This window comes from Loxodonta africana, chromosome 3 (assembly GCF_030014295.1).
Source record: "Loxodonta africana isolate mLoxAfr1 chromosome 3, mLoxAfr1.hap2, whole genome shotgun sequence".
NCBI classification, from domain to species: Eukaryota; Metazoa; Chordata; class Mammalia; order Proboscidea; family Elephantidae; genus Loxodonta; species Loxodonta africana.
In genome coordinates, this window is record NC_087344.1 from 148348741 (window position 1) to 148637098 (window position 288358).

The 288358-nt window shown below is 39.9% G+C and overlaps 2 protein-coding genes and 1 long non-coding RNA gene across 14 annotated transcripts; 1 reads left to right on the plus strand and 2 right to left on the minus strand.

Moving 5' to 3' along the window:
- Positions 1–9781: 9781 nt before the first annotated feature.
- Positions 9782–125091, minus strand: LRRC8C (leucine rich repeat containing 8 VRAC subunit C). 5 transcript variants are annotated; one of them, XM_023558435.2, is made up of 4 exons: positions 124870–125089; positions 105339–105566; positions 63796–63937; positions 9782–19269 (listed from the first exon to the last, which is right to left on the minus strand). In XM_023558435.2, the coding sequence occupies exons 3-4, from the start codon at positions 63931–63933 to the stop codon at positions 16996–16998; spliced, it is 2412 nt and encodes an 803-aa protein (XP_023414203.1). In that variant the 5' UTR covers positions 63934–63937; positions 105339–105566; positions 124870–125089; the 3' UTR covers positions 9782–16995. The 5 variants fall into 5 exon arrangements, 3 of the variants coding, with proteins under 3 accessions (XP_023414203.1, XP_003418486.1, XP_064138404.1); XM_003418438.4 differs by lacking the exon at positions 105339–105566; XR_010321468.1 differs by lacking the exons at positions 9782–19269; positions 63796–63937 and adding an exon at positions 92009–97177 and having other exon boundaries at positions 124870–125091.
- Positions 123676–146733, plus strand: LOC111752895 (uncharacterized). The gene is made up of 5 exons (XR_010321471.1): positions 123676–124086; positions 124370–124512; positions 126791–126898; positions 135745–135839; positions 144165–146733. It is a non-coding gene; the product is annotated as an uncharacterized LOC111752895 (long non-coding RNA).
- Positions 146734–173824: 27091 nt separating this feature from the next.
- LRRC8B (leucine rich repeat containing 8 VRAC subunit B) lies at positions 173825–263304 on the minus strand. Of its 8 annotated transcripts, none has more exons than XM_023558436.2 (7): positions 263162–263262; positions 211827–211881; positions 199802–199897; positions 198976–199053; positions 194538–194640; positions 189398–191562; positions 173825–180951 (listed from the first exon to the last, which is right to left on the minus strand). In XM_023558436.2, exons 6-7 carry the CDS (start codon positions 191534–191536, stop codon positions 180679–180681), a joined length of 2412 nt encoding a protein of 803 aa, XP_023414204.2. In that variant the 5' UTR covers positions 191537–191562; positions 194538–194640; positions 198976–199053; positions 199802–199897; positions 211827–211881; positions 263162–263262; the 3' UTR covers positions 173825–180678. The 8 variants fall into 8 exon arrangements, with proteins under 8 accessions (XP_023414204.2, XP_064138406.1, XP_064138405.1 ...); XM_064282336.1 differs by lacking the exon at positions 198976–199053 and adding an exon at positions 205467–205510; XM_064282335.1 differs by lacking the exon at positions 198976–199053 and having other exon boundaries at positions 263237–263297.
- Between the last annotated feature and the right edge of the window lie 25054 nt (positions 263305–288358).

Below are 288358 nucleotides of genomic sequence, written 5' to 3' on the forward strand. Positions count from 1 at the left end.
TGGAACACTCAATTTGAAGCCCTACACTCTCATGTAAGAAGTCTTACTATCCTGAAGCCACCAAGCTGTTAGGAAGCCCAGGCTGTATGGAGAAGCCTTGTATAATTGTTCTGGCTGATAGCCCCAGCTGAGATTTCAGCCAACAGCCAAAATCAAATGCCAGACCTGTGAGTGGTGATGCCTCCAGGTGATTCTAGCTCCCAGTCATTGAGTCCTCCCAACTGAGACCCCAAACATTATGGAGAAAAGATAAATTGTCTTTGCTGTGTCCTGTCCAAATTCTTTACCCATAGAACCTATGAGTGTAATAAAATAGGTTTGAGGGAGTATGTTACATGGTAGTAATACTTGGCACAAATATGAAACCAAGAGCTGTATCCACTCCCTGAGTCCTCTGAAATATTTTGTTGGAGAGTTAGAGCTCCTTGTAACACACTATTTGAAAACTTCCAGACTAACCAATCTTCAAAGATTCCAAATTTGTCACCATGAGTCAGAATTGACTTGACAGCAACTAACAACAACAATAAACCTGGACTGTAATAACTTCATCAAGGAAGAGAAGTATCTTGCCCAGGACCCATTTATCAAAAAAAGGATGATGGCCACTCACAGTTCCAAGGACCTCAGTTAACAGAATTTAGGACTCTTCACTGGTTCAACAGTATTTTTTTCAGAGCCCACTGGGTGTAAGTCACAGTGGTAAACACTGTAAGAAAATACAAAAATAAATGAGTCTTGTTTCCTGAAGCCATTGGGTCTCCGACTCTGGAAGGAGAGATAACATAGGTCCTAAAGTAACCATAGGTCTCTGGGTAGCACAAACATTTGCGTTCGACTACTCATCTAAACGTTGGCAATTCCCCAGTGGTGCCAAGGAAGAAAGGCCTCGCGATCTGCTTCTGTAAAGATGACAGCCAAGAAAACCCTATGGAGTAGTTCTACTCTGTAACACATATGGTTGCCATGAGTCAGAGTTGATTCCACAGCAATGGGTTTGGTTTTTTTTGGTAAAATAACCATAATACAAGTGATAGTGCCCTAATGAAGCAGGTACAAAGTGTTGGAGTAATTCCAAAGAAGTGCTGAAACTCTTTTTAAAGTCTTAGGTGATATTAATCCAGAGCCAAAACTCAACTGGAATAGACAGAACTGAAAATAGAAGGAGCATTCCTATAAATATCTAATAGACTTTGAACCCCTGTCTAATCAATTAAAATGTATGAATAAAGTATACTTTTTTTTAATTGCCGGGACTATTTAAAGCATTTATAGGGCCTTGGACAACATTTTATATACTGTTTTGTTTTATTTCCTGTATCCAAATCCATCCAACGTTATACATATAAGAAAAAATGTGTAGGATTCTAAACATTTTAAAACAATCCTGAATGCATCTTTCATTTTACAACAGTTAATCATGATGTAGTCAATGCTATTAAGAATACCAGTGTTGGTATTTATAGTAAGGTTTTTGAGTCTTAGGGCATTTTGACCTAAGTTTTTGATCTGGTTTGTATTTAGAACACTCAATAGTCACTAGCAGCTTCTGAGTTAGGGAAAGCTATCTGAGAAAACTGGTCCAGCTGGTTTGCTATACTTGGGATTTGATTGTCGTAATAATATGGTTGTTGGTAGAATTTGAAGGACAACAAATTAGCCTGATTTTCAGAAAGTGCATTAAGGGTCTTTTATTGGGAGTCCCACTATTAAACAAGTCCCACCTCCATTTTTTAATTTTTTTGCCTACAGCAAACAGCAGCCTTAATTAACATGTATCAGGTAGTTAAGGGCCATTCTTCGTATTGACATTAATTCAGTTTGTTTGAGAGGTTATCTGGACTTAACAAAATATGTATAAAGGCAAATTTTTAGATTACCGTTAACTGAAGCTGAACCTCTAGTTCTTAATTTAACCGTGAAGTATGAGCTCATTTAAATACTTCCTCACTAAAAATAGAGGCTGGCAACGCCATGTCTTTGTTTCTGGATGCATAAAACCAACTAAATCTGTCAGCATATTGAAATCGTTACACTTGAGGCCCAGAATGTGAGCACTGGGAAAGTCTGTGAGTCACACCACCAGAGGTTAAAACCTGTGGAGAGTTAAGAAACAAATGCTGAGTTTTCTAATGTTGAGCACATTGACTTTCTATTAGAAAGACACACAGAAAAGCACTGCCCCTGTGAAATGACACTTGCTTTCTACTTAGCATTGTTGCACGTGACCTTTCAGTTTTTTGTTGAGATTGGTTAGTCCACAAAGTACTTTTCATAAATTAATTAAAATCACTAAGAGATATAGTTTACACATACAACTCAATAGGCACAAATGGAACTCATCAATTGTTTCATATATCTGTGGGCATTTATTCCTCAAATTTGCAGTGAATAACACTTCCTGTTTCTGCATTGGCTTTGGGTATGCTTAGTCTAAACAAGCTTATGTAAGATGTTTATAGCTGTCCAAATGTTAATCAGAAAACCAGTTGCTTTTGAGTCAATTATGACTCACGATGACCCATGTGTGTCAGAGTAGAACTGTGCTCAGTAGGATTTTCAATGTTTTTTTTTTTTTTTGAATAAAGTATACTTATGCCGGAGCTTTCTTTCAAGGCATCTCTGGGTATGCTCAAGCCTCCAAGCTTTCAGTCATCAATGAGTGTATTAACCATTTATGCCACCCAAGGACTCTAAAATGTTACTTAGAATATGATTTTAACAAAATTTTCCCACATAATCCATGTGAGATTATAATAGAATCCTAAGAATCTTTGCTATTCACATTGAAGAATGTTATAATTTTTTCCCCGTATTAAAATCACTGCTGGAAAAGAGTCCACAAAAGCTGCTAGAACTAATAGAAGAGCTCAGCAAAGTTGCAGGGTAAAAGATCAACACACAAAAATCATTGGGTTTCTATACACCAACATGGAGAAATCTGAAAAGAGAATCAAGGAAACAATACCATTTACAATAGTACCACAAAAAAATAAAACACCCAGGAATAACCCTAACCAGGGATGTAAAGGGATTATACAATGAAAACTATAAAACTCTCCTGCAAGAGAGGCATAAATAAATGGAAAAACATTCCATGCTTATGGATTGAAAGACTTAATATTGTGAAAATGCCAATACTACCCAAAGCAATCTATAGATTCAGTGCAGTCCCGATCAAAATCTCAACACCATTCTTTACAGAAATGGAAAAACTAATCCTCAATTTTATATGGAAAGGAAAGAAACCCTAATTAGCCAAAGCAATTTTGAAGAAGAACAAAGTAGGAGTCCTCATACTTCTCAATTTCAAAACATACTATACAGCTACCATAATCAAAACAGCCTGGTATTGGTTTAACGATAGACACACAGACCAACGGAATAGAATTGAGAGCCTAGAAAGAAATCCATATGTCTATGGACAACTGATTTTTGACAAGGGTGCTAAGTATATTCAATGGGGGAAGGAGGAGTCTCTTCAACAAATGGTGCTGGCAAAACTGGTTTTCCACATGCAGAAAAATGAGACAGGACCGATACCTCACACCATATGTAAAAACTAATTCAAATGGATCAGGGACCTAAATGTTAAAACTAAAACCGTAAAGTTCCTGGAAGAAAACATACGGGTGAAACTATGAAGCCTAGTCTTTTTAAATGACAGATTATTAAATACAACAACAAATGCATGAATAGCAGGAGACAAAATAGATAAATGGGACCTCATGAAAATAAAATACTCATGTTCATCAAAAGACTTTATCCAAAGAGTAAAAAGGCAACTCACAGACTGAGAAAATATCTTTGAGGACCATATATCTTACAAAGGTCTGATATCCAAAATATATGTAAATATTCTACAACTTAACAAAAAGACAACACAATCAAAAAGTGGGCAAACGACAGGAACAGACACTTCACCAAAGAGGATATTCAAGTGGCCAACAAGCACATGAAAAGACGCTCATTGTTATCAGCCGTTAATCAAAAACAAAAAACCAACCCACTGCTGTCGAGTCAATTCCAACTCAGAGTGACCCTAAAGGACAGAGCAGAGCTGCCCCATAGGGTTTCCAAGGAGCACCTGGTGGATTTGAACTGCTGACCTTTTGGTTAGCATCCATAGCTCTTAACCAGTACAATGCTAGGGTTTCCTCATTAGCCGCTAGAGAGATGCAAATCAAAACTACAATGAGATACAACTTCACCCCTACTAGAATGGCAATGATTAAAAAAAAAAGCAAACAAACAGAAAATAACAAATGTTGGCAAGTATGTGGGGATATAGGAATGCTTATCCGCTGCTGGTGGGAATGTAAAATGGTACAACTGTTGTGGAAATCAGTATGGAAATTACTAAAAAAATTGGAAATAGAAACTACAACATGACTGAGAAATTCCTCCCTAGGGACTTAAACATAGTGACTCAGACATATGTACACCCATGTTTATTGCAGCACTATTCACAGTAGCAAAAAAGGTGCCAATCAAGAGATGAATTGATAAAGAAAATGTGGCATATACGTACAATGGAATACTACTCAGCCTTAAAGAAAAATGATGTCCTAATACATGCTTTACCGTGGATGAAACTTGAAGACTTTATGCTGAATGAAATGTCAAAGACAAAAGGACAAACATTTATGGTCTCATTTGTCATTTATGAAATGACGAGAATAGGTAAACACAGAAAACAATGGTTAGTAGTGGTTACCAGTAGTGGAAGGCAGGGGAAGGAAAGAGGGAATCATTGTCTTGGAAGTAGTGAATTTTTGCCTATGGTGATGGGAAAATTGGCATTGACTAAACTGTGTAATGGTTACACAATTTGACAATAACTGATATCATTACTGTAGTCAAATTGTGTAACCACTGGGAAGAGCTGCCTCCTCAAAATAGAGTCACCCTTAGTGACATGGATGGAGTAAAGCATTCAGGACTTTCGTTTGCTGATATGGCATGATTCAAAATGAAAAGAAACAGCTGCAAACATCCATTAATAATCAGAATGTGAACTGTATGAAGTATGAATCTAGGGAAACTGGAAGTTGTCAAAAATGGAATGGAATGCTTGAAGATCAATATCCTGGGCATTAGTGAGATGAAATGGACTGGTATTGGCCATTTTGAATCAGACAATCTTATGGTCTACTATGCCAGGAATGACGGATTGAAGAGGAATGGTGTTGTGTTCATCTCCAAAAACAACATTTCAAGATCCATCCTGAAGTACAAAGCTGTCAATGATAGGATAATATCCATACGCCTACAAGGACGCCCAGTTAATATGACTATTATTCAAACTTATGTGCCAACCACTAATGCCAAAGATAAAGAAATTGAAGATTTTTACCAACTTCTTCGGTCTGAAATTGATCAAATGTGCAATGAGTATTCATTGATAATTACTGTTGATTGGAATAGGAAAATTGGAAGAAAAAAAAGAAAGATCAGGAGTTGGAAAATAAGGCCTTGATGATAGCAACGATTCTGGAGATCACATGACAGAAATTTTCAAGACCAATGACCTATTCATTGGAAATACTTTTTTTTCAACAACAGTGACTATACATGTGGACCTCGCCAGACAGAATGCATAGGAATCAAGTCAATTACATCTATGAAAAGAGATGCTGAAGAAGCTCAATATTATCAGTCAGAACAAGGACAGGGGCTGACTGCAGAATAGATCGTCAATTGCTCATATGCAAGTTCAAACTGAAGCTGAGGGAAATTGAAACAAGTCCACGAGAGCCAAAGTACAACCTCGAGTATATCCCATTTGAATTTGGAGACCATTTCAAGAACAGATTTGACGCTTTGAACACTAATGACTGAAGACCAGACAAGTTGTAGGATGACATCAACGACATCATACATGAAGAAAGAAAAGGTCATTAAAAAGACGGGAAAGACAAAAATGTATGTCAGAAGAGAGTCTGAACTTACTCTTGAACGTAGAGTAGCTAAAGCTAAAGGAAGAAATGATGAAGTAAAGGAGCTGAACTGAAGATTTCAGAGCGGCTCAAGAAGACAAAGTAAAATATTAAGTGAAATGTGCAAAGACCTGGAGTTAGAAAACTAAAAGAAAGAACATGCTTGGCATTTCTCAAGCTGAAAGACCTGAAGAAAAAATTTAACCCTTGAGTTGCAATACTGAAGGATGCTGTGGGCAAAATATTGAATGACACAGGAAGCATCAAAAGAAGATGGAAGAAAGAGGAATCATTGTGCTAAAAAGACTTGCTTGACGTTCAGCCATTTCAGGAGGTAGCATATGATGAAGAACTGATTATGGTACTGAAGGAGGAAGACCAAGCTCCACTGAAAGCACTGGAAAAATTGAGGCTGTAGGAATTGATATCCCGCCCTTCTTCATATATTCCAACTTCTCGGATTACTTGCTCAGCATACAGATTGAATGGGTATGGTGAAAGGATACAACCCTGGTGCACACTTTTCCTGACTTTAAACCGCACAGTATCCCCTTGTTCTGTTCGAATGACTGCCTCTGGGTCTATGTACAGGTTTCTCATGAGCATAGCTAAGTGTTCTGGAATTCCCATTCTTCACAGTGTTATCCATAATTTGTTATGATCCACACAGTCAAATGCCTTTGCATAGTCAATAAAACCCAGGTAAACATCTTTCTGGCATTCTCTGCTTTCAACCAGGATCTATCTGACATCAGCAATGATATCCCTGATTCTGCACCCTCTTCTGAATCTGGCTTGAATTTCTGGCAGTTCCCTGCTGATATACTGCTGCAGCCACTTTTGAATGATCTGCAAAATTTTACTTGTGTGTGATATTAATGATATTGTTTGATAATTTCTGTATTCAATGGGATCATCTTCCAGTTGGTTGGCCAGGTACCTGTCTTCCAAATTTCTTGGCATAGACGAGTGAGTACTTTCAGTGCTGCATCCTTTTGTGGCAACATCTCAATAGGTATTCTGTCAATTCCTGGAGCCTTGTTTTTCACCAATGCCTTTAGTCCAGCTTGGACTTCTTCCTTCAGTAACATTGGTTCCTGCTCATATGCTACCTCCTGAAATGGTTGAACGTTGACCGATTCTTTTTGATATGGTGACTGTGTAGTCCTTCCATCTTCTTTTGATGCTCCCTGAGTTGTTTAATATTTTCCCCATACCCCACTGCCGTTGAGTTGATTCCAACTCATAGCAAACCTATAGGATGGAGTAGAACTGCCCTATAGAGTTTCCAAGAAGCACCTGGTGGATTCGAACTGCTGACCTCTTGGTTAGAAGCCATAGCACTTAACCACTATGCCACCGGAGTTTCCATTTTTCCAGATAGAATCCCTCAATATTGCAACTCAAGGCTTGAAATTTTTCTTCAGTTCTTTCAACTTGAGCAATGCAGAGCATTTTGAAGAACAGAGCATCAGGATTGGAGGAAGGCTCATTAACAATCTGTGTTATGCAGATGACACAACATTGCTTGCTGAAATTGAAGAGGACTTGAAGCACTTGCAGATGAAGACCAAAGACCACATCCTTCAGTATGGATTACACCTCAACATAAAGAAAGCAAAAATCCTCACAACTGGACCAATAAGCAACATCATGATAAATGGGGAAAAATCGATGTTGTCAAGGATTTCATTTTACTTGGATCTGCAATCAACACCTACGAAAGCGGCAGTCAAGATATCAAAAGATGCGTTGCATTGGGCAAATCCGCTGCAAAAGACCTCTTTAAAGTGTGGAAAATCAAAGATGTCGCCTTGAAGACTAAGGTGCACCTGACCCAAGCGATGGTATTTTCAGTTGCCTCCTATGCATGTGAAAGCTGGACAATGAATGAAGAAGCCAAAAAAGAATTGACACTTTTGAATTGTGGTGCTGGAGAAGAATACTGAATATACCGTGGACCGCCAAAAGAACTAAAAAATCTGTCTTGGAAGGAGTACAACCAGAATGCTCCTTAGAAGCAAGGATGGTAAGACTATGTCTCACATACTTTGGACATGTTGTCAGGAGAGATCGGTCCCTGGAGAAGGACATCATGCTTGGTAAAGGAGAGGGTAGTGAAAAAGAGGAAGTTAACACAGTGGCTGCGGCAATGGGTTTAAGCATAACAGTTGTCATGAGGATGGTACAGGACTGGGCAGTGTTTTTGTACATAGGATTGTTATGAGTCAGAACCGACTCGATGACACCTAACAACAACAACAGGAATTGATGAAATACCAATCAAGATGTTTCAACAATCTGATGCAAGGCTTGAAGCACTCGTCTATGCCAAGAAATTTGGAAGACAGTTACCTGGCCAACTGACTGGAAGAGATCCATATTTGTGCCCATTACAAAGAGAGGTGATCCAACAAAATGTGGAAATTACTGAACAATATCATTAATACCACACACAAGTAAAATTTTGCTGAAGATAATTCAAAAACTGTTGCAGCAGTTCAACAGAGAACTGCCAGAAATTCAACCTGGAGTCAGAAGAAGACGTGAAATGAGGGATATCATTGCTGATGTCAGATGGATCCTAGCTGAAAGCAGAGAATACCAGAAAGATGTTTACCTATGTTTTATTAACTGTGCAAAGGCATTTGATTGTGTGGGTCATAACAAATTATGGATAATATTGCAAAGAATGGGAATCTCAGAGCACTTAATCGTGGTCATGAGGAACCTGTATATAGACCAAGAGGCAGTTATTTGAACAGAACAAGGGCATACTTCATATTTCAAAATCAGGAAAGGTATGTGTCAGAGTTATATCCTTTCACCATATTTATTCAACCTGTATGCTGAGCAAATAATACAAGAAGGTGGATTATGTGAGGAAGAATGTGGCATTAGGATTGGAGGAAGACTCATTAACAACCTGTAATATGCAGATGACACAGCCTTGCTTGCTGAAAGCAAAGAGGACTGGAAGCACTTATTGATGAAGATCAAAGACTACAGATGTATCGATTACATCTTAATATAAAGAAAACAAATCCTCACCATTGGACCAGTAAGCAACATCATGATAAATGGAAACAATACTGAAGTTTTCAAGGGTTTCATTTTACTTGGATCCACAATCAACACCCATGGAAGCAGCAGTCAAGAAATCAAATGGTGTATTGCATTGGGCAAATCTACTGCAAAAGAACTTTTTCAAGTGTTAAAAAGCAAAGATGTTACCTTGAGAACTAAGGTGTGCCTGATCCAAGCCATGGTATTTTTAATTGCCTCACATGGATGCGAAAGCTGGACACTGAATAAAGAAGACCGAAAAAGAATTGGTGCAGTAGAATTATGCAGTAGGTTGGTGAAAAATACTGAATATATCAGGGACTGCCAGAAGAATGAACAAATCAGTCTTGGAAAAAAGATGGCCAGGTTGCTCCTTAGAAGCAAGTATGGGAAGACTTTGTCTCATGTACTTTGGACATGCTATCAGGAAGGACCAGTCCCTCGAGAAGGACATCGTGCTTGATAAAGCAAAGGGTCAGCAAAAAAGAGCAAGACCCTCGATGAGTTGGACTGACACAGTGGCTGTAACAATGGGCTCAAGCATAGCAACAATTGTGAGAATCATCCAGGACCAGGCAGTGTTTTGTCACTATGAGTTGGAAACAATTTGACAGCACCTAAAGAACTGATATTAAGCTATACACCAGAAAAAAGGGTGCAATGGCAAACACAGCGTTCTATATAAATTTAAAAGAACAACAGAAGTCCAAAAAAAAAAAAAAGGCTGCAGCTGTTGATACTACTTAAAAAAAAAAAAAAAGGTACAGCTAAATACCTCATGGAATTAGTTTTCTTGGTTCAAAGGATTAGGGTCATGGCTTCATTGGTCTATCCAGCCAACTGGCCTAATGTTATCTTTAGAGTGTCTGTTCTATTTCCCAGTTCAGTGAGTACTGCTTGGGATCTCAAAAGCTTGCAAGTGGCCACCCAAGTTACAATTGGTCTCTATTTGCCTCAGATCAGCAGAGGGAGGAGGAGACCCAGGAGTCAGAGAGGGAAACGGACTGCAGTCCTAATTGCCTCCATGAACTACTATTTGCCATGAGACCCGAAGAAATGGATGGTGGCCAGCTACTGCTAGTGACTGTTTTGATCAGGAACTCAGTAGATGGATCCTGATCAAAAGGAGCAAAAATGTGGAACAAAACTTCAAATTCTTATGGAAACCAGTCTTACTAAATCCATTGAGACTGGGTGAATGATCTTCAATCCTTGAACCAAAACTACCCCCATGAAGTGGTCTTTAAACAACACTTTAGCTCAATTAATAAAGAATGTTTGCCTTGAGCATTGTGTTGTTTTGAAGAATTATCTACAGGAGATCAAATTGACAACAGTAACTCTAAAGCACAGTTGAGAACTTTAATAGGCATAAAGTCTAAATTAATAGTATTAAAGCAATATGGGCAGACAGTGAGAATGGTGGCACAAAGTGAAAAAATGTAACCATTGTGACTGAACTGTACGTGTAAAAATTGTTGAATGAGTGTGTATTTTGTTGTGTATTTTCACACACAAAAAAAATCACTGCTGAGAAGTTGATTTTTTTCTCTTGTGAGAGCCATGGAGAAGATATAAAATGCAAAATTTACACATTGCCTCTTTTATGTCAGTTTTCTTAAGGTGTATGTTTTCTGAGAATAGTAATAAGAATTGAGCCAACCTTTTTTTTTTTTTTTTTTTAGGGTGGATGTTTAGATGCAGTTTGAGTTGAAATAAAATTAATTCCCCAAAGAACTAAAAAATATACTAAAGAGAAAGTCCATCTTCAGCTTGTTCCCAAATTTTATAACAGAAGAACTCCTGAATCAAAATAATCGAAATGGGCCAGCTCATCTTAGGCATTTGGTAATAATACCTTTGCCTAATCCCATATCTTTCATGCAAAATATTCAAATAGTTTGAAAGTACTAAATAACATTTGTGGAATGCCTCATCATATAAATGTTTATTCACACGTTGCTTTTTTCAATTATGTTTAAATATGAAATCTGAAGTACAACCTGTATTCAAAGACGTACACAAGAAATAATGCAGCTTATGAATAGTTTTTCACTTTTTTCCTACCTGGGTATTTTAGATGAGATACAAACTTACATTCAGAATTATGCAGGCCTTGTGCCAGTACCGCTGTGAGTCACAAATTGACTTAAATGACTTCCTTCATATTCTTCATGTCTCTTCCACCAAACCCAAAATGCTCATATCTTGCTAGCCAACTGTCTTAGTCATCTAGTGCTACTGTAACAGAAATACCACAAGTGGATAGCTTTAACAAAGAGAAATTTATTTCTTCACAGTGAAGTAGGCTAAAAGCCCAAATTCAGGGTGTCAGCTCCAGGGGAAGGCTTTATCTCTCTGTCAGCCTTCTCATCAATCTTCCCCTGGACTAGGAGCTTCTCTGCGCAAGGACCCTGGGTCCAAAGGACACGCTCTGCTCCCAGCACTGCCTTCTTGGTAGTATGAGGTCCCCCTTCTCTGCTTGCTTCCCTTTCCTTTTTATCTCTTGAGAGATAAAAGGTGGTGCAGGCCACACCTCAGGGAAAACTCCTTTTGCATTGGACCAGGGATGTGACCAGGGTAAGGGTGTTACAATCCCACACTAATCCTCTTTAACATAAATTTACAATCACAAAATGGAGGACAACCACACAATACTGGGAATCATAGCCTAACCAAGTTGACACATATTTTTAGGGGACAAAATTCAATCCATGACACAAACGATAACAAATAACTGGATACATTTATTTAATTTCAGCGTTTGTGTCAATATTCTGAGTTAATAACAGGACCGGAAGATGGGATAGGAGAGGGTGGCAGTGGACACAGCCTTTTTCTTATCAGCAAATTGTGCTGAAATTGCCAGATGTCTCTAATCTGTTGCATTTCCTAGCTCTTGTCTCCAAAATTTCTTCAGAGATCTCCTCTAAGTTCCTGATACTCACATTCACACGGTTTCTATCACCACACTCTCCAACCCTCCTCACCTCAATAGCCATTTTTCTCCAAAGAGTTGACCATCAGTAAAATAAACGGGTCATAAATAAATACAGACAAATACGTAAGGTAACCATTTAACTTAGAAAGTTGCTGATCACGATTTTCTTATGCATCAGTGGTACATAAAGTTTTCTTGCAGTGGGCTTCCCTAAACTCGCAGTGAATGAAGCTGGTTAATTATGGGAGGCCGCCTAGCTGTGCAGAACCACACTGATTCCTTTAAGTAACCACAGTTATTACCATAAAAGTATTTACTGAAAGCTGGGCTGGACAGCCAGTGTGCAATCTGATCTGGCAAATGCACAGAAATTGCACTCCAGATTACATATTAAGGCACTAATTACCCAAATGAAACTCCCGGGGCATCTTAGGTAGATGCGGTACAGTGAATTAAGGAAGGAAATAATTAGTCACAATTGCAGAAACCAGCTCAACACAAAGTGAAAGAATGCATGGTAGACACCCAGCAGCCTATTTCCTGCAGAGCACAGGGAGCCTTTGTGACGGTTTAAGAAATGCAACGACAAACATGGCTTCTAAAAACAAATAAGAAAGGGACAGATCTCAACGTTAAATTACAAAAATGACTTTATTTAAGTTATTTTCTCTTCCTATGTACTACATAGCCCAATAACAACACTTTTTATCGTGAATTTACATGAAGACAATCAACTTTCAACCATTTTCTTGACAGTCGTAGAGGTTTTGCCAGCATTTGACACAATCTGAACATGTACAGATGGTGAGAGAAAGCAAGCAGCAAAGAGGCAGAATCAGGTAGGGAAGAGGGAGGTGTTCAGAAGGAGCAAATTTATACCACATTAAAAACCAAGCATAGAAGCTGTTATTTAACTTGACCAAGAAATTAAGTTGTCCGAAGTTATATACCCCTTTTCAAGGTCTTCTGATAAAAAAAATTCCCTGGGTGGGGAGGGAGGAGGTGGGAGATGGGAGAGACCCTTCCCTCTCCAAATGAACTTAAGGATGTCACCTTTATTAATGAAAAGCTCTGCAAGGTGGAGGGAGAGTGGATGTCTGCTTTGGAAGGCTGGCATGAAATTGGATCAGAAGCACATCATTGAGGCCTAAGTTTGAAAAATCAATGGCAGGTCTGGTTGAGCCTGTCCAAATTTTCTTACAATGTTTCTGAATAGACAAGATGAGAAAGTCCTATAGACCCTGAAGCAATCCCCTTGCCAACAATTGTGCTATTTTGCAAATTTCTTTTGGAAGGTTAATATGGAACTCTACCCTGAGTTACTGAGATCCTACCAAAAATATGAGCTGTATTAATGGCATTATCACCTTCAGGATAAAGAGAGAATGTTAGTTGACTCTCGGTCTCTAAAAACAAAATTTATCTTATTTGTTCACTACTAAGGACTGCTGACAGTTTCCATGACAATGGATCATGAATGTTCGCCTTTTAAATAAATACATTATTACCATTTAGCAGGTTTTTGGTATGAAATTAGGTTAGAGAGTAAAATAGACTACGTAAAGAATGGACTTTTCTTATAGTAGAATTAGGAAAATAAGCAATGAAAAAACTGCTTTTAGGGGAAATGGTAACAAGAGATACAAATTTTATTTTCTGTGTCTTGATATCAGCAATAAGATAGCATATTGCAAGAACTTAGACTTCCCTCGTTCCAGGTAACGCAGAGGAGATTTTGGGTTATTGAAACTCCTCTCTGCAAAGACAGATGGAGAGCCAGGTAAAGAGGCACCTCTAAAGGAATAAAATCCTCTCAGTAGTTATATTTTCCAAGCCTTTCTGCAAAAGCTATGCCTGCTGCACAGGATGCCACGTCAAATGGCTACACGGGAAACTTAATGACGGGAAAGGGCAGATGAGCAATAAAAATATTTTATACTTGTAAATACCAGGTTTGACTGTATCAAGAACCTCTATATTGGTGGTGCTGGGTTAAAAACAAAACAAAACCTGCATCACGTAACAAGAAACTGCACTAATTTTCTGAGATATGAACTGCTTAGGTCAGTTCTATTGGGATATACTTATATACTCCATTTCAACCAGACCATCACCAGACAATTGCTTCTTCTACATATAACCATTAAAACTGACCAAAAAAGCTTACTCAGCATGAGCTGCCAATAGCCATAAAACCCAAAACCCAGTGCCTTCGAGTCGATTCCGACTCATAGCAACCCTGTAGGACAGAGTAGAACTACCCCATAGAGTTTCCAAGGAGTGCCTGGCGGATTTGAACTGCTGACCCTTTGGTTAGCAGCCGTAGCACTTAACTACTACGCCACCAGGGTTTCCAGCAATAGCCATAGGAGCTATGAATAAAGATGGTGCTTTTGTATTTACAGAAGCAGTTTCTCATGAATCTTATAAAGGCTGGAGAAACAGAGGGAGTTGTTTCTTTTAAGCAAGAGCACTTGTAAAATACAGAACGTGATTAAGTAAATACCCCCTATACACTTAGCAGGTCGGTTAAAGGATGTTAGAAAAGTCAGCAGTTCATTTACCTGAGTGTTCCATTTAAAGGCTAAGCAGTAATCAAACGCTTTTTACTTAAGAGTGTGCACAAATAAGTACAACATTAAAAAGGGCCAGAGTCAGGAAATTTAGACTCAATTAAGTTTGACACTTTTGAATTTTTATAAAATCGAATAGAAACATCTATGAATTTTCTTTTTTAGTTAACATATAAAGTCCTAGAACTGTATTGATTTACTGGATGGTATTTAAAACCTAGGTTGGAGGTCAGCCTGTGAAATCATTAAGAAAACAAGTCAAATTCTTTTGGAGTTTTGAGCAAATTGCTACAAGTGATAAAAGCTAGTTATTAGTAATCCATCTCAGTTATGAGCCCATATGAGATTATCTATTAATGTGAGATAAAGGCTTCAGCATAAATATGATTTTAACCTGAATAGATCCCTTTTGAAGGGTGATATAGAAAATAACTATAAATTTTATCCAGAAAAAGAGTGCACCCAGTGTATTTACCAGCAGCTGCCTCAGCTTACATTTCAACAGGTCATGCTTGCCATGTTCAACCATGGACAATATGCTAAGTTTTTGTTTGTGTTTATTTAAAACAGACAGGGTTATGTTTCTAAATACAACACATTGTTCATAATCAGGACCCCAACAATATTCTGGAATTGAATATTTTATCATACAAGAAATGGGGCCACGTTACTATTGCAAAACTTATCGTTACTATTTCATTTCAGGCCTAAATACATGAGCTATGGAAAACCATCATTTTAAAAGTTTAACACTGAACAAAACTGTGAAGCACTTTGGTCAACATAATTAGGTTATTAAGCAAATGAAAAGCACGTCTTTCCCTAATCCTTCACCCAACAATGTGCCACAAAAACTTAAAACATGATTGAGGTGCATGGATCTGTTGAGCTGTTCCTACATTCCCATTCTGTGTGTTATTCAAAGTGGCACTGAGCAAATTCACCAGGATCAAGGGGCAATTTTTAAAAGCAGCCTTTTGAAACCCCCAAATTTTCTTCCTACTTTCATAAGTCACGAAAGTTTCTTAGATCAGACAAGGGCACTGAAAAAGGTCAATGTGGATTCGATGCATAAACCAAAGTCCCTGTGATCAGTAGTACTGGTCTGGGATTGAAGTCAAATAGTGTGTCTCATTTTATTGTTCAACACAGCTTAATAGTAAGTAAAAAATTTGCCCAAGACCCACACTATGTTGGATTTTATGTGCTAAGATGAATAAAAGTTCTGCTGGTCATCAGGCAGAAATTATTGCTAAGTAAAAACCACTTAGCAATTTATTCACCTAAAAAAAAAAAAAAAGGAGCCATTTTAGATGAAATACTTATTTTAAGCCAAAGAGAGCAGATAGCGCTCCAGAGCTTGCATCACTAGTGCTCCCAGTATGGCCAGTCTTCAGGGAAACTGATGAATACAGAAGTAGGTTATTTTGAGCAACAGGCAGAACTTGATCACTGCCACACTGCCCAGAGGAAGGGAGAGAGCCCGAGTGGAGTGCACCAGCTAGCTATTTAACAAAGCTTTAGTAGTGAAATTTTTTCCAACCAGCGCACCCGCCTATTAAGATATCAAAGATGATTCAATTACTCAAAAAAACAGGCTTCTAATTCTATGATTTTTAAATTTAATTATCAACTGGGGTATTACAATAAATCTAGTTTCTCTAAGGTTGTTTACCAGTACTACATAGCAGTATTGAGGTTAAAGGGGGGAGGGAAGCCTTTGTGTATAGCTTTTAAATATTTTTAAAATGTTGGTAAAAATGCAAATCAGTTAAATTACAGATGATCAATTCAAGCATGCCCACCGTTGAAGACTACTGTCGTCACCCACTCACAAATTCCTTGCTGAAGGATAAGTGTAACAGTCAGGTGTATGAAATAATATAATTTAGGGTTCTGTTGGGGAGGGAGATTTAAAAACAATACTCTGTGACAATGCACTTATGTGAATTTACACTCTGCAGAAGTTGTCAGTGTAGAATGAAGGACTTGGCCAATGGAGAGGGCAGCTGGTATTAAAATAATTAGCACAGATTCCTGGGTATACAACACACAATGAAAACAGAAATAAGACCCTGTACAGGTGTAAACAAGTGAACAATGACCTTGGCAAAATATTTTCATGTATTAAAAAAAATACCAAAAAAGCAAGCAACTCAAAATTTCCTCCCTTTCACAACAATGGACTGAAACAACAACAACAAAAACAAAATACCAGATGGACCCATCTGCTTCTGCCAGTAGAAAACAATAGATATATTAGGTTCCAGGACAAATAAAACCTTAAAATATTAATGCTGAAAAAAATACAAGTAAATTTTTATTAAAAATAGACATAGTCCTTACTCAATCTTGTGTACATTTTGTTTTGTATTAAGAAGAAAAAAAACAAAATAGGAAAGGCATTAAGACTACCTAATTATTTATACTGTATTTGGTAGTAGCATGTTTCAGTCAAACTTTAAAGAAAAATAAGTTATTCTGTTTTCATTTGCTCTCGGACATCAGAAGGCAGAGTTTCAAACAGAGCGTCTTCGACAACTAAACCAGCTCGCTTCAGAGCCCGACAGTCACCCAGTTCAGGAGGGAGGATTTCAAAGTGATTGCCTTTAACATCCAAGTAGGAAAGAAACAGTAAATTTCCTATTTTCGGTGAAAGTACTGATAGGCTGTTTTTCCCAATCTTTAGAGTTTTCAGTTTCTTACAGAAGTAGAGTTCATCTGGGAGGCTCTCTACTTTGTTACAGGTGATGGAAAAATACTGTAAACTTTGTAGAACTCCTATTTCAGGTGGGATAAATCGAATGTCATTGTACGATAAGTCCAAGTATCGGATTTTGTTGCATAGGAAGAGGTGGGAAGGCAGCACCTCTATTTTATTGTGACTAAAAGACAGACGCTCCAGGCTGGTGAGTTTCTTTATATGCTCTGGGATATAGGTGATGCTGTTATGCCACAGTTTTAGCACTGTCAATTTTCTTAAGTGCTGAAAGCTAACAATTTCTTCTATTGACTTCAGATTATTTTCCTTCAGGTCCAGTTCCTGGAGGCTCAGCAGGCTGAACACAGCGTGGGGAATTCGCTCCAGGTCACAGTGGACCAGTTCTAGCTCCGTCAGATTGGCCATCTTCTTCAAGTTGTTGAGCATCACCAGCTTGGTGCCATCGTTATGTATGCACATCTTCTGGAGATGGCTGGAAACATCAACCACCGCCTGAGGGATTTTGGATACATTGCTTTTGATGGAGAGAATTTTAAGGCTTTTGAGATCCCGCAGAGACTCAAGGGTGACATTTTTGGAAATATCATGACTCAGAGAACCGACTAGGTAGAGCTCTTCCAGATTCCGGAGTCCATACATCCAGAGGGGCAGTTCCCTCATGTCATCAAACTTGACGCTCAAGACTTTCAGGTTCTCCTTCAGGAAAGATAAAGCCGCACTGTGGATTTTGACAGAGCACTGGTGTAGAGAGAGCTCTTGGAGATTGTCTAGCTGCGCAATTGTGGCTGGTATCATTACATTCTTAATGATTTCAAGTTTTAGAGACTGTAACTCTGTAATTTCAAAAACAGTGTCTGGGAGGCCAGAGAGCATGATAAGAGGCAGTTCCAGTCGGTTATGGGCGTTTGTCTGTAGCTTCTGCCTCAGTTTATCAGGAGTCCACTCGTTATTTAAGTTCAGCTGCTTTAATTTGTTCTCACTGACTTCAGATAGAAACACTGCAAATCTCTTAGAATACAGAGGGTCATACTGATCTATCATATGAAGCATAAAAGCAAAGTCATTTTTCACATCTGGAATATCATCAATTCCAGTCTCCTGCCGGACATACTCAAAAGAATATTCCCTTAGAGAACGGTAGAAGAGCCAGTATAAAGTATAAAGGCACGTCAATCCATAAATACTGACAAAGCACAGGTAGCAAAAGGAAAGTTTTGAGAACAAGTGTGCCATGGTATGATTGCAAGAAAAGTTTTTATATCCAGTCATGTCCTGGATGTCAACATTACAGTCCACAGTGAATTGGACTTTGGAAACCAGAGCACTGTTATAGGCAATGATGATCAGGAATTTTATAACCTTAAGCACAGTCTGGCGAACATACATGGCGTACAGGATATCACCTTCTTCCACATGCAGCCTGAACTTCTTCACCTTCTCAAATAAGGCCTTGGCTTGCTCACCTTCCTTTTTATCCAGGGCCCCTGCAGTGGATTTGTCAACCACAAACTTCTCGGGGATTGATTTTAAAGACTGAGAGTTGACCAGGCTGCCTTCTGGACCAGACTGGGTAGTGTTGGATCTGCTCATGTTGTTCTTCCTGTTGTCTTTTTCTTCTGAGTCCTCTCCAGATACTTCAGACAAAGCCCGTGTGGTCCAGGGGGAGTCAAAACACTTCCCCAGGATTGAGATGAAATGTTCTATTTTGGAGCTGGATCCAGGAAATTTGAACCAAAAGTTACTGCAGAGCATGAAGACCAGGGTATGGATGAGGACAAGGTAAGGGAAATACTTGGCATACCAATGGAGGGCTCGCTCATAACATATCTGGTTTATAAAACTGTACTGCTGAAGGTCCAAATCTGTCTTCAGTCCTTTCATTTCCACAGTGGCGGGGTTAGTAGCAGATGGTTTAGGTGGAGGCAGTGGGGTGGTACTGGCAACTCCTTGAGAGACATTCGAAACAGAAGAATGGTTCTGAGAAGGCTGCACTCTTTTCGGAAGGCAGATGATCTTGTCCTGCATGACCTAAAATACAGAAATATTTCCAATTATATTACTCAAAGAGCTTTCATAATGTCATTAGTGCTAAGAAAGCAGCAATAACATCCAATAAATGTCCATTTCCTTTGCCTGGATTATACAACGTTCAATTCCAGCACCAAGATTTTATTCTTAGCCTATTATGTTGGAAAAATGAAATATCCAATCTTGCTCATGACACAAAACACAGGAGGCCTGTATCAGGACACAGAACAAGTCACAGCAAAATAAATATTTAGGGAAAATTCTTGTGTTTTTGTGTATGAGGAGCAAAAGGAGTGGAAAGAGGACATATAGAAGAAACTCCCATCTTTATCATCTCCCCTTTTCTTTCTACCCATATTCTGGACCATAAGTATAGAAAAATACAAATGGCTTTCATATAATAGGAATTTTACTAAGTTCTTATAAAAACCATTTCTCCAGCGAGAGAGAGAGAAAAGAATACAGAAGTGTTCAATAATAAAATGATTAAATCTAAAATCGTTATCTTTTCATGCAACATGTTACACAGAACCTCTATCCCTCTACCAGTGTTTCAATTTGTTGAGAAGAATACTAAGTTCTAAGAATGTCCAGTAGTCTCATAAGATTGTGATTTGGGAAAGAGGAAAAACATTCTCTTTGCGGATGAGGTTGGATAGGAAGACTATACTTTGAGTCAATCTGGAGGAATCATCCCCAGAAAGAAATCTATGAAAAGCAGAACTGTTTACAATAACCAAAACAGTTCAGAGCAGGAGTAACAACCAAGGAGTTGACAGCAATGACATATTGAATTAATAATACAGGGGAAAGTCTATTTGTATCTTAAAATGTCAAATGTCTAGAAATCCACAGTGTTTAGTGATTCTGCACAGCAAAGATTCAAGCCCCTTTCCAAATAGAAATAGAAACTGAGCTCATTAGAAAGTGGACTGCTGTGGCACAGGAATGTGACCACAAACTGGTGACAAGGGAGACAGACCATCAAACAGAGCACAAGTTTGACAGTAGAGTGGAGCATCTGACATTCGGCCAAGTGTCTGGTACATAAGAGACCACTAGTATATATTTGTCGAGTAAGTAAATTAATCCAGAGCTGAGACTAGTCCTCCTATTTCCAATATACCTCTAGGTGTTTAGAAGACACCTTTCCTAGGGATGTAGATGAGCAGCAAACTCTTATTGTGCTTAATATATGGCTGACCCTATAAGAACTTCCTGGGTGTTAACTCTTAATTGTCACATCAATACTATGAAGCAGATACTCTGATTATTCCCATTTTACAGACGAGGAAACCAAGGGACAGAAAGGTTAAGTAACTTGCTTAATGTCATCCAGCCCAGGCTACCTAAAATAAAACACATTCTCATTTTATTTTATTTCTAGGATTAAACCAAAAGGACACCAATTTGAAACGAGAAAATTTCACTAGACGATTTATAAAGCGCTGTCCTGAAAGATAAAGCAGAAGGACACCACCTACTATAAAAATTAAAAGCAGGTAGAGAAGAATACCAAATGTGTTTGTATTCAGAGGGTTCTGTGGCTACAGAGGTGTGAGAACTGAGTCTTCAAACAGTTTTGCCACTTAGCTATAACACAGAAATAGAGCTTAGCATGCTCACCTATTTCCATATAAATGAGTCTATTTATAATTGTGAAGCCCGTGGGTGGTGCAAACAGTTAATGTGCTTGGCTGCTAATTGAGAGGTTGGAGGTTTGAGTCCACCCAGAAGTACCTCAGAAGAAAGGCCTAGTGGTCTACTTCCAAAAAATCAGCCACTGAAAACCCTATGGAGCACAGTTCTACCCTGAAACACATGGGGTCATCATGAGTCAGAACTGACTCAATGGCAACTGGTTTATTAATAACTGTATTCATAAAGTATGTACCTCAATTCATACATCAAATATTAGTAAAGCTAAATTTCTTTAAGTTTAAAATAAATATAAATAAAAGATCTTTTTTTTTTTCCCTGCACACCTCAATGGAGCATCTTTCGTATTTCTTGGAGGGGGGGGTCAAGCACCCTACTTTGGAAACCACTGGAAGAGAAAATTGTAGGAGAAAGCCTAGACAAATGCCAGAATATCCTAAAGGAACATAAAAGAAAAACTAAGAAATTCAGTGGCTGGGATCACGTTTCAGATGATTTCCCGCTTGTGGCCTCATTTAATACTCTTAACCGTTTGTGAAGTAGAGGGTGGAGGGTGGGAACCCACAGGGAAAAGGAATGCATCCTGAGCACATTCTCCAAGAGTGACACCTTTGAGCTAATATGTTAATATCACATTGTTAATGGTGTGATGAAAATACAGGGAAATCAGTGTGAAAACAAGATCCCTTAGAAGGTAAAAAGGCAGACACCTTCTTAAGGTGCTAAAGTCCTGCCAAGCAACCAGGTGGGCTCCATTATTGTCCCCCTGCCCAGCCTCTCCCCAAGGCTTGCTCTGGAAGTAGAAGATGGTCTACCCCTGGAGCTTGGCTGCTGTACAGGGTTTAGGTTATGCAAAGCACCAGGATGCCCAGCTGAGGGGCAAGTGGAGGCTAAAATCTAGCTTGTGTTCCCTTTGCTCACCTGTGTGCCTTTGGGGCTATGTCTACACAGTGGGAGACTTTTTTATATTTCGCACAAAGGCACCTTCTTGGCTAGCATCTGCCATGCTATGGAGGCAGGTAGTATTCTTCCCATTCTACAAAAAAGGAAACTGGCCAAGGTTCAGAGCACTTAAGCAATTTGTCCATGTTCACATAGCTAGGAAATGGCCGGGCAGGTATTTACAAAAGGCTCTGTGGAGTAATAAAAAAAAAAAATTTTTTTTTTTTTTTTTTATTACTCCACAGAGCCTTTTCATTTTACCAAGCCTACGCTAGGGTGTGTTTATGTACAACAGCTCAACCTAGGTGGGTAATACAGAGATGATCTCCTCAAGCTCCTTTCAGCCTTCTGATTTTATGTTTGTTTTTAGATTTAGCGAAGATAGAATATTTGAAATGTGCCTACTCGAATCCCAGAAGAGTAAAGACAATGATTTTTTCCAAAAGCTGTTGACTAATCAGAACTGACATCTGAGTAGAAACAATATTGGAATTTAGTCACTAAGAACCATAGTTGTTCACGCTGCTGAGGAAATATAAGAAGACTCCAGCAGAGAGGCGGCTCAGAGTAGAATTCCAAAAGAATATGAAAGCAGGTATTCACTCCAGGATTATGAAAAAGAACAGGGCAAATTAGGGAGTGGGTGGAAAGGAGCCCAACAGTAAACAGTATGAAGATTTAAACAGCAAAACAGCTACAGAACAGAAGCCGTAAGAACAGAAAGGCGTGAGTTGCCCTACGTGTTTAATATAACAGCATTTCTGAACTCTGCAGCATCAGGATAAACTGGGAGAAGGATCATTGTTTTCAAAGGTACAATCAAAAAGAGAAAGAAGACGGAAAAAATAAGGTAGATGGGCCTCCTCGAAAAAGGGTAAAAGGTGTTTTTGTCACATCAATGTGAATAGCAGCAGCTTGTAAGAACTTGGGAGTTTTTGTTTTACCTTTTCTGCTTTTTTGAGAAATTCGCCTGATTAAACCTATATCTCATTCTTTTTACTTTTACGCATCTTTAAAGAGTTTGCAAAGCCTGAAAAACAAATTCCAAAAGGATAACTGTAGGACTCCAAGCTGCTGGTGCTGGGCTAAGGGAAAGAGCTTGGGGTAGAAGTAAGGAAAAATCTCCCTCCCCCTTATCCAGTTCTAAAGAACACTAAGTCTCAGATCATCACCACCAGCTCATAAACAAACATGTCACAATGCAGAAGAATGCCACTGTTTTCTTCTAGGGACAACCCTCAGATGGCCTTTGGAGGACAAAGGCTTGAGACAGAGCTATGTGGGTTTTTTTGGGGGGCGGGGTGGTGAAGGAGGAGAAAGAAATGGGGGAGGCGAGAGAAAATAATTTTTTAGAGAAGGAAGATGAACAAGAAAACATGATCCAGACTACAGCAAAATAAGAAAACTTATTCTCATAAAAGCTGATACCAGAATTCTTCTTAGCATGAAGTCACCTATGTTAAGGAAAATGTCTAAGTGTGGGAACGAAGAAGAGAGGGACAGAGAAGGTGAGTTACTAAGTGCAAGGGTCAGGTGCAGCCAAGGCAACGAAGAGCCAGCTACACTGCCTACCCTAGGTTGCAGTGGACAGGTGTGGAGGTACGAGGTAAGTCAGCAGAAGAGAAAGGAGTCTAGAAGTAAAGAAGTAGGTCAGGTAATATTGCAGGAGGTTAGAGCTGGAGCATATAATCATTATCTCTATTTTGACATATACATCCCTTTCAACCTCCCTGAACCTTTTGTAAAATCTGCCACACATTCATGAACAACTTTTGTAGAAATCACAGAAAGGGACAAAATTTCATGCTTGGATCAAAGTTGTGCAGATGCAGAGAGTTTTCCTGGGGTGGGTAAATGTGAAGGCACAGTAAACAAAGCTGAGATTAAGATCACCAAATCGTGCGGTGAATAACAAAACCCACTCCACACACCAACTGCATCCTGTGGAAATCTCAGCTTCCCTCCCTTGTTCAATTCAGACCCCAGCTGACCATGCAGCCATTCTGTCTCTCATCCCTGGCCACCCAGGGCTAGGTCAGTGGGTACCAACCACAAGCTTGGAAGTCCATATGATGCCCTCCATTTCAGGCCTGACAACCCCTGCTACTATTTTGGGCTCTACAATTTACTGCAATGACTCACAGATCTCACATGAAGCACCATACCTGCAATAACAGCTTTAATATGACAAAAAAGGATACAAACGAAGAGATGCCTAGGGTAAGGACTGAGAGGGGGCCCAGCATGGAGCTTCCACGTCACAAGTAGATGTGCTACCCTCCTAGAAGCATATGTTTGTCTTACCAACCAGAAAGCTTCATCTGAGCCTCAGGGCTCAGGGCTTTTATGGACCTCACAGCATGGCCATGATAGATTATACCATGTCTTGTGAGCCTTAGTCAGCACTGGGCCCCCAGGTGGTCCTCCTTGGTCAGCTTTCACTCATTAGCCTAATTATAGTCCAGCTCTCAGGAGCCCAGAACAAAAGGCCAAACTGCTTTCTGCACCTCACAATAAAAATCTATAACCTAAACTAGTTCCATGGAAACAGAAACTGGGAGCTACAGGGACCATGAGAAACTTCCAAGGGTTTGTCTATATCTTAGAGAGGGCAAGGGACTGGGGTTTGACTCAGTCTTCTCTAGGTCTTAAGGAGCTGCTGACATCTGGATTACAAAAGTATACAAAATCCTCCTCAAGTATTCACAAAAAGGAAAAAAACACTGTGCATGTAAAATTGTTCCATGTCTGTGATGATATCTAGGTAGGACTTCTGGAAAAGAAACCCAAGAGTTTTGCAGGGATTGGAGAAGCAGCTCATTAAAATTTGGATTCATGAACTCTCATCTGAAATCATGGTGATATAATACAACAGCTATTTTTTTGGAGAAAAAAAAAAAGTATCCCAGCCCTCCATTTTATGGTCAATGAAATAAACTGGATTTCTTGCTTTTGCTTTCTACGGGAGGTATCTTCTACTTTTTAAAAAGATAGAAATTCAAGTTTCCCTAAACATGGAAATAACTTATCCAAATCATGCCCTGAAATGCTGCTAAATTCTAGGAAAAGAAATAAAATCTTTAAAATGCTGACTGGGTGTCTAAGCCAATTTTAAACCATCAGGGAGATGTATTTTTATATGGACTGCGGGCATACTTTACCAAATACTCAAGCGCCTTGTGTGATCATTGTGCAAATATGGACTTTTAATAATAATATTCATCATTTCAAATCATTAATGTTTATGGTAAGGAGCCCTGCTGGTGAAATGGTTAAGCGCTCAGCTGCTAACTGAAAGGTTAGTGATTCGAACCCACCAGCTGTTCCGCGGGAGAAAAGCTTGGTGATCTGCTCCAGTAAAGGTTACGACCTGGGGAAACCCACCGAGGCGGTTCTACTCTGTTGCTATGAGTGGGAATCAACTCAATGAGACAAGATAACAACAACGTTTATGGCTGGTCTTTGATTAGACGATAAATCTTTGATAATGGTTATGATTCTCAAATCTTTGTTAAAATCATAACATTTATTATTGTTATGTAAAAATAGTATCTTCTTATTTAGGCAGCTTCCAGAGAAGCACTGCAGTAAAAAGCAGAATGTGACTGTGGAAAAAGTACTGTACAATCAGTTGAAAAAGTACTATATTTGCATGAATAAGGCATCAAGAGGCTAAGCATAAAAGAAAACAAAACAAACTCCTTAACTTCAGAGAAACCACTCGAAATAACAAAGATTGAGCAATATAAATAAGAGGTAGTTTATCTATTACATGCCAGAGATATAAATGACACTAAGGTGGGGTGGTGTAGGACTCATGGAATAGAAGTGGTGAACAATTTTGGTTGTGTCCTCAGAAAAATTCAGTCATTTTTGAGTTTCTACTCTATGTCAAGGGGGGCAACGGTGGTTCAGTGGTGGAATCCTCACCTTCCATGCGGAAGACCTGGGATTGATTCCTGGCCAATGCACCTCAAGTGCAGCTACCACCCAACTGCCAGTGGCGGCTTGTGTGTTGCTATAATGTTGAACAGGTTGCAGCAGACCTTCTAGACTAAGACAGACAAGGAAGAAAGGCCTGGTAATCTACTTCCAAAAATCTGCCAGTGAAAACTCTATGATCATAATGGTCCATTCTGTAATCGATAGGCCCGGGTAGCATTTCGTCCCGTTGAGCATGGGGATGCCATGAGTTGGGGGCCAACTTGACAGCAGCTAAGCAAAACAACACTAAATGCCAGGTATTATGTTAGGGACATATTATCAAGAGGGATCGGTTCCTGGAGAAGGACATCATGCTTGCTAAAGTAGAGAGTCAGCAGAAAAGAGTAAGACCATCAACGAGATGGACTGACACAGTGGCTACAACAACAGGTCAAGCATAACAACGACTGTCGAGGATGGTGCAGGAATGGGCAGTATATCGTTCTATTGTACATAGGATCACTATGAGTTGGAACCAACTCGATGTGTAAGTGTTTAAATTCTTGTCTTCACGACTTTATTATCAGCTTGTCTAGATCCAGGAACACACCCCACAAACACCTGATGGTGTTTTTTTTTTTTTTTTTAACTGGGATTACATTAAATTTATACATTAATTGAGGAAGAACTGAAATCTTTATGATATTGAGTCTTCCTCTCCATGGTATGTGTTTCTGCCTGTTTGTGTCTAATTTTGTGTTTTTCAGGAGTGTTTTACAGCTTTTCACACATAAATTTTGGACATTTATTGTTCAGCTATGTTAATATGTATTTTAGTTCCTTTTTTGCTATTATAAATGGGTTGTCTCTTTTAAAACACTTGTTTTTAACACAGAAGGCAAAGTCTTTTTTCTACTTCTCCCCACCCTATGCCATTCCTCTCCGTAAGCACTGATACACATTTGGTGTACACTATCCCAGGTTTTTTTTTATTTACATAAATATAATGTATAAACAAGAGTCCCCGGGTAGTACAAATGGTTAAGTGCTTGACTACTAACCAAAAGGTTTGAATTCACCCAGAGGCACATCGGAAGAAAGGATGATGACCTGCTTCCAAAAGGTCAAAGCCTTGAAAACCCTATGGAGCACAGTTCTCCTCTGCAACACATGGAGTTGCCATGAGTCGGAATCAACAATAGTAACTGGTTTGGCTTTTAGTTTGGAATATATAAAGTGGGATCTTATTAATATATATTATTCCTACACCTTGAGTTTTTCATAGTATATCTTGGAGGCCAGGAGTGCTTGGAGACATATTCCATTCTAAGTGCTGCAGAATTACATAGTATGGAGACACTGTAATTTATTAAAACAATCCCATGATGATGGGCATTTAGGCAATATTGATACTAAAATCAATGTCTGTCTCAAAAGATTCATGCTGGCTGATTTCACCCAGTATTCTGAAAAACAGAACAGAGAAGAGATAGGGACAGAGAACAGATCAGTCGTTGCCAGAGGTTAGAGGTAAGGGAAGAGGTTCACTGCAAAGTGTCAGCACCGGTGAATTCTTTGAGATGTTAAAATTCTTCTGTATCCTGTTTGTGGTGGCGGTTATAAGAATCTGCATGTTTTAAAATTCAAATATGTACCTAAATGCTGTCTAATATTAAAAATGCTCCACCAGCTTTTTTGGTGGTAGTTTCAATGCTGTATCTTTTTTTTTTTTAATCACTATTTTTCATCCTTGTGATTCTGTTGTATTTTTTTTATTTTTGTATGTTTGGAGTTTTAGTGAAAATTACTTCCGTTTTTTAAAACTATCTACAATTATTCTTTAGTGTTTATTTTATTCTAGTTACCTGTTTTATAATTTTTTTTTTGTACTTTAGATGGTTTACAGAGCAAACTAGCTTCTCATTGAACAATTAATACACATATTGTTTTGTGACATTGGTTGCCAACCCCACAACATGTCAACACTCTCCCCTTCTCAACCTTAGTTTCCCCAATACCAGCTTTCCTGCCTTCTCATCCTTGCCTCTGGGCTGGTGTGCCCATTTAGTCTTATTTTGTTTTATGGGCCTATCTAATCTTTAGCTGAAGGGTGAACCTCAGAAGTGACTTCATTACTGAGCTAAAAGGGTGTCCAGGGGCCATACACTTGGGGTTTCTCCAGTCTGCCAGACCAGTTAAGTCTGGTCTTTTTTTTTTTTTTTTAGTTAGAATTTTGTTCTACATTTTTTTCCAGTTCTGTCTGGGACCCTCTATTGTGTTCCTTGTCAGAGCAGTCAGTGGTGGTAGCTGGGCACCATCCAGTTGTGATAGACTCAGTCTGGTGGCGGCTGTGGTACTTGTGGTCCATCAGTCCTTTGGACTAATTTTTCCCTTGTGTCTTTCGTTTTCTTCTTTCTCCCTTGCTCCAGATGGGGTGACACCAGTGGAGTATCTTAGATGACCGCTCACAGGCTTTTAAGACCCCAGATGCTACTCACCAAAGTAGAATGTAAAAGATTTTCTACATAAACCATGTCACGTCAATTGAGCTGGATACTCCCCGAGACGATGGTTCCCACAGCCCTCAGCCCAGGAATTCCAACCCTCAGGGAGTCTGGATGTGTCTGTGGAGCTTCCAAGACTTTGCCTTCGTCAAATTGTGCTGACTTGCCCCGTATTGTGTACTGTCTTACCCTTCACCAAAGTTACCGCTTATTTTTTGTCTATTTAGTGTTTTTCCCTTCCTATCCCACCCCTCGCTGTATTTGTCCTTTTGTGATTGACTTATTTCACCCAGCATAATGCTTGTTTTATTTTTTAAGTGTGTGTCTTGTGGATATTTTAAAAATCCAAGCTAATCACTTTTTCATTTTACAAGTGAATTTAATCCATTCCATTATCCTGCTCACTCATATTTGGATATTCACTGATACATGGATTTATTTCTATATTAAAAAAATTTTTTTCTTTATGTTTTTACTTTGTTTCTCTCCTCTCGCCCCCCAACCTTCTACCTGTCTTCTTTTACATTGATAACATTTTCTATATCTTCTCCTCCCCTCCCCCAACTTGTTAGGAAGGTGTAGATTATATTTCTGTTCTTTTAGAAGTCATCTATAATTTCTTAAAACTTACACACTTAAATTTTTCAGTATTCCTACTCCCCTTCCAAGCATGTTTTAACTACTCAATGGACAGCCCTTCATTTTGTTATTAGAATATTTTAGCTTTTGAAACACTTAAATTTTTTACATAGATCAAGAGGTGGCTGTTTGGACAGAACAAGGGGATACTGATTGGTTTAAAGTCAGTAAAGGTGTGTGTCAGGGTTGTATTCTTTCACCATACCTATTCAGTCTATGCTGAGCAAATAATCCGAGAAGCTGGACTATATGAAGAAGAACGGGGCATCAGGATTGGAGGAAGACTCATTAACAACCTGCGTTATGCAGATGACACAACCTTGCTTGCTGAAAGTGAAGAGGACTTGAAGCACTTAAACTAATGAAGATCAAAGACCACAGCCTTCAGTTTGGATTGTACCTCAACATAAAGAAAACAAAAATCCTCACAACTGGACCAATGAACAACATCATGATAAATGCGGAAAAGATTGAAGTTGTCAAAGATTTCATTTTACTTGGATCCACAATCAACAGGCATGGAAGCAGCAGTCGAGAAATCAAAAGACGCATTGCATTGGGTAAATCTGTTGCAAAGGACCTCTTTAAAGTTGTTGAAGAGCAAAGATGTCACCTTGAAGACTGAGGTGTGCCTGACCCAAGCCATGGTATTTTCAATCGCATCATATGCATGTGAAAGCTGGGCAATGAATAAGGAAGACTGAAGAAGAATTGATGCCTTTGAATTGTGGTGTTGGCGAAGAATACTGAATATACCATGGACTGCCAAAAGAATGAACAAATCTGTCTTAGAAGAAGTACAACCAGAATGCTCCTTAGAAGCAAGGATGGCGAGACTGCGTCTTACATACTTTGGACATGTTATCAGGAGGGTTCAGTCCCTAGAGAGGACATCATGCTTGGCAAAGTACAGGGTCAGTGGAAAAGAGGAAGACCCTCAACGAGGTGGATTGACACAGTGGCTGCAACAATGAGCTCAAGCATAACAACAATTGTAAGGATGGCTCAGTGTTTCATTCTGTTGTGCATAGGGTCACTATGAGTCGGAACTGACTCGATGGCACCTAACAACAACAACAACATAGTTCACTTTGACAATTTATATACATATATATATATATATATATAAAATTATGTGCTTACCATTTTTCTTATTTGTTATACTTTTCTTCTGGGTTCATTTTTCTTTTGTTTGAAGTGTATCCTTTAATAATTTGTTTAGTAAGGGATTGTGGATAGAATACTCAGATACCCTGTATGTCTGAAAATATCTGTTGTCTTCATTCTTGATAATAGTTTTAATGAGTTATAAGTTCTGTAATTTTACCTCAGCAGTTTAAACATGATTACATTTTTCTCTGGCTTGTATTTTTCCTGATGGGGAGCCTACTGTTAGTCTGATTTTGTTCTTTAGAGGGCAATCTATCTTTCTCTATTTTAGCTTTTAAGATTTTTACCTTTAATCTCTGATACTTTACATTTTCACTTTAATTTAACTTCCTTTGATGTATATGTGTTAATCTTGCTCAGTACCTAGAGCTAAGGACTGGATTTTCTTCAATTTTGGAAAATTATAGCATTTATGTCTTGCTTCTCCATTATTTCCTCCATTTTCTTTTACAATTCCTATTACACGTGTTAGAGCCTCTCATCTTCCATGTGTCTTTTTTTTTTTTTTTAATTTCTGTGTCTTTCAGTGCTGAGCTCTGGGTAAACTTAGAACACTTGTCTAATTCACTAATTCTGCAACTGAGCCCAGTCTAGTTATTCTGTTGATTTTTTTTTTAATTCAATGATTTTTTTTCATTTTCAAGATTTCTAAATGCTTTTAAAAAAAGTTCATTTGTTCTTATGTTCAATTTCCTAATTTTATCATGTCGTAGCATGCATTGGTACTTCATTTCTTTTTTAAGGCTGAATACCATTGTATGAATATACCACATTTTGTTTATCCATTCAACATTTGATGGGCATTCGCATTGCTTCCATGGCCATCAATGTTTGTGTAGAAGTTTTTGTGTGAACGTATGTTTTTAGTTCTTTTGCATATTGTCATGGATTGAATTGTGTCTCCCAAGAATACCTGTCACCTTGGCTGGCTTATGATTCCCTTGTATGATTGTTTACCATTTTATCTTCTAATGTGATTTCCCTAAGTGTTGTAAATCCTATCGCTATGATGTAATAAGATGGATTAGCAGCAGTTATACTGATGAGGTCTACAAGATTAGGTAGTGTCTTAAGCCAATCTCTTTTGAGATAGAAAAGAGAGAAGTGAGCAGAGAGACATGGGAATCTCATACCAACAAGAAAGCAGTGCTGGGAGCAGAGTGTGTCCTTTGGACCTGAGGTTCCTGCACTGAGGTGTTCCCAGACCAAAGGAAGACTTACAACAAGGGCTTTCCTCCAGAGCTGACAGAGAGAGAAAGCCTTCCCCTGGAGCCGGGGCCCTGAATTTGGACTCTTAGCCTACTGAACTGTGAGAGAATAAACTTCCCTTTGTTAAAGCCATCCACTTGTGGTATTTCTGTTACAGCAGCACTAGATCACTAAGACACATATATACCTAGAAATGAAGTACCTGGGCCATATGATAACTGTATGTTTTACGTGAGCAACTGCCTAACTATTTTCAAAAGCAGCTGCATTATTTTACATTCCCACCAGCAATGTATGAGGTTTTCAGTTTTTCCAAATCCTCACCAACACTTGTTATTGTTCATCTTTTTGATGATAGCCATCTAGTGCGTGTTAAGTGGTCTCTCATTGTGGTTTTGATTTGCATTCCCTTATGACTAATGATGCTAAACAGCTTTTCAAATACTTCCCGTCCATTTGTATATCTTCTTTGGAGAAATGTCTTTGGTGGCCTCTCTTTGGACATTCCCTCATGTCTTCTGGTTAGTAGGTTCATTTGGAGTGGGAGGTTGTTTTCTCCTGCCTCTCATGCTCTTTGTGGTTTCCTGCACCCAGCCCCCAGCCTGAGGCCCACCACCAGGTCCTATCATGATGTTTGATGCTCCACTGTGATGTCTGGATCTCACAGACCAAGTCAGGGAGACAGTGGGGAGGTTGACTCAGTTCCTGGTTAGGAGGCTTTGTCATCCCCAGCCCTCACCCCCAGGCGAATGATTTCCTCTGAAGCACAGGCTCCAGCACACAGTTAATCACCATTCTTTTCAGCTTCCTTTTGGGAGTGAGGCGACATAACCCAGCCTTTGGCTTCAGGCAGTGACCAGGTTCCAGCTCTTATCTTGCACTGTACATTTTCAGTTCCCTTTACTGGCAGGAGCTGAGCTTCTGGCTGCTACTGCCTGCTTTTGGGTCAGAGCCCAGCAGTTTCTTCAGCCCCACACAATATTCTATTCATGCTCCTAAATGTTTATCTTTTTTTTTTTTTTTTAGCTCATCTATGCGTTTTTATCTTGCGTTGCTATATACGTCGAGGAAGTGTAGCACCTGCTTTACCATCTTTTCCAGAAGACTGTGTGTGTGTATTTTAATACAAAAATTAGTCTTGAGACAAATTAACATTATGATGAATCAGTGTTGCTTGAGTAGTGCTAAACAAGGTAAACCTGTAATGCCAAATCGCCTCCAGAAAAGGTTGAACCTCTTTATACTCTTCTCACCAATAGCATACATTGATTGTCAACAATAAAAGCCACTGCTCTGTTTTCTATGAACTGGAACTCAAAAAGTATTTCTCCAGTTTGGATTTTAAATTATAACAGAAAGAAGTGAGTGAGAAATTTGCTTGTATGATAACACAGGTGACATCATTCCCATAAGTTAACTTATAATATCAGGTATATTCTTCAGGCTGTGGCTTATCCTTTAAAATGACAGTGCTTGAACTCACTTATGGCAGGTTTGATGTAAACAGGTAGACTAGAGCCATGAGAAAGCAAGTGGGCCAATATAAAGGTAATTACTTTTACCCTTCACTCTCCCAACTTCATAGATTCAAATACAGCTTCTTGCTGGTTCGAAAGGGTTCTAACCTGAAGCTGATCACCCAGATTTGTTCCCAACCTGGTAGAATGAAACAAGTTATCTCTGCTGACTTAAGAACGACCTAGGAAGAAACAGATCCCAAAGACCTACTCCTCAGGTCTCGCTCAGAGATACCAGGTTATCATGTATCGACTAAAACTTATTGAAAACGGGAAAACCAAAGAGCATAACCAATGTCCACTGTTCTAAAAGCGCTTACAATTGAGTTGGATAGATTATGAAAAGGCAGGTATGATGCAAACAAGGTAATATGTGTGCTGAGTGAATGATCCTGGTAAGTACAACAGGAGCTCAGGCTTGGCTAAGCGGCTGCATAGAGTAGGGGGAACTTCATTTGTACGTCAAAGCTACTGAAGTTGGAGAGGTTATTGGGGGAGGATAAAATCAGTGCTCCATGGGTTCCAGAGCCAGGAGCAAAGGGTTGCATTGGAAGAGATGGAAAAAAGAAAAGATGAAAAAGATGAATTGTCACTCTTCCTTTCTGAGGTAGGTACTTTTCTTCCAGGTAAAGTGATGTAGGTAGAAAGGAAGGGAAATAACTTTCATGTCACTAAGTTATCAGTGAATACACAAACTTAAGTACTTTGTTCCAAAAACAAAATGCTGGAGGACAAAGAAAATACCTATATTCAAAAGATGCAAGACTCACCCTTGTCGGTAACAGGATTAACCTTGAAAATGAAGATTTTTGTCTCAAGGCTAACTAATGAAAATATTCTAAGTGCAAAAAACTATAGTGAGGGAGAAAAGGAACTGAAAATGCAGGGAAGATGGCTCTAGAAGGGGTGAACAGCTAACTTCTCTTATTCTCAGCAAACATTCATAAGTCTTATTATTCTTCAAGTCCCAGTACAAGCGTATGTGGGTGCAGTCACCATTGAAGCACAAAAATAGATACCCAGAGGAAGCACATACACTGCAAATCTATCACCAGGACAAACAAGGTCCTTGTCTCCAGGGGAAATGGAAAAGCATAGCTGTGAGAGTGCGGCAGCATTTCCTGCCTGCCGTGGACACGGGAGCTTCCTTTCTTTTTAATGATGACTTCAAAATTTATATGACGGCCAGGAAATAATACATTGTGTATGGAAGAAATCGAGACCCAGGTGCAAGACAGATACAGAAAGAGAGAAAGAGTAAAACAAATTGTCCAATTTTAAGGTGTTTACTAAGTCACAGGACTGAGTAAAAAATCTGTTTTTATTGGTTGCTCATTTCCCCCAAAAGTAACAGGAAAAGGAAAAGAAACAATTCATACTCTGGCACCTTTGAGGCACGTAGTCGATGTCTGTGGAAGAGAATCAAGGGGATTGGAGCAAAGAGCCATTAAAACTTGGATTTTTGAATTTTCTCAGGGGTAAAAGTATCATAACAATACATTTGCTGTAGGTTTCTCGTGCTATAGGTTTCATTGGCACAAGATTAAAAACAGACATCGAACAAATCTTGAATTGCGTATCAGAAACTTATTTCTATGCTCCGGGAACTTTAAATGCCATTAGCCTGGTAGAAGGATTAAACACTCTGGGATTTTTTTCCTTTAGAAATTGTTGTAAAATAAGACATAATTTCTTGAGCTTTATTACACAACTACTGGTTAATCAGCTGTCACTGAGTCAATTCTGGTTCATGGCGACACCATATATATCAGAGTAGAACTGTGCCCCACAGGGTTTTCAATTGCTAACTTTTTGGAAGTAGACCACCAGGTCTTTATTCCAAGACACTTCTGGGTGGACTCAAACCTCCAATGTTCTGGTGAGCAGCCAGTCGAGCACCTTAACTGTTTGCACCTCTCAGAGACTCCAAGTAATAGTTAAATAGAAAGGAATTTCATATAATCTATCAGAATTGGAGTAGCTTTTAAGTTCCGATTTCCCCTCTATCAGAGCACCTATGAGTTGGAATCGACTCAACAGCAAAAGGGTTTTTTTTTTTTGGTATACCAAACGCAAACTAAACCTGTTGCTGTTGAGTCAATTCTGACTCATAGGGACCCCTATAGGACAGAGTAGAACTGCCCCATAGAGTTTCCAAGGAGCACCTGGTGGATTCGAACAGCAGACCTTTTGGTTAGCTGCCGTAGCACTTAACCACTATGCTGCTAGGGTTTCCTTTTTTGGTATAGCACCTGAGAAAACATAGTGTAATTATCGATTTTTTTTTTTATTCGTTTCCTTCCTAGACTAGTGAGCTCCTTAAAGGCAGATGCCACACTTCATAGTCACTGCCTGGCACAACATAGGTACACAGTAAATATGAGGTGTATGAATAAAATAAACACTACTTGCTCTCCCTATCCATTGCCCCAAGGAAAATAAATCATAACAATGACAAGTATACACGTATTTATATGCCAGCGAACATCTGGATATATGTGGCTTCTAGCGACCTTCCTCTGAGATGAAACAATTCGTTTCGCACATCCTCCAAACTGCCAAGTGATGTCAGCCTAGCGATTCCCAGAGCCACTGCTAAGTGCTGACTCATTTAAGATACACGAATGGAGTGCCAGCTTTGGGAGGCACTGTCCCCTTATTCCTAAGCTGAAAAGATACCACCCTGTCTCCGTTAGGATCATGTTTACATTTTGACATTTCTCTTAATAGAGGCACTTCTCCTATCACTGTAAATACTGACACACTTTCCTGAGGGCGAGACAACAATACATACTACCACTGTTATTATTATTTTTTAACCTACTTGGTTAGCCTGAGACTTTCCAGCCATCAGGGGTGTTTTCATCACATGTATCTCGATTTTATCTACATTGTGTTTTTTCCTCTTCTTCTTTTGAGGAAAGCTGCTTCAGGATAAACAAAGAAGCAGGAAACAAGTTCTAAAAATGAGGGAGTGGTTGAAATTCAAAGCACTCTCTTCTCATGGCATTTTCCATAAGCCAAGTGGACCAGTGAATTATATGATTGAAGACAATTTAAGATTTAACTGGAAGGCATCCATTTCAAAGTCAAAATCGTGATAAAATTCAGTGGATACATAAAAACTATGCATTAAAAATTAGAAACATACATTTTATGATACATAACAGAGGTCATTTGTTTTGACTGTTGGAAGAATTTGAAATTTTTATAATTCTGCCCTTGAAACAATGGAGCTAAATCTCTTTTTGAATGCCCAGTGGTGGAAATCCTAGTTCTGTACTTAGCTGACTTCTTTCTAGGCACCTTACAATTTACTGATAAATCTGTGAGCAGGAGTAGGATAAAAGAAATTGGGAGAGTCCAAAGAAAAACATAAATCTTCTGGACAAGCTACATGCAATGTACAAACACCACAAAGATACAGAACTCTAAACACTGAAAGGACTCAAACCAAAAATACAAACAAAAAAAGTGTTTTAAAAGAATTTTTTAAAAACTGCATATTTAAAATATTTACTATAATACTTGAAGAATAATTTACTACAGTACTCAGCCGCCAGATTTGGTAGAATCTATGTGAAGAAAGAACCAAAAACCAAACCCATTGCCATTGAGTCGATTCCAACTCATAGTGACCTTATATGACAGAACAGAACTACCCCATAGGGTCTCCACGGAGCAGATTCGAACTGCCAACCTTTTGGTTAGAAGCCGTAGCTCTTAATCACTGCACCACCAATGCTCCATGTAAAAGAAGGGATGGTATAATTAATGAGAGAATAGCTATAGCTTGTTGTGACATCACAAAAGGCTTGTCTTTTGTGTATGTTGGAGGGTAAGAAAAATACTTTTTCAGTCATGCTTTTTGGGAGTTAAGATATCTGGACTCCAGAAATACCATTAATTTGGACAAGAAAGGTCTTACTCATTCCAGACAAATAGCTCTTTTACCATATAGGGTGAATTTCAGTTATGCACTTTTCCTCTTCTCTGAATCACCAAGATAATGGTTGATTTCTGGGGAGATCTAGACTCTTCTTTACACATTTCTAGAAGGAAAAGGGCTAGTAGAGATGGTAATGTTCAAGGATAAGTATTGAATCAGGTGCTCACAGAGTTAAGGCTCTTAGTTCAAGTGGCAGGGGCTCTCCTTTGGGATTAGGCTGTTTGGACTCCGTCTTTAGAGCTTCTATAGGGAGTTACCCTTTTAAAGTCTCTCTTCTCTCCTGAAGATGATGAGACAAAATGGGTCTAGAACTGCTTCTCTCTTGGAAGTTGTTCTTACCCTAAGAGAACTTGAGAAGGGTAGCTTAGGTCAGTTCTAGAACCAATAATGTCTTTCCCTCCCTCCCTTTCCTTCCCTCTCTTTGCCCTCCCTTTCTTGGGTTCTGCTTTTCTTGTCCTAGGCATGGTAGAGATTAAGGTATAGGAGAAGAGATGGAAAAAGTTTCTTTCACCCCTTTTGGTTCAGGTCATGTAGGTCTGTAGAACTTAGACAAAAGGAGTCCTTGTGCCTAATTTGATGTTCGGCCTAGCTCACCACTCCTGGTGAGATACTGAGGTTTGGGGCCAGAGCCTTAGCTTTAATTAAATATTCCTTTGTGGGGACTTGTCCTCTGTCTATATAGCTTCTGCAGGGCCTCTGGGAGAGGGAAGCAGGTAGCTATGGGAGGAAAGACTCTAGGTATTTGGTTCTGGACCCTAGAACAGTCTCAATCTCTGTTTGCCAGAGACTCAACTCATGGATATAGATGACTGCTGCTGAGTTGACTCAGACTCATGATGATTCAGAATGAAATGTTGCCCAGTCCTCCATCATCCTCATAATCACTGGCACGTTCAAGTCCATCATTATGGCTATCATGCAATTCATCTCACTGAGTGTCTCCCTTGCTGCCCTCTACTTCACCAAACATGATGCCCTCCTCTAATGACTTATCCCTCCTGATGATGTATCCAAAGCATGCAAGTTAGACAATGTTCTCTTGTGATTTCTAAGGTTTTAACTGGCTAATTTTTGGAAGTGGACTGCCAGGTCATTTTTCCTAACCTGTCTCAGTCTGGAAGCTCCACTGAAACCTGTCCACCCTGCTTAACCCTGTTGGTACTTGAAATACTGGTAGCATAGTTTCCAGCATTACAGCAACATGCAAGCTACCACAGTATGACAAACTGACAGATGGGTGGTGGCAACTAATCATACTTATGACTATGCAGAAATGGCCTCAAATGAACAGAAGGCATTTTGAAGTCTATAATTAAAGACACTAAAAATAATATATTCTTATTTTTACCATCATTTTCTTTTTACCATAAATCTTTGAAATGGAAAGGATACCTATATTGCTTATAAAACTGAGGCTCAGAAAAGCCAATGTTTTATCTAAAACGATACTAAAAGAATATGAGAGAGTCCATGTTTCGTGTTTCAAGTTTTGGGGAAGGATTTTTCTCTTTAAATTCTTGGTGTACCTGAAATTATCAGAAACAACTCAGGTTTTGTATTTCTAGGGAGCATATGAGGTTTCTTAAAAGGTAAAATGATAAGGTAGTTGATGGCTTGTTTATTGGATAAGAGATCTGTGGTTGATAGAGCAGAATTTTTACAAATATGAAGTTACATGACTAACACAATCATAGAAGAAGTGTTCCAGGAGGAATAGCCCTTATAAACTTTCTCATCAGGAATTAATCATTTTCTGAGCCCAACGTCTAGTACCTATACTTTAAAAGCTAACCTCAACAATCCAAAAGATAAGCTAACATATTTGAACTTAAAGGTCACATGTTGTTACTAGTTGCCATCAAGTCTTAGATAAAAATTGAGTCGGCCCTGACTCATGGTGACTCCATGTACAGCAGAACAAAATGCTGCCTTGGCCCCAGGCCATTTTCATGGCTGGTTGTTGCAAAATGTGGAATCACCTTGAAAAAAGCAATTTGGCCTTTTGTTCTCAGTTCTTTCGAGTTGTACCAACACCTGAGGTTAATAAATTAAGAGTGACCAGACCCAGGGGGACCATCTGAGGGCCCAGTGCTCACAAGGCATGATATAATCTATCGTGGCCACATGGTAAGTCTGATAAGAGCTCTGAACTCTGAGGCTCAGATGGAGCTTACTGGTTGGTGACCATGCGTTAAAGATGGTAGCATGTCCTTCTTTGGGACATGGGAATTCTGTGCTGTGACTCCTCCCAGACTTCACACTATGCGTCTCTTCATTTGTATCCTTTTTGGTTGTAATACAGCTGTAGCCATAAGTACGGTATGCTCCCTATGAGATTCTTTGAGTCATTCCATCGAATTAACGAACTCACTGGGGCAGCGAGAGCCAGCAGGGGCTGATTTGGCAGTCTGAAAGGAGGTAGGTGTCCATCTAGTCTGTGAGCTCTGACCTAGCTCTGGGTGGCTAGGATCTGAGAAACGCTGCATGGGCAGGTGGTCTGAAAGACGATGTCCATCTCACTTGTGAACGCTGACCCATCTCTGGGTAGCTAGGATTGGAGAGAGAGTGCTACTTGGATAGCTGGCAAAATGGAAGGAGAAATGGGAAGGTGACAACTGGAACCATTTCCACACCTTGGGAATTTGATTCATGCTGATCTTTGCCACAAAGCTAGCAATGAAGGTGGGATTTTGCCCACTGTGTCCCTTGCTTAGTGAAGTTGTGGATTACACAGCCCCAGCTTTAGGTATCATATGAAGAATCTTACCAGCTCATAAGAGCTAATATGCCTTGAGTGGGGGAGATGTCAATTCTATTTTAAAAGAGCTTATCCTAATATTGCTAGTTAGCACAAGTTAACTTCATAGGAAGGCTAATGTTTTGAACTTGCTGTTACATGATGAAAACCGTCACTACAGAAACTTAAAAGCCTTTATTCTTAGAAACAGGAAGTGCTATTATATAAAAAGCTGGAAGTCTTTCTGTGCTAAAAACCTCTGAATGGATATTTATAAAACTTTATCTTGCCCTAGACCTTCTGTTGGCCCAGGACAGGAACCATTCCTGAAGCCAACTCTTCAGACATGGATTGGACTGGACAACGGGTTGGAGAGGGATGCTGGTGAGGAGTGAGCTTCTTGGATCAGGTGGACACTTGAGACTATGTTGGCATCTCTTGCCTGGAGGGGAGATGAGAGGGTGGAGGGGGTTAGAAGCTGGCGAAATGGACACAAAAAGAGAGAGTGGAGGGAGAGAGTGGGCTGTCTCATTAGGGGGAGAGAAATTGGGAGTGTGTAGCAAGGTGTATACGGGTTTCTGTGTGAGAGACTGACTTGATTTGTAAACCTTCACTTAAAGCAAAATAAAAATTATTAAAAAAGAAAAAAAAAAACACTTTTTCTTGCCTCGCAAGCCTTGTTCTTTTTAATGTAACACTTTTTTCCCCCTCAGGAATATAAATTAAACCCTCCCATATAGAATATTCGGAATTGATTCCACCGCAACAGGTTATGTAGAATATTGGAAACCTTGATTTCCTCAGGTAGACTTAATTATCGTTTTTCCTTTTTGTCAATTACACTTTTTATATATACCCATTATAGCAATTATGATTTAAAAGGATGGTGAATGTTTATCTTTGCAACAGTTTAAACTCATTCAAGACCAAGACTAGGTCTTTGTGTCCTCAGAACTTAGCATTGTGTTTATAATATAGCAGAGTGAGAATAAATTGGTACAATGAATGAATGTGTTATTTTGCTTCTCCAACTATCATATTTTCACGGATAACACACCCACGTAAAGAACACACACACACAAGGTGCAGAAATGATGACATGAAGTAAAATGGCTCTGGCATAGTGTGCCCATGCATGTGTCTTGTGACATTTCCAGAAGTGAATTTCGGCTTCATTCACCTACCCTCCCATATTACAGGTAAGTCATATTGTTCTCTTCCTCTTTTTTCATTCTGTTCTTTTTCATTGATCACCTGCTTACGTGTATAAAAATAGTCCAAAAATGTTACTTTTAATCATAATTATATAATAAAGGCATAAGCCATGGTCAAGAAGTCATGGATTGAGTTAGGCTTAAATTTCAAGTAATACAAAATCAATACCTAACTTAAGTTTCCATGTCATCAGAATAGAAATTGAAATCACTAACATATAAAAAAAATTGGCATAGCACGCTTATGAAAGTAATGCACAGAGGGTGATGGGGTTGCGGGTTGACAAAAAAAAAAATTAAAACAAGGACGTTGTTTGTGTAAAGACACTGTATTCCTTAAACTCCTTTGGGGCAGAGATAGAGCCTTAAATTATTCTGTACTCCTCATAATCGCTAGCACAGTGCAGGGAACCCAGTCAACACTGAATAAATATACATCGATTTATTTGCAGTTTCATAGCAAAAATTTCATTAAACAAAATGAAATTCTTCTCATCACCAGAGGTACTCATACAGAAACTGGATATTACTCTGTCAAGAATGTTATACGAGATTTCTATAATGAATGGGAAATTATACTAAATTCCCTCTAAAGCCTCTTCCAATTCTGAAGTTCTGTTCTTTTTTATTTTGTTAAAGAAATTTAGTTAACTACAGCAGGACTACAGCCTTCATGGATAAAAAAAAAATGGATAAGAATAAACAAATCCTATGAAAATGTCACCATTACTTGACAACCATTAAACTTTTAAAAAGTGCTTAAAAAGCCCTGAATGGCTGAAATCTACTAGTTATTGACCAAAAGCAACCCCCAAAAGTTTATCTGAAAATTGGTTGTTTGGAATGCAGAAACCATTTTCCCACAAAACAACATGGACATAGTAAGGCTCTCGGGGCAGCTCATAAACTCCAACCCACGGGTACTAAGGACAACTCTAATACTGTTATAGAACTTGATCACCATTAATAATAAGGTTGTACTTTGGGATGCTGGCAACATGTAATACTTTTCCACACAACATCGGTATGTACGGGCAATCATCTGAATAAGAAAAACCTAGTCTTTGCCACGGCCATTAATGCTACAATCTTCTCAGAACTACCATATATGACCAAAAGATAATAATTTCTCAGTACAGTAAAATACTCCACTGATGCCACTGAAATGATTCTGTAACTTGCTCTATTAAGGTGCCTCAATTTCTACAGCTTTTTTTTTTTTTTTTAATGTGCTTTTTTGTGTGTGTGTGCTTTAGGTGAAAGTTTATAGCTCAAGTTAATTTCTCATACAAAAATTTATAAACATATTGCTTTGTGACATTAGTTGCAATCCCCACAATGTGACAGCACACTCCCCTTTTCTACCCTGAGTTCCCTGTGTCCACTCAACCAGTTCCTGTCCCTTCTTGCCTTCTCAGCCTGTCTCCAGACAGAAGCCACCCATTTGGTCTCGCGTATCTGAATGAACTAATAAGCGCACTCCTCACATGGATTATTTTTTGTTTTATGGTCCTATCTAATCTTTGTCTGAAGAGTGGGCTTTGGGGACGGTTTTAGTTCTGGGTTAACAAAGTGTCCAGGGGCTATAGTTTTGGGAGTTCCTCCAGTCTCTGTCAGACCACTGAGTTTGGTCTTTTTACGTGAATTTGAGCTCTGCTCTGCACTTTTCTCCTGCTCCATCCAGGACTCCGTGTTGTGTTTCCTGTCAGGGGTGTCACTGTGGCAGCTGGGCACCATCCAGTTCTTTTCGTCTCAGACTGGTGGAGTCTCTGGTTTATGTGGACCTTTTGTCTCTTGGGCTAATATTTTCCTTGTGGCTTTGGTGTTCTTCATTCTCCTTTGCTCCAAGTGGGTCCGGACCAACTGATGCATCTTAGACGGCTGCTAGCAAGCTTTTAAGACCCCAGACACCACTCACCAAAGCGGGATGCAGGACATTTTCTTAATAATCTTTGTTAATATCTACAATTTATTAAGTTTCATTGCCATAACAACATAATTTTTTTTTCTACACAGATTTTAGTTGTAGTTTGCCTACACATGTACAACAATATATGTTAGGATTTGTTGCTCTTTTATTAGCATGTTTAGAAACGCTGGTGGCAGAGTGGCTAAGTGCTATCTATGGCTGCTAACCAAAAGGTCAGCAGTTCAAAACTGCCAGGCGCTCCGTGCGAACTCTGTGGGGCAGTTCCACTCCGTCCTATTGCATCTCTATGAGTTGGAATTTACTCGACAGCAGTGGGGTTTTATTAGCATGTTACTGCGGTACGTCCTCAAAGGACTTTTTCTTTTAAAAAAAACTTATTGTTTTTATTTTCAGGTTTCTTGCTCAAACATTGGGCCCTTCTCCTTTCTTTGACACTGAATTTATGCCAGTTATGCTAAGGATGAAGCGCCCCTGCATTTCCATCTAGCTCTGCAGAGCGGGGAGTAAATCTGACACTACAAAACAAAGATCATTTGCTACTGGCTGCTTTTTATACTATTTTTTGGGAGAGGGAGATCTGATTTTTATCACCTCCTCATTAATTACCCCATATAAAGCTTTCCTTCATTGGTTTATGATGATACGGTTTTAAACTGCGTGTTAGCATCACTGTTTTTATTAAGATACTCTAAAAAAAAAAAAAAAATTTTTTTTTTTTTTTTTTTAGGAACCCTTAGAGCTGCTGACGCACATTAATGCATTTATTCAACAAATACTTCTTGAGTGGTTAGATCCAAGACATCGAGGTGGGTACAAAGATGAATCAGACATTAATTCTACCTTTAAGCAACTTGAGGTCTTGTAGGGGCAATGAGATAGGTTCTTAACATTTTCTGCCACGCACTGCAGCTAGTTAAGTGCCAGTGAAAAGGACGTATTTGCTTCAGGAGTTCACAATGGTCCCAGGTTCCAAGGCACTGTAGGATTAAATTCTTTGTCCTAACTTCAACAATTCAGATTTAAAGCTGAAAGTTAAAAATCTAAGACACAGGACGTGTGGGACACAAGTGCTTCAGGCACTAGATGGCGGGTACTAAATTTAGGTCAATGCTAATCTCAGGCCTTGCAAAGTGAATCCAAGCAAGAAAAATGAAAAGGGGCTGTTCTCTCCCATGTTCTCTTTGTACCTCCCACGCTGGCCTCTTCTGTTCCCTCTGCCTGGAATGTTCTTTCTCCAGATATTCAAATGGCTCCCCTTCCTAGTTCCTATAGTTCTGCTTGCTCAAATGTCACTTTTTTTCCTTCTTTTTTAAATAATTTATTTTTGTGGTTGAGAATATACACAGCAAAAACACACCAATTCAAGTTTCTACATGTACAATTTAGTTACACTGATTACATTCTTTGAATTGTACAACCATTCTCACCTTTTTCTGAGATATTCCTCCCCCATTAACATAAACTTACTGCCCCCTAAGGTTCCTATCTATTCTTTCTAGTTACAAATGTTAATTTGAACCCATATAGACAGATCTTAAAAGAGCATAATGCTCAAGGCAGGCATTCTTTACTAGTTACCCATGAGGCAGGCATTCTTTACTAGTTACCCGTTGCTATCTAGTTGACTCTGACTCATAGCGACCTTACAGGACAGAGGAGAACTGCCCCACAGAGTTTCCAAGGAGCACCTACCGACCTCTTGGTTAGCAGCCTCAGCACTTAACCACTATGCCCACCAGGGTTTCCAACTATGGTTTGGTTTTGAGAAGATTTCAAGGGTTTCATACTTTTAGGTTTCAGGTTTATAGATTATTTTAGGGCAATAGTTTTGGGGGTACATCCAACCCTGATGACTCCAGAAAGTCTGGATTCCATGAAAATTTAAAATTCTGTTCTGCATTTTCCCCCTTTGATTAGAATTCTTCTGTAGAGTCTTTGACACCCTATTTAAAGTAGGATCCCTGCCACTCTCCTCACACTGCTTTATTTTTTTCATTGCACTTATCATATCTGACACTGTACTTTTTTTTTAATTAACTTTTATTGAGCTTCAAGTGAACATTTACAAATCAAGTCAGTCTGTCACATATAAGTTTATATACATCTTACTCCGTACTCCCACTCGCTCTCCCCCTAATGAGTCAGCCCTTCCAGTCTCTCCTTTCGTGACAATTTTGCCAGCTCCCAACTCTCTCTATCCTTCCATCCCCCCTCCAGACAGGAGATGCCAACACAGTCTCAAGTGTCCACCTGATATAATTAGCTCACTCTTCATCAGCACCTCTCTCCTACCCACTGTCCAGTCCCTTTCATGTCTGATGAGTTGTCTTCGGCGATGGTTCCTGTCCTGTGCCAACAAAAGGTTTGGGGACTATGACCGCCGGGATTCCCCTAGTCTCAGTCAGACCATTAAGTCTGGTCTTTTTATGAGAATTTGGGGTCTGCATCCCACTGATCTCCTGCTCCCTCAGGGGTTCTCTGTTGTGCTCCCTGTCAGGGCAGTCGTCGGTTGTGGCCGGGCACCAACTAGTTCTTCTGGTCTCAGGATGATGTAGGTCTCTGGTTCATGTGGCCCTTTCTGTCTCTTGGGCTCTTAGTTGTCGTGTGGCCTTGGTGTTCTTCATTTTCCTTTGCTCCAGGTGGGTTGAGACCAAATGATGCATCTTAGATGGCCGCTTGTTAGCATTTAAGACCCCAGACGCCACATTTCAAAGTGGGATGCAGAATGTTTTCATACTAGAATTATTTTGCCAATTGACTTAGAAGTCCCCTTAAACCATGGTCCCCAAACCCCCACCCTTGCTCCACTGACCTTTGAAGCATTCATTTAATCCCAGAAACTTCTTTGCTTTTGGTCCAGTCCAGTTGAGCTGACCTTCCATGTATTGAGTGCTGTCCTTCCCTTCACCTAAAGCAGTTCTTATCTACTAATTAATCAGTAAAAAACCCTCTCCCTCCCTCCCTCCCCCCCTCGTAACCACAAAAGTATGTGTTCTTCTCAGTTTATACTATTTCTCAAGATCTTATAATAGTGGTCTTATACAATATTTGTCCTTTTGCCTCTGACTAATTTCGCTCAGCATAATGCCTTCCAGGTTCCTCCATGTTATGAAATGTTTCACAGATTCGTCACTGTTCTTTATCGATGTGTAGTATTCCATTGTGTGAATATACCACAATTTATTTACCCATTCATCTGTTGATGGACACCTTGGGGCTGCTTCCAGCTTTTTGCTATTGTAAACAGAGCTGCAATAAACATGGGTGTGCATATATCTGTTTGTGACACTGTACTTTTAAAAACAGACTTAATTTTTTAGAATGGTTATAGATTTACAGTAAAATTGAGATGATCATGCAGAGTCCCCATATACCTGTACCCAGTTTCCTTTATTATTAACATCTGACGTTAGTATGGCACCTTTGTCACAATTAATGGACCAGTACTGATACATTATTACTAACTAAAGTCCACAGTTTGTTCAGACTTCCTTAGTTTTAACAAATGTCTTTCCGGACCAGGATCCCTTCCAAGATACCACATTACATATGGTGTTTATGTCTCCTTAGGCTCTCCTTGGCTGTGACAGTTTCTCAGACTTGGTTTTGATGACCTTGGCATTTCTCAGGAGTACTGGTTAAGTATTTTGTAGGCTACCCCTCAATTGGAATTTTCTGATGTTTTTCTCATAACTAGACTGGTGTGATAGGTTTTGGGGAGGCAAATCACAGATGTAAAATGCCATTTTATCACAGATCATATCAAGGGTACATATTGGCAACCTGATCTATCACTGTTGATATCACCCTTGATCACCTGGGTGAGACAATGTTTGGCAGGTTCCTCCACTGCAAACTTGCAATTTTTTATCCACACTGTATGCAGCCCATACTTACCAAACCAAAAAACCAAACCCAGTGCTGTTGAGTTGATTCCGACTCATAGTGACCCTATAGGACAGAGTAGAACTGCCCCATAGAGTTTCCAAGGAGTGCCTGGCAGATTTGAACTGCTGACCCTTTGGTTCGCAGCTGTAGCACTTAACCACTATGCCACCAGGGATTCTAGCCCATACTTAAGGAGTAGTAATTTATGGTCCCTCTCTTGAGGACAGTGTATCCACATAAAAAATCTCCCACAGTGGTGTATGCATTGAATTGCATATCCCCAAAATACGTGTTGTAAATCCTAACCCCTATATCTGTGGATGTAATCCCACTGGGGGATAGGGCTTTCTTTGTTATTTGATGAGGCCATATAGTATACAGTGTGTTTTAAACCAATCACTTTTGAGATATAAAAGAGCAGATTAGGCACAGAAGAAAGCAGACACAAGGAGAAGACCTATACTCTCTGAAGGTGATGGAGACAGACTAGGAATTCCAAGGACGGCTGGCTGGTGAAGCTGAGACAAGGATTTTCCCCCAGAACCAACAGAAAGAAAGCCTTTCCTGAGAGCCAAGTGCTCTTAATTCACACTTCTAGCCTCCTAAACTGTGAGAAAATAAATTTCTGCCTCCCAAACCGTGAGAAAATTAATTTGTTTGTTAAAGCCACCCATTTGTGGTACTTCCGTAATAGCCGCACTAAGAAACTAAGACACACTGCAAGGGAGATTTGTCTGACATTGTATTTAAATCTACCTGTTTCTTTTTTTTGGCAGGGACTTTATTATTCTTACTCCCTGATTGACTCCACTGCCTAAAACAATAATGTTAAAAGGGCAAATGAACATGGTTCTTATGATACGTGAATTCTCTTTATAGCCTCCCCTCCACATAGTCCTTTCAGTTTTTAAAAGGCACTCCCTTCCAGGAAACTCACTGTCATACAAGACATTTTCCAGAAATTCTTGACTTTTGAAATGCTTGGGTTCATACTAAGCCAAAATCTCCCTTCCTTGCTCTTATTCAGTCTTCAAGGCCACATGAAATAAGTATAAACCATTTAAACTTTCCAAGTGGCAGCCCTTCAAATATCTGCTGTCCATTTTCATGTTCCCTTCAGTCTTCTCAGCTGTAGGCTAAACATACCTTCAATCAGGTCTCGTACAAGACTTTTTGGTTCATCTCCTCTACTGGTCACAATCTCTTAAATTATGGGGTACAGTACTCAGAAATGAATGCAATATCTCTGTAATTCAATGGTGTCGGCTCCTTCCAAGGACACCAGATGCTCACTGTTGATTAGCTCATGTAAAATGTGTCATCTATACTTCCTAATTCACTTGCCCCTTCACTCCACAAAACACATTCTGATGAGCATTTACCCATGTCTGCTACTGCTTTTGGTGCTGGGCATACACACATGAACCCAACAGACAAAGTCTGCCTTTATGGAACTTATATTCCTATAAATTAGAGGTAATTCTTCTAACTAGATTTTTATTTTTTAAGCAAAGAGCTAAGGGTTTTCCCACTTGTGAAATTCAGAGTTAAAAAATCTCCTACTTGTAAAATACAAAAGAAAAATTTGTCAAGAGAGATTTAGAATTTTACAATTGAAAAAAAGAATGAGGCTTGGATGGTGCATCTGACTCACAGTCTATAAAGGAAATTTGAAGAAATTCATACAGTGAGGGTTATTCTCTTCTTTGGGGGGGTGGGAGAGGGGAATCTAAAGGACAGAGTGTTGAGTTATCCATGTTCCTTAATGCAGGGTATATTACCATCAGTTTATGCAAAGCCCAGCCTAGTTTTGTTTATTTGGGTGGTAAAAGTAATTTTAAATGGCAGCCTTTCCCATCTCTGCAGGGATGGTGGCGCATGCTGTGAGAGAAACACTATTTCAAACTATAAAAAAAAAAAAAAAAAAACTATAAATAAGCCTTAATTAGGACTCCCTGACTATTGCCTTCCCCCACTATAAGAAACGTTCTTCATATAAATTTTGGTATAAGTTTATCAAGTTTCTGGAAAAGAAATCTAACTGAAATTTTAATAATATTGCTTTGAATTTGTAAAATAGTTTGTGGGGACTGGACATTTTTGTAATATCAAGTCTGTGCCACCCAAGGACATGAAATGCTTTTTCAATTTACTCAAATCACTTTATTTGTCATTCACTGGGTGTTTAAAAGTTTTCTATGAAGGTCTTTTGTGTATTCTTGGTAAGCTTAGTTCCTAGATACTTGATAGCTTTTGTCGCTATTTTGAACGCTATCTTAATTTTTGTTAAATCTTCTAGTTGGTGTACATCTTTCTATTGGACTGGTTTATTTCATATTTTAAAAAGTTGATATGAAACAATACTACTGGGTTTATTTTTAATATATGAAGCTCGTTGTTGTTGTTGTTAGGTGCCATTGAGTCAGTTCGGACTCAGCGACCCTATATACAACAGAAGAAAACACTGCTTGGTCCTGCAGCGTCCTCACAATTGTTGTTACGCTTAAGACCACTGTTGCAGCCACTGCGTCAATCCGTCTTGTTGAAGGTCTTCCTCTTTTTCACTGACCCTCTACTTCTCTGAGCGTGATGCCCTTCTCCAGGGACTGGTCCCTCTTGATAACATGTCCAAAGTATGTGAGATGAAACTTAAATACTAAAATGATATGAATTAAAATTAAATTAAAAATGAAGGGCATTACAAAGGGCAACAGTAGAGAAGGGAAGAAGAAGCACTTGTTATTTAAACAGAAGAATCCAGATATAACCTGGAAACTTACTAGTTTTGCAATTAAAAAGTAGTCCCAGTGTTAGCCTAATTCTCACCACAGGGGACCTATGTGGCTGAGCAGCTATGTAGCTGAGCATCTCAGTGGGATGGGAGAGAGAGGACTTGGAGAGGAATAAACTGAGAGTGGAAAGAAGTAGAATGATCTGTTTGCTTGATGTGAGCACAGGATTGGGGTGGATCTCCAGGTCAAGGGCCCTGATTAAAATACAAGATCATCCCCTCCCACTGATAGAAACCTTTTTAAATAAACCTTTAAACACAGACTTTGAAAGATTCACAATACAAGATCAACAACACAGGCTAAATATACCATAAATTTCAATTGTTCCACACAGAATAAGTCCAACACTCTGTTAGTGCTTTGGTATTTGAGGGAAATGATATATTATTAAACATTCAATAGGCAACAAGCTTATAACAATCCATATTAGTGAAATAAAAGGCATGTTGTCGCCCAGTCACTGAGGTATTGGATGGGGTCAGGTGATCTAAGAAAAGCATCTAGATTCATGCCCTATGTTAAACCCAAGAGGGGCAAGGTAAAGAATATATTATTATATATTTATTCATATATTATTCTTGTGGCCAAGAATTCACTGTACATTAAATTGTCAAGGTGATAAATAACAAGAAATAAAGTTCTATGGAAGATTAAAAGTACCAGCTTGAATAGACCATTATAACAAGGAAGTCCTAACTAAGGCTTATTTACGTTACCATATGTAACAGGAGTTTTGAAATAGTGTTTCTCTCACAGCATTCACCATCATCCCTACATCAATGAGAAAGGTTGCCCTTTAAAATTGTTTTCACCATCCAAATAATTTTTTTTCATATTCCTCAAAGACCCAAGTAGACTGGTGACATGTACCGGGTAAACAAACTTTACTCAATGTGCCTTAAGAAAAAAACAAAAATCCAGTTATTGTTGACTTCTGGCAACTCCATGTGTGTCAAAGTACAACCGTGCTCCATACGGTTTTCAACTGTTGATTTTTTTTGGAAGTAGATCGCTAGGCCTTCCTTCTGAGGTTCCTCTGGGTGGACTCAAACTTCCAACCTTTTTGTTAGTAGCCTAGCATGTTAACTGTCTGCACCACCAGAGACTGAAACCTTATTTAAAACCCATCTATAAGTGCTGTCTGCTACTTAGTTAGCATTGTGAATTTCACTTTAAGCAATGGGTTAATCTAAATAAGGCTTTCTGGGTCTCCATCTATAAATTCAGATTTGGCAAAAGAAAAACGATCTACTAGAAATCCCAGATAGAATGGGGCAAGAATTCAGGGCACATTATTACAATATACTGCTCTGAAATTCCTCTGGATTCTATAGTTTCCACTGCCTGTATTCCCTGTAAACTGCTTCGGAGCATTTCACCTGAAGTCCACATTGCCAAGGTGCTGATGTTGATGGCTCTCAATCAGAGAGGTAGAAGCTAACTTTAGCATGTACCAAAAAACAAATTGGGGATCAACTCCAACCTATAAGCTCAGATCTCCTTCACTCTTCTCCAGTGCAACCCTGCTGGCCAGTTTGCAAAGATTTTTTAAAATTTTTTATTGTACTTTAGATGAAAGTTTACAGAGCAAACAAATCTCTCATTAAAAACTTAATACATATATTGTTTTGTGACATTGGTCGCCAACCCCTTGACATGTTAACACTCTCCCCTTCTTGATCTTGGGTTCCCCATTACCAGCTTTCCTGTCTCCTCCTGCCTTCTCATCCTTGCCCCTGGGCTTGTGTGCCCCTTTAGTCTCGTTTTGTTTTATGGGCCTGTCTAATCTTTCGCTGAAGGGTGAATCTCAGGAATGACTTCAGTACTGTGTTAAAAGGGTGTCCAGAGGTCATATTCTAGGGGTTTCTCCAGTCTTTTTCAGACCAGTAAGTCTGGTCTTCTTTTGTGCGTATGAGTTAGAATTTTGTTCTACATTTTTCTTCAGTTCTATTTGGGACCCTCTACTGTGATCCCTGTCAGAGCAGTCAGTGGTGGTAGCTGGGCACCATCTAGTTGTGCTGGACTCAGTATGGTGGAGGCTGTGATACTTGTGGTCTATTAGTCCTTTGGACTAATCTTTCCCTGTGTCTTTGGTTTTCTTCATTCTCCCTTGCTCCAGTTGGGGTGAGACCAGTGGAGTATCTTAGACGGCCACTCACAAGCTTTTAAGACCCCAGACACTACTCACCAAAGTAGAATGTGGAACATTTTTTATAAACTATGTTATGCCACTTGAGCTAGATATTCCCTGAGACCATGGTCTCCACAGTCCTTAGCCCAATAATTTGGTCCCTCAGGGAGTTTGGATGTATCTATGGAGCTTCCATGACCTTCAGTTTGGAAGGATTTTTTGAAGTTGGTCTCAAATCATTGAAATCATTCTTTTGGCTTTTTCTTTTTAATTCAGAAAGCAGGAAATGTCTTTCCTGTGTAACAATCACAAGGCAGGCCCCTGGGGCGTCCGGGGGTTTGTATCTCCCAGTTCCTGTTTCTGGTTTCTGACGGCCAACTCTATATTTGGTATTAGCCTGCCTGTGGGCTGTTTTGAATTTGGTCATAATAAGATAACCTGGAGTCACTGAGCAGAGATCTAAAGCAATCTGATTTTTCCAGGAAGCAACGTGTTGACCTTTCAGGCTTTGGTCTACTTCATCAAGTCAGTTGAGTTTTTGAATAGCGTTGCTTATAGTAAAAAGTTGGGTGTTTACACTATTGGTCCTTGAGGGTGTATGACTGTACAGGAATAGGATACACACACTCTCCTGGTTTACAGTGAGTTTATGTTTGTTTCTTATGCTCATTGATATGGTACCCATGAAAATTGCTACTTGCTCAGAAGTAAATAAATATTTGTTAGACATGTAAGTCAGTGTTGATTCTAATCGTTTTATATCAGGGCAAGAAAGATAATAAATCCTGCCACAGCCCTCTCAGCATTTTCAAAGCTGCCTAGTGTTAAAACTTACATGAATACAACCCTTTAGGAGTAAACAATCAACTATTATTTGCCACAGAAGAAGCAACTTAAAAAATGGTTGCTCTAAAAGCTATAGGATTAATATTTTATCACCAATGCCTAGTCTTCTAACTCTACCTTAGATTTTGTTTCATCATGCTTTCAAACTTAGAAGTCAACTTGCTTTGTAAATAAGATCAGAAAGAATGATTGTGCTTTCATTTTGCAAAGGGAAAAAAAAATCAAGGCATAGAACCATATTTTAACTTTTTTAATATCCTTGGAAAGAAAAGGGATCTGAGCTTCACACAGAAAACTTTGTTTATAAAGGTATTAGTCATTTGGCTAATTTTAGAGGATTATCATAGCAGAGCTTAAATTCTCCCCCTGTTGTTGTTAGGTGCCATCCAGTGGAATCCAGCTCATACCAACCCTACAGACAACTGAATGAAACACTGTCAGGTGCTGCACCATCCTCACAATCACTGTTATGCTTGAGCCCATTGTTGCAGCCACTGTGTCAATCCATCTCATTGAGGATCTTCCTCTTTTTCGCTGACCTTCTGCTTTACCAAGCATGATGTCCTTCTCCAGGGACTGATCCCTCCTGAGAACATGTTCAAAGTATGTGAGATGTAGTCTTGCCATCCTTGCTTCTAAGGAGCATTCTGTTTGTACTTCTTCCAAGACAAATTTGTTCGTTCTTTAGGCAGTCCATGGCATATCAGCATTCTTTGCCAACACTGTAACTCAAGATGCCAATTCTTCTTCAGTCTTCCTTATTCATTGTTCAGCTTAAGCATGCATATGAGGCAACTGAAAACACCACGTCTTGGGTCGGGTACAGCTTAGTCCTTAAAGTGACATCTATGTTTTTGAACACTTTAAAGAGGTCTTTTGCAGCACGTTTGCCCAATGCAATGTGTCGTTTGATTTCCTGACTGCTGCTTCCATGTGCTATTCATAGTTGTCAAGGATTTCATTTTACTTGGATCCACAACCAACACCCACGGAAACAGCAGTCAAGAAATCAAAAGACGCATTGCACTGGGCAAATCTGCTGCAAAGAACCTCTTCAAAGTGTTGAAAAGCAAAGATGTCACCTTGAAGACTGAGATGCACCTGACCCAAGCCGTGGTATTTTCAATAGCATCATATGCATGTGAAAGCCGGACAATGAATGAGGAAGAAAGAAGAAAAATTGACCCTTTGAATTGTGGTGTTGTTGAAGAATATTGAATACACCATGGACTGCTAAAAGAACAAACAAATCTGTCCTGAAGAAGTACAACCAGAATGCTCCTGAGAAGCAAGGATGGCGAGACTGCATCTTATACACTTTGGACATGTTGTCAGGAGGGATCAGTCCCTGGAGAAGGACATCATGCTTGGCAAAGAACAGGGTCGGCAGAAAGGAGGAAGACCCTCAGTGAGGCGGACTGGCACAGTGGCTACAATAATGAGCTCAAGCATAACAACGATTGTAAGGATGGTACAGGACCGGGCAGCGTTTTGTTCTGTTGTGCATAGGGTCGCTATGAGTCGGAACCAACTTGACAGCACCTAACAACAACAACAAGCTTCCATGGATGTTGATTGTGGATTCAAGTAAAATGAAATCCTTTACAACTTCAATCTTTCCTCCGTTTATCATGATGTGGCTTATTGGTCCAGTTGTGGGGACCTTTGTTTCCTTTATGTTGAGGTTTAATCCATACTGAAGGCTGTAATCTTTGATCTTCATCAGTAAGTGCTTTAAGTTCACAAGTAAGGTTGTGTCATCTGCATAATGCAGGTTGTTAATGAGTCTTCCTCCAATCCTGATGCCATATTCTTCTTCATATTATACTCTAGCTTCTTGGATTATTTGCTCAGCATACAGATTGAATAAGTATGGTAAAAGGATACAATACTGACATACAACTTTCCTGACTTTAAACCACAAAATATCCCCTTGTTCTATTTGAATGACTATCTCTTGATATATACACAGGATCCTCGTGAGCACAATTAAGTGTTCTGGAATTCCTATTCTTTGCAATGTTATCCATAATTTCTTAGGATCACACAGTCGAATGCCTTTGCATAGTCAATAAAACACAGGTGAACATCTTTCTGGTGTTCCCTGCTTTCAGCCAGGATCCATTTGACATCAGCAGTGATACCCCTTGTTCCATGTCCCCTTCTGAACCCAGCTTAAATTTCTAGCAGTTACCTGTCAATGTATTGCTGCAATCGCTTTTGAATTATCTTTAGCAAAATTTTAATTTTGTGTGGTATTAATGATATTATTCAATAATTTCTGCATTTGGTTGCATTATCTTTCTTTGGAATACACATAAATATGGATCTCTTCCAGATGATTGGCCAGGAAGCTGTCTTCCAAATTTCTTGGCACAGATGAGTGAGCACTTCCAGTGCTGCACCCATTTGTTGAAACATCTCAATCTGTATTCCATCAATTCCTGAAGCCTTGTTTTTCAACAATATCTTCAGTGTAGCTTGGACTTCTTCCTTCAGTACCATTGGTACTTGATCACATGCTACCTCCTGAAATGACTGAACATCAACCAATTCTTTTTGGTACAGTCGCTCTGTGTATTCCTTCTGTCTTCTTTTGATGCCTCCTGTGTGGTTCAGTATTTTGCCCACAGAATCCTTCACTACTGCAACTCAAGCCTTGAATTTCTTCTTCAATTCTTTCAGCTTGAGAAATGCCAAGCATGTTCTTCCCTCTTGGTTTTCTAACTCCAGGTCTTTGCACATGTCATTATAATACTTGATCTTCTCCAGCCACCCTTTGAAATCTTCTATTCAGTTCTTTTACTTCATCATTTCTTTGGTTCACTTTAGCTGCTCTATGTTCAAGAGCAAGTTTTAGAGTCTTTTCTGACATCTATTTTGGTCTTTTCTTTCTTTCCTGTCTTTCTAATGGCCTCTTGCTTTCTTCATGTATGATGTTCTTGATGTCATTCTACAACTCATCTGGTCTTTGTTCATTAGAGTTCAATGTACAAATCTATTCTTGAGATGGTCTCTAAATTCAGGTGGGATATACTTAAGGTTGTACTTTGGCTCCCATAGACTTGTTCTCATTTTCTTCAGCTTCAACCTGAACTTGCACATGAGCAATTGATGGTCTGTTCTGCAATTGACCCCTGGCCTTGTTCTAACTAATGATATTGAGCTTTTCCTTTGTCTCTTTCCACAGATGTAGTCAATTTGAATCCTGGGTATTCCATCTGGCAAGGTCCACGTGTATAGTTACCATTTATGTTGTTGAAAAAATGTATTTGTAATGGAGTCGTTGATCTTGCAAAATTCTATCATGTGATCTTCAGCGTCATTTCTATCACCAAGATCATGTTTTCCAACTACTGATCCTTCTTCTTTTTTCCAACTTTCACGCCCCCATCCTCATCTCAGTTTGTTGTACTCTGGGGGCTTGAGTGTTGCTGTGATGCTGGAACCTTTGCCACCGGGATTCAAATACCAGCAGGGTCACCTATGGTGGACAGGTTTCAGCTGAGCTTCCACACTAAGACAGGATAGGAAGAAGGACCTGGCAGTGTACTTCTGAAAAAAATTAGCCAGTGAAAACCTTATGAATTGTAGCGGAACAATGATCGGATATAGTGCCAGAAAGTGAGCTCCTCAGGTTGGAAGGCACTCCAAAAACAACTGATGAAGAGCTGCCTCCTCAATGTAGAGTTGACCTTAATAACATGGATGGAGTCAAACTTTTGGGACCTTTATTTACTGATATGGCACAACTGAAAATGAGTTTAGTAATAGGAACATGGAATGTACAAAGTATGAATCTAGGAAAACTGAAAATCATCGAAATGAAATGGAACGCATAAACATCGATATCCTAGTCATTAGTGAGCTGAGATGGACTGATACTGGCCATTTTGAATCAGACCGTTATACGGTCTACTATGCCAGGAATGGACGAATTGAAGAGGAATGGTGTTTCATTCATTTGTCAAAAAGAATATTTCAAGATCTTCCCTGAAGTACAATGCTGTTAGTGATAGATAATATCCATATGCCCACAAGAAAGACCAGTTAATAAGACTATTAATTCAAATTTACATATCAAACATTAAGCCAAAGATGAAGGAATTCTCCCCCAAGGTACATTAATTTGTAATATGGATCCTAGGCGATTTTACTTTTCTTAGATATCTATAACATATATCTTGTTCCTTTAATGATTTTTGTTGAGTTCTTTTCCTAAAATTTTTTTTATTGTGCATTAGGTGAAGGTTTACAGAGCAAATAAGTTTCCTATTCGACAGTTTGTACATAAGGTGTTCCATGACATTGGTTTCATTCCCCACAATGTGGCGGCACTCTCATCATTTCCATCCCAGGTTCCCTGTTTCCTTTAGTCCTGATTTTATACCCCTTCCTGCCTTCTTATCTTTACTTCTGGGCAAATGTTGTCCTTTTGATCTTGTATAATTGATTGTTCTAAGGAGTATATTCCTCTCAGGTGTTATTGTTTATTTTGTGGGCCTGTCTATGGCTTGGCTGAAATGTGGTCTACGGGAATGGCTTCAGGTCCAGTTCAGAAGGGAGTCTTAGGGTCATTCTCATGGGTTCCTCAAGTCTCTGTCAAACCAGTAAGTCTGGCCTTTTTTGTGAATTTGATTTTTTTTTCCACAATTTTTCTCCTGTTCTGTCTGGGACCCTCTGTTGTGATCTACCTCCACAGGGCCATTATGGGAACTAAATAAAATTCATACAGATTCTAGCACTGGTTCTCTTACCAGTATTACTCAATGGAAGAGCCATTAGCATTCTGGATAGGATAATTGTTCTTTTGTGTGGGGCTGTCCCGCCACTTTTAGGATGTTTAACATCCCTAGCTCCATCCCTTAAAAATGCTATCTGTGTACTTCCATCACTGTGCAAATCAATGCCAGCTTTGCAAAACGATCATACTAAATCTTCTGCTGTTTATACTGATTTTTTCTTTAATTTTTCTTTTTTTTAAATATATATGTATTGTTTTTTTTATACTCATTCTTTGAGACTTAGTACAATGATCACCTGCTGAAGTCCCTAATATTCAGTGGCTGAGATGACATCATTGTATTTAATACCTTTGAAGTCTTCTATTACTATTAAGGCGTTTACACGCTGAAAGGTATGGCTTACGTGTTTCTATGGCCTTTAAAAATGGCCTTTAGACTGTTAGAAACCTGATGGCAGGGCTGTATTGTATTGTATTTCTCCTTCAGTATCTAACATCCAGCACAGTGCCTGATATATTGCTGGTGCTCAGGGATGTTTGCTGGGTTGAACAGCCCACCCCATATGAATTCTGAGCCCTTTAGTCTTCATATTCTGACACAATATTCCTTCCAGGCATCTCACTTCTTTTTAGAACATTGACCATATCAGACGACACTTCCTGTACCTAGTCAATTGGTATCAGTTCTCTTTTTAAAAGCTGTAGGGATAATATGGTCCTTGGTGGCGCAAGTGTTTTGTACTTGACTGCTAACCTATAGTTTGGTGGTTCGAACCCACCTAGCAGTACTGTGGAAGAAAAGGCCTGGCGATCTGCTTCCATTAAGATTACAGCCAGGGAAAACTGACAGAGCAGTTCTACTCTGTAACACGTGGGGTTGCCACGAGTCAGAATCAACTTCACGGCAACTAACAACAGCAACAAAGGATAATACAGGCCTATGTGTGAAGGGCCCAGTTTACCAAAGGAGTAGGCCCTGAAGGGAGGCAGTAAAGTTGGAGGTACTGGGTGGGAAGTGGGGAACACCAAAAGCTTCTGTAGGGCAGGCATGGCTGGGCTGTGCTCCGTAAGGATGTCTGATTCTGGTACAGGGAAAGATGTTTAAGGTGGGCTTGAATCCACTCCTGAACTCACTACCTGCACATCCCCTGATGATGTTCATCGTGGACACTTGTATCAGTATTTTCTCTTTTTGTCCCTAGTAAACTACTACTTTTTATAGATTTTCTGTGTGGCTTCTCTCTTCTGCGTTTTATCCTGCCACGGAATATGTAAATACGAGAAACAATTCCCTGTGCTTGTTAAGTAGATCTGAGGCAGTGTTGTGGCACACACAGCAATAAAAGTAAGACTTATAGTCTTCCTGCTGATCTACATCTGCTCCCTCTACTCGTTCCCAAACTGGCCTTTCCAAATTTTGCCCTTCTCAAGGATGGTACTCTGCTACCATCCATGATGCCATATCCTGCCACCCCCCCCACCATCAAATCTCTCAGCAGACATGCCAGTCTCTACTTCACAGAGAAACCAGAAGCAGTAAGGCATATACTCTCACCTTTCTCCTCCCTCGCCCCAAATAAAATGCATCTGTAGCCATCATCCACCACCTGTCTGTCAGTTTGCCATACTGCGGAGGTTTATGTGTTGCTATGATGCTGATAGCTATGTCACCAGTACTTCAAACACTAGTAAGGTCACCCACAGAGGGCAAGTTTCATTAGAGCTTCTAGACTAAGACAGACTAGGAAAAAGGCCTGGTGATCTACTTGTAAAAATTAATCAACAAAACCTGTGGATCACAACAGACCATTGTTTGGCTCACTTGCTTTGGACACATCATCAGGGAAGATCAATTGCTGGAGGAGGACATCACGTTTGGTGAAGTAGAAGGCCAGCAAGGGCAAAGGAGATCCTTGATGAGATAGATTGGCAAAATAGCTACAACAATGGACTCTAACATGCCAGAAATCATGAGGATGACCCAGACCTGGGAAATGTTTTGTTCTGTTGTACATAAAGTTGTCATGAGCTCAAGTCAACTCAATGGAATCTGTCCATCCATCCGTCCATCCATTCAATCATCCATCCATCATTGCCATCATTCCCTTTCTGGTAGAAGAACCATCCTTCCTTCCAATCAAGGATAATCCTCCCACCTGGATCCTGGGTCCCATCACCACCTTCCTCCTGAAGAAGACATTCAACACTTACCCTAAACTCCTGAGTCTTACACACAACTACTTACTTAGTATCTATACTTTGATATCTGGCATATATCTCAAATTTAACACATTCCCAGACAAACTCTTTCTCCAGTCTGCTCAGGCCTAAAACCTTAAGAGTCTTTCCTGATTTTCTTGTGCTCTCATACCCCATAATCAATTTGTCAGCAAAACTTGGTGGTTTTTCCTTCAAAATATATCCAGAACCACTACTTCAACTCTGGTCCAAGTCACCTTCATCTCTTGCCTGAATTATGTCACTGGCTTTCTAAGTAATTCCCCTGCTTCCATCCTTGCCCTTTGCACTGTACTCTCGATATGACAGCTAGAGTGATCTTGGTAAAACGTAAGTCAGATAATGACAACCCTCTGTTCAAAACTCTATGTGTCCCCTCTCAGAACAAAGCCAAAACCTTTACAGTAGCCTAAAAGGCCTTCTATGATCTGGTGCCATTACCACTCAGGCCTCATTCTTCTACTGCCCTTCTCCTCACACACAGGCCTCCTGGCCTTTCATTCAACATGCCAGGGATACTCCTGTTTCAGGTCTGTAACACCACCAGGGGTCTTTCTAGGTTCACCTCAGCATTCAGATTTAGAAGATGATGACAGACCTTCACTGGCACCAGACTCAATTAAAAGATATAGGATTGGAGTCACAGCTTGACTGCAAGTCAGCATCAGGCTTTTCCCTTTTGGGAGAACCTTCACAACTGTCCATGTAGTGGTCCACACTTTGGCCCAGGAGGTAGCCTTTCCTTACACCCATCCTCCCCATAACATTTTGGTACAAGAAAAAGAGACTCACTTTGAGTAGTATTATATATTGAATTATGTCCCCCCCCCCAACAAAGATATGTTGAAGTCCTAACCCCTATATCTGTGAATGTGATGCTCTTTGGAAAGAGGGTCTTTAAAGATATTATCGGTTATGTTAATGCAAGGTCATACTGGAGTAGGTTGGGTCCTAATCCTATATGACTGGTGTCCTTATAAAAGAGGAGAAGAGACAGGGAGGTAGAGAAGGACACCACGTGATGCAGCAGCTGCAAGCCAAGGAACACTTGGAGCTACCAGAAGCTAGAAGAGAGGCACGGAACGGATTCTCTTCGAAAGCCTCAGAAGGAATCAACACGGCTGATATCCTGATCTCCGACTCCCAGCCTTCAGAACTGTGAGACAATAAATTTGTTCTCAGAAGCCAACCAGTTTGTGGCATTTTATTACGGCAGCCCTTGGACATCAATACAAGTGGGTTCAGGACTTACCCTGGCTTAAAAGCCTTATGCCACAGAGGAGCCAATGTGTCTTGTAACTCAGTAGCTACATCTTCCATGTCAAGGACATGCTCAGTTACAAGTGTCACCACATCACAGAATCTCAGTGGTATGACTTCCTACCAGTCATTAATTAGTCTACCAGCCCAGATGCAGGTGACCAATTGGTCATTTTTATTATAAGTAACATTGCCTAGTAACACATTTGACATTATACCTTTAATAAGGTCTCCAGGGAAACAGAACTAGAATGTTAAGAGAAAGTCAAATTTTCATGCAGAAGGGGAAGGGCTCTGTTAACCCTTTATCCATAAAGCCCTTGCTCTCATTGTTCCCTCAACCTGGAAGGCCCCTGTCTGGTCATCTGCATGGCCTGACCCCATACCTCCTTGAGATCCTTGGTCAACAGTCACCTTCTCATCCTAACTGAGAATTACAACTCCCATCTCACCTGCTGGGATCTCCTACCATCTTTTTTCGTTTATTGTTTTCCAATAAAACTTAAGTTCCATAAAGCTTGGATTTTTTACTTAATTTTTCCTCCTTCATTGATAATTCCTGGTACCTAGAACAGTGTCTGACATACAATAGCTCTTCTCTCTCTCCCTCTCTCTCTCTCTCTATGTATATATACTTTTTATTTATGAATTATTTCATGTGCTTTCTCTCTTTCAAACACTAATTTTTTCATTGGCAATTTTTTTGGGGGGGGCAACCTTTCTTTATTGTACAAATAAAAGGCAGCACAATGTTAGAGATTAAGAACAGAATTTTGGAGCCAAACTGCCTGTGTTTGAATAATGGCTTTGCCACTCACCTTGGGAAGTTTCTTCAATCTACCTGTGCCTCAGTTGTCAGATCTGTAAATTTAGTAATAATAGTACCTACACCGTGGGTTGTCACAAGGATGAAATGAGGTAATATGTATAAGGTCTTCAGAATAGTGCCTGACACATAGGAAGCACTATGTGTTAACTATTATTAAGATTAACTTTAAAAAGGCTTTTATTTTCGCTCTGTACTGCTTCTAGCTCTTGATCTTTTTCCCTAGCTCCTCTCCCTCCCAGTTCATCTATCTGAAAATCATGTCTACTCCATGGCCTCTACATTCACTTTTCCAACTACTGAAACCGTCAAGATTTCTAATGACCTAGCTGTCACTTTTCTGTCCTTAGGGCATGAGTTAGGTGTATTGCCTGCCATCATTCACCACATCTTCCTTGGACTTCTGAGACACTCCTCTCCTAAGTTTCCACCTGCCCTTATGGCTGCCCCTTCTCGGTCTTCTGTGGCAGCTCCTCTTCTTCCTCCATTTACTCTTTAATGTTACTCCTGACCCTGTCTTACTCTCTGCACTTTCCCTGGGGGATTCCACACACAGGCATGGCTTCAACTCTCATACTACTAAAACCCAATCTGTGCCCGTCCTCCCGACAGTTTCCCAAAGATGTCATATGTTCTTTCTCAAACCATGACTGGCTTTTTTCACTCTTCTTGGCACCTTCTCCCACCCTCATATCCCTCTATCTACTAACTCTGGCTGGTTCTCCAAATTTTAATTCAACCATCATATTTTCTCTTGCTCCCAAGCCAAGCTGAGTGCTCCTCCTCTGTACCCCCTCAGTGCCTCGTGGACGCCTCCATCATAGTATAACATAATCTTTAATTTTTTGTTTATCTGACTCTCCACTAGAACATGAACTACTTATAGGTATCTATATCCTCAAAGCATGGTATCTGGCATATAGCATGTATGCAAAAAATATAGAGATTCAATATATGAATACACAGCATCAATATAGAATAAATAGCAATTCTGATTCGGTTATATTTTAATCTAGAAGTGAACATCGGGATGGTTATCTCAACAAAAATGTTAACTCTTCCTGGAAATCTTATTGGGGCAAGTGTACAAGGTGAAGAAAAGAAATAAGTCTCATTTTGGTAATATAATAGGTACTATGAGTATTACAGGAAACCCTGGTGGTGTAGTGGTTAAGTGCTACCACTGCTAACCAAAAGGTCGGCAGTTCAAATCCACCAGGTGCTCCTTAGAAACTCTGTCAGACAGTTCTACTCTGTCCTATAGGGTCGCTATGAGTCAGAATTGACTTGACGACAGCGGGTTTGGTTTTCTGGTTTATAAGTATATATGCACTCAGCTGCTAACCAAAAGGTTGGCAGTTTGAACCCACCTATAGCTCCATGGAGGAAACGTGTGGCAGTCTGCTTCCATAAAGGTTTACAGCCTTGGAAACCCTATGGGTCACTGTGAGTTGGAACTGACTTAATGGCAGTGGGTTTTGTTTTTTTTTTTTTAATGGATATATGTAAGGAATCTGGAGTCCTGGTGGTGCAGTGGCGCTTAAGTACTACCATGAGCTATGGCTGCTAACCAAAAGGTTGGCAGTTTGAATCCACCATCTGCTCCTTGGAAACCCCATGGGGCAGTTCTACCCTATTCTATAGGGTTGCTATGAGTTGGAATTGACTCTATGGCAATAGGTTTGGTTTTTTGGGTTATAAAGAGCCCTGGTATTATAGTGGTTAAGCACTTAGATGCTAACCGAAAGGTCAGCAATTCAAACCCACGACATGCTCCCCTGGAGAAAGATGTGGCAGTCTGCTTCCATAAAGGTTTATAACCTTGGAAACCCCCTGGGGGAGTTCTACTCTCTTGTATAGGGTCGCTATGAGTTGGAATCGATTCATATCAACAGGTACGAACACACATGCTATATTTCACTGTAAAACCAACTTTGAAAGATAAGGTACCCCTTATTACTAATTACCCCAACTACTTTTTGGGCTCATTGAAATCTTATAAGTACCATATTTACCTTATGAAGACAATTTGGTAAAGTGTTTTGGTTCCCTGCCATGATTATAAATACCCTACACTAGTAGAGAACAGCAACTAATATTTACAAAGTTAAAAATTGCACAGCCATCCCTTTTAAGAGGTTTCACTGATCAGATTTCTTGTTTGGCTCCTATTATGCCAACCGCTTTTTGGGCTCACTGAAATCTTATAAGTACCATATTTACCTTAGGAAGACAATTTAGTAAATAAGTGTTCCGGTTCCCTGCCATGATTATAAATATCCTACACTAGTAGAGAACAGCAACTAATATTTTCAAAGTTAAAAATTGCATAGCCATCCCTTTTAAGAGGTTTCACTGATTAGATTTCTTGCTTGGCTCCTATTACGCCATGGGTGTCAGCACCTACCTGTAAAGTACACCCAAACACGCCGATCATCAGCATGGCCACCGAGAGGTAATCAGTAAACACATCCCACCATGGCTTCAGCACCCGGAAGGCAGGCTGCTGCTCAGAGAACTGCCGGAATTCTGTCACCGGAATCATGTTTCTGGCAAAGGAGAGATTACCAGTGAATTAATTTATAATTAATTATGGCTTCATATACCACATACTGCCTTGTTACCAGCATTTGAAATGCTGCTTCAACCCATCAGAAGCAGAGGTCTGCAGGGATAAAATTATGTTACAGGGCACATGAAATACGAAGATGTAGTTTCAACAACAACGAAATGAAGGAGAGGGGATAGGAGGAATGGTATAATTTGTTGTGTGGTGCCTGCGGTCTTAAGGGCATGTGGATGGCCATCCAAGGCATGATGGTTGGTCTCTGTTTGCCTAGTGACAGAAGGGTCAGCAATAGGAGGAGGGTATGGAATGTGTGGCTGGCTGCCTCCATGATCAACTGCCTACTTTGCTATGGGACTGGAGAGGCTGGATGGTGCCCAGCTGCGATTGCTAAATATTTTGATCAAAGATTCTGTAGAAGAATCCTGATCAAGAGGGGGGAAATGCAGAACAGAATTTCAAATTCTCATGGAATCCAGACCTTCTGAAGCCATGGGGGCTGAATGACCCTCTGAAACTACTGCCCTGAGATAATCTTTAAAACTTCAACCAAAAATATCCTCTGAGGTCTTCTTAAAAAAAAACAATAGTTTAACTTAACTAGTAAAAGATGTCTGTCTTAAGCATTATGCTCTTTTAAGAACTATATGGGATCAAAGTGACAATAGCAACTCCAAAGATTAGATAGGAACCGTATGGGGCAGTGAGCTTATGCTAATGGGGAGGAACAACTCTGAAAAGGAAGGTGAGAATGGTTACACAATTTGAAGAATGTAATCAATGTCACTGAATTGTACATGTAGAAATGGTTGAATTGGTGCATGTTTTGCTATGTATATTCTTTACAACAACAAAATTGAAAAAAAAAAAAAAGGAAGAAGCAGAGGTCTGAATTAGTCAAGGCACTGTCATGGTGTACCATGGTGAGCCCCTGGAAAAAATCACCAGTTCAGGAAATAAATAGACTCAACTGGAAAGGGCAAGCACCTTTACTGAATTATTGTTCACGTGGGCCAGAGAGACCATGGCCAGAGTGGTAACCAAGTCCTGCTTGTTTCTTGGACTCTCCCTTCACCTAAACAGCACAAAGATGCCACAAAGATTCTATAAAATTTCTCTCCCTTCTGTCTTCTTTGGATCAATAACCCAAAGATGCCACAAAGAGCCCATTCTTTGAAATGTTTTTGGTATTTATGTTACCATTCTGAGTTGTAGTTTTAAACTACTTTTTAATGTAATTTCAGCATTCATTCGTGTTAATTATTTACTGATCCCTATTTGCAAAGCATCTTGCTTGCTGCATGGGGAAAGCAAATGATTTTACCACATGGTCACGGCCTTTAAGAGGGAAAATCTCACTGGTGGTGGTGGCGGCAAGTCGGGGAGGACTCAATTTCCTCTTGCCTTTTTTTTTTTTTTAATTTTTATTGTGCTTTTTTTTTCTTTGTTTTAAGTGAAAGTTTACAAATCAAGTCAGTCTCTCATACAAAAACTTATATACACCTTGCTATATACTCCTAATTGCTCTCCCCTGAGACAAAAAAAAAAAAAAAATTTTTTTTTTTTTAATGAGACAGGACACTCCTTCCCTCCACTCTCTATTTTCATGTCCATTTGGACAGCTTCTGACCCCTTCTACTATCTCATCTCCCCTCCAGACAGGAGATGCCAACATAGTCTCATGTGTCCACTTGATCCAAGAAGCTCATTCTTCACCAGTAACATTTTCTATCCCATAGTTCAGTCCAATCCCTGTCTGAAGAGCTAGCTTTGGGAATGGTTCCTGTCTTGAGCTAACAGAAGGTCTGGGGACGATGACCTCTGGGGTCCTTCTAGTCTCAGTCAGACCATAAAGTCTGGTCTTTTTATGAGAATTTGGGGTCTGCATCCCACTGCTCTCCTGCTCCTTGCTGTGTTCCCTGTCAGGGCAGTCACCGGTTATAGGCGGGCAACATCTAGTTCTGGTCTCAGGCTGATGTAATCTCTGGTTTATGTGGCCCTTTCTGTCTCTTGGGCTCATAATTACCTTGTGTCTTTGGTGTTCTTCACTCTCCTTTGCTCCAGGTGGGTAGAGAACAATTGAAGCATCTTAGATGGCCGCTTGCTAGCCTTTATGACCCCAGAAGCTACTCCCCAAAGTGGGATGCAGAATATTTTTTAATAGACTTTATTATGCCAATTGACTTAGATGTTCCCTGAAACCATGGTCCCCAAACCCCTGCCCCTGCTACAGTGGCCTTCGAAGCGTTCAGTTTCTTCAGGAAACTTCTTTGCTTTTGGTTTAGTCCAGTTGTGCTGACTCGCCTATATTGTGTGTTGCCTTTCCCTTCACCTAAAATAATTATCTACTATCTAATTTTTTTTTAAATCTAATTAGTGAAAATCCATCTCCCTCCCTCCCTTCCTATTCTCGTAACCATCAAAGAATATTTTCTTCTCTGTTTAAACTATTTCGGCAGTTATTATAATGGTGGTCTTATACAGTATTTCTCCTTTTGCAACTGACTAATTTCACTCAGCATAATGCCTTTCAGATTCCTCCATGTCATGAAATGTTTCACAGATTCATCATGGTTCTTACAAGTGCGTAGTATTCCGTTGTGTGAATATACCATAATTTATTTATCCATTCATCCGTTGATGGGCACCTTGGTTGCTTCCACCTTTTTGCTATTGTAAACAGTGCTGCAATGAACATGGGTGTGCATATATCTATTCGTATAAAGGCTCTTAATTCTCTAGGATATATTCCAAAGAGTGGGGTTGCTGGATCATATGGTAATTCTATTTCTAGTTTTTTAAGGAAGTACCAAATTGATTTTCAAAGTGGTTATACCATTTTACATTCCCACCAGTAGTGTATAAGTGTTGCAGTCTCTCCACAACCTCTCCAATATATATTATTTTGTGTTTTTTGGATTCCTTTTTTTTTGGGTCCCGGTATTTTTATCTTGACTTCTCTTCTCCATTTCCTTTGTTGTTAGGTGCCGTCGAATAGGTTTCAATTCATAACAACCCTATGTACAACAGAATCAAACACTGCCCAGTCCTGCACCATCCTCACAATCATTGTTATGCTTGAGCCCACTGTTGCAGCCATTGTGTCAATCCATCTGGTTGAGGGTCTTTCTCTTTTTCACTGACCCTCGGCTTTACCAAGCATGATGTCCTTCTCCAGGTACTGATCCCTCCTGATAATACGTCCAAAACATGTGAAACGTCTCACCATCCTCACTTCTAATGAGCATTCTGGTTGCACTTCTTCCAAGGCAGATTTGTTTTTTCTTTTGGCAGTCCATGGTATGTTCACTATTCTTCACCACCAGCACAATTCAAAGGCATCAATTCTTATTTGGTCTTCCTTATTCATCAACCAGCTTTCGCATGCCTATGAGGTGATTGAAAACACCATAGTTTGGGTCAGGCGCACCTTAGTCTTCAAGGTGGCACCTTTGCTTTTGAACACTTTAAAGAGGTATCTTGCAGGAGATTTGCCCAGTGCAATGCATCTTTTGATTTCCTGACCGCTGCTTCCATGGGTGTTGATTTCCTTTACTGTTCATATTTCACTGTGAATCTGAAATTTATCTTGTTTTTCTCCTCTGAGAAATCAGTTTGCTCTGGAGCCTCCTGCTCCAACCTTTTTCAGTTGCTGAATCAATTCCAATTCAGAGCAACCCTGTGTATGTCAGAGTAGAACTGTGTTTCATAGGATTTTTCAATGGCTGATTTTTCATAAGTAGATCGTCAGGCCTTTCTTCTGAAGTGTCTCTGAGCGGACTTGAACCTCCAATCTTTTGGTTAGTAGCAACTTGTATTAACCATTTGTGCCACCCAGGGACTGCTTACCCAGAACCCAGTGCCATCGAGTCGATTCCGACTCATAGCGACCCCATAGGACAGAGGAGAACTGCCCCATAGAGTTTCCAAGGAGCGCCTGGCGGATTTGAACTGCCGACCCTTTGGTTAGCAGCTGTAGCACTTAACCACTACGTCACCAGGGTTTCCAGGGACTCCTTGGAAGCTCCTATCTCTATCTAAACAACAGAAGATAAATTAGTAGGGTGTACCTGGGAAAGAGACACATCCTTTTCTTTGTCTGCATCTCTTATCTCACTCATCATTTCCCTGCCTTTACTGTGACCCACTTTTGAAGTTAATCACCCTGCTACTGCAAGGAATATCCTTCGCTTGTCTTATGGTGAGGAATAAGAGAGCCAAAAAGAAAATTTCTCTCCCTCTGCCTTCTTCGAATTCAATAACCCAGCTCTCTACATCTTTCCTTTTATTTAGTTTTAATTAAAGAGACGGGGAATGGCTAAATTTGCTCTTATCCTCCCAAGTCTTGTTTGTTTATGGTCCACCCTTTCTGTAATACTGAGTATAATACTTAGACTGGTCTCAGGACTCAGGTCTAAGAACTATACAATAATCACCCCAGGCAAAAGCAAAGCCTCTTCTTTGAATGCATTAGTGGTCATAGCTTTGGAAACTATTATAACATCATCCATTCTGTCTTGCTGCTTTATCTGTCTTATTCTTAGACAGTAATTTGTCTTCCTTTTGGGTTTATTCTTTAACAAAATCCTGGAAATTTCAACTGTCTAATGATCTCATCTATGACCTAATGCTCCTTCATTTACTGGACATCTGTGTAGCATTTGATATGATTTTCTCATTTTACTGAAATATCTTTCCTAACTCCATTCTGTTACCCCATTAGGCCGCAAGGTTCTTGAGGGTAGAACCTATTATGTTATGCATATGTATATACTCAACACTTAGGACTATGCCTGACACACTGCAAGCAAGCCACAAAAGCTATATAAATTACTCTGAATATTCCCAGTGTCATTAAAATTTGAGACTAGTTCTCATTATTCACAATAAGCAAAAGATGGAAACAACCTAAATATCCATCAACAGATAAACGGGTAAACAAAATGTGGTATATACATACAATGGAATATTACTTGGCCATAAAGAGAAATAAAAGTTGTGATACATGCTACAACATGGACAACCCTCAGAAACATTATGCTGAATGAAGTCAGTTAATGACAGAAAGACACATATTGTATGAACCCACTTACGTGAAATATTCAGAATAGACAAATGTATAGAGGCCAAAGTTTATTAGTAGTTACCAGGTGTAGGAGGGAGGGAGCAGGGAAGTCATTGTTTAGGCGGCACTGAGTTATCTGTTTGCGGTGACAGAAAACTTGGCAGTGGATACTGGAAATATTTGCACAACACGATTAATGTAATTGGTATCACTGAATTATACATGAAAAAAAGCTAAATTGGCAAATGTATTATCTATTTTACAACAATAAAAAATTTGAGACTAGTTTAAAGTTTTTTTTTTTTTTCTGACAACTTTACAGCCTGTTTTCTTCTCTATGAATTGTTACAATCTCAGCGCCCAAATGTTTTCTGGTCACAACTGTTTCATTGACAGTCACAGATAGGCACTAACTCAACTTACAAGTTCCAATTCAGAAGCTATGTCTTATTCTGTTTTGCATCTGTGTCATTTACTATGGTGCCTGGCCAGCAACAGGGGCTGAACCATTGTCTGTTGAATAAAGGAATGTGTGAATTCAGACATTCATTTATGGAGCAATACTCATCCAAGTCAGCTTTGGGGTGACCCCAGTCAGCTGCAGTGACAGTGGATAATTAGCCTACTGCCTGTGCTGTTGTTTATACATTGTTCTTTGATGGATGTGGTTGCTGTCTCCTTTGTAATAAATTCCTGTACATATCGAAGGGAATCGGGCTTGTTCCTTTAAGCAAATGACAATCTCAGGAATAAAATGTACCAATGTAGAGAAATGATTCTCAAACTTGTTGGGCTCAGGACCCTTTCACACTCTAAAATTTAATGAGGACAACCCCAAAGAACTGTTGGTTATGTGGATTGTATCTATCAATACTACATTAGAAATTAAAACCAAGAAATTTAAAATATATGTTAGTTCATCTAAGAAACAATAAACTCATTACATGTTAACATAGATTATATTATTATGAAAATATATTTTCTCAAACAAAAAAAATTAGTGAGAATTGTGGCACCGATTTACAGTTTTGCAAATCTCGTTAACAGCTGGCTTAATAGAAGACAGCTGGGTTCTCAGGCTTCTGCATTGATCTGTTGTCTGACGTGAATACACATCATCTGGTCTGTAGAGAGATTTGTTGTTGTTTTTGTTGTTAGGTGTCAGTCAGTCTTTTTTCAAGTCACAGTGATCCCATCTGACAGAGTAGAGCTGCCCATGCGGTTTTCTAGGCTGCAGTGGGTTAGTGGGTGGGAATCTTTACAGATGCAGACTGCCAGGCCTTTCTCTCACAGAGCCTCTGGGCGGGCTTGAATTCTCAACCTTGCGATTAACAGCCAAGTACTTAACTGTTGTGCCACCAGGGATCCTTGTACATTGATCAGTTGTGATGTGTTGTTTTGGTCGAAGTTTATAAAGAAAACATGGCCTCACACAGGTATGCAGTTGGAAAAGGGAATATTTTATAGCCTTTTCATATAATTATGAATATTTGTTTTTGATACTCTACCAAACCTTGAAAAGGTTAGGTGCAATATGAAACCTGAAGACCATCTCAGTGAACTTTTCAGACTCTATTACGGTAAAACCCATTATTCTAACTTGCACTCTGAAAGGATCTTTTACCCATGTGAGATTTGATGCACTGGTCATATGGAAGATATAGGTTCACTGAGTTATGCTGATCTTCCCAGCGTGGACACATTTCATTATATATGATTAAAAAAGAATCACGTTCATTAATATCACCACTGCTTTCATCAGCAAAGTCTTTTTTTTTTTTAAGTATTGGGAAGGTGTCAGGCTCATGGTGGTAGATACAAAATTTTCCAAATTATAACTATCATTTGAAAGTCTGAATTTTATCACTGGCAACAAGTATTATCAGTTGTTTTTCTTGAAATGTCAGGCTCACTGCATTCATTTGGAAAACGTCTGAAAAATCACCTGTTTTATTCAAGTGAAAACAGTGTAATATAATGTAGACCCTCATTCAACTTGCAACCCAAACAACCTCAGAGGAACTTTTCCTTAGACAACCACTGTGCCTGTGTATGCAGCAGATGGGTTCTTTCCATTTCATCATATGGGATATTAACACAACACATATTTAAGGATTTTTTTTTTTTTTTTTAATTCCAAGTGTGTGCCAGAGAAGAATACAGGGCTTATAGCAAGTCTGGTGGCACTATCGTGATTCACACCGAGGCACCAGAGGTTTTACCCATGGTTGCTTATGCACCATCAGTGAAAAAGACAATAATGTCTTCGTATTATAAAATGTACCACCTGTCTGTCAATCTGTCCTACTGTAGTGGCTTGTGCGTTGCTGTATGCTGGCAGCTATGCCATTGGTATTTTAAATACCAGGAGGGTCACCCAGGGTGGACAGGTTTCAGCAGAGCGTCCAGACTATGATGGACTAAGAAGAAAAGCCTGGTGATCTCCTTCCAAAAATTAGCTAACGAAAACTCTACGGATCACACAGAACATTTACTCGCTTGCTTTGGATATGTCATCAGGAGGAATCAATCACTGGAAGATGACATCATACTTGATGAAGTAGAGGGTAAGTGTGGATGAGAGGGATCTCAGGGGGGTGGATTGGCACAATAGCCACAACGGTGGACTTGGACATGCTGGTGATTGTGAGGATGATGCACGACTGGGCAACTTTTCGTTCTATTGTACATAAGGTTGCTATGAGTTGGGGTCAACTTGATGGCAGCTATCTATATACTATAAAATAGTTTTGGTCCCATGGTCAAAAGAGTTCTATGGACTACACTTTGAGAAATGTAACGATTCAAGCCTACTCTCTTTATCTCTAGCCCTCTTTGAATAAGTGCAGGCCTGGTCATTCACAAGAGGTAAGTTCAGTGCTGATTTGCCTCATAGATGTCATTCCCTTAATATGGGAAATAAAGACAAAATTAGGAATCTTTCTAAGAAACTTAAGCATTTTCTGCTGCTTAATATTGGCACAGCCTAGTTAAGATGGCTTACAAGATTCATTACAGAAACATACAGTCAAGATAACTCAGTCTTTTAGTGCTATAACTCCTATTGTACATAAACTCCTTTGGGATAAGTATGGGTGTATGAGTGGGCCCTGATGCATGAGTGGTTAAAGTGCTCAGCTGCTAACTGAAAGATCAGCAGTTGAAACCCACCAGCCACTCTGCACAAGAAAGATGTGGCAGTCTGCCTCTGTAAAGATTTACAGCCTTAGAAACCCTATGGGACAGTTCTACCCAGTCCTATAGGGTTGCTAAGAGTTGGGATAACTTGACAGCAGTGGGCTTGGTGGGTGTATGTGTACGTCTATATCCATATAAGTGCATACATACATACTAAATATAAGTGTATGTATACAGATGTTTAAGATACGCACACATACTTTACTGCTTTAACGTATCACTAGGCTCCAAGTTCATATCCAGCACAGCACTATTCCCTAATATTTTTTGATGCCCTCCCCACAAAACAAACAAAAAAACAGGGAGGGAGGGAGGAGTTGAATTAAAAAATTCCAAAACTAAAGGGAGGTGAATGAACCTTTTGCCTTCTTCATTTAAAAAAACGGTATTCTTTCACAAATGTCAGCACCTCTGAAGGGTCATGCATTAACATGACAAGTACATTGATTTTTCTTCCATTATCACTGTAGTTTCCAAATGATTTGTGACAATTTCAAGAGTTATTTCAAGCTGAGGGAGGCTCTTCTGAATAAACTACTGGATCTATAGTTTCTTCTCTAAAAATTAATCAGCATAATTTTATTTCTATTTAAAAACTTTCCTATTTCAGAAAAATAGGTGATTATCACTATACTTCCTCCATCTCCAATTTCCATCTTATTACATAAGATTTTAGCTTATCCAATTAGCAATGTCTTTGGAAATGGGGCATTTCAAATTGAATCAAGAGATTCTGATATCCTAATTCAAATAATATAAGCTTTTATATTCTCTCTCCACCTCTTTTTGCAGAAACCCATATGCATTGCCTTTATAAAAAATACTTGTTACAAAAATATCATTTGATAGCTCCATTTTCCACAAAATTTTACCTGTCAAAGATATCATGTACTATATTCTTTTGGTAAAGAATATTGCTAAACTTAGATATAAGCCCAGTTTCTTATTTCTTTCATTTATATGGCTCTCCCTAAAACAATTTGCCCCTACCCCTCTGCAGAAAAAATTCTAGTGCCTTCTTGTCTAATTAAAAAAAAAAAATTCTACTCTATTTATTAACCCATAACTTTGGCGATCTGCTTCCATCAAGATCACAGTGAAGAAAACCCTATGGGGCAGTCCTACTCTGTCACAAGGGTCACTATAAGTTGGAATCGACTCAACAGCACCCAACAACAACTTTAAGAATATCAGACTCATTCTACTTTGACTTGAACCCAATTGCTAACATTGTTCTCCTGCATGGCTAATATCTGTTTTGTTCCACATTTTTCTGGCATCGCCTTTAGAAAGTACAGTCATACACGGTCCAAGGAAACAAGGGCTAATTCCAAATGATGACATGTATATCAGTAACCTGGTAAATGGCCCCTTACGAAAGTGAATAAAAAATAATTTAATAATTCCTGAGCCCATGAAATATGAATTCTACAGAAAACAAAAACAAACCCACATGTTGTTCATCTATGCTGAACTAGTGCTCTGCCATTATCTTATTTGACCTAGAGGCAGCATTTGACAAAACTGATTATTCTTCACTTGGCTTCCAGGATGCCAGTCTTCTGTGATTTTTCTCCTACTTCATTGGCTGCTCTTTCTTCAACTCTTTTGCTGTCTCCTCCTCTTCTTCCTGACCTCTTAACTTTGGGGTACCCCTGTGCTCTTTCTTTAGTCCTGTACTCCTCCCTAACTCATTCACTCCCCTGGTGGTCTCACCTAATTTCGAGATGAGTACTCATGATAAATACCATTCATCAATGCCTCACAGTACAGATGGTATTTAAAGCCTTGAGACTAAAAAAAAAAAGTGGTAGAATTCTCACCTTCCATATGGGAGAGCAGGGCTTGATTCCCAGCCACTGCACTTCACGCATAGCCACCACCTATCTGTCAGTAGAGGTTTGCGTATTGCTAGGATGCTGAATAAGATTCAACAGAGCTTCCAGCCTAAGACTGACTAGGAAGAAAGGGCTGGAGATCTACTTCCAAAAATCAGCCAATGAAAATCCTATGCCAGTGCTCCAGTCTGCAACCTATTATGGGGACAGCACAGAAATGGGCAGCCTTTTGTTCCGTTGTGCCTTGAGGTCACTATGAGTCAGGGGCTGACTGGATGGCAGATAACAACAATGATGACAAAGTACTGAACACTTCCCAAATTCCTGTCTCCACACAGACTCACAGAACCAATGCCTACTTGACATCTGTACTGGGATATCTCAAACTTATTATGTCCAAAACCAACTCCTGTCCTGCTCTCCTACCCTCCCTTTTCAGCCCCCACATCAAAGCCCTGCTCCATTTGGAGCTCTCTCATCCCAGTAGATGGCAACTGTCTTAATCATCTGGTGCTGCTTTAACAGAAATACCACAAGTGGATGGCTTTAACAAAGAGAAATTTATTCTCTCACAGTGTAGGGGGCTAAAAGTCTAATTTCAGGGTGCCGGGTCCAGAGGAAAGCTTTCTCTGTCAGTTCTGGGTAAAGGTCCTTCTCACCAATCTTCCCCTGTTCTAGGAGTTTCTCAGAGCAGGGACCTTGGGTCCAAAGGACATATTCCCTTCCTGCTTCTTCATTTTTGGTGACAGAAGGTCCCCCTGTCTCTTTGCTCACTTCTCTCTTTTATATCTCAAAACAGACTGACTCAGATACAACCTGATCTTATACATTGAGTTCTGCCTCATTAGTAACTGCCTCTAATCCTGCCTCATAAACATCATAGAAGAAGGATTTATGACACAGGAAAATCACATCAGGTGACAGAATGGTAGCCGATCACACAATACTGAGAATCATGGCCTAGCCAAGTTGACACATATTTTGGGGGGACACAATTCAATTCATAACAGCGACTCAGGCCATCTTGGGGTCATCTGTGTCTCTTATATTTATATTTACAAAAAATATTTATTATCTTTTTTTAATGAACTGTTTCCTTCCTATAAGGATGTAAGTTTCGTGAAGGTGGGGACTTTTTCAGTTCCATTTTGTTCACGGATGTACCGTAAGAACTTAGAAAATAATGCTTGGCATATATGAGGCACTCAATTTTTCCTAAATAAATTAGTGAATATGTAGTAAGTTCAGTGAGGAAAGGGGGTTCAATTGACTTCAGTTTTATAAATAACAATTGCAAAAGCAAAGGGTGTGTCTGAGAAACATCGGAAGCAGAAGCACAGTTCAGGGTCAGGATATTATTAGCATAGCTAAGGCCAGTAGAGAGGAGTGAAAAAATGGAAGAGTACAGAAATACTATGATCTTAAAATTATGAATTCTTCTCAGTTGTACCCAAAGGCTCCATAAATCAAAACCAAGTCGTCAGGATATGCTCAAAACATGAATTATAAAAGAAATTAAGTTTCCTCTAGCAGTGCAAAGATGGAAATAAAAAATAGGAAAAAAAGCAAAATTTTCTCCATTAAATAAAAATTATATTTCTCCCTTGGGAGAGGATTTTACTCTGTAGTTATAGTACACAAGCCAAATATTTCTAGAAAAATCTGCTCCAGAAGGACATAGGTATTATATGGTTCTACAAAAATACATTTAACTAAAGAGTAAATCATAAACGGGTTATAAAATTTTGGAGCTGAAAGGGAGCTCAGAGCTCATTTAGTCCGTACCCCTCATTTCATAGGTAGAAAGCTTCAGCCACAGAGACGGGTGATTTGCCCAAGGAACACAGCCAGCAGCGAGCCATGACTTCTAACCAAATCTTTTTCCTGTCAAGAGCTCCTGCTAATTGGAACTTAACAAATCTAAGATGTGCTATGAACCAAATAATTTAAGCAGAATTTCTCCGACACTCAATCACTGTTTTTATGTCCCTTATTTGAGGATGGTGAGACTTTGTCTCACGTACTTTTGGACATGTTATCAGGAAGGACTAGTCCCTGGGGAAGGACATCATGCTTGGTAAAGTAGCGGGTCAGTGAAAAAGAGGAAGACCCTCAACGAGACGGAGTGACACAGTGGCTCAAGCATAGCAACAATTGTGAGGATGGTGCAGGACCCGACGGCTTTCTGTTCTGTTGTACATGGGGTTGCTATGAGTTGGAATCGATTCAATGGTACCTAACAATCACAATAATTTGACAATATAAAATAAAAAAGTAATAAATTATTACTAGTACATTTAAGTGATTCTTTTTTTCTTTTAAACCATAATGCTCTTGGCAGCACCATAAAACGAGAGAACTTTAGACTCAGAAGGAGCCTTGAGAGATAGGTTGAACTTGCAACCCAAAGGACACTGTATTATTCTCACCTTGGATATTTCAAGATGTCCTATATTCAATCACTGGCCCAATCACACAATTTGGAATTTCTGCAAACTGACCTTAAACCTGTTTTTCTAAGGGTAGCCATGGTAGGGAACAAAAATGATTCCTACCTAGCAATTCTAGTTCTCCCTTAACCAATGCAAAAATAGTCTACTTCCTCTTTCTTATTTTACCCTTTTTTTATGAAAAAAAAATCTCTTTAATCACTTTTATTTTAGACTGTACATGTCTGGGCCTTTGCTTTACCTGAGAATTTCCACAGTTATCTTTAGTGTAGTCATAAGGCTTTGAATCTATGAAAAATTTGTGAGACGTTCTGCCAGTTGCTTTGCTTTTATCTCTCATAAGCATGGATCACTGACATGGTGTCAGGCACTGTCAGGTGCTGGGGGAGTGGAAGTGCACAAAACGGAGAAGGGACCTGCGCTTGCCCACACACATACTCATGGAATTATGAGCATTAAACTTGTATAAAAAGCATGAATTGCAAATGCTCTTCTTTGTAAACATGGTTGATTATTGTTTCCTATGACAGTGGTGTGTTTAATGGGGTTGTTATTTTTATTTCACTGAGGATGGAGCTTGTCATGTTTATCTCTGTGCAGAAAATAGCACGGTGTTTTAGAATAGGCCCTCAATACACACATGTTAATTTGAAATAATTAAATGTACACTTAGACACCCACACACATAGATACATATACACAAAACCCAGCACTGTGTAGCAAAGACCAAATTCTTCTAGTATTATCCTCTGTTGTTAGAAAACTTGATGCTGCAATAAATAAGACTATTACCACACAGCTCCACATTATAAATAATAATTATACCAAGAATGTCCACTACTGAAGAGGGTGTGTTGATCTATACTGCCTTCTTAGTCTCGGCTTGTAGCCAAATAACTGGCCAAATTTTGTGTCTCCCTCATGAGAACATTATTCTGTTAAGGAACAAGTGATACAGAACAAATCCAAACATCAAAGTCATGTTAATAATACAATGTTTGGAATATTATATTTTTAAATCTTATTGAGATATTAGAAGGCTTTTATTTCTTCGTGATTTTTATCACAAAGCTTCAGCTATAGTCATACAAGTCCTTAATACTTACTTAAGGTTTAACGTTAATAATTATTTAATGTGCACATTCCAAGTGAATTTAAATTCAGAAATCCTTTCTGAAATGAGATTAAGCTATGGTTTAATAATCTTTAAGAAAACTGAACATAAAGAATTATGATCAAATGTTTTTCATTCCTTCCCTCATCTTTAATATTCTGAACACACTAAAGTCTTTCTGAGAAATGGTTTCAGCTCTCTGCATCCCACTGGTCTTCTGGGCCACCTCTTTGTTCCATTTTGTTTTTATTTCCTTTAAACCAGGAAGGGTTCCAGGAGGCCGAGTGCGTACAAATTCCAACCTCCCACCCACTCGCCCCCAGTAGGATTGGGAACCCTTGAAAAGACTGTGTGTATTTCCCCTCAAATCTTTGGTGTCATTCCAAATGTGATTAAACAAAGTTTCAGTTCATCTCATCAGTCTCAACAACCAAAAACTATGTCTAGGATTCAACTGAGTAAATTTGTAATGATCGTTTTAAAGATTATGTGTATCTCTTCCCTGAGAAAGAGATTGAGGTTTACCTCCAATCCAGTGTTAGCCCTTAGGGCAAAGAGGGCACAACAGTTCTAAGCAGCAGACACATGGTGAACACGACACAGTGCGTGGCAGAAAATCCAAACATAACAAGTGCTGGCTAAGCTATCTACCTGGGGAGCGACTACCTTTCTGACAAAGGGATAGCAAGGAGAGGAAGGTGGACAAGGAGTGAAGGTCCCTGTCTTCAAGAACATTAAAACCAAAGTTTCATTTCCATTTTTTAGTGTCTGGAGTTCAGAGTAATCTGAGAGGCACGAGTCATCTCTTATTTCATATTTCTGGCTCTGGGATCTGAAATGCTAATATTAATTCCTCATTGTTCTGGTGGTGTGGGGGAGCCAGGACACCTTGTCTGTTCCTACAGGAAGTTTTGCTTGTTTTTTAAATACTTTCTCACAAACATAGATAGTAGACTGGTACTTATAAAAACAGAGAATCAATCACAAGTGTGACACGGAAGCTAAAGCAACTTTTCATCAAAAACTTTCCCTCTTAGTTTTCTATTTTTTAATAGGGGTAAAGCTTAAATTCTCAAGCTATATTAAGTATAACAACAACAACTAAAAAACAAAGTAACACTGCTCAGAAAACAAAAAAGATTGTTATTTAAAACGAGTGGTAGGAAGACTAATGGATTTATAGTATCGCCATTTTTATCTTCTTTTGTATTAAACTAATCTTTACAGGAATCCACCATGTAAAATTCCCCTTTTAGGATAAGAGACTATACGCAGTTTGATGACAGCAGAAAAACACTAACTGCTGAATATTCTCTTTGAGGCTTTTGGAGTATCCGAGTGGCACAAACGCTTAAGCACTGGACTACTAGCTGAAAGGTTGGTGGTTCGAACCCACCCACAGGCACCTTGGGAAATAGGCCTGGTGATCTGCTTCCAAAAGAATAAAGCTTGAAAACCTATGGAGCAGTTCTATTTCTCACACAATGGGTCTCCATGAGTCAGAACTGACTTCACGGCAACTAACGAACAACAAACTGAATATTTTCTTTGAGGTCTTTGAGAAGGTTCTTTTCCTATCAGCTCTGGATTAGTTGTTCCTGTCGGATGTACTCAGAAACATGCACTGGACAAAGAAGATGTTTAGGCCCTCAGCCTCCAGGAAAAAATAATTCTTCAGGAGGAAAACTGACAAATACCAAACTTTCATTGCCAGAATATTAAAACTGATGTGAATTCACATAAAAATTAAAATGTAGGTTTTTGTCCATTCAGCCATCTAGCCAACTAATATTTAATACAAGGCTCTGCGCATACAGGAAAAATATTTGTTGGGTTTGGCTCTAAATTTAACGTATTGATTTAATGGCCACCTTTTTTCCAAGTTACACATTATATAAAGTCCCTTCTTAAAGTCTTATTTTCTCACGGCAAAGCAAAATAAAATCTAATGCAATGACATTTGATATGCCTAGAGTTACACTACTGGATCAATAAATAATATCATGATAAATAGAGAAAATATTGATCTTGTCAAGGATTTCATTTTACTTGGAAGCACGATCAACACTTGCGGAAGCAGCAGTCAAGAAATCAAACAACGTTATTACACTGGGCAAATCTGCTACAAAAGACCACTTTAATAAGAAGCAAAGACATCACCTTGAAGACTGAGGTGCGCCTGACCCAAGCCATGGTATTTTCAATCACCTCATATGCATGCAAAAGCTGGACGATGAATAAGGAAGACCAAAGAAGAATTGATGGTTTTGAATTATGGCGTTGGAGAAGAATACTGAATATGCCATGGACTGTCAGAAGAACGAACAAGTCTGTCTTGGAAGAAGCACAGCCAGAGTGCTCCTTGGAAGTGAGGATGGTGAGACTTTGTCTCTTGTACATGTTATCGGGAGGGACCAGTCCCTGGAGAAGGACATCATGCTTGGTAAAGCACAGGATCAGCGCAAGCAAGCAAGACGCTCTACGAGATGGACTGACACAATGGCTGCAACAATGGCCGCAAATATATCAATGATTGTGAGGATGGTGCAGGACTGGGCAGTGTTCCATTCTGTTGTACACAGGATTGCTATGAGTTGGAACCAGTCAACAGCACCTAACAACAGAGCCATGCTCCAGCAGTTGAATAGAAGCACAAAAACGTTTCCTTATATGATGCCTCAAGAAAGTTATGGTCACAGACAACTGGCCTCTCAAACCTAGACTAGTCACATAACAGGTGCTCAAAAATCTAATAGAAAAAGTACCTGAAAAACACAAATCAATTCACTAAAATACATCTGTTTCTAAATATGAATGTACTCTTTAATTAAAAAATAAAAATTATTCCCCCTCATAAAGAAATAGTGTTACTTGGTGATATACATTATGAGATTTTTATTGGGTGCCATCAAGTTGATTCCGAAGCATAGCGGCCCCATGTGACACAGCATAACTGACCCATAGGGTTTTCTAGGCTGTAACCTCGACAGGATCTGATTGTCAGGATTTCCTCCCATGGAGCAGCTGGGTGGGTTTGAACTACCAACCTTTTGGTTAGCAGCTGAGCACTTAACCATTGTGCCACCAGGGCTCCTATATTACATAATACCAAAATGATCTATGTAAATCCTTTAAAGTCACTACAAAGAAGACATAAACAAGAATGGCAAGGTCTTGTGATGCTAATGGCAGTAGGACCACTGTCTCAGGGAAGCCTTCTCTGATCTCCTGACTTACTCTGGACCTCCCTTAATGGCTCCTGTCACTGACATGAATGTCCATTCTTTTGTGTGGTTCTTGGATTAATGTTAGTCTCACACTAGACCACAAGCTCCACGAAGGCAAGGATAATCTCTGTCTTGCTCACATGGTTTTTCCACACCTAACAGTGGTAGCCATGTAACAGGTGCTCAATATATAGTCATCAATAAATGGATAATTAAAAACACAGTAACAATAACAAGAACAATTTAAGTGCCAGATCTCAGATTTACCATTTTGAATTCTTTGTCAACCAGGGTTTTGACAAAGTTTAGTCTGGTTTCTAGTAAGTTCCTAGGTGATGCTAATGCTGCTGGGTAGGGACCAATCTGAGAACCACTAGTAGAGCAGGTTCTTAAAATTTATTATAAGTAAGACTCGCCTGGGGATCTTATTAAAATGTAGATTCTGATTCAGTACATCTGGAGTGGAAATACAAATTCTCAGCAGGGGTTCAAACCAGAACGAACTGGCTCAAAGCCTTTTCATCAATAAAAAGAAGATAAAGGGAAAAAATAGAAAGCATCAGCTAACTTGAAATAAGACTCAAAGCAGTGCCATTACTATAGACAAACTGTATAGTATGTTGAAATGGATTACTTGCAGTTGCTATTATTAGTTATAAAGCTGGCTTGGGGCCTAGCAAGGTCTTAAGAAAACTATCTCAAAGATATCTAGAGCCCTGCCAAGTATATTTTTAAAGTGGTTGAAAACCTAAAAGACAAGATACTGAAGCTGAGCAATACATCAACCTGCGCAGTGACATCTAGTTATCTGAAGCTGGTTTCCAAACTCCTTTTGTTCTGCAACTTCATCAGTAGGACAAAAAGGTGGATTAGGCGTATGTAGGGGGAGCAAAACTAGTTCAAAAGTTGCTAAACTGAGGGTTTATTACAAATGAAAAATCATTTACTAAGGTCCCAAATAAAAAAAACCCATCGCCGTTGAGTCGATTCTGACTCATAGCGACCCTGTAGGACAGAGTAGAACTGCCCCATAGGGTTTTCCAAGGCTGCAAATATTTTCGGAAGCAGGCTGCCACATCTTTCTCCTGAACAGCAACTGATGGGTTCGAACCACTCACCTTTTAGTTAGCAGCTGAGCGCTTAACCACTGTACCACCAGTCATTAATTAAATGATTAATTAAAATCCTAGGTTTATTAGAAAAAAAGAAAGGAAGAAACAGAACACTTACTTTTAAAAGTCAGTTCTGAAGTAAAGAGGGACTTGGGAATGAGGTGGATAATCTCTTGGGTGGTGGAAAATAGGCTTAGGGCCAAAAGAAAAAAAAGACATGGTTTATGGAACAACTGTGGGGATTTGTTTTTATTTGTTCTGTAACATTTGATCCTATTTTCAGATGACCCATATGAAAAATTTAACACAGACCAATGTTTAAGGAATCTAAAAAATCACTACACAGACCTAAATGATAATTGTTTCTGCAAAAACAAATGTCCATTTAATGAAGAAATGGAAATTGGTGGAAAGATATGTTGGTCTATTTCTGTCCAATGTCCTTGGATACAAGTACAGTCAGTCTTGGGATTCTTGTGGGAAAGAGTGGGATTTGGAGAACTGGGGAGGAGAATGTCCTAGGATCTTGATTTGGCCTTGGTCTTTCCCTTTCTAGAGGCTGAGAGAGTGGTGGATTATCATGGGAGGGACCTACTCCAGGAGTACAAAATTTCTGAAGGACAAATTCAGCGTCACTGAAAACTTTATATCCCTAGCACTTACCACCCATAAAAACAAAACCAAACCCATTGCCAGCTAGTGAATTCTGACTCATAGCTACCCTACAGGTCAGAGTAGAACTGCTCCGCAGGGTTTCCAAGGAGTGGTTGGTGGATATGAACTGCCGACCTTTTGGTTTGCAGCCTAGCGCTTAAGCATTGCGCCACCAGGACTCCAGCACCTACCACAGTGCTTGGTAGCTTTATTTATTCTTTCTACAAACACCAGAGTAGCTTTTATCTGCACAGTATTGAGCTCACTAATATGGATATGCCAGTGAGTATGACAGACGTAATCCTTGTTCTTACGAACTTACATTATGGTGGGAAGACAGATAGTAAACAATTACACATAAATTGTTTAATCACAATTGTGATAAATATGAGGAAGTAGAAATTTAGCATACTCTGCTAACATTCAGAGGTACCTAAGCAATGGGCAGTTCAGGAAGTGATCTTACACTGAAATACAAAGTATAAGTAGTAACATTTAGCTGGGTAAAGTTGGAAGCCCGGGCCAGGAGAACATTCCAATGGAGTAAAAGATCTGCAAGGCGATGGGTTTTTTTACCTTTAAGATGTATCATTCTGCCCTCCATTATTCATTATAAACATTTTGTTTCTGTTTATTTTGAATAGGGTTGGATTCTGAAATTTTCTATTTCTGAAGGTACAGGGGTAGGGGTAGCCCCAGCTAGTACAGATGCCCTGACAAAAGGAGGGCAACAAGTTACATATTCTCAGACAGAATTGCCCCAAAGTCACCAATACTCAATAAAAGTCTTCTTCTAACGTATCTGTGAAAATCTACCCAAAGCAACCTTTCTGTAGAAGCGTTTAGAGCTTAACAGCTCCACCTAGTCTCCTGACACTAAATGAGGTAAACTGACTTCTAAAACACATGAACCAACCCTGACTTCTACTGGATTATCCTCCATATGATGTCCCAATTCTATGGTTAATTCACTGCAAAAATACCCATAGCTCTGGCTGAAAAGGTTGTATTTGGTACTGAATCCACAAAATGCTCATCACAAGTAGTGAGCATTGTTCTAGAATCTCAGTGTGCCCATCATCACCAATGAAAGGAAAAAAAAAGTTCAGTAATTTCCTAGGATGGAACACAAGTCACAACTGTTAGAGCCAAAGGCTTTGCCTACTTGGATCTATCTAAATGTGTGCCAGCATGCTCAAAACCTTTCTAGAATTCCTACTGAGAACTGGATTCTAAACTACACACAACAATTTCAGTCTTTAGTCAGAGGACCATCTCCTTTGGTCTGTTCTTTTCTCCTTTTCTTTTTCTCACTTCGATACTCCCCCTTTTCCTTCCTTTTCTCCCTCCTTTCTTTTCCTCCCCTTTTAACATTTGTTATCCACCTACAATGTGGCAAGCACTGGGGATAAAAAATAAGACAAGTCAGTCTTAGAAGAAAATACAACCAGAGTGTACCTTAGAAGCCAGAATGGCAAGACTTCAGCTTGCTTACTTTAGACATGTCATCAAGAAAGACCAATCACTAAAAAAAGGAAATCATAGCTGGTAAAGTAGAGGATCAGTAAAAACAAAGGAAACCCTCAGTGAGACAGACTGATACAATTGCAATAACAATGGACTCAAACACACCAACAATCATGAAGATGGCACAGGACCAGGCAATTTTTCATTCTGTTATACATAAGGTCTCCACGAGTCAGCTCCAACTTGATGGCAACTGATAACAACAACACAAAGATGTGGGCAGCAGGTTGGTGAACAAGGGGAATCAACAAAATATTATCTCTTTGTTTTGCTCTTCATCTCCTTGAACTGATTCAAACCCAAATGGTTTGTGTAAGACCAGCCCTTGGAAGGATTTATGCCAACTAGCCATTTAACCCCTGCATGTAGTTTGCCAAGGGGGCATGAAACTAAGCATGAGATTGCCAGGGAATGAAAACGAAAATGGTAATATACAGGTACCTTAACTCTCATAATCTGAATTTAGTAACGGAATAGATATGGATAGATTTTTTGATAAATTACTTGGTATACTAATTCTCACAACATGCAATTCAAAACACAAGAACCAAGCAGATTTGGGTATTAAGAGGTACTTGAATAAGCTTCCACATATTCATGATTTTCACCCATTATTTCATAAACTGCCCAGGCAGGGAACCCTCTGAAATTGTATGTGTCAGTGCATTTTTCTGGTGAGAAAGTCCATAGCTTTTTCCTAATCCTCAACAGGATTTGTGATCCCCCCAAATACTTAACCACCACACCAACAGTACACCAGCTGTTATGACTTCAGAGAGAAAAGCAGAAAACATCTGTTAAGGAAAGTAGCTGCAGAGAGAAAAAAAAATTAAGAACATGAATGAGTCAGCTTGTGGAGAAAACCTATCTTGAGTAACAGCCTTAAGGTTATAAACTTCAAAGAGAAAATAAAATTATGTGAGTCACCTTAGCAACACCAAGATAAAAGGTGGAAGTGAAAATTCGAGACTTCGTATCAAGAAAACCTTTCTTAAGCATTAAGGACTTTCACATCATGGAATGTGCTTTACCATGGCAACATGCAAAAAACATGTGAACAGATTAAATGAAGAAAACATCCAACAGAGTGGAAGTATGGTAATAAGGACTAAGCTTATCTAATAAATATTCTGTACCTTTCTCTTTTTTTTTTTTATAACTTTTATTAAGCTTCAAGTGAACGTTTACAAATCCAATCAGTCTGTCACATATAAGTTTACATACATCTCACTCCCTACTCCCACTTGCTCTCCCCCTCTTGAGTAGCCCTTTCAGTCTCTCCTTTCTTGACAATTTTGCCAGCTTCCCTCTCTCTCTATCCTCCCATCCCCCCTCCAGACAAGAGTTGCCAACACAATCTCAAGTGTCCACCTGATATAATTAGCTCACTCTTCATCAGCGTCTCTCTCCCACCCGCTGACCAGTCTCTTTCATGTCTGATGAGTTGTCTTCGGGGATGGTTCCTGTCCTGTGCCAACAGAAGGTCTGGGGAGCATGGCCGCCGGGATTCCTCTAGTCTCAGTCAGACCATTAAGTTTGGTCTTTTTATGAGAATTTGGGGTCTGTATCCCACTGATCTCCTGCTCCCTCAGGGGTCCTCTGCTGTGCTCCCTGTCAGGGCAGTCATCGATTGTGGCCGGGCACCAACTAGTTCTTCTGGTCTCAGGATGATGTAGGTCTCTGGTTCATGTGGCCCTTTCTGTCTCTTGGGCTCTTAGTTGTCATGTGGCCTTGGTGTTCTTCCTTTTCCTTTGCTCCAGGTGGGTTGAGACCAATTGATGCATCTTAGATGGCCGCTTGTTAGCATTTAAGACCCCAGACGCCACATTTCAAAGTGGGATGCAGAATGTTGAATTATTTTGCCAATTGACTTAGAAGTCCCCGCAAACCATGTTCCCCAGACCCCCGCCCTTGCTCCGCTGACCTTTGAAGCATTCTTTTTATCCCAGAAACTTCTTTGCTTTTGGTCCAGTCCAATTGAGCTGACCTTCCATGTATTGAGTGTTGTCTTTCCCTTCACCTAAAGCAGTTCTTATCTACTGATTAATCAATAAAAAACCCTCTCCCACCCTCCCTCCTTCCCCCTCTCGTAACCACACAAGTATGTGTTCTTCTCAGGTTTACTATTTCTCAAGATTTTATAATAGTGGTCTTATACAATATTTGTCCTTTTGCCTCTGACTCATTTCACTCAGCATAATGCCTTCCAGGTTCCTCCATGTTATGAGATGTTTCAGAGATTCGTCACTGTTCTTTATCGATGCGTAGTATTCCATTGTGTGAATATACCACAATTTATTTACCCATTCATCCATTGATGGACACCTTGGTTGCTTCCAACTTTTTGCTATTGTAAACAGAGCTGCAATAAACATGGGTGTGCATATATCTGTTTGTGTGAAGGTTCTTGTATCTCTAGGGTATATTCCGAGGAGTGGGATTTCTGGGTTGTATGGTAGTTCTATTTCTAACTGTTTAAGATAACGCCAGATAGATTTCCAAAGTGGTTGTACCATTTTACATTCCCACCAGCAGTGTGTAAGAGTTCCAATCTCTCCGCAGCCTCTCCAACATTTATTATTTTGTGTTTTTTGGATTAATGCCAGCCTTGCTGGTGTGAGATGGAATCTCATCGTAGTTTTAATTTGCATTTCTCTAATGGCTAATGATCGAGAGCATTTTCTCATGTATCTGTTGGCTGCCTGAATATCTTCTTTAGTGAAGTGTGTGTTCATATCCTTTGCCCACTTCTTGATTGGGTTGTTTGTCTTTTTGTGGTTGAGTTTTGACAGAATCATGTAGATTTTAGAGATCAGGCGCTGGTCGGAGATGTCATAGCTGAAAATTCTTTCCCAATCTGTAGGTGGTCTTTTTACTCTTTTGGAGAAGTCTTTAGATGAGCATAGGTGTTTGATTTTTAGGAGCTCCCAGTTATCGGGTTTCTCTTCATCATTTTTGGTAATGTTTTGTATTCTGTTTATACCTTGTATTAGGGCTCCTAGGGTTGTCCCAATTTTTTCTTCCATGATCTTTATCATTTTAGTCTTTATGTCTAGGTCTTTGATCCACTTGGAGTTAGTTTTTGTACCTTTCTCTTTTTTTTGAGTCACATAGTATTCAGGAATCAAATGAGACTTTCTTCAATAATATGTAATATTAAGTAATTTTAAAAGTTAAGCTTTATTTATTTATTTCACCCACCCATTTTTCCTCAAATGGCAGAGAATCTTCTCTACTCATTCTAGAGCTCTGGTTACAGGAAAGGTCAAAAGGAAAAAAAACAAACAAATCTACGTTACATTTTTTTCATGCTTAATCCCCACATTTTAAAAGAAATATGTCCCTGGTTACTAAGGCAAAAAGTGGCTCTTCTCAAGAATAGACCATTGTATTAGGTTGAAGCACTAGGCTGCTAACCAAAAGGTCGGCAGTTCTAACCCACCAGCTGCTCCACAGAAGAAAGATGTGGCAGTCTGCTTCCATAAAGGTTACACCCTTGGAAATCCTATGGGGGAGTTCCACTCTGTCCTATAGGGTTGCTGTGAGTGGGAACCAACTTGAAGGCAGCAGGTTTTATTACGGTGTTGGGAGCATGGCACTGAAGCCAAGGTACCTGGGTCTGAATCCTGGCTCTGCCAATTATAAGTTGGGTGACCATGAGCAGGTAATTAATCCTTCTGTTTTCTCATCTTTAAAATGAGAAAAAGGATAGCATCTCCCTCCACAGGGCTGTTGGAAAGTCTGTAATAGGTAATCTGTGGTGAACACTGATTGCAGTACTAGGTAGGAAATTAGTTTTTTTTATTAACAACAGTGATGGGAATCACATTTGGTAGTGTGACATGGAGTTTACTATTAAGAATAGGAATTCCTTAGTGTTTGGAGCCTTCAGTCCTAATTTGAGGTACCACACTAAAAAAAAAAAAAATCCTTAATAAAAACAGAAGAAGCAAATTTTGAAAGAATCGTTTTTGTATACGGGAAAGAAAAGGTATAACAACTGACATTTAATGTCATTGTGCCTACTAAGGGTCAGGCATGAAACAAGTTATCCTTCAACTGCCACATTAAACCTACAAGGTAGGTATTATCTTGGCTCTCCAGAAGAGGAAATGTGCAAAGAGAGATTAAATAATTATCCAAGGTTAGGAGGCCAGTAAATCGCACAGCAAAAATTCCAACTCTGGTCTGTCAGATTCTAACACCCAAGCTCATTCCCCTTCATGAAGGAAATCATGTTAGTCTCTAACAACTTCTTTTACATGAAATTCAGACTTGGCATCCATTGGCAAAAACATCTCCTTGGGGAGTTAGTTATCTGAGGACTGTATTCAGGGCAATCATATTTGTGATTTGCATATTCTAGCAAATCTGTTATTGAAAGAGAAACCCAGCATAAGGAAAGGTCATTCTAAAGGTTATAAAAAAAAGGACTCAGCTTCTGCCCATGAAAGAATATCTGGTATGGAACTTACTCTTCTATCATAAATAGCTAAAAATGGAATTTTACTAGAGCCACAGAAACGCTTTTATGTTACACTCTTGATTATATCTATTTTTCATTTGATGCTAAATTCTTGCGTGGAGAATATAATCCCTAATTTTTACACCCTTCCTGTCTCCTTTAGGGGAATCTGGATGTAATTTCCAGGAACTCAGTGCAGTAAAACAGCAAGAACCTTCTGTACTGAGAACTTCAATCTTGGGAAACTTATACTGAATTAAAATAGAAAGACAGCGACTGCTGACTTCCTTTTCATTGTTCTTGTTCAAATTAATTTGGTCAAGATATTTAACTATTAATCATTTCTTGCCCCTAGAACATGCTCAGGATCTCCCTTCTCTGAGGTTTCAGCAAAATGTTTTGCTTTATTGCAGATATGCCCACAAAGAGGATTAATTTCCCTATGACTGGTTCAAATGTTCACTGTCTTTTTTATTTATATTTCAGGCCTCCTCATCCAGCTCCCATAGTGTTTTCAGAGGAACAGAAAATACTTTAGATGAACTTTAGGAAAAACATCTCCACAGGAACCTAAAGCCTCTTCCCAATCGATGGGACTAAAGCCTTAGTTTGGCCAACTCACTCACTCTTGATGCTAAGACATATGCAGACATAGTGGGCTGGTCTCAAGTTTTAGCTCCTTTATGAGATTCTGAATTATGACATGGTTTCACATCAGCCTGAGTTCTGTGGCTCAAGTTCCCTGAGCTTCTTCATCTCATCAACTACTGCCCAACTACTTCTCTGTTTTCTCCTTTACCTCCATTTCCTCATCACAAATCTCCCAGTTTCCTGTCTCTAGTTATTACACTCCAGCCGCTCCTTGGGAGAGAGATGTGGCAGCCTGCATCACGATATGTCTGATGAGTCTGATGTGGGTATAAGAGAGAAAAGTCAAGATGACTTCAAAATTTCTAACTTGACAAACTGAAAGGATGGAGTTGCCATTTGCTAATGCAAGAGGGGAGGGGTGCTATAGAAAGAGGAGGTTTGAGGAGGTGAGGGCATGAGGAGTTTGGTTACAGACATGTTAAATCTGAGACGTCTATTAAATGTCTAAGTGGAGGGGCTCAGTAAACTGCTGGATATGCTAGGCTGTATACCTGCATTGGTATACTAGCATTATACACCCCACGATGTTGGATACACTAGCCTGGAAGTTTGGGGCTCTATTTTTTTAAAAGAAACGTGCAAAAATATTATATAGACACTTATTTAAGGGCAACACATTCTGCCTTCAAAAATATATCCAGATTCCAACGATTTCTCACCATCTCCATTACTACTATCCTGTTCTAAGCCATTCTTGTCTCTCAAATACATTATTATAATAATATCTTCCTATCTGCTCTCCCTGCTTCTAGCACACTGACCTCTACAGATCAGTCTCAACCCAGCAGCCAGAATGATTCTATAAAAATAGTGGGTTTTCACTCTTATTTAACATTGTGCTAGAAGTCCTAGCCAGAGCAATTAGGCTAGACAAAGAAATAAAGGGCATCCGGATTGGCAAAGAGGAAGTAAAATTATCTCTAATTGCAGATGACATGATCTTATACACAGAAAACCCCAACGAATCCTCCAGAAAACTACTGAAACTAATAGAAGAGTTTGGCAGAGTCTCAGGTTATAAGATAAACATACAAAAATCACTTGGATTCCTCTACATCAACAAAAAGAACATCGAAGAGGAAATCACCAAATCAATACCATTCACAGTAGCCCCCAAGAAGATAAAATACTTAGGAATAAATCTTACCAAGGATGTAAAAGACCTATACAAAGAAAACTACAAAGCTCTACTACAAGAAATTAAAAAGGACATACTTAAGTGGAAAAACATACCTTGCTCATGGATAGGAAGACTTAACATAGCAAAAATGTCTATTCTACCAAAAGCCATCTATACATACAATGCACTTCCGATCCAAATTCCAATGTCATTTTTTAAGGTGATAGAGAAACAAATCACCAACTTCATATGGAAGGGAAAGAAGCCTCGGATAAGTAAAAAAAGCATTACTGAAAAAGAAGAAGAAAGTGGGAGGCCTCACTCTACCTGATTTCAGAACCTATTATACAGCCACAGTAGTCAAAACAGCCTGGTACTGGTACAGCAACAGACACATAGACCAGTGGAACAGAATTGAGAACCCAGATATAAATCCATCCACATATGAGCAGCTGATATTTGACAAAGGCCCAGTGTCAGTTAATTGGGGACAAGATGGTCTTTTGAACAAATGGTGCTGGCATAACTGGATATCCATTGGCAAAAAAATGAAACAGGACCCATACCTCACACCATGCACAAAAACTAACTCCAAGTGGATCAAAGACCTAGACATAAAGACTAAAATGATAAAGATCGTGGAAGAAAAAATAGGGACAACCTTAGGAGCCCTAATACAAGGTATAAACAGAATACAAAACATTATCAAAAATGATGAAGAGAAACCAGATAACTGGGAGCTCCTAAAAATCAAACACCTATGCTCATCTAAAGACTTCACCAAAAGAGTAAAAAGACCACCTACAGACTGGGAAAGAATTTTCAGCTATGACACCTCCGACCAGCCCCTGATCTCTAAAATCTATACGATTCTGTCAAAACTCAACCACAAAAAGACAAACAACCCAATCAAGAAGTGGGCAAAGGATATGAACACACACTTCACTAAAGAAGATATTCAGGCAGCTAACAGATACATGAGAAAATGCTCTCGATCATTAGCCATTAGAGAAATGCAAATTAAAACCACGATGAGATTCCATCTTACTCCAATAAGGCTGGCATTAATCCAAAAAACACAAAATAATAAATGTTGGAGAGGCTGCGGAGAGATTGGAACTCTTATACACTGCTGGTGGGAATGTAAAATGGTACAACCACTTTGGAAATCTATCTGGCGTTATCTTAAACAGTTAGAAATAGAACTACCATACAACCCAGAAATCCCACTCCTCGGAATATACCCTAGAGAAATAAGAGCCTTCACACAAACAGATATATGTACACCCATGTTTATTGCAGCACTGTTTACAATAGCAAAAAGCTGGAAGCAACCAAGGTGTCCATCAATGGATGAATGGGTAAATAAATTGTGGTATAGTCACACAATGGAATACTACGCACCGATAAAGAACAGTGACGAATCTGTGAAACATTTCATAACATGGAGGAACCTGGAAGGCATTATGCTGAGCGAAATTAGAGGCAAAAGGACAAATATTGTATAAGACCACTATTATAAGATCTTGAGAAATAGTATAAACTGAGAAGAACACATACTTTTGTGGTTACGAAGGGGGGAGGGAGGGAGGGAGGGAGGGAGAGGGTTTTTTACTGATTAGTTAGTAGATAAGAACTACTTTAGGTGAAGGGAAGGACAATACTCAATACACAGAAGGTCAGCTCAAATGGACTGGACCAAAAGCAAAGAAGTTTCCGGGATAAACTGAATGCTTCAAAGGTCAGCAAAGCAAGGGCGGGGGTTTGGGGACTATGGCTTAAGGGGACTTCTAAGTCAATTGGCAAAATAATACTATTATGAAAACATTCTGCATCCTACTTTGAAATGTGGCATCTGGGGTCTTAAATGCTAACAAGCGGCCATCTAAGATGCATCAATTGGTCCCAACCCACCTGGAGCAAAGGAGAATGAAGAACACCAAGGTCACACGACAACTATGAGCCCAAGAGACAGAAAGGGCCACATGAACCACAGACTTACATCATCCTGAGACCAGAAGAACTAGATGGTGTCCGGCCACGACTGATGACTGCCCTGACAGGGAGCACAATAGAGAACCCCTGAGGGAGCAGGAGATCAGTGGGATGCAGACCCCAAATTCTCATAAAAATACCAGACTTAATGGTCCGACTGAGACTAGAGGAATCCTGGCGGTCATGGTCCCCAAACCTTGTGTTGCCCCAGGACAGGAACCATTCCCGAAGACAACTCATCAGACATGGAAGGGAGTGGACAAAGGGTTGGAGAGAGATGTTGATGAAGAGTGAGCTAATTCTATCAGGTGGACATTTCAGACTGTGTTGGCATCTCCTGTCTGGAGGGGAGATGGGAGGGTAGAGAGGGTTAGAAACTGGCAAAATTGTTACGAAAGGAGAGACCGGAAGGGCTGACTCATTAGGGGGAGAGTAAGTGGGAGTATGGAGTAAGGTGTATATAAGCTTATATGTGACAGACTGACTTGATTTGTAAACGTTCACTTAAAGCTCAATAAAAATTATTAAAAAAAAAAAAAATAGTGGGTTTTTCCTCTGGTCAAAATGCCCCAAAAATTCTCCACCTCATGTGGGGAAAAACTCAACATTTTTACAAAATGTCCTACAAGGCCTTATGCAATCTGCCCCCCTGCCACCCTAAAACACACCTCCCTATCTCATAGCCTCTCCTGCACTCTCACTTTGCTGTAACCACACTGGCTCTTCTTGCCATTTCTTAAACGTTCCAGGTTCACTCCTGCCTCAGGACCTCTGCGTTTACTGTACTCTTTGCTGGGAATTCTTCTCTCCCTGGTATCTGCCCGGCTCAATCTCTCATCTTCTTCAGGTCTTGCTGAAACTTATCCAGATTTCAACCACTTTCATGAGCTGTCACTACCACTCTGGCCCAAGCCTTCACCATCCTCTAGCTTGGATAATACTGAATTTAATATCACAACCCCTCCCTCACCACCACCCCGACATTCCCTTTCCTCCTGCCCTCTCTTATTTTTTTCCAAAGCACTTACCACCTTTGAACATACTATACATTTTAGTTACTTCTGTGTTTCTTTTCTGTCTCTTCCCACTTAAATGAGATTTTTGCGCAGGCAGGGATTTTTGCCTGTTTTCAACACTGCTTTTTTTTTGTCCCTAAAGTCTAGGAGGGTGCCTATATTTGCCATTCAATAGATACTTGTTAGATGAATGAGTAAAGTAGGAGGAAACAGAACCTATGTGGAAAAGTTATATAAATTGAGATAAGCAAAGGAATAAATGGGGCTAACTGGTGAGTCGAGAGCCTGGAAGCACACGGACAGACTAAGGTACCAGATACAAAATGCTTCAACTTAGTATGCAACAACAGGCTTCAAACTGCAACCTGTGGATTGGTCATGCCATGGGGATGAGAAAAATAGGATAGTAAGTCAGGTTTTGATTAGACATATGCTGTCCGAAGGCAGGTACGAGATGAGAAAGTCTGCTGCTGCCCTGCTGGGAGCCTAAGGTGGCTACTCCTTCAGCAGCCAATGTCTCTCACTGAGCCAGCAGAGAGTGCCATGTGCTTCTGGATGGGAAATACACGGATTGGTATTACATTAGAAACTGCCAATTGCAGAACCTATAAATTGGCCTTAGCCAGTCTCCTAAAATTTTGTAGGACCCCTGGAGGGACATAAAACTCAGTGTAGGCTAGAGCAGTGGCTCTCAACCTTGGCTGCCACAAAATCACCTAGAGGGCTTTAAACATACTGATGCCTGGGTCCAATTACATCAGAATCCCTGGGTGGGATCCAGGCACAAGGGTTTTTTAAAAAGGTTCCAAGGAGATTCCAACATGCAACTGAAGTTAAGACCTACTCCCATAGAAACATCTTGCTTCCTCTTCTTGTGATAAAAAGTACACCTACAATACCAAATGAAATCTAAAGAAAAAACCAGAGCTTTTTCTGGGCCTACAAAAGGCAGGGTTCACTTACTTTAAAATGAGACACAACTCTATGAATTTATACTAAACATCATATCATATGCCCTGGTAGCATTAGCAGTTAAGAGCTATGTCTGCTAACCAAAAGGCCGACAGTTTGAATTCACCAGGCGCTCCTTGGAAACCCTATGAGGCAGTTCTACTCCGTCTTACACGGTTGCTATGAGTCGAAATCGACTCGACAGCAATGGATTTGCTTTTTGGTTTATCATACCCGTGGTTAATATCTACCCTGGGTCCCAGCCCACCCTAATCACTAGATCAGGTGTGACAAGCTACACAGCCCTTGGCCCACCCTCTCATGGGAAGAGCATGCTGCTAGGATGACATTAACTGCAGTGTCCTATTCTGGAAGCCTGTGGTTATTTTCATATGCAGTCCAAGATCAGCACTTTCCCTACCTGCTCTGTTCGCTCCTTCACTCCCCTGGGTTATTTATACTCTCATCTATCTCCCTGCCCACACTGCACATTCTGTAAGGGGAGACTCTTTGTTGCTCCTTTTGGCTCTCGGAGCCCTGTGCCCCTCCCCTGACCTAGCTGTCTGGGCAGTAATGGTTTTACTTGACAGGGAGCTCCACGTGTATCGCAGTGATTTACCTCCATTCTTCTGCATGCAGATGTTGCTTTGAACATCAGAACTGTGGTTCTGATGGGGTCCATTTTTATTTGATAGGTGTTTTACTTTAAAGAAGCCCTGGTGGTGGTTAAAGGACTGGGCTGCTAACCGAAAGGTCAGCAGTTCAAACACTCCAGACTCTCCTCGGGAGAAAGACGTGGTACCCTGCATCTGAAAGGATCTACAGCCTTGGAAATCCTATGGGGGCAGTTCTGTTCTATGCTACAGGGCTACTATGAGTCAGTTGACTCAACGGCAATGGGTTTGGTTTTATTTTTTGGTATAGGGTCACTATGAGTCGGAATTAACAGCAGTGGGTTTTGGGGGAGTTTTATTTCAGAATGACAGTGATGATTGATCTTAGCAAAGATCTCCTTATGTATAGAGGAAAACCCCACCTCCATCACCATAGTAGCTAATGCTTACGTGCTTAGGAGGTGTCAGGCACTTCTCTAAGCATGTACAGTGAAACCTCTGAAAGCTGGAACTCGCTGGGACTGCCTTGTTTCTGCAAGTCTCCCAAGTTTTCTGCTTTTGACAGGGTGCCGTCTTACCATTTTTCTACCACTCATTTTAGTGGACAATATTTGAGTTTTCCTTCTCTAACAGGTTTCTGCCTTAGCACAGGTTCCTTCTTTCACAGGTTTTACTGTATTATCTTAATCTCCAAACATCCCTAAGCTCTTGAGCAATTGAGACTTTGTTGTTGGGGGCCATCTAGTTGATTCCTACTCAAAGCAACCCCATGTGACAGAGCAGAACTGTCCCATAGGGTTTTCTTGGCTGTAATCTTTTTTAAAAAATAATATTTTATTGTGTTTAGTTTCCCATTCAACAATTTCTACACAAATTGTTCAGTAACATTGGCTACATTCTTCACAACGTGTGAGCATTCTCATTATTTCCTTTCTGGCTGTTTCGTTTTCATTCATCTAGTTTACCTGCCCTACTGTTGACTTTTGAGAATTCCTTTTTTTTTAATTTTATTGTTGAGAATATACACAGCAAAACATATACCAATTCAACCATTTCTACATGTACAATTCTGTTGGAAAAAATTGCCCATTTCAGCATACTATATGCTCCTTGGAAACTCTATGGGGCAGTTCTACTCTGTCCTTTGGGTCACTATGAGTTGGAATCAACTCGACAGCAACAGGTTTGGTTTTGTTTTTGATATACGTACATATTTTTAATAAACATTTTAAAGTTTATCGCTTAGTATGAAAGATAATGATATACTTGCTCACTTTTTATATCAACAGCTTAGTTGTGGAAAGAGAATGAGGATTTCTTTAATCTTGTTGATAGGTGATTCTAATGTAAAAATAGTGATGGTGCTTAGGTATAATCTTTTTAAAAATGAGGACATGGCTGCCTGTTTTTAAAATGTAGTGATTCTACCAATTGCCTCATCCCCACTAAATAACATGCCTTAGTTTGAGGATGAGACAGTGACAGATGGGAATAACTATTTTAAAACTGTATGGAGGTTAAGAATTTTCTAACTCTTTTTCAGATTCCATTCCAGCAACAACTATATTTTAAAACAGGCTTCATTCCAAGGTATCCAAGCAAACACAGCCAAATACATTAATTTATATATCAAGGCCTTAGACTGTTTTCAAATGCTATACTTACACTGCTTATGATGTCACATGAGTAACTCTGATTCAGCTTAATATGTCAACAGGAAGAGGCCTGGCAGAAACATAAAATTTCTAAGCAAACTAATTCTGAGACGCAAGCAATTCCATTACCAGAAATGCTAGTAAACCAAACAGTAGTGTGGCCAAAGGGTATCAAGGAAAACCACTGTTTTCAAGATTTCTGGTTTTCTCATATAAGGAACCTATTCTGCTCTTATTTGGATGTGGTTCAAGGCGGGCTTTTGGAAAGCATGGTCTATTTCAGTTAAAAAAAAAAATCTCAGTACAGATGAGGAAATATAAAGATGCTTCCAGTCTTATGCTTACATTCCTGAGATTCTCTGTAAATCCATGTCTGCTGTTTAACATGAATAACATACCTCATTGCTTCACCTAAAACATTTCAGATTTTGCTATAAAATGTTCTAATGTGCTGTGGTTCTTCGTGTATGGCCCCAGTTTGGGTCTTAAAAAAAAAATGTTCTTTCTATTAAGAAGAGGTCCTCCTTTCTTCGATCAAGTAGACACTTGAGATTATGTTGGCATCTCCTACCTGGAGGGGAGATGAGAGGGCAGAGGGGGTTAGAAGCTGGCGGAATGTACACGAAAAGAGAGAGTGGAGGGAAGGAGCAGACTGTCTTATTAGGGTGAGAGCAATTAGGAGTATATAGCAAGGTGTATATAAATTTTTATATGAGAGACTGACTTGACTTGTAAACGTTCACTTAAAGCACAATAAAAATTTTTTTAAAAAAAGAAGAGGCCCTCCTGCAAATTTTCCAGAAACAGACTGTCATCGTACTAAGCATCTTCTGAACCACAACGGCCACTACTTATACTGGGTTCACAACCAAAGTCAGGCAGACCATTCATAAAGGATGGGGTTGCTCCAACTTAAGACACTAACATCATTATGAATATAATTTTTATACATAACTTAAGGTAATTTGTCCAGACTAATTTTCTTTTCTGTGAAATGATTACAATTGTTTTGCACTTACAGTGTGAGACGAAGTCCTTAGTCCAAAACAATATATGCCAACAGTAAAACTAATTTAAAAGATACTTCCGCTATTACCTTGTACGTATATATTACTATATCTAACATCTGCATTCGAGAACTTTAAGTTTAGTCAAAAGCAGCCATATTAATATAAAAAACAAAAATAAGTCATCTCTACTTACCCTTCGTGCAGTATAATGCAGTGGTTACAATGTTTTTTTTCACAATGTAGGCTTTACAGCCAGAATGACCTAGGTTTCAATTCTAGCTCTGTGACTACTAGGTGGTGACATTGGGTAGGTTATTTAATGCCTCAAAATTATGCAAAAATACTTAGAACAGTGGCTGCAATAAATGTGACAATTACCAACCTCATTATTTTACTAATATTAACAGGCTTCCCTCCTGAAGCTGCTGGGAAGCTTCAGGATTCTGAAAAGCTCCATTTATTGTATGTTACCCTATGTCTGTGCTGATACGAAGATGAACAGCAGCCAAATAGGCATTTAATGTTCATGGAAAGAGCTTAAAATTAATTCTCGTTTTTCCTCTTTGAAACATTTTGTAATTTTTTCCCCTTGCTTAAAGTTAGGTGGCTTCTCCAGAACAACCATCTCTGACTCCCTGTGTTACCTGTCCTTGTTGCGTGGATACATGGAAATATACCAACCTGCCCCACTTATTGAACTGGATATCTAGAAATCCACAGCACCCAGGTGTGCAAATTTGCTCAATTCTCCCTCCGACTAGGTAAATCCGGGGGCTTACTCAGCAGCTAGCATCTCTGGAGCCTCAAAAAGGTAAAGCCCGAAATGATAAGGTCAACTGGGCAGTTTCTTAAGAACAAGGGCCCACACCCACCGCACACCTTAGCAGGTGGTTAGACCCGCTGATGTGGAGATGGCACCGCTTACAAGGCTGATATGTATGCTTTTGGGTTGCATGGGGGATAAAGATGAATTAGGTATGGTCTTGGAAAGCAATGAGATGATAGATACTATAATCTTTAACAATGACATTCAAGTGGAAGTCATCCAACAAAAAGGCAGCCCACCACCTGATCACCTATCGTGTCAAGTTTCATAATTCACACAGAGCTCCCACATAGCTTTCTAACGGGTTAAAGATCATCAGATATTTGGGGAATGCCTCCACCCTAAAAGAGAGATAACAAACAAGACAAACACACAACTGAAGGAACAAATGAACATACAGAAAAACCAAAAACGGAAACAGACAAAGCAGAGAGCAGTGGAAGACATACTAAAAAAAAAACTATAATTAATAATCTTAGAAACAACAAGATACCATGTACAGAAAATAAATACATCAGAAAAAGCTTGGTAATTAAAAATAACAAATCAAAGTAAGAGTTAGATTATAATGTTGAGGAAATTTATCTGAAAGTAGAACAAAAAGGCAAATGGGGAAGAAAAAGAATATGCATATACAGATTTAAGATCCAATACCTGAAAAACATAAATTTTCTAAACAGAGAAAAGAAAATATGAGTGGAGAAATTATCAAGGAAATAATGTAAGAAAACTTCCCAGACTGTAGGGTATGATAAACCCATTGCCATCGGGGTAATTCTGACTCATAGCGACCCTACAGGACAGAGCAGAACTGTCTCATAGTTTTCAAGGCTGTAATCTTTATGGAAGCAGACTGCTGTATCTTTCTCTGGAGGAGTAACTGGTGGGTTCGAACTGCCAACCATTTGGTCAGCATCCGAGCACTTAACCACTGCACCACCAGGGTTCATATGGTGTGATACGCAATATTAAAAAGGCTGACCAAAGTGTCCAGCAAAGGGGGTGAGAGGTCACATACCAAAAACACAAAAATCAGAACAGCATCATCCTTTTCAGAAAAAATGGTGGGAAAAAAAACCTTTAAAATTCTTAGTGAAAAGTAGTTGTCAATTTATAATTCAGTAGCAAGCCAAGCTAACATTCAAATTTGAGAATGAAATAAAGAACATATTTCAGGCATTGAAGGACTCAGAAAATTTGCTTTTCTTAAGAAACTGTTGAAGGACATGAAAGCAGTAAAAAAAAAAAAAACAAAAACTCGTTCCCTCAGCAAGGGAGAATGAAGCAAACCAAAGACACAAGGGGAAGGTTAGTCCAAAGGACTCATGGACCACAACTACCACAGCCTCCACCAGACTAAGTCCAGTACAACTAGATGGTGCCTGGCTACCACTACTGACTGCCCTGACAGGCATCACAATAGAGGGGTCCCAGATAGAGCTGGAAAAAAAATGTAGAACAAAATTCTAATTCACAAAAAAAGACTAGACTTACTGGTCTGACAGGGACTGGAGAAACCCCAAGAATATGGGCCCTGGGCACCCTTTCAGCTCAGTAATGAAGTCACTCCTGAGGTTCACCCTTCAGCCAAAGATTGGACAAGCCCATAAAACAAAACAAGTCCGAAGGGGCACAACAGCCCAGGGGTAAGGACTGGAAGGCAGGAGGGGACAGAAAAGCTGGTAACAGGTCCCCAAGGTCAAGAAGGGAGAGTGTCGACATGTCGTGGGGCTGTTAACCAACATCATAAAACAATATGTATACTGTTTGAGAAGCTAGTTTGTTCTACAAACCTTCAACTAAAGTATAATAAAAATAAAAATAAATGGTTAAAAAAAGAAGAAAAAAAAAGTCTCTCCCCTGAATTCTAGACTTAAATATTCAGCTGCCTAATTGACGTCTGCAATTAGATATTTAGTAGAAATTTCAAAATTAGTAAATCCAAAACCGAATTCATTTCACTCCCAAACCTGCTATTCCCACAATCATCCACATTTCCAAAAACAGGTAGTCCATTCTTACAGTTCCGCTGGTTCAAAATTTTGGAGTCAATTTTTACTTATTCCTCTCACACCCAGGTCTGTTGCATCAGGGCTACTTGGTCAGATGCTAGATACATTTTAACGATTGGCTCAATCGTTAAAATGTATCTAGCATCTGACCAAGTAGCCCTGATGGCGCAGCGGCTAAGTGCTTGGCTGGTAACCAAAAGGTCAGTGGTTTGAACCCACCAGCCTCCCCTGGGAGAAAGATGTGGCAGTCTACTTTTGTAGATTGTTTTTAGATGCCATCCAGTAGCAAAGTTTCGAACTCATAGCGACTTTATGTACAGCAGAACGAAACATTGCCCAGTCCTGTGCCATCCTCACAATCGTTGCTATGTTTGAGCCCATTTTTGCAACCACTATGTCAATCCATCTTGCCGAGGGTCTTCCTTTTTGCCGGCCCACTATTTTACCAAGCATGATGTCCTTCTCCAGGGATTGGAACCTCCTGGTAGGAAATCCAAAGTAAGCAAGATGATGTCTCATCATCCCCACATCTAAGGAGCATTCTGGCTGGGCTTCTTGCAGCTTTGAAAACCCTGGAGGGCAATTCTACTCTGTCCTACAGGGTCAATATGAGTCAGAATTGCATCTGACCAGCTCATTACCTCTATTACTATAGCCCAAGCCGCCAGGCGTATTTGTTTACCCTAGTCCCTCTGTTACAGAGTAAGGCCCCAGGGATTGTGGCTGTATTTTAATAATCTCAAAGGCTAGCAGATCTGGTGCCTGGTACTCAGCATGGCTTAAATTAAAAACACATTGCTCATATCAACAGGTTATTTGGACAAACCTTCAGGCAAGACTAGCCAAAACCCATGGCAGAGAGCTCCAACTCTATTCTATGAAAATTTGTGGAAAACTGATGACTTGATGTCTGAGGTCTTCTTTTTAACCATTGAAATCATTAAGCCACAGGTTAAACTTTTACTTTTTCAGAAGAGATTTAAAACCACTCTTCATATTCAGTTAGAGATCACGTCACACCTGTAAAAATGGTGGTGTGGTGGGGGCATCAGAGGTCCTCCTTATCTAACTTCAAAAGGGGAAAGAGAATGACCATTAGCATCAACCCAAAGCTGATTCCTATGAAGTGGAGATCAGACATACCTCCTCCCTCCAACCTTTTTTCCAATTTTGACAACACTAGCAGTCCCCCCCACCCCCCCGCCCCCGGCCCCACAGATACTCTCTATTCCTCTGCTGCATTTGATAATTCGTTGCAACAGCCATACAGAACTCGGACCATACTCACAGTTACGGGGCTTATTAGGGAAGTAACAAGTTACAATTCAGAATCAGAAACAACTTAGGATAGAGTTCTTCGATCAGGACAGCCTCTTCTCAGCCATGCCTGCAGGCAGGCCTCTCTCTGGCCCTCTGCCCTCCTCTAGGAAGTGTTACAAGTTTTTTAGCTCCGTCAGTAAGTGCCGGGGACACCTTACTCCACCAGGATCTTCCTGCCCAAAGGTGCTCAGCTGTCTAGCTTTGTGGGTTGGTAAGCCTGGCTCTGCCAACAGCGCCTGGAGGTACCCCACTCCATTAGGAAGCTTCCTTCCAGAACGTGCTCTTGCTCCATGGGTCAGCATACCCAATGTAACTGCCTTGCTCTGTGGGCCAGGAAGCCCCCCTTACTATCTTGTGCCAGTCTCTTGGTTCTGCTGCCTCCATTTCTCTGCAGCCATTTCTCACCGTCTTGCATCATCTCCGGTGTTACTGCTCTCTGTCTCCTGGGTCTAGGAGGTTCTCAACACAGGGACCCTGAGTTGAAAGGATGTGCTCTGCTCCCATCTCTTCTTCTTGGTGGTAGTGAAGTTCCCCCCTCTTCTCTGGGATTGGCTCACTTTTGAGCTTAGTGGCAAAACTAGCCAATCCCCTTGTTTAGAGTTCCATAACCTTATTTGCATGGGCCCACCCCCACAGGGTTCCATACACTTTATTTGCATTATTAGCAGGCTGACCAATGCCCTGGGTGGGCTATAAACACCTTATTTATATAGTTCCACTGAATCATTTTGTGGGCGTCACAAAACCATGCATGGCTAGAAGGGCCATGCAAAGTAATTCACTGTACTGCAATACTTTAGAGGTCATTGTTAAATTTCCTCTAAACTTCCTTTTAGCTGAAATGCCCTAATTTCTTTCATTTTTTCCACATAGATGCTGTGGTCTTAGTGATGGTCTTCTGACTCATTTCCAAGCTTTTAATCTTCCTATTTAGTTATGTTGGTGGTGCAGCAGTTAAGAGCTTGGCTGCTAACCAAAAGGTCAGCAGTTTGACTCCACCAGCTGCTCCTTGGAAACCCTATGGAGCAATTCTACTCTGTCCTGTAGGGTCATTATGAGTCAGAATCAACTCGATGGCAATGGGTTTTTTTTTTTTTTTTTTTTTTTCGTTATTTAGTTATGCAGCCCTAAATTAAACAAGCTATTTAATAAGAGTTAGTGTGGTGTCATAAGATTCCTAGAGTCTACTTTTCTTTTAATGCACTCCAGTGCATACTTTTTAAAATATACCTGTACTGCCTTGTAAAAGAAAAATTGTCCCAACTTCTATGATATAACTCTAGAGAAATTAAAATTGTAACCCTTCTTATATTCCTCTTGTTATAGTTGTTACTAGTTATCAACTCATTGCATATGTATATTTGCATTTGTCTAACAGTTAAAACTGTATGTAGGAATCGGTTCAAAGGTTTTCTGTACGTTTGTCTGTGTCTACAAGCAGTTCTTTATAGTCTTCTGTAGGGAAAGAACGGGGTTGAAAGATAGGGTGGGCAATAGGGAATGACAGCTAATGGGTACAAGGTTTTTTTTTTTTTAAGGGTGATGAAAATGTTCTAAAATTAAATTAGGGTGATGGCTGTACAACTGTAAGTATATTAAAAACCACTGAATTATTCACTTTAAACAAACGAACTTAAAACCCATTGCCGTCGAGTCGATTCTGACTCACAGTGACCCTATAACCCTATAGGACAGAGTAGAACTGCTCCATAGGGTTTCCAGAGAGCACCTGGTGGATCTGACCTGCTGACCTTTTGGTTAGCAGCTGTAGCTCTTAAGCACTATGCCACCAGAACTTTATGGTATGTACATTATATCTCAATAAAGCTATTAAAAGGAAGAAAAAAAAGTTTCAGTTCACACAAGACTTGAATCTGTTCTCTTGATAGAATGCCTAATCAATTAGAAATTATTAACTTCCTTATAACTGATAGGTTAGACAGCTGATCATTATACAGGAAGTTCCCAAATAACAATGTATTGGAGTTACAACCAACCGTACTTAAGACCATCCTTCTTTTTTTGGTACACCTTACCATTAGCAATACATACTACATACAGTTCTGCAACGCATATGTGCTGATGTTATCATTCTCAGATGGTCACTCACAGATGTTCAATGTTATGATTTATAAAGGTACTGATGATGAAAACTAAAATTTAAAAAAAAATGAGATACTTGACTTACGTCAGAAACTTAGGACAGAGTCGTCAGAATGGAACCCCATCGTAAGTCGGGGACTACTTGTATATAGTAAAAACTTTAAATTTTGCAGGTGTGCTCAACAGTACTGAATTGTAATCAGTGTCTTTGTTTCTTCAATGACTGTTGTAAACTTTAGGTAAGGTTGCAATAATGCGAAACTATGGAATGTCACACTCCTCTGGTAAGTTTATTAAATCTTTTCTTAGCATAGTTATGGCAATATTTGACCACACTTAATCTGTACAGAATTATCTTTGTCCTTGATTTACACAATCTGCTTTTTCCTTCCCATTCTAAATGGTTGTCAAAGATCTGATAAATTTTTAATATGAACAGATTACATTATTTTTAAGGGACAATGCAATTATAGTTGCAAGATAATTAATCTGAAGGCCTGGGACAACTAATATATATATACATATTTTTAAAATTATTCTTTTTTCAAATTTTAACGTGCTTTAGGTGAAAGTTCACAGTTCAAGTTTATTTCTCGTTCAAAAATTTCAACATATAATATTTTGTGACATTGGTTGCAGTCCCCACAATGTGACAGCATGCTCCCCCTTTCCGCCCCAGGTTCCCTGTATCCATTTGTCCAGTTCCTGTGGGACTAATGTTAAAATTAGGTAATTAATGACTAATCATTAGCAAAATACTTATTATCATACAATAGATTTAACCTACATGTTCATGTCTATACCTGTTTTGTTCTTCATGACATCCAAATAATGAGAGTATAATCATAATCATATTGGTTTATAACATGCTTTATAAAATTTTATCTTAAAAACTAAAAGTCAACACTACATATTGTCATCACCATCGTTTAATAAATTGTTTACCCAATGTGATTTATATTAAAAAGTACACATATTGAGATAAATTAAAACTATTTTTAAAGTAGTTTATGTAAAATAGATAACTGACAACTCAGAAAAAAAATTTTTGAGGCAATCTTTTCTCAGCATAAGGCTGTAAAGTTATGTACTTATTGTATAGTCTATTCAGATTATCATTTTTTTTCCCACCCCACCCAAACTCATTCTTTCAGAAGGGCCAATTAACTTTCATGCTTTCGTGCAGCTTTTTGGTATTCTCAAATTTATAAATAATTGAAAGCTAACAAGCAGAATAAAAGGGTTCCTGCCTTCTATAGAAGTTAAAATTGTAACCTTTCTTATACACCTTTTGTTATAGTTGTTACCAGTTAATAACTCAGCCAACAGCTATGGTTTTCTCTTATTCTCTATTCTTATCTGACAACTTTAGTATTGCTTTTTTTAAAAAATCATGTCTCAAATTTGGAGCAATAAAAGAGGAGGAGGTGTTTTTAAACACAAAACATATTTGATACTCACTAGAGAGCTCCCAGGTAGCACCAAAGGTTTGCTTCCTCTCCTTATGACCCAGGATGTGGCACTCACAGGTAGCACCAAAGGTTTGCTTCCTCTCCTTATGACCCAGGATGTGGCACTCACAAGCAAAAGGATGCTAGAAATAAGTGGTTTTAATTGGCTTGTTCCTTGTTTCCTTAATTAGGTCAACAGTAGGTTGCTCTGTTTATTGCACTCATATTATGGGGAAAGCTGTCAAGTTAAAAAAAAAAAAGTTAATAGGTAAAATGTTAATAGGATCATGTTGTTAGACACCCTCTCAGGAGTAGTAAAAGTATATTCATGTTTGGGTATGAGGGCTGACTGACACAGTGATTGTCAACAAATTTACTTCTAAGATTTTATTTGTAAATTTAAAATACCTGTGTGTCACTTAGAGATTAATACACTACTTGCTATTTTTAGTTGTTGCTGCATAGATTTCTTAGGATATGGAATCCTGATTTCAAATCACAAAGTCTGTAAGAAGAGGTAGTTTTACTTTTTCCTTTCCAATTTGTATGTCTTTTCATCTGTACTGCACCAGCTAGCCTCCAGTACCACGTTAAATACAAGTGATGAGAGCCTATGTCTTTACATACTTCCTGATCTTCAGGCAAAAAGACTTTTTAATAAATAAATAAAGGTTCTTTAAAAATAAAAGGTCTTTATGAGATTTACAGATGATATTTATGACAATCCTTATCATGAATGGATGTTGGCTTTTGTCAAGTGGTTTTTCTGCATCTACTGAGATAACAAAGGAGGAAAACTGTTTAATCATCTATACAGTGAATTATAGCAACTGATTATTGAAAGTTAAACTAACATAGCCTTCCTGGAATAAACCCCTTCAATTTCCTTGGAGGAAAGTTTTTGACTCTAAATTAAATTTCTTTGAGAGGTTATTTAGATTTCTATTTCATCTTTGTCAGGTTTTACAAGTTGTTGTTTCCAAAGATTTTTTTTTCCCATTTCATTTAAGCTGTTGAATATATTGGCGTATAGTTTATCATAATATTTCCCACTATCCTTTTAATGTCCATAGGATCTGTAGTGACACCCTTTTTTCATTCTCGATATTGATAATTTGGGTTCTCTTTGTCTCTCTCTGTCTTTCTCATTTTTATGGATTTTGCCAGATTAACTTCATTAATCTTTTCAAAGAACCAACTTTTGGCTTACTTAATTTTCTCTATCATTCGTTTTCCACTTCATTGATCCCACTATTGAATTTATTATTTCTTTTTTCTACCTTTTCTGGAGTTCAATCTAGCTTCCTCTGCTGAAAAGTAAACCAAACACCCACTGCCCTCGAGTCGATTCCAACTCATAGCGACCCTATAGGACAGAGTAGAACTACCCGATAGAGTTCCCAAGGAGTGCCTGGCGGATTCAAACTACCGACCTCTTGGTTAGCAGCCGTAGCACTTAACCACTACGCCACCAGGGCTGAAAACTAAGATAATTTATTTTAAATCTTTCTATTTTTTAATAAATTCACATAATGCTTGCTCACTCTATCTAGCTACATACACCTGGCTTTAGGTATGTCCCTTTAACTTTTCCCCACTAGTTTTGATGTTGTATTTTATTATAATTCATTTTGAAGTATTCTTAATTTTTTTCTTTGACTTGGAAGGTATTTAGAAGTGCGTTGTTTTAGTTACAGATATTTAAGGCTCTTCTATTATCTTATTGTTACTAATTTCTAATTTAATCGTACGGTGGTCAGAGAATATACAGTAACATTTCAATAATACTATTGTTCTGACCTTTGTTTTTGTTTTTTTTTTTTACTTTTTATTGTACTTTAGATGACAGTTTACAGAACAAACTAGCTTCTCAAACAGATAGTACGCATATTGTTTTATGACATTGCTTACCAACCCCACAACATGTTAACACTCTCCCTTCTCAAACTTGGGTTCCCTATTACCAGCTTTCCTGTCCCCTCCTGCGTTCTAGTCCTTGTCCCTAGGCTGCTGTGCCCCTTTAGCCTCGTTTTGTTTTATGAACCTGTCTAATCTTTGGCTGAAGGAGAACCTCAGGAGTGACTTCATTACTGAGCTGAAAGGGTGCCCAGGAGCCATGCTCTCAGGGTTTCTCCAGTCTCTGTCAGACCGGTAAGTCTGGTCTTTTTTTGTGGGTCAGAATTTTGTTCTACATTTTTCTCCACCTCTATCTGGGACCCTCTACTGTGATGCCTGTCAGGGCAGTCAGTAGTGGTAGCCAGGCACCATCTAGTCGTACTGGACTCCGTCTGGTGGAGGCTGTGGTAGTTGTGGTCCATTAGTCCTGACCTCTATTCTTTTTGATAAAAAGTCAGTCATCATCCATATTGCTGTTATTCTTTGTGTAATGTACCTTTATTTTCTCTGGCTGCTTTCATAGTTATCTCTTTATCTTTGGTTATTAGCAGTTAGACTATGATGATATCTCCAGGAGTAGTTTTCTTTTCTTCTTCTTCTTCTTTTTTTTTTTAATTGTGCTTTAAGTGTAAGTTTACAAATCAAGTCAATCTCTCAAAAATTTATATACACCTTGCTATATACTCCTAGTTGCTCTCCCCCTAATGAGGCAGCACACTCCTTCTCTCTATCCTGTATTACCATGTCCATTCAGCCAGCTTCTGTCCCTCTCTGCCTTCTCATCTCCCCTCCAGACAGGAGCTGCCCATACAATCTCATGTGTCTACTTGAGCCAAGAAGCTCACTCCTCACCAGTATCATTTCCTATCTCATAGTCCAGGCCAATCCCTGTCTGAAGAGTTGGCTTTGGGAATGGTTCCAGTCTTGGGCTAACAGAAGGTCTGGGGACCATGACCTCCCGGGTCCTTCTAGTCTCAGTCAGACCATTAAGTCTGGCCTTTTTACGAGGATTTTAGGTCTGCATTTTATCCCACTGCTCTCCTGCTCCCTCAGGGGTTCTCTGTTGTGTTCCCTGTCAGGGCAGTCATTGGTTGTAGCCAGGCACCATCTAGTTCTTCTGGTCTTGGGCTGATGTAGTCTGTGATTTATGTGGCCCTTTCTGAGGAATAGTTTTCTTGTGTTTATCTGCTTGTGGTTTCATGTGCTTCTTGGATCACTACATTTACGTTACACCAAATTTGGGGAATTTTCTGTCATTAATTCTTAAAATTGTTTTCTGGTATTTTTCTCTCTTTCAAGGATTTCTGGGAAATTATGTTATGCTCTTGATATTGTCCCCCAGGTCAACATTTTTTCAACCGTTTTTCTCTCTAATCTTCAGATGGGATACTTTCTATCGATCTATACTTACATTCTCTGCCCCTTTCTTTTGCTATCTCCAATTTACTGTTAAGCTCACTGCAAGGTGTGGAATCACCTTGCAGTAGGCAATTTGGCCTTTGTTCTTGGTTCCTTCTAGCCAGACCAACACCTGAGGCCAATGAGGGGGTGCTGGCCAGACACATGGCTACATGGAGAGGGGGAAAGCAATAGGAGCCCTGAACCCTGAGGCGAGATGAACTTCCTGATTGGTGGCCATGCACTGAAGAGGGTAGCGTGTCCCTCTTTGGGACATGGAAGCTCTGTGGCGTGACCCTTCCGAGGCCTCACCCTACGCATCTCTTTATTTGTATCCCTTCTGGTTATAATAAATCTGTTGTAGGCATGCTATATTCTCTGTGAATTCTGTGAATCATTCCAGCAAATCAATTAACCCACAGGGGCTATTTGACAGTTTGAAAGAAGGTGTCCCTTTATCATCTAAGCTCTGATCTGGGTCTGGGTGACTCTTTTTGTTAGGTGCCGTTGAGTCAGTTCTGACTCAAAGTGACCCTGCGTACAATGGAATGAAACACTGCCCAGTCCGGTGCCATCCTCAGAGTTGTTGCTATGCATGAGCTCATCATTGCAGCTACTATGTCAATCCATCTCCTTGAGGGTTTTCCTCTCTTTTGCTGACCCTGTACTTTACCAAGCATGATGTCCTTCTCCAGGGACTGATCCCTCCTGATAGCATGTCCAAAGTATATGAGACAAAGTCTTGCCATCCTCCCTTCTAGGAGCATTCTGGCTGTGCTTCTTCTAGGATAGATTTGTTCATTCTACTGGAAGTTCATAGACTATTCAATGTGCTTTGCCAACACCATAATTCAAAGGCACAAATTCTTCTTCAGTCTTCCTTATTCATTGTCTATGTTTTGTATGCATATGAGGAGATTGAAAACACCATGGCTTGGTGCACTTGCAACACTAAGGCACACCTTAGTCTAAAAATGACATCACTTTTTTTTTTTTTTTTTTTAACACTTTAAAGAGGTTATTTGCAGCAGATTTGCCCAATGCAATATGGTGTTTGATTTCTTGACTTCTCCCTGGGTGTTGATTGTGGACTCAAGTAAAATGAAACCTTTGGCAACTTCGATTTTTTTCTCCATTTATCATAATGTCGCTCATTGGTCTAGTTGTGAGGATTTTTGTTTTCTTTAGGTTGAGGTATAACCCACACACAAGGCTATAGTCTTTGATCTTCATCAAGAAGTGCTTCAAGCCCTCTTCACTTTCTGCTAGCAAGGTTGTGTCATTTGCATATCACAGGTTGTTAATGAGTCTTCCTCCAGTCCTAATGCTGGGCTCTTCTTATAACCCAGCTTCTCAGATTATTTGCTCAGCATATAGAATGAATAAGAGTGGTGAAAGGATACAACCCTGACACACACATTTCCTAATTTTAAACCACACAAGTATCCCCTCATTCTGTTTCAACGACTATCTCTTGGTCTATGCACAGGTAGCTAGGGCTCAAGAAATGTTGCACAGATAGCCAGTATGAAAGATGGCATCTGTCTGACTTAGCTCTAACCTGACTCTGGTTGGTGATGGTTAGAGAGAGAGTGTGCCACATGAGTAGTTGTTGCTGAGGATGGACAAATGAGAAGGTGAGGACTGGATTCATCTCTATACTTTGGGAATTGGATTCATGCTGATCCTTACCACACAGCTAGCAACGAAAGTGGGATTTGCCCACTGCGCCTCTTGTTTAGCGCACTTGTACTATGGATTTTTCAGTTCTGGAATTTCCATTTTGTTCTTTTTAACAGTTTCTATTTCTTTGCTGAGATGCTACATCTATTAACTTATGATTATAGTTCTTCTCACATTTTTTAAAAAGCAGTTTTAAAAATCACTAGAGCCCTGTTGGTGAAGTATTTAAGAGCTTAGGCTGCTAACAAAAAGTTTAGCAGTTCGAATCTACCAGCTACTCCTTGGAAACCCTATGCGGCAGTTCTACTTTGTCCTATAGGATCACTATGAATAAGAATCAACTCAACAGCAACGGGTTTGGCTCTACTTGAACATTTGGGTCATATTGAAGTTGATTTCTACGGTCTTGGTTATAGATTATATTTTCCTGTTTATTTGCGTGTTTTATAATTCGATTTATACTAAACATTCTGGATGGTATATTAGGGAGGCTCTGAATTTTGTTATATTCTTCTAAAGGATACTGATTTTAGTTTTAGCTGGCTATTGGCTGTACTTAAACTCCAAACTTTGTCTCCCATAAGGTGGGCAGCAGCTAAAATATCTGCTCGGGTCTTTTAGCCTTCCAGCTGTTATTTTCAGCTAGGCTTCATGGAGTTTCCCTGCCCATGATCATTTCAGGGGTCAGACAAGGATCAATTCCTGTTCAGTTTCTACTTGTTTTTGGTTGTTTTCTACTGCCTTCAAATGCTTGGTTTTTATATTTTGCTCAGCTTGTACAATCATTATCTGCTGGAGGGTTAACTGATACAAGCTATTCCACTATCAATGCTTTATTTTTTCAAAGATATTTGATAAAACCCCTTTTGTCCTTCTTAGGCTATCTCTAACCTACGATTTAACAGATTATATCAGTGTTTTTGGAAAGTGTATTCTTAAAAATATGTAATTAAAAGGCTTCTAACTTAGGATGGAAAATGATACAGGTGAAGAACGAGCTTCTTGGATCAAGTGGTCACATGAGACTACGTTGGCATCTCCTGTCTGGAGGGGAGATGAGAGGGCAGAGGGGGCCAGAAGCTACCCGAATGGACACGAGGAGAGAGAGTGGATGGAAGTACTGCTATCTCATCAAAGGAAGAGCTATTAGAGAGTATAGCAAGGTGTATGTAAATTTTTGTATGACAGATTGGTCTGATTTGTAAGCTTTCACTTAAAGCACAATAAAGATTAATTAAAAAAAAAAAAAGGCTTCTAACTTAAACATCTCTGCTTATTGAGTATTCCAGCAGCTACACCAAAATATGAACCACTCTTTGGCATGTTATACAAACTGTACATGCATATACATACCACATACATCAGAAACCCAGTTTTAGGGGTTAAGGAACTATACCCCTCAGAATACTACCCAACATGAGCACACCTTTTAGAATTCTGGAACTCATTAGGTTTCCTGTATGCTATCACCATGAAGGGGAACGTGGAAACTCTGAGGAATAGCCTGTAGGGGATGTTCAGAGGAGAAGCTGTGACCACAAACTAATGTGGCCTCAGGAGAATGTAAAGACAAACCTTTTAATAATCAAAACTTAGAGGGGCAAACTTAGAAAAACACAACTATCTTCTGTTAAAACAAAACAAACAAAAAAACCTATTGCTGTTGAATCGATGCTGACTCATAGCGACCCTACAGGACAGAAGCAGAACTGCCCCACAGAATTTCCAAGATTGTAATCTTTACAGAAGCAGACAGCCACATCTTTCTCCCCTGGGGCGGTTGGTGGGTTTGAACTGCCAACCTTTAAGTTAGCATCCAAGTGCTTAACCATTGTGCCACCAGGGCTCCTTTAGTTTCTGTTAAGGGTCATTTAATCAAACTTTACTTATTCTACCTACATTTAAAAATAATAAAACTTATTTATAGATTGCTTTTTTACTGTTACAGAGTCTATGATGATCCTCTAGAAAATAGGACATATATATTTTCATAGTCTATGCAAAACTACTCAGAACGGCAGTCATTACCTTACATGTTGAGACTCCTTATTTCTCCTGATAATGTAGTTATTTGCACAGGCTCATTAAGAATCTGTCCTATACAAGACCAAATAGGCAATGCCTGCCCAAAAGCAAAGATGAAAAGGCAGGACCAGACAAGAAACCTGGACAAATAGACATGGAGAACCCGGGATGGAAAGGGGCAGAGTGCTGACATAACACAGGGATTGCAACCAATGTCAGAAAACAATTCGTATATAAATTTTTGAATTTGCGTTGTAAACTTTCAATAAAATTTAAAATAATAAAAAAAGAATCTCTCCTCCTTCCTACCAGTACATAATCGAGTAAAACTAATCTACAACATTTGCATGCCAAAATTGTCACATTTAGAGATGAATTTCATTTAATTTGGTGTGACAATCCCACTATAAAAGTCCTAGAACTGCTTTCATAAATGGCAACAATGCCTACAAAGTCTTCCCAGGATACCAGTCTGGTATCTGCTCTATTGCCTACAGATTCTCAGCTTTGCAAGAAGTGAAAAATATAACTTCCTGGCAGTACAAGAATCTTGGGAAAAATAGACAGTCCTCAAGAAAAAGGGATACCACAGTTATAAATACTATAGGCAGAGCCTAACAGAGATAAATTGTATGCTTCTTGGGTCCTAGTCTTGGAATAGAGAAGCTAAGAAGGGCAATAAAAATATTTCTGGCCTAAAAAAAGAAAAAAATATAAACCTCTGCAAAAAAGTTAATTCCCTGGCCTAGTTGTGGTTCAGCATCATACAGCACTGAATTTGTTGATGATACAAGACAGTTTATAAAGGTTAATAAATACATTTTGCCGTAGCTTTTAAAATAAAACATGCCAAGTAGAACAGAAGATACAAAATATAGAAGAGCTCAGGTCCATAAATTACATGAAATAGATAACACTGAAACACTGCCAGTTTGGATTGTGCCCAGAAAATTTTCACAGATGTAGAAAACCAGTTGAAAACAATATCAGTATTTATACTAATATCGTTGGTAATCATGATGGTGTATAAAAACTAAAAACCTGTTGCCTGTCGAGTCGATTCCGACTCATAGCAAACCTATAGGACAGAGAAGAACTGCTCCATAGAGTTTCCAAGGAGCGTCTGGCCTGGTGGATTTGAACTGCCAACCTTTTGGTTAGCAGCTGTAGCTCTTAACCACTATGCCATCAGGGTTTCTTGATGGTATATATACAGTATAAATTAAGAAATCTAAAAAGTGATTGAGTAGGTAACAAATTGAATGGCCTTAACACAAAAAGGGAATGAGACACACTGAATCTTTCCTTGAACAAGGCAGATCTGTAAAGACTGTTTAAATTTTAAAAAGTGACTATCTAAAAAAAACAAAACAAAACATTGTTTTAAACTTGGTCTGGGATAGAACCTTACTGTAAGTTATCATTCACAACTTCCTTCTGTGAAGATATTTATATTCCTGATTGTGCTAAGTTAGGGGAAAATCCTATTTTAGTCACCTATTTTGTGGTAAGGGTCAGCATGAATCCAATCCCTAAAATGTAGGGAGTGATCCAGTCCTTGCCTTTCCCACTTCTCCATTCTCGTCACCAGCTGCCCAGCGGTACACTCTGTTTGACCTTAGCCACCCAGAGCTAGATCAGAGCTCACAAGTTAGATGGACACTGTCAAACAGGCAGATGCCAGCTGCAAGCTGGGGAGTCCACATGACACTCTGCCCTTCTGCCCTACTAGATGCATACCTGGGGCTGGTTTACCATTTACTCCTTCAGGATACCAGCCACAAGCTTGGGAGTCCACATGACACTCTTACTTCTTAATCTGCTGGATTCCACTGCCCCTTTGGTTTCATTAATTCACTGGAACAACTCACAAAATCTCATGCGGAGTAAACCATACTTACAGCTGCAGAGTTATTATAGCCCAAAAGGATACAGATAAATAGACATATAAAGTGAGTTCGGGAACGGTTTCCAATACAGGGCTTCCACGTCCCCAGGGGATGAACTCCCCTCCAGAGCAGACGTTCTTGACAACCGGAAAGTTCTTTGAACCTCAGTGTTCAAGGTCTTTATTGGCCTCATTATGTGGTCATGATAGATTACATCGTGCCTTTTAAGGTTAGTCAACATCGGGCCACCAGGTAGTCACTCTTGTTCTCGTCAGTCCCCCACTCATTAGCCTCAGGTATGGTCTGGTAAGTACAAAGGCCAAATTGCTTTCTGCAAGGTGATTCTACAACTCCCACTGACAAAATGCTTAAGCAATTTTCTGATGAACTTTAATGGGAATAAGACTTGTCCTGGGAAACCAGTTACTCAGCTACCCAGTTGACTGTCAGCTGTTAGTAAAGAGTCTACTGAATCCACATTTTTTATCTAGTCTAACAATGATTAGCCTAATATGATCAGGAACCGGTGGAAGAAATCCAAGCTGCACTGATGGCACTGGTGAAAAACAAGGCTCTGGGAATCGACGGAATAGCAAATGAGATGTTTCAACACATGGATGCAGCGCTAGAAGTGCTCATTCGTCTACACCAAGAAATTTGGAAGAGAGCTACCTGGCCAGCTGATTGGAAGAGATCCATATTTATGCCTATTCCCAAGAAAGGTGATCCAACCAAATGCAGAAATTATCGAACAATATCACTGATATCACATGAGAGCAAAATTTTGCTGAAGATCATTCAAAAGTTGACTGCAGCAGTATATCAACAGGAAACTGCCAGAAATTCAAGCTGGATTTAGAAGAGGATGTAGAACCAGGGATATCATTGCTGATGTCAGATGGATCCTGGCAGAAAGCAGAGAATACCAGAAGGATGTTTACCTGTGTTTTATTGACTATGCTAAGACATTCAACTACATGGATCATAACAAATTATGGGTAATATTGTGGAGAATGGGAATTCCAGAACACTTACTTAATTGTGCCCATGAGGAATCTGTACATGGATCAAGAGGCAGTCGTTTGAGCAGAACAAGGGGATACTGCATAGTTTAAAGTCAGGAAAGGTGTATGTCAGGGTTGTATCCTTTCACCATACCTATTCAATCTGTATACCAAGCAAATAATTCGAGAAGCTGGACTATATGAAAAAAAATGGGGCATCGGGATTGGAGGAAGATTCATTAACTGCGTTATACAGGTGACACAACCTTGCTTGCTGAAAGTGAAGAGGACTTGAAATACTTACTGATGAAGATCAAAGACCACAGCCTTCAGTATGGATTACACCTCAACATAAAGAAAACAAAAATCCTTACAACTAGACCAAGAAGCAACATCATGATACACAGAGACAAGATCGAGGTTGTTGAGGATTTCATTCTACTTGATTCCACAATCAACACCCATGGAAGCAGCAGTCAAGAAATCAAAAGAAGCATTGCATTAGACAAATCTGCTGCAAAAGACCTCTTTAAAGCGTTAAGAGGCAAAGATGTCACCTTGAGGACTGAGGTGCACCTGACCTAAGCCATGGAGTTTTCAATCACCTCATATGCATGTGAAGCTGGACAATGAATAAGGAAGCCCGAAGAAGAATTAACGCCTTTGAATTGTGGTGTTGACAAAGAATATTGAATATACCACCGACTGCTAAGAGAACAAACAAATCTGTCTTGGAAGAAGTACAACAAGAATGCTCCTTAGAAGCAATGATAGTGAGACTACATCTCACATATTTTGGACTTGTTATCAGGTGGGATCAGTCCCTGGAGAAGGACATCATGCTTGGTAAAGTAGAGAGTCAGTGAAAAAGAGGAAGATTCTCAACGAGATGGACTGACACAGTGGCTGCAACAATGGACTCAAGCATAGCAACAATTGTGAGGATGGTGCAAGACCCAGCAGTGTTTCATTCTGCTGTGCATAGTGTAGCTATGAGTTGGAACCGACTTGACAGCACCTAACAACAACAAATGCCTAAACATCCACTCTTCCTATAAAATATCCCTATTAAGAATGAATTTTTCAACTGAGCTACCAGAAGCCATTTCTCTTACTTACAAGACTGACATAAAACTTTGAAATATCCTCACAAATTATTTGTCCAAAGAGTTTTCTTTAAAAGTCTACTAGTTACACATCACTTCTCCTTAAAGCTAATTCTCCTCTTGCCTGATTTAACTTTTACTGTAGTTAATCTTTCTCCACCTTGCATTTCATTCGTTTATTCATTTGGCAAATGTTAATCGATCCTTTGCTACATGTTGGACACTTCTAAACAATGGCAATACAGCAATGGACATAAAGCAAACAAAAATCTAGGATATTTGTATGATTTGTCTATTTGTTTACTTTCCTTCAAGGTACTGCTCTGTACTTTCTTTAAATGAATTTCTTTGCTTGATTTTGACTATTTCCTCCCCTCCACCAAGCTCATTTTAAATCCTTGCTTCAACATCAAGTCGCTCTATCTACTGTGGAGCCACTTATATAAATATCAGATGCATGTTTTCTATTTCATTATCTAGCTCTGCAGATAAAATGCTTCAATACTCAACTCATATCCAAGCTCCAGATACACAAGCAGCTGCTAGTTCCTCGACTGATAACCACTTTCTGGTTATGGTGATCTGCATAGCTGTGCATTGACTGGAAAGTTGTGTATACTGGACAGTATTTCCTAGCTCTGCTGATAAGCATCTTTCACTGGACCTTGCCAATGTCAAGAGAGATAATACAAATTAGCATGACAGAATGTTTCCCTAATGAAGCCATTCTGATACTTATCTAAAAAATCAAGGTGTTATTTTTTTTTTATTAGCTAAATAATCCTCTACGGTATTTTTCCAGAAGTTGGAATTACAGGTTTTACCTTTAGTATTTAGCATATTGAGAGATAATTGAACTTGTTCCTAATTTTCCTAAACCTCTAAAATATTTGAGATTAGTTAACTATTTTTACTGATTTTGAGACGTTCTTCAAATATAGAAGGACAACTCCCAGGACCCCTGAGTTTTCATATATTTAGCTTATTTTTAATGTCTTTTTTACCTAGTACTTATTTTGATGTTCAGACTTTATATTTTATATAATACTTGCTCCTAATTTGAAATTACATACAGATATATTCATACTACATATTTTATTTCCCTATTAATAAGGATGACTTTTAATTATACTATAAAATGTCATTACCAGAATTTAAAATAATAGAAAAGGAAATTTCTGCATTCCAGGATAGTAGGTAAGTAGGTAAGGAATGTTACTGTAAAATATATCATTAAATAATTATTCTACTGCTATTTCTTGAGAAGCTATGTTCTAGGCACTGTGTAGGTCCTGTGGACGAAGCAGAAAACAAGACAGATAGGGCCCTGCATGGAAGTTTCAGTACAGCTCCAAAAAGCAAACAATGAAGAAATGTTGAAAAACAAATACACTTCTGAGGTTTGAGGGTAAAGGAGAGAGAACAGAACAATATGGCTAAAATAAAGCTGAAGGAGATGAGGGATGGGACAGAATTTGCTTTTGGGGGGAAGGGGTGTGCCTGGGCAAGACAGGCTCCAGATTGTAAAAGAGGCCAATAATAGAAGGAAGGCAAGCTCCTCTAGGCTCTTCCTCTTCTGAGATTAGACATCAGAAGCCCAGGCTTTTACTCACTAGGGAATCTGAGGAAGGAACCAAACATGGGAAAGCCAAGAATGACTTCAGAGACCCCACCCTCTCCAAATAATTACTTGTTATGAACTGAAATCTCTTTGATATGGTACACAGCTTTTCATAATTATAAATAAATGGCTTAAAATGCAAATGCTCAAATACAGACAAACTAAACCAGTTACCGTTGAGCAGATTTCAACTCATGGCAACCCCACGTGTGTCAGAGTAGAAATGTGCTCCATAGGGTTTTCAACAACGAATTTTTTGGAAGTATATCACCAGGGCTTTCTTCTAAGACACCTCTGTGTGGACATGAACCTCTTCAAACTTTGGGTTAGCTGCCAAGTGCTTTAACTGTTTGCAACACCCAGGGTCTCCCTGGCTAGTCACAAGAACAAAAGACTAAAATCATAGTCTTCCCAGTGTAATAGGAATAAATAAGAAACATCTGAAACTTGGAGAGGGATTTCCATTCAAGAAACAAAAGACATAGGAGGCTTTGGAAGTTAACTTTATGAATTTAATAATTTCATCAGGGTGACACTGGGACAACAGAAGCCTTGACGAATTTTTACACATTCAGTTCGCTGTTGTGGTGGTGGTATGCCATCAAGTCAATTCCAACTCATAGCCACCCAAACTGACAGAGTAGAACTGTCCCATAGCGTTTCCTAGGCCGTAATCTTTATGGGAACAGATTGCCAGGCCTTGGCTGCAGAGCCACTGGGTGGGTTTGAACCTCCAAACTTTTGACTAGCAGCTGAATGCTTAAGGAGTGTGCTGCCAGGGCTTTTTGAATTTCAGTTTAAGAGCCAACAAAGTGTGCTTTTTATAAAGGCAAAAAAATCAATCTAATTCCAGGGGATTTGTTAATTAAAGCATCATCCGCATTCATACAAATATACACTCATTATTCCTCACACCTTTTAGTTTCACGTGGCTCTTTTTTGATTTTCTAACCTAGTATTATCAATGGGTGTTGGGAGGTTGCGGTCTCATTCACGGCTAAAATTGGCCGCGGGGGAAGGGATGTGCAAAAACCCTAGATATTATAATGTTTTGTCACTCTCCAAGAGGGGCCACGGTACATAAACAGATACACAATATATCCGTGGTATTAAACTTTAAAGGGCAAGTGATTAGGAAATAGGTATCTAAAATAGGCTCGAGGAGTGGCTGCGGTTGTTGAGCTGATTCCAATTCGTCGAGTGACCCCATGAATGCAGAGTATCAGAAGCAGATTACCAGTCCTGTCTTCTGCGGCACCTCTGGGTGGGCTCAAACAACCAACCTATAGGCTAGTAGTGGAGCGCTTAACCCTTTGTGCCACCCAGGGACTCCTCCAGGAGTGGGGATGTGTGTGTTATAAGGAACCAAAGGTTGAGAAACACTGCTATAAGAGCTCCATTGCATTCTCTCTAGGGTTTCAAATCCTCAGGCAATTTTTTGGTCCACCAAACTTAACTTTCCTCTTTGCTCTGCCTTCCCAGTTTCCTCACCAGAGGAATTTGCTTTGTTCTTCTGAGTCCTTAGAAGGGTTCTTCAAGTAACACAGTTCTCCTGGATTCCTTTGACTTCAGTCATCTGGAACATTTTCAGTTACGGTATTTTAATGCAAATAACGCACACATTATAAAGTTTTTTCCAAGTGCACAACCCTCTATGCTGTTTTTGTAAGCGAGCTATGTGTGTTATTTACGTGGGTACATTATTTGCAAAAAATACAGTACTTGCCCAAGCTTTAAAACATCTTTTCTTAAAAGTGATTTTTTAATTTTGTCAATTCATTCTTTTCTTTTCTGAACTCAATTCATTACCATTTCATTACCAACTGCCATTCAATGTTAGATATGCCATAGAGTCATATTTTAAAAAGCTCATCCAATACCAAAAAAAAAAAAAATCCTAAATTCACTCCCGAAACTTGTTAGAGTGTTAACATTTCTAAAAAGTAGATAGAAATACATTTTAAGTCCAGGTTCCTTTTGGTTTCATGCCCGATATTGAAAAGTGCTCAGTAATTATCCACTTTTTTAAAAAAATTGAGCTCAAGTAGACACATGAGACTATGTGGGCAGCTCCTGCCTGGAGCAAGATGAGAAGGCAGAGGGGAACAGGAGTTGATTGAATGGACACGATAAATACAGGGTGGAGAGAAGGAGTGTGCTGTCACATTGTACGGAGAGCAACTAGGGTCACATAACAATGTGTGTTTAAGTTTTTATATGAGAAACTGACTTGAATTGTAAACTTTCACTTAAAGCAAATAAAAAATAATAATAAAATTTGGAAAATTTTCAACATACTACTTCAAACTCTCTCCTTTTTTCCAATTGCTATGGAAAGACATCATGCTTGGTAAAGTAGAGGGTCAACAAAAAAGAGGGAGAACCTCAATGAGATGGACTGACACAGTGGCTACAACAATGGACTTAAGCATAGCACCAATCACAAAGCTCATGAAACCTGGACAATATTTTGTTCTTTTTATACATAATGTCACCATGAGTCAGAGCCAACTTGATGACACCGAACAACAAAAACATCTACTTTTTAAAAAACAAAGCCCTGCATGTTTTTCTGCACTAGCCTTGGCAGCAAGTGGGAGTATATGAAGAGTATATGCGAGCATGTGTACTTGATGTTCAAGGCCACACCAGCTTGTCTCTCTCTTGGCCAATTTGACCCCACAGTCTCTTTCCTGTAGTACATGAATGACCAATATCTAGCTGACTTCAGTCACTCAGTATTAGTCTTGATTCATGTCCTTTACCTCCTCCATTTTATTTTCCCCACTCCTCATATTTATGGTATATCATCGGGGGTCTCTTTCCATTGTTAATTCTCTCATGAAAGTCACTTCTGGTTCTAGCTTCCACACTGTGCTATGATTAGTCCTATTTCTAACTAAAGCGGTTTGAAACCCTCCGTGCTCATTATCTCAACCTTCTCTCTAAGACAGCTGCTCCTTTCTCTCAGGTAAATCCTATTTCTAATTAAAGAAATTCATCTGGACCATTATCCCATCTAAAATACAAACTACTCAAATACTGGTGACTTGCTCAATATACTTGCAACTGAAGGAGGTTACTACACCACCAAGGGCACAATTTATTAATGAAACATTAACTGTCTTACCTGGTACCTAACAGCTAGGGCTTTGTTTAAGGACTGTGGCCTACCAATAAATACCAGTTAAATTGGTGGAGAAGGCTAGATTAACAAGTCTTAAAATTAAAGAGGGAGGTACCTTTAACAATCATGTAATAGAAACAAATTATTTGAGTTTCTTGCCTAATTATTGTGATGACCTCTTTCAGAATATTTGACTAATCTTTCATTCAGGAAATAAATACCAACAACGTTTTATATTAAACAAGGAATATAAAGAAATAGAAATATGTTCCTGACTTCAAAGAATTTACTTTCATGGGATATTAGCTGGGCAAATAGCTAAAAAGATAAAATGCTAGGTAGCATGCATTGCTCGGTTTATGAACCCACAAAGGATTTTAAAAAGGGAGGCACACCAAGCTCAGCACAGGAAGGAAGTGGTATTTAGCCTGGACCTTTCAGAAGGCACAGACTTTCAGCTGGTAGAGGCTCAACTGAGAAAGAGGTGTGTGGCGGAGAGATACTGGGATTGTTAGGGTGCCTTAGGTGATAAGCCAGACCGAAGATCAGGAGTGGCAGAAAACAGGAAAGTGGGTTTGCCAAAGACTGTACATTCCCGCCTATTAAAGTATTTCTACTAAAAATCTAATAAATGCATAGAGTGGAGCAAAGGAAAAACTATGCAAGGTGAGAAAATGTTTACAAGTCAGAACTACATAAAAAGGATGTAATTCAAAAGTAAAAGATGCTAACAACCGGATTCGGCCTTTGTATAGCTGAAGGACAAGTGAACCATTGTGAACAACGACTGATCACTAAACGCATAAAGTGAAAATTAGCAGAAATTTCAACCAGTGTTAGGATACAGTGGTGTTAACCCCTGCTATTTACCGTGTACCTACTATGTGCCAGAAGCTGTCCCTCATATGCACTGTTATATTTACTTAGCAAACAATCCAGCTAGGTAGGCTTTATGAACCCCTTTATAGAGGAGGAAACTGGGGCTCTAAGCAGTTTAATGACTTGTACTAGTTTGTACTCTTACTGTGCAAGACAGCCAGAATTTGACACCCAATTTTCCCAACTTGAGGACATGAACTTTTCCCCATACCAATTCAGAATGATACATATTTTAAAGAAATTAAGTGGATTCAAAGACACCCCCATGGTAATGTTACCCTCAGTAGGTTGCGACATGTTTTTGTGAGTCATCCAGGACTGGAGATACAGCCAGCACTCCAAGAATTGTGTATCAAATCTTAGGAATGTGATGCAGCCCATAAGACTATCATCTTCATGTAGATGAGAATAGCTGATGGACAAGTGCAAATTGTCCATTAGGCTAGGTCCTTCATCAGTCATTTAACAGAGATCAGTGGCAGGAACATGGGTTTTGGAAACAGATGGCTCTGATTCCAAATTCCAATTCTGCTACATACAAAGTTACACAGACAACCCCGGACAAGTGACTTCACTTTCTCAACCTCAGTTTCCAGTTACAATCATTAGGATAAGTTCATGCAGGGGGTTGGGGGAAGAGGCAGCTTGGGGTAATGGAAAAAGCATTAAGGCTGAAAGGTTTGGCTTCATTCAGAAATTAAGTCAGCTGTATGGTCTTGGGCAAGAAACAAACTCTGAGGCTCTTTATTCTTCTATAAAATGTGGATGGCACCATCTACTTTGGGGGTTGGTTGCAAGAATCTGAGATAATGTTAGGTACCCAGAGCAGCTAGATGATATCATAGTAACGTACCATGTTCAACCACTAGCCCATTACTTGGCAAAATAAGCATGTTTCTACCCCATCCCTTTTTAAATTTGGGATTTATTATAATGCTACTGGTGACTATAACTTTAAAATGCTACAGACTATTAAAAACCATAACAATCTGGTAAATTTTGAATCCCCTGGAACCTAAACTTCTAACTTTGTATTGTTTTTAAAAGATAAACTTCATATAAATGGAAAATTATTCATTCTTTTTTCTTACAGCTCCTAATTTTTTTCAGCATTCTTTTCTGAAAACATACCTCAAATTAAATAGTCAATCTGAGAAATTAACAAAGACTTGATAATTTTGTTAATAAGAAAACTGCTAAATACACTTGCTGTTTCTAGTACAATTACTGGGTTAGTGGGCCCTATCTGTTGTCAGTCTAGTATATGAACCATCAAAAAAACTCAATTCTTGAAAAGCTGTTCCCCCCTCCCCCGCCCCCCACACACCAAAAGCAAACAAACAGACTACAAGATGGTATTTAAGTTAAGCACTCCAAAGTAAAGCAAATCAGGGTTACACACTTGGCATTCCCTATTTAAGCAAGTCACAAGAAATACAAATCTCACAAATTAGATTTCTGTAAATCTAATCTTTGTTCACATATCCAACACACGTTTATGAATCTGAGCAAATTTTCTTAAGTTCCACCTTACGTTTTGAGTTTATAAGTTTTCTATAAATCATTAAAAAAAAAAAAAGTATAAATGTGTAAACATGGTTGACTGGTAATTTTGCAGTTTTTTGCAGCTAACCAAGAGGATTACCATCACTATTACTTCCTCTCTTTAGATGGTATTTTAATGACCTGTCCACTCTGATCGACGTCTCCTCCATACCTTAGGAAACCTCCACATACGTATCTGGAGATGCGACCATTGGTTAGGGCTAACCAGTGCCGTCGAGTCGATTCCACCTCATAGATTTCTTATACTACCCAGGTCTTACAAGACAGTATGTGACTAAAATAAGGCTGCGGTTTCCTTTGCCTATTCCTACCTTCATAAATAGGCCGCATTAAAGGTGGGGGAGCGTAATTCAAGTCTCGCTCTGCCAAACACAGGCACTCCCACAAAGATTAACTGATTATTAGTTTTTACTTTGAGTGTGGGGACCTAAAAGTGTTTCCCACCTGGTATGCTGCTAGTTTGAAAAGGTTAAGGAATGTGAAACCAAATGAAGTTTGGCCCTAGCCTTCTGAAGCATTTGAAGTGGAACGTGGGCTAGGTGTCTGTGGCTGTCGCCAAACTAGGTATGGTGCCAGTTTCTGAAAAACTGTTTGGAATCTGACGTATAGAGAGAAGAGTGGGTGGTGGAGAAAAGAAAGGAATTAACTCTATAGAGCAAATTCTACGGTTCCTGAGTTGCTAACTCCGTCCTTAACCATCTCCTCGCTGGCAACCAGTTAGAAAGGGAAAAATCGGCGAACCTCGGCTTGGGATGAAGGCAGCGGTCCTGGCCTCAACCGCCGGCCTAGACACCTGGCTTCTGGGGCCCGCCCAATCCGGCTAAACTCCTGTCTCTGGTCTTGGCAGGTGAACAGACATCGCTCTCCCTTTCCGTTCTGAGATCTTCAAATTTCTCTCCTTCCCCCAAAGTGCTAACTTCAGGGGCCTGGGAGTGGCAAGAGGGGAGCGGACCAAAAGGGACAGGCCCAAGGGTCCCAGGGATCTCCAAGGTAAGAGAGAACGACGCTCGTCCCCGGACGTGGTCCCGCTTTCTCACCGGCCCCCACCCCCATCTCCCAGCCCGCAGAACCTGCCGCGGCCGCGCTGCGCTTGGCGCCAGGCTGGGGTCCCTCGCCCCGATGCTGGGCGTGGGGTGGGTGGGGGTAGGGGGTTGGCGGGTTGCTGAACCGTGGCAGTGGATGGCTCCAGGGACCACACACTGGGCAGGCAACCACATTCTGAGCCGGGAAGAAGCAGGGACGCGAGCAAGGCGGGGTGAGTCTTGCTCCAGTGCGCCTAGCGGACCCAACCCGGCGACCCTCTCTGGGCCGCCAGTCTCCATCCCTCCGCGGGTCCCCAGCCCTTACCTCTGGGCGCAAGGGTGTCCGCTGTGGAGGGTGCTGGGGAGCGCCGAGCTGTCTCCCGGACCGGTTCAGTAGCAGCCAGCGACGACGGGGTCGCCCGTGGGGACGCTGCTCATGGCTTGTAGCGCCCGGAGCACTGCGGCCGCGGCCACAGAGGCGCCTGCTTCCTTGTCCTCTTCGCGGGCTCCGAGCCGGGACGCAGCTAACGCCCCAGCCCCGCAGCCCTCCTCCCCTCCGCCTCCCCAGCCGCGGACAGAGCCGCCTCCAGCGCCGCCCCGCGCGCAGCCAGGCCAGCGGCAGCCAGCGCCGCCCAGCGCCCGGCCCTGGGGTCGCCGCCGCCGCTTGTCGAGCCGACTCCGCGCCGCCAGCCCCGCTGTGACGCAGGCCGCGGTGCCCGGGAACTTCCTCCCCAGCAGGGACCACCCCACACCCGGGACCTGCCAGCGAGGCTGTTGCAGCTGTCTAGGAGCTTTCTAAAGAACATCAAAAAAAAAAAAAAAAAAAATCCTCCCGCGGTTTCCCGACCGGGCCACTCCAGCCTTTGATACACCAAGAGCGGCCACAACCCTCGGAATCGGCTGCACCCCTCGCCCCCATAAGAATGCACGAAAAATCCTGAAGCTTTTACAAGCGCAAAGTCTTCTCGGCTATCACAGCTCCTAACCCGGGTAATTTAGAGGGGCGCTACTACGACTAAAAATAACCTTTCTGGAAACTCTCTGAAGGACTTGGGTCAGGATGGAGATTACCCCTTCTAGAGGGCAACGGGTTTGATTCCCCCCCGCCTTCACCAGATAAGAACAGGAGGGTGGGGAGGGGGTAATGGGACGCATTGAGGAAGATGGGGAAAGAGAATGGCAAAAGCCAATTTCTCTGTACCACGTAGTCCTTTGAGCCCGTTGAACCAGTGTCTCCTCTCTGGCAGGGATCCCCATCTTCCTGGACACTGCCGGACCGGCTCCCTGATTTCTAAGCAGCAGGTTCCAGGGATGCGCAATTCGAAGGCCCCGCTGGCAATTTCGTCTGTGCATAAAGAAATTGATGGTGCACCTCAAAACCACCTGTTGTTTAAGAGCACTGGGGGAACGATTCTCCTCCATTTATTGATCTGATCCATACTTTTCTTCTCCCCACCTGCCCACCCTATTTCAGGACAAAAACGCAAAGAATTCTGCCTTCTTGAAAGCTGACAGTTTTTGGTATGAAAAATCTTCTGCCCGATGAAAAGAAATTGCAGACAAGATCATTAAGTGTCAATACGATCTATTCTAAGCACCAAAATTAAACTAGCAGCCTGGAAAAGAAAGATGTATATGTATACAAAAAAAAAGTTGTCGTCCAGTAGATTCCGACTTACAGCGACTCTTATAGGACAGAGTAGAATTGCACTTAGAGTTTCCAAGGCTGTAAATCTTTCCAGAAGCAGCCTGCCACATCTTTCTCCTTTGCAGAGGCTGATGGGAAACTCTGGTGGCATAGTGGTTAAGTGCTATGGCTGCTAACCAAAATCCCAGCATTTCGAATCTGCCAGGTGCTCTTTGGAAACTGTATGGGGCAGTTCTACTCTGCTCTATAGGGTCGCTATGAGAAGGAATAGACTCGACGGCAGCGGGTTTGGTATTTGGTTTTTTTAGAGGCTGATGGGTTCAAACCGTGGACCTTTTCTGTTAGCAACCGTTGCCGCAACCTGGATTCCTTATGTATACGAGTAGAGCAATTAACAGACAGCTAACAGCCCTTAACAGCCCTTAACTGTTTGACTTGGTCTTACAAACCAGGCCTTTAGAAAGCAGGCATTTCTTGTTATGACATTCCTATTTCCAAGCCCAATAAAAAGAAAAGCTATCCAAAAGTCGTACTCTTGGACTTTTAACTGCTTTTTCTCTGATCACCCAGCAAACTACTACACTTTTCCCAATTCCAGGGCTGCCGTTAGATCTCCTTCCCAGAAGCCAACCTTAAACCTTCTTGGGTCTTGGGAGATGACTCTAACACAAGCCTTAACGAACCTGGATCAAGACAAAAATCTCAGGTGAGTCTTTTCTTCTAGGCAACAGGTGGAAAAATTCCTATGGGGTTATGGGTAAAAGGTAGAGTCAGACTTTAGTGATTTGCTTTAAAAAATGCAAGTAAGCCACAAGCTAGATGCAAAAATGCTATCTAGGTTAGCTCCAACTCCTAAGTATCCTAACCTGGTTTTAAATAGCTAAACAGGGAGGTACTCGGGGCACATATCTCCTGCTGAGTGCCTTATTCTGCAGCTGCTTTCTAAGTACAACTGGGTATAAAGTTGAAACATCCCTGAAATGCTCTTTGGCTACCCACTGTCAAGGAACAATTAAACCCTGGTGAAAAGGGATTAAATCCCTGCTCTTCCTGTGTAACCTTGGTGATGTTACTGCTCTTTTTTACCCCTTGTCAGTAATACAGGTATAATACTATAAAGTTAGCAGTGGTATTATACCTGTATTAACCTTATAGTATTATACCTATATTATTGACAACGGGGAGGGGGGGAGAGCAGGAGGTGCCTTGGTGGCGCAGTGGTTAAGTGCTCAGCAGCTAACCCGAAGGTCAGCAGTTCGAATCCACCATACGCTCTGCAGGACAGAAACATGGCAGTCTGCTTCTGTAAAGATTACAGTCTTGGAAACCTATCGGGCAGATTTACTCTGTTCTGTAAAGTCACCATGCGTCTGCATCAACTCAATGGCAACAGGTTTACCATAAGACTGCTGTGAGAATTAGGTGAGACTTTTAAAGCATCAAGAGCAGTGCCAAGTACGTCATATGTACTCAATAAATGATAGCTGTTACGGTTCTTATGATTCTTCAATGCCCTGAAAGCAAAAAAAACAAGGAAGAGCAGCAAGAAAGTTTGAAAACATAACAAGTGAATCCCCTGTAAGTTGAGGCTTGTCTTCGTCATCTAGTGCTGCCATAACAAATACCACAAGTGGATGTCTTTAACAAAGAGAAATTTATTTTCTCACAGTCTAGTAGTTAGGTTACAAGTCCAAATTCAGGGCATTGGCTCCAGGCGAAGACGTTCTCTCTCTGTCGGCTCTGGAGGAAGGTCCTTGTCCTCAATCTTCCCCTGGTCAAGGAGCTTCTCAGGTGCAGGGACTCTGGGTGTCAAAAAGACACTCTGTGCTCCTGGTGCTGCTTTCTTGGTGGTATGAGGTCCCCAGCTCTCTGCTTACTTCCCTGTCCTTTTATCTCTTGAGAGATAAAAGGTGCCACAGGCCACACCCTGGGGAAACATCCTTTACCTTGGATCGTGGAAATGACCTGAGTAAGGATGGAGTTACAATCCCACCCTAAACCTCTCAACATAAAATTACAATCACACAGTGGAGGACAACCACACAATACTGGGAATCATGGCCTAACCAAGTTGATACACACATTTTTGGGGGGACATGATTCAATCCATGACCAGGCTCCACCAAGCTGCTTTATCCCAATACTTGCCTACCTCATGTATGCTTTCTAATAGGGTGAACTGGACAGCTCTATATGCTTAGGCAGGTAATTCATGTGTACATTGATGTTTGAGAGGCACTAGTCTACACACCACTAATGCTATGCTTTTCTTATTTTATAGCACATAAACCTTAAGTCTAGTTACCTCGCCTCAGTTAATCTAACTTAAATTAAATCCACACTTATCAAGCCCTCTGTAAAGCACTGGGTGAATCAGTCAGCAATTAGCCAGTTGGTCAATTTCTGTGAACTCTGGACCCTGAGGGTCTCAGAGTAGTAAAAGGCTTATTCGTGACTTCAGGGTGTTTACAGTTTACAGGAGAGGGAATCTGGGATGCAAATGAACCAGAATAAATCATTTCAACACATTGCAGTTGAAGTTCAGAGAAAGAAGAGGGCACAGTGAGCTAGGTGAACTGGGTGTACAGAGTCACCACCGTGACCATTCACGTTATACCCTATTCTTTAAGCTAAGGTTGACTTTCTAGATGGGCTTTCAAAGTGAGTTTTTGCAGTTATAGGTTAACTGTGCACTGTTTGGCAATAGGGAGTAGAAACATATCTTTCTGGGTAGTGCAGGATAGGGTCATGGTAAGGGATTTGGAATGATGCAGATCTGGGCTCAAATCCTGGGTCCACTACTCACTAGCTATGAATAAAATGCCGTCACTGCCCTGGAAAGGCTCACAGACTAGATAGTGAAGCTGACTTGTAAATCTTTAATCTTTGAGACTCAGTTTCCTCATCTGTACAATAGGGACATTAATACTCACCTTTTAGGATTGTAGTGAGACCTAGAGGTAATATCTGCAACGCCTTTAGTATGTTGTATGGAAATGGTAATTATATTACACTGTTGTTTTACTATTACTACAAGAGAGCGCGTGCTGGGCTTCATCATTACTTGAAGGCATAATTCAACAGTCACCTTCTCTGTGGAGTTCACTCAGACTTCAGGTAGGTGTAATGCTCCCTTTCTTGTACTCCCACAGCCCTTAACTCCAGTCTCTATCTCAGCACCTACTATGGTGTGCTGTTATTTATCTCTTTACAAGTCAGCTTCACTATCTAGTCTGTGAGCCTTTCCAGGGCAGTAATGGCATTTTATTCATGTCCACATTCATCGTTAACACCTAGCTTAGGGCCTGGTATGAAATGTTGAAAGAATGAAATTTAAAATGTTTCAGTTTCTTGTACTGGTTCTGACTTTCGGTATAATTTGTATTATACTACAAGTTCTAAATTCCAAATCCTTTAGCTCATAAGGAGTTTATACTAAAATTGTTACTGTCGTTAGGTGCCAGTGAGTCAGTTCTGGCTCAAAGCGACCCTATGCACAACAGAAGGAAACATTGCCTGGTCCTCCACCATCCTCACAATTGTTGTTATGCTTAAGCCCATTGTTGCAGCCATGGTGTCAATCCATCTCATTGAGGGTCTTCCTCTTTTTCGCTGACCCTATAATTTACCAAGATGTCCTTCTCCAGGGACTGATCCCTCCTGATAACAAGTCCAAAGTATGTGAGACATAGTCTTGCCATCCTTGCTTCTAAGGAGCATTCTGGTTGTACTTCTTCCAAGACAGATTTGTTCATTCTTTTGACAGTCCATGGTATATTCAGTATTCTTCTCCAGCACCACAATTCAAAGGTGTCAATTCTTCAGTGGTCTTTATTCACCGTCCAGCTTTCACATGCATAGGAGGCAATTGAAGACACCATGGCTTGGGTCAGGCATACCTTAATCTTCAAGGCAACATCTTTGCTTTTCGACAATTTAAAGAGATCTTTTGCAGCAGGTTTGCCCAATGCAATGCGTCTTTTGATTTCTTGACTGCCACTTCCATGGCTGTTGATTGTGAACCCAAGTAGAATGAAGTCCTTGACAATTTCAATCTTGTCCCCGTTTATCATGATGTAGCTTATTGGTCCAGTTGTGAGGATTTTGGTTTTCTTTATGTTGAGGCATAATCCATGTTGAAGGCTGTGGATTATATATACTCGTGTATATTAATATAGTAAAATTATGTATTATGTATAGTACATGTATCTGTTTAAAGCTGGGGATTGTTCTTTAAAGCCAACCTGCTATTCTTATTTTGTGTGTCATATCCTGCCTGGTTATAGTGAAAGTAAAATCTAAATTCTAAAGTAAAACCACTAGCAGGATTTTACCATGAATTCTCTATACACACTCTGCACATCTGCTCTCCAGACCATTTCTGAGCTTTGTGGAAAGGTCCTGAGCTAACGAAAACATTGTTTTAAGTTTCAGCTGTTAAAAACTACTGCAACCATTAGCATTTTCTGAATTAATAGCTACAAGATAAAACCCACATTCAATAAAAGTTTTGAAACCCTTGACTATTGTATGCCATTAAAAATTTTAAGCTAGAGTACAACCTTCCCCATAAAACATCCTGGGCAGGAAGTTGCCCGAGAGGTAATGTGGTCAAATGTGGTCTTGACTCGAAAACGGCAGTTGAATGTGTGCCAGAGGAAAGGATGATGCTGAGGACCTAAACATAGAAGACTACAAAACTTTGTGTCAAATTCTTCTAAAATCAGCCATGCATATTTTACACTCCTTCCTTCCCCCACCCAAGACAGAAATGGTTGGTTCCTTGAATTTATGAGACTTTTCTTTGGAAATAATTATAGTGAGTAAGCATCTACTAGGTACATACTACAGTGAAACCTTTGAGAGCCAAAACTTGTTGGGACTGCCTTGTTTTTCTGGATCTCGCAAGTCTTCCGCCCTTGACAGGGTGCAGTTTTACCACTTTTCTATTGCTCCTTTTAGTGGAGCAGAGAAAAGTGAGTTGTTCTTCTCTGACAGATTTCTGCCCTACATAGGTTCTGGCTTTTGCAGGTCTTACTGTATATGATAAGTACTAGCTTTATATATCATTCAATCATCTTAGCTAAGCAGTATTATTTTCTCCTGTTGACTGTTGAGAAAACTGAGGCACGTTATAATCAAGTAACTAGCCAAAGGTCACATGGACAATAAGTAGAAGAGTTAGGATTTAAACCCAGGCAAGTCAGATTTCAGAGTCTTCGTGCTTACCCGCTACTCAGCCATATAGAAAAGGAGTATTCATTTTTAAATGGAATTCACCAAGTATATTCAGTAAGGTTAACGATGTACGTTTTCAGTGGTTTTGTAATTGCATTCTTTTGCACTTTTTTTTCCAACAGCATATTCATATCCTAAATGTGCCTTCATGAGGTGGTTTTACAATTTACTCTTTAATTGAAAAGCACTTTATGACTGAAAGCAAGCTTCTTAAAGGAAGATCATGAAGTGCCCTTGGCTCTGAATTTAGACAGTATGAAATATATCAGGGAAGGAGCCTCATTCTTAGAATAAGAGTTCAGAAAGGGCAATGATAGATAAGTAACTTTCACATGATACATATGTAGCCTAAGTTCAAAGTAAAAAGTTAGTGTGACATTCTCAGGAGTGACTTTTTTTTTTTGCACCTAAACTATTGCTGCTATAATTGCATTCAAATCAAAACCCAGTGCTGTCGAGTCGGTTCAGACTCATAGTGACCCTGTAGGACAGAGTAGATCTGCCCCATAGAGTTTCCAGGGAGTACCTGGTGGATTCAAACTGCCGACCCTTTGATTAGCAGCCGTAGCACTTAACCACTATGCCACCAGGGTTTCCATAACTGCATTACTAAATAATAATAATTGCTAGCTATTTTCTCTGGGACAGACATCGTGGCTGGCAGAGGGTCAGTGAAAACGAGGGAAACACTCTGTGAGATGGTTTGATGCAGTAGCCACAACAATGAACTCAAATATAACAATGATCATGAAGGTGGAACAGGACCAGGCAACGTTTTGTTCTGTTACACATAATTTCTCCGTGAGCCTACTCTGCAGTACCTGACAACGACAGCTATTATTTATTAAGCACCTAAAGCCACTATTCTAAGAACTTTGCATGTATAAACTCATTAATTAAATCTATAATTGACTGACTTCACCCGTGAGGTGAATTATTCTAATGAGAATTAAATACTGTTAAATGGTTGAGAATTTCCTTATTTATTAAAAGCGCAGTAATAAATACTAAGGAAGGTGACACAATTTTCCCAGGATTCAAATCCTTCAGTCTTTTCCTAACCCCATATTTTATTGTGTACACACAGTGTACCATAGAACATCTCAGATCACAGCTTAACATTGAGTTCGTTCACATTTCAGTGGCATCAGCTCTGACAAAACACCTAATTTTAAGCCCAAGGAATCGCTTGTTTCTTTTTACTAAGATGCTGTTCTTTTTCTCTGAGGCAGAAAGATGGATGACTTGAGAAATCTTATCAGGATAGTGAAATTGCAGATGCTTTTGTTACTCATATAAACATGAGTCTTTCTTTGGAAAATTATCATGGGCAGTGCCTTGTTTTAGAAAATGCCATGGCCATGCCCAGATGCCCTTTCCATTAAAGCCATCATCTAGACTGACACAAGATGCATTTCCTTTAGCCTTTCTAGAGTGTATTTCTCACTTTCCTGAATTCACTCAAGTTTTTTGTCTCTCTGGGGAAAAAATTAACAAGAAAGTCCAGTTTGCCTTGTCAGTATTAGTGAAAAAAGAATAAACTGGAGTTGATGAGACTTGGATTCTAGTCATAGCTCTGCCATTGACTAGCTCTGTGGCTTGTGACAAGTCCCTTAATATCTTCGGATCTGCATTCTCTTCATATGAAAATGAAGGGGTTGGAATAGATGATTTCTTAGGCTTGTTCAGTGTTAAAATCTATCTACCCATAGATCTTAAAACGATACATATTTTTCCCCTAGATTTCAGTTACTGGTAGATAAAATCACTAACAGTTAATCAAGGAAACAAGAAGGCATCAATTGCTGCTATGGATAGGGAAATCTGTCAAGAACTGGGCAGACAGCCAGGATCTTTCTGAAGCAGCTTTGACCTACACCAGCCACGGCTGCTGAGATAGAGCCATTCCTCTGGTGGGACACTTCCAAGCAGCTTTCTGTGAAGCTTTATCCCTTGATATACCCTGAGAAATAGGCGTCTGTGATCAAATTCTTCTGGGGAATACTCTACGTATCCCTTTTAGAGAGTCACAATTCATATTCTTCATGCTCTGTCTTAATTTGCTAGTGCTGCCCTAACAGAAATACAACAGATGGGTGACTTTAATGAACAGAAATTTATTTTCTCACAATTCTGGAGGCTAAAGGTCCAAATCAGGTTCTCAGCCATGTCAATTCCTTCCTGTGGTCTTTCTCCTAATTTCTGGAGTCTTGGCATTCCTTCGCTTGTGGACAGGTCTTCACATGGCATTTGTCTTTTCCGTGTGTGTGTCTCACGTCTATCCTTGTCTTTTTTGTAACTCAGAGGTGATTAGGTTTAGGTCCCACCCTACTCTGGTGTGGCCTCATTAACATAAGAAAACCTGGAACCAAACTTGTGGCCATAGAGTCAGTTCCAACTCATAGTGAATGTATAGCAACCCTATAGGACAGAGTAGAACTGCCGCATAGGGTTTCCAAGATGGTAATCTTTACAGAAGCAGACTGCCACATCTTCTCCTGTGGAGCAACTGGTGAGTTGGAACCTTCGACCTTTCGGTTAATAGCTGAGTGCTTAACCACTAAGCCACAGGGCTCCGCTTTTACATTAAAAACAAAATAAAAATAAAAACCACCTTTGTTTCCAAACAGGATCACATCCACAGGTACAGGGGCCAGGACTTCAACACGTAATTTGGGAGGACGCATTTTAATCCATAACATTCTCTGAGAAGTCCTGCATTAAAAATATTTGTTTAACTTTGCTAAACTTGACATTGCTCCAACTTCTTTTGCTATCTATCAACATTGCAAATAACTAGCCCTTGATAGAATATTGGAATTGTTTTTCTAGAGTCAAAGTTAAAGCAGAAACGTCATATGATTTTTGTCTTTGGAAAGAGGTCGAGGGGAACTATAGGCCCTATTAAACTCATTTCTGAGCCATGGTGGTGCAGTAATTAAGGGCTCGGCTCCTAACCGAAAGGTCAGCAGTTGGAACCCACCAGCCGCTCCATGGGAGAAAGACATAGCAGTCTCCTTTCATAAAGATTATAGCGTAGGAAATCCTATGGGGCAGTTCTACTCTGTCCCATAGGGTTGTTATGAGTTGGCATCAACTTGATGGCAATGGCTTTAATAACTCATTTAATGAATGCCTAGAAAGATAAGCCCCCTTGGTAGATGTTTCCTCCAGCTATTTTCCTTGCAAACATCAGCCACAATAGAGTATCTGTCATCTTTAGTAGAACAAAGAACACCCATTCTCACTGGTAATAGTGTAGCCTTGTTCTTTTACACTGAGAAATAATTCTCTTGCTTTTACATATTCTTATTAGCCTCTGGGTTGGCATTCTTTAAGAAATAGTTCAAACTGGTGTAGGACAAACATACAACACACACATTCTGAACACTTACAGAGATGGCATAGAATAGTTTATTTATTGATAGCTGTTGGGAGACAATTCTCTGTGGGTCTCTAGTGATTCTGCATGTCTTGTCGGCAAGGCACTGACTGCCGTTTCTTTTGGACTAAAATTTCAAGGATATGTGTATCGGAGCAGCTTTGGAAAATAAGGTCTCCCTTTGAAGCAAAAGGCAGGCTTACTTACCGTCTAGTATAATAAAGGCAATGTTTCCTTCCACGGTAAAGGACAGGCATGCTTACTACCCATTATAAAGTTTCACATTTCTTAAACTCAGGGTTCCTTTCCTGTAAAACAACCCACTGCATGTGCAGGTACTATGTGGCCCTGTTTGCATCTCCTTGTTAGAACTGGAGCTCCAGAAACTGATGCAAAATGCTGATACTCCAGCTACTGCTAATGCTGTACACAGGAAAGTTTCATTCGTCTCTGATGCAGGAGTTTCATGTCTTATACCAGCATCCCTAAAACTGTAGCAGGCTAACTTGTTTTCTTGCAAGGAGAGTAAAATCTCATACCCTTCACAATTCTTGACAATAACTAGCTTTTCCTCCCTACATGTTGTCATTAGTAGAATAACTTTATATCCTTAGGTAATATAAACCTCTTTGTGAATCATTCCTGGTTTTGTAAATATTCTGTCCTATGAATACTTCTTGAAGCTTATGTGGTATTTGCAGCCTTCCATCCTTGTTTCTGAGAAACATTCGGCAGAGGGCTATTAGAAGTGAGATGCTCTGATTGGGGTTTCAAGGAAAAGGCACCATGAATTTCTGCCCAGCATGGTAACACTTCAGTGAAATGATTAGAAAATATTTTACATTATATTCTGTGGCTTTTAAAAGTAATTCGAAAATGAGTCTTCAAGAAAAGGAATTAACCTCTTGTATTTTTTTTTTTTATTATTAAAGAATGAAATGTGTGTGGCGACGGGAGGTTTCTACTGAGCTAATTGCACTGATTACCTCCAGAAGCAATGTGGCAAGAGGAAAAGACTGAAGTTCAGGTAAGATGAACTGTTCCATGTGACCAAAAGGAAGATCCTTTACTGCAGCATGTGAACAACTTGCAGTCTCATTTACGAAACTGAAAACATCTTGATCTCTTAAATGTCTCCAATATTCATCAACTTGTGAAAGGCTCCTCCTCTTTTTACATCTGATCTTAGGTCATTTCACCTTAACTTTGAATTCATTGGCTACAACAGAACTCAAACTTATGCTTTCTGTAATAATTCTTCTGATTTCTTTTGAAATAAACATTTTCTGATTAAAAAGTTTTCAAAGACTTTATAGTATAGCAATAGTAGGTTTAGGAGCAATGTCATCTGGAAATTTATTACAGGTAGGCAGACAACTTGCTATAATGATTTCAATGCCAGCAACAGGGTAGTTAATTCACACTTGTTGAGTACTTACTCCATGCCAGGTACGGTTTTGAACATTTTACATGTATTATTTTATTTGATCCATGTAATAATACTATCAAGTATATGAAATCACTGTCCCAATATCACCAATGGGGAGCCTGAGGCACAGAAAGATTATGTCACTTGACAAAGTCATGCCACTAGTAAGTACTGGAGCCAAGTGTGTGACCCAGGCAGCCTGACTCCAAAGCCCATGTTCTTTCTGCCTTATTATGTCAGACATTTTAAATCTGTGGGAAAATGTCTTTTCTGGAATGTTAAAGAGAAAAAACATCAATTATCTTGCTTCTCTGGGGTTTATGCCTAGATTATTATCTTCCCAGTTACAATGTTCTGTTCTTTATTTCTCTACAATGAATATATTTCAGGACCATTGAGAGTGAATTAGCGTTCATTATCAGCTCATGTTGACTGCGTAAGGAGATATTGTGTAGCCCATCTGAGTAGGGAGATACTCCATTTAAACCGCCTTGAAACGTTCCACATTATCGTTTTGACATATCCTAAATTCTTAACATAAGATGCATTAGAAAAATCTTTTAATAATCTAAAACAACTGTCACGATAAATGTTCGTTTTTAGTCGTTAAGTCTGTATCCAGAGAGGGAGGAAAAGCAACCATATTTTTTAAGTTATCAATTCTGTACCTGGGTAAGCTTTCATTTTTCATGATCAGGGGTGGTGTTACTGCCTGCCCCCAAATAACTCACAATTCCCACAGTCCCCAGATGGGCACATTGTGACACTGCCTAGACTGTCACATCACAAAGCTTTTCTTAAGATCAGCCTGGCAGCTTATCCTGTCTAGTCTCTGAACAGGGTGGAGGTCGGAATAGCAGGGGACCTTGAGTGCTTTAAGATAAAAGAAATTTTAAAAATCTTGGATGACTACATTAGAATGATGAAGCAATTACTTAATATACAACTGACTTTCACGGATTGCTGCTTTGCCTCTGAAACCCCCAAATTACTTCTAAAAACCAGTGATAGGAAGGCTTCATGTAAAACTCTCTGCATTACTAAAATCTGTTTGGTGCTCTGGCCACTGAATTCAGATGAATGATATGATACACATTTCAGATGCAAGATTTCAGACAGACTTCTAGCATCCCCTGCTGCCCTTTTCATAAGAAAGCCAGGGAGCCATCATGGTCTTTGCTGAACAACTTTTGTGGAGGTTGGTGAATATTTTCCTGTTTCTTAGCTATCTAGTGCTGTTATAACAGAAATACCACTAGTGCATGGTTTTAATAATGGAAATTTATTATCTCACAATTTAGAGGCTAGAAGTCCAAAATCAGAGCGCTGGTTCTGGCGGAAGGCTTTCTCTCTCTGTCCACTGTGGGGGAAGAGCCTCATCAATCTTTCCCTGAGTCTAGGAGTTTCTCAGCACAGGGGTCCCGGGTACAAAGGACATGTTCTGCTCCCAGCTCTTCTTTCTTGGTGATAGTAGGTCCCTCTTTCTCTATTCCTTTCTCTGTCCTTTATCTCTTATAAAATAAAAAACAATGCAGGACACACCCAGGGAAACTCCCCTTATATCGGATCAGGGCTGTGGGCTCAGTAAGGGTGTTGCATTCCATCTTAATCCTCTTTAATATAACTTAATCTTGCCTCATTAACCACAGGCAGAGATTAAGATTTACAACACATAGGACAATTACATCAGATCACAAAATGGAGAACAACCACACAAAATTGGGAATCAGGGCCTAGCCAAGTTGACACATATTTTGGGGGGATACAATTCAATCCATGCCATCTGCCAAGGCATTGAATAACTGAGAGCTGAGTGAGGCTTTGTGGCTTTTTTCTTCTAAAGAACACAGAGTGAATCTAGAGGGTTAAGAGCTTGAAGTAAGTATGAATCTGTCTCCTGATCTCTGTGAGACCTTAAGTAGCTGAAAGGAAGTATTTCCTTACTGAAAGAATTTGGATTTATCTAGATTTTAACTTGCTTTAGCATGTTTTATAACTTCTTCATAACTGACTTCCTATGGAACCACTGTTTTTTGGGCAAAATCACCTTCCTAAACTTAGTAGTTCTTTATTCTGAGGGGACCCTCTAATCAAATCTATACATGCCTTAGGGGGGTTATAGCTCTTTCCAAAAAAAAAAAAAAAACCAAGTCCATCCTTGTCTAGTTGGTTTCCACTAATGACAGAAAAGTCCTCATAACTGGACCAATGAGCAACATCATGATAAACGGAGAAAAGATTGAAGTTGTCAAGGATTTCATTTTACTTGGATCCACAGTCAACACCCATGAAAGTAGCAGTCAAGAAACCAAACGACGAATTGCATTGGGCAAATTGGAGCTAATTCTGGGGCAGGCGGGAACAAGTAATCATCACAGCCTTAGAGAGACATCCTTGGCTCAGTCACCCAGGGCATGCTTGGCTCTCCGTTTATGGAATGCCCATCCCCACCCTGAGTTAACTCCTAGTTGTAGGTTAGACGGCACTGGTGCTGGGTAGTTGTAGGTTGGAAACCCTGGTGGCATAGTGGTTAAGAGTTCAGCTGCTAACCAAAATGTCAGCAGTTCAAATCCACCAGGTGCTCCTTGGAAACTGTATGGGGCAGTTCTACTCTGTCCTATAGGGTTGCTATGAGTCGGAATCGACTTGACGGCAGCAGGTTTGTTTTTGTTTTGTTTTTGAGTTGCAGGTTGTTATCCACATGGTTTTCCATAAGCCTTAAGTTTATCCATAAGGCTTGGCAAAATAGAGGGTCAGCAAAAACAAGGCAAACCTTCAATGAGATGAACTGACACAGTAGCTGCAACAATGCACTCAAACACACCGATTATGAAGACAGCATAGGACTGGGCAAATTTTTGTTCTGTTACATGTAAAGTCGCCATGAGTAGAAGCTGACTCAGTGGAACTAATAACAACGGTTGTAGGTAGCTGGCAGTGATTTTTCTAGCAAGAATCCTTGACGGTGCATCCCTCTGGCCTGTAGGAGGCTTGCTGGAGACCTCTAAATGCTCTGAAACCCCACTGTAAGGATGAAGCTGAGGGCCCTGCATTACTGAGTGTCTACTTGTTATTAAGGGGACCTTCCCAATATAATTGGCTGGGAAACCTACTGCTTCAGGGCCTGGAATATAGAAGCCAGTCTCCTGGTTGTGGGTGCTCAAAAAACTAGGACAGTCACACTGAACTCCAGCAGGGCAGGAATCCTAGGATAATGTCTTGCCTGAGCCAAAAGTTTGATCCAGGCAGAGTACAGCCATTGCTAGAGACACCTTGAGCTAAGCACAGTCTCTCTGCCGTTTCCCAAGGTTTCTCAGTGGTTGATTTCCCATGGAAACAAGAAGAAATCTGTTTTAATCATCTGGCATTTTTAGTTTCCTAATTTGTATGGGAACCTGGAGATACAGACATATGGTACATTCATTACCCCAGAACACTACAGCTGAAAGAAAAATAGTTAAAGCCAGTCTTTAAAGCTGGAAAGCTTGAGCACATGACTTCAAATTACTTTCCTTAATCTCAAGGATTGTGAGCAATGCTGCCAAAAGTGCTGTTCCTGTTTCAGCATGGTGCTTCGGGCAGGATTTACATTTGAACGTTGTGTGTGTTTGCCCCACAGCACATCGCTGCTGTGGTTGGATACCCGAGCCCCTCTTGTCTCCCTTACCAGGCTGGAGAGTGGAATGAGCACAGGCTTGGGAGTCAGACAAACATGAGTTCTAATTTTGGCTCTTGGACTAACTAGTCCTGTGACCTTGGGCTAAAACTGAGCTTCTCCATGTCTCATTTTTGTCATCTGAACATTTCATTCATTCATTTAATAAATATTTACTGAACATCTATTTTGTGCCAAGCTCTGTTGTTGGAAATGCGGAGATAGCAGTGAACAAAATAGAATCCCAACTTTTGCAGAGCTCATATTCTACTTGGGGAAGATATATAACAAAACAAATATGTAGAAAATATAATGTCATCTGGCGATAACTGCTGTTACGGAGAAAAATAAAGCAGGAGAAGGGAGTACTTGGAGTGGGGCAATTGTAGATTTAAAATGGCTGGTCAGGAAAGTCCTCGCTGAGGACCAGGTAGTTGAGGAAAGAGCTGAGATTCAAGAGTAAGTCACATGAGTATTGGAGGAAGAACATTTTGGGTGCAGGCCCCAAGGTTGGAGACTGCCTGGTGTTTTTGAGGATCAGCAAGGAGTCCAGCATGGCTGGAGTCAGTGAGTGTGGGGCTTTGGGGACCACTGAAGAAACTCTGGTTGAGGGTTATTCTCATATAGGAAGGTTTTGGGGAGAGGAGTGATGCGATCTAAGTTGTAACAGGACGCTCTGGCTGCTGTGCCAAGAGTCAACTGAAAGAAGACAAAGTTAGAACCTTATTGTAATTATCTAAGGCAGACATGTGATGGCTTAGACCAGGGTAGTAGGCACAAGGTCATGAAAACTGGTTGAATTCTGGCTAAAACATTATTTTGAAAATAGAGCCGAGTGATTGGATGGGGAATGTGAAAGAAAGAGGGGAGTCAAGGATTACTCCAGTGTCTTTAGCCTGGGAACCATGAAGAAGGGTGTTGCCATTTCCTGAAATGGGGAATAGTATAGGAGGAAGCCACTACTTGTTTATAGTACTGTGGTGGCTTGCACGTTGCTGTGATGCTGGAAGCTATGCCACCAGTATTTCAAATACCAGCAGGGTCATCCATGGTAGACAGGCTTCAGTAGAGCTTCCAGATTAAGACAGACTAGGAAGAAGGACCTGGCAGTCTACTTCTGAAAAACTTGGCCAATGAAAACTTTATGAGTAGCAGTGGAACATTGTCTGATATAGTGCTGGAAGATGAGCCCCTCAGGTTGGAAGGCACTCAAAATACCACAAGGGAAGGGCTGCCTCCTCAAAGTACAGTTGACCTTAGTGACATGGATGAAGTAAATCATTTGGGACCTTCATTTGCTGATGTGGCACAAGTCAAAATGAGAAGAAACAGCTTCAGGCATCCATTAATAATCAGAGTGAGCAATGTATGAAGTATGAATCTTGGAAGTCATCAAAAGTGAAATGGAATGCATAAAGATTGGTATCCTAGGTATTAGTGAGCTGAAATGGACTGGTATTGGCCATTTTGAATCTGACAATCATATGGTCTGCCATACCGAGAATGATAAATTGAAGAGGAGTGGCATTGCATTCATCTTCAAAAAGAACATTTCAAGATCTACCCTGAAGTACAACACCGTCAGTGATAGGATGATATCCATATGCCTACAAGGAAGGCGGCTTAATACAACTGTTATTCAAACTTATGCACCAACCACTAAGGGCAAAGATGAAGAAACTGAAGATTTCTGCAGTCTGAAATTTAATAGGCACGCAGCACTAGTGGCTACCACATGGACAGCACAGCTCTAGAGGAACGAGGAGGTATTTTTCTCTCTTGTTTTATCTTTTTGTGAGCCTGCCATTTGACTGTAGAAACATGGTATATTTTCAGTCAGTCAGGCTCAGATATTACTTGTTCCTTTGCTTTATATAGCAAGCAGTAATGGGAATCCTATTCCTGTGCAGAGAATCTTGAATTCTCTTTGCACATCAACTACTTGGAAAGGCAAATTGCCCTGTGAATCTCCTGCTCCACCAGCTCTTCTCTCTTGTAGGTAGAAACAACCAATAAAAACCATACAGGAAAGATCCAATAATAAAACTTGTGCTTGTGTGGGCAGTCATCCTAACAGCTACATTTAAAAATGTTACCTTTTTCTGATTTTATGTAAAAAACCCCTCTGTGAGGACAAAGCATTAAAAAGATGGAGGTGGGACACAGCTTGGAATTTGTGCACGCACAAGGTCTTCTTGGAGATGGCACACATAGAAACTTTTTTAAAAAGGGGAAAACTACCTTGATGAAAAGTGTGCAGCGCTTAGTCACAGGCTAAATGGAACTTGAACTTACATTTCACTGTTAATAAAATGACTTCATGTGCTTTTGCTGAGTCGGTCATGCTTCTAACTTTCAAAATTCCTGCCTGACTTCAGAATGTTAATGCTGGCACTTAACGGGGAGGGATACTACAACCAGTACTGTTCTAAGCAATTTATATTTATTAATTTATGTAATCTTACAACAACTCTGCTTCGATTTGAATCTCAGCTCAGTCACTTGCTAGATAGGAAACTCTTTGAGACTCTATTTCGTAATATGTAAAATATGTATAATGTGACTCACCTCATAATATTGGTGTGAAAATTAACTGGAGATAACATATGAAGTGTACATTGGACAGTGCTGGACACATAGTAAGCTCTCGATAAACATTACTGTTATTGTTGGTAACGAATGATTGCTTTCCAGATCATGAAGGAAGGTGTTACGAACATCCTATGGCAGAGAGGCCATAGGGTTAGAACCTCCTCTTCTGACTATTAATAGCTCCAGACAGTGCTTTTCAGCCTCAAGAGCTACAGTTTCCCTTGTCCATATGTTAGAAAGATCTGGAGACAGAAAGAGGATTTCCACAGTGGCTGCAACAATGGGCTCAGACATACCTAGTACTGTGAGGATGGCACAGGACCGAACGTTTCCTTCTGCTGTACATAGGATCGCTATGAGTCAGAACTAACTCATGGGCACCTAACACCAACAACAACATTAGCCTTCAAGACTTTAGAGAATTTTTCTTGAGTGTTCAAATCAAGAACTGTAAGTTTCTTACCCCAACATTATTAACATTTTAAAAGTAAATATGTTTTCAATAGGTAATACATGTACATGATACAAAATCCAAAAGATACAAAAAGATATGCAGAGAAAAGGGTATACAGTATAACCAGTGTTTTGTGAATCCACAAGAGAAATTCTATGTATATCCAAGCTTATATACACATATTAGCATTTTAAATTCAAATATTTAATTAGCAAATAATTTCAATAGTAGTCTATGCTTTTTGCTAAGATACCCTAAGGCCCCAACCATTGGTAAAGTCTTGGGCAGAAGCTTCAGTTCAGTAGCATTGATTAATGTGTTCCCAGGGGCACTTTATTACAGGCTCACACGTGGCATTGACTCTTACCAAAGGCATCAGCAAGATGTTAATAATCAGGTATAGGGAGTGATAAGTGGGTAAGAAGAGGGATCAAAGACAGGAAGGTGAGCTGATGAATACCAGGCATGTCACCTGTATTATTTTCACAACCTCCACAGGAGGTGGTGATTATTCTTTCCCACCTGGTAGGTGGGAAAATTGAGGAGTAGAAAGGTTAAGTGATTTGCCCAAGGTCATGTAGCTAGAAAGTTTAGGTGGCAGGATTCAAGATTAGGTCTGCCTTATATAAAAATTCCAAGGCCAATGGCTTCCACACTAGGGAATGAACAAAAGGGATCAGGTTCCCAGGAAGGGTGGAAAGAGGCTGATATGCCAGCGGTTTTAAAGACTCTAAGAAGGGGTGGGAAAAAAAAAGGAATCTTAAAAAAAAAAAATTACAGCATTAAAAACAGCGCCCAATGTTAACTATAGTCAACAATTTTTCTCTGTCTCAGCACCTCTTACTACATGTTGGCTTTCAACTAGAAGATGTTTTAAATGTTCACAGAGGTCAAATTTAAGACAAGCACATGGTGACAGCAATGTTTTGTTGGGGAAAGCAAGTGTACACATGGTGGTACCTCAGTCCATCCAGAGAATCCTCACTTCTGCAGCCAGGTGGAAATCAGTTACAATCACCTGAGCACATCAAAAAGATTTTTGTAAATGCAAATTTCTGAATAAAATAAATAAGTATATTCTTCAGTTGTGGTGTTTTTACTAACCATAGCATAAGAATGCACACATATAGGATTTAGCAGTTGGCAAAGTAAATTCACATGAAGCACCTCATTGGAACCTTCCAATTGTTACATGTCTGTTTGTATTATCCCTGTTTTACAGAATAGGAAGCTGAGTTGAGAAGGATTCAGCGATTTCCCCAAGGTCACACAACTTGTAAGTGGGAGCAACAGAGTGCAAAGTCAAGCCTTCTGATTCCAAATCCCGTGTTTTTTCAGCTGCATCGGGAATCCGGAGATTCTGCCCCTAGTATTAACGACAGCAGTAATAAAACAGTAACCACAACTGTTTATTTTAGTGCTCTCCTATATGCCAGTCTCTTTGAAAATATTATCTCTTGGGGCAGGAACTATTACTCTGTTTTATATCCATGAGAAAACCTAACATCAGGGTTAAATAACTTCCCAAGATCACACAGCTAGTACAGACAGCAAGTATTGAATCAAGTCTGTCTGAATCTAGAGATTATGTTTTTAAACTGCTCTGCTATAGTGGCCTTTGAAATGCCCTTTGCAAAGTAGTGTGTGAAATGAAAATACTCTGTTAGAACTATTTATTGAGATTTTCGCCAGAAATGGATTTCTTGCCCTTTAAAAGCACTAGTGTCTTACAATGTACTCTATTGAAAGTCCTGTTTTCCAGGGGCCACAGATGGAGGACAGATGTTTCTTTATGCTCTGAAAAGTCCACTCTATGTCACTGACTGTAATGACATTGTATCTTATTCTATACATTTCAGAAATATGGCTTCAGATGCATCATTCCAAGTGAAAGCCAAATCAAGTGAGTTATCACACAAGTTTGATGAGGAGGGAGAAAAAAAACAGGATGTTATTTACGGGTATGGGTGGAGCTTCTTTTCATTTCAGAGTTAATTCTGAATTCACAGACATTTGCAGCTGCCTTCCACACAATGATTCAGCCTGAAGTCAGAGAACTGCATGCATGTCTGATTAAGACTTCTATGACAAGACGGTGGGGGAGTGGTGTTACAGGCTTGGGTAATGCGATGCTGAACTTTATTTCTGTGAGATACAGAATCACGGGAAGAATAAAGGCCCTCAGGCCAAGGACAGCAAGTGGAAAATTTGCTTTGACTTAATCATGACAATTCAGATATTCAGATATGGAGCCCCGGTGGCACCATGAGGAGCCCTGGTGGCGCAGTGGTTAAGAGCTATGGCTGCTAACCAAAAGGTCAACAGTTGAAATCCCTCAGCCACTCCTTGGAAACCCTATGAGGCAGTTCTCTGTCCTATAGGGTCACTATGAGTCGGAATCAGATATTCAGATAAACAGGAGTCCTTGGATGGTGCAAACATTTAAATGCTGGACTACTAGCTGAAAGGTTGGTGGTTCGAACCCACCCAGAGGCACCTCAGAAGAAAGTCCTGACAATCTGCTTCCAAAAGGTCACAGCCTTGAAAACCCTGTGAAGCAGTTCTACTCTGGACACATGGGGTGGTTATGAGTAGGAATCGACGCAACGGCAACTAACAACAGCAAATTCAGGTAAACAGAAACTTTCTGTGAATTCAGTAAAGTCATACTTTAGTGCCAGAGCATATTTTAAATGTTCATTTGGAAAAAATAATTAGACATCTAATGTAATATTTTCACATCTTTTATTCTGTTTTGCAGTCATGATTACCACCTGTGAAAAAGTTTTTCAGGGCAGTACACAAAAGCAGTTATGCTTCCACCAAGCTGATTTTCTGGTTAGGAAGCACATTTGTATTATACAGACAATCATAGCATCTCAGAGCCTAAAAGTGGCCATAGAGTCAGCTTAGCTCAGTGCCTTTTATTTTCCGAAGCAGAAATTGAGGCCCAGTGAGGGTCAGCGACATTTGGAAGTCAGACTAACTCAACTGGGAGAATTTCCTGAAGACCTAAACAACTTGGTGGAAGGTGGTATATGCAGATTTGGCTGAGTTTTCGCATTAGTATCTAACAACATGCACTCTGAAATAAAATCTGGATTCGTTTCCAGGTTCCTTTCCTTATCAGTTGTGTGTCCTTTGGCAAATTGCTTAACTTCCTAAAGCCTCAGTTTCCTCATCTGTAGAATGGACATAAATTTTCTTTCATTAACTTCATCGTGGAGCCCTGGTGGCACAGTGGTTAAAAGCTTGACTGCTAACCAAAAAGTCAGCAGTTCAAATCCATCAGACAGTCCTTGGATACCCTGTGGGGCAGTTCTAGTCTGGCCTATAGGGCTGCTATGATTTGGAATTGACTTGACAGCAATAGGGTTTTTTTTTTTTTTTAACCTCATCATACCCATTATACCCTCAAATAATGTCCACAAAAGCACTACTTTCATCATGCCATTTTTCCTGCCCACAAGCCTTCAACAACTTCTTGTTTTGACAATCGGACTGCAAAAGTACTCTTAGAAGACCCCTAAAATGACAGATATTCAGGCTGAGCTCACAGTAATGGGTTAATCTGCTCTGACCCTGAGGGAGGAGGGCAAAGCTGTGGCTGTTCTCAGAATGTTTTCCTGCAAACTGCCTTTGTCCTTGAAAGATAGGCAGAACCATTTTCACAAAATACATGTGCAAGTTGCTTTCAGAATTTCTGTAGATTAACTGTTATATGACTTGTGGTTATTGTTTCCTTAAGTTTTCATATATAAATACTTTTTTTCAACTCCTGTACTTCGGAGAATTTAGCATTTTTCCTTTGTGTTTCCCAACTAAAGTTGCTTTACTCCTCAATAAAATTCACTCCTTTTTTTTACTCCTGAGTAAGAATTTTGTTCTTTGACTTTTCTGGTATCAAAAGGGGGATTCTGAAGGTGAATTGACCTCTGCAACTCCTGAGGTACTGAAGATTAGGGCCAGTAGTACCAGGCAGAGCCTCCTTGGGCTTTCCGCCTCCATGACAGATTCCTGGGAGTTGTGACAAGGTAAATAACCTATTGGATCTGAGCCACTGCTCTTGTTGTTGGACTTGTTTTTCTCCTAGGATTTTGTCTTTCTTTCTCTTTGTAATTGAAATTTGACATAGGTTCCATGCAATCACTGCCAAGGTGTCTCAGACTCTTTTGAAAGGCATTTGTTTGACTCTGGGAAACCAAAAGCAGCAACCTACTTTTGTGCATGCATTTGTTTTTTATCCCAGTTTGAAAATGGGTAATGCCCATTCAAAGGAGGAGGTGGCAGCTCCTGACCTGTTTTGTAAATAACCATTTTCATTCCATAACATGCTTGCTCTTAAGTAGCTGGCATCACTTAACCAGGGATAATTTAGAAAATCAGTGGCTAATTTGGGGATTTTTTTGAACTTTCTAAGTTAATTGTCCTGCTCAGTAAATTAGAAAAACAAGGCTCCAAAAGCAAACAGCCTCAATGGGATACATACTACGACTGACATTTGCAGAGTCTTCTAAAAGGCAGCTAGATAACAAATTGCCTCCTTGCAGGCCACTGTATCTAAATTAACTAGGTAGAAAAAGAATTGGAGTGCCAAAATCCTGCTCCTATACCCTCTACTCTTTTGTCAGCCACCTCTCCTTTATATCCTGCTTTGAAAACTGCCTGAAATGACCTTTAAAATTCATCTTAGTACTGAAGCTGAAGAGCCTTTTTATATATTACTTTTGCTCCCTGGACATGATCAGAGCTGCATAGCATTATGAAAAATTTTCCAAAGCTGTGTGACGATCCTTACAGGTTTACTAAATTTAAAATTCTCGTAGAAGCTAATCAGTTGGGGCTTCCAAATTTGTTTTAACTAGTCCATATGATAACAGGGCTTTTAATAACTACTCTGAGAAACTTTAATATAAATTGGCTTTTTTAAAAAGTACACTGAAAAAGATGGACTATTTTGATTACTATATCAAGGCCTTGAAAAAGGACAAATTATTCTAAATTGTTTCTCTAAAGGATCCTATAAAGCATACTGAAGATAAAACCTTATTGCCGTTGAGTCAATTTTGACTCATAGTGACCCTATAAGACAGAGTAGAGCTGTCCCCTAGGGCTTCCAAGGAGTGGGTGGTGAATTCAAACTACCAGTCTTTTCAGTTAGCAGCAGAATGCTTAACCACTGTGCCATCAGGGCTCCATACAGAAGATGGAGTTATGAAAATATGATAATTTCCTGCCTCTGAATGGTATTATTAGATTGCAATATTTCTTCAAAGAACTTACCCTGATGGGTTTAATGATAAGTAAGCCCTTATATAAAGTAACTAGTCCTAATATTCCCAGGAACTAAAGACAAAGGTTTTTATGTTTATGCCAACCTTGAAAAAAAAAACCTTTATAAGTAACTTAAGCTAGATACTATATGAAATACATTTTATTTTAGGTAAAAAAAAAAAAAAAAGTAGATGGCTGACTAGGTAGAAGCTACCAGGGATCTCTCTTGCAACAAAGACTCAGAAAAACAAGTGAATCGATCACATACATGACAATCTATGAACCCTGACCATCAAATGCAGACCTAAAGAGGTGACCTGAGTGACATCATGTGTGACTCTATCAAGAAAAATAACTTGTGTGTGATTGGAGTTCCAAAACAGGGACGGATAACAGAAAACACAGAGAGAATAGTTGAAGATCTGCTGGTAGAAAACTTCCCTGGCATCACGAAAGATGAAAGGATATCTATCTAAGATGCTTATCGAACCCCATATAAGATTGATCCAAAAAGAAAACCACCAAGACATATTATCATCAAACTTGCCAAAACCAAAGAGAAAGAGAAAATTTTAAAAGCAGCCAGGTATAAAAGAAAAGCTGCCTACAAAGGAGAATCAATAAGAATAAGTTCGGGCTACTCAGCAGAAACCATGCAGGGAAGAAGGCAATGGGATGACATATAGAGAGCACTGAGGGAGAAAAACTGCCAGCCAAGGATCATATATCCAGCAAAACTCTCTCTCAAATATGAAGGTGAAATTAAAACATTTACAGATAAACATAAGCTTAGAGAATTTGCAAAAACCAAACCAAAGCTACAAGAATTACTAAAGGAAATTGGTCAGAAAATCAATAATATCAGATACCAACACAAGATCACAGAACAGAACATCCTGATATCAACTCAAATAGGGAAATCACAAAAACAAAATAAGATTACTTTAAAAAAGAAAAAAATGCTCAAAACAGGGAATCATCAAAGTCATTATGTAAAAGATTACCATAATCAAAAAGAGGGACTAAATACAGGAGCCATAGATCTTCCATATGGAGAGGAAACTCAGGCGATATAGGATGATACAAGTTAGGTTTTTATTTAGAAAAATAGGGATAAATATTAAGGTAACCACAAAGAGGTCTAACAATTCCATAATTCAAAATAAAAACCAAGAAAAACATAATGACTCAGCAAAAATAAATTCAACTACTATGAAAATGAGGAACACACAATTTACAAAGAAAAACTTCTCAGCACAAAAAAATAAGTGGAAAAATGAAATTGTCAACAACACACACAAAAAGGCACCAAGATGACAGCACTAAACTCATACTTATCTATAATTACGCTGAATGTAAATGGACTAAATGCACCAATAAAGAGACAGAGAGTCTCAGACTGGATAAAGAAACACGATCCATCTATATGGTGCCTACAAGAGACACACCTTAGACTTAGAGACACAAACAAACTAAAACCCAAAGGATGGAAGAAAATATATCAAGAAAACAACAACCAAAAAAGAGCAGGAGTGGCAGTATTAATTTCCCACAAAACAGACTTTAAAGTTAAATCCACCACAAAGGATAAAGAAGGACACTACATAATGATTAAAGGGACAATTGACCAGGAAGATATAACCATATTAAATATTTATGCACCCAATGACAGGGCTGCAAGATACATAAAACAAACTTTAACAGAATTGAAAAGTGAGATAGACACTTCCACAATTATAGTAGGAGACTTCAACACACCACTTTCGGAGAAGGATAGGACTTCCAGTAAGAAGCTCAATAGAGACACAGAAGATCTACTTGCTACAATCAACCAACTTGACCTCATAGACTTATACAGAACACTCCACCCAACAGCTGCAAAGTATACTTTTTTTTCTAGTGCACATGGAACATTCTCTAGAATAGACCACATATTAGGTCATAAAACAAACCTTTGCAGAATCCGAAACATCAAAATATCACAAAGTATCTTCTCAGACCAAAAGGCTGAAACCAGGGAAAAGAAATCAAATACTTGGAAACTGGACAATACCCTGCTCAAAAAAGACTAGGTTATACAATACATTAAGGAGGGAATAAAGAAATTCATAGAATGCAATGAGAATGAAAACACTTTCTATCAAAACCTCTGGGACACAGCAAAAGCAGTGCTCAGAGGTCAATTTATATCAACAAATGCACACATACATAAAGAAGAAAGAGCCAAAATCAGAGAACTGTCCCTACAACTTGAACAAATAGAAAGTGAGCAACAAAAGAATCCGTCAGGCACCAGAAGAAAAAAAATTAAAAAATTAGAGCAGAATTAAATGAATTAGAGTGCAGAAAAACAATTGAAAGAAGTAACAAAGCCAAAAGCTGGTTCTTTGAAAAAATTAACAAAATTGATAAGCCACTGGCCAGACTGACTAAAGAAATACAGGAAAGGAAACAAATAACCTGAATAAGAAATGAGATGGGCCATATCACAACAGACCCAACTGAAATTAAAGAATCATATCAGATTACTATGAAAAATTGTACTCTAACAAATTTGCAAACCTAGAAGAAATGGATGAATTCCTAGAAAAACACTACCTACCTAAACTAACACAATCAGAAGTAGAACAACTAAATAAACCCATAACAAAAAAAGAGATTCAAAAGGTAATCAAAAAACTCCCAACAAAAAAAAGCCCTGGCCTGGATGGCTTCCCTCCAGAGTTCCTACCAAGCTTTCAGAGAAGAGTTAACACCACTACTACTAAAAGATGCCACAAAAAAGGAAAATTACAGACCTATATCCCTCATGAACATAGATGCAAAAATCCTTAAAAAAATTCTAGCCAATAGAATTCAAAAACATATCACAAAAATAATCCACCATGACCAAGTGGGATTTATACCAGGTATGCAAGGTTGGTTCAATATTAGAAAAACCATTAATGTAATCCAACATATAAATAAAACAAAAGACAAAAACCACATGATCTTATCAATTGATGCAGAAAAGGCATTTGACAAAGTCCAACACCCATTTATGATAAAAACTCTCAGCAAAATAGGAATAGAAGGAAAAATTCCTCAACATAATAAAGGGCATTTATACAAAGCCAACAGCCAACATCATTCGAAATGGAGAGAGCCTGAAAGCATTTCCCTTGACAACGGGAACCAGACAAGGATGTCCATTATCACCGCTCTTATTCAACATTGTGCTGGAGGTCCTAGCCAGAGAAATTAGGCTAGACAAAGAAAGAAAGGGCATCCGGCTTGGCAAGGAAGAAGTAAAATTATCTCTATTTGCAGATGACATGATCTTATACACAGAAAACCCTAAGGAATCCTCAAGAAAACTACTGAAACTAATAGATGAGTTCGGCAGAGTCTCAGGTTACAAGATAAACATACAAAAATCACTTGGATTCCTCTACACCAACAAAAGGAACATCGAAGAGGAAATCACCAAATCAATACCATTCACAGTAGCCCCCAAGAAGATAAAATACTTAGGAATAAATCTTACCAAAGTTGTAAAAGACCTATACAAACAAAACTACAAAGTACTAATCCAAGAAGCTAAAAGGTACCTACATAAGTGGAAAAACATAGCTTGCTCATGGATAGGAAGACTTAACATAGTAAAAATGTTTATTCTACCAAAAGCCATCTATACATACAATGCACTTCCGATCCAAATTCCAATGACATTTTTTAATGTGATAGAGAAACAAATCACCAACTTCATATGGAAGGGAAAGAAGCCCCGGAGAAGTAAAGCATTACTGAAAAAGAAGAAGAAAGTGGGACGCCTCACTCTACCTGATTTTAGAACATATTATACAGCCACAGTAGTCAAAACAGCCTGGTATTGGTACAACAGGCACATAGAGCAATGGAACAGAATTGAGAGCCCAGATATAAATCCATTCACATATGAGCAGCTGATATTTGACAAAGGCCCAGCCAGTGTCAGTTAATTGGGGAAAAGATAGTCTTTTAAACAAATGGTGCTGGCATAACTGGATATCCATTTGCAAAAAAATGAAACAGGACCCATACCTCACACCATGCACAAAAACTAACTCCAAGTGGATCAAAGACCTAAACATAAAGACTAAAACAATAAAGTTCATGGAAGAAAAACTAGGGACAACCTTAGGAGCCCTAATACAAAGCATAAACAGAATACAAAACATTACAAAAAATGATAAAGAGAAACCAGATAACTGGGAGCTCCTAAAAATCACACACCTATGCTCATCTAAAGAGTTCAGCAAAAGAGTAAAAAGACCACCTACAGACTGGGATAAAATTTTCTGCTATGACATCTCCGACCAGTGCCTAATCTCTAAAATCTATATGATTCTGTCAAAACTCAACCACAAAAAGACAAAGAACCCAATTAAAAATTGGACAAAAGATATGAACACGCACTTCACTAAAGAAGATATTCAGGTGGCTAATAGATACATGAGAAAATGCTCTCGATCATTAGCCATTAGAGAAATGCAAATTAAAACTACGATGAGATTCCATCTCACTCCAACAAGGCTGGCATTAATTCAAAAAACACAAAATAATAAATGTTGGAGAGGCTGTGGAGAGATTGGAACTCTTATACACTGCTGGTGGGAATGTAAAATGGTACAACCACTTTAGAAATTGAGCCAGTGTTTCCTCAAAAAATTAGAAATAGAACTACCACACGAACCAGAAATCCCACTCCTCGCAGCATATACTGAGAAATAAGAGCCTTTACACGAACAGATATATGCTCACCCATGTTTATTGCAGCACTGTTTACAATAGCAAAAAGCTGGAAGCAACCAAGGTGTCCATCAATGGATGAATGGATAAATAAATTATGGTATATTCACACAATGGAATACTACGCATCAATAAAGAATGCTGATGAACCTGTGAAACATTTCATAACATGAAGGAACCTGGAAGGCATTATGCTGAGTGAAATTAGTCAGATGCAAAAGGACAAATATTGTATAAGACCACTATTATAAGATCTTGAGAAATAGTTTAAACTGAGAAGAACACATTCTTTTTTGGTTATGAGAGAGGGGAGGGAGGGAGGGTGGGAGAGGGTTATTTACTGATTAGATAGTCGATAAGAACTACTTTAGGTGAAGGAAAGGACAACACTCAATACAGGGAAGGTCAGCTCAACTGGACTGGACCCAAAGCAGTTTCCTGAATAAACTGAATGCTTCGAAGGCCAGTGGAGCAACAGCGGGGGTTTGGGGACTACGGCTTCAGGGGATATCTAAGACAATTGGCAAAATAAATTCTATTAAGAAAACATTCTGCATCCCACTTTGAAGTGTGGCATCTGGGGTCTTAAACGCTAACAAGCAGCCATCTAAGGTGCATCAATGAGTCTCAACCCACCTGGATCAAAGGAGAATGAAGAACACCAAGATCACAAAGTAATTATGAGCCCAAGAGACAGAAAGGGCCACATGAACTAGAGACTTAGAGCATCCTGAGACCAGAAGAACTAGATGGTGTCCAGCCACAACCGATGACTGTTCTGACAGGGAGCACAACAGAGAACCCCTGAGGGAGCAGAACAGTGGGATGCAGACCCCAAATTCTCATAAAAAGACCAGACTTTAATAGTTCTGACTAAGACTAGGAGAATCCTGGTGGTCATGGTCCCCAAACCTTCTGTTGGCCCAGGACAGGAACCATTCCTGAAGACAACTCATCAGACATGGATTGGACTAGACAATGGGTTGGTTGAAGAGGGATGCTGATGAGGAGTGAACACCTTGCATCAGGTGGACACTTCAGGCTATGTTGGCATCTCCTGTCTAGAGGGAAGATGGGAGGGTACAGGAGGTTAAAAACTGGCAAAACGGTCATGAAAGGAGAGACTGGAAGGAGGGAGCGGGCTGACTCATTAGGGGGAGAGTAAGTGGGAGTATGTAGTAAGGTGTATATAACTTTATATGTGAGAGACTGACTTGATTTGTAAACTTTCACTCAAAGCACAATAAAAATTTTTTTTTTAAAAGTAGTTTTTATTAATTCCAGAATGACAAGAAATAGAAGGCTCATGGAAATAGGAAAATTTAGACCCCCATATAACAGCTGTCTGAGTCCCCAGCACTAAGAACACCCAAACCAAAGCAAGAAAAAAAAACAAAAAACAACCCTTCAAGACAGGCTTGTATGGAATGGCCTTGAAGATCTTAGAGGCTCCTTCTAGAATGTGCTGATAACTGTCAACATAGCCACAGCTGCAAAAAGTTAATAAACAAACAAATAAAAGAGACCACCTCCATGTTACTAGGCAATGAGGCTACACCCATTCTTGAAATAGTAGAGGTGTGGCTCTAGAAATGACTGAGGGCTCTGACAACTTTTCCCAAATCTTCTGACCTTCAAAAATAATTAAGACTGCGGAAATTAAGAGAAAGATGTTAGAAACTTTTAAAACATCAATGATTATCTCAAACAGAAGAAATTGGAACATGGGAGTAAACTAAACTGCTTACCAAGGAAATAACAAAAATTTGAAGAAAAGAGTTTAATTATCTCTTGTCTCAAAACACCTAGACCAACTTAAACATAAATGAATTAAGATCCTGATATTTAGATTTAATAAAGCTTGCGTTCCTTTTTGCCATGGAAAAAGTTGTACTATAAGAGATACGTAACAAAGGCAACCCCCACGTGTCTGTCAGTTTGTCGTACTGTGGGGGCTTGTGTGTTGCTGTGATGCTGGAAGCTATGCCACTGGTATTCAGATACCAGCAGGGTCACCCATAGAGGACAGGTTTCAGCTGAGCTTCCAGACTAAGACGGACTAGGAAGAAGGACCCAGCAGTATACTTCTGAAAAGCATTAGCCAGTGAAAACCTTATGAATAGTAGCAGAACACTGTCTGATATAGTACTGGAAGATGAGCCCCCCGGGTTGGAAGGCACTCAAAAGATGACTGGGGAAGAGCTGCCCCCTCAAAGTAGAGCGGACTTAATGAAGTGAATGGAGTAAAGCTTTTGGGACCTTCATTTGCTGATGTGGTATGACTCAAAATGAGAAGAAACAGCTGCAAACATCCATTAATAATCAGAACCTGGAATGTACAAAGTATGAATCTAGGAAAATTGGAAATCATCAGAAATGAAATGGAATGCATAAACATCAATATCCTAGGCATTAGTGACCTGAAATGGACAGGTATTGGCCTTTTTGATTCAGACAATCATATAGTCTACTATGCTGGGAACGACAGCTCCAAGAGGAATGGTGTTGCATTCATCGTCAAAAAGAACATTTCAAGATCTATCCTGAAGTACAACGCTGTCAGTGATAGGATAATATCCATACGCCTATAAGGAAGACCAGTTAATACGACTGTTATTCAAATTTATGCACCAACCACTAGGGCCAAAGATGAAGAAATAGAAGATTTTTATCAGCTGCTGCAGTCTGAAATTGATCGAACATGCACTCAAGATGCATTGGTAATTACTGGCAATTGGAACGCGAAAGTTGGAAACAAAGAAGAAGGATCAGTAATTGTAAAATATGGCCTTGGTGATAGAAACAATGCCGGAGATCAAATGACAGAATTTTGCAAGACCGATGACTTCTTCATTGCAAATACCTTCTTTCACCAACATAAACGGCGACTATACATATGGACCTCACCAGATGGAAAACACACAAATCAAATTGACTACATCTGTGGAAAGAGACGATGGAAAAGCTCAGTATCATCAATCAGAACAAGGCCAGGGGCAGACTGTGGAACAGACCATCAATTGCTCATATGCAAGTTCAAACTGAAACTGAAGAAAATCAGAGCAAGTCCACGAGAGCCAAAATATGACCTTGAGTATATCCCACCTGAATTTAGAGACCAACTCAAGAATAGATTTGATGCATTGAACACTAGTGACCGAAGACCAGACGAGTTGTGGAATGACATCAAGGACATCATCCATGAAGAAAGCAAGAGGTCACTGAAAAGACAGGAAAGAAAGAAAAGACCAAGGTGGATGTCAGAGGAGACTCTGAAACTTACTGTTGAGCGTCGAGCAGCTAAAACAAAAGGAAGAATCGATGAAGTAAAAGAACTGAACAGAAGATTTCAAAGGGCCTCTCGAGAAGACAAAATAAAATATTATAATGACATATGCAAAGAGCTGGAGATGGAAAACCAAAAGGGAAGACCACGCTCGGTGTTTCTCAAGCTGAAAGAACCGAAGAAAAAATTCAAGCCTCGAGTTACAGTAGTGAAGGATTCCATGGGGAAAATATTAAATGATGCAGGAAGCATCAAAAGAAGATGGAAGGAATACACAGAGTCATTATACCGAAAAGAATTAGTTGATATTCAACCATTTCAAGAGGTGGCATATGATCAGGAACCGATGGTACTGAAGGAAGAAGTCCAAGCTGCTCCGAAGGCACTGGCGAAAAACAAGGCTCCAGGAATTGATGGAATATCAACTGAGATGTTTCAACAAACAGATGCAGCGCTGGAGGTGCTCACTCAACTATGCCAAGAAATATGGAAGACAGCTTCCTGGCCAACTGATTGGAAGAGATCCATATTTATGCCTATTCCCAAGAAAGGTGATCCAACCGAATGTGGAAATTATAGAACAATATCATTAATATTGCACTGAAGCAAAATTCTGCTGAAGATCATTCAAAAATGGCTGTAGCAGTGTATCGACAGGGAACTGCCAGAAATTCAGACCGGTTTCAGAAGAGGGCGTGAAACTAGGGATATCATTGCTGATGTCAGATGGGTCCTGGCTGAAAGCAGAGAATACCAGAAGGATGTTTACCTGTATTTTATTGATTACGCAAAGGCATTTGACTGTGTGGATCATAACAAACTACAGATAACACTGCGAAGAGTGGGAATTCCAGAACACTTAATTGTGCTCATGAGGAACGTGTACATAGGTCAAGAGGCAGCTCTTCGGACAGAACAAGGGGATCCTGATTGGTTTAAATGCAGAAAAGGTGTGTGTCAGGGTTGTATTCTTTCACCATACCTATTTAATCTGTGTGCTGAACAAACAATCCGAGAAGCTGGACTACATGAAGAAGAACGGGGCATTAAGATTGGAGGAAGACTCATTAACAACCTGCGTTATGCAGATGACACAACCTTCGTTGCTGAAAGTGAAGAGGACTTGAAGCACTTACTAATGAACATAAAAGACCACAGCCTCAACACAAAGAAAACAAAAATCCTCACAACTGGACCAATGAGCAACATCATGATAAACGGAGAAAAGATTGAAGTTGTCAAGGATTTCATTTTACTTGGATTCACAGTCAACAGCCACGGAAGCAGCAGTCAAGAAATCAAGATGTATTGCATTGGGCAAATCTGCTGCAAAGGATCTCTTCAAAGTGTTGAAGAGCAAAGATGTCACCCTGAAGACTAAGGTGCGTCTGACCCAAGCCATGGTATTTTTAATCGCATCATATGCACATGAAAGGTGGACATTGTATAAGGAAGACCGAAGAAGAGTTGACGCCTTTGAATTGTGGTGTTGGCAAAGAATATTGAATATACCACGGACTGCCAAAAGAACAAACAAATCTGTCTTAGAAAAAGTACAACCAGAATGCTCCTTGGATGCAAGGATGGCGAGACTGCGTCTTACATACTTTGGACGTGTTGTCAGGAGGGATCAGTCCCTGGAGAAGGACATCATGCTTGGCAGAGTACAGAGTCAGTGGAAAAGAGGGAGACTCTCAATGAGGTGGATTGACACAGTGGCTGCAACAATAAGCTCAAGCATAACAATGATTGTAAGGATGGCGCAGGACTGGGCAGTGTTTCATTCTGTTGTGCATAGGGTTGCTATACGTCAGAACTGACTCAATGGCACCTAACAACAACAACAAAGACAAAAAATTCAAAAAGCTTATTAAAGACAATTTATCTGATGTAGTTACAGATCTTATTTGCTGCATCTAAAAGTCTAATAGGTTGATTTATGAGAATTTTTAAAAAGTTTAATGTTAAGTGGCAAAGAATTTAATTTTTCACTGTTAAGATTTTAACAAAGTTTTCTTTAATTACTAGGTTGAAGAATTAATTTCATTCTTTGTTCAATGTTCCTTGAAGGCAAAGGTTCAACAAAATAAATCCCTGAGTTTAAAAAGCTATGAAGTATGTTAAAATCCTAACAAAGTTTGCTTGATTTTAACAATCTTGTTTCCTTAGTTTACTGTTTGTTCTGTGTAATCTGCCTAAGAGGCAAAAGCTCTGTGTCTCTGAATTTATGCTAACTTTTACGCCCTGACTAAGAAATCAACCAACTTGACTTTGGAAAAAGCTAAAGACTTTACTTCTCAGATCTTCAGTTAAATAGCTCAAGTATTGTTCCTTGGTGACCTGTGATAAGCTCCTGACTTTGGAACTTCATGGAAAGGCACAAAAGATTTGTTTCTGTCTTATAAAGAAAAAAAATGCTAAAAAGGTTTATTTAATATGTTATTAATTACAGAAAACATACTGTCAAATCAGGAGAAGTACCAAAGTTTCTTTGAATTAAATGTCAGTAATGTTTGCCGGATACTAAATAACATGCATACACCATTGTCACAATTTTATTATTTCAGTTACTAACTCGATCACAACTTTGTTTCCTTTGAATAGCATCATCAAAGCCAATATTTTTTTTTAAATTGTACTTTAGATGAGGGTTTACAGAACAAACTAGCTTCTTGTTAAACAGCTAGTACACATATTGTTTTATGACATTGGTTACCAACCCTATGACATGTCAGCACTCTCTCTTCTTGACCTTGGGTTCCCTATTACTAGCTTTCCTGTCGCCTCCTGCCCTCTAGTTCTTGCCCTTGGGCTGTTGTGCCCCTTTAGCCTCTTTTTTGGTCCTGTCTAATCTTTGGCTCAAGGGTGAACCTCAGGAGTGACTTCATTACTGAGCTAAAAGGGTGCTCGGGGGCCATACTCTTGGGGTTTCTCCAGTCTCTTTCAGGCCAGTAAGTTTGGTCTTTTTGTGAGTTAAAATTTTTTTTCTACATTTTTCTCCAGCTCTGTTTGGGACACTCTATTGTGATCTCTGTCAGAGCAGTTCGTGGTGGTAGCTGGGCACCATCTAGTTGTACTGGACTCAGTCCCATGGAGGCTGTGGTAGTTGTGGTCCATTAGTCCTTTGGACCCAAAGCCAATAGTTTTAACTGGGAAATTCACGTTGTTTACCCAAAGAACTTTATTACCATGCAGATGTTTAGAAGCTTGATAATCTTAGTATATTCTTAGTATATCCTATTTAATATTATGTCTTAAGATTATTATATCTAAAGGTCTTTGAAAACAAGGTTAATCATTATGTTTAGTGATATTTTTGTCTTGTTTCTTTTTAGTTGATTTTGTTTGGCTTTATATTATTTTTGTAGTTAATTCCCATTAAGTCTTTCACTTTTAAATATTATTATGTTTACCATAGATGTTTTTAAGTTGTCATTTACAGATAAGTTCTACTTTGCTGATTCATTGAAAATGCTTGACCACCTTAAAACTAAGTTGAAAATTTTGGCATAGCCTGAAAGGCAAGAAAGAAGGTCTGTGTATGACACTTCACTAAAGAAGACATTCAGGTAGCTAACAGATACATGAGGAAATGCTCATGATCATTAGCCATTAGAGAAATGCAGATCAAAACTACAATGAGATTTCATCTCACTCCAACAAGGCTGGCATTAATCCAAAAAACACAAAATAATAAATGTAGGAGAGGCTGTGGAGAGATTGGAACACTTATACACTGCTGATGGGAATGTAAAATGGTACAACCACTTTGGAAATCAATTTGGTGCTTCCTTAAAAAGCTAGAAATAGAAGTACCATACGATCCAGCAATCCCACTCCTTGGAATACATCCTAGAGAAATAAGAGCCTTTGCACAAACAGATATATGCACACCTATGTTTACTGCAGCAGTGTTTACAATAGCAAAAAGGTGGAAGCAACCAAGGTGACCATCAACGGATGAATGGATAAATACATTATGGTATATTCACACAGTGGAATACTATGCACTGATAAAGAACAGTGATGAATCTGTGAAACATTTCATAACGTGGAGGAATCTGGAAGGCATTATGCTGAAATTAGTTGCAAAAGGACAAATATTGTATTAGACCACTATTATAAGAACTCAGGAAATAGTTTAAACAGAGAAGAAAATATTCTTTGATGGTTATGAGGTGGGGAGGGAGGGAAGGTGGGAGAGGAGTATTTACTAAGTAGATAGCAGATAAAAATTACTTTAGGTGAAGGGAAAGACAACACACAATACAGGAGAGGTCAGCACAACTGGACTAAACCAAAAGCAAAGACGTTTCCTGAATGAACTGAATGCTTCGAGGGCCAGCATAGCAGGGCCAGGGGCTTGGGGACCATGGTTTCAGGGGACATCTAAGTCAATTGGCATAATAAAATTTATTAAGAAAATATTCTGCATCCCACTTTGGAGAGTGGCGTCTGGGGTCTTAAATGCTAGCAAGCGGCCATCTAAGATGCATCAATTGGTCTGAACCTACCTGCATCAAAGGAGAATGAAGAACCCCAAGGACACAAGGTAATTACAAGCCCAAGTGACAGAAAGTGCCGCATAAACCAGAGGCTACATCAGCCTGAGACCAGAAGCACTAGATGGTGCCTGGCTACAACCGATGACTGCCCTGACAGGGAACACAACAGAGAACCCTAAAGGAGCAGGAGAGCAGTGGGATGCAGACCCCAAATTCCCATAAGACCCAACTTAATGGTCTGACTGAGACTGGAAGGACCCCGGTGGTCATGGCCCCCAGACCTTCTTTTGGCCCAAGACAGGAACCATTCCCGAAGCCAACTCTTCAGACAGGGATTGGACTGGACAATGTGTTGGAGAGGGATGCTGGTGAGGAGTGAGCTTCTTGGATCAGGTGGACACTTGAGACTATGTTGGCATCTCCTGCCTGGAGGGGAGATGAGAGGGTAGAGGGGGTTAGAAGCTGGCAAAATGAACACATAAAGAGAGATTGGAGGGAGGGAGCAGGCTGTCTCATTAGGGGGAGAGCAATTGGGAGTATGTATCAAGGTTTTCATTTATCATTAAATCTTTTAAAATTTAAGTTTTCCTTATTTGTAATCCACTCCACTCCTCTCTGACTATGGTCTGACCACTTTCATGGCTCTTAATCCTTTGCCTTTTTTTTTTTTTTTTGTACTGTGCTTTAAGTGGAAGTTTACAAATCAAGTCAGTCTCTCACACAAAAACTTATATACACCTTGATTAAAAAAAAAATGATTTTGTTAGATTCATCAAATTAGTAGATAGTGTTAGTAATTTGACTGAATGTAGACTCTATCATCCTTCCCTGCAAACAGTGTATGAAAATTCTGGCTTCTCTTATATTGAATTATAGTTTTGTACCTCCCACTATCATTAATTTTAGCATAATTTTTAAACAAGCCATATGTGTTAGACCAGGGTTCTTAGCCCAACCTCAGTTACCCTGTTTTAATTTAACCCAGACTGACGACAGGCTATGCAGAATTGCTCCAAAGAAACATCTTATGTATGAACAATATCTTGAATAATCCCTGAGTCCAGTTTAGAAGGCCTGGGAGCTTTATGACCTTGTTACTTTTATCAGAAAAGATTTTTTTAAAAAAATGCATAACTAAAACTGATTTTGGCAAACTATTTCCCCCTGCTCCCCCTACACTAAGCTCTGGAATCTGCTAAAAATGGGATGATTATTCATTTGTAATTCCCACAATTACACCAGAAGGAAAATGATTTGTGCTTCTTATGGGTATGTATTTTTATGTGGGGAATCAAACTGTCCCAGTGAAAGAACCATACCAGGTTAACCAACCTCATGCTTGGGCACTGCCTTGTGATCAAATTGTCCCACAGTGAAAGAACCTTACCAGGTTAACCAACCTTATGCTTGGGGACTACCTTGTTCGAATGGCTTCCTCTAGAGGTCCATTCCTATCGTGAGAGTAAACACTGGGACGATGATTAGGAAATTTTTACTTGCCATAAAAGAGATACAAATTCTTTGAAATGGGTGAACCGAATGAAATACCAAAATCCTGTAGCTGAAAAACCTGGATTAGAATGGATATTTCTCCAAGCATTTCTACCCTGGTATAGTGTCTCTCAGCTTGAACACTCCATTCGTAATTTGTTCACCACTATGGCTCTTTTTTTTTTTTTTTTATGGCTCAGATTGCTGATGATATTGCAGATGAAATGGCAATCCAACAAAAATCTTTGGACTCCCTCACTAGGGATGTATAACAGAATAACTCTTGATTTCATTTTAGTTCAACATGGAGGAGTTTGCACCATTGCTAATACCTCTTGCTGTGCCTGGGTAAATACCTTAGGAGAAACAGAAAAAAAGATATTAAGAAGATCTGCCAAAAGGCTCCTTGGTTGAATTCAGTACCTCCTATGCCTGATTCTCCCTTTTTGGACATTTTTAGCTGGTTGCCCAATAGTACTGGTTCTTAGTTATGCTCAATAGTGCTAACTGGATTAATTCTTACATTATATTAGTTATAGGAATAGTCAGATGCTTTATGAAATGTTTAATGTTTGTAATCAGGATAGTACACCTCTGATTAAGCAAATAATTATGTGTCTTAAAGAAACTTACGCTCAGTAATGGTCAACCTTTTGGTTCTTCTTTCTGTCTGGGATACTGCATATTAACCTTTATTGTTTGGATTTGGCCAGAAACTATTCTTCAAATGTGGCTTTGTCTGCTACAGCAAGCTCAACAAGTCAACTTGATGAGGCAAGATGAAGACCATAATCCCTATTTGCCAAAGTCCCTTGAGAAAGGGCAGGTAAAAATCCTTGCAGGAGAAAGGTTGTTGTGATTATTGTGGGTGATGTGATCAGTGCCCCCTGGCTGAGGCTTGATCAAAAGGGGCAGAATATGTTAGCAGACCCCTAAAATGAAAGGCATTCAGGCTGAGCTCACAGTAATGGGTTAATATGCTCTGACTCTGAGAGAGTAAGGGGAGGGCAGCAAAACTGTGGCTGTTCTCAGAAAGAATGTTTTTGGGCAAAACTGTCCTTGTCCTTGAAACATAGGCAGAATCATTTTCACAAAATACTTGCACAGATTGGCTCCAGGATGTCTGTAGATGAACTGCTATATGACTTGTGGTTACTGTTTTGTTAAATTTTCGTATACATTTTTTTTCCAACTCCACACTTTGGAGCATTTAGCGTTTTTGCTTTGTGTTCCCCAACTAAAGTTACTTTATTCCTCAGTACAACTCATTCCTTTTTTCACTCCTATCCAAGTAAGAATTTTGTTCTTCTGCAGTACTCGCTAGTAGTTTCTGGCACATATACTTGGCCTTAAGTATTCTGGCTGACTCATGGCCCCAGGATACACTTTGCCAATGCCTGGATTTCTGCCTTTCATTCCTTCTGCACCTACGATGTGCTAGGTACCGTATTAGTTGAAGGAGGATAAAAAGATGAACAAAATTTGGTTTCTATTCTCAGTTTAGTGAGGGAGAATATCATAAATAACCTCACTACATTGTTATAAAGGCTAGTAATGAGAGCAACTAACTACAATTTGGGTGAAAGGATGCAGTCAGAGGTGTTATAGATGAAGTGATGTTTCATCTTAGTCTTGAAGAATGACTTGAAGTTTGCTTGACAGATGAGGAGGGAAGGTATTTCTGACTGAAGAAACAGCACAGGCAAAGGCACAGAGGTATGGAAAAGCCAGACACAGAGGGCCACATCTGCAGGAATGCATGTGGGAAGTCCAGTACTATGCAGAGGTTTTAGATTCTGTCTAAACGAAAACTACCTGAGTCAAGTCACATTGCTGCTTTGTTAAATCCAACAAGGCACAAAAGGACAAGAGCATTAAGGTTACCAGTGAGTCCCATGTAAATGACTATCAAGTGTCTTCCTCAAGGTGCTGAGGCTAGGGGCATCTCTCACACCAGGTGAGAGTGAAAAGTCAACATGGTTGCAGTTCTCTCTCTGATGCCATGCCAGCTTTGTGGCCTTGGATTCAATTTTTCCAAGCTTCTCCTGTCTAAGTTACAAGGGACAAGACTTCTTCCTGTATATCAGGCTGCCTGGCTTTGGTGAGAACAGACAAGTATGTGGCTGTTGTGTAATATATCAGAGAAGAGTTGCTGCCCTGTTCTCAGAGGTCCAGTGCATGCTGGTTATGTGCATGTTAACAACAATGAACCCAGAATACCATTCTTTACCCCAGGACTTGGCACCTCCTTCACTGATTGCTTCCATTAAGATGTGGGTGCTCACCAGGGCCTGTGTTTTTTCAGCTGTTCATTGGCTGTCCCCTCTCTTCATGCTAAGAGAGGAGAGGGAGAAAAGAAAGAGTCCTTGTGCTCCTGGGGGACCAGATTCTTCTTTTTCTGTTTGCATTTGGAGAAAAACATCCCTTTTAAGTGTCAGTCAGGCATTTGGTCAAGTATTTATGAAGAATCTCAGAGCTAGGCACTGAGAATTCAGGTAGACGTAAATGCTGTCCACGCTGGGCTTACAGTCAAGTCAGGAAAAGACATTAAACAGACAGTTGTCCTCAAAGTGAGGGCATTGGTGATTTAGTGGTAGAATTCACTTTCCATTTGCGAGATCCAGGTTCAATTCCTGGCCAGTTCCCCTCAGTGAAGCCACCTCCCGTCTGTTAGTGAACACTTGTATGTTGCTGTGATGCTGAACAGGTTTCAGGGTCACTTCCAGACCAAGAAACTAAGAAGAAATTCTTGGTGATCTACTTCTGAAAACCAGCCAGTAAAATACCTACGGACCACAACAGTCCAATCCTGTTGTGCAAGGGATGCCATGAGTTGGGGGGTCAACTCAATGGCAGCTAACAACAGTCGCCAAAGTGGTAACTACCTCAAGTGCTGGTTGCCATGGGAACACACAATAGTGGGGCCTGAACATGGATTGGAGCTCAGGGAGGGGTTACCTGAGGAAGTATTTAAGCCGACAATTGGAAAAGCAGGAGTTACTAGGCAAAGGGGAGTGAAGAAGAGCCTTCTAGGCAGAGGAAAGTCATGTGCAGACTGAGGTGGGAAAGGGCATGTTTTTTTAATTAAGATTTTTTACCAGCTTTGGAGAAAAACTCATTAGCGCTAATATGTAGTGAGCACCCACTAGGGTCAGACAGCATGCTAAGCATTTTGTATCCATTATGTCACAGAATCCTCCTAAGGCCCTGTGAGGCTCTGTTTCCATGAGGGTGGGGACCTGCTTGTCTTGTCCTCATTTTATCCTCAGTACCCAAGGCAGCACCTGGCTGATTGTTGTTGAGTGCCGCCAAATCGATTCTGACTCACAGCAGCCCGATGGGACTGCCCCATCGGGTTTTCAAGGCTGTAAGCTTTATGGAAGCAGATTGCCAGTTCTCTTCTCCCATGGAGCAGCTGGCGGGTTTGAACTGCTGACCTTTCGGTTAGAAGCTGAGCACTTAGCCATTGCACTGCCAAGACTCCTTTGGTAATACAATCATTATTTGTAGACTGAAGCTTACATTTACAGGAGAGGAAACTGAGGCTCAGAGATTTAAGCTTGCTCAGTGGTTACTGGTGGAGACAAGTCCCCAATCCAGGTTGTAGCCGAGGGCCTCCAGAGATGCCAGATGACAGTCTGGCTCTGTCCAGGGTAACAGCCTTGCCTTCTCTTCCTCCAGGCACACCAGAGCCCTCCCCAGGCCTGGAGGATTCTTGGGCTGGGCATCAGAGCGCAGAGGAAGTGCCCAGCATAGCTGGCTGCAAGAGAGCCTACAGCATGTCAGGTGAGCCTCATGGGTACATAGTCTGCCCTGGGAGCTGTACTCAAAGGCCAGGCAGGAGCAGACACCTCTTAGTTAACCCAAGTCTGGGGGTGTATCTCTTCAACTGGGAGACTGTTAGCTAGCTGGACACTCAGGCTCACAGCCCCATGGAACAAAAACTTGAGAGCTGAAAACCCTGAGGCATCCGTTTGCTTCAAGTCAGACTCTGGGCTACATGCCAGTATTGATGGGTCAGCCTCACATTTCAAGCTTTGGCTTTAAAGCCCAAGAGGGCCAAGTAGCTCACTGGTCACCTTTTCACCTGTGCAACCTTAGGACATTTCTACTTGCTGGGAGCTGTAACCTGAGCATCACAAAGGCCCTCCTGGGGATTTTCCTACCTGCCCTGGTTTAGCTTCTCTTCACTGTGTATACCTGGCTCTCCCTGACTGGAGGGCAGTGGAGGACATTGAAGAAGAGCCCTTCAAAATAAATTACATCCTCCTTCATTTGCTATTCTGCTTTAGATCCTTCAGTGCATAAAATTGTTTTGTTTACATGTCATAAATCATTCCAAAAGCTAAAAAAAGTATGACATACTCAAGCTCATAAGAAAATTACTCATCATGAACTCTGATCAACACTTCCCACGCACTGAGCATTTTGGGTAGATCAGAATATTGGAGCTGGACGAATCACGTAGGCCCACCCCGTCGTTAGGCTCAGTTACGCTGGGGGCCCTGTGCATGCTGACATAAGGCAGATCACACAGGAAATGGCAGCTTCACCACAGCTGACCCTGAAGCCCAGACATCACCAGATTTGACCATCTCTCCCCCGTGAGACAGCCTCCATCTTCCTCGGCATCGCCAGATTCCCTGAGCATTCTGACGTTCTGGTGCCGAGGGCCACAGCTCACCACGAGAAGCGTGTTAATTTCCTGTATGTCCTTCTGGTCACCAACTCAGTCCAGACCTTCACTTGTTATCTGAGGCAGCACTCACACCATTTGGCTCCATTCCGGCCTTGCAAAAAACTGCTTTGCGGTACTCTCTGCTAAGCTGGAGGTATTGACTCATTATCAGAAAGGAAAAAAAAAAAAGGGAGAAGGGCCAGTTTCTTTTATTAATGTGATTGTGCTAAGTCCAGGAAGTGTCACTTGGTAAATCATCTTCCTTTCATTAGGACGGCTCAGGTGGCTGAGGGTGGGGGGACGGGGGAACATCTGAGACCTGTAGTCCCACTGTGTGACTATGCCTAGGAGACAGCTGATCTGGGTGACTCTCAGTGTGGCTGACATGCCCTAGGCTTCCAAGGACCAGCATTTTGAAGAACCTACAGGGGAAATGCCAAGTGAACCAGAGCTATAAGCCAGTGGGTTCTCAGAGCTTGGGTGTAGGCTTTCTCCCCACTCAGCAGTGTGTTCAGCCAGAGTGCAAATCCAGGGAGACACCGTCATCTCGGGGGAACACAGCCTCTTATCTGGAACACAGCCTCTTATCTGAAACACAGCAGGAATTCCATAAGGATAGCGCAGCTCATCCCTCCTCCTCTCCAAAATGTCTAAATCAGCAGTGGAAGAACGAATTCAGTCTCTACAGCGATTGGTACTCATTTTGCAAGTCTAAAAATGTCTGCCAGTTTTTTCCTATAATAAATCAGGACTCTCACGGAATTAGACTGGTACTGCAATTCTGTAGTTAAACCCAAACTGACTGGGAGCCTCCTCTGCAACTTGAAACAAAAAAGACAAAATAGTAACTCTTTTAAAGATGATGAGGTCTTTGTCCAACATCACGTGTAGGATCAGAAGTCCAGCATGACAATCCATTCTAATAAGAGCAAATGGCAAATGTGCTCATGAAGTTAAAATATTAAAATAAAAACAATGCATGTTCAAATATAACCACAAAGTTTAAAAATAGTTCTTTGGATGAAATTATATTTGTATACAGAGTGTTTAAAACTGTGTGTGTGTATGAGAGAGAGAGAGTTTACAAAGGAAAGAATACTGGATTAGATGTCAACAGCCCTAGGCTGTGCTCACAGTCCTGCCACTTACCTGTGTTATAATCTTGGTAGTGTGCAGTGTATAAAAAGCAGGGATATGGGGCTACAGAGTTCTCAGCTCAAAACCTGGCTCTGTCATATAGAAACTACGTAATCTATTTAGTCATTTAACCTGTCTGAACCTATTTTTCCATCTAGAAAGTAGAGATATTTACTTACTAGTTTTAAGCATTATTGATGCTTATAAAGTCTGCGGCAGGAGCTTAAATAGTCCTCAATAATGGTAACTATTGGGTAATCCAAATGGTCTGTGCTCTACTAATTGGAGGTTCCAATCCACCCAGCAGCACCGTAGAAGAAAGGCCTGGTGATCTACTTCTGAAAAATCAGCCATTGACAACCTTATGGAGCACAGTTCTACTCTGCCACACATGGGGTTGCCATGAGTCGGAACGGACTCTATGACAACGTTGCCATGAGTCGGAATGGACTCTATGACAACAGATTTTTTCAGAGCCTCGTTTTCTTATATGTGAAATGGGGACATGAGCCTATACCGTGCCCAGGAAGGGGATCACAATTTGCATTGCTCTAATCAGCACAATAGGTATCACAAGCCCAGCAAATTTTCCTCAATCCTCGTAACGAAGACTGAATCAATTCTCTTTCACTTTGCAGCTTCTTCAGGCTTTCCCTTTTCACAGAGCAACAGCTTGTCACTGGCTCAATCTATTGTGAAGAGAGTGGCTTGGTCGACTAGGAAAAGTGTGATAGAGAATTGATCTTTTCTCTCCATTACGATCTGAGCAGTTTGTGTGTGTGTGGTGGGATAGAGGTAACAAGACATGGATATGAATCCAGCACCAGTTCAGGGAAAGTCTAGAAGGAAACTCCCTTCACACAGATGGAGTCTGGTCCCCCCTAGTGGTGCAGTTCCAGAAATTCCAGAAAGAAAAGCTTTCCACCTACTCCTTAATAACTGAGAAACCAAAAACTGTTGCCACCAAGTCAATTCCAACTCATAACAACCCTACAGAACAGAGTAGAACTGCCCCATAGGGTTTCTAAGGAGCAGCTAGCTGGTGGATTCAAACTGCCGATCTTTTGGTTAGCAGCTGAGCTCTTAACCACTGGCCCCAAAGAGCTCCTAATGACTGGGAATCATTTCAAATCACCATTTTGGTGTGAAAGGATGCTTCAAGGGAGAAATAGCCTTTCACACCAAAATGGTAATTTGACGATTCTTGTTTAGAAGAAAATGGTGACGGCTATACCTATTTTGGAGCCCTGGTGGCATAGCGGTTAACAGCTCGGCTGCTAACCAAAGGTCAGTGGTTCAAATTCACCAGCTGCTCCTTCGAAACCCTATGCGGCAATTCTACTCTGTCCTATACAGTCTCTACGAGCCAAACTGACTCGATGGCACCCAACAACAACAACATACCCATTTTGTGTGGTACAACGTAATAATTTCTACACAACTCTTTTGTGAGTTGTTTTGGAGAAGGGAACAAGATGACAGCCGACATAGAGGTTCATAATTTTTGCTAACAGAAAACCAGTTTCACTACCTCTGTCAAAGACATGTTGAGTAAATATTCAAAATGGTTTTTAAAGCGCTGCCAAACTGTTGCTTGCCTAGAGCACCCATGTCTGGTGGGTCTTTCTATGTGTATCTCATTTGGGATGGAGTCACTGAGATTAAGTGAGGGCCATTTAATTCTCAAGATTTTATCTTGGGTGCTGGATTTGATAAACGGGAGGCAAGGAGCAACTGAATTTAAGAGGAAACTGGGATATTGTGGTTTACGGAAGACATCAGAAGGAAGCTGGGCTCCAAAATTTAACTCTTGCACTGGGAGGGCTGCTTCATAACTTTGTATGTCATTTATATCTGGCGTTGTGAGGCCCTTACTCCATGGGTAAGAAGATGCAACAAGGTAAGTCCACATGGTAATAAAGCATAGGGAAGCATTTCCCCAGTACTTCAGATGGGGTCTGCCTACAGAGGGAGAACTAAGAAGTCCTGTACTTGGCAAATATGTAACTACAGATCTTTCAAACAACAAAAGGGCAGAACCTAGGGCATGAGGAAAGCTGGGCAGAAGTGGGCTAAGAAATGAAGAGCCAATGAGGAAATGGGGCTGACAAGGAGGCTTGGTGTTAAAGTAGAAAGAAGCTATGTTAGTTCAGGAGGTAGAGAATGTGTGAAAAGATTTTTTAACATGAGTGTTATTTTTCCAAGACAAAGAACCTGGAGTTTTGTTTCCTTACTAGTGGGCATCACTGGGCATGCTTCTACCTGATTTATTTCTATCTCAGCAGCAGAGGGAGTAAAAAATGTGGGTGGAGTCCAACATAAACAAACATTAAAAGCCAAAACAAACAAATTGCTGTCGAGTCCTTTCTGACTCATGGCAGCCCCATGTGTGTGGCAGTAGAACTGTGCTCCATAGGGTTTTCAGTGGCTGGTTTTTCAGAAGTAGGTTGCTAGTTTGTCATACTGTGAGGGCTTGAGTGTTGCTGTGATGCTGGAAGCTATGCCACTGGTATTCAGATATCAGCAGGGTCACCCATGGAGGACAGGTTTCAGCTGAGCTTCCAGACTAAGATTAAGACTAGTAAGAAGGACCTGGCAGTCTACTTCTGAAAGGAATTAGCCAGTGAAAACCTTATGAATAGCAACAGAACATTGTCTGATAACAGTGCCAGAAGATGAGCCCCCAGGCTGGAAGGCACTCAAAAGACAACTGGGGAAAAGCTGCCTTCTCAAAGTAGAGTCGTCCTTAATGACGTGGATGGAGTCAAGCTTTCAGGACCTCCATTTGCTGATGTGACATGACTCAAAACGAGAAGAAACAGCTGCAAACATCCATTAATAATCAGAACCTGGAATGTACAAAGTATGAATCTAGGAAAATTGGAAATTGTCAAAAATGAAATGGAACACATAAACATCGATATCCTAGGCATTAGTGAGCTGAAATGAACTGGTATTGGCCATTTTGAATCTGACAATCATATGGTTTACTATGCCGGAAATGACAACTTGAAGAGGAATGGTGTTGCATTTATTGTCAAAAAGAGCATTTCAAGATCTATCCTGAAGTACAACACTGTCGGTGATAGGATAATATCCATATGCCTACAAGGAAGATCACTTAATACAACTATTATTCAAATTTACACACCAACCACTAAGGCCAAAGATGAAGAAACCGAAAATTCTTAGCAAATTCTGCAGTCTGAAATTGATCAAACATGCAATCAGAATGCATTGATAATTACCGATTGGAATGCGAAAGCTGGAAAGAAAGAAGGATCAGTAGTTGGAAAATATGGCCTTGGTGATAGAAACAATGCTGAGATCGTTTTTTAGAATAGATTTTTGCAAGACCAACAACTTCTTCACTGCAAATACCTTTTTCACCAACATAAATGGTGACTGTACACATGAACCTCGCAAGATGGAATACACAGGAATCAAATCGACTACATCTGTGGAAAGAGACAATGGAAAAGCTCGATATTATCAGTCAGAACAAGACCAATGGCAACTGTGGAACAGATCATCAATTGCTCATATGCAAGTTCAAGTTGAAACTGAATTAGAAGAAGTCCACGAGAGCCAAAGTATGACCTTGAGTATATCCCACCTGAATTTAGAGACAATCTCAAGAATAGATTTGACTCGTTGAACACTAATGACGAAGACCGGATGAGTTGTGGAATGACATTAAGGATATAATACATGAAGAAAGCAAGAGGTCATCAAGAGGACAGGAAAGAAAGAAAAATAAAAGTGGATGTCAGAAGAGACTCTGAAACTGGCCCTTGAACATTGAGTAGCTAAAGCAAAAGGAAGAAATGATGAAGTAAAAGAAATGAACAGAAGATTTCAAAGGGCAGCTCGAGAAGACAAAGTATTATAATGACATGTGCAAAGAGCTGGAGATAGAAAACCAAAAGGTAAGAACACACTCAGCATTTCTGAAACTGAAATAACTGAAGAAAATATTCAAGCCTTGAGTTGTAATAGTGAAGGATTCCATGGGGAAAATATTAGACGACACAGGAAGCATCAAAAAAAAGATGGAAGGAATACGCAGTCATTATACCAAAAAGAACTGGTCGACGTTCAACCATTTCAAGAGGAAGAATATGATCAGGAACGATGGTACTGAAGGAAGAAGTCCAAGCTGCACTGAAGGCATTGGCAAAAAACAAGGCTCCAGGAATTGATGGAATGTCAAATGGGATGTTTCAACAAATGGATGCAGTGCTAGAAGTGCTCACTCATCTATGCCAACTGACTGGAAGAGATCCATATTTATGCCTTTTCCCAAGAAAGGTGGTCCAGCCGAATGTGGAAATTATAGAACAATATCATTAATATCACATGCAAGTAAAATTTTGCCGAAGATCATTCAAAAGCTGCTGCAGCAGTGTAACAGGGAGCTGCCAGAAATTCAGGCCAGATTCAAAAGAGGATGTGGAACCACGGATATCACTGCTGATGTCAGATGGATCTTGGCTGAAAGCAGAGAATACTAGAAAGATATTTACCTGCGTTTTATTGACCATACAAAGGCATTTGACTCTGTGGATCATAACAAATTATGGGTAACATTGCAAAGAATGGGAATTCCAGAACACTTAATTGTGCTCATGAGAAACATGTACATAGGTCAAGAGGCAGTTGTGCGGACAGAACAAGGGGATACTGAGTGGTTTAAAGTCAGGGAAGTTGTGTATCAGGGTTGTATTCTTTCACCATACCTATTCAATTTGAATGATGAGCAGATAATCCAAGAAGCTGAACTGTAGGAAGAAGAACGGGTACGGCAGGGTTGGTGGAAGACTCATTAACAACCTGTGTTATGCAGATGACACAACCTTGCTTGCTGAAAGCGAAGAGAACTTGAAGCACTTACTGATGAAGATCAAAGACCACAGCCTTCAGTATGGATTACACCTCTATATAAAGAAAAAAACAATCCTCACAACTGGACCAATAAGCAACATCATGATAAATGGAGGAAAGATTGAGGTTGTCAAGATTTCATTTTACTTGGATCCACAATCAACACCCATGGAAGCAGCAGTCAAGAAATCAAAAGATTCATTGCATTGGGCAAATCTGTTGCAAGAGACCTCTTTAAAGTGTTGAAAAGCAAAGATGTCACCTTGAAGACTAAGGCATGCCTGACCCAAGCCATGGTATTTTCAATGGATCATATGCATTCGAAAGCTGGACAATGAATATGGAAGACAGAAGAACTGGCGCCTTTGAATTGTGGTTTTGGCAAAGAATACTGAATATACCATAGACTGCCAAAAGAACAAACAAATCTGTCTTGGAAGAAGTACAACCAGAACGCTCCTTAGAAGCGAGGATGGTGAGGCTACTTCTTACATACTTGGACATTTTGTCAGGAGGGATCAGTCTCTGGAGAAGGACATCATGCTTGGCAGAGTACAGGGTCAGTGGAAAAGAGGAAGACCCTGAAGGAGATGGATTGACACAGTGGCTGCAACAATGGGCTCAAGCATAAGAACGATTGTGGCCACGGTGCAGGACCAGGCAGTGTTTTGTTCTGTTGTACACGGGGTCACTATGAGTTGGAATGGACTCGACAGCACCTAACAACAATAACAAGTTGCCAGGCCTTTCTTCAGAGGTGCCTCTGGATGGACACAAACCTCCAAACTCTTGGTTAGCAGCTGAGAGCTTTGCATCACCTGGGGACTCTAAACATTTAAAAAAAAAAAACATTTAGGCATGTGTAAAAAATGTATAGGTATTATAAGAAATAATTTGAACATCTATTCAGTAGCCACAGGCAGTTCTATAGAATCACTGATATTTTGGAGGTAGAAAGACTCTAGTCTAGAAGATGAGAGGGACAACAGGGTGAAGACAGAGATTTATATTAAAACAAAACAAAACAGAAACACACTACATGTGTTAAAAAGAACTTTCAATCCTTCTTTGGCATGTGGATATAGGCTCTTAGGTAAACATGAGGCTTGAGCTCGAGGTCTGTCTTTGTTCCCTTTGATGAACAGCTTCTTTGTTCTGGATCTCACAGGAGGTGGGAAAAGATTGCCCAGAGAAGGGAGCAGAAACCACTGAAACATCACAGCTCTAGAGGATCCAATCCTTCCCTCGATGGCACCACACATGGCCTCTCTGTCTTCCACATTTCAGCCCTTCACTGCATTGTCAAAAACCATTCTGAAAGGTGGGAATGGATGCCATGCTGAAGTACATGAAGCCACAGTTACTGCCATCCTCACTCCCTCAGACCAGTAGCACAGGACCCTGTGTCTCAGAGCACATAGCAGTCTCTGAAAGGCTGATAATGCCTGAAGTCAGGCACCAGTTTATTTCCTCAAAACACTTGCCATTCTTTCCTAAGGCACTTAGAGATGGCTTGAAAGCCTTTCTCAGAAGTATCACATTATTTCCCATGAACAATACTGGCCATCTGGCTTACATGCAGTCCATCCTTTAAAAACTCAAAAAGCAGTTACTTTCCCTCAGAATCTGGTCCAGTACATATAAGTTCCCTTCTCCAGCAGGGAAAAGTTCTGGGTATCAACTTTCTAAAATGGTCCTGAAAGTGTATATGTATGTTTGAAAGAGATTTGGGGATGTCTTCTACCCAAAAGAATAAACTATCATTCATATTTTACACAACTACTCAATTTTTTCTCCCTTTGCTAAACCTTCTCAGCATTTTCTGTCTTGCTATTCTTTAGCTTTTATCTGCTCCACCTTTCAGGTTAACAAAAACCAAACCAAATCCATTGCCGTTCAGTTGATTCCGACTCATAGCTATCCTATAGAGCTAAGCTAATAGTGGATGGAGAAAGTAGAGCCTAGAAGGGGAGGAGAGAGATGAACTGGTTTGTGGCTATCAGCCCCTGACTAATCCTAAGGATGAACACTATTGGAAAGGTGGATCCATTACTAAAGGGACAGATTTCACCTGCATACTGAGTGGTTTAGTCAGGAAAGGTGTGTGACAGGGTTGTATCCTTTCATCATACCTATTCAATCCATATGCTGAGCAAATAATCCAAGAAGCTGGACTATATGAAGAAGAATGGGGCATCAGGATTGGTGGAAGGCTCATTAACAACCCGAGTTATGCAGATGACACAACTTTGCTTGTTGAAAGTGAAGAGGACTTGAAGCATTTACTGCTGAAGATCAAAGACCACAGCCTTTGGTATGGATTACACCTCAATATAAAGAAAACAAAAATCCTCACAACTGGACCAATAAGCAACCTCATGATAAATGGAGAAAAGATTGATGTTGTCAAGGATTTCATTTTACTTGGATCCCACATACACAGCGTATTCTAGGATCAATCCAGGTCTTTTCAGGTACTTGCTATTTTAGTGACCACTGTAGCATATTTTGAAAATTCCTACTACTGTCTTGAGACTCACACGTAAACCTAAAACACATCATTTGGGGAACAATGTAACGGTACAACTATAGGGGGTGGCATGGGAGAAGGACAGGAAGCACTTTTGGAGCCTGGACCCTAATAAGTGAACACAGGTAAAAAGTAGTCCAGCCAACTTCTTCCAACATTTAATCTGTTTTAATTTGCCATATATTACAAAAATTGAATATTTATTTTACATAAAAGGAAATTCAAAAACAATAACAATTACCAAAAACAATAACAATTACCAAAAACTACTGAATCTCAGGCAAAGGGATTTACCACAAAAGTGCAGATTTACATGGTAAATCTGAGGGCCAAAACTACAAAATCTTACATTTTCTAATAAGTCTTACCAGAAGCAAAATTCGATTGTATACATGTTTCCAAATATGTGACAAAGATAAAATAACAAATGCTAGACTTCACTGTGAAGCTAACAAAAGAAACTAATTGGCCCATTATTTCACTGAGTGAAATACTTGAAGAATTTTCAAAATCCTTATAAGCTTTCATTTTTAGGTTTATCTGCAACACATATATGGATGAACATATCCACTCTAGCTCTATACTTTATATTTTAAAAATTGTACCATCTTTGTTAGAGATAATATGCAACATGCAGAAGGCATTCGTAACTGTTTTTCTCAGAAGTAATGTATTATACAAGTCAAACGCAAAACTTAAATATGAATTAAATTTCATGGGAAGCGATCTGGATTCAGTATTTTGGCTTGCATATTCTGTTAATGTTTTAGTGCTGACGATATCATCCATATCAAAAAAAGTTGAAGAGAATGCAGTCCATTACTAAAGGTACTTAGATAGTTCCCAGCAGATGTAGAAATGATGGACAAGAAACAGGAAGAAACCAATTAAATAGGACTGTGGTTTGTTCACTGCTTTCGCTTTCAGTGATCCGAAGAGAAGAAATAATTATATGCAGGGCCTTTTGCAACAGTTATTGGTTTATACTATTTCGTGTGCATAATGTCTTCATAATACAAACCAGGATGCAAAACAACTCCTTCCCTTCCCCACCAGCCTTTGTGTCGTCTCCAGAAAGAAATAAACAGAGATTCTAATGTAACGTGGAGTTGCTGAAAACAAAGTGGACCTACAGTTATGTTCTCATACCTCTGGTAGGGAGTGAGGATCAGTTCTAGACACCGCGGGGATGGGTAAAGTAGAACTCTCAGTCTGGCATAAGTATAGGCTATCTGGCTTTTCCCCAAACAAACACATTCTCAATTTCACTGCAAGTCCTTTAGCACAAATACATTCTGTTACTACACAAGCACTAGTCAAAGTAATTTATAGAGTGGGTGAGTGAAGGAAAACAGAGTATCTTATGTGAGTAGGCCCATGCTAAGAGATGTAAACTTGGAAAGAAAATCTTATTGAAAACAGGAAAATAAAACTATAAATTCATAGAAAAACTGTTTGATCATTTTAATGGTTTCTGAACCAATCAAGATTATGCAATATTTTAATTAAACATACAAAATCTGAATCATGAAACACTTGAACAGAAACAAATATTTTCACCATCAAACAGTAACGTATGCACATAAATCACTGCAGCTCACCCCAGCACTCACAGCAGTGCTGTGCCACAGTGTGGGGACCCGAGGTCTCTATTTTTACCCTGTTAACATAAACATTTTTTAAGTGACGATGAAATATGGTGAAACCCAGGGGCGAAAGGTTAAGACTAAGGATGAAGGATGGAAATATAGTATCTATGTACCACACAGATGTATCCTGATGGAGTTAAGGAGAAAACACTGCAACTTAACCAGGAATGCTCATAACATGTAGGTTCTCAAACTGACACTGCGCATTCACTTTTATTTTTAAAGGCCATCATTAAGGGAACAGATCACTCAATGATTACAAGTAATAAATAAAAAAGAATGAATATCCTTAGCATTAACCTACTACCTACCGCAACTTTGGAAAAAAAAAATACTGAACTATCAGAAACTAGCATGTTACATTTTGTCTACATGGGGGGTGTGTTATGTTTGTGTTTGTGTGTAAATGAAATGAACCAATGCTCTTGCTAGCATAGGCCATAAACTTTTGCTCTGAATAACACACTTATTTTGTGAAAAAATGCACTATGTTCTTGGAAACAAATGCTAACTAAAGTATCATAATGATAATTTAACAAGTTTCACTTTCTTCATTTAAAATTCTCTTAAATGAAATAAAGACATGCTCCAGAAATGCAATAAAGGTGGTTTTAACATCAAATTTTTGTATGTCAAGCGGTAGTCTCTAGAGTTTTTTTAATCAGTGATACATCCTTTCAAAAGCTACCTAAACACTTATTAAATTTTCAATAAGATAAAAAAATTTTTTAAAAAAGGACAAAATTTATAAATTAACTATGGCATCAGAATAACAGTTGCACCAGTAACTATATCCTAGTGTGTGGGAAGCAGTTTACAATATTCATGAGTGATCCTGCTAATAACCTGCTTCCTGAAACTTAGAGAGGTGGTAAGGAAGACTTAGCCAATGATTTTTGCAATTGAACGTAGTCATGGAGTTCTAGTTTGTCAGGTGAATGACAGCAAATTTGAATTTCGTGTTTTGAAAACTCTTCCTTATAGGTCAAAACCAAAACTGTTGCAGCTGAGTCGATTCCGACTCATGGCAACCCTACAGGACAGAGTAGAATTGCCCCATAGGGTTTCCAAGGAGTGGCTGGTGGATTTGAACTGCTCACCTTTTGGTTTAGAGCTGAGCTCTTAACCACTGCACCACCAGGGCTCCTTCCTTATAGGAGAAGGTGGGATTTTTTCTCACATGTAATGGTTAATTATTGTTAAAAAAAAAAAAAAAATTAAACACCTCACCATGTATCACATTCACATCCAAAACTTAAGATAATGCTATCCAACGTTGGAACCAGAACACATGACAATTCTATTGTGAAACAAACAGGAACAATAAAACGACCATCAACTCATGAAAAAAAATGGAAACACAAAAAAACCCTGGATATAGTCAAAATCTGTTTTCTGAAGTCCTGGAAGAAAGTTTCATCAGTTATGCCTGGGTCCCTGAGAACTTGAATGTTCTGACTAAAGGCAAGTTTTGGTAAGGATTAAAATTTTAAACTGGTTTCCTCCCATTCAGAATAAATATTCAGGTGTTAGGCTGCTTTTGGTGTTCTATATTCTTTACAGCTAATATTATTCAAATTTTAATTTGATATGAACGAACAATTCTTTTCTCTGAACTTCAGTATGGGAAGTACGGCAGGTGAAGGAAGCTACATTTTGCCATAACTTAAATGTTCACTTTCATCCTTCAGGAACAAAGTAAAAATAATATATTCACCATGCACCACGATTCCATGCTTATAGTACGCTTTAAAAGAAAAACAAAAACAAAAAAACAAACCTATTGCCTTCCACTGGATTAAAACTCACAGCAACCCTATAGGACAGAGTAGAACTGCCCTCCGAGGGTTTCCAAGGCTGCAAATATTTACAGAAGCAGATTGCCACATCTTTCTTCCAAGGAGCAGCCAGTGGGTTTGAACCGCTGACCTTTCTGTTAGCAGCTGAGCACTTAACCACTGAGCCACCAGGGCTCCTCAGTACTCTACCCATAGTGTTTTCCAGTTTTGTTGAGGTGCAACTAACAGGTTGCTTCATAGTTACATCCAAAAATGAGGTGGCATCATAATGTCTAGATCCACAAGAGAAAAACACATTAAAAATGTGCATTTTCCAAAAATGAGTCGGTCCATTTTATTCATTTTACAATAGGCATGATAATAAAAGGCCAAACACAACACTGTTTAGGAAAGGGAGCAAAATGTATTCCAGAAGAGTTAGACAAAGGCATGAGATAAATTTCAGTGTTAAATGGATCTAATTCTTTGTGAGCTTTGAGAACTCATCTTAGCTACTGAATAGAGGCTGAGTGTTTTACATTATAATCATATCTAGAGATCATGCGGATGGAGGAAAAAGAAGTATTGTGCTTTAACTCTTATTAAATGTCCACAAAGTGTTTTAAAATCAATTAAAAAAAATCCAAACCTGTATCTGCCCTCCGTCTGAGTCGGTGTAAGTAACTAAGGATTGTACCCGTACGATAGTGCAACAACTAGGGAAGAGAGGCAAACGATGGGCCATCTTCTCAGGAGGAAAGCCCCGGATAGTTCTGGGCAGGGAATACAAGGCCTTTGCTAACCAGATGTGACCAGCTGCAGGGTAGAAAAGCATTTTGGAGCTGACCGCACAGCAACATGAGAATCACAAGCAGCCAAAACCAAGGACGTCTGCAAGTATGTTCTTAAAGAAATGCATATGTTCTCCGTACCTTAAGAAAATTATTCTCACAGATGTTCAATCCAAGATTCTACAGTAGAAAATATTTATATGTTTTATATTTAATATAAAAAATTTTAGCAAATAAAAAAGGCTTTGATGATAGACGAGAAGAAATTTTAGAGAATACATTAATTTTCAGGATGCCCCCAAGGTTAAGTCTCCTAAGTACCCTGCTCTTGTTCTATGCAAAGGCCAAAGGCAAGAATTTTCTCAGGGATCATTACTGTTGTTAAGAGAAAACCAGATTAAGAAAAAGTCAAGCAAGCTGGGAAAGGAAGCGAAAATTATGCCAAGAAGGAATTCTGCCAAACACAATGCACCCTGCCTTAAAAAAAAAAAAAAAATTAAGAACATTAATCAAAGGCAGCAACGAGTATGTATCACAGAAATTTAATATGGATGTTTTTATGATCTTGGTCATAAATATCAGAATAGGAAGTCAGTTATAACAAGTGTGCAAATAAGTAATGCATTAGGGGAGGGAGAGGAAAAGAACACCCATACAACCTTCAGTGCAAAAACTGCAAGGTAGGGGTTCAATAATTTCATGCCCCCCATTCCACCCTTGACCTGTCCTTCTTGCAACACCTCAATTAGTTAATGATCAGCTATTCACAAAACTTCAGTTCAGTGGTAACACTTTTTACCTGTTTAATTTAGGCCTAGACACTGAGTTGCTTTAGTAAGACATTTGGTTATGGTTAGTCATACACGTTTCATCTTACAATTTGGAAAATTTTACTTCTCATTTAAACCTCTGGAGGTATATTTTAAAAAATGATTTTGAGACATAGGGTCTCTTCTTTCTAGGTCAACATTTATCTAAGCATGTCTGCAAACGTTCTGTTACAGGGAGTGGAAGAGTGTTGAGCAATTTCTCCTCGACAATCAGACAGCTCCGTTTCAAGGACTGACAGCCTTCCAGCTCAGGAGGAAGTGTTTCCAGGTAGTTACCAATGAGCTCCAGATGAATAAGGTTCGACAGCTCACCCACGTGAGGGGACAAACTTATGAGGCTGTTTTTCCCCAACAGTAAACACTGCAGCTTTTTGCACTGAAACAGTCCATCGGGTAGCATCTCAATCTGGAAAGGGAAAAAAAGACGCCAGTAAAACTGGTTTTTGATGCTCTATGATAACACATTTATTTATACCTCTACGTCATTCTGAAAACACTTCTGGAGGTTTAAAAATCAGCCACTGAAAACCCCACGTAGCATAGCTCTACTCTGACACAAATGGAGTCGCCATGAGTTGGAGTTGCCTACCAACGAAGATGAATTTGAAGTAAATGAAAACCAGAAAGGAACAAAAACAAAGGCAGGCGTATCACCTGGAGCCAGGATTGAGGTCAGCACAAAAGTGTGCACCATGAACTTCTAAAACTTTGCTTTAGATTGGGCAACAAATTTGGCTCTACACATTCTAACCAGCAATTTTTTTTTTTATTAACTTTTATTGAGCTTCAAGTGAACGTTTACAAATCAAGTCACATATAAGTTTATATACACCTTACTCCGTACTCCCACTTGCTCTCCCCCTAATGAGTCAGCCCTTCCAGTCTCTCCTTTCGTGACAATTTTGTCAGCTCCCAACTCTCTCTATCCTCCCATCCCCCCTCCAGACAGGAGATGCCAACACAGTCTCAAGTGACCACTTGATATAATTAGCTCACTCTTCATCAGCATCTCTCACCTACCCACTGTCCAGTCCCTTTCATGTCTGATGAGTTGTCTTCGGGGATGGTTCCTGTCCTGTGCCAACAGAAGGTTTGGGGACCATGACCGCCGGGATTCCTCTAGTCTCAGTCAGACCATTAAGTCTGGTCTTTTTATGAGAATTTGGGGTCTGCATTCCACTGATCTCCTGCTCCCTCAGGGGTTCTCTGTTGTGCTCCCTGTCAGGGCAGTCATCCGTTGTGGCCGGGCACCAACTAGTTCTTCTGGTCTCAGGATGATGTAGGTCTCTGGTTCATGTGGCCCTTTCTGTCTCTTGGGCTCTTAGTTGTCGTGTGTGACCTTGGTGTTCTTCATTCTCCTTTGATCCAGGTGGGTTGGGACCAATTGATGCATCTTAGATGGCCGCTTGTTAGCATTTAAGACCCCAGACGCCACATTTCAAAGTGGGATGCATAATGTTTTCATAATAGAATTATTTTGCCAATTGACTTAGAAGTCCCCTTAAACCATGGTCCCCAAACCCCCACCCTTGCTCCCCTGACCTTTGAAGCATTCATTTAATCCCGGAAACTTCTTTGCTTTTGGTCCAGTCCAATTGAGCTGACCTTCCATGTATTGAGTATTGTCCTTCCCTTCACCTAAAGCAGTTCTTATCTACTAACTAATCAGTAAAAAACCCTCTCCCTCCCTCCCTCCCTCCTCCCCTCGTAACCACAAAAGTATGTGTTCTTCTCAGTTTATACTATTTCTCAAGATCTTATAATAGTGGTCTTATACAATATTTGTCCTTTTGCCTCTGACTAATTTCGCTCAGCATAATGCCTTCCAGGTTCCTCCATGTTATCAAATGTTTCACAGATTCGTCACTGTTCTTTATCGATGCATAGTATTCCATTGTGTGAACATACCACAATTTATTTAACCATTCATCCGTTGATGGACACCTTGGTTGCTTCCAGCTTTTTGCTATTGTAAACAGAGCTGCAATAAACATGGGTGTGCATATATTCTAACCAGCAATTCTTAAAGAAAACTCAATCAGTTACATCCTCATGGTCCCTAAAATAAAAAACAAATCTGTAACTCAGAAGACTCCCAATTGTTCCTGAGTTCTAGATTAGAAATAAATTGCTCTCAAGGGTCCTCATAAACAGTTTACTATGTAATGCAATGAGCAACATCCTCAAAAACATCGTGAAAATTGACACGAACAGGCATCTCTTACAGTGTTTCTCAGTACAGACTGATAACTCTCAGAAAAAAAACGACAGATCTGCAGAGGTAGGGACAAGATACGATGATACATAAACACACATTCCACTCCCCTATACACGCACATGTGCATCTGAGTATTCTCTTCTTGTTCTCTGGCAGGTTCAATTAAATAATTCATTTTACAAGGAAATAATTTTAAGTATGATAAATAGCCTGCAATGATACCAACCCTTAGAGCTGCTCATCTGAATTGCATCCGTATATGATGGGTAGGTTGGATGTTCAGTGTAGACGTGAAAGGTTTACCGGGAAAATTCTCCAGAAAAGGCGGAGCCTGAACAATCCCTGAGCCTGAACAATCCACTGAGAGGTGAGTCTGTGCTGGGCAAAGCTGGACTGCACGCTTCATGGCCATGATCCCTGAGAGAGGCATCCCACACTATAGTGTTCTACATCTTTATAGACAGGGGTGCAGGGACAGCTATGCAACCACGAAACAGTGGAGGTTCCTTGGTTCAGGAAGGGGCCTTGTTAGTAACAGGGATGAAAGGAGGACTCGGAGCTCAGCCTTTTCTTCCAATGGGCTGTTGAAGCCCTGGGAGACAGCTTCCAAGGCCATGCAGATCTGTCTTTCCTCAAAAAAGAATTAAAATGATCCCCCAAAATGATCAAATTGCATTAAAAAAGCTCAGGCTCCCATTCTTTATGTAAACTAAAAATGACCAAATTGCATTAAAAGTTGCTCATTATGTTGGAAATCTCCCTCTCCTCCATCACCCCACACACAGTGTGACATCTTTGAAAATAAATGTAATGATTCCTACTGCTAAGACCAGCATTCAATATAGATGATCATTGTGCGCCAAAATATTAGGTATAAGCAAAGGAAAAATATTTACCCTTTTATTTAGTTCCCTTCTCAAGAATGGACTGCAAAACCATGTATATGTAGACTTGAATATTGAGAAGTGAGGCAGAATGTAGGCTCCTTCTAAAGCAGCCCATTCTGGGCAGAGACTTCGGCAGCTCAGAGGTAGGGTCAATGATGTTCAAATAGAGAAAAAAAAAATGAGACTTGTGCAATGTCTCAAGGTTGACACTGCCTGGTGGTGCCTAAGCAACAACTTAGGGCACACTAGCTGAAAGGAGGAAAGAGTTGGCTCATTTGTATTCGGTTAATGTGTGCCCAGCACCTCCTTTAATGTTAAAAGGCTCCAAGTTAGTGGTGGGAATAAAGTGCTCTCAAGGCAGATGGGCCTGCAAGAACCTTAGTCTTGCACAGTTTCTCAACCTTGGCACCGTTGATATTTTGCACCAGATGATTCTTGTGGGGTGTTGTCCTGTGCATTTTAGGATATTCAGCAGCAACCCTGGCCTTCACCCACTAGATGCTGGTGGCACCACTCCTCCAGTTGTGACGAGCAAAAAATGTCTCCAAGCATTGCGAAATGTCCCCTAGGGGGAAAACTGCCCCCACGTGAGAAGCACTGGTCTAATGTGAGAAACATTAAACAATTACACAAAACATTAGTCTATAATAGGTACTTTCTACCACCTGTTTGTCAATTTGTTGTACTGTGGTGGCTTGCACATTGTTAAGATGCTGAAAGCTATGCCACTGGTATTTCAAATACCAGCAGAGTCACCCAGGGTGGACAGGTTTCAGTAGAGCTTCCAGACTGAGACAGACTAGGAAGTAAGGCCTGGAGATCTACCTCTAAAAATTAGCCAATGAAAACCTTATGGGTCACAATGGAATACTGTCTGACTCACTTGCTTTGGACATGTCATCAGGAGTGATCAACTGCTACAGGAGGACATCATGTAAAGTAGAGGGACAATGATCGTATGGGAGATTCTCAGTGAGATGGATTGGTACAACAGCCATAATGATGGGCTCAAACATGCTGACAATGGGCCAGGACTGGCCACATTTCTTTTTGTTATACAGAACGTCTCCATGAGTCAGAGTCGACTCGATGGCAGCTAACAAGAATGGTGCTATGAGAAAGAGTGCCCTAACCTGCACTCCATAAGGGATCCCACATCTCCCTTCTTTAATCGACTTCCAGATTCCCAGCAAGTATTATGCTTAAACGGTCTGACTTCCTAGTGAATACATACCCTGAAGCCAATTCCTGTCACCCTCCTTCTGTATGGCTATTAGCACTACCTCGTTCTCACCAAACTCCTTTCAAATCTCTAAACTTGTGATTTTAGTGACTTCTCAACCCTGGATAGAAGAGAGGGGATTTCAGCAGGCAATCAATGAGAGAGAGCCTCTGGGGCTAGCGCATCAATGTCGCTCCTTTGAAGTAAATCAAAGGCTGTGGTTAGTAGCAATTAGCGGTAACACTTCCAATGTGCCAGACATCCGTCTCGGGCTTTCTGTCTGTCAGCCGACAGCTCTTGGCACAGGACCTCAGTTCACCTATACTAATTCAATTTTTCCTAAGGAAGCTGGGAAGCTCCAAAAGAGATTTAAGACATTCCATCAATTTAGCAATTTCATCCTGAAAAATCTACTTACAACTTTAAAAATTGTTTACCTCAAAGCTTATAAGAATACCACACACATTTTGTCTGGGCCAGTACATTTTACAAAAATGTTTAGAAAGCATTTATTTATACCCAATTCGTTCAGAATGCCCTTCCTTAGACTGTACAATATATGAGCCAGAGAAACAATATCCCAAATGGACCACTAATTTCTTATCAGAAATCAAAAGAAATGTTTACAGACCAATTAAAAAAAAAACAAACCCGTTGTTGTCAAGTAAATTCCGACTCATAGTAACCCTATAGGACCTAACAGAACTGCCCCATGGGGTTTTCAAGGAGTGTCTGGTGGATTTAAACTGCCAACTCTTAGCTAGCAGCCATACTCTTAACTACTGTACCACCAGAGCTCCACAGAACAATTGGGAGATAAGAAACTTTCTAATCAGAGTGCCTGGAGCCCTGGTGATGTACTGGTTAAGGGCTTGGCTGCTAACAAAAAAGTTGGCAGTTCAAATCCACCAGTTGCTCCTTGCAGACTCTATGGGGTAGTTCTACTCTGTCCTATCAGGTCACTATGAGTCAGAACTGACTTGATGGAACCTAACAACAACAGAGCGCTTGCTGTATTAGTTCCCTAGAGCTGCTGAAATAAAGTACCACAAATTGGGTGTCTTTTTTTAAGAACAGACATTTATTTTCTCACAGTTCTAGAGGCTGGGAGACCAAACTCGGGTGTATGTAGGCTGTGTTGATTCCTTCTGAGGGCTCTTAGGGAGAATCTGTTCCATGCCTCTCTCCTAGCTTCTGGTAGGCCCAGGAGTTCATTGGTTTGCAGCTGTAGCATCACATGGTATTCCTTCCTCTGTGTCTCTTCCTTTTTTATAGGACATCACTCATATTGGATTAGATCCACCCTACTGCACTATGACCTCATGCTAACCTAAATGATAACATCTTCAAAGACCATCTTTCCAAATAAGATCACATTTACAGGTACCGGGGGTTAGGACTTCAACATATCTTCTTGGGGGATATAATTCAATCCATAACAGTTACTATGAAAAAAATAATGGCTACATTATAACTCTGTATCCTAGAATTTCCTGGCAATCAACTGTTTTCAGTAAAACAGATTGGAGGCCCCAGAACCAGGGTGGTTCTCTTTTTATATCTATGGCAGACATTGATAATTAAATGACCCACTGTTTCTCAGAAGTTGGGGCCTCAATTGAGAATCCTTCTCAATACCAGGTTTCCTTATTTTTTGGCCACTGACACATGCTATCCCAAGATACACTAAATAAATCCATAATATCCAATTATTTCAAAAAACAAAGCTGAATAGTTCCATTTCTAAGTAGTGATGACAAAAACAGCAGCAAACATTGTCACATAAATGATCTTCAGAAGGAATTTCTACATTATTCACCTCTGGCTATAAGTCTTGGAATTAATAAAAGGAATGTGTTGAACACAAGAATGTGGAAGTTGGACCTAGATATAAATTGGAGTGGTTCATAAGACTTGGGCCAACCCAAATCCATTGCTGTTGTTGATTCTGACTCATAGTGACCTTATAGGACAAAGCAGAACTACCCGACAGGGTTTTCAAGGCTATAATCTTTAAGGGAGCTGACTGCCACATCTTTCTCCTGAGGAGTCGCTGGTGGGTTTAAACTGTTGACCGACCTTTCAGTTAGCGGCCAAGTGCTTAACCACTGCACCATCAGGGATCCTTATGTATATCCATTAAAAAAAAAAAAAAAACCCATACCTGTTGCCATTGAGTCGATTCCAACTCATAGCGACCCTACAGAACAGAGCAGAACTGCCCCATAGGGTTTCCAAGGAGTGGCTGGTAGATTCGAACTGCCGATCTTTTGGTTAGCAGCTATAGCTTGCCATAGTTCTTAACTACTATGCCACCAGGGCTCCATGTATATTCATAGTGACCAAAATATTCATATTAGTCAACTAGATAAACCTCTAGACCGATGGTTTTCAAAGTGTGGCTATTAGACCAGCAGCATCAGCTTTACCTGGGAACTTTTTAGAAATGCAAACTCTCAGGTCTCATATCTGACCTACTGAATCAGAAACCCTGGGAGTAAGGCCCAGCAATCAGCAAAAGCTTTTAACAAGCACTTCTGGTAATTCTGGTACACACTAAAGTTTAAAAACCACTGCTAGTCTAGATCAATCCTAAAGTAGTTTTAAAACCTTAAATTCTTTAAGACCTGAAGATTTTTTATTTATCTCAGAATGGGCTCCATCCTTTTACGTGTGATAAAGGCTCAGGATTTTAAAAACCAGCATGAATGTGCTCTCATTTCCCAATTCTCTGGTATTTCTCCAATAATCTGTGTCTGGTGGTTAATATGTTTATTAGTCAACACCATGCCCACAGCTATATTTAGCATGAATATAAATTACAAAAAGTCTAAGGGGTAACGCACATTTTGGATGGGGTAGAAGAAAAGAGCAGCACTCATTTTCAGCCAGAACAGTTGTACTTTGGCAGACCTGATTTCTTTTTTATTTAATCTTTATTGTACTTTAGATCAAGATTTATGGAACAAACTAGCTTCCCGTTAAACAGTTAGTACACATATTGTTTTATGACATTGGTTAACAACACCACAACATGTCAACACTCTCCCTTCTCGACCTTGGGTTCCCTATTACCAGCTTTCCTGTCCCCTCCTGCCTTCCAGTCTTTGCCCGTGGGCTGGTGTGCTCCTTTAGTCTCATTTTGTTTTATGGGACTATCTAATCTTTGACTGAAGGGTGAACCTCGGGAGTGTCTTCATTACTGAGCTAAAAGGGTGCCTGGGGGCCATACTCTAGGGATTTTTCCTGTCTCTATCAGACCTGTAAGTCTGGTCTTTTTTTGTGAGTTAGAATTTTGCTTTGTCCAGGATCCTCTATTGTGATCCCTGTCAGAGCAGTCAGTGGTGGTAGCCGGGCACCATCTAGTTATATTGGACTCAGTCTGGTGGAGACCGTGGTAGCTGTGGTCCATTAGTCCTCCGGACTAATCTTTCCCTTGTGTCTTTAGTTTTCTTCATTCTCCCTTGCTCCCAAAGGTGTGAGACCAGCGGAGTATCTTAGGTGGCCACTTATAGACTTTTAAGACCCCAGACGCTACTCACCAAAGTAGAATGTAGAACATTTTCTTTACAAACTATGTTATGCCAATTGAGCTAGATGTTCCCCGAGACCATGGTCCCCACAGCCCTCAGCCCAGTAATTTGGTCCCTCAGGGAGTTTGGATATGTCTATGGCGCTTCCATGACCTTGGCAGACCTGATTTCTGACAGTGTTTTTTCTTCTTCTCAAATGGACATTACCCTCACCCTCTGTCTTGCCTTTTAGATCAGCATGGATTTTCGCTTTTTTCCTCTCCTTTTGCATCATTTTCACCTAGCAAACTACTCATTTATTTTGTTTTTTCTTGTTTCAGTGAAGTTAAGTTTTCCTTAACTTGGCTTCACTGTTGCAAATTATGGTTCAAGCGTGGATGCTTCAAAAAAGCTTCTAGAAGCCCTAGTATTGCATTATAGAACCAGGCCTTTCATTTTAAATTGTCTTTCCAGGCATGCATGTAGATTTCAAATCTTTCTTACCACAATGCAAAAAAGATCTGTGAATAATTCATGATCATGGCATTTTAAATAAAAAAACTTATTCTCCTACAATAGATTTGAAAAGCTGAAGAGTTTTACCAATGTTCCTAAGTATTTAAGACCTTTCCAAAATAAAAAAGTAAGCTCTATCACAATTGGTTTCAAGTTAAAACACTAATTTAATTTGTTTAAAATATTTTAACTTGATGCTTATGTAGAACATGGGGGAAGAGAATAAAAAGAACTAACATTTGTTGGGCAACTACTATGTGCCAAATGCTTTAAATATTTTTTTAAAAACTCTTTATGACAATTTACTTGGGAGTTAGATTAAAAGCTGATGGTCAGCGTTTTTTGTCCATTACCATATGTCTAGTTGAGTGGGAGCTGGGCCAGGCTCAGAGGACCTCAGTATGGCTTAAAGTCCATTTCCCCACTACATTACACACTGCAAGCACAGCAGATGCTCAAGAGGCTGGCTGAATGAAGGAAAGAATGCATTTACTTACGTTGTTGTTGGTCACAGCAAAGTACTGCAAATTACTCAGATACTGGATTTCTTCAGGAATGAAGGTCAGGTGGTTATAGCTTAGATCCAAATAATATAGTTTGGTGCATAGGAAAAGCTGCAGGGGAAGATTCTCAATATTATTATGGTCCAAAGAGAGCTGCTCTAGGTTAGATAATGCCCCAATCTGGGCAGGAATATAAGCAATGTTATTGTGCCACAACTTTAAGCAGGAAAGATTCTGGAGATGCTGAAAGCTAATGATCTCCTCCACAGTTTTCAGGTTATTTTCTTTTAGGTCTAACTCATGCAAATTGTTCAGGCTGAAAATGGAGTGTGGAATGCGTTCCAGGTCACAGCTGATCAGCTCTAGGCTTTTCAGATTGACCATCTTTTTCAAGTTGTTCAACACAACCAGTTTGCTTCCCTCATTATCTAGGGACAACTTCTGCAGTGAGGGCAGGAGGTCTGTCACAACTTGTGGGATCCGGGAGAGGCTGCTCTTCAAATAGAGAGTCCTCAGGTTTTTTAAGTCCTGAAAACCCTCCATCTGCACGGTGCTCAAGTGTTCAGGTAGGACACAGCCTGACAGATAAAGTTCCTTGAGATTCTTCAGGTGAAATACCCAGCGTGGAATTTTTCCCATCTCAGTAAATTTCAGGCGTAGGATTTTTAAATTCTCCTCTAGAAAGGCCAGTGCAGGATGGTCTACCACCAGAGAGGAGTGGTACACATGAAGCTCCTTGAGGTTGACCAGCTGAGAGACTGTGGAGGGCAGCTTGACCTCAGGGATAAGCTCCAGGCTTAGCACTTCTATTTCAGTGAGCTCAAAGACATTGTCTGGAAGACCGTTGAGCATGAAAAGACGCAGTTCTACCTTGTCCTGGGAATTTCTCACAAGCTTACTTTTCAGTTTCTCAACCGTCCATTCATTGTTGAGGTTGATCTGTTTTAGTTTGTTCTCACTGACCTCCGACAGGAATATGGAGAAGCGTTTGGAATAAAGAGGATCATACTGATCAGCCAAATGAAGGATGAAGGCAAAGTCATTCTTAACGTCAGGGATATCACTGTAGTTGCTTTTTTCTCTTAATGCCTCAAAGGAATATTGTTTCAGGGAACTCCTCAGCATCCACCACAAGCTGTATGAGGAGGTAAGACCGTAAAGTATTACCAAAATGACATAAAATGAAGCCAGGACTTTAAATATTTCTGCCAAGGAGTAGACACACTGGTAGCGCTTATATCCTGTAAAAGCCTGCACATCGATGGAACAGTCAATTTCAAGAGTGATATAGGTTAAAAAATATGGAACATAAGTTATGATGATGGCAAACAAAATGACCTTGACTATTATCTGCTTCAAATACACCCTATAAATGATATCCTTCTGTTCCACGTGCATGCGGAACCTTTTCACTTTTTCAAAGATGGCTTTGGCCTGTTCCCCCTCCTTCTTGTCTAGGACACTGGAGGTTGGGCTTTCAATGCCAGCTGACTCCAAGCCCGGCTGTGGGTAGGGCAGTGACTGCTTGTTGGAATCAACATCGGCTGAACACCCTGAGGACGAAAGCAAAACCTTGGACTTGGAGAATGTCAGCGGCCTGACGGACTGCTCGGCCACCGTTTCCGATAGGGCGCGGGTAGTCCATGGAGAATCAAAGCACTTGTGAAGGATGGCCACAAAATGCTCAAGCCTGGAACTGGTACTGGGATAGTGAAGCCAAAAGTTGCTGCAGGCTGCAAAGATGAGTGTGTGCAAGAGCACCAGGTAAGGGAAGAACTTGGCGAACCAATGGAGCTGTTTCTCGTAACAGACGGCATCGATGTAGGAGTACTGCTGCCGGTGAAGGTCATTCTGGATCCTGAGGGGGAGCGGGAGCGGGGCTGCACGGTCAGAGGACATGTTCATACTGGCTCTCAGGATGTCCCAAGGCACGGCGCAGTGATTGTCGAATTCCACCTTACATGGAAGACAGCAAAGAACTCTGCTCTGCGTGAGCTGGAGCGCTCCAGCCAGCACAGCCACCAGCAGCATGATCAGGGTGATGTAATACCAGAAGACATCCCACCATGGTTTTAAGATGTGATAAGATGACTGGGCGTCTGCTAAACATTTTAGCTCTGTTAGTGTAATCATGACGTTTGCTTGTAGAAGTACAGAAACTGGAAGAGGAAAACAAAAGAAAAATCACTGAAGCAAATGCCCCAAAGAAACATTTAACTCTAATGCTTGTACAATTTAGCTCTGGGAGCAAAACCTAGGACACAGAGCGGATCCAGGGGCACACAGTCTTCTGGTTTCACCTGAAATTTTAGGCTACCCCAACTCTGCACTGTAAAGTCCTTGAGATGGGATGCCACTTGGTGAAGGTCAGATGGGATGTGTAAGGGTACATGGGGGCAGGAATTGAGGCATTTATCTAGTTACTTCCTGGATCTCGACTCCATGCTGGGTAATTACAAACCAGGAGCCAGTATTTCTTCAACTGACAATGGGAAAACTTCTTTTTATGCTACAGTTTTGTAACAGTCACAATTGATACCCTCCAAAAGGTCTGAATAACCTCTGTTCCATGCCTCACCTCCATGTCTGAAGCATCAGCTACAGGCTAGAGCAGTGTTGTAATACCCACCAGGAACCCCCTTTGAGGAAACACCACTTTATAAAACTATTCCTTAAGCTTGGAGGGAATCCACTGATTCTATACTCGAAAAAATGTCATTTAACGTATTTTCTCCTTTTCCTTCCAAGTTCTTGGTTTGTAATATAGGTACGTGTCCAACTTAGAGTATTTAAAAGTTAGGAAACAATAGTAATAGCTTAAAAAGGGATAGGGGAGAAAAACCCAATTAGAACACTCTACTATGGGGAATCTCTCTCATGTTTAATGTTTTGGTTCAAAGTAGTAATAAGATAAATGATTAAGGGCATACTCTACTATTAAATTTTTTTAGCTGTCAGAAAAACAAGATGGATACTGTATTTCCATATTGAAAAGTATTTAGACAATCTCCTCGGAATTCTTCTCAGCCTTACATAAATCAATCTTTAAAAATACTGTTAATTGGTAATAGCTAGACCACCTGTAAGATGGCATAAAGTAAGACAGATGAAGGGAAATATTTGGATCTTATCAAGTATCTTCTAAGAAAATGGAAAAAAAAAAAAAAAATCATGGAAGCATGGCTACCCTTTGCTCCTGGTCTAGCTCTGACCTTATACTCAAGCGTTTCTCCTTAATTTTCTTAGGTCTGAAGTTTTATCATCTTTCCTGGGCTTCAGTTTCTCTTTAGATACTTTAGTATTAGTAGCTTTTCTCTCTCTCTCTCTCTCTCATTAGTTATCCTTCCAGGGAATGGTTTCCTGCTTAAATGCCAGAATCCCATTGCAGAGGCCCTGCTGTCTGTTAATATCTCATGTTGTGCTGGTCAGCCTCAACATATCCCTGACCATCTGATCCTGGACCATATATCTTCATGCTTTTCCAGTAGGGCATCCCACGATCTCTGATTTAACTGATGGACTGAAAAACTACTTTCTGCCTGCATAAAGGATACATACTCATATTAGGGATTCAACTTCCTCATAGGACTTACAACTTGATTATGTAATTCTCCAGGGTTTTCCTCCTTTACTCTAGTTTACCAGATGCAGTTGAGTTGCCTTCAACTCATGGCGACCCCAAGTGTGTCAGAGCAGACCCATGCTCCATAGGGTTTTCACTGGCTGATTTTTTTTTTTTTTTTTGGAAGTAGACTGCCAGTCCTTTCTTCTGGGTGGACTTAAACCTCCAACCTTTTAGTTCATTTACTGTTCGCACCATCCAGAGACTCCTTACTCTAGCTTAGAGTGCCTATTTCTAATTCTAGGGAGCCCTGGTGGCCGAGTGGTTAAAGTGCATAGCTGCTAACCAAAAGGTCAGCAGTTCGAACCCACCAGATGCTCCACAAGAGAAAAATGTGGCAGTCTGCTTTCGTAAAGATTTACAGCATTGGAAACCCTACAGGGCGGTTCTACTCTGTCCTATAGGGTCACTATGAGTCGGAATCAAATGGATGGCAGTGAATTTCATTTACTGAGTTTATTTCTAATTCTCGACTCCTCCCATTCTGCTTCACCTTACTGCAGTTAACTAGAGTTGTGTGCCCAGGCAAGACCAAAAACGCAGTAAGAGGATTACAGGAGACAAATGAAAAATCCTGGACTTAGACCCCAAAAGACCATAAGACATGGTGGGGTGGGGAATGGTAGAAAACATTGCTGGAGAAAGAACATGTAAACAAAATACCTAGGCATTTTAGTTGACTTGTATACTCTGGCCTACTTGTGACAGCTATTATTTTAAAATACCAATTACAACTTTTGGCCATATTAATAATTGAACTCAGATAAAAGGGCCACAGTACTGTGCCTGCCCAGTGAGATCACATCTAGAACTCATTGCTCAGTTATAGGTTAAAGATTAAATGGCAACAAAATAATCAGGAGATACCTGTCTACAAACCATTTCCTACAGAAGAATATAGGTAATGGATGTTGTTCAGCTAAGATAAAAGATGACTGGGGGGTCTGAGAATTTATCTTTATGTTTTTGCACAACTCCCTCATGGATGAAAGAGTTTGTTCCAGAGGCAGAACTAGGTGGGATGAAGTTTTAGACAGTTGTGCTTTGATTCAATCTGAGGTGGAATGTCCATGGAACTGGCTGCTCTGTGAAATAGTTAAGCCCCTCTGCCTTTAGCAAGGTCTACGTGAGTAAGATGACTGAGTCAAGAATACTGCAAAGAAATTTTCTGCAATGGAAGAGAGTGGACCAGATAATCTCTAAGGGCTCTTCCAGTTTAAGTTTATGGTTTTGTTTGTCCTCTCAAAAGTCTTAAGAGTTAATTAAACTCATTTAAGATATGCAACTGAAATTGAGGGAGTGTAAAGGCAAACAGCTGTAACAGTGATAAAGGTATCTGACAAAGGGATTATTCAACAAAAAAAACACAACAATGTCACTGAACAATTTGTGTAGTAATTGTTAAACAGAACCGAATTTGCTATGTAAACTTTCACTGAAAACACAATATTATTAAAAACAAGGAAATACAAATCAGCATTGACCAAATTTATGCAGTTTAAATATACTTACTATAATAAAAAAAAGTAAATTAAATAAGTTGAATATGCTTCAATCAGGAGGTCTACACCTTTTGAAATTTCTTAGACACACCATCTCTGTGTTTGTCTTCATTCTATGAAAAAGCACAGATAATCTTGAGATAGCTGTGGTCATTCAAACAAATAAAAAAAAATTAGAGGTGCTGTCTTTAGAGACCCTCTCCGTTATAAGACGCGATTTAGCCAAGAGGGGCCAGTTTACTTTCCACTCTGGGGCACGTCTGGCAAAGCAGTATATATAGGACTCTACCCTGGTGGCGCAGTGGTTAAGAGCTCAGCCGCTAACCAAATGGTCGGCAGCTTGGATCCACCAACAGCTCCTTGGAAACTCTATGGGGGCAGTTCGACCCTGTCCTATAGGATCGCTATGAGTCGGAATCAACTTGATGACAGTGAGTCTGGTTTTTTTTGTTTTGGTACCCACACATCAGACCATACTCACTCCCTGAACTCCCTTTCAATTTCAGAGAAGTTTCTACAGAAATTTAGATGGAACATATTTTAAAATCCTGTTTGCAACACTTCGCTTTTTTGAAACAGTCTATATGTGTTTATTTCTCACTCTGTCCTCATACATAGCTGGTCCTACTTGAATTTGCCAGACAGACTGTCAAACGATTGTCAAACCACATGATTCATGCACCCTTATTAGAAACCACATCTATATAAATAAGCCTCAGTGCTCCTAAAATTTAGCCTACTAATTTTACTAGAAAAAGTCAAAATTTTATATACTTTTTCAGACATAGCTGAGAAATATGGCCAAAATTATGTTATTTTTAAATAGAGTTTGCCTTTATATTAGGTTTTTTTTTTTAATTTGGAAGTTTATTAAAAGCCATGCTAAACATCTACTTCAAAAAATCATTTGTGATAGTTTAAATTACATATGTATTGATCAGTTTGAACTGTAAGAAAATTCTGAAACACCAGAATCTTTTTAATTAGGTGTGAAAATTGTATTTTTAGTGCCCATGCAACCTCTAAAAAGTTGCTGGAAAGTTTTTTGTATTTGCTGGGAAGATATGATCTTATTTTTGCTTTACTAAACACCTGAAATTTAAGAGTACTGATCCCAAATTGCATTTAGGATATTTTTACCAATCATCTTGGGACTTTGTCATTTCAAAGATCAAAAAGTTGGGCATGTCTAAAATTTATTTGGGATTTACCAATCCATGTGCAAAGCCTGCTTTAAAATTACCATATTTTTATGCAAATAATGCATGTGTTACATTATTTGCCAACCACCTCCTCCATTTTTGTAAGTGCTATGCTAATTTTTTTACAGGTTGCTGTAAAAGAAAATTAGCATAGCTGGCTTATGGAAATACCTGGGGGAGGGGGAGTGCGTAGGTACGGTGAGGTTGGCATTACTTGCTAAAAATACAAAAATCACCATACAGTATCAAATTGTTCTGTTGGCAAGAAAGGACAGTTAATATGTATGACAACCTAGCTGTGCGCTCATAATTAACATGGCACCGCTGGAATAAACATTTGAAACTCACAATTCATTTTTAAAAGGCTTATAACATATAATACGAGTGCATTTATGTGCAGTGAGCATGGTAAAGACATTTGGAGGTGTGAAGCATTTTTCATATTCTTATATGGCATTGCATCTGTGATGTGCCAGAAAAAAATTTACTGTGTAATCCAAGCATGCTACTCAGCCATCAAAATATTTCTTACATAATGCAGTTTCCCTTAAATACTACAAATACATTTTCTACTTTAAAAACAGTATCTCCGGGAGAAAAGGACCATGAACCTCAAACTGATGGTAATACTTTTAAATAATCATAATGACAAGCCATTATGAATTTACCTGTCAGAGGACCACAACTGAAATACAGGTTCGCCGTTATTTATTCTAAGTATTTATAAAGAGGTTTTCCTGCTCTTTTTAAAAACTACACACTTCATCTCTAATCACCTAATTTAGATTTTTTTGATGAATTGCTCAACAATAGACCAAATAAAGATCATTATGAATAATCTAATATCTGCCTTCCTACTTTCATAGCACTTTTCACTTACATTAATTTGTTTCCTATTTACAACAATCCATTGAGATAAATATTATTACTCTTCATATTTTATAAACATGGAAAATGATTTAGGAGATAAAATTGGAGTCATTAGTCCCTATCCTTCAGCATAAAGAATGTGACCCAACTGAAGCTGGACTCAAAAGGACTGACAAGGACACATCAACTGGGCCCTGAAGACAATAGCTAGGACAATCTTGGAAAACATCTTTTAGGGAAACTTTCACATAAACAAATCATAAACAGAGTACAAAAGACTCAGATATTTTCAACTCTTCTTTATTAGGGTTTAGAAAATAGTAGGAGCCCTGGTGGCACAGTGGTTAAGAGCTTGACTGCTAACTAAGAGGTGGGCAGTTAGAATCCACCAGCTGCTCTCTGGAAACCTTATGGGGCAGTTCTACTGTGTCCTATAGGGTTGCTATGAGTCAGAATCAAAGTGACGGCATTTTTTTTTTTTTTTTTAGTAAATAGTAATATTTGTTGGACCAATGAAGACCCTCCTAGCTGTCGTTTCTGAAACCTGTACCAGTGATTATTAAGGAACACAGATCAGAATGTAGAATCATAGTGATTTAGCAGTTTTTAGCTAATCTGTGAAAAGGTGAAGCTTTCAATGATTTTACCCATTTGTAATGCTAATATATACTGATGATTCTGTGACATGCCTTTGGTAGACACGGCTCTGGCAGCATGCTTGTCCGTTTCCCACTTTTGCCTCTTTGAACACATGCCCAATAAAACTTTTCTTTTTTGCTTTACTATAAATTTGTGGTGATTTTACCCTAGGACAAAAATAAGGCCCAAAGAAGTTACTTTGTCCAAGGTGACAAAACCAGTAAGAAATGAAATTATCTCTAGAGCCTAGGTCCTCAGGCTAAAATCCCAGGCTTTGTCCACTCCAGACCACATTGCCTCATTCCATCCAATTAATTATGCCACAGTCTCAGTTCTCTCAAGACCTAAAGAAAAGGCCGACTACACATCTTTCTTCCCAATCTTACCCTAACATCTATATTGTAACTGGGTTCTACTGTACTCTTGAAAAACAAGAACGCAAATACAGTTTTCTGCAATGCCTTCAGTTACCTAGTATATAATCTTCTTCCTCAGCTAAACAGTTTCTTCTAAACATTTTTTGACCTATGACTTAATATTTAAATATATGCCATCTGGATTTGAGGATGCACGAAAAGTCTCAAGCATTCCTATGCATTATATGATGCTAATTTTTTAAATTGAAGTGCTTAACTGGAGAGAAAGAGCATAGTTGTCCTTTGTCATTACTGTATTTTATACTGTTTGTATATATAGGAAATTTTTTCCAGACCGTATTTTAGCAAACAATGAGGACTCAATCCAAATCAGATCTCTGTTTTTAACACACAAATGTACTAAATTATATCAAGGAAACAATGTTAAGAGAAAGGGATTTTATGGTCCTAATCCCATTCTTTTAGTTTTTAAACATCATTAAAATGGCATAAAAACTTTTTCAAGTACATAAATTCATTTGACAAGCTCACCCCAAATTCTCTGAGGCTGGAACAACAACACTCAAGTTAGGCATATTAACTTCTCAGTAGCCTTTATTTTACTTTGAAAGCATTTCCAAAATAACCAGTGAAAAAATAAACAGATGACGATCACCCAGGATTCAGAGTCATTATGTGCTGAGAACTGGATGCTACTTCAGAGATGTCCATCTCTGACTCCAGGCAGGGCTACAGCCAAAGACTTCAAAATAGGGAATTTTTACACCACTGTCACTGAAAATTGATTTAAAAATCACCCTATGTCTTTTCAAAATGTTTTGTGCTACTTCTCGTTAAGATGTTTCTTGGGTCTAACATATATCTAACTGCAATTTAAATTCACATCCTTGATTATTTCTGGGGGAAAAATGCTTCAGTGCTTGATTAACTTGCTTCACTTTATACTAAACCAAACAAAAAAAAAAACAAACCCAGTGCTGTCGAGTTGATTCCGACTCATAGCGACCCTATAGGACAGAGTAGAACACCCTATAGAGTTTCCAAGGAGCACCTGGAGGATTCGAACTGCCGACCGTTTGGTTAGCAGCCGTAGCACTTAACCACTACGCCACCAGAGTTTCCTGTACTAAACCAGTTGCCATCAAATTGAGGTGCTTATGGGTAGACTGGGACCTCTAACCTTCTGGTTGGCAGCCCAGTAAATTAATTGTTTGCACCTCCCCAGGACTCCTTTCTTTATACTCAATAACCGCTTGAGCCACTCTTCAGAGATCTGATGACAAGCATTTAGCATTCCTCAGGTACTTTTAAACGATCACTAGCAAGACCCTGGATATACAAGTTTCTTTAGGCCCCTTACCAATCCTTTCAGATCTTGTCAGTACAGTGACTTTCAAATAACAAACACCATTTCCAAACTTAGTCATAGTCTGGAAACCTGGAAGGGAACAAAAAGATTTATCTTGTAGAGTGTTTCTCCAAAGTTAATGTCCATAAAAATCACCAGGAAAGCTTGTTAAAATTCTCAGTGATAGGCTCCATCCTCAAGAGTTTCTGATTCATTAAATTGGGGTTAAGCCCTCAGAATGTGCTTTATTTTAAAGCAGAAAGAAAGTTGTATTGAGCATATATTCAAAAAGGCAAAAGTGGGAAACAGACAAGCATGCTACCAGAACTAATGTCTTCCCGCGTTCGAGAACATTACAGAATCATCAGTATATATTAATATCACAAAGGCGTAAAATCACTGAAAGCTTCATCTTTTCACAGACTGGATAAAAAATGTTAAGTCACTATGATTCTCTATTTTGAATTGTTTTTCTTAATAGTCACTGGTATAGGTTTCAGTAACGGCAGTCAGGAGGGTCTTCGTTGGTCCAACAAATCTTACTATTCACTAAATGCTAGCGGAAAAGGTAAGAGTAGAATATATGTGAGTCATCTGTGCTGTTTCATTCTTTTATGTGAAAGGTTCCCTAAAAGATGTTTTCCAAGATTATCCTAGCTATTGCCTTTATACCTCGGGGCCTAGTTGATGTGTCCCCTTGTGGGTCCTTGTGAGTCCAGCTCCAACTGGGTCACATTATAGGATAGGGAATAGTGGCTCCAATATTATCTCCTAGATCATTCCCTCCTTTTTTTTTTTTTTTTTTGAAGATTGGAGATAACACATCGATGATTAATACCTGGATTTAGTCAAGCTCCTAGATGGTGGCCATGGCAGGCTCTTTAAACTCACGGTACTGGTTTTCACTGGATTCCGTCTGGTTCTTCACCAGGATCTTAAGTAAGATCAATGTTCTCATCAATAGCATTGCCAAAAACAGCAGACTCCATGTACATCAACATTTTAGCCTGAAGCTTTCTTTTGTGTTTTAAGTGTGTAAGATAATAGACGATAAGTTTTATTATGCCTAATATTATCAGTTTGTAGACTAAGAATATTACTATTCTTTTTAATAGTGATCTAGTCTATGTATTTATTCCTGATGGCAACCAGCCAAATAAATCTGTGTTTGTGAGGGTGTTACAGGGTGTAACCAAGTAGGTTGCTGTCTAATTCTACAGCACAGACTACCTTCTTGGACTAATAAAACATCTAAAGCTATTCTACTATCTCATGTCATCTTGGCTTTGATGAGGTCAGAGATAGCTATTGTGTTTCTATCCCATTAGCAACTTCATCTGCTATTCGTTCCATAGCAACTGATAAATTTCTTAAAGATTTCTCCAATTCAACTATATCATAAAAATATCATAAGTAGGAATTAAAGCTACCAATTCTACCCTTAGTGCTGAACCAATGGGTTTTCTTCTGACTCTCATTTTACAATGTGTAGCAATTTAACATTACCTTTCCAATATTTACTAGCATCATTACTATGAATATCTAAAGGTAATCCTAAAGTTCCCAAAGTGCATTGCCCATGCATTCACCAGTAATCTAAATAAGGAACTGCCCATGTAAATTCACTCTCAGTTGAAAAGAGATCATCTAAACTAATATAGTTGGATCTACCACACAAAAACATATATCCATAAAGAGCACACAAAGTTTGTCTAGGGGAAACAGATGGTACAGAAAAATTACATATGAACCAAGTTTCCATTAGAGAATACATGATTAGCAAGATAATACCTATGGACCTCTCCAGTTGGAAGTCTTCAGTTAATCTATTTAAAACAACTTTAAAAAAGTGTTTTTCCTGAGATCAAGCTGCCCCTCCTTGGTTTACCTATTAACAGTCATGGGTCACTTTCTCAGAAGCAGAAGACAAAATAGTGTCTGAGTCATGAGGTCAGTCTTCTCTGAGAACCTAGTTTCTTTAAGATACATAATTTTCAATAGAGCAAGGTGACAGTTTGATTACAAGCATTAGACAGATGTCACAAGACACTGTCTTGAAGACTAATTAAACTAATTACTGATTTAACCTAGACATAGCTCTCGGTCTAATCTTTGGAGTCAGTTCCCCAAAACAGACTGAATTCTTCCAAAAAGCACAATGTTCAGAGCAAAATGGTCTTATAGTTTATCTGGACAGAATGTGCATTTCTAACAAGTTCGTAGTTAATGTTGATGTTGCTGGTCCAGGGATGACTTTCTGAGAACCACAAATCCAAGATCACAGTTCTGTCTTAACCAAACCTAAACCTAGGCCCTACCCCACAATGATTTAATTGGTCTAGATGAGGCTAGAATCTACATCCTACTCCTCCCCTCCCCTCACCAAAATCTCCCCAGGAGAAGAAAGTTCACAAGATTGAATGGCAATAAAATATCTGGGAAAATACTTACCTTTTAAGTCTTCCTGGAAGTTGCACTAGATTTTTAGGATTTCCCCCACCCTCTGCCCCACTCCACAGACGACAAACCAAAGCTACCATCTCCTGCCTAAACCCACCAGACTTAAGTGAGAAAGTAGAAGAATGAGTCACTGACCTACAGAGATTTGCAGGATGGATTTAAAGAGGAGGGATTAGAAACAAGGGGGCCAGTTGAAAGGCTGTTTAAATCATGTGGGCAAGAAATAATAAGGGTGAATTTTGCTGTAAGTTTGAAAAGAGGGCAAAGAATGAAATAGTCACTGCAAATAAAAGTTTAACACTACCTACAGACATCAGATAGAAAGGTCCAGAGAGAAGCAGGAATGAAATGGATTCAGATTTTGAGCCTATGCTATTATAGTATCTTCTACAGTTTCTAGCACATGGTGCAAAGTAAATATTTGCACAATAAGTGAATGAATGAACACAAATGCAAAAAAAAAAAAAAAAAGAAAGAATAGGAAGGCAGAAAAAAAAAACCACTGAGATATTTAGACAAGCTGTAATCAGGATAATAGAGCTTTTCCCACGTGGAGGCTAGAATTCAGCAGGATACAGACAGGCTAATGGTTACCGCATATTCTAAAACTTAATGGCTTAAAACAACAATAATGTTTTTATTTCTCGTGGTTTTGTGGGTGTTTCTTTTACTTTATATGGTGTCGGTTGGCACATAAAATGGCTGGAAGGTCCAAAATGTCTTCATCCATTAAGCTGGTTGTTGCTACTAACTGCTGGCTCATAACTCCTTTCATCTGAGGCATTACATGGGTCTTGAGTCTCCTCACATAACATCGTGGGTGGTTTCTAAGAAGGTGCATCCCAAGCACAAAAGTAAAAGCTATGGATCACTTAGAGCATAGCCTTGGAAAAGTCACAATGTCCTGTCCACCATATTCCACTGGTCAAAGGAATCACATGGTCAGCCTAAATTCAAGGGGAGGGGAAAGACTCTACCTCTCAATGAGAAACCAAACCAACCAAACCGAGAGGAGGGGCAAAAAATTTGCAGACATCTGTAAATCAGCATAGTCTAGACTATCTGGCCATAAATTATTTGCATTCCTCCTACATGTAAAACACACCCAAAACACACTCACCCTCTCCCAAGTAACCAGGAAGTTTCATCCTATTATGGCAACAAGCTCAGGATCTTTTCATCTAAATCAGATCTAGGTGCAGATAAGGATCCTCAAGTACAACGCCCTGGATATGACTACTTGAATACAGAGAGCCATGAACTGACAAAACAACTTACCTGCATCTGTCACCCAACATAAAATATGGTGGCAGAAATAGTATCAATACCCAGATGGCTTGACTGGAGAATTCTACCAAACATTCAGAGAAGAGCTTATACCAGTACTATTCAAACTATTTCAGAACACAGAAAAAGAAGTAATACTTCTGAATTCATTCCATGAAGTCAGCATAACCCTGATACCAAAATCAAAGATGTCACAAAAAAGAAAATTACAGGCCAATATCTCTCATGAATACAGATGCAAAAATTCTCAACAAAATTCTAGCCAACAGAATTCAGCATCGTATCAAAAAAACAATACACCACGATCAAGTAAGATTCATACCAGGTATTCAAGGATGGTTCAACATTAGAAAACCAATCCACATAATCCACCACACATAAATAAAAGGAAAGAAAAAAAATGACGTGAGCATCTTGATCAACGCAGAAATGGCATTTGACAAGTCCAGCACCCATTCCTGATAAAAACTCTCAATAAAATACGTATAGAAGGGAAATTTCTCAACATAATAAAGGGCATTTTTGCAAAAACAACAGCCTACATCATTCTTAGTGGAAAGAGGCTGAAAACATTCCCCTTGAGAACAGGAACAAGACAAGGATGCCCTTTATCACCACTCCTATTTAACATTGTGTTGAAAGTCCTAGCTAGAGCAATAAGGCAAGAAAAAGAAATAAAGGGCATCCAAATTGGCAATGAAGAAGTTAAACTGTCCCTATTTGAGGATGGTATGTTAGTACACACAGGAAACCCAAAAGACTCCACGAGACAACTACTGGAACTAAGAGATTCAGCAGAATAGCATGATATAAGATAAACATACAAAAATCAGGTGGATTCCTATACACTAATAGAAAGAACAATGAAAAGGAAATCAGGAAAACAATACCATTTGTAATAATAATAATAAAAAAAAACTTAGAAATAAATCTAACAGAGATCTAAAAGACCTAAACAAAGAAAACTACAAAACACTACTGCAAGAAATCAAAACAGATCTACATAAATGGAAAAACATACCATGCTCATGGATAGGTAGACTCAACACTGTGAAAATGACAATTCTGCCCAAAGCAATTTACAAATACAGTGCAATCCCAATCCAAATATCAACAACATTCTCTAAAGAGATGGAAAAACTAATCATTAACTTTATATGGAAAGGGAAGAAGCTCTGGAAAAGTAAAGCACTATTGGAGAAGAATAAAGTAGGAGGACTCACACTACCTGACCTCAGAATCTACTATACAGCTACAGTAGTCAAAACAGCCTGGTATCGGTACTGCAACAGAAACACAGACCAATGGAAGAGAATTGAGAACCCAGATATAAATCCATCCACCTGTGGTCACTTGATCTTCGACAAGGGCCCAAAATCCATCAGATGGGGAAAAGGCAGTCTTTTTAACAAATGGTACTGGTAAAACTGGATGTCCATTTGCAAAAAAATGAAACAGGACCCATACCCTAATTCAAAATGGATCAAAGACCTAAATATGAAATCAAAAACTATTAAGTTCATAGGAGAAAAAATAGGATCAATGCTGGAAGCTCTAATGCATAGCATTAACAGGATACAAACCATAACCAACAACATACAAACTCCAGAAGATAAGCTAGGTAACTGGGATCTTCTAAAAATTAAAACCTATGCTCATCAAAAGACTTCACCAAGAGTAAAAAGAGAACCTACAGACTAGGAAAAAAAATTTGGCTATTACAAATCAAAGGTCTAATCTCTAAAACCTACAGGAAAATCCAACACCTCTACAACAAAAGGACAAATAATCCAATTAAAAAATGGGCAAAGGAAATGAACAGACACTTCACCCAAAGAGGGCACTAAAGCGGCTAACAGACACATAGCAGTCACTGGCTCATAGAAATTCTGAAATCCAGCTCGGCACATGTTGCCAATTCCTTGTTCTGGAGTCAGGGAATTTTGTTGATTAGGGTGAAGTTCTGTTCTCTGAGAGTGGATATCACTGGATCTTGGCTCTACCCTGTAAATTCTTGGCACAGCATTCTGAATCATTCTTCCTTTTCCATAAAAAAAATGGCCCCTGTTTGCAGCTGAGTGGCTTTCTCAGTCCACCTCTTGCACATTAAGAATCAGAGTCCAAAAAGCTCTTTTTATTTTGAACCATTTCAGTTTCTTTTAGTCTAAGAGTGTGGTCAAGATAATAAAAATCCACTAAAAACTTTGCAGTTTTCCTATGAAGCTTACTGTGATTCATTCCATTAGAAAGAAGCTATACTCACAAATTTTGTTGACAAGAATATGCCCACAAAGTAGCCTCTCTACTTTGAACTGCAAGTCAGGATGCTGTGAGACAACACCCTTATTATTCTTAGAAGCCCTTCCATCTAGCTGAGAAGGTTTAGGAGGTACTGACTTAAATATATTTGAAATCTGTAACAGGGTCTTATCTCTATGCCCTTGATTTGAGTTTCACCCTGAGATCAAGTTTTAATGGCAATACTTTGGATTTGAACTTTGGACCTGAAGCCATCCAACTGCTGGGTAGAGGAGCTGGGAATTAAGAAAAAAAATTTTTTTCCCCAACCTAGAAAGTTCTGGATTGGAAATAATTCTTCTAAATTCTGCTTAAAGTCTAAATAATTCCTTCTTTAATTCATTTCTTGTATACTTTAATTATAGGTGGTTAAAAAAATAAATTCAATTGGCATTTCTAACGTTCTGCAGGGAAGTGTCCTAAGCTATATACACAAGTTCATTAGATTTAATTCCTACCTTTTTTTTCCATGTTACTGTAGGTGACAGTCTTTCCAATTTTTCTGTCAATATAAAACAAGGGTGCCTTTTTACAACCTCCAACAGAAATTTCATCACTGCCCTTCCAGTCACCATTAATAGTCTTCTTACCGCCCTTCAGGCCTCCATTGCCACCTGGTCCCAAAGCTAATGCCATATGTTTTAGGTTTCTATTATGGCAGCATCTTATTTCTCGGTACCAATTTTTATTTTGGTTATTTATTGCTGTGTAACAACCACCCCAAAACTTAGCGGCTAAAATAGTGATTCGCCATTTCTCATAATTATGTGGGATGATCAGGCACCTCTTCTGTTTCACACGATATCACTAGAATGCTGGGGTGGCTGGAAGGTCCAAAATGCCTCATTCACATGGTTGGCAGTTGGTGCTGGCTGCTAGTTAGAAGCCCAACTGGTGCTACTGGCCAGGGGCCTTGCCTCTTCTCCATGTAGATGTTTAGGCTTCCTCACAGCAAGGTGGCTATGTTCTAAGAAAGAATATTTCAAGCATGCAAAAGCAGAAGCTCCAAATTTCTTAAAGCCCAGCCTTGGACATTACTTCACACCTGTCGTGGATTGAATTACGTCCCCTAAAAATGTGTGTATCAACTTGGTTAGGCCATGATTCCCAGTATTGTGTAGTTGTCCTCCATTTTGTGATTGTAATTTTATGTTAAGAGGGTTAGGGTATGATTGTCACACCACCCTTACTCAGATCACCTCCCTGATCCAAGGTAAAGGGGGTTTCTCTGGGGTGTGGCCTGCACCACCTTTTATCTCTCAAGAGATAAAAGGAAAGGGAAGCAAGCAGAGAGTTGGGGACCTCATACCACCAAGAAAGCAGCTCCAGGAGCAGAGCGTATCCTTTGGACACAGGGTCCCTGAGCCTGAGAGGCTCCTGGACCAGGGGAAGATTGAGGACAAGGACATTCCTCCAGAGCTGACAGAGAGAGAAAACCTTCCCCTGGAGCTGATGCCCTGAATTTGGACTTGTAACCCACTGGACCGTGAGAAAATACATTTCTCTTTGCTAAAGCCATCCACTTGTGGTATTTCTGTTATGGCAGCACTAGATGACTAAGGCAACACCATTTCTGACACATTCTATTGGTCAAAAAAAGTAATAAGGCCAGCCCAGATACAAAGGGAGAGAAATCAGACTCTATCACTTCATGGGAGGAGTTTGCAAAGTACTTGCAGCTATCTTTAATCCCTCATAGGAAGATATGAGCATTGAAGTGGTAGATAACCTGTTGTCTTTGAGTTGATTCCGACTCACAGCGACCCTGTAAGACAGAACAGAACTGCTCCATAGGGTTTCCAAGGAGCAGCTCGTGGATTTTAACTGCTGACTTTTTGGTTAGCAGCCAATCTCTTAACTGCTGTGCCACCAGGACTATAAGCAGTAGATACAAAAAAAAAAAAAAACACCCAAACCTATTACCGTTAAGTCGATTCCGACTCATAGCGACTGTATAGGTCAGAGTAGAACCGCCCCATAGAGTTTCCAAGGAGCGCCTGGTGGATGCGAACTGCCGACCCCTTGTTAGCAGCCGTAGCACTTAACCACTATGCCACCAGGGTTTCCAAGCAGTACATAGTGCCACAAAAATTAATTAATTTTTTAAAAAAAGAATTTAGTGAGTGAAGAACAGAATCTCTCTCCCCTAGGTAATACAGGTAGTCCTGGCTTAGAACATATTCGAGTTACTATGAACCACATTTATGACTGTCTCTTTTTTTGCTTTTTTTTTTTAATATCTTATCGTTAGTAATATGTACTACATACAATGTTGCAGTGCATAATTTGCTGATGTTATCATTCTCAGATATTCAATGTTATGATTTACTGTTCAAAACACTGCCAGATAGCAGACTATGGGAATAATGAAAACTAAAAAAACAAAAATGAGGTATTCGACTTACGTCAGAACCAACTTACGATGCAGTCGTTGGAATGGACACTCTCGTATATTGGGGACTACTTGCATATCAAATGAGGTAGGATTATCAGGCAAGGAGGAGTTCAGGGGGATAGAGAAGCAGGGTATTTCTGGGCACAGAAACCAAAGAATTTTAAGGAAAGAGTCTGACATGGTCAAATAATACAGAGAAACTAAAGGAGAATAGAGACGTATAACTACCATTCTGCAGCTTCTTTCTCAAAGATGTAGAATGGTAATAAGCCTGTGAAACAATCATAAATAGTGTTCTAAATATTAGGAAAATTATCCTAACCATTGGAGGCCCTAAGAGAAACTTACTGAATATTACATTTAATACCATGGAAACAACTCTACAAATCCTAATTTAATCTGAGCTGTTCTGAACTTTAAGGAACACTGCTTCACTTTTCCTTGTTTCTGGAAGTTTTGGAATACATCATGTATTTAATTTAGATGGTAATTTTTGTTTCAGGAAAAGGGCTCTCAATTCTTTGATGCTTTTAGTAAGTTACCAAATTGTCTAGAATATATTTAAAATGAAAGTAGTTGCAGCTACATTAGTGTGCTATTGACACTGGAGCATAAGCACCAGTGACTGGATAATTCTTAGACAGAAGGTAGTCGCAGAGGCAACCTCAAACCCTTGTCTACCATCTTTCATTGTTGATGAAAATAGTTTCCTGACTTGCCCAGGAGGCAAGGCATAAAGTAGGACCAAATCCTGTGCAGTCTCCTGTGAATCATACATGCTCTCCCCTCAAATGACAGGCTGATGGTAGAGATTATAATTCCACTTGTTGTTGTCACTGTTGGCTTCCATTGAGTTAGCCCCCAAAACTCATGACGGCCCCACACAGAACAGAATGAAAAGCTGCCTGATCCTGTGCCATCTCCATCATCAGTTGCACACTGGACCATTGTGATCTATAGAGTTTTCGCTGGCTGATATTTGGAAGTAGGTTGCCAGGCCTTTCTTCCTAGCCCATCTTAGTCTGGAAGCTCCACTGAAACCGGTTCAACATCATAGCAACACACAAGCTTTCAGTGACAGAGAAGTGGTGGCTGTGCCTGAGGTGCGTCGGCTGGGCATCAAGGCCAGGTCTCACACGCAGAAGGCAAAAATTCTACCACTGAACCACCACTGTTCCCTTCTTTCCATTTACTCTTCCTACTTCTTTCACAGGTGACCTACCTCTCTCAAGAGCAGAATCATCTCAACTAATTAAAGCTAGAAGGAACATTAGGGATCAGAGTCCAACTCTTTATTTTACAAATTAGGAAACTAAAGCTCCGAGGACTTTCAGTGGCTTCTCTATGGTCATACGGTAGTACAGGCAGTCCCTGGCTTATGAACATCCCAACTTACCAACACCTCGCTCGCGCTTGCCCTTTAATGTTATGTAAATTTGCCCTCATTTTGAAATGGCTAAGCCAACCCCTAACCTACTGCTGCTGAGTCAATTCCAACCCATAGGGACCCTATAGGACAGAGTAGAACTGCCCCGTAGAGTTTCCAAGGAGTGGCTGGTGGATTCTAACTGCCGACATTTTGGTTAGCAGCCAACCTTTCGGTTAGCAGCTGAAGTCTTAACCACTGAGCCCTCCAGGGCTCCAACCCCTACTGGCAACAAATTCTTTATCACAATCACCTTCACTTGCTGCACTGCAGCTTTTAAACCACAGGCTTCAAGCCTTTCCTTGCACTGAAGTAAGGCTAAATAAGAACCATGTGCATCTGTTCTGACTTACTTACAAATTCGACGTAAAGACTTAAATACGCAGTTAGGAATGGATCTCATTTGTAACCCAGGGACTGCCTGTAGCACATACGCCCTATGGCCAAGTCTCCTAATTTTAAAATAACTGGGAGGTTGGCAGCATTGATTCTGAGCACCTAGCCTAAAAATAAAACAGGGTTTTGGGGTGTGAAGACTTAAATGTAGTCCAGAACACTTTAAACATATATATATCTTTAGGATCCCTGGTGGTACAATGGTTAAGTGCTAGGCTGCTAAGCAGAAGGTCAGTAGTTCAAACCTATCAGTGGCTAATCGGGAGAAAAGATCTGCCGATCTGCTCCCTAGGAAACCTTTTGGGGCAGTTGTACTCTCTCATACAGGGTTGCTATGAGTCAGAATTTACTCAATGGCACACAACAACAACATATATATATTTAGTACAAATCAAAATGAGAGAGATTTAACTCTGAGACAGGCAACCAAGTGCAATCTAGATATATTTAAATAGAGATTAACCCACTAGACTTAATTCTTACTCTAAAAAACTAACATTGGTATCCACTCAATCATGGAATGCGCCTAGCACAAGACTAAAACCAAAAGCAAACTCGTTGCCATCGAGTCGATTCCAACTCATAGTGACCCTATAGGACAGATGAGAACTGCCCCACAGGGTTTCCAAGGAGTGGCTGGTACATTTGAACTGCCGACCAAAAGCTCTTGACCACTGAGCCAACAGAACTCCATTGTCGCTCCTTTCAAGGGATTTACAATCTTATTGTGGAAAGAAGATGTGTACTTGAAAGCTGGCATCACTATCTAGTACTGTCATTCCATTGCCAAAGTGAGTGGGATGATGGGCCAAACCTGTAAGTCCTACATTTGGTTCTAAGTAAACAAAATGCCCAAACAGCATTGGTGAGAACACTGCTGAATGGTAGCATTTATTAGAGAGGTCCGGATTTTAGTCCTTCACGCAACAAATATTTAGAATGCCTACTACATGCTAAGTGGAGTTCAGAGTGTTAGGGTACTATAGGTGTGTGACAGACAAGATCCCTGCTCTCATGAAGCTTACTCTGTAGGGTGGGAAGAGAGACAATAATCAAATATACAAACACGGTAAGATCAGAAATGCTATAAAGAATACACAGCTGCTTTTGATTGGATGGACAGAGATCTCTTTTGAGGTAACACCATTAGAATGAAGATCTAAATAGAAGCAGCCATGTGAAGATGTTGGGAAAGGTCATTCCAGGCAGAAAGAACTATAAGCTCTGCATGTATGACGATCAGACAAGAAAGTGCTCTGGCTGGAATGTCATAAGTCTGGGGACAGTAGAAGAGTGACAGCATGCAGCCAAGGCAAAGAGTTTCGATAACAGTCCTTGAGTGATGGATAACCACTGAGAATAATCACTTGAGTGATAGACAACCATAAGGAGAAGGGTGGCAAGATCTGAAAACAGCTTTTAGAAGTTTACAGTCAACTCAGTGAATCAGCAGGGGAATGCGGATAAACCCAAGAAGTCAAAGGACCTTCACCATCTATAAAGCGAAGGGTGTTCAGAATGCTGTAGGTTACAGATCCACTGTCCTCATCCTGCTTCACCCAGACTCTCAGAGCTGGAAGACACACATTTACGACACATGCTGCACTAACAAAACAAGAGAGTCCTGCTATTTAATACAGTGCACAAGTTCATCACGGACAATGTCAAAGTCAAAAACTCTGCCACACAGTTAATTTAAGATTAATCTTATAAAGAATAACTATGAAAGAAGAATGATTTGCAGGCACCAACAGAGCATAAAGCTACTGTTTGTTGGGGTGAAACCAAGTCAGCGATCCTGGAGGACAGAGTAGAACTGCCCCATAGGGTTCCTAAGCCTGTAAATCTTTATGGAAGCTGACTGCCACATGTTTCTCACAAAGAGCAACTAGTGGGTTTGAACCGCTGACCTTTTGGTTGGCAGCTGACTGCTTTAAACACTGTACCACCAGGGCTCTAAGGGCTTGCTTATTTCTCTGATTTGCCTGTTTAAGGAAAGCATGGCCATGGTTTACTTATGGAAAGGTATTTTGCCTCATATGATTGGATTTTCTTGATGTTATCATAAAGTTTCTCTAAACACCCTTTGTACTGGAAGTATAAAAAATAGCTCATTAAGTGGATATGCCATAGTTCACGAAATCATTCCCCTACTGAATCTTATATTACCTTTTAATTACAAACAATACCATAAATATCTCTGTACTCTGTTCATATATTTCCTTTACACAGGCTTTCAAAAGTGAGATTACAAATGCTAACTTAAATAAAAATGAGGATAAATATTGACATGAAGTTTAAGTTCCTCATAGATATTATATTTCTTAGAACTTTAAATAAATGACAAATATCAAATATACACCCATATATGCTTCCTACTCAAGAAACTCATAAAGGACAGGAAGATGACATTGTACCAAAGTGTATCAGGTTCAATTTTCTGTTTATAAAATGGTTTAAAAACATCAAAGGGACCTTACTCAAAAGGTCTGTAAGAACAGAAATCTCTTCTCGTTCTACTCAGTACTTATTTGCCCCAAGCTACCAACCTAATTGTAATTATCTTTACCATGTGTTTGCAATTCAGAATGTTAATCTTACCCTATGAATGTTGGTCAACTGGAAACTCTGCAATTACTTTCTTTTTGAAAAATTCCTAAAAAGAAACCATAAACACATTGTTATATTTTACTCAATTTATCCAGGGTTGAAAGACAATTTATTCACTTACATGGCTCTAAAATATCCAACATCTATAATGCCTTTAGGAAATATACAACAAATAAGCTTTAAAAAAATAATAATAAGTGAAAGCTGTTAAAGAGATCTTCTGCCCTCTCACGAAAGCTGTTAACTAATACCCAGAGAGAGAAGCAAATCGCTGTCCCAAGTTAAAATTTAATCCTAAAGTTCCACCCATTTTACAAATAAAAGACAGAAAAACCCACAGGAGGAATCATCTATGGTTCTTATAAAAAATACAGACTATTTGACAAAGGCCCAAAGTCAGTTAAATGGGGAAAAGACAGACTGTTTAACAAATGGTGCTAGCATAATTGGATATCTGCAAAAAAATGAAACAAGACCCATACCTCACTCCATGCACATTTTAAAATGAACTCAAAATGGATCAAAGACCTAAATATAAAATCTAAAACGATAAAGATCATGGAAAAAAAAATGAGGACAATGCTAGGAGGCCTAATACATGGCATAAATATTAAACAGTATACAAAACATTACAAACAACACAGAAGAAAAACTAGATAACTGGGAGCTCCTAAAAATCAAACACCTATGCTCATCCAAAGACTTCACCACAAGAGTAAGCAGATTACCTGCAGACTGGGAAAAAGTTTTTAGCTATGACATTTCCGATCAACGTCTGATTTCTAAAATCTACATGATACTGCAAAAAATCAACTACAAAAAGACAAATAACCCAATTAAAAAATGGGCAAAGGATATAAAAAGGCACTTCACTAAAGAAGACATTCAGGCAGCTAACAGGTACATGAGGAAATGCTCACGATCATTAGCCATTAGAGAAAAGCAGATCAAAACTACAATGAGATTCCATCTCACTCCAACAAGGCTGGCATTAATCCAAAAAACACAAAATAATAAATGTTGGAGAGGTTGTGGAGAGACTGCAACACTTATACACTGCTGATGGGAATGTAAAATGGTACAACCACTTTGGAAATCGATTTGGCGCTTCCTTAAAAAGCTAGATATAGAAGTACCATACAATCCGGGAATCCCACTCCTTGGAATATATCCTAGAGAAATAAGAGCCTTTACATGAACAGATATGTGCACACCTATGTTCACTGCAGCACTGTTTACAATACGAAAAAGATGGAAGCAACCAAGGTGCCTATCAACGGATGAATGGATAAATAAATTATGGTGTATTCACACAATGGAATACTACGCATCAATAAAGAACAATGATGAATCCATGAAACATTTCATAATGTGGAGGAATCTGGAAGGCATTATGCTGAGTGTAATAAGTCAGTTGCAAAAGGACAAATACTGTATGAGACCACTACTATAAAAGCTCAAGAAATAGTTTAAACAGAGAAGAAAATATTCTTTGACGGTTACAAGAGAGGGGACGGAGAGAGGGAAAGGGGTTTTCACTAATTAGATACTAGATGAGAACTATTTCAGGTGAAGGGAAAGACAACACACAATACAGGAGAGGTCAACACAACTGGGTTAAACCAAAAGCAAAGAAGTTGCCTGAATAAACTGAACGCTTTGAAGACCAGAGTAGCAGGGGTGGGAGTTTGGGGACCATGGTTTCAGGGGACATCTAAGTCAACTGGCATCATAAGATCTATTAAGAAAATATTCTGCATCCCACTTTGGAGAGTGGCATCTGGGGTCTTAAATGCTAGCAAGTGGCCATCTAAGACGCATCAATGGGTCTCAACCCACCTGGAGCAAAGGAAAATGAAGAGCACCAAAGACACAAGGTAATTATGAGTCCAAGAGACTGAAAGGCCACATAAACCAGAGACTACATCAGCCTGAGGCCAGAAGAACTAGATGGTGCCCAGCTACAATCGATGACTGCCCTGACAGGGAATACAAAAGAGAACCCTTGAGGGAGCAGGAGAGCAGTGGGATGCAGACCTCAAATTCTCATAAAAACACCAGACTTAATGGTCTGAGACTAGAAGGACCCCAGAGGTCATGGTCCCCAGACCTCCTGTTACCCCAAGACAGGAACCATTCCCAAAGCTAGCTCTTCAGACAGGGATTGGACTGGACTATGGGGTAGAAGGTGATACTGGTGAAGAGTGAACTTCTTGGATAAAGTAGACGCATGAGACTATGTGGGCAGCTCCTGTCTGGAGAAGAGATGAGAGGGCGGAGGGGGTCAGAAGCTGGTCGAATGGACAGGAAACTAGGGAGTGGAGGGAGGGAGTGTGCTGTCTCATTGGAGGGACAGCAACTAGGAGTATATAAAAAAAAAAAAAAAAAAACTAGGAGTATATAGCAAGGCATATATAGGTTTTTGTATGAGAGGCTGAGTTGGTTTGTAAACTTTCACTTAAAGCACAATAAAAATTTTAAAAAAGGCGGGGAAGATGGTGGAGGGGAGACTTAATATTTGGAATACTTTTCTCCTTCTGGTTTTTTTTTTGTTGCTGGCTTGCTTGTTTTACACAATTATGCCATTATAAAACTCAATGGCAGAATCGTGTACTTTTCCCTCTTACATCATTGGATTTTCTTGAAGTTATTATAACATTTTTCTCTAAATAGCATTTGTAATGGAAGTATAACAGCTCAGAAGTGGATATATCATAGTTTATGAAATCCTTTCCCTACTGAATCTCAGAGTTTAACTTTTTATTACAAACAACACTGTAAACATCTCTGTACTCTGTTCATATCTTTCCTTTGCACAGGCTTTCAAAAGTGAGAGTACTGGGTCAAGAGCATGAACATTGTTAAGATCCCTGATACATATAACATCAAATTATTTCTCAAAAAGATTATATTAATTTTATTTTCTATAAACAATACATAAATAGCACCCTCACCAGATTTTGGAATCAGCATTAAAAAAAAAAACTTTGCTAATTCCATACATGAAAAATGATCTTATTGTTGCTTTATTTTGCATTTCTTTGATTGAGTTGAGTTGAATGTTTTTCCAACATGCTTTATTAGCCAGTTTCATGTGTCTTTTCTATTTAACATTTACTGAAACCACAGGAACAGTTTGCTGAGAAGATATAAATGTAGAACTTAATGAAAGCTTTCTCATAATGACAACCTGTCATCTCAGGGTAAAGCCACTGCTGTCAAACAAAAGGAACAACAATATGTAGCTCAGTTTCTCCATCCAGACTAAAACCAAACCATTTGAACTAATTTTAGAAACTATAACAAAGTTATGGCTTTTCTTCCTCCCCAGCAGCACACAAAAGCACCAAGTTGGAAGAATGAAATGTGAAAATACTAAATGACGATGATTCTCAAAATAGAATAAATAGACCATATCAGGCAGGATAAAAAAGGATGCTGACTGTCACAGAAACTCTGACAGACCCAGCTGCTGTGACAGGCGGTGGCTTCAATGGGTTCTGCTTGCTATGCTAATGAATGTGACAAAACTAGTTTTCCCTACCCCCCAAAAACATTTTTCTCTCCCCAGAGTCAAGATGCAAGATGTATATATTTTAACTTAAAAACTCAACTCCATAGGGAGGGGGAGAAAAAAGATACAATGTAGAAAATAAAGACTTATGCTTAGGTGAAAAAACAAAGTCAATTCCCAGGATGATCTAAAAAAAAATCATTCTAGAAAATTTGAAGATGACAAGCATTTAAGAATGCTCTTCTTTCTCAAAGAGCTCTTTTCAGAAGGTTCCTAATGGTGGCCATATAAGGAAAGACTCCCAAGTGACTGAGGATTAAGGAACAATAGGGGGCACTCAGCTTTCTGGCAGAAAAACAAAGTGCCCCAGGGCTTTCACTTTGAAAGCTGAGAAGTCTGGGTGCTCTTATTTCCTTCTGGTCAGTGGAGATTGTGAAGACTGGCAAAACAAACTCCTTTGTAGTAAAGCAAAGAGCTACTGTAACATTTTGGAATCAGAATGGTTTTCCATTTGGTTGAATCTGTCTTTTAAGTGACAAATAAAATCTTAGAGGAACGATTTAGCATTAAGTCAAGGAGCTCTGGTCAGAAGAACTGATGTTAAATGCATAGTCATCTGACCATTTTGCAGATCAGGTATGACAAGAATCAACGCAGTATCATACTCCTTCCCACCTTGTGCGATTCCACAGCTTTAGGTTACTTAAAGTTTCCTATTTCCTCAAAGGAAACCCTAGTGGCATAGTGGTTAAAGAGCTATGGCTGCTAACCAAAAAGTCAGCAGTTTGAACCCCCAGGTGCTCCCTGGAAACCCTATGGGGCAGTTCTACCCTGTCCTATAGGGTCGCTAGGAGCCGGAATCGACTCCACAGCAATGGGTTATTTCACCAAAGAGAAGCCCTGCTGGTGCAGTGGTTAGCCCTTGGCTGCTAAATGAGAAGCTGGTGGTCCAAACTCACCAGTGGCTCCAAGGGAGAAAGATGTGGCAATCTGCTTCCATAAAGATTTACAGCTCTGGAAACCCAGTGGGCTTCTACGCTGCCCTATAGGGTCGCTACGGGTCAGAATTGACTCCATCGCACTGGGTGTTTTGGTTTTGGATTTCACCAAAGCTATGAATACCACCCCCCAAAAACAACAACTATGAATACAGGGAAACCTCACTTTATCATCTGTCCCACCCCAGATGAGATGGAATCACTCATGTTAGCCTCCTCTGACTGCCACAGACTGAATTCACTGCTCCCTCATCTGTATTCCTAGAACATTTTTACCAATGTTTCCTTTATACTGTTTTATTGTACATGTCAAGCTATTGCCTTGAGTTCCTTGAGGGCTGGGGTAGTATCTTTTTTATCTTTATCCCCAAGATCTATCACAGTGTCACTTCCCAGAGCTAGATTAAGGGCCTGGCTGTTATGGTAGCAGCCATGTAGCAAATCATCAAATGGGTATGAACCGTGTCTGGAAATTTAACTAGATTAACAAAAAACAGTATTTACCAGAACTTGTCTCAGGGAAGGTACTGAATGTGGTGGGAAGGAAAAGGTAAAAGAGTCTGACTGCTATTTTCCTTTTGGTCAGTTGAGATCAACTGGCAAAAGGGGGAACTAAAAACCAGTTGTTGTAGTCAATTCCGACTCATGGCAACCCCATGTGTGTCTGAGGAGAACTGTGCTCCATAGGGTTTTCAATGGCTAATTTTTTTAGAAGTAGATCATCAGGCCTTTCTGCCGAGGTACCTCTGGGTAGACTTGAAACTCCAACCTTTTGGTTAGCACACTTGGGGCCTCTTTTCTTACACTTTTTTCATACAGTGCTTTAGCCTCTCCTCTTAAAAATGACAGTCTGAAGAGGCATTAAATCTTTAGCCTATCCAGAGTAACAGAGTTCCTACAAGGTCACTGGGTATGCAAGTGGTTTGCAATTGGCTGCTAACCTAAAGGTTGGCAGTTCAAATCCACCCAGCAGGCTCCATGGAAGAAAGGGCTGGCGATCTGTTTACGTAAAGATTACAGCCAAGAAAACCTTATGGAGCAGTTCTACTCTGACACACAGGTCGTCGCCATGAGTTGGAATCGCCTCGATGGCAACAGGTTTTTTTTTTTTTTTTTTTTGTCGTGTGCCCACAGCTCTGTCTTGCTCTTCTCTGCACCATAAATATTTAGTAAATAACTACTGTGCAAATAAATGACACCGGATCAAGATGAACCACTCAGTTAGTAACCAAGGGTATCCAAGAGGAGGCCTGGCTCTCAGAGAGCTCTGTGAACACAGTCAGTGCACATACGAGATGGGTCTAGACGAGTGGCAAAGCAAGTGGTGCCAACAGAGCCTTGGGCAATCAGCGTTTCCACCACCCCATGGCAGATGCAGAGATTCAGAGGCTAAATGTTCACCCTTCACTAAGATAGGAGGAAAATTCATATTTGCCAGCTTACCCACCAAACATGGCATCTCACAAATCTGAATGGAGAATTGCTGTCAATTTCAGCATGACTGGCTGCATTATAAGAACTGTGAGTCATTCTGAATCAGCGATGGACCACTGGATAGAGGCCACACAGAATGACCTTAAATCTTATCAAATTATGACTGCACAATTATTCTTTTGCAGAAGTTAACCTTCATATAATGCAATAAGAATAATACCAGGACCAGTAGAAGTATCAAGTTATCCCCCAAACAAGGATGTTCCATAGCATGCTGTTCCGTGCCTGCTTGTTGTCCTGTCTCCCCTCCTCCAAGACCATGAGCTTTGGGAGGGCGAGGACCATTCTTGTCTCCCAGGGCCTGCCACATGTTAAGTACTTTAAAACATTGTGATTTTAGAACTTGGTGAGCTAAGGTCATGCTGGTAATATGGGCCATCCTAGGTTAGCTTTTGTCTCATAAAATCAATAACTTCTGATAGTGATTGCTGTAAAGAATGCTACATCAGCTGTAACATGCTCTTCACCTACTGACAAAAATCAACCTGCCTTGCATTGCCACATCAGACTTGTGTTTGCTGTTGCTGTTCGGGGCTGTAAAGTTGGTCCCAACTCATGGTGACCCCATGCACAGTGGGCGGAAATGCTGCCTGGTCCTGTCCCATCTCCATGATCAGTTGCAGAGTAGACCACTGCGATCTATATACAGGATTTTCATTGGTTAATTTTCAGGAGTAGGCTGCCAGGCCTTTCTTCATGGTCCATCTTAGTCTAGGAGCTTCCCTGAAACCTGTTCAGCACCATACCAACACACAAATCTCCAGTGACAGATGGGTGGCAGTTGTACATGAGGCATGTTGGCCAGGAATCGATCAGGGTCTCCCTAACAGGAGGTGAGAATGCTGCCACTCAACCACCAACAATTCAGCTAATTTCTGACAATACAATGCAAAGATTTCCCCACGTTCACCAAGCATTAAATGACTTTTAAACACAAAGGATGTCTAAAATGAACACTGCTATTCCCCCTTGCCCTCCAAAGAAATTAGGTACTCTACTTCTTATGCTTCTTCAGCATCTAGGGGGTGCGTGGTAGCTCCATCATACTTCTATTAAAAACTGCACTACAAATACCTGGCTAGATGCCCTCCTGCCTCACTTACCTTTAAGCCCTTAGAAAAATTCAGTATGTAAGACAGTACTCGACATATAACAGATCCTCGATAATTATTTGTTGAAAGGAAGGGTGGCGGGAGATGAAAGGGGAAGGCTAATATTTACTGTGTGCTTAGTGAGGTAGGTATTCTTATCTCAACTTTAAAGGTGAGAAAGCTAATGACCAGAGAAACTAACAAACTTGTCCAAGCTCACAAAGCAAATCCAGAATTCACACCAAGTCTGACTAAGAGCCATCTGCTACACCGCCTCTTCAATGAGCTATATAAAAAGGAGTTTAATATAGAATATGACATCTCATTTCTAAAATCTACAGCCACCTAGAGACACTAAGAGACAATTTAAAAATGAGATCTACATAGTTTTTCTAACTTATTACTTAGTATTCCATCTAGAGAAACAATCAACAAGGGCTTCCTCTATCCTGCTGGCCTATTAAGTAATTATGGTTGACCTGACAGTCAGGGCCAGGAGGTACTCCAGTTGCACAACCTCTTACAGAGAAACATTTACCCGCCAATTTAACGACAAAATGAATAACCTAAGTTTAATGTGCATTGAAATGATAATGTTTTACATGGCTGTTCTTCTTGGCATGCCTATTAAAATGTGGTTAAAATAAATACCATATCACCAAAATATGACATTCTTTCTGAATCATTTAGTAAAGGATTTCCACATGAGTTCTGTAAGTTAATTACTGTGTTAGGCCCACTTTTTATCCTAAAAACCAGATGAACATGTGCTGAAAGTTCAGCAGTTCAAACCCACCAGACGCTCCATGGGAGAAAGATGTGGCAGTCTGCTTCTGTAAAGATTTACTGCCTTGGAAACCACATGGGGCAGTTCTACTCTGTCCTACAGGGTCGGTATGAGTTGGAATCAACTTGATGGCAGTGGGGTTTGAGAGACAGGGAAGGGTGTGCAGAAGAAAGGCTAAGATCCGGTTCTGACATTGTCGCTTACCACCTGGCTTGATCTTTGATAAACCATCTAAGCATCAATTCTCTTATCTCTAAAATAAGGGTATTAATAATGGTTTTGACCTGTAGAGTTGTTTTAAGAATTAAATAAAGTAACTGGAAATCAAACACTTAGCATATAGCATAGCAGCAGGTACTAAGTAAGCTCCCCAGAATGGTAATTTATTAACAGAGCAGCGGTGTTATCTGAAATAAATCCTTTAAAGGTTGGCTTTAAAGCATGATCCTGTAAACAGGAACCAGATTTGATATTAGGGGGTTTGGTTTTCCACCTAAATTAGTGATTTGCATGTGGGATTTTACAATATATCACATGATTCCAGTTACTAGAAAGGGTTGTGAAATATAACTCATTCAATCACTTAATATACAGCCCACAGGGAAGACAAAGTGTTATGAAATCAAAACAACACAGGGTGATGAAACATCTTTATAAGCTTAACGTGTGCAGGAAAATCCCCACTTTTTGATATACTACCTCTCAGTTAAGATTCATGCTCCAGGCAAGTCAGAGATGATCAGTATCACCCAAACAAATGGCCATGTTTCAAAACCTATAATCATGTAAAATAGGAAAACTGCTGACTGCTTTCAAATGAGCATAAATGGATTACACAGATTCAACATCCAGTGGGCCCCAATGTACTAGAAAACATACTAAATAGAATGTCACTGGGTCAAATTTGCTTTGTCCATAATTCACTGATTACTGTAATAAATACTAAATATTTAATTATCAGTTTTGCTTGTCACCTTGCATTAGAAGGGTTTGGGAGAGATGACTGCGATCTCTTGTCCAGAAAAGCCTTGGGTCTTCTTTTACACTAGATAAATTGCTATACGTGAACCTAAGGCATTAAAAAAAAAAAATCTACTAGTGACCAGAGAGGAAAGCACACATGTGAGATCATTCTTTTCTCAAATAATACTGAAACACCTATAGATTTATGACATTTCCCAAAGGCTTTAGATGGATCTGGAAAGTAACCGATCCTCTTGTTAATCTGCTTTTATCAAGAGATCAGTTTACCAGAAGGCATCAAGGACAGAATAACAGGGCATGTGAAATGGGGCTGGAGAGGGAGGATGGGGCGGGAGAGGAGAGAAAGGGAGAAGGGGACAGATGACGTGTGTGTTGGGGCGTGGCTAATGGAGAACAATTACAAGCCTCTGCTTTAGTGACAGCACACAGACTTATTGGCTGCTTGCACTTAAAAAGAAAAAAAAAAATGGCCTAAGTCTTTTATAATAAACTTATTTTTTGTAGGACTGTCTTGTTACCTCTCTGGTCTCTGGATATGCGGGATTGAAACGGTCGAAATGTTCATCCAATGCATCAGTGGATAAAAGCAGTTAGCCATATTAAATAAGAGTTCATTTAATAAAAGGGAAAAAAGCTGTTCTACTTTTTTATAGGGCTACACTGAAGGATGAAGGGAATGTAGCAACGTGCCTAGTTGTTTAAATGATGAAAAGTAACCTCACTGTGGCATAGAAGGATCAAGACTACAAGGCAGCATGGCCTAACAGAAAGAACACCTGGCTAGGTGTCAGGAGACCCAATTTCTGCTCCTTCCTTCATATCTCACTGACAGTATAATGTTAGGTCATTTCACCTCACGTGCCCTGAGTTTGGCAACCCTGGTGGTGTAGTGATTAAAAGCTATGGCTGCTAACCAAAAGGTAGGCAGTTCAAATCCAACAGGCTCTCCTTGGAAAAGAGGCGGTTCTACTCTGTCCTACAGGGTCGCTATGAGTCGGAATAGACTTGATGGCAACGGGTTTGGTTGGGTTTTTGGCCTGAGTTTCCTCATCTGTGATGTTATAGAGAGAACCCAATAATCAATGAACCCTTTTAGCAAGGATGTATTCTGCTTGCACAACCTAATTGTAGCTGAAACTAGGGGATATGCTATCTGAAAAGACTCTTTTGGAGTGGTGAGAATTGAGCAGTACTTTAAAGAAGTTGTAGCTCCAGGAAAAGCACTAACTCAAGGGGGACTCATGTATATTTTTTAGAGAGTACACTGAATATATCTACAATTGGCACCTAATAAATCTGTCTTGCTGAACAGAGGACTAAAAGTTGGTTGTAGCAAGAAAAGGTAAACCATATAATGAAAGCAATGATTTAAATCGAAGGTAAAAAAGTAACTGGGAACCATGTAAGGGTCCTGATTCCAATCTACTAAGCACTGAGGTTCCACAGTTTCAGCCGTTGGCTTGTAGCTTCTCTGTTCATACACATGCGGTCCTTGGGTGATACTCTCTACTCCTGGGATTTCATCCACCGCCTCTGTGTAGATGACTCAAAGGTACCTGGCAAGCCCAGCTTCCTAGCCCTCAGCCTCAGCAATCACCTCTCCAGCTTCTTCCTGGTTGTCCACTAAGCTGTATGAAAGCATCTCAAACTTTGCATGTCCCAAACTGAACTTGCCATTTCTTCCCACACCTCCTCACCAAACCTGATCTTCCTGAGTCCCTGAATCTCAGGTTGATAGAAACACCCAGCCACTTAGGCACCTAACTCAAAAACTTCCTTTCCTCGACTCCCCCAAATCAGTTTTCTTCTCTATGTTCCCAAATACTTGGCATTTTTGGTCAGAAGTTTTCTTATTATTCCTGGTCAGCAGCAGGGGTTGTTATGATAGTTCTGGTTATAGCACAGCCAGTTGCTGACGTGTTGCACTGTAGATATTCTAGAGATGCTTTAGGTAAGTGTAAACTGCCCAATTATTATAATTACTTTTTAATATCTTTTGTTCCCCTAAGGTCTAGGAGCCTAGCTGCTAAGGGTAGCCTCACTTCTCCAAACCCACCACTGGCAAGAGCGAGAGGCAGGGGCTGGTGTTCCATGGTAACAGTGCAGGAAAACACGCCCTGGACAGAGTCCCAGGCCTGCTTCCTCCACCACCTGCGTGGGCTTAAGCAGATCACTCACCCAATCTAGGCTTCCATCTTCTCGGCTGTAACAAAAGGACTACCATACTGGCTCTAAGTAGGAGTTGATGTTAGTGGGAAAAGAAACAATGTGGGAGCACTGTGAAATCACTAAAGTGGCACATAAATGTAGGGGAGCAATGTTATAAAGAAAGCCAATTCTTTTGACAGCAAAGTGATTTGACTAGAGAATGCCTTTGGCCTTGGAATATTATCTTAGAGTGAAAACAAAACAACCCATGGAGTGAGTTTAATTACATCACTTTAGTTCCAAGAAAACAAAACAGCGAAGGTCACTGACACCCCCTAACGTTTAAGTCTTACCACAAAGTCAAAAAGAACTTTGCAAAAGGTGCAGCAGTTCAGATAAAAATATATGGCCCGCACCCAGAAAGGTAGTAAGCTCTTTCACTGTGGGAAGGCAACAACCCCAGTAGAAAATTCCTTTCCAAATTTACCTTACAATAATGGACCAATAATGGACCACTTGTATTCCATCAACTGGGGAGGGGAGGGAGGGGAAAAGAAGAGAGGGGAGGGAGAGGAGGAGGAAAGAAGGAAGTTAGGGAGGAAGGAAAAAGCAAAAAAAAAAAAAAAAACCCAAAATCTCTGGCTCAAAGTGTCAACTAAGTGTAGCCATGCCTATCTGCCCAATCCACAGAAGGTCTTTTAAAACATTCCAGTCAGCCAACACTGCTTATCTCTTCCAGCACCCATTTCCCAGGAAGAAGGTGTGGGAAATGGAGCACTGGGCAATTAAGAGAGAAACAGATCAGTTTCAAAAGAGCAAGCTCTTATGTCATCTACGTTTCAGGTAAAATGTCTACTTTCACCCTGGTGTTACGTCAATGCTTTTTATTTACAATGTGGTTAATGGCTGCTGGTGGTCTAAATCATTGGTTGCCATTTGTATTACCTCAGTAGGGGCAGAAAAATGTCTGGTTTACATTTAGGGCAAATGCAACATGACACTGCAAAAGAACAATCTCATACAGGCTACTTTTTTTTTTTTTAAGGGTGGCGGTTTAGAGCTGAGAACAAATAATTGCTGATGACTTCATAAATTTCCAACAACTGCGTAAGGAGACTAAGAGTTCTCCTTTCTTTCGTTTTTTCTCTCTCTCTTTTTATTGTACTTTAGATGAAGGTTTACAGAACAAACTAGCTTCTCATTAAACAGTTAGAACACATACTGTTTTATGATATCGGTTAACAACCCCACAACATGTCAACATTCTCCTTTCTTGACCTTGGGTTCCCTATTACCAGCTTTCCTGTCCTCACCTGCCTTCTAGTCCTTGCCCCTGATCTAGTGTGTCCCTTTAGTCTCGTTTTGTTTTATGGGCCTGACTAATCTTTGGCTGAAGGGTGAACCTCAAGAGTGACTTCATGACTGAGCTAAAAAGGGTGTCCAGCAGAGACTGGAGAAACCCTGAGAGTATGGCCCGCCGATACCCTTTCAGTTATGAGGTCACTACTGAGGTTCACCCTTCAGCCAAAGTTTGAACAGGCTCATAGGGCAAAACAAGGCTAAAAGGGCGCACCAGCCCTGGGGCAGGGACTGGAAGGCAGGAGGGAACCGGAAAGCCGATAATAGGGAACTCAAGGTTGAGAAGATAGAGTGTTGACATGTCATGGGGTTGTTAATCAATGTCACAGAACAATGTGTGTACTAACTGATGAGAAACTAGTTTGTTTTGTAAACCTTCATCTAAAATACAATTAAAAAAAGAAAGAAAAATATATATATAAAAAGAAGCTAACAATTTAAGATATAGAAAAAAAAATCAGATAACTCAATCCAAAACGTAATGAAGTCCTACGAACCAAAATGGAGCATTAATGTTGACTTTAATTATAGGTAGCAAGCCTTCATTGAGGAGATGGACTTGAGATGCACTTAATGGAATGGCAGTATCCAGACAGATGGAGAGGACTTTCATTATTCCAGCTTTATAATACCATGGAGAACTGCAAAATATTCCATACCTGTGTCAGTGATCTATTGCTAAGTAACACACCACCCCAAAATTTAGTGGTTTAAAATAAACATATTTGATCATAAAAAAAAAAAAAGGTCAGGTTTCTACAGTCTCTGCCATGCCAGTAAGTCTGGTCTTTTTTTGTGAGTTAAAATTTTGTTCTACATTTTTCTCCAACTTTGTCTGGGACCCTCTATTGTGATCCCCGTCAGAGCAGTCAGTGGTGGTGGCAGGGCACCATATAAGTTATACTGGACTCAGTCTGGTGGCGGCCATGGTAGTTGTGGTCCATTAGTCCTTTGGACTAATCTTTCTGCATACAGGCTACTTCTTATTCAAAATGGTTGCAATTTGAAACAGTGCCAAGTAGTTCATTTAGAAGGTCAAGTTCACCTTCAAGGCCAAAGCAGGACTGTCACTTAAGCCACTGATGTCCTGAGTCAATGTCTTAAGTTACTTCCTCAGGGACCCTTCCCTGACCACTCTGACCAGATCCCTTCCCAACATGTACTTCAGTTCTTTATCCCTTCCTTTCATAGAATTTATTACACTGATTCCTGCAATTATTTGGTTAGAGGTTTATTTTTCTCCCATGAAATCATGAGCTCCATGAAGTCTGGACTACATGTGTTTTGTTCTTCATTGTACCCTCAGGGCTTAGCATGTAGAAGCTGATAATAAACATAAAATGAACAGATAAATTAGACCCTTTGCTTGAAGCAAAAACCACAACTTCTTATAATCTCCGTATCATCTTGTCTTCCATTTTCCAAATTCTACTTGACATGCAAATGCTCCTGAATCCTTTAGCAGAAAGACTCCCTTCAAACCACATCAGCAAAGAAGGCAGATTTAGTTCAACCAGGGCATCAAGAATAACATGTTGCAGCCCTGGACACACAGAAATGATATAATAAAGTGAGGCTTCTAAAAGAATTCATAAATAACTAATAGGAATCAGGTAAAAATGCCCACATTCCAGAGACAGCAACACACAGGGTTTCCGCAGAGTTAGCTTTGGACTTCAGAACTCAGTAGGATTCTGCAGCTTTATTTGGTCATAGCAAAGGGGAGAAACGATGTTCTCTCTGGGAATTTTAGAGTTTTGAGGGCCTTCCAGGAGACAGAAGCCACACTCTCCATCTGGAGAGTTAACACATGACTTCTGAATCAGGGTGGGGCTGCGTCATGGCTCGGTGACACATTCAGCTGTACAATATTGTGAAGTCTCCAGTCAGTGACATGTTTCTCTTTAGTACACAGGAAATCAATCTACAGGTACTTCTTAGCAACTAAATTTGAAGGCCAGAAGGACTGCACCAAGAAAGCTAGTGGTGTTTTGTTTTTTGTTTTTTTCCCCTAACCCACACACAAGAAATAATATTTTCTACTTATATTTGACAACACCATCTGTTTTTATTATGGAGAGTATTATGCATTTAAGGAAGGCAATGACATAGTCCCTGTAATTGAACAGTGGTAAAAATGAAGAGGGCCCTGTGTACCACCAATTCCTGTCATGGCAAGAGATGGGTCACCAAGAGAAGAAGGGGCAAGAGGAATGTCACATCTTGGATCCACTGTGATTCCACGTATATGCAACAATCATGACCTAGTTTCTGCTGTATGCAAAGCATTGTCCCAGATGCTACAGGGGTTAAAAACATGTCAGACTGAGACTTGACTCTCAAAAGGAGCTTATGCATTAATGAAATAAAACATGAATAAAAGAAAAATCAAATTGTTTACATAGCTGCATCTTAAGGCAATATACACCAAACCAATCATAGTTGCTGCATGGGAGATATGAGTTGGGTCAAGAAAGATGAACAGACTTTATATAGACCAGAGAGGAAGGGATGAAGGATAGAGTAGGGGGGATTAGTAAGGTCCATAATATTTTAAGAGGAGGAACAAATAAGGAGGTAAGAGGAAGCCAAGATGAATAAAGGCGTTATTGAAGAGACATATATATGGGTTGGGTGGAATTTTTGAGACAGAAATAATGGGAGATAAGAGTGGAGAGTAAATTAGAGTCAAATATTATGGAAAATCTTGAATGTCACACTAAGATATTTCAAGACGTAGCCCAGGTCTAGCATATAACAGATACCTGAGAAATGATTGCTTCGGGGATGAAAATACCACTTTGGGAATTAATAGCCAAGTACTTCAAGGGAGAGCAGGAAGATATTTAGACATAACCATATAGGCAGCATGGAATCACTAATGGTATCTGAACAGGAGAATGGCAGGAAAAAAGACATTTAAGGATACATTAGTATATACTAGGAAAATTAACTTGAAAGCAGGAATAATAATTTGAGACTGAGAACAGAAAGCCTAATTCTTTATTACGTATATATCAGATCCCCTTGTGAAATAAGGCATAAATGGACTTCAAAATTAAAATCCCAAGTAGAAAAATAGCCATCCTTTTAAAAATTAAGAAGCCCTAGTGGCGCAGTGGTTAAACACTCGGCTGCTAACCAAAAGGTGTAGCTCTTTGAGAGAAAGATGTAGCAGTCTGCTTCCATAATGATCACAGCCTTGGAAGCCCTGTGGGGCTGTCCTCTAGGCTTGCAATGAGTCAGAATCGACTCAACGGCAACAAGTTTAGTTTTGTTTTAATTAAAACTTTCAGATTAGCCAGTCAAAATTTTGCAATTGGACAAAGGAATTAGATTTTGAGGAGGTAGGCTCTTCCTGAAATTCTTAATAAAATTTCTCAAAGGAGAAATGATTTTGATTTTTGTCTATGTTTTCTTCTGACTAGATAGTACCCAAGTACTTTGGTGAAATTAAATGCTTTGGGGAAAAACATCAGTTTTAGAATTCGAAGCCAAATATTTCATGCAATGGTGTAATACACAAGAACAGTCATTTAAGACATACACACATGCAAGGATGGCAGTTATTCTACCGGCCATGTTAAATACACTGTGAGCAAACTATTAGTTTAAGAATATACCAGCCCCTTCTTTTGGAATGGAATACCTAGGTGGGGCAAACGGTTAACACACTGGGCTGCTAAACCACAGACTGGTGGCTCAAGTCCACCGAGACGCGCCTCAAAAGAAAGGCCTGGCCATCTACTTCCGAAAAATTGGCAATGAAAACCCTATGGGTCACTGTTCTACTCTGCCACACACGGGGTTGCCATTAGTAGGAATCAACTCCAAGTGGTGTTTTACTTTTGGAACAATCATTAGGCATTATGTCACATACTACACAGTCAAACCTCTGTTTAAGATCAAGTTACAATTACTCTAGTTATGGACCAATATTGTATTTGTTTCACAACTGGTGCCTAATCAAACAGTTCTGTAGAACAGATGACTTCACCACAAGGTAACTTAATGAACTTCAGCTCCAAAGAAGTTTTTCTAACAAGGTTTTACTTAAGCAACTGATTTACCAGTTTAGGCATCAGATATCTTATTTTTTTAAAAATGACTACATGAACTCAATCTACATTGAACCAAAATGTTTTCATCCATTATAAAACAATATTCTTCTCTAATAAACACTTTATTTAAATACTTCCTAGCAATAGGCTTGTGTGGACAAACCAGGAAGTGAAACCAAACATGATCGTACTGTGAAAGCCAAGTAAAATAAAAGAATACATTTGGAATCAGCTGACGCACTATTAAAAATTTCATTTAAAAATCCACTCCCTTGGAAACATCAATTTAATTAAAGCAGTAATAAGAGGAATTTCAACAGCATAAGTCTTCATTTTGTTGTTTGGCAGTTTCTCCAGTCTTCTTACACAAATGTCTTTCCGGTAGCTGGGCTGGCTGATCTGAAACGCGATTGCTCGCCCAGCCTGCCTGGTGAATGGAGAACCAGCTAAGCTATCATTTTCATACTAGACATTTACTCTGAAACAAAACAGTCGCAAGCTTTATCAACTTGCTTTTGAGAAAGTGTACCATTTGGCTTCTAAGGTAACAAGCAAATCCCATTTCTCCTAATTGTTTTGCTGGGGTCACTATCTTTAAGTGACTTTTATTCTATTGTAAATTATAAACTCCCTAAAAACAGGAACTGTGTTTCACTGATTAATTTGTTTTTTTTCCTGAGTACTAAGACTCAGTGGCCTAGGCATAGCAAAGGTTATAATAAATGCCAATGATTATTCTTATTGTCCAAAGATAGTGTTACTAAACAAAACATGCTATGGTTTACATTTTCTTTCTAAAATGGGTACTAAGAGGAATCATAAATTCCCATGCTCCACCACCATTTCGCTCGCTCCTAGGAGCTTGGGTGTGGGGAGGGGCTAGAAGATGTCCCAGGCACCAAATAAAATGAATTCCCATTTACTGATTACTTTTAACTTTCAGCAGGATTAGAGTAAGTTTACTATTACATCCAATGCAATAGTTTATGAACATTTCAATTTAAATAAATAAGAAGGTAGTTCCTGAGCTATCCATGACTTCAGCAAGTGATCAGATACCCCATATCTGACACTGCACAAACACAATGCAAACGTGAATATGCATGCTCCTCTGCAGACAAAGCAAACACACTGCTGCTGTGTATGAAAGTGAAATTTAAAAGAAAAAAAAAACTGTGAACAAATACAAGCAACTAGTGATCAACAAATCCACTGGCATATATATGCATGTGTATCTAAACATATGGAAACCCTGGTGGTGTAGTGGTTAAGTGCTACGGCTGCTAACCAAAGCGTTGGCAGTTCAAATCCACCAGGCGCTCCTTGGAAACTCTATGGGGCAGTTCTACCCTGTCCTATAGGGTCACTATGAGTTGGAATCCACTCGGCGGCACTGGGTTTGGTTTGGTATTTTCCATAAACATATATATATATATATACACACACACATACATATAATATGTGCAAATCATGTTGACAGTGAATTCAATAAACATTTAAGAACCTACTTTGTGCAAAGAATCGTGTCGATCCTAAGAAAGTGACAATTTCATTGCCATTGTGTTAAGAGGTTGAAAAAACTGGTTAGGGTTTAATTTTGAGCATGTTTGTAGACCCATAAAGGCAGGCCAGTCCTCTAGTCTTCCCATTACTCCCTCACTCCTTTTATCAAATACTACTATATTTTCACTATAGTGCCTGAAATTTTATAGTTGTGTTTGCTGGATTCTCAACAGGGGAAATTTATGGAACATCTGCGATGGTATGAGCTGAACAGGACAAGGAAATGTATTTCAGATTATGTCAACCTTAAAATACTCAAAAAAGGTATGAAGATAAGAAATATACACAAAGTGAGTAGGGAATAGGAAAATATATAACCAAGGATTAACAGTACAGCTGAAATAACTCTTACCACATATATAGTGCTTTAAAGTTTATGGAACATTTTTCATAAATAATCATTTAAATCATGCACTTTGTTTTAGGACAAGGACACCAGCTCAGAGAGAGAAATTAAGCTGCCTAAAGGTTACATGATTAGTGAGCAAGAGCTTGAACCCCCATCCTTGACACCAAACACCGTGCTCTTCCCATCATCCCCAAAACTCTAAGGTTAACAGCTATAGTTATAGCAACCCTATAGGACAGAGTAGAACTGCCCCATACAGTTTCTATGTAATCTCTATGAGAGCAAGTCACCAGGTCTCTTCTTCTGTGGAACAGCTGGGCGGTTCGAACCACTGACCTTTCAGTTAGCAGCCGAGCACCTTAACCACTCTGCCACGAGTGCTCTCTTAGGAAAATTAACCTGGCAGGGTATGGAAGATACACTGGGACAGAATGAAGGCAAGGGAGCCAGGTAGGGTCCTCCTGTAGTAATTAAATACAAAGTAGTGAGGACCTTGAAACAGAGAAGTGACAGTGAGAATGAAGAGGAATGAAGGAATTTGAGTGGCACTGTGATGAAAATATATAGGGTCGCTATGAGTCAGAATTGACTCAATGGCACTGGGTTTTTTAGGGGTGACGAAAAACCCATGGAGCTGTTCTATGCCGTAACACATGAGGTTGCCATGAATCAGAGTCAACTCCACAGCTATAGGTTTGGTTTTTTTGGTACGATGGATAATTTGACAACTATTGGCTGATGGGAGGGATGGCGAAACGGAAGAGGAATGATGTTGGGCTGGTGAGGGCTCTATCATAAAGTACTAGTCAATGTTCAAAATGAGGAAAATCAAAAGCAATCTGATGAGGTTGCTCATTCACTTGAGATCAAGGCTAATTATTAACATAATTAAGGTTCTATACCTTTATTAGGGGTGTTTTGACTGAGTATTAGCTGTTTTGACTGAGTACAATTCTTAACAGTAAACCTAGAGGGAAAGCTCAATAAAGTGAGGTGAAAAGACCATTTGGGTCCAGATCAGAAAGGGACATGAGCACCATACTATGGGAACCAATAAAGGAGTGACATGACCAGTTAGCGTATCAGAATAATCACTTTAGTGGCAGCATTGAGGATGGATTAGAAGCACGGAGGACAGATTGTATGTAGGGAGGTGAGCAGATAGATCAGTAGTCCAGAGGATAAACAAGGAAGGAGGCTTGAACTAAGACTGGGTGTGAGAAGAGGGGATAAAAGCAAATGCACTACCACCACTTTTAAGTACTTTCAGATAATGCTTGAAACAGTGCTTGAACAGGGTAAATACTTTATGCGCATAGATTCTTGGGCTCCTTAAGTATAAGCAGAAGGGCCTGGTGACAAGCTAGATGTTAAAAGTTAGGATTCAAGGACAAGTGACCACATTAGTTTTGTCCATAGGGTCAGTGGTGAAAAAGGTTAGTGGAAGAGGGTGATGAATGCTAGTTTTAAAACTGAGTTTGTAGTACTTATGAAAAAAATTTTTTTTTTTTCTTATGGACCATGCAGGTGGTGCGGTCTAGCAGGCAGCTGGAAATATAAACTTGAGCTCTGGGAGAAGACATGAGTGAATTTGTTATACCGTTCTTGCCTGCTGCAGACTCTGGCCAATATTGGGTTTAACGATAATTAAGGGGGAAAAAAGAAAAAAGAGAAGGTATTTAAAATAAAGAACTAAATGTAACTTTGGTCCATCTCCCATATGAAGGAACTCATGCAATACTTTCTGTCTTAGTTATCTAGTGCTGCTACAACCAAAATAGCACAAGTGGATGGCTTTAACAAACAGAAAATTATTCTCTCACAGTCTCTACAGGTCCAAATTCAAGGCATCAGCTCCAGGGGAAGGCTTTCTCTGTGGGCTCTGGAGTAAGGTCCTTGTCACCAGTCTTCCCCTGGTTTAGGAGCTTCTCACTGCAGTAACCTCGGGTCCAAAAAACACGCTGTGCTCCTGGCTTTGCTTTCTTGGTGGTAATGAGGTCCCCCTGTCTCTCTGCTGCTTTTCTCTTTTATATCTTAAAAGAGATTGACTCAAGATACAACCTAATCTTGTAGATAGAGTCCTGCCTCATTAACACAACTGCCTCTACATCATAGAGATAGAACTTACAACACACAGTAAAATCACTTCAGATGACAAAATGGTGGACAATCACACAATACTAAGAATCGTGGCCTAGCCAAGTTGACACAATTTTGGGGGGACACAATTCAATCCATAACACTTTCCTTTGTGAATATTTCTATTTACAGGTGGGGCAGTTTCATTATTTATGAAGACAATGGAGTCAACGTTAAGACATAGAGTCTCTGTAAGTTATAAAACACACACGTGCACACACACACATACACAACACCTCTTTGACTGCCTTCTACTTTTCTCCCAATCTGGAGGTAAACAGGATTGGAAGCAATCAAAGACTTTGTTTTTAAATACCTTCCAGTTTCCCTACTGTAGATGCTCGTTGTCTTCCTGATAATGAACTGCCAACAAAATATGTAAGGGCATATTTTTCATTTCACTTCAGTGTGAAAAAGGTGTTACCTCTCTCAAGTTACTTTTAAATTTGTGCTCTAAACTTACTGGTTGTAGAAACAGTAAATATACTTAGCTTACCAACAGGGTTAAAGGAAACAGGAAGGAATTTCAGATGTGATATGTTTGTATTCTTGTAAATATTAAGTCTCTTCTTTGCTAGCGCTGGCAGGGTGAAAATGTATCCTTAGGGAATCTAGTTCTGAAGAATTGTTCCTGTTTGATTTTTTTCTCTACAGAATTCATCTCTTTTTAATTTACTATACTTATTGATTTGGTCCCCCCCCCCCACTAGGCGGTAAGCTCCAGGAGCACAGGGATTTTATTTGGAGGGTTCACTGATGCATTCCCAGCACTTAGCCCAGAGAGTGGGGGCTTAATAGGTATTTTTTGAGTGAATAAATCACAGTCTTGAGATTATTACCCTTGAAGTGCTTAACACATTTTTCATTAGCACTCATGCTGTAATTTAATTTCTAACCATGACTTCCATTTATATACCCCAAAGAATTTCTTTCAGGATCTATCTTGTGGTGGGATTCTGCAGGGCATTGGAGGTTACTGGAATTAACATGGAGAAGCGTCAAAGGCCCTGAGGTTCTCCAGAGAATTTCTCTCTACAGTGCAGTCCTGTGAGGCGGAGTTACAATGATTCTTCTCTTATACTATTCGGACTTCTGGTTTCTGTGATCTCAATTCCTGTTTGCAGTATCTGTTTCTGCCCAGGCCCTCATTTGGTATTTCTGATCCAAAATTACCTGAGTTTGACATCTGCTGTTTTCACTGCTTGATGCTTTTTTTTTTGGGGGGGGGGGAGGGTAGGAGGGGCAGGAGGTTAAACCGAATAGTCTGAGCCTGTATTTTTACACAAACCAGAGCTACTCACAGAACTTAAAATCACAAGACCTATTTTGGACTACTGTCTGCTCAACACTCTTATTGTCTTCTCTCCTCTTTATAAAACCTATTAATTTTCTCACTACCCTGTTTGATGGGATAATCACCACGACCACTTGCATTCATTACCCAACTTTTTTTTTTTTTCTGGTCAACTGGATTTAGTTAGTATGAATAATTATACAACCAAATCCAGGAGAGACTATTCCTATGCTCCAAATTCATATTAAGAATGAGAACAAAAGGACTTCAACCTTGGGTGAGGGGGATGCATTCTAAGTAAGTTTATGCTGTTTTGCAATCAACATTTCTTTTTGATGTCTAGATATGTTAGGAAGCCCTCGTGGCATAGTGGTTAAGAGCTACAACTGCTAACCAAAAGGTTGGCAGTTCAAAAAACATTGTCCTTTTGCACTCTCTGTGAAAATGCAGTCACGAGCCCAGGTGGTACAGTGGTTAAGAGCTATAGCTGCTAACCAAAAGATCAGCAGTCCAAATCCACCAGCCTCTCCTTAGAAACCCTATGGGGAAGTTCTACTCTGCCCTATAGGGTCACTACGAGTCAGAATCAACTCCATGGCAATGGGTTTGGCTTTTTGGCTTTATATAACCTAAGACTTTTTAAGACATCAGATTGGGTCTAATTTAATTCGTAGGCCAACAATTCTAAACATATCAATTATATCAGCCAGGCAATATTTAGAAAGGCTCTCGTCACCTGCACTGAAGACGATTCACTTGTGAAAGCACTCCTTTCTCAGGCGATGACTCAAATCAGCTAGACTGAAAATAAATCTAAAGGGTACACAGCTGTCATGTAGCCTCAGTAGCCCTCTGAGCAATAACTTGATTCATTTTTCCCTATTTGTATGACTGGTTCTACAAACAGGATTACAATCCCACAAATGTATTTTTCCCCCACTGTGAAGAAAAAGCTTTTTAGTGTCCTAGGGTAGGCTGATTGGGCTCTTTTGCCCTTAGGGGTATGGTAAACAGCACAGATTTCTTGACTTTATTTAACACAAAACAGACACTTAAACGAAATGATCTTTGTAAACCAGTTAAAAAAAATTGGGGCTTTAAAATGCGAGATTAAGGCTTTGTCAAAGAAATGTGAGCATCAAAGTTTGAGGGACAGACAGGTAACAGGCTGGGTTTTGTTTGTCTACAGGGCGTAGGCAACTTATTTACTTTCATTGCATTCCTTAATTTTTAACCTTTTCTTATGGGAAATTTAAAACATACACAAAAGTAGAGAGAATGGTACAACAAACCCCACGTACCCATCACTTTGCAACAACAGTCACGATACCCACTTCCACTAGGTTATTTGAAGCAAACCCCAGATACCATATTTCATCTGTAAATATTTCGGTATGTTATCTCTAAAAGATAAGGAGCCTTTAAAAAATATAACTACAATAGTAAAGTCACATGTAATGGTGTGATGGTAGATATTTAACATCCAGTTCTCTGGTGAGGGGGGAAAGGAGGGTTGTTGTTGGGTGCCATCTAGTCCATTCTGACTCATACTGACCCCATGTGACACAACAGAACTGCCCCATAGGGTTTTCTAGGCTGTGATCTTTATGGGATAGTAGGTCTTTCTTTCTCAGGGCCGTTAGATGGGTTCGAAATGTCAACCTTTTGGTTAGCGGCTGAGGCCCTGGTCTGTAATTTTACCAGCCAAATCCATTGCCATTGAGTCAATTTCGACTCATAGCGACCCTACAGGACACAGGAGAACTGCCCCACCCGGTTTCCAAGGAGCGGCTGGTGGATTCGAACTGCCGGCCGTTTGGTTAGCAGTCAAACGCTTAACCATTGCACCACCAAGGCCCCAACTGCTTGTAAATATTCCCACATGGCTGCTTTCAAGCTACAAACATGATGTCACTGAATGTGGAATTGAGAAGACGTGTGGCATGCCATTATATGGCACTCCCACTATGCAGGTACATTACACTATATAGCACTCTCACTACTCAGATACATTACACATAAACAACCTGAAAAGCATAGATAATGGCAAATTATAGTAAAATAATAAGGAAGTGATGAGTTTTGAGTATTATATTTGCTTTTAATATTTTAATTGGAAGTTTATATAATTAAAGTTTTTTTTTTTAATGGTGTCTAACAACCAGCTAGCAAAATTCCTGAAAATTTAACAATCACCTCTTGTTAGTCTGTTGTGTGCCACCTCACCACTGAATCGCACCTAAAAATAAATAATTTCTTTATGGGTGATAATTGCACAACATGATTAATGTAATTGATATTACTAAGTTGTACACTTGAAAAACGGTGAATTAGCAAACGTTGTGTTATATGTATATATTTTTACAGAAATAAAAAATAAACAATTTCTCAATAGTATTTAAGTAGCTAGACTCTCTGATGTGTCTCTCTCGTTTTTTCTGTAGCAATTAGAAAAACATTTTAAGCAGGAAGAGAGAACTTTGCTTTTGAAAGTCGCACCAAAGTATTGGGCTTTCTAAATGGTTCAGTGCTATTTTCTGTATATAACCCAGACTGCTGTTAAAAGACTAATTCCAGGTTAAATTAGCTTCTATCATGAACACATTCCTTCAAATCACTGGGGAGTCATAATATTGTTTTTACTTTTCTTTTACTGCCCATTCTCAAGCTCAAAAGAAAAAGAAAGTCTGAACAAGGATCTCTGAAAAAAGGGGAAAAAATCTTTTCCCAGATAGACAACTGTCATGGATTGAATTGTGTCCCTCCAAAATATGTCTACTAATTTGGCTAGGTCATGATTTCCAGTATTGTGTGGTTATCCACCATTTTGTCATCTAATGTGATTTTCCTGTATGTTGTAAATCTTATCACTATGATGTTAATGAAATGGATTAGTGGCAGTTGATGAGATCTACAAGATTAGATTGTGCTTTAAGCCAATCTCTTTTGAGATATGAAAGAGAGAAGCAAGCAGAGAGACACTGGGGCTTCATACCACCAAGAAAGCAGCACCAGGAGCAGAGTTCATGCTTTGGACCTGAGGTTCCTCTCAGAGAAGCTCCTAGACCACAGGAGGATTGATGACAAGGACCCTCCTCCAGAGTCGACAGAGAAAGACAGCCTGCCCCTGGAGCTGGTGCCCTGAATTTGGACTTCTAGCCTACTAGGCTGTGAGAGAATAAATTTCTGTTTGTTAAAGGCATTTATTTCTGTTACAGCAGCACTAGACGACTAAGACAACAGCCATAATTGATGGAGTATGCTAAGAGGAAGAGGATTCCTAAAAAGACATGAGATGATGGTCTTCTGTGCCTGATATGTCCCACCACTGCTACTTGGTTTGTAAATAATCCTCCTAAAATATGCCTTCCAGAACTGAATATGGTGCATCAGACATGGCAGGGCCAAAAGTAAATGGTGAAGAGGGGTTGATGCCATCTGTGATGGGGACACCATGCTGAAATGCAACCTCATCTTGACCTCATGGTCAAGTAAAACTCAAGTCCAGGCAATGAACCAGTGTCCACCAGAATGTACCCAGACTCCACAGTGTACATTCATGAATACCTACCCACCATCAAATTTGGTCACAAGCTGCCTTTCCAACATTATTTCCCACTATGTTGTTGGTGTTGGGCACCACTGAGTCAGGTCTGTCTCATAGCAATCCCAGGTACAACAGAACAAAACAATGTCTGGTCCTGTACCATCCTCACAACTGTTGCTATGTTTAAGCCCATTGTTGTAGCCACTGTGTCAGTCCACCTCCTTGAGGGTCCTCCTCTCTTTTGCCGACCCTCTATTTTACCAAGCATGAAGTCCCTCTCCAGAGATTGGTCCCTCCTGATAACATATTCAAAGTACGTGAGAAGATGAAGTCTTGCCATTCTCACTTCTAAGGAATAAACCCTCTATTCCAGGTAGGTCAGCCTATACACTGTCCCCAAAACACATTATATGCCATTTTAATTTTATTTGCTACTTATTCTGAAAAATTTCTAACACATACTAAAGTATAAATAATAATATAAGGAACCAACATGTACCTATCACCCAGCTTCAACAATTAGTAAGTTATATCTCACCCATGTCCAGGGTTATTTGGAAGTAAACCCTAGATTTATGCATTTCAGCCATAATTATTTCAGTATAGCATATATTCATGCCTATACACCTCTGTTCAAACATTTTTCTTCCGCCCCGCCCCCTTCTTCACCTTTCCAAGTCCTATCTCATCCTGCCAAGCTTAGCTCAGTTCTCAACTCCTACACTGTTTCTACTGAAGTTGTCACTTAGTCATATGTTTTCTTGGGACATCTCCCTTGTTGCTGCTCTGTTGTTTATTACCTAAGCTGCGTACTCACAATTTCATTGGCCTGGAAACTAGGACACTTCTCTCACTATACATATGGTGCAATAATAACTGCTTAGTAGGGGAAAGAACTAAAGGATAGCTACTTGGTTTTGTACAGCTTACTAAAATGTGGTATCACAATTTTACACAGCATATTGACCAAACGCCTAATGTGGGAAATGTTTCATGGCGCAAGTTAGGGCATACAGACACAGTATGACGGGGCGGAAAGAACACAGGGCACCCAGTTAAAAAGGCCTGGATTCCTGTGCAGGCCTTTCTGTTTGTGCAGTATTTTGGATATACTGTGGGACTTCTCTGAGCCTACCCGTCCTGTGAAATAGGAATTAACTGCAGCCCACCCTTCCTCTCTCCCTCACTGGCTTGTCAGAACCCAATATGATTATATATGTAAAGACGCTTTGTAACCCACAAACCTCACTGTTGATGTACATCATTACCTGTAAATGCAGAAACTATTGCCCAAATGGCTAGAAAACAAGGAAGCTTATTGCTTCGGGCCCTGAATATATGAGAAGTAATATAAAATCTCAACAGGAAAAAAGAGAATGTGATATATGAGTTTAGAGATCAGGAAGAATTCAGACCCAACAGAGCTAGTATGGGAGGAATGTATAAGCATACCTAAGTTTCTTCTTGAGACCTCAAAAACCATTGCCTTATAATTAAGACAAATTGAGGGGACCCCCTAAAAAGAGACTGCAAAGAAGCAAGATATATTGTCAGCTGTTTATGAAAATTTCCTGTTAAATAATTAAATGAAAACACAAATTTCAACGTCTGACTCCCTCTTTGAAAAAAAAAAAAAAACGTAGAATTCTTCAATGAACAGTTATCATTGTAAGTTTATGCTCTCTAAGGGCATTCTCAAACATATCACTTCTCAACTTCGCACTCTGCTCTGGCAAAGAATAATAATTGATGCTAAATTGCAAAATATTTATCTTATCATACTGAATACTGCCAACCTTCTGGTTAGCAGCTGCAGCTCTTAACCACTACTCCACCAGGGTTTCCCGAATACTACTTAAATCACTGTGAAATTGAGGTCTCTTCTTTCTACAGGAGAAAAGAGACTAGGTGGCTTTACCAAGACAACGCTGTTCTACAACCACACTGCAAGCTGCATTAGTGTCCTATAAGAGATCCACAAACAGGTTCGGCCTGTCTAAAATTCCATCTGGAATAATAATATCAGTTTTCTTGCAAGTAAATGAAAATAACACGGGTTGGGGAAAAGGCTCACATTTTATCAAACTCAGAATAATTGAGGCCCCACAGAGGAAAAAGCGTTTTTCAACACCGGGCATTAATAAAATTTAGCAACAGTCGGCAAAAACAACAGCTGCTAAGCCTGTAAATCCAAATGAGATTATTAGGTCAAAATCACAGAAATACACATACAGAACATTTCAAAATTCCCAGCACACCAACAACAATGTACCAAAACAGAATCTCATTAGGAAGGAAACATTTTGTTTAGAAAGAGCTTTTTATAAGACTTTCCCATGTATAACAACTCTGAGGACCTCAGTGGAGAAGTAAACACGATCAGAATCAAAAGGATAAACTAGAGAACAATAGTTTTCCTCCCTCGCTTGCCTCTCACCAAACCTCAGTGCACACACCAGGTAACTCCATGTATCTGTATCATCTTGTATCTTATAAAGATTTTAAAAGTAGAGTTTTTCAAAAAGGAGAAAATATTAGAATAAATTTTTTCATATACTTCGTTTTAAGACAGATAAATCACTGATGTAGTTACCTTCATTCACAACAGGAAAAGAACAAAGGAGTCCCAAGGCTTCTAAAACAAAAATGAAGATTTACACCATTTAGATTTGTGTCACTTTGAGCATCATTACCCATGCTGATCAATTAGCATGAAAGACTTTTCCAGGTCAAAGTCTACATTACTCAAAATACGCTTTCAAAATGAGAAAGCCAACAGTTTTGCTTGTTTTATTTATCTATTTTTTAAACTTCTCCATTTGTTGACTATTGCTGAATTTCAGGGAATGTGAAACTGAATAAGATTCAGGCTATGAAAAAAATTGAGCAGCTTTTCTGATTTGGTCCTGAAACAGCTTTAACTTCTCCTAATTTGTCTGTAGTGTTCCTATTAGTTCAACAACTACACAGGCCTAATTTTTCAGCATCAAGTAATCTGACTCTACCTAAAAAATAACCAGGAAGAAGTCACCTTGAGCCTAGTTAACTGAAGAGACAAATTATAAATTATCAAAAGACAAATCAGTTGGAGCCTGCTCTAATAGTTCTGATGAAGAGTAACCTAAGCAGATAAAACAAGCCCGGTGTGAGGAGACGTAAGGCCCTAAGAAGTAGTTGATGTGAGGGTGAAGTAGTTGAATATGCTCAGTATATTATAATAATCATGGACGCTGATGCTCATCACAAGATAACCATGTGTTAAATGTTCCTCTAAGTGCTTTATACTGGTTAACTTATTTAATGCTCCCAACAACCCCATGAGGTTGCCTTCACTTTACGGATGAAGAAACTGAGGCAGAGAGTTATATGACTAACCCAAGTGTGCTAAAAATTATCAACACAAGGTTAATCCCCATAATGTGAAGATAATTTGTATCCCCACTTTCTCCATTTTCCATCTCTTGACACCAGCCATCCATGGAACATTTTCTCTCTCTGACCCTAATCACCCAGAGTTGGGTCTTTACAAAACAACTGCCTGAACGGCTGTCCTCTGTCTACCAGCCATCCAAGGCTGGGGTATTCACAAGTTAGACTTTGTTCTTCTAATCAACTGTCAGATAAACAGACGCCAGGCCCTACTGGCCCCCAGTAAAACCAAAAACTAAACCCACTGTCATCGAGTTGATTCTGACTCATAGTGAGTCATAGTCTCGCAGGAGCGGCTGGTGGATTCGAACTACCAACCTTTTGGTTAGTAGCTGAACTCTTAACCACTGTCCCTCCAGGGCTCTCAGGTTTCAAAATTTACTAGAATGATTCACAGAACTCATAGAAAGATCTATACCCACTATAACCTTTTTAATATAACCACAAAAGGATATACACGACGAGATGCACAGCCAAGGCCTGAGAGGAGTTTTTGGCATGGACTTTCATGACCCCAGATATGTGCCAGTCCTCTCATGTGCATTATCAGTCAGAATCTCAGGAGGAAGCTCCAAGGCCCAGGGTCATACATACTAGTTATTGGGGCCTCAATGTATATGCATGGTATCTAAGTCATCTAGTGCTGCTACAACAGAAATACCACAAGTGGATGGCTTTAACAAAGAGAAATTTACTTTCTCACTGTCTAGTAGGCTACAAGTCCAAATTTTGGGCATCAGCTCTAGAGAAAGTCTTTCTCTTTCAGCTCTGGAGGAAGGTCCTTGTCATCAATCTTCCCCTAGACTAGGAGCCTCTCCACACTGCAATTCCAGGTCCAAAGGACACACTTGCTCCGGGTGTTGCTCTCTTGGTGGTATGAGGTCCTCAACTCTCTGCTTGCTTCCCTTTCCTTTTATCTCTTGTAAGATAAAAGGTAGCGCAGGCTATACCCCGGGGAAGGTCTCTTTACACTGGATCAGGGATGTGACCTTAGTAGGGGTGTTACAATCTCACCCTAATCCTCTTTAACATAATCTAATCTGTCCTCATTAACCTCAGGCAGAGATAAAGATTTACAACACATAGGAAAATTACAATCACAAAATGGAGGACAACTATGCAATACTGGGAATCATGGCCTAACCAAGTTGACACATATTTTGGGGGGACACAGTTCAATCCACGACACATGATAGGGCTTAATGCACAGTCAGTGATTTACTGAATCACTGAATATGCATGACTGACTGCATCATGCTCACCACACCTCCTTTTTCCTGAAGTTAGTTCACCCGGTGTGGTCCTTGGGCTCCCACCTCACTTACAGGAGTTTAAGTGTTGCTATTTTAGAAAAATCAAAGACATCTTGGATTACTTGGCAATTCCTAGGGCTATTTTCAGAAACCAGAGACAAAAGGCCAAATTAAGTTCTTTGTTCCATAAACCAAACCTACAGAATAATAGTAAAACTAGCATCAACATGCAGCCCTGGTGGTGTAATGGTTAAGAGCTCAGCTGCTAACCAAAAGGCTGGCAGTTCAAATCCACCAACTGCTCCTTGGAAACTCTATGGGGCAGTTCTACTCTGTCCTATAGGGTCACTATGAGTTGGAACCAACTTGACAGCGCCTAACAACAACAACAACAACAACAGCATCGACGTGAATATTCTTCAAAGAAGTCTTTCAGGGGAATATAAAGTAACTTAAACCAAACCAAACCACCAAACCCACTGCTGTCGAGTCGATTCCGACTCATAGCAACCCTATAGGGGAGAGCAGAACTGCCCCACAGAGTTTCCAAGGAGCGCCTGGCGGATTCAAACTGCCAGCCCCTTGGTTAGCTGCCGTAGCACTTAACCACTATGCCACCAGGGTTTCCATAAAGCAACTTAACTCAATGAAATTAACAACAGACTAAACATGCATTCATTCATCCATCCATCCATTCATTCATTCACTCAACAAGTATATAGTGTCCATTATACGGCAGGTGCTATGCTAGGCATGAAAACCCTGGTGGCGTAGTGGTTACGTGCTACAGCTGCTAACCAAAAGTTCAGCAGTTTGAATTCACCAGACACTCCTTGGAATCTCTACGGGGCTGTTCTACTCTGTCCTATAAGGTCTCTATGAGTCTGAATCAACTCGGCAGCAATGGCTATGCTAAGCGTTTGAGATCCATAATGCTAAACAAAACCAATGAGGTTCCCTAACAGAACCAATGAGGTTCTCTGTCTCGTAGAATTTACAGTCTGTTAATAGAGACAAAGATTAAACAAATACTTATACAACTGTTTTGTTACAATCGAAATAAGTGCTGGGGCACCCTGCTCTGAAGACAGAATTAAGCAGAACTAGAAGGATGTGTAGGAGTCATTCAGAAAGAAGAGGAGGGCAGGTAGAAGGACCATCCTGAAAATCCAAAGGCCTGTGGGTGTTGCAAAGGAGGCAGGGCTTGGCCCACCATGAGGCCTGTGCCAGAGAATTCAAAAGTTTGTCCTAGCAGATGGCACTCTTCTCTGTCACTGATACAGAATCAAGAAGTAAAAAACCACCACAAAGCCATGTTCAAAACCAGGAGATCTTTGTCTAGTTCCATCTTTGTGGTACATGGCAGTCACCTAGGATTTACATTGGAATTTCAAATGTTCCCAGAATTTTAGCAAAATCCATATCTTATATTTAAATGTTAAAACAACAAATTCAAATTACAGATCTGTCAATACCAAAAGTGTTGTTAGCTGCCATCAAGTCAGCCCTCAGACTCATGGTTACCCCATGTACAACAGAACAAAACACTGTCTGGTCCTGCGCCATTCCCATGATTGGTTGTGGATGGGACCATTGGGATTCATAGGATTTTCGTTCATTGGTTGATTTTCAGAGGCAGATTGCCAGCCAGGCCTTTCTTTTTAGTCCTTCTTAGTCTGGGTGCTCCACTGAAACTTGTTAGTCTGGGTGCTCCACTGCAACTTGTTCAGCATCATAGCAACACAGAAGCCTCCACTGATATAGGGCAGTGGATACGCATGAGGTGTACTGGCCAGGGATTGAACCCGGGGTGGAAGGCAAGAATTTTACCACTGAACCATTACTGCTCCTAATATTAAGAGCAGTTGCTAGAATTATCATGAAAACAGACAAACCTTTGTGTTTAAAAGACTATATGAAGGCTGCCTGAGCCATGTGTATAGCAGTAAAAGTCAGCGAAAAAACTGAGGAGATGGAATCCTTGTCTATGATCTGCCTTAGCCAACTTAGGAAGACTTTCAGAATGCCAGCTTCTTAATTGGTAAAAATAGAAATGATTCTACTGGCCTACTTTCTACCTTCACTTTGATGATAACAGCAAAAGCGACGGACACTACTGCCCAGTAGGCATCAGAGAACAGTCATCCATGAAGGCGTAAACTATGCACAAATGAAAGCTCCATTCTCCCATGCCACGAGGCCTACCCAATGTGTCCACGGCTTTCATGCCTTTGGGAAGTCAAAGTGCCATCCTGCATGGAGTGATTACCCCGATCCAGCAGACCTCTTTTGTGCAAAAGGAGTCGTTAATCTTCACACAGAACAAACACTGTTGTTGTTGTTGTTAGGTGCCATCGAGTCGGTTCTGACTCATAGCGACCCTATGTACAACAGAATGAAACACTGCCCTGTCCTGCGCCATCCTCATAATCATTGTTATGCTTGAGCCCATTATTGCAGCCATTGTGTTAATCCATCTAGTTGAGGGTCTTCCTCTTTCTGCTATTCTCCAATCTTTCCTCATTTCCAATTAGAAGACTTTCATGTTTAGAAGCTATGATTGTTATTGTTGTGCTACCGTAATGAATATTCACCGATAACCTGAGATCCAAGGATTTGGGAGACCTAATAAATACTTGGAGTGGACTTAAGCCATTTCTTCTCTGAAAGAAAACTACTAAAAAGTCAGAAGTTACAGCAGAACTTCACTAAGCATAGTTTGACTTAAGTAATTACCATAGGATCCCTGCGATGAGAGCAAACGAGGATATGTAATCCTGTCGACGCCTCAAATGTTTTTCATATTATCTGCTCTACTCCATTGTCTCCTACTGCCCTACTTGGTCTCCCAATACAATCTCCCTCCTCTCTAACACATCCTCCATATAGCTGCCAGCTACTTCTCAAAATAAATCTAATGTCACCTTCTGCTTCAAACCTTCCTTGCAGCTCCTGGTTTCCTGCTGGTGAAGCTGTGTGCTGATTGTTGTTGGTGTTTCCCATAGAGGAGATTCCAACTCCTAGTGACCCTGTAGTACTGAGTAGAACTGCCCCATAGGGTTTCCTAGGCAGTAATCTTTACTGGAGGAGATCACCAGGTCTTTGCTACCTCGGAGAAGCTGGTGGGTTTGAACCACTGACCTTCTGGTTAGCAGCCAAGCACTTAACTGTTGCGCCACTAGGGCTCCTTCGTGTGCTGATTACGGGGTTAAAAATGCATCTCTAAGCTGACCCCAGGCAGAGGCTGAGCCAAAGTCAGCACTGGGTGTTCCAATTCCCGCTCCAGTGCTCTTCTTTCATTCTCTCCAAAATGGGGAAAAGCATTTACAAGCATTTATGAGCAATGACTTTGGCAGGAAGGGGTGCACTGGGTAGGTACCTAGAAAGTTCATAAAGTGTAGGGTCGATTCCAAGTATAGCTTCACAACAGTGTCAGAATCATTATAGGAGAAAACAAATCCAGCAAAATATGGGTTCATCAGGCAAAAGTAAAGGAGCTACATGGGCAAAGAAACATGAGTATAGAGCTGGGAGGAACTTCAGGCCTTCATGCCACATTGCAATAGGCACATGGAAATTCAGCTTATTTAGCTCCAAAATGTGCTTCGCTTACCACAACTTCAAATTCTAAAACACTGTGTTAAATTATTTTAAATGGTACATGACCCTCAAACACAAACAAGGCAACTCAAAATTTAAAAAATTAAAATAAATTTAGTATTAACTGTCCAAAAGATGAAATGAGCAACTAGGATATTTTATTTAAACTTTGGGTTATTCATTACGGCAGTCTAAGACACATGGAGATGTAATTTGTGACAGAACAAACATGCATTTAGAAGCTTAAAAGACTATCTGTGGGCATCTTCTCCTAGATCTTACAGAAAACACTAATTTCCACAATATCTAGGGAATATTTCACTGTACTTCCAAAACAAGCACAAAATAAGTGTCCATCAGTAGTTTAAGCAACTTATTTAAAAGAAAAAAAATTTCAATGGTCAGGAGTAAATACGGCAAGCTATAAGTAATCAAGATAGATTTTTATTTATTTTTACGTCTAATATAGGCTAAGTACCTTGAAGAGGGGAAAAGCCTAACCTGGTAAATCTTTTCTATTGTGAAGATTAAGTTTAACAACACAAACTCAAGAATTAGGATTAATGACTGTGTGGCACAAAGAGCAGATAACCAAAAGGTTGGCCATTTGACGTGCCCAGTGACAACACGGAAGAAAAGCCCTAGTGATCTGCTTCCTTAAAGATCACAGCCAAGAAAATCCTATGGAGCAGTCCTACTCTGTAACACATGGGGTCACCATGAGTTGGAATAGACTTGATGGCACAACGACAACAAACCTTAAAACTGGCCCAAGAGATTCCCTCCCATGTAACATGCAAGTACAGGTTCTTTGCAGTGGGTTGACTATTTCTGGGGCAGCAGCTTCTTTGGAAAATATTAAATGATGCAGGAAGCTTCTAAAGAAGATGGAAGGAATACACAGAGTCACTCTCCTAAAAAGAATTGGCCGACGTTCAACCGTTTCAGGAGGTGGCATATGATCAGGAACTGAAAGCACTGAAAGAAGAGGTCCAAGCTGCATGAAGGCATTGGCGGAAAAAGAAGGCTCCAGGAATTGACGGAATACCAAACGAGATGTTTCAACAAATGGATGCGGTGCTGGAAGTGCTTACTCGTCTATACCAAGAAATTTGGAAGACAGCTACCTAGCCAACCGACTGGAAGAGATCTATATTTATATCTATTCCAAAGAAAGGTGATACAACAAAATGCAGAAATTATCGAACATCATTAATATCACATACAAATAAAATTTTGCTAAAGATCATTCAAAAGCGGCTGCAGCGGTACATTGACAAGGAACTGCCAGAAATTCAAGCCGGATTCAACAAGAGGATGTAGAATTAGGGATACCATTGCTGATGTCAGATGGATCCTGGCTAAAGGCAGAGAATACCAAAAAGATGTTTACATGTGTTTTATTGACTATGCTCAGGCATTCGACTGTGTGGATCATAACAAATTATGGATAACATTGCGAAGAATGGGAATTACAGAACACTTAATTGTGCTCATGAATAACCTGTACATATATGAAGAGGCACTTGTTCGGACAGAAAAAGAGGATACTGTGTCGTTTAAAGTCAGGAAAGGTGTCCATCAGGGTTGTATCCTTTCACCACACTTACTCAATCTTTATGCTAAACAAACAGTCTGAGAAGCTGGACTATATGAAGAAGAACGGGGCATCAGGATTGGAGGAAGACTCATTAACAACCTGCGTTATGCAGATGACACAACCTTGCTTGCTGAAAGTGAAGAGGACTTTAAGCACTAACTGATGAAGATCAAAGACTACAGCCTTCAGTAAGAATTACACCTCAACATAAAGAAAACAAAAATCCCCACAACTGGACCAATAAGTAACATCATGATAAATGCAGAAAAGATTGAAGCTGTCAAGGATTTCACTTTACTTGGATTCATAATCAGCCCTCTGGAAGCAGCAGTCAGGAGATCAAAAGACGCGTTGCATTGGGCAAATCTGCTGTAAGAGACCTCTTTAAAGTGTTGAAAAGCAAAGATGGTACCTTGAAGACTAAAGTACACCTGACCCAAGCCATGGTGTTTCAATTGCCTTGTATGCATGGGAAAGCTGGACAATGAACAAGGCAGGTGGAAGAACTGACGCCTTTGAATTGTGCTATTGGTGAAGATTATTGAATATACCATGGACTGCCAAAAGAACAAACAAATCTGTCTTGGAAGAAGTACAACCAGAATGCGCCTAAGAAGGGAGGATGGTAAGACTTCTTCTCACATACTTTAGACATGTTATAAGAAGAAATCAGTCCCTGGAGAAGGACATTATGTTTTAAAAAATAGAGGATCAGCAAAAAAGAGGAAGACCCTCAATGCAATGGACTGACACAGTGGCTACAACAATGGGCTCAAGCATAACGATTGTGAAGATGGCATAGGACCAGGCAGAGTTTTCTTATGTTGCACATAGGGCCTCTATGACTCAAAGGCACCTAACAACAACTTCTTCTCCACTGGCTCCCTTCACCTTCATGACTACTGGGTAGTGAGAGGACTAGTATAGTACAAGACAATGGAAGTCATAAGGCTCAAATCAGTCTGAGTCACAGTGGTCCCATCTAAATTGGGCTGGTCCAGCACTACCACCAATAAAGAGTAAGCCATGCCTGAAAAACTTGGATCCCTTTTTAGCATGGTAAGCTATGTAGGAGAAGCTTATTACATCTGCTTTGTTCTCTATTTCTATGGTGCCCATCACCATAGTAACAGGGCACACAGATGAAAAAGCAGGCTAGAAACACCCAAAAAGGTTGGGGCGGGGTAGGATATGAAGGAAAGGGCTAGAATTTCTTCTATCCAAGTTGTCAGTGCATTAAGGAGCAATTTAACTGAAAAAGTACAGTTTCTTTGCCTTTAAGAGAGCAATAGAAAAAAAAAAAAAAAAAGCAGCCTAAAATTCAATTAAACATCAATGTCTAATTGGAGGTAGAGTTGGTAGGCTTATGTGGTTTTAAAGCCAGATGTATTTCATTAGAAAATCTTGAAGATGGAAATTGAAACAGCATCTAATTTGGGAAGTTATGCACTCATTCCACAGTACAGATGATTACAACTTAAAATTTTTGGTTACAATACTAAAGTCGAGACATCTGTTAAGGAAGTGTGGCTGGGAAGGTAAGTTGATACAATGAATATTTTCCTGAAAGTGACAAGTTTATCTTCTAAGTGCTGTTCTGTCTAAATGTCCCAAGAGGGTCGGTGGGACAGTGGTGTAGAGGGAGAACTGTTGTTTCACCCTAGGGAGTCACTGCCCCTGTTGAAATTGGGGTAAACAAAACCTTTCCCATCCCAACCCTCTCTACGTATGCGTTTAGGGACCTTCGAAGGCATTGTCAGTTCCCATTCCTTCTTCCAATATTCAGTATTCTTCACCAACACCATAATTCAAAGGCATCAATTCTTCTTCAGTATTCCTTATTCATTATTCAGCTTTCATATGCATATGAGGCGATTGATATCAAGGCTTGAGTCAGGCTCCTTAGTCTTCACTGTGACATCTTTGCTTTTTAACACATTTAAAGAGTCTTTTGCAGCACATTTGCCCAGTGAAATTCAGCGTTTGATTTCCTGACTGCTGCTCCCATGGGCATTGGTTGTGGATCCAAGTAAAATGAAATCCTTGACAACTTCAATATTTTCTTCATTTATCATGAGTCCCTGGAGAAGGACATCATGCTTGGCAAAGGAGAGGGGCGGTGAAAAAAAAGGAAGACTCTCAACTAGATGGATTGACACAGTGGCTGCAACAATGGGCTCAAGCATAACATCAATTGTGAGTATGGCGCAGGACTGGGCATTGTTTCATTCTGCTGTACATAGGGTCGCTATGAGTCAGAACCAACTTGATGGCACTTAACAACATCCATTCTTTAGAACAATGACTTGCCAAAGCCTATTTACAAGAGAAATCTTCCTACTCCAAGATCTCCATTTCTTTCTTTTTCCTCCCCTGCTGCCAGTCAGTATTCTCAGTCATATTTTTCTAGGATATTTGGAATCCTTGGGATGTTAAGTTATGTTACCGGTCAGGAAATGGAACAGGACCAAACCAGCCCCATAAACTATTTGAAGAGGTTGTGCTCTATATAAATAACAGTATCACATATACAAACAAAGCAGGAGACACTGTATTGGACTACAATTGCTTTTGTTTCTAGATCTCAACGGTCAGTCACTGACTGTAGCCTTTAGAGAATTTTACACTGCAACTTGCAGATCTTTATGAATAAAAGCAATGGACAACTCTGAGAATCTTAGGTCCCTGATCCAGCCACTAACTAGTTGTGACACTGTGGGCAATTTTTACTTTACTATCAACTTTGGTGTCTTATCAGTTACAAAAAAAAAAAAGGATTGAACTTGAACAAGAGTATGAACTGGGTGTGGGGGAGAGTTGAGAAACTGTTTTAATTCTCCTGGAATCCAGATTTCTGAGTCCATGGAGTTGGGGTGACCCACCCAGGTCATCTGCCCGTAGGTGTCCTTTTGAAGTTTGAGCCTTTAAAGAACTGTTTTCCTAAACCAAAAAAAAAAAAACCAAACCCATTGCCTTCAAGTCAATTTCAACTCATAGCTACCCAAGCCAAAGAATAGCCTAGTAAACAGCTTAGAGACGGTTTTGCCTTAGGCACTGGGCTCTGTTGGAGAATTACAAATGATCTTCAGGAGACTGCCTGGATGATCCTCAGTGGTCTGGGGTGCAGGCCTCAAACCTGGAGCTGTCTAGCGACAGAATGGTTCATTTCCACCTTTGGAAACCCTGGTGGCATACTGGTTAAGAGCTACGGCTGCTAACTCTTCAGACAAAGATTAGACTGGACTATAAGACATAAAATGATACTGGTGAGAAGTGTGCTTCTTAGCTCAAGTAGACACATGAGACTACGTGGGCAGCTCCTGTCTGGAGGCGAGATGAGAAGGCAAAGCGGACAGGAGCTGGCTGAATGGACACAGGAAATACAGGGTAGAGAGAAGGAGTGTGCTGTCACATTGTAGGGAGAGCAACTACGGTTACATAGCAGTATGTGTAAGTTTTTATATGAGAAACTGACGGAATTATAAACTTTCACTTAAAGCACAATTTAAAGAAAAAGAAAACCTTATGGATAACAACAGAACATTGTGCAACTAGCTTGCTTTGGATACATCATTAGGAGGGATCAATCACTACAGGAGGACATCACGTTTGGTGAAGTAGAGGGTCAAAAAGACCCTTGGTGAGATGGATTGGCACAATGGCCACAGCAATGGACTCAGATGTTGGTGACTGTAAGGATGACACAAGAACAGGCAACGTTTCCTTCTACTATACCATGACTCAGGGTTAATTAACCCTATCACAGCTCCCTATCTTTATCTATATTTAATCATGTGATTCAGATTAAATGTTATAAAAACATGAATGGTGTGAGAATAATACTGCCATGTGAGAGGCAGAAGACCATCTTCAGAGGGTAGTAAACTCTTTGAAGTCAGACAGGTCTGGACTGAAGTACTGCCTCTGCAAGTCATTAACTTTGACCTTATGCTAAGCTCACCTCTCTAAGCCTCAGTCTCCTTATCTGTGGGGCAAGTCATTTATTACATTGACTTGCCAATTGTACACCCTCCAGAGTTTTCTTCCATGTTTTGTCATCAGACGTTGTAGGTGGGGCAATATGAACCCACAAATATGGATGATTCTGACCAAAATCAGAAAGAGATACACATCACCTCTTCCCAGGAGGTCCATGTACACTCAGACTCAGTCCAAAACTTATAAGCAAAACCCCAAATCACTCCCTTTATGATCTACTACTTTGAAATTTAGAATTCTCAATGAATCCAGATTTTCTGGAGCCACTGAGGCTGGATGAACCCTCAAAATTATTGCCCTGAGATAATCATTAAACTTTAAATCTTAACCTATCCCCTGAAATCTTCTTTGAACCAAATAAATAGCTTATCTTAATAAGTATGTCTGCCTTGAGCACTGTGCTCTTTTAAAGTATTATCTATGTCAGATCCAATTGATAATGGCAACTCAAAAGGATAGATGAGAAGCTTAGGGGGCAGTGAGTTTAAGTCAATGGTGGTAGAACAAACCAGAAGATGGTGAGAATGTTCACACAATTTGAAGATTCTAATCAATGTCATTGAGTTGTACACATAGAAATTGTTGTCTGTGTATATTTTCACCAAAAAAAGAGCTACGGCTGCTAACCAAAAGGTGGGCAGTTTGAATCCACCAGGTGCTCCTTGGAAACCCTACAGGGCAGTTCTACTCTGTCTTATAGCGTTACCATGAGTCGGAATCAACTCGACAGCAGCAGGTTTGGTTTTTTTGGTTTTGATTCAGGAGTCTGGAAACCCTGGTGGCATAGTGATTAAGTGCTACAGCTGCTAACCAAAGGGTTGGCAGTTCAAATCCACCAGGTGCTCCTTGGAAACTATGCGGCAGTTCTACTCTGTCCTGTAGGGTTACTATGAATCAGAATCGACTTGATGGCAATGGATTTGGTTTTGTTTTTGCCTTCAGGAGAGTACACTGCCCAGACCCATCTATATAACCTGTTTTCACTATCCTCTCATCCTGATACCTTCGGGTTGGCCCTGCCTGATTTGAATCGTATCTACTCACAATAAATACATTTTATTACACTAATTTTGGTGTTTCTGTGAAAACATTTCCATTTCTGACAGGATCTAAGAATGATTTCAAGGCATTTTAAAATTTTATGTATGTATTCTGGGAGAAACTCTCAAAGACATCTATATAAAAAAAATAAAAGTTAAAAATCAATAGATACTCTCTAAGGTCTCTTCTATGCAACTCTAAAATGATTTGAATCAACTACCCAAATAAACTCAAGGCCTTGAACTTAGACTCAGGTGAGCGTAATACTCAGGTCTTCACAAAAGTCCCCAGCCCAAGGAGGCCTTTCAAGCACCTGATCTAAGCCCCTCCCTCAACCACTCTGGAGCCCTCTGCCGTGTTTTACTTTTCTTGTAAAAATAAAATGTTACACTTATAATGTAACATTATATCTTACATTAGTTTATTGTCTGTCTTCCTTCCTCTAGGAGGTACACTTATAATGTAACATTATATCTTACATTAGTTTATTGTCTGTCTTCCTTCCTCTAGGACGTACACTCCATGAGGGTCTTTTTGTTTTGTTTAACGCTGGATTTATTCTCAGTGCCTAGCGCAATGCCTGGCACATATTCAGTGCTCGAAAAGAAAAATTTGTTGAATGAATTATTTTTCTTAAATCTATAAAATGAAGCACATCAGAGCAAAAGCTCAAATACATTATTTTTCTGTTCTAAAAATCCGGGGGCCTGCTATGAGCCAGGCACTCTACTAAGCAATTTACAAGCAATTTATTACAAGTTTTCCAATTTGTAGAGCCTTTTATAAAATAATACATCCCTGAAAAGAAGCCAGGCATTACAGAAAAAGTCACTTTATCAGGATGTGAGTGCTAGATCTGCCACTATCTTGTGGGGTCTGCTTAGACAAGCCACTATGCCCCTAAGAACTCAGCTTCCACATCTGTATCCATCAATGGGGCAAGTACTATCCCCATTATAAACAGAGTAAATGTGGAGATAGAAGTACTTTAGTATGTTGGAAGCGACATACAAATGTTTAATATAAGTGATATGGTGGAGTTCCTGTAGATTGTTTCCGGAGAGATTTGCTGTAAGCTGTTGGGAGAATTCAAGAGATCAGGGAATAGCTGTGCAATGTCTTCTCACACAGGGCCAAAACATTCCAGGAACAGGTGGAGCCCCACAAAATGCTTAGAAACCAGTCACCAACTGACCCAACTGACTGTCAGTCAAAACTCTGGTGCCCTTTAGCCAATGTTCTTTCTGTACCTAGTTTAACGAGGGGTATTAAAAAATTATATATAATTTCTGGACCTTCCAGAAGATTTTGTTCATATGTCCTTAAAATATATGATGGTGAGGATTAAAACCACTATGGTTTCAAATTAGTTTCCATCGCGTGTATTTAAAAGATTGATGTGCTCTACCCATGCTCTTTTTCTGTAAAATGTCCCTGTCTACCAAAAAGCAACCCTTAAATTGGCCTACTAAAGGCCTTTGCCCTTATAGTTGATGTGTTAGCACCCCAACACCAGTGATCTTCAAATGGAGATATACAGTTTGAGGGCCTTTTTTTAAAGCAAGAAGGGCATAGTTGATGATTTCCAGGTGGTCAACTAACCCTTGCCTAAAAGCATGTGGTGTAAACAGTTAATATGATTGGTTGCTAATCAAAAAGTTGGAGATTTGAGTCCACCCAGAGGCACCTCAAAAGAAAGGCCTGGCAATCTACTTCCAAAAATTTAGCCACTGAAAGCCCTATAGAGCACAGTTCTACTCTGATACACGTGAGGTCACCATGAGCCAGAAACAACTCCCTAGTAACTGGTTTTAACATCCTGCTGGTTCTTTCGTCATTTCCTCTCCTCCTTTTTCTCATTCATCCTTCTCCCACATTACAAAAGAAAGGTAAACATTCCACTTCTCAGGAGTCTGCTCATGGGACATTGTCTTGAGGTATAAAAATCTCCAGAGCACCAAACAGAGGTCCACTTTGAAATATCTACAGGCTATAGATGTTGAGAAAGTGAATGACTTTCAGGACTGAGAAAAAAATCTTTTTAGGAGTAAGGCGAATGTTTCCATTTCTTTGCTTTGAACACTGGAGGAGGACTTAGGCAATAGAAACTAAAAATCATTTTTGCGATCAATCATCAGTTAATTTTTGGCATATAACTCAGGAGTTTAAAAAATAGAGTAGAATTAGGCTCTCTTCATTCCCATCTACTATGTAGCAAGATTTCTTAACAATATTTCTTAAAAAGGAGCACTAGCTTTAGGCCCTCATTTGTTCTAAGTAGGTAGAACCAAACAAAACAAAACCCAGTGCTGTCAAGTCGATTCTGACTCATAGGTAGAACAGGTATTATTTTTTCCAGTTCATGTTTAAGGGGATAAAATCATTTGTCCAATACCACACGCAGCAGTTTTGGGAAGCATGCTACACGCCAGGCTTAAGAGCAGGTAAACAAGGGAGACAAGATCTTTGCTTCCACAAAACTTATATTCTGGTAGGGTGGAGGGACGAGAACAAAGCAAGCAAATAAACCAAGGTACTATGAAAGAGTATAATGGGGATAGGTGTAGGGTACTTGAGCTAAGGTGGTCAGAGAAGGCTTCTCTGAGAGGGTCCCATTTGAGCTGACTTTTCATCTATGAGAAGGAGTCAGGGAAATTCATAAAGAAAGGGCATTCCAGGCAGTTGCTGTTAGGTGCTGTTAAGTCAGTTCTGACTCATAGCGACCCTGTGTACAACAGAACAAAACACTGCCCAGTTCTGGGCCACCCTCATAATCGTTGTTATGCTTCAGCCCATTGTTGCATCTACTGTGTCAGTCCATCTCATTGAGGGTCTTTCTTTTTCACTGACCCTCTACTTTACCAAGCTTGAGGTCCTTCTCCAGGGACTGGCCCCTCCTAATAACATCTCAAAAGTATGTGAGATGAAGTCTCATCATCCTTGCTTCTAAGGAGCATTCTGGCTGTACTTTTTCCAAGACAGATTTCTTCTTTCTTTTGGCAGTCTGTATATTCAATATTCTTCGCTGACACCATAATTCAAATGCATCAATTCTTCTTCTGTCTTCCTTATTCATTGCCCAGCTTTTGCATGTATGAGGTGACTGAAAACTCCATGGCTTAGGTCAGGTTCACCTTAGTCCTTAAAGTGACATCTTTGCTTTTAACACTTTAAAGAGGTCTTTTGCAGCAGATTTGCCCAATGCAATAATACCTATACTATCTACTTCTTAGAACAAAGGAGGGATTAAAGCTAGTGCTCCTTTTTAAGTGTAAGTCCTTATGAAATCTTGCTGCATACTAGGTGGGAATGAAGGGAGCATAATTCTATTTTATTTTTTAATTCCAGTCAGAGAGAACAACAATGAAGTTGCTGAGTAGGGAACTAGGTTAGTGTGTCCCTGAGGGAGGAATTCCAAATACCAAGGCAAGTGGAAAGCAAGAGGAAGTTCAAGTTACAAGGGTAATTTGGTGGGATGAAAGTGAAAAACCTCTGGCCCCTCCAGACAGCCCTGGTATAGCACAAACTCTCCAGGTAGCCTGCGACCACCACACATAACACTGTGCCTCTGAGAGACTGCATTATGACTCACAACGCTTTTGGAAGACAAGTCATTGCTCAGTCAAGGACTGCCTATTTCAGCATTGAAATAGGGCCAGGAGCATACTCATTTAGTTTTGCCTAGAGAGATGAGCTTAAAAAATTTTTTATATGAACAGAACTAATCTTAAATTTATCCACTCAGAGCAAGAAACAACCTGCAGTCCAATGGCTGACAGATTGTCTCCAGAAGCTCAGTCATGCCATATTATGCTACATGGGAGCAGAGCCTCCTCTGCCTCCATCAAGGCTGTTACAAGATTAAGAGAGAACACAATTCCCAACAGGCTTCCCCATTAGCTCAGCTGGACAGGGCAAGGAGAAGTGATACCTAATGTGCCAAGCTGGTTTCTGGTTTAAGCAAACCTGAAACCCCCGGGGGCAGTGGATGTTGAGGCTGCCCACTGGTACCCTGTGGGCCTCACAAGCACTGTGAGGTAGGCCATCTCAGGCACGGTAGTCCAGCCAGCCCTCCAGAACACACGGCCCAGGTCTCCCAATCTGTCGTCATTTTGCATTGCTGCTTTATAGGCTGCCTATTCTTCTGTCAGAGTCTCTGGGAGGTGCAAACGGTTAATGTGCTTGGCTGCTAACCAAAAGGTTGGAAATTTGAGTCCACCCAGAGGCACCTCAGAAGAAAGGTCTGGTAATCTACTTCCAAAAAATCATCCATAGAAAACTCTATGGAGCACGGCTCTACTCTGACACACGTGGGGTCATCATGAGTGGGAATCAACTTGATGGCAACTGGTACAGGTATTCTTCTGACAATGGTCCTTCATTTGGCCCCCATTCAGCCAAACAGCCTCAAATTCCACCTTGATAAGAGTGATGCACATCGACCCTTCATCCTCCCTGAAAAGAATCCCATTTTACAACCAATCTTCTCAGACTAAGTATCAAAAAAGTATCTGTATTTAAAGATAGACTGTATAGCATAAATAAACTGTAAAAGAATTACATAAATTATTCCTGAACTATTTAGCCCCTTTCAGAGTATCACAATGAGAAGTTATATACACTCACTGTAAAGACTGCCCCAAACATTATGAAATGCTCCTTTGGAAAGGTTTTGGAAACCTTTGGCACATTCTGGTCCTTGCCTACATGTCTAAGCTCATATCAAACAATATTCCTCCTTCCTTTCTTCACTTCACCCACAATGCCTTACCACACACTCTCCACACCACAGGACCTTAGCACATGCTTCCCTTCCTAACGACTTTCACAGTTGCAATTTTGCATTTCCTTGCAGTAATTGATTCACCAATCTCCCTCAGTAACCTGCAACCTCCATGAGGGCAGGGACCATGCGCATTTTTGTTTACCATTGCATCCCCAGGACCTAGCACAGTAAACAGTAGGCACTTAGTAAACAGCTGCTGAAATACATGCTCAGTACCATAAAATGTTTTTTTTCAGCTTCTGAGAGTGGATCAATTCAAATCAAGCCTGAGGAAGGTAAATCATCAGGCCAACATAATCTGTTTTTGATCAGAGGCAGGAAAGATTTCGCTGCTATTTGGGTTATAAACTTATTTTGGAGACAATTCTCAAAAAGTTTGACTGGCAATTTAACAACACTCAGTTGAATATGTATGATGATTGTCATGGATTGAATTGCATCCCCCCAAAATATGTGTGAACTTGGTCAGGCCATGATTCTCAGTATTGTGTAGTTGTCTTCCATTTTGTGATTGTAATTTTATGTTAAAGAGGATTAGGGTGGGATTTGTAACACCCTTACCAGGTCACATCCCTGATCCAATGTACAGGGAGTTTCCCTGGAGTGTGGCCTGCACCACCTTTTATCTCGCAAGAGATAAAAAGGAAAGGGAAGCAAGGGGTTGGGAGGGGGGGACCTCCTACCACCAAGAAAGCAGTGCCAGGAGCAGAGTGCATCCTTTGAGCCCAAGGTCCCTGCAGGAGAAGCTCCTAGTCTGGGGGATGATTGATGAAAAGGCCGATAGAGAGAAAAAGCCTTCCCCTGGACCTGATGCCCTGAATTTGGACTTTTAGCCTACTTTACTGTGAAAAATATATTTCCCTTTGTTAAAGTCAACCACTCGTGGTATTTCTGTTAGAGCAGCACTAGATGGCTAAGACAGTGATTATCTAATTTTAACTTTTTCAAAAATGAGTCCATTTTTTAAAAGAATAATACAGATTTGGTCAAATTAAAAAGAAAAAAGAAGATATCACTGTATCAGGTACAGTATTAATCACTTTATATACATTATTTCATTAATCTTCATACTCAATTATTACCTACGTTTACAGATGAGGAAACTAAGACTGAGAGAGGCTGAGTTTGCATACTGAGCAAGTGGCAGAGCCAGGATTCGTATTCAGGCCTATTTGATTTCAAGAGCCATGTTTTTAATCTGGGTCATGTTTTTAAGCTAAGAAATAAATGCAGACATTGAGCAATAATGTGTTGCTCCTTGCCACTCAAACCTCCCATTTCCCTACCATGAAAAAGGTACAAGAACAAGTCTGGTACCACCAGTTCAGACAAATGTCCAAGAGTTTTAAGGTAAGAGTTTAAGAGCCCAATGATTTGGTAGCAGGGAAACTAGACAATCCACAAAAAGGAAATAAGGAGGAATACAAAGTAACATTTACTGAAGGTTTATTTTAAGCCAGATACAGTATTAGATGCTTTACCATGCAATATTTCTTTAAATCTTAAGAATCCGGTGAGATAGGTGATATTAGTCAAGAAAAAAGAAGTTTAGAATAACTGTGGTGTTCGGCTACCTCAATGTTCATTTCTACCTCTCTTTTTTTTTTTCTTCCTCAGGATGAGAACTCCCACTTTATAGCTGGGTGCAAAGCTGCCTACAGTAAAGACAATATTCCCCAGTTTCTACTGCAGTGAGGTGAGGCCATGTCACTAAGTTCTGGCCAATGAGATGTAAGAGGAAGTGTTGTATGACAGCTTCCACGAAACTTCCTTAAGAGACCATAGGCTCTTGCCGCCCCCTTACCCCAAATCTTTTTCTCTTTCTTCGTTCCTCTGTTCCTGCTACTTGAAACTTAGATGGGATGGATGAAGCTCCACCTTGGACAATGTGGATAAGAGCCTTATCTTATGTATGGTGGAACAAAAAGGGGAAACCCACCGAGGTTTCAGAAGACTGTGGAACCATCATACCAGCCCTGGATTGTTTCTCTACAAATTTTTTCTACATTTGAGGGAAAAACAAACATCATCTTGCTTAAACCATTGTTCTTTGCGGTCCCTGTAACTGACAGCTAATCATAACTAATCCAGTAATTTATCCAAAGTAACAGCACAGGGTTCAAACCCAGGCCCATTGGTCTGGAAAGTCCACGCTTTTTAAGTAAAAGCCTGAAGAACTTGTGCTTATAATTTGCAATATATTGTGGGGTGGTGGGGAGTGCTTCAAATGCTGAAATGGCATTTGCTGAGGAAAAGAAGGAAGTTTCAAATCTGCATACCCAAGAAAGAATCAAAAGAAATATGTTACTCAACAATAAAGAATTTAGTCTCCGTAAGAGAGGCCCAGAGGAAGATCTCAGTCACGTGCGTGGAGCTGGAAAGAGAATCACAAGCTGTGTAGCTGACAGCTTCTGTGAGAGATGCTGTTGGCCAAACAGTAGACACAGCAGAATGGAGCCATGGAGGATGGCCACAGGATGAGACAGACAAGAAGGAAGAATTACAAGGCACTCTGAAATCAGAGAAGCCAGAGATGAAGTTCAAGGAGGAACAGTCTGGAGTGGAACACGCACAATCACGTGACCAATATCAAAGACAGTAGAAAGCTCAGAAAGGCAAAAATGAAAGGTCAAGGCTGAAATTCTGACAACTCATTTTTATCCATTTCCTTTACATGGGTTCACAACCACATGGGAGGGGTGAACTTAAATTGTGCTGAAATTGAGTGGAATCCTAAATGAAAGGAAGCCGTAGAACAGGGAGTCTGTTAATACCCTTTGTGCAATTTTTAAATGAACAGTGGTGATAAGAACTTAGGAGTGAGATTCAGTGATTGCGGTTACACCTAATTTTATTTAAGATTAATCTTAATGATGCAAAAGAAGAAAAACAGATTATTATAGCTGCCATAGGGCATTACTTTTAACCTCAGAGAAAACAAAGTCATATTAAAGGCACGTAGGAAAGTTTAGAAAATAAAGATGGGAAATGCAATGAAAGTAGGCAACAGCAATAAAAGAAAAAGCAGCAATATGACAGCAGACACAAAACAAATTAGAACGCATTTTACAATTGCTTAAAGAAATTCTGCACTATCCATGAGCCTCCCAAGTTCCATCTGGGTGGTCACAGGTCTAATTTTTTTGTCAGAGCTTCCAGTATACCTGAGTCAAGACAGCACTGAGGGACATTCTACACAAAAGGCAAAGCAAACCATTCCTCCAAGTCTGGGGTGACATGATGGAGTCAGAATGCATTAGTTCCTGATAGTATTAGCATATGCTGGAAGGATGCTAGAAAAGAGAAATAAAAATGAAATATGGGAAATCGACTTGTGAGGCATTAAATGGAAATCATGGATTGGATTAAACAGTCTATTTTTGTATGGACAGTAGAAAACCAAAAGGTAAGATAAAAATACTCAGATGCCATGAAAAGGATTGAAAATTAAAGTAAAAAACAACTTGAGTCTAAAAAAAAACAAAATTTGGGTTAAAGCAAGAATCTTTGAAATATTAAAATGTCCCCCTTCAACTTCAGAAACAAAACAAAACAAAAATGACAAATATCAAGTCACTGCCAATCTCATAGGTCAGAAGCAGAGGAAGTGTTTTAGGAAAACAACCACACAGATTAATACAAGAAAACTTGGAGGATGGTCTTTTCCACATTTTATTGATTGTGGCAGTTTTCCTTTTAATTAATGTTGGCAATTTCATTTTGAGGACCCTAAAGACTGAACCAGCAATGGGGAACACTGGGAGAGGCAAGAAAGTACCTTTTTTTTTTTTCCTTAAATTTTACTGTGCTTTAGGGGAAAGTTTACAGGGCATATTAGTTTCTCATTCAAAAATTTATACACAAATTGTTTAGTGACACTGGCTGCAATCCCCGCAACCTGTCAGCACTCTCCCCCTTTTCACCCTGGGTTCCCTGTTTCCATTTGTCCAGGTTTTCCTGTCCCTTCCTGCCTTCTCGTCTTTGCTTTTGGGCAGAAGTTGCCCATTTAGTCTTGTATACTTGGTTGAACTAAGAAGCATGTTTCTCAAATGTGTTACTGTTTGCTTTATAGGCCTATCTAATCTTTGGCCGAAAAGTGAACTTGGGAAGTAGCTTCAGTTCTGAGTTAGAAGCTTCATAGTCTCAAGGGTTCCTCCAGTTTCTGTCAGACCAGTAGGTCTGGTCTTTTTCGTGAATTTGAATTTTGTTCTACATTTTTCTCCCACTCTGTCCGGGACCCTCTATTGTGATCCCTGTCAGAAGAAAGAATCTTAAAAAAGCAAATCTTAACTACACCCATTGTCATCAAGTCGATTCCGACTCATAATGACCCTGATAGGACTGAGTAGAACCGCCTCAAAGAGTTTCCAAGGAGCGCCTGGTGGATTTGAACTGCTGAGCTTTTCATTAGCAGTCAAGCTCTTAACCACTACACCACCAGGGTTTCCAAATCTTAACTAGTCAAATAAAATCACTTAAAATGGAGAAAATATTCATGTTAGGCTGGACATGTTGGAACACCTTTTCAATTGCAGAAAAACAGAACCAGTTTCAAAAAAGTAATAAACTTAATTTTAACAGAATTTTTTTTTCTGTAACAAAAACTTTTTTTTGGATTGTAGGTATAAGAAAAAAGACGCCATGATTCATCTGTACACTCAGTGTTAACTTTGCCCCCTTCACTACCTGAACTAAGAGCCCTCTTTTTAGCTAAGAGAAATGTCAGACCTGTTAGAGCTTATATCCTTAAATCACACAGGCCCAATTATCCAGAGGATTAACTGTCATTTTATATTCTCTTCAAGAGTGGAACTGCTGACTACGCAGCCAGGGGCAAAGGAAAATCACCTCTGCACCAACAACCGAAAGGGCATTCTGGGTTCTCAGGAGGTGTAAACTGAACACATCGAGGGTATTGGAATTGTTAAAATAACTATACTGCAGTTTGACTTTTGCGTACTTCAACCTTACACTTAAGTTTAGGAGATGGAACAATCCGATAAAGACACATGGCATTTTCTCTCCCGTTGTAAAGCACTGAACAAACTGCCTATTTTAAGTTGGTTATATATTTATGGAAACCCTGGTGGTGTAGTGGTTAAGTGCTACGGCTGCTACCCAAAAGGTCAGTGGTTCGTATCCTCCAGGTGCTCCTTGGAAACTCTATCGGGCAGTTCTACTCCGTCCTATAGGGTCGCTATGAGTCGGAATCGACTCGAGGGCAGTGGGTTTGGTTTTTTGTTTTCTTTTTTTTTATATATATATTTATAGGAAATCCTGGTGGCTTAGGGGTTAAGTGCTATGGCTGCTAACCAAAGGGTCGGCAGTTCGAATCTGCCAGTCGCTCCTTGGAAACTCTATGGGGCCAGTTCTACTCTGTCCTATAGGGTCGCTATGAATCAGAATCGACTCGACGGCACTGGGTTTCGTTTTTTTTTCAAATATATTTATCATTTAAAATTTTCATACTGATCTTTTTTACAGAGTATATTTTGAGCTTTTTGGTAAGGTGAAGTTTATCCAAGTAAGTTAAGGCATAGTTTTTTTAAATTTAGGTTTGGCCCTTTTTTGGCGGCGGGGGGGGGTGGTTGGGGAGAATCTTTTTCTTTCTGACCACAAAGAAAAGTCCTCCACAAATGTCATCTGATCAAAGGCAACCTTTATGGACTTTGGGAAGTCAGTTGAGGACACAATGGAAGAGCCAACACCAAGCCCCACCCTTCGGACCTCTCAGCACCTGCTCTACTGCAGCCCCGGAGGAGGGAACTCTTGAGCTTCTCTCTTTAAAAGGGTATCGGTTGCCCTCTTCTCCCTCAAACAAATTAACGTCGAACACCTCCATCAAAATGCAGGCAAACAACGAGTAACCAAGGAGCAAATGATGTTTGCCAGCAAACAGCTACCAGGGCAGGGGGCAAAAAACGACCAAACGAGGATGTCCTCGGGGCGCGGAGGGGGGGGGTAGGTTCTGCTCACCTGGGAAGGGCAAGCCTCTAGCCTGGGAAACCAGAATATCTTTCCCCGTACCAGCACCAGGACTCACATTCAGATGCCGCGCCTCAACTGCTAAGGTAAAGAGAGAACCGCCTCGACGCGGCCACCCACTCCTCTTGCCCCAGATGACCCCAGCACCCAGAATAGGTCCTCTCAGGGGTAACAACCCGTCACTCCCAGAGACAAGAAAGCAGCGAAGCCGCGGCTCATCGCTCCACTCGGGCACCTGCCCACAGGCGAGGTGCGGACAGGTAACCGCACCTGCTCGGCCAACCCCACCTGCTGCGTCCCCTTACCGGGTCCTCCTCCTCCACCACTTCGGTCGTCTTGGCTCCTCCTCCGTAAGCGGGGGGCGTTACGCTCCGACCTACCTGCACGACTCCAGCCCCGGGTGCCAGCGCTGCCTGCGGGGTGCGCCCCGCGCCGCTAGGGCGCCCCAGCGGCGGCCCCCGCGCCCGCACTTTCCCGGCTGCCGGCTGCTGCGGGCTCAGCGGGAAGCCCAGCGCTGCCTGGCTCACCGCCTCCGACCGGATCCATTGTGACGCGGCGGGTTCCGCCAGCCAATGAGGGCGCGGCGGCGCGAACCGCTGACTGAGTTCGCGGGTGCAGGAGGAGGGGACTGGGCGGAGGCAGGAGGCGGAGGCAGGAGGCGGAGACGCCCCGGCGGCAGTGGTGCTGGTGGTAGCGGAGGAGGAGGAAGAGGCTGCGGCCACTTCGGTAGCTGTTCTTGCTGTTAATTTTGCAGCAGCCCTGGCCGGAGCGTTTGCCCGGTTTAGGGGCTGCGGGGCCTGGTGACTCACCCCTCGCTGCTGGAGACAAAGCACAGCTGCCATCTCCGCGGAGCGCGCCATGTGCCCGCCCTGGCTCACTCGCCCAGCCTCTGGTCGGCAGGCAGCAGTGCAAAGCTACATCTCGCGGGGGTGCTGGACAGAGCGGGGGCTGTTTTCAAGAGACCGGAGGAAGGGAGAGAGGTTTGGGCTGTTCCCGAAGCGCGCCGCGCAAGTGACTTTGAAAGTATGGCATGTCTGTGTCGAGCCCCCGCCTTCTCACGAGTGCATTCTTGAGTAACTTCTTATTTACATAACGTGTGTTGGGCCCTAAGGGAAAGCTCGGTTGAGCACGCGGGAACCTACCTCGTACAAGAAATTCCTTTACCTTTTTTTACACTACATGCTTAGAAAGGTTGCAGGGCGAGCCCCTATGCCATGGTGTTTATAGCTTAACAAAACTAAGTGGCTTCAGTAAGAATTCTGGACCTCCGATACCAGCCTCTCCAATGGTGAGGAAACAACATGGTAGAGGGACCATGCCTATGCTCATACCCAGGGTTTTCACTAAGAAACTAAACACCCCATCTCCTGCCCCACGCTTTTAGTGAAAAGTAGCAATGCGCTTTACAAACCAAACTGTTCCAAATCCAGCACTCAAGAGAACTTAGTATTTTTATCATTCTCATCCACTCCCCACTGTCTCATTCACCTTCTGTCTTAACTCATTCTCTTTGCCCAGGCTATCATCTCCAACACAATGATTCAATTAGTCGAAATTTATATCTCTGAGTTGCCATGGTGATCACATCACCATTAAAAGAAAAAAAAAAAGTTTGTACAGGGACCTCCCAAAGGAATAAAATGAAAATCGTAACAGACTCATCATTTGTGGCATCTAATCAGTTTGTGCAAAGGGGAGTAAAGAAAATGATACTACTGAGTTAAATGAGACCATGCGGTGTCCCACAGAAAGACTGTTCAGGCTGGGAAGACAACATGAATCACCTTGAAAGGGAATAAAAAGGCTGTCTTTGTGTTACTGCTGTATTCTGTCCTTCACCCCTTCATTCTGGGTTGGCAGCTGTCTTCTTTCTGTGACTTGGAGGACAGGCAGAAAGAACATTCCTTCATTTGATCATTCAACAAGTTTTTATTGAGTTTAGGTGTGTGACGCTGTGTAAGCTAATTTATACTTAATACTAGTAGCCCCAACAACAGATTCACACATACCAACTATCATGAAGATGGCACAAAACCAGGCAACATTTTATTCTATTATATGTAGTAGTGTTGCCATGAGTCAGAGCCAACTGAGGGCAACTAACAATCACAACAACTTTAGATTTGGGTTTGATCATCAAGCTGCTTATCACCTGGAAAGGGAGGTAAAAAAAGTATACGGAATAAATAATGAAACAAGGTAACAGGTGCTGTAAAAATACCGATTATAAAGTCATGGCATTAAAAGATTGAAAATGTCCACTTTTGAAACTATCTTTGAACCTCACCAGATGGAGTATGCAGGAATTTAAAATGTTTACCTGAGTTTTATTGACTATGCAAAGGCATTGAACTATGTGGATCAAAACAGATTTTGGATAACATTGCAAAGAATGGGAATTCCAGAACATTTAATTATGCTCATGTGGAATAGTACATAGACCAAGAGGCAGTCATTTAAGCAGAACTAGGGGATACTGTGTGTTTTAAAGTTAAGAAAGGTGTGTGTCAGGGTTTTATCCTATAGTAATACTTGTGCAATCTGTATGCTGAGCAAATAATCTGAGAAGCTGGATTATGTGAAGAAGAACACGACATCAGGATTGGAGGAAGATACATTAACAACCAGCGATGTGCAGATGACCCAACCTTGCTTGCTGAAAGCAAAGAGGTCTTGAAGCACTTACTGATGAAATCAAAGACTACAGCCTTCAGTACGGATTAAACCTCAACATAAAGAAAACAAAAATCCTCACAACTGGACTAATAAACAGCATCATGATAAATGGAGAAAAGATTGAACTTGTCAAGGATTTCATTGTACTTGGATCCACAATCAACACCCATGGAAGCAGCAGTCAAGAAATCAAGTGATGTACTGCATTGGGCAAATGCTGCTGCTGAAGGTCTCTTTCAAGTGTTAAAAAGCAAAGATGTCATTTTGAGGGCTTAAGGTGTGCCTGACCCAAGCCATGGTATTTTCATTCACCTCATATGCATGGGAAAGCTGGAAAATGAATAAGGAAGACTGAAGAAGAATTGATGTCTTTGAATTATGGTATCGAGGAAGAATACTGAATATACCAAGGACTGCCAGAAGAATGAACATATCTGTCTTGGAGGAAGTACGGCCAGAATGCTCCTTAGAAGTGGGGATGGCAACACTTCGTCTCACATACCTTGGACATGTTATCAGGAGGGACCAGTTCCTGGAGAAGGACACCATGTTTGGTTAAGTAGAGTGTCAACGAAAAAGAGGAGGACCCTTGAAAAGATGGATTGACTCAGTGGCTGCAACAATGGGCTCAAACCTACCAATGATTGTGAGAATGGAGCTGGACTGGGCAGTGTTTTGCTCTGTTGTACATAGGGTTGCTATGAATGAGAACCAACTCTGTGACACCTAACAACAACGATACCTTTGAATGTTAGAAAAGGGATATTCTCCCCCTCCACCTCTCCTACGCCTCCAATCTATGAGCAACCAGATACTTCATTCCATCACAACCTGTGTGATTTCAGGTGAATTACTTATCCTCCTTGGGAGTCGGTCTCTTCATCTAAAACGTGAGAGATTATACACTAGATGGTCTGTAAGATTCCAATTCCAATGGTCCTATGAATAAAAAGTGACTTCTAGGTAACCCAAGTTATCATTAGCAGGAAGTTAAAGTGATCAAGTTCATTAAAACTGTATTAACTCTAGCTTAAGCTCAGATATGTAGCTTATAAATGTACTTATCATAATTTTATTCCTAATTCTCATTAGCAAAATTACTCTTGACGGTTAAAGCATTTATTAGTGGCACTGGAGAAAGAAGACTTCTGAATTTGTGATTTTGCTTCCAGGGATCCTACTCTGAAACTGGAGCATCACATAAATGTTTCTTTTGTTTCTTCTACCTTTTATGAGGCATCGTACAAGCTTCCACTTGCATTACAGTGAAGAGAAAGATGAATAACCTCAAATATTCTCATAGAACTTTTTAAATACTAGGCCTATAATATGGGCCGTAAAGAAGAGCGACTATTTAGTAACTAGAAATTGTTGATATCCCAGGGTAGACCTTGGAATTAGAAATACAAATAATATTTGGCTTCTTTGTGTGTGCCCAGTTTCTTCACTACATTGTAATCTCTGTGAGAAAGGACCTTATGGGATCTTGGGATATTTAAGCCCCTATAGAAGTATCTGAAACACTCTAAAGTTGTCTCTGATCAATTCGTTTTGGTAAAATTTTAAAAGACTCAAGCAACATTTCTGTAGTCAAATTCATCCAAGTCTAAAACAGTGATCAAAAATTCAAACGCAGATGTTAAGCACCTATTTTGTAGTCTCTGGGTGGCATAAACGGTGAAGAGTTAGACTATTCACCAAAAGGTTGGCGGTTCAAACCCATCCAGAGGCACCTTGGATAAAAGCCCTGCAATCTACTTTTGAAAGGTATCAGCCTTGAAAACCCTGTGGAGTGCAGTTCTACTCTGCACACATGGGTCTTCAAGAGTTGGAATCGACTCAATGACAATTGATTTGGTGTTTTGTAAATTTTGTACCCAGCAGTGTACAAGATATCATGGGCAATACCCAAAAAACATAAAACTTGGCCCCTGACTTCAGTACCTCGTAACTGAAGAGAGAAGAAGTCACAGGAAACAACCAAGTGCTAAACTGGGCAGTACTACTGACACTAAAAAGAAAGAGCAATGGGGGTGGGAGGTATCAGGAAAAGCCTTAGGAAGAGAACTTTAAATATTGAAAAAGAAGCAGGATTTAGATAAAGTTCTATGCCTTTGCCCAGTCTGCTCAGACATTGTCTTAAAATGATCGATCTGCCCTCAGGGCCCATTTAGTTTCTTTCCAAAAAGCTGAGGATCTAGAGAAGAGGAAGAAACGTATTCTGCTTTCTGTAGCACCCTATTGAGTAGAAGAAGAGCTAGTGGTAGACTCCTTACATTCACATGACAAAGAGGATGAGTATGAACAGCAAGTGTGGCCAGTTCCTCTACCCAATTAAGCAAGCAAAGTCACAAATAATAGAAATGGTCATATGGCACTGAATTCTGTGACCCACCGTGATATAATCACCTAACTTCTAAGTTTAGCAGGTCCCTTCTGGGGTGATTTCCTGAAAGAAAAAAAAAATACCTGAGTGTCATTAGCTGTGTTCCATGTGGCTGCCTTGATAAGAGTTTAGTTTTCTTTGAGTCTTGAGAAAATGTTTATGATTCATGGATGACAGGATAATACCCATTATTAACAGCTCTTTTCCAGTTCTGTACTCTGAAATTTCCTTATGATAATGAAGAATCCTCTATTTCCTTAAAGTAATTGAACATTCCATGCCTACAGTGTGTAAAAGAAAGCACTGGGGATCTGACAGAAGTGAGGGCAAATATCAAGGGAAGTATAAATAATTTTTTTTCTTAAAGATCTTATACTGTAGTGAAACCATAACCTATTATTGACGAGTCTATTCCAACTCATAGTGACTCTATAAGACAGAGTAGAATGCCCCCACAGGGTTTTCAAGGCTATAATCTTTACAGAAGCAGGCTGCCACATCTTTCTACCCCGGAGCCGCTGGTGTGTTCAAACTGCCAGCCCTTGGTTAGCAGCCCGAGAGCTTAACCACTGCCACCAGGGCTCCTATACTCTAGCAGGGAAAGTACATTCAGATGGTATCCAAAAAGAAGCTAAACCCTTTGTCCTTGAGTTGATTCTGACCCATGGTGACCCTGTGTGTTACAGAATAGAACTGAGCTTCATAAGGTTTCCTTGGCTGTAATCATTATGGCAGCAGATTGCAAGACCTTTCTTCCGTGGCACCTCTGGGTGGGTTTGAACTGCCAGCCTTTCAGTTAGTAGCCATTTGCATCACTCAGGGACTATCAGATGGAATACAGCATCCTAAAGGTGAGGGGAAGTTGGTGGGCAATGTAGGGTTGAGAGTCATACTGAACGTGCGCCTGAGGCTAGAAGTTTAACTAGCTTCCTGGTTCTAAATTGGGATGTTACTCTAACAGTACATTAAAAAAAAAAAACAAAAAAAACCCACTGCCGTCGAGTCAATTCCTACTCATAGCAACCCTATAGGACAGAGTAAAACTGCCCCATAGAGTTTCCAAGGAGCGCCTGGTGGATCCGAACTGCCGACCTTTTAGCTAGCAGCCGCAGCACTTAACCACTATGCTACCAGGGTTTCCCTGATAGTACATTAAAGAAAAACAGTACATATTACTCTTAAATCTTGTCTCGGTGCCATGGCTCTAGTTTGTTCGTTCTATTGAGGTATCAGGTCATGAGAAAAGAACAAAAGTTAGGAACCAGTCATATTTTTGCATTGTCAGAAAGCTTGCCAGAATCTTCCTGGTTCAGTTGTGTATGACGAAGCACACTGCCATTGATAGAGGATTTCTAAAAATTTATTTTTGGCCAAACGGTTTACCATGCTTTCCTGATGTTCTCAATCTCATGGCTGCCGAGGTTTAAAATGAGTTTTCCTTGGGCGTGGTGCTAATTCTGAGAATGACCCCTGAGAATGAGCTCAGTGGTGAGAATTCTGAGGACAGGATGAGTAAGTCTCAATCTGAAATATTCACAAGTAGTTACTGTATTCTCACCACCCTCTGTGCTGACTGCCACCTTTGCCTTAAGTACACACTGCCCCTTCTCTATAGGACACATGCTATGAAGATAACCTTTGAAGCCTTTCTCCTAAGGAAAAAACACGATTTCTGCAGCAGGATGCTTGACATCCCCAGTGGATCTGTCTTCTGGGAAGTTATCCAAATATTTCTTTGAAAGTTTCCCATGCCTCCCATTTAAAGAATACATACTGTCATTTGGGTCACATATTGGAATCCACCATATGGCAGCCAGCCAGCCAGTGACTCTTGTCCTTTTCCTACCCATAAAAATGGAGGTGACTTCTAAGAAAATATTTGCAAGTGAAGCCAGGTTGAAAGCCCAGAATTAAAGCAAAACTGTGCTCCTTAGTGCCTGGGAAGTAGTCTAAAAAAAGCCCCGATGAGTTCTACTAGTGACTGAGACAGTCAGTGCTTGCTGGAATCCCTTTGAGAATTCAGTCTGTGCTCACTGAACCATGTTGAAATCTGGGCAAGAGGTTTCCTGGTGTTGTAAAAGTGGCTGCCTTCTGAGGTTTCTCAGAGTAAACCCTTCTGTTTCTTTGGTTTCAAGTAACCCATGTCTAACACCAGGCAGACCTTGATTTCCTCTTTTTTTCCCTCAGCAGTTGTGTTACCTACCCCCTCCCCGCAAGCCTAGTATAAAGCCATTTGTTAATTATAATACACATTGAATACTGAACTTTATTTCTAACCAAACTGATTTCCTAAGAATTGATATGTATGTGTGTATTATTAAGAATTTGAAAAAAAAAATCAAAATAAGTTGTAAAAGAATGAGAATCAGGACATTTTAGAGCTGGAAAAGAGAGAGATGCATACTAGAGAGAGGACTGGACTTGGAGTCTTATCTTGGGTTCTAGTGACGATTTTTTTGGCTACGAGACCTGGGGCAAGCCACTAACAGTCCAGGCAGGAGTTTCTATTTCCCAATGTGTGTACTATATCTATCCTGGAATATACAAGAAAGAGGATTTGGGAATAGGTCATAGTTCAGAAGTCTCAGACCCCGTTAATTTTATGTATTCATTTAGTCCACAAGTATTTATTCTGTGCCTACCATGTGCAAAGCACTGTTACAGTTGCTGGGGGTAGACTAGTCCATGTGATGCATGTAGCTTTTCCTCCTAAAGCCCAAAGTCTTACAGCATTTTCCCAAGGATGTTAGGGGTAAACCAAAAACTAAACCCACTGCTGTCAAGTTGATTCTGAGTCATAGTGACCCTGTAAGTCAGAATAGGACTGCCCCATAGGGTTTCCAAGGCCATAAATCTTTACAGAAGCAGAGCTACCACATCTTTGTCCTGTGGAGGAGGTGGTGGGTTCCAACTGCCGACTTTTGGTTAGCAGCCAGGGGTAGATGTGATAAATTAATTAGAAGTGCAATGAACCAAATTTCCATCTTCTTTCAGTTCCTTCCCCACAACACCCTTCTCTTTGGTCTTGTCTCTTGCATCCTACATACCCAAATGCAGATACATACCTTCCAATTGTCTGCTTATTCTTTCTGTTATCTCCACATCCTTCTTTACACCCAACTCACTCTATCCACCAAATTTTTCTTTTTAGAGTATATAAGGGCAATCGGACTCTTGCCATAAAACGTTTAAAGTTTTAAAACCTTAAATCTTAAAAAACAGAAGCAAATATGTAGCCAAATTCATAGACAAATATGGGGTCCAGTAGAATCCCCTGGGTGGCGCAAATGGTTAAGTGCAGGACTGCTAACCCACCCAGAAGTGCTTAGGAAGTAAGGCCTGGAGATCTGCTTCTGAAAGCTCACAGTCTTGAAAACCCTATGGAGCAGTTCTACTCTGCACACATGGAGTTGCCATGAGTCAGAACTGACTTGACGGCAACTAACAAGAAGAATCCCCTACCACAGGATATTAACATGGCTCAGAGCCTATAACTCAAATATGCTTTATAGTAGATAAATACAACCTGGTTAGCTTATGAGAAAGGGCAGTAAAATACTAAATACAATGTTCTTATCTTACTGCAAAATTGATGGGTAAAAGTGGTCAGGTCTTCACTTGGAAATGTGGCATCTGGGGTCTTAAATGCTAACAAGCGGCCATCTAAGATGCATCAATGGGTCTCAACCCACCTGGATCAAAGGAGAATGAAGAACACCAAGGTCACACGATAACTATGAGCCCAAGAGACAGAAAGGGCCACATGAATCAGAGACCTACATCATCCTGAGACCAGAAAAACTAGCTGGTGCCCGGCCACAACCGATGACTGCCCTGACAGGGAGCACAACAGAGAACCCCTGAGGGAGCAGCAGATCAGTGGGATGCAGACCCCAAATTCTCATTAAATGACCAGACTTAATGGTCTGACTGAGACTAGAGGAATCCCGGCGGCCATGCTCCCCAGACCTTCTGTTGGCACAGGACAGGAACCATCCCCGAAGACAACTCATCAGACATGAAAGGGACTGGAGAGTGGGTAGGAGAGAGATGCTGATGAAGAGTGAGCTAATTATATCAGGTGGACACTTGAGATTGTGTTGGCATCTCCTGTCTGGAGGGGGGATGGGAGGATAGAGAGAGTTGGAAGCTGGCAAAAATGTCATGAAAGGAGAGACTGGAAGGGTTGACTCATTAGGGGGAGAGCAAGTGGGTATACGGAGTAAGATGTATATAAACTTATATGTGACAGTCTGACTTGATTTGTAAACGTTCACTTGAAGCTCAATAAAAGTTAATAAAAAAAAAAGCTTGTGAGCAGCCATCTAAGATACTCCAGGGGTCTCAGTCTGTCTGGAGCATGGAAGAATGAAGAAAACCAAAGAGCTAAGGGAGAGATTATTCCAAAGGACTAATGGACCACAACTACCACAGCCTCCACCAGACTGAGTCTAGCACAACAAGATGGTGCTGGGCTGCCACCACTAACTGCTCTGAAAGGAAGTACAATAGAGTGTCCTGGACCGAACTGAAGAAAAATGTAGAATAAAATTCTATTTCACACACACATACAAAATGATGATCAGAATCAGTGGTCTGACAAAGACTGGAGAGACCCCAAGAATATGGCCACCGGACACTGATTTCACTCAGTACAGAAGGCACCTCTGAGGTTCACCCTTCAGCCAAAGATTAGACAGGCCCATAAAACCAAACAAGACTATATGGGCATCGAACCCAGGGGCAAGGATGAAAATGCAGGAGAGGACAGGAAAGCTGATAATGGGGAACCCTAGGTCAAGAAATGGAGAGTGTTGGCATGCCTTGAGTCTGACAACCAATGTCACAAAACAATACGTGTATTGATTACTCCACGAGAAACTAATTTACTCTGTAAATCTTTATCCAAAAAAAAAAAAAAAAACACAAAATAAATAAATATGTGTTCATTTTGACACCCAAAAAAGAAAAAAAGTGGTCAGGTCTTATGTTGGTGGATGAGTGTCATGGATTGAATGTGTCCCGCCAAAATATGTGTCAACTTGATTAGGCCATGATTCCCAGTATTGTGTGTGTGGTTGTCCTCCATTTTGTGATTTTTGTATGTGTTAAAAATCATAATCTCTGCCTGTGGTTAAAGAGGATTAGGGTGGGATGTAACACTCTTGTTCAGGTCACTTCCCTGATCCAATGTAATGGGAGTTTCCCTGGGGTGTGCCCTGTACCACTTTTATCTTACAAGAGATGGAGGGGAAGCAAGCAGAGAGTTGGGGACCTCATACCACCAAGAAAGCAGTGCCAGGAGCAGAGTGTGTCCTTTGGTCCCAGGGTTCCTGTGAGGAGAAGCTCCTAGTCCAGGGGAAGATTGATGACAAGGGCTTTCCTCCAGAGCTGATAGAGAAAGCCTTTGCCTGGAGGTGACACCCTGAATTTGGACTTCTAGCCTAGTAGACTATGAGATAATAAATTTCTCTTCTTTGAAGCTATCCACTTGTGGTATTTCTGTTATAGCAGCACTAGATGACTAAGATAATGAGAGAGTGGGTCATGGTTGGGGAAGGCTTCTTAAAGGAATTGAGACCTGAGGAATGAAGTAAAGACTAGGAGGAGTTCAGAGAAGGCCAGCTGTATTTGTGTGTGGAACAGCTTTTGGTGACTGATAAAAGCCTCCCAGTAGGTGGGGGAAGTTACAGACAGCTTGATTGCTAGGAAAGATGAAGAGGAGATACACTGGATGAAAACAGATACACAGATGGGAGGAGATTTTACAAGAGGATTTAGCAGTTTACACAATATTACACTGGTTGACTTCATTTTAGAGTGAACCCGATTGTGAATAAAAGTCCTGAATTTACGTATCAATTCCATAAGCAGATACAGTATTTTGCTCCCAGTGTCCCCAAGGACAAAAAGGATGTGTTCATTTGACAGAATACAATCATGAAGTAAATAATTTCTATATCTCTTTATAGTTTAACACATATTATTAAAAATAATGTAGTACAGTCATTTTAAAACAATATATATCTATGACTATGGTCTACGTATCTCCCAATGATATAATCTATTAACAGTCCTAAGCCTTGCTGAGTCACTTTTAAACCTCCTTACAGCTCAGCAATCCTTCAAAGGCCCAGTAGGCTGAAAGATGACTATTGCTTAACTGCAGATCCTTGACATCCTCAGGAGGTATTCTGCAAAACTGTGGGCTTCAGGAAGGCAAAGCCACGTCGGTTACATGGACTAGTGTAGCCCCAGCAACTGGTACAATGCTTTGCACGTGGTAGGTACAGGATAAATATTTGTTGAATGATGAATGAATGAATGAAACGAAGTCTGAGACTTTTGAAACATGCACCTTCTCTTTCTTGTAAATTCCAGGGTCATCTCAGGATTTAACCCCCAGCTCTGCCCACTTCAGGTCTCACAGATTAGCATGACCTTACTTGATTGAAGAGTCAACACATTTAAAAGACTGGGATTTGGAGGTGGCTGGGGGTACAGGGAGTGATTAGAGACAATAGGAAAATGACATACTTATATATAGGTGGCAGCATTTGCCAAAGTTAACAGAAATTTCCTTAGTACTCATCACAGATGACTTGTTATTTTTCTCATAGGTTTAGATGTCTTAATCTCCTCCTTCTGGTAACAAGCACATCCACATTGGCGTTGGACAACTCTTTCCAATTTGGATGACTTGTGACTTTGATGTATCATGATATATTGAGATGTCTTTAGTAATTCTTGAACAGAGTACTGGAGTTAGAGATGCTGGGAACTATGCTGATTAGCATAAAATTGCAGTCCAGTATAAGAAACTAAACTTGGAAAATTATGACTAACTTTAGAAATAGCTACCTATACATAGCACAGTAAGTAAAAGCATGGATTCTGGACCAAGATTGTCTGGGTTCAGATCTTAGCCTTGCCCTCATGAGCTGTTTGATCTTTGCCAAGTTACTTAATTTTTCTGTGCCTCAGTTTTCTATTTGAAAAACGGGTTGTAGTGAGGATTAATGAATAGTATGGTTACAGTGTTAGAGCAGTTCCAGGTACACATTAAGTCCCATATTGGTGTTAGTTGTTATTATGATCTCAGGTAAATCACTTACCCACTCTGGGTTTAGGGTTTACATCTGTAAAATGAGAGGCTTAACTACATTATCTCTAAGGCTCTCCTGAATCCACTGTTTTCAAACAAGGGACAGTTTGCATGGGCATTTTTCTACATATATGTGTGTGGTTAGGGATAGGAAACTGGACAGTTAGTAAATGCATCCCTTGATTGACTGAGGAAGGGAACTGTTGAGAGATTGGAGCAACCTTCTTCACTAGACTCTAAATCCCAAGGTTTAACATGGTCCCTGGGAATAGTGAGTGCTCAATAAACTATTATTGAATGTTGAATAAATGCCCTCGATTCTTATGTTCCCAACTTGTGAGGATAGGAAAGGATGCTAATGTCTTCCTAACAAGAAGCCTTTTCAAGCTGTAAGTCTACTTGTACAAAATATTTTAAAAACATTAATGCTCTCTACTGGAGATGTTAATATTGCAGGAATTCCTAGTCATTTGGTTTTTGATGGCAGATATTTATTTGAGTTAAGAAGTTCTGCATTTTAGAAGTAGAATATGGCAAATAAAAATACAGAGTTGTTTTTGGTATTACGGCATTGAGGATGTCTTGATGCTCACTCGTAGGCCAAGTTTCATATTTTTGCCATGTATTCCTGCCGTTCCTTTAGAGTATTTGCATCTTTATGTTAATACAGATATAGTGTTCTTTCTCATCTTTTGTAATTAAAAGATACAACACTAATTAAAATACCAAAGCCAAGGAGTTGAAAAGATAACCCACAGAATGGGAGAAAATATTTGCAAATTATATGTCTAGTAAGGAACTTGAATCCAGAATGTATGAAAACACAACTCAAAAAAAGATAGATGACCCAATTAAAAAATGGGCATTGGATTTGAATAGATATTTCTCCAAAGAAGATACACAAATGACCGATAAACACACAAAAACATGCTCAACATTGCTGGTCATTAACTAGCTAGCTAGATAGCTGCCCTCAAGTCTATTCTGACTCATGGTGACCTTACGTACAACAGAACAGAACAAAATGTTGCCTTGTCCTACACGATCCTCACAGTAGCTGGCATGTTCAAGTCAACCATTGTAGCTATTATGCCAGTTCATCTCACCAAGGTCTCTCTTGCCCTCATTGACCCTCTTCTTCACCAAACATGAAGTCCTCCTCCAGTGATTGATCCCTCTGTTGATGTGTCCAAAGTAAGCAAGTTGGGCAATGTTCTATTGTGATCCATAAGATTTTCACTGGTAATTTCCAGAAGTAGCTCTCTAGGCCTTTTTTCCTAGTCTGTCTTAGTTTGGAAGCTCTGTTGAAACCTGGCCACCATGGGTGACCTTGCTGGTATTAGAAATACTGGAGGCCTAGCTTCCAGCATCACAGCAACACACAAGCCACAACAGTATGACAAACCAACAGATGGACAGTAGCATAAGCCATTAGAGGAATGCAAACCAAAACCACATTGAGATAATATTTCACCACTAATAGGATGACTAAAATAAAAAGACAGACGACAGTGTTGAGCATATGGAGAAATTGGAACCTTCATACATTGCCAATGGGATTATAAAATGGTGCAACCACTTTGATTAAACATGGAGTTACTATATGACTCAGCAATTCTACTCGTAAGTATATACCAAAGAAAATTGGGAACATATGTTTACACAAAAATCGGTCCACAAATGATCCTAGAAGCATTATTCATAATAACTAAAAAGTAGAAAAAAACCCAAATGTCCATCAAATAATGAGTTCATAAACAAGTTGAGGTATATTCATAAAATAGAATATTATTTTGCCACAAAAATGAATGAAGTATTGATACATGCTATTGCATAGATAAACCTTGAAAACATTATGCTAAGTGAAAGAAACCAGTCACAAAAGGCCATATACTGTTTGAGTCCATTTATCTGAAATGTTCAGCATAGTCAAATCCATAGAAACAAAAAGTAGATCAGTGGTTTCCAGGTGCTAGGGGGAGAAGGAAGAGGTGCTGGTGGCTGCTAATGGGTAGTGGGTTTTATTTTTGGGGTAATAAAAAATATTTTGAAATCACATAATGGTGATGTTTACGCAACTCCATGAATATGGTAAAAACCACTGAATCATACACTTTAAAAGGATGCATTTTACGTTATGAGAATTATGTCTCAATAAAGCTGCTCTTAAACAAAATCAATGGAGTCTAAAAATACCAATTCCAGTAACAATAAGCACAAAATTTTACAAAGTTTCGTGGTTCTTTTGAATCTGGACTTTGCCACATACCAGGTCTTCTAGAGAGTTAAGCTTGTTAAGTGATTTCTTGTTTTTTTCCTACTAATGAAATAACTGGATATTACTTCTGGATGATGCCAAAAGAACTGATTAAGAAGTGGAAAAGTAACCTAAGCGCTTATTTTGATTTTATTGAACTTAACTTATTTGCCTTTTAATTTATTTCAGGTACATTAATTTTTTTAATTAAATGTATAAAAGAATGCATCCTATTCTGGTATTTCCTCACGTGGGACTTAAAATGAACGCTGATCAGGACTTGAAGATAACATAAACCAAAACCAAACCAAACACTTTGCCATTGAGTTGATTTCAACTCATAGTGACCCTGTAGGACCGAGGAGAGATGCCCTGTAGGGTTTCCAAACAGTGGTTGGTGGATTCGAACTGCTGACAAGCAGCCAATCTCTTAACCACTGTGCCGCCAGGGCTAAACTTTTTTTTAAATAGTACCTTTATTGAGATATAATTCACATACCATAAAATCAACCCATGTAAAGTCTACAATTCAATGCTCTTTAGTGTCTTAAAAAGTATGTGCAACCATCACCACAGTCAAATTTAGAACATGTTCATCACCTCAAAAGGAAACACTGTACCCTTTTTGCTATCACGCCTACCCACCACCCCTCCTGTCTCCCATCCCTTAGTCCACCAACAGTGTATGAGAGTTCTCATTTCCCCACATCCGTACTAATGCTTATTATTATCTGACTTTTTAATTATAGCTATCCTAGTTTGTGTGAAGTGCTGTCTCAATATGGTTTTGATTTGCATTTCCCTGATGGCTAATGATGCTGAACGTCTTTTCATGTGCTTATTGACCAATCATATATCTTTGGGAAAATGTCTATTCAGATCCTTTGACTGTTTTCTAATTGAGTTGTCTTTTTACTGTTGTAAAAATATTTTATATATTCTAGATGAAAGTCCCTTATCAGATAAATGATTTGCAGATATTTATCCCATTTTGTACATTGTCTTTTCACTTCCCTGTTAGTGTTCTTTGAAGTATAGAAGTTTTTTAATTTGATGAAATACAATTTATCTATTTTTTTCTTTTGTTGTTCATGCTTTTGTCTTATCTTCCTGATGGATTGATCACTATAAAATGTCCTCTTTTATCTCTGATAACACTTTTTTTTGTCCTAAAGTTTATTTTTTCTGATATTAGTATAACCACTCCGGCTTTCTTTTGGTTGCTGTTTCCATTTATATTTTTCCCCTCTTTTACTTTCAATTTATTTTGATCTTTGAATCTAAAGTATGTCTCCTGTAGGCCGTATATAGTTAGATCTTGTTTACGTTTTTTTTTTTCAATCCTGCCTGACAATCTCTGCCTTTTGATTGGATTGTTTAATCCATTCATATTTAATATTATTGCTGCAATTAGATTTAGATCTGTCATTTAATTTTTGCTTTATTCTTGTCTCATTTCTTTTTTTATTACTCCATTCTTCCTTTACTGCTTTCTTTTGCATTAAGTGAATATTTTCTAATATGGTATTTTAATATGAGTTATTTCTTTAGTGGTTGTGCTATGCCTTACCATATCCATCTTAATTTATCAGGGATAACTTCAGATTTATACTAACTTAATCCCAGTGAGACATAGAAATGTTATTTCTATATAGCTCTATTCTCTTTTCCCTCTTATTATGGTAGACATATTTATTATTGTTAGACATATTACATTTATAAGTGTTACAAATTCAACAATACATCCTTATAATTATTTTATGTCTTTTAATGAAGCTAAATGAAGAAAGGAGAATGTGTATACATTTATTGCTTTTGCTATATTAACCTTATTTATCATTTCTCATTCTCTTCATTTATTCTTATGGATTTAAGTTACCATCTGGAGTCATTTCCTTAGCCCAGTGCAGCTTTCTGCTATCCACTTACCTTTGTGCTGTTATTGGCAAATATATTATACATATATTTCTGTATGGTATAGGCCCAACAATATATTATATACATATTATTATATACAATTCCTTTTTACATCAGTTATGAGGAGAGTAAAGAAAAATATGCATTAATATTGTTTATAATTACATAATTGCCTTACTCATGCTCTTTGTTCACATGTATTTGAATTACTCTCTAGGGTTCTTTGTTTTCAACCTTAAGCACTTTCTTTAGTATTTTCATTAGGAGATTTCCTAGCAACAAATTATTTCAGTTTTTTTTTTTTTTTTAATCTGGGAACATATTTATCTTGATTTTGTTTTTGAACTGTAGCTTTGCTGGATACACAATTATTTGTTGACTTTTTTTTTTTCCTTGAGTACTTTGAATATGTTATCCCACTGTCTTCTAGCCTTCATTGTGTCTGATGAGAAGTTAGCTGTTAATCTTATTGGGGTCCCCTGGTAAGTGAGTAGTTTTTCTCTTGATGCTTCAAGATTTTCTTCTTTATTTGACTTTTAGCATGTTTACTATGATGTACCTACTTGGAGATCTTTTCATGTTTGTCTTACTTAGAGTTTTTTTTTTGTTTGTTTCATGGATATATAGATTAATGTTTTCAATAAATTTGGGAAGTTTTCAACCATTATTTCTTAGAATTTCTTTTTTCTTCTCTGCTCCCTTCTCTTTCGCTTCTCTTGGTGGTACTTCCATTATGTATATGTCGATGGGCTTAATGGTGTTCCATATTTCTCTGATGCTCTGTTCATTTTCCTTCATTCTTTTGTCTCTGTTCTGTGGTTTACATAATCTCTATCAGTCTATCTTCAAGTTTGCTAATTCTTTTTCTGCTAGTTCAGATCTACCTCTGAGCCCATCTAGTGAATTTTTCTTTGGTTACTCTACTTTTAACTGCAGAATTTCCATTTGGTTCTTCTTTATAATTCAGGATCTTTGTTGAAGTTTTCTGTCTGATGCAACATTGTCATTATACCTTCCTTTACATTTTCATTGTGTGTTTTTTTAAAGTTCTTTAAACATATTTATAATGGCTACTTCGAAGTCTTTGTTAAGTCTGACACCTGGTTGCTCTTATAGGCAGTTTCTGTTGCCTCTTTTTATCCAGCGTGTGTGTTATATTTCCTATCTCTTTACATATCTTGTAATTATTTTGTTAGACACTGGGTATTTTAGATAATATGTTATAGTAGCTCTGGGTACTGGTTCTCCCCCTCTGGGGCTGGTTAATGTTATTTACTTGTTTAGGGGGTACATCCCTGGATATGCTGACAGACACCTTGGGATAAGAATGGTTTTGGCAAGACTCTCTTTGACTGTCTTGCTTCCTGACCACATGCAGCTATTAAACTTAACTAATTGCTGGACAATTGCACTATCGTTTCCAACAATTCACTGCAGCATCCATTTTTTTTTTTTTTACTGACTAATCTAATCAAACTAGAGCTGCTTTGAAGGGATAGTTCCTGAGGTTGGTGTTTGAAATTTGTTCTAACCCCAGAAGGGCTCTTCTTAGCTGTTTCTTTCCACATTTCTCTCCAGCACACAAGTTGGTCTACAGTTTAGCCTACGAATCTATCAATCTTCTCTTGATGGCTTTCATTACACCTTGCACTGTGTTTGAGTGTGCCCTTCTTCACACTGTGTTACAAATGAAGCCAATTTCCTTGGGGAGGAATTTGGAACTCTCTGTTCTGTGACCTGGTTCTTCCACCAGGGCAAAATCTCTGAGTGATGGCTCTGCTACTAGGAGCAGGGACAATGATGTGCTTCTCTCTGAATGACACCTCAGCTTTAGAGCGAACAGCCAAAGGGCAGCTGAACACTTGGCAGACGTCATGGATTGAATTGTGTTCCCCCAAAATATGTGTCAACTCGGATAGGCCATGATTCCCAGTATTGTGTGATTGTCCACCATTTGTCATCTGATGTGGCTTTCCTATGTGTTTTTAAATCCTACCTCTATCATGTTAATGAGGAGCCCTGGTGGCATAGTGGTTAAGAGCTTGGCTGCTAACCAAAAGGTCATGAGTTCAAATCCACTAGCCACTCCTTGGAAATCCTATGGAGGCAGCTTCACTCTGTGGAATCAACTTGACAGTAATGATTTTTTTTTATTTTGTGGTGTTAATGAGTTAGGATTAGAGGCAGTTATGTTAATGTGGCAGGACTTAATGTCCAAGATTAGCTTGTATTTTGAGTCAATCTCTTTTGAGATATAAAAGAGAGAAGTGAGCATAGAGATAGGGGGACCTCAACACCACCAAGCAAGGAGAGCCAGGAGCATAAATATCCTTTGGACCTGGGGTCTCTGTGCTGAGAAGCTCCTAGACCAGGCAAGATTGATGACAAGGACCTTCCCCCAGAGCTAACAGAAAGAGAAAGCCTTCTCCTTGAACCAACATCCTGGATTTGGACTACTAGCCTCCTAAACTGTGAAAGAATAAACTTCTCTTTGTTAAAGCCACCTATTTGTGGTATTTCTGTCATAGCAGCACTAGACAACTAAGACAGTGGATCAGAGACAGCATTCCAGGTCTTAGTTTATCTCTCACAGTGTGTAATCCCCAACCCATGAGCCAGAGCAAGGGAGATCAGGGTCTTAGAATTTTCAGTGGTGCTGTGCCCAAGGTAGAGACTCTCATTTATGAATGAGAGCTGGATGGAAAAAGTGAGCCTCCATCTATCAGTTGCACTCACCTGAAACTTAGCCTCAGCAACAAGTAGCTGGAGGCAGTATGATAAATGCTTATGTTCTGCCACTCCCAAGGAGATAGGCCCATGATTCAGATCTTTGGGGAGGAGAAGGTGTGTGTTCTTGGCTTCACCAGCCTGGAGTAGAGTTTCCATCTCATTAGTTTGGAGTGAGGAGAAAAGGGGCAGATCTTGGTTCAAATACCACAGACTCTCACTGCTCTTACTGAGTTTTAGTAGATTTTCTTGAATAAATGTTTCTTCATTTACTGTATTTGTTTAGGGCCTTTTCCAGAGAATTTAAGTAGTTATTTTAAAAAATAACTTTTGAGGTGGGGCCAAGGTGGCAGAATAGCCAGATGCTTCCAGCCATCCCTCTTACAACGAAGACCCAAAAAATCAAGTGAAATAATGATATTTATAACAACCTAGGAGCCCTGAACCTCAAAGGCAAAGTCAGAAAATGGACTTAGTGGCAAGGGGAGAGAGAGACCATTCAGAAGGTGAGAGGAGTTGCTGGACCTGAATCTTTGGGATCCCTCAGGCACCATTCCCAGAAGCAGCTGCAGTGGGCTGGTGGTGGCGCTCGACCACAGTTTTCTCAGGGTGAAGCAGCAAGCTGCACAGCCTACTCACACCTCCAGAACCAGAGAAGAACAGTCTCTTAGCAAAAGCTAAGTACGTGTGTATATTTTACCACGTTCCCCCACACCCAAGCCAGCTTCAGTGGCTGTTGATTTCCCTGGGCCTGAACTAGGCCTTGTTGGGCACCTGGACCCATCCTCCTGGTCTTGGAGAAGGAATAAATTCACAACAGGGGGAAAAGATAATTTGCCAGCTCCACTAACCTGGGGAGCTCGGGACAGAAGCAGCTCCTGTCCAGGCATAAATGGTCTGTAGACTTTGAATACCTTTCCCCCTACATGGACCTGTGTAGGCCTATTTCAAGAGAACGGGCCCTTGCTGGCAAACTGCAACTGTTTAAGCTGTGTGGTGGAGAGGTGGGTGTTGGATATTTCACACCATTTTGCCTATTAAACAGGGTCCACAAATACCCATATCAGGGGCCTAAGGACTGGTACTTCCACTCAGGTCACCAAGCCACCAGCAACAGGAGTCCAAGGATAACTGGTACCTCCCAGTCCTTACAACCAAAACCATTAGTTGCCCATGGTCTGTCTGCAGAACCCACCCATCTGTACCCTCTAGGGAAGAGGGACACACTTTCCTCAGAGACACTCAGGAGATGGTTCTCAGCCCCCTGCCTTGTTCAGAGCGTGACCCCTTGCTGAAATCAGATACCAGTGCCTACACCAAACACCCTTGCCCCTCTCAGACTGTAGAAAAGAGCCTCTACCACACACTTGATGACCATCTACCTGGACATCTGAGCTAAATCCACACAGGAAAAGTGAATGGACTCATAAGCTCATATACCTGATAACAGCTCTAGTCATCTGGTGACAGGATGTCAGAGCCCCAAAGGCAAAAATAATCAAGCTAGCTCACTCAAGCAACCCATCTGGGCATATCAAAACAAAACAAAGCAAGAAACTAGGATTTAGTAGGCAAACATAAAATAAACCAATACAATAACTTTTAGATGGCTTGGAGACAACAGTCGATATCAAACCACATAAAGAAACAGACCATGACCACTTCAACAAGCTCTCAAAACAGAGAATCAAAGGATCTTCAGGGTGGAGGTGACTTCCTGGAATTACCAGATGCAGAATTCAAAAGAAAAATATACAGAACTCTTCAAGATATCAGGAATGAGATCAAGCAATATGTAGAACAAGCAAAGGAACACACAGATAAAACAGTTGAAGAAATTAAAAAGGTTCTTCAAGAACATAGTGAAAAATTTAATAAACTGCAAGAATTCATAGACAGACAGCAGTGAGAAATTCAGAAGGTTAACAATAAAATTACAGAATTAGACAATTCAATAGAAAGTCAGAGGAGCAGAATCGAGCAAGTGGAAGTCAAAATTGGTGATCTTGAAGATAAAGCACTTGGCACCAATATATTTGAAGGAAAATTAGATAAAAGAATTTTAAAAAATGAAGAAACTTTAAGAATCATGTGGGACACTATCAAGAAAAATAACCTACGAGTGATTGGAGTACCAGAACAGAGAGGGATAACAGAAAATACAGACAGAACTGTTGAAGATTTGTTGGCAGAAAATGTCCCTGCTATCATGAAAGATGAGACGATATCTATCCAAGATGCTCATCAAACTCCACATGAGGTAGATTTTAAAAGAAAGTCACCAAGACATATTATAATCAAACTTGCCAAAACTAAAGATAAAGAGAATTTTAAGAGCATCTAGGGATAAACAAAAAGTCACCTACAAAGGAGAGTTAACAAGAATAAGCTCAGACTACTGGGCAGAAACCATGCAGGCGAGAAAGCAATATAAAACATTGAAAGAAAAGAATTGCCGGCCAAGAATCACATATCCAGTACAATTGTCTCTCAAACATGAAGGTGAAATTAGGATATTTCCAGATAAACAGAAATTTAGGGAATTCATAAAAACCAAACCAAAACTACAAGAAATACTAAAGGGAGTTCTTTGGTTAGAAAATCAATAGTATCAAGTATCAACCCAAGACTAGAACACTGGACAGAGCAATCAGATGTTAACCCAGACAGGGAAATCACAAAAATGAATCAAGATTAAAAAATGCTCAAAACAAGGGAACAGTGATGTCATTATGTAAAAGAAGACAACATTAAAATAATAAAGATAGACTAATAAATGTAGTCATAGATCTTTCATATGGAGAGGAAGACAAGGCGATACAAAGAAATAAAAGTTAGGTTTAAACTTAGAAATATAGGGGTAAATATTAAGGTAACCACAAAGGAGACTGACTATCCTACTCATCGAAATAAAATACAAGAAAAAAATAGAGACTCAGCAGAAACAAAATCAACAACAGTGGATAAGAGGAAAAGATAACATAAAAAGATAAACTACTCAGCACAAAACATTAAGTGGGAAAAAGAAACTGTCAATGACACACAAAAAAAGACATCAAAATGACAGCACTAAACTCATACCTATCCATAATCACGCTGAATGTCAAACCAAAACCAAATCCACTGCTGTCAAGTCGATTCTGACTCATAGTGACCCTATAGGACAGAGTAGAACTGCCCAATAGAGTTTCCAAGGAGCACCTGGTGGATTTAAACTGCTGACCTCTTGGTTAGCAGCTGTAGCACTTAACCACTACACTGAATGTAAATGGGCTAAATTCACTGATAAAGAGACAGAGTGGCAGAATGGATTGAAAAACACCATCTGCCTATATGCTGCATACAAGAGATACATCTTAGACTTAGAGACAAAACGAAGTAAAACTCAAAGGTTGGTAAAAAAAATATATCAAGCAAACAACAATAAAAAAAAATACCAGGAGTGGCAACATTAATTTTTGACAAAATAGACTTTAAAGTTAAATCCACCACAAAGGATAAGGAAGGACACTATATAATGATTAAAGGGACAAAATACCAAAAGGATATAACCATATTAAATATTTATGCAGCCTACAATAGGGCTGCAAGATAGATAAAACAAACTCTAACAGCATTGAGAAGTGAGATAGAAACCTCGACAATTATAGTAGGAGACTTCAGTACACCAACTTCGGTGAAGGACAGGACCTCCGGAAAGAAGCTCAATAAAGCCACAATTTACCAACTTGACCTTATAGATATATGCAGAACATTCCACCCAACAGCAGCCAAGCACACTTTCTTTTCAAGTGCCCATGGAACATTCTCTAGAATAGACCACATATCAGGTCATAAAGCAAGCCTTAGCAGAATCCAAAACATTAAAATATTACAAAGCATCTTCTCGACCATAGGCCATAAAAGTAGAAATCAATAACAGAAAAAGCAGGGAAAAGAAATCAAACTCTTGGAAACTGAACAATACCCTGCTCAAAAAAGACTAGGTTATAGAAGACATTAAGGAGGGAATAAAGAAATTCATAGAATCCAATGAGAATGAAAACACACCTTAGGGACACAGCGAAACCAGTGCTCAGAGGTCAATTTATTTCAATAAATGCACACATACAAAAAGAAGAAAGGGCCAAAATCAAAGAATTATCCGTACAACTTGAAAAAAGAGAAAGAGAGCAACAAAAGAAACCCTTAGGCACTAGAAGAAAGGAAATAATAAAAATTAGAGGAGAACTAAATGAAATAGAAAAAAAAACAATTGAAAGAGTTAACAAGACCAAAAGCTGGTTCTTTGAAAAAATCAACAAAATTGATAAACCATTTGCCAAACTGACAAAAGAAACAACAGGAGAGGAAGCAAATAACCCAGGTAAGAAATGAGATGGGCGATGTTACAACAGACCCAACTGAAATTAAAAGAATCATATAAGATAGGTAAGAAAAATTGTACTCTAACATACTTGAAAACCTAGAAGAAATGGATGAATTCCTAGAAACACACAATCTACCTAAACTAACACAAACAGAGGTAGAACTAAACAGACCCACAACAAAAGAAGAGATTGAAAAGGTAATCAAAAAACTCTGAACAAAAAAAGGCCCTGGCCCAGAAGCCTTCACTGCAGAGTTCCACCAAACTTTCAAAGAAGAGTTAACACCACTACTACTAAAGGTATTTCAGAACATAGGAAAGGACAGAATACTTCCAAACTCATTCTATGAAGCCAGCATATCCCTGATACCAAAACCAGGTAAAACCAAACCCAAACCAAACCCACTGCCATCGAGTCAACTCCAACTCATAGTGACCCTATAGAACAGAGTAGAACTGCCCCATAGAGTTTCCAAGGAGCGCCTGGTGGATTTGAACTGCTGAACTCTTGGTTAGCAGCCATACCACTTAACCACTACACCACCGGGGTTTCCAAGACCACAAAAAGAGAAAACTACAGACATATATCCCTCATGAACTTAGATGCAAAAATCCTCAACAAAATTCTAGCCAATAGAATTCAACAACATATCAAAAAAATAATCCACCTTGAGCAAGTGGGATTCATACCAGATGATTCAACATTAGAAAAACAATTAATGTAATCCATCATATAAATAAAACAAAAGACAAGAACCACATCGTCTTATCAATTGATGCAGAAAAGACATTTGACAAAGTTCAACACCATTCATGATAAAAAACTCTCAGCAAAATAAGAATAGAAGAAAAATTCCTCAACATAATAAAGGGCATTGATACAAAGCCAACAGCCAACATCATCCTAAATGGACAGAGTTTGAAAGCATTCCCCTTGAGATCGGGAACCTGGCAAGGGTGCCTTTTATCACCAGTCTTATTCAACATTGTGCTGGAGGTCTTAGCCAGAGCAATTAGGCTAGATAAAGAAATAAAGGGCATCCAGATAGGTAAGGAAGAACTAAAAGTATCTCTATTTGCAGATAGCATGATCGCATACACAGAAATCCATAGAGAATCCTCAAGAAAACTACTGAGACTAATAGAAGAGTTCAGCAGAGAATCAGGATAGAAGAAAAACATACAAAAATCAGTTGGATTCCTCTACACCAACAAAAAGAACATCAAAGAGGAAATCACCAAATCAATACCATTTACAGTAGCCCCCAAGAAGATAAACTACCTAGGAATAAATCTTACCAGGGATATAAAAGACCTATACAAAGAAAACTACAAGACACTACTTCAAGAAACCAAAAAAGACCTACTATAAGTGGAAAAACATACCTTGCTTATGGATAGGAAGAATTAACATTGTAAAAATGTCTATTCTACCAAAAGGCCATCTACAGATACATTGGAATTCCGATCCAAATTCCAACAACATTTTTTAATGAGTTGAAGAAACAAATCACCAACTTAATATGGAAGAGAAAGAAGCCCCAGATAAGTAAAGCATCATTGAAAAAGAAAAACAAAGTGGAAGGCTTCACTCTACCTGATTTTAGAACCTATTATACTACCACAGTAGTTAAAACAGCTTGGTATTCGTACAACAGACAGATAGACCAATGGAACGGAATTGAGAATCCAGGCACAAATCCATCCACATCTGAGCAGCTGATATTCAACAAAGGCCCAAAATCAGTTAAATGGGGGAAAGATAGTCTGTTTAACAAATGGTGCTGGCATAACTGGATATCCATCTGCAAAAAAAATGAAACAAGACCCATACCTCACACCATGCACAAAAACTAACTCAAAATGGATCAAAGACCTAAATATAAAATCTAAAACAATAAAGATCATGGGAAAAAAAAATACAGACAATGCTAGGTGCCCTAAAAATACATGGCATAAACAGTATACAAAACATTACTAACAATGCAGAAGAGAAACCAGATAACTGGGAGTTCCTAAAAATCAAACATCTATGCTCATCCAAAGAGTTCACCAAAAGAGTAAA

Bases quoted from the DNA above. Each gene is read 5' to 3' on its own strand.
- LRRC8B (XM_023558438.2), bottom strand. From the start codon at position 191,536: ATGATTACACTAACAGAGCTAAAATGTTTAGCAGACGCCCAGTCATCT. The intron at 180,952-189,397 runs GTAAGTAAATGC...TTCCCTTTCCAG, and splicing joins TTGCTGTGACCAACAACAAC to ATTGAGATGCTACCCGATGG.
- LRRC8C (XM_003418438.4), bottom strand. From the start codon at position 63,933: ATGATTCCGGTGACAGAATTCCGGCAGTTCTCTGAGCAGCAGCCTGCC. The intron at 19,270-63,795 runs GTAGGTGCTGAC...TCTGTATTTTAG, and splicing joins TGTTTGGGTGTACTTTACAG to GTCATGCAGGACAAGATCAT.